Source organism: Miniopterus schreibersii (genome assembly GCF_964146895.1).
Source record: "Miniopterus schreibersii genome assembly, chromosome: 16".
Lineage (NCBI taxonomy): Eukaryota > Metazoa > Chordata > Mammalia > Chiroptera > Miniopteridae > Miniopterus > Miniopterus schreibersii.
Genome location: NC_138116.1, coordinates 20715962 through 20998727, shown reverse-complemented (window position 1 = coordinate 20998727; position 282766 = coordinate 20715962). Strand labels below are relative to the sequence as shown.

At 47.2% G+C, this 282766-nt stretch overlaps 9 protein-coding genes, 1 long non-coding RNA gene and 2 pseudogenes across 21 annotated transcripts in view; 6 read left to right on the top strand and 6 right to left on the bottom strand.

Annotated features, from left to right (window-relative positions):
• FBXL20 (F-box and leucine rich repeat protein 20) overlaps nt 1-52844 on the top strand; it is a 64027-nt gene extending 11183 nt beyond the window's left edge. For 3 of the 5 annotated variants that reach the window (XM_081162966.1, XM_081162969.1, XM_081162965.1), the window contains exons 2-15: nt 14702-14763; nt 23440-23494; nt 24923-24997; nt 26513-26607; nt 27098-27166; nt 36587-36682; nt 38614-38740; nt 39889-39963; nt 42903-43033; nt 45618-45678; nt 46291-46335; nt 47705-47761; nt 48940-49152; nt 50332-52844. In XM_081162966.1, coding sequence (XP_081019092.1) covers nt 14702-14763; nt 23440-23494; nt 24923-24997; nt 26513-26607; nt 27098-27166; nt 36587-36682; nt 38614-38740; nt 39889-39963; nt 42903-43033; nt 45618-45678; nt 46291-46335; nt 47705-47761; nt 48940-49152; nt 50332-50439 — 1269 coding nt within the window. In that variant the 3' untranslated portion in view covers nt 50440-52844. The remainder of the gene's footprint in view (nt 1-14701; nt 14764-23439; nt 23495-24922; nt 24998-26512; nt 26608-27097; nt 27167-36586; nt 36683-38613; nt 38741-39888; nt 39964-42902; nt 43034-45617; nt 45679-46290; nt 46336-47704; nt 47762-48939; nt 49153-50331) is intronic. The other 2 variants (XM_081162967.1, XM_081162968.1) reach the window with 1 other exon arrangement.
• Nucleotides 17265-17860, bottom strand: LOC308568734 (large ribosomal subunit protein uL30 pseudogene; annotated as a pseudogene). Its single transcript has one exon. The product of its transcript is annotated as a large ribosomal subunit protein uL30 pseudogene (transcript).
• A 5056-nt stretch (nt 52845-57900) lies between the features above and the next one.
• On the bottom strand, nt 57901-68307 carry LOC308569277 (transcription factor CP2-like protein 1). Of its 2 annotated transcripts, none has more exons than XM_081162975.1 (15): nt 68165-68307; nt 67526-67677; nt 67327-67400; nt 66151-66256; nt 65950-66056; nt 63276-63419; nt 62908-63018; nt 62316-62413; nt 62072-62126; nt 61703-61796; nt 61263-61353; nt 60748-60830; nt 60094-60239; nt 59910-59961; nt 57901-59457 (listed from the first exon to the last, which is right to left on the bottom strand). In XM_081162975.1, exons 1-15 carry the CDS (start codon nt 68245-68247, stop codon nt 59420-59422), a joined length of 1434 nt encoding a protein of 477 aa, XP_081019101.1. In that variant the 5' UTR covers nt 68248-68307; the 3' UTR covers nt 57901-59419. The 2 variants fall into 2 exon arrangements, with proteins under 2 accessions (XP_081019101.1, XP_081019102.1); XM_081162976.1 differs by having other exon boundaries at nt 63267-63419; nt 68165-68306.
• A 1721-nt stretch (nt 68308-70028) lies between these two features.
• Nucleotides 70029-70332, bottom strand: LOC308568600 (large ribosomal subunit protein eL36 pseudogene; annotated as a pseudogene). The gene has a single exon. The product of its transcript is annotated as a large ribosomal subunit protein eL36 pseudogene (transcript).
• A 7969-nt stretch (nt 70333-78301) lies between these two features.
• Nucleotides 78302-90965, top strand: STAC2 (SH3 and cysteine rich domain 2). The gene is made up of 11 exons (XM_081161749.1): nt 78302-78766; nt 84967-85273; nt 85627-85724; nt 85877-85967; nt 86991-87103; nt 87194-87266; nt 87357-87418; nt 87883-87980; nt 88349-88400; nt 88750-88887; nt 89383-90965. The coding sequence occupies exons 1-11, from the start codon at nt 78677-78679 to the stop codon at nt 89485-89487; spliced, it is 1227 nt and encodes a 408-aa protein (XP_081017875.1). The 5' UTR covers nt 78302-78676; the 3' UTR covers nt 89488-90965.
• Nucleotides 90966-95791: 4826 nt separating this feature from the next.
• Nucleotides 95792-100180, bottom strand: RPL19 (ribosomal protein L19). 4 transcript variants are annotated; one of them, XM_081162450.1, is made up of 6 exons: nt 100099-100180; nt 98939-99045; nt 98043-98165; nt 97317-97437; nt 96310-96420; nt 95792-95996 (listed from the first exon to the last, which is right to left on the bottom strand). In XM_081162450.1, the coding sequence occupies exons 2-6, from the start codon at nt 99042-99044 to the stop codon at nt 95873-95875; spliced, it is 585 nt and encodes a 194-aa protein (XP_081018576.1). In that variant the 5' UTR covers nt 99045; nt 100099-100180; the 3' UTR covers nt 95792-95872. The 4 variants fall into 4 exon arrangements, with proteins under 4 accessions (XP_081018576.1, XP_081018573.1, XP_081018575.1 ...); XM_081162447.1 differs by having other exon boundaries at nt 99877-100161; XM_081162449.1 differs by having other exon boundaries at nt 100019-100161.
• Nucleotides 100181-102323: 2143 nt separating this feature from the next.
• CACNB1 (calcium voltage-gated channel auxiliary subunit beta 1) lies at nt 102324-120093 on the top strand. Of its 2 annotated transcripts, none has more exons than XM_081161842.1 (14): nt 102324-102624; nt 105037-105123; nt 108076-108195; nt 108918-109040; nt 109590-109726; nt 109950-110026; nt 110424-110578; nt 111693-111773; nt 112201-112259; nt 112445-112554; nt 112704-112855; nt 115833-115928; nt 116359-116544; nt 118265-120093. In XM_081161842.1, exons 1-14 carry the CDS (start codon nt 102541-102543, stop codon nt 118727-118729), a joined length of 1932 nt encoding a protein of 643 aa, XP_081017968.1. In that variant the 5' UTR covers nt 102324-102540; the 3' UTR covers nt 118730-120093. The 2 variants fall into 2 exon arrangements, with proteins under 2 accessions (XP_081017968.1, XP_081017969.1); XM_081161843.1 differs by lacking the exon at nt 110424-110578 and adding an exon at nt 111410-111429 and having other exon boundaries at nt 118265-120092.
• A 4393-nt stretch (nt 120094-124486) lies between these two features.
• ARL5C (ARF like GTPase 5C) lies at nt 124487-130969 on the top strand. Its single transcript, XM_081162519.1, has 6 exons — nt 124487-124688; nt 125310-125370; nt 126502-126649; nt 127786-127869; nt 128387-128538; nt 130167-130969. Exons 1-6 carry the CDS (start codon nt 124643-124645, stop codon nt 130213-130215), a joined length of 540 nt encoding a protein of 179 aa, XP_081018645.1. The 5' UTR covers nt 124487-124642; the 3' UTR covers nt 130216-130969.
• Nucleotides 130970-134226: 3257 nt separating this feature from the next.
• Nucleotides 134227-192641, top strand: PLXDC1 (plexin domain containing 1). The gene is made up of 14 exons (XM_081160961.1): nt 134227-134516; nt 143022-143200; nt 159041-159184; nt 159473-159542; nt 160198-160320; nt 160930-161048; nt 162007-162106; nt 170777-170872; nt 174985-175066; nt 178257-178317; nt 179546-179681; nt 184717-184752; nt 187103-187263; nt 188884-192641. Exons 1-14 carry the CDS (start codon nt 134441-134443, stop codon nt 189001-189003), a joined length of 1503 nt encoding a protein of 500 aa, XP_081017087.1. The 5' UTR covers nt 134227-134440; the 3' UTR covers nt 189004-192641.
• A 10898-nt stretch (nt 192642-203539) lies between these two features.
• FBXO47 (F-box protein 47) lies at nt 203540-231994 on the top strand. Its single transcript, XM_081115756.1, has 12 exons — nt 203540-203659; nt 204200-204606; nt 215563-215769; nt 216152-216322; nt 219252-219328; nt 220849-220926; nt 222816-222924; nt 225852-226028; nt 226984-227130; nt 227790-227932; nt 230340-230499; nt 231155-231994. Exons 3-12 carry the CDS (start codon nt 215589-215591, stop codon nt 231265-231267), a joined length of 1356 nt encoding a protein of 451 aa, XP_080971882.1. The 5' UTR covers nt 203540-203659; nt 204200-204606; nt 215563-215588; the 3' UTR covers nt 231268-231994.
• A 4910-nt stretch (nt 231995-236904) lies between these two features.
• LOC308546616 lies at nt 236905-238673 on the bottom strand. Its single transcript, XR_013997364.1, has 2 exons — nt 238331-238673; nt 236905-237744 (listed from the first exon to the last, which is right to left on the bottom strand). It is a non-coding gene; the product is annotated as an uncharacterized lncRNA (long non-coding RNA).
• A 2716-nt stretch (nt 238674-241389) lies between these two features.
• On the bottom strand, nt 241390-281190 carry LASP1 (LIM and SH3 protein 1). The gene is made up of 7 exons (XM_081162650.1): nt 280991-281190; nt 274095-274189; nt 265243-265327; nt 257881-257988; nt 247227-247377; nt 246748-246854; nt 241390-244410 (listed from the first exon to the last, which is right to left on the bottom strand). Exons 1-7 carry the CDS (start codon nt 281057-281059, stop codon nt 244237-244239), a joined length of 789 nt encoding a protein of 262 aa, XP_081018776.1. The 5' UTR covers nt 281060-281190; the 3' UTR covers nt 241390-244236.
• Nucleotides 281191-282766: the final 1576 nt, after the last annotated feature.

The window sequence follows — 282766 nt, the reverse complement described above, 5'->3', positions numbered from 1 at the left end:
TATTTTTTATTTCTGTTTCTTTTTAGAGAGAGGAAGGGAGGGAGAGACATGGGTTTGTTCACTTATTTATGCATTTATTGGTTAATTCTTGTATGTGCCCTGACCTGAGATCAAACCTGCAACCTTGGCTATCTGGACAGCACTCTAACCAACTGAGCTACCAGGCCAGGGCTAATATTCTTTTTACTTTAATGGTTTTAAAGGAAAACAAAATCCATTGACCCTGCTTTCAAAAAATATTATCACTTTAAGCCCTGCCAGTAGCTCCATTGGTTACAGCTTTGTCCTGATGCCCCGAGTTTGCTGCTTTGATCCCCCATCAGGGCACAAACAAGAATCAACCAATGAATGCATAAATAAGTGGAACAATAGATCTATGTCCCTCCCTCCCTCCCTCCCTCCCTCCCTCCCTCTCAAATCTCAATCAATAAAAAAAAATTAGCACTTTACTCTCAGGTGTAAGGACTTACTTTTAAACATACAAGTATGAATTATCCTTCTCTGTGACATTCTCTCCATGTTTACAAGGAAGTACCAAGGGAAAAGGTTGGCAGGTTTTTATTGGTTATTTCTTTCATTTTACTGATAACATCTTTAGGGAAATGAAACAGTAGCACTACTAATGATAGAGCTAATCAGAGTAACTGCTCCTCACTAAAGCAACATCCCTCAGAGACTTAAGCAGAAATTAAAAAGGGTTAGAGAAAGAGGAACAGGAAAGTAACTCTCACCAGTAGTTCAGGAATTCATTATACCGGGTGGGGCAAAGGTGGGTTTACCATTGTGAGTACGTGAAAGAGTTTATTCTTGTATTCTTTATTAATTATTGTATTGTTTTACATACAACCGCTGTAAACCTATTTGTGTCCCACCCTGTATAGTTTGTAGCCACACTCATAGAGTTCCATTTGTTTTTAAGGCAAAGTGTAAGGTTTGTTAAGGAATTTATAAATGACTACATAATACTGATCCTCATATGTATATGCATGATCCTTACATATGTATGTGTATGTATGACCTTCATATATATCCTACTAACCCTCCTTTAGCAGGACAGATATTTTGACCTATCTCAAGTAATGAATATAGTATATTACACATTAAAGAGCATGTTCCCATTTATTGTTTCATTTCAACTTTTAAAAAAATCTTGTATGTTAGGTACAGGATACTTTTCTGCTATTTTTTAGAAAGCAAATGCTCTGAAAGGCTGTTATACATTAAATAGCTAAGTATAAAAGCCAGAACTTTAATTTAGTTGACTGGAAGTCTGTTATACTTGCCTCTAGGGTATGCTGAGAATAGGTTGTTTTGGACAATTTACCCATTTTTCTTTTGATCCATAGCAGGCATGGATGTTTTGTTAGGAATGAGTAACACTTGAGTGTGTGGCCATAGAATTGGGCACAGTTAATTTTGTGGGGACTGCAAAGTATCGGAATTGAACCTATACTTTGGCTTATTAGCCACACTTACTAACCAACTTAAGTAACTGTCTTAAACGACCATGAACAAATATTCTGTGTAAACCGTACAAAATAGTAATTTCCTTTCAGATACTTGTGCAGGAAATCTCTGTTGGACTAAAAGCTGTTAGTATATTACCCATATGTCAAGTAAAACTGATCTGATTACCTTTTTTTGCTGTAATTCTTCCTCATGAAGACTAGGAGTGAGATACGAAAACAGTTTCATAAGTACTTGTAGAACCTTGGATATAACCTTATAAAGCTTTATGTTCAGGCTTTTTGCAAGTTTCGTTCTTAGGTTTGTCTTACGAAGTCTGGGCAACATTTTCTCAGTTTCACATAGTATATTATTGAAGATGAAAAGTAGCAATATTGAGTTAAAATAATAAAAATTGATGTATTTTATGAATAAATACATAATACCTATCCTTAGATAAGAGATTAACTAGATCTAGTAGAGTCAAAATAAGGTTTTAATGTCAGAAAGAATACCAAGTAACATTATCATCTTCTAGAGTATTTATTTATTTATTTGTTAATATGTTTTTATTGATTACAGAGAGAGGAAAGAAGAGGGAGAGAGAGATAGAAACATCAATGATGAGAGTCATTGATTGGCTGTCTCCTGCATGCTGCATGCTGCATGCTGCATGCTGCCTGCTGGGGATCGAACCCGCAACCCAGGCATGTGCCCTGACCGGCAATCGAACCCTGATCACCTGGATCCTAGGTTGACTCTCAACCGCTGAGCCATACCCAGCCAGGCTCTTCTAGAGTATTTAAATGATTTATTTCACTAATGTGAAATTTGCATTTAAAATAATCCCATCTGGCCTTAGCCAGTTTGGTTCAGTGGTTAGAGCATTGGCCTGCGGACTGAAGGGATCCCAGGTTAGATTCCGGCCAAGGGCACATACCTCGGTTGCAGGCTCCATCCTTGTCCCCCGTCAGGGTGCGTGCGGGAGGCAACCAATCGATGTGTCTCTCACATCGATGTTTCTCTCTCTCTCCCTCCCACTCTCTCTAAAAATTAATGGAAAAAATATTCTGATGAAGATTAAAAATGATAAGTGGAACAACAAATGGATGTTTCTCTCTCTCTCTCTAAAAATCAACCAATCAGTCAATCAATAAAAGAAAATAAGATCTGAGATGCTCCTTTAAAAATAAAAAATCCAGAAATGATCAAATTGAAGTCTAAGTAAAACTTAACCAGGAATTAGCTTAGTAAACTTTCTCGTAGCTTTTATTTACTGTGGCAGAGTTGTACTATGGCTGATTAGATGGTTTGCAATCTCTCTGAAGTGTTACTCTATGAAGAGCACCAGATGTAACTCGTGAAGTTTGAGCTTGGCTGAGAGAATTTAGAGCCAAGAACTCTAATTATAAGAGAAAATTTATTTAGAATTTCACGGAGGTAGAAGAAGTAACCCAGCTGGGCTGCGTGGACTCAGCAAAACAAGTTACTGAGGCAAAAGAAGGGCCCTTAGAACTTATGAGAAAGAAAGCAAGGGTATACCCCTTGAGGGAAGAAAGAGGGAAGGAAAGGTGCCAGGAGAGGAAGAGAGAATGCCTGAGGGAAGGAGGGGGTGGGGAAAGGCACACAGATGTGTTCAAGAGAGATAGAGACTGACAGAAACACCCGTCAGTTGCCTGCCCCATGGGCCCCGACCAGGATGAGATCTAGCTGCAACCTAGCTATGTGCCCTCACTGGCAATCGAACCCTCGACCTTTCGGTGTACAGGATGACGTTCCTACCAACTAAGCCACTGAATTTTCTTTTCTTGGTGAATTATTTCTATATAGAAATATGTCTTTGACTCTTAATGATTTTATCCTTGAATTAAATTGCACCTGTTATTGATATAAAACTTGTTCTTTTTTAAAAAGTATAAACATTTTTTTTTTTTTTTAGAGAGAGAAAAGGGGAGAGAGAAACATTGAGGTGAGAGAGAAAAACTTGTTTTATTCTTGAGTACTGATTTGGCTTCATTTGGGTTCTCACACTCTAGATTTTGAACTGGTAGTTCTTTTTACTGTTTTTTTGCTCTTCCATGCTTTAAAAAAAGTCTGTTATTATTGTCATTACTTGTAATATTTCACTCAACTTTTTAGTGGTTCTTAGTCAGAGGGTTTATGAGAATAATCTGGTTTGTGATTCCTGTAAGCAGAAGCAGAAGTACCTGGTTCACTTTTCTTCTTCTGGAAGTAGTAGATCCTTTTGAAAAGTTCTTTTACAGTGAACTCACCTAATTATACATGGGAAAGTCTTTTTTCTCCTCATTGCTGGGATCATCTGGGGTTAGCTGGGTACAAAGTTATCCACTGCAGTTATTTTCCTTCATCATTCTGAAGATATTCCTTTGTCTTTTGAACTCTATTGTTATGATAGGTCTCTTGTAAATTTATTTTCATCTTTGAGTACACATTTTAAATTTATATTTTTTATTGAGATATAATTTACATTACAGAAAAGTTCTCCCATTATTATTATTATTATTTTAATATATCTTTATTGGTTTCAGAGAGAGGAAAGGAGAGGGAGAGAGAGATAGAAACATCAGTGATGAGAGAGTCATTGATCGGCTGCAACCCACAACCCGGGCATGTGCCCTGACCGGGAATCGAACCCTGATCGCCTGGATCCTAGGTCAACGCTTAACCACTGAGCCACGCCCGGCCGGGCAAGTTCTCTCTTTTATAGTGTACAATTCAGTGGCTTTAACCATCAATTCTGGAACATTTTTTACACTTCAGAAAGAAACTTGTATCCTTTACCTATTACTCCCTGTCCTCCACCAACCTCTTGTTCTAAGCAACTACTAATGTACTTTCTGTCTCTGTACGGATTTCTCTTTTGTGGAGTTCCATATGAATGAAATCAATATAGTATGTAGTCTTTTGTGACTGGCTTTATTTAGCACAATGTTTTCAAGGTCTGTTCATGTTGAAGCATGTATCTACCTCATTCCTTTTTCTAGCTGAATAATCCATTGTGTGAATGAATATACTATATTTTGTTTATGTATTCGTTAACAGATACTTGAGTGGTTTCCACCAGGATTGTAAATGGCACTATGAATATTCTTATGAGCAAGTATGTGTTTGAAAGCTGTTTTCAATTCTTTTTTTTTAAAGTTCTTAGTTTATTAATTCTCTCATGAAAAATCTGTACAATCACCACAGATAAAATCACTGAAGAATCTTTACTCCTTTTTGTCAGCACCAACATTGGCAAGTCCCCCTGACTTTCTTCATTCTGTCTTCATTTCTCTCTTTTCTGGAGGTTATTGTCTAATGTACGCCATGTCTTGCAAGTCTATGTTTGGGCTTATTTTTCTTTGTGTATTATAAATCATGTCAAAGCCAATTGTCTTGCCACCGCCAAAATGGCCTCTGAATCCAAGTACAAAGATGACATCTGGTATGGTCTTACACATTTTGACTAGTTTTTCCTGAATTTCTGTCTTGGGTACTGTTGGCTTCCCAAGGTGAAGGAGGTCAATGACCATTTGTTTCCACTAAAGTAGCCTGTTGGTCATAAACTTCCTGGTTGTTACTGTGCTGTTTATGATGGTGGCTGATCTTCAAGCAGCCAGGGAGTTCTTATTTCTTTAGGGTATATACTTAGGGGTGGAATTGCTAGGTCATGTGGTAATTTTATGTTTAACATTTTGAGGAACTGCCAAACTGTTTTCCACAACAGCTGTACCGTTTTACATTCTATCAGCTTTGTACAGTGGTTTAAATTTCTCCATATCCTTGCCAACAGTTGTTGTTTTCCTTTTTTAAGTTATAGCATCCTGGTGGGTGTGAGGTGGTATATATTTGTGGTTTTGGTTTATAGTGCCCTAATGACTAATGATGTTGAGCATCTTATGTGCTTTTTGACCCTTTGTATATCTTCTTTGAAGAAATGTCTATTCAAATTCTTTGCACGTTTTTAGACTGGGTTATTTGTACTTTTATTGTTGAGTTGTAAGAGATCTTTATTTTGGATACTAGACTTTTATATATATTATTTGCAAATTATTTCTTTGACTGCATTGTAATTTTTTGTTAAAAACTGGACGTTTTGAATATTAAAATGTGGCAACTCTACAAATCATACTCACTTTCCTCCTGGGTTTGTTGATGCTGCTTATTATAGTATATTTAGTGTATTTTTTACCTAATCCTGTAAAATGTGTATTGTCTTTGTCTTGTGTGGCCACTGAAACCTCTGTTCCATTAGCTTCAGCTAAATGATTGCATAGAGATTTCCTTAAATACCTGCAACCCAAAATTCTCTCTATTGAGTGTGTTTTTTTTGTACATGTTAGGGTATGCTTTCAATGCTCAGCCAGACAGTTTACAATTATGCCTTACTTAGCCTTCACTTCCTGCTTCTGCAGAACTTCAAGATCAGCCATAGATGACAGGTTAGGGCCTTTTCAAGCCTTTCCTGGACATATGCACAACCCTGGGCATGCATGTGGCCTTCTAGATTCCCAGGAATATATGGGAGCTTTCAGTGCCCTTATGGACATCTCATTTTCTGGCCCTTCCCAGGCCCTTTGGTTGGTCCATTGTTTGCTCCAACTCTTACCTGTCCCTTAGGCAGCAGTGACTAAGCATTTGCCTGTAAATGTTTTGGACAAAGTGGGGTCATTTCTTTAGCTCTAGGCCCCTTTTGAGTTGGGCAAAATAAAGACAAGCCTTTTGAGTTGGTCTTCCAGGGAGCAACCAGACAGGTGAAGACAAATAATTACACTTTGAAAAAGAGATCTGTTCTGGTTCCTCAGTTACCAGCAATACAAGCTGTTATTTTCAAGGCTATTGCTGATCTGGGGGTTGGGGTAAATTAAAATGTCACAAACTCTCTTCTTAATGGGATTCAAATTTTTTTTTTCTTGAATAAGCACTCCTTGTGTTGTTGCAAGCCTTTGATTAATTTTCAGAGTTCAAAAAAAATTGTTTTGCCATTTTGGTTACTCTTATGGAGAGGTGAGATTTCAGAATTCCTTATTCCGCCATTTTCCTTGGTGTCATCTCTGAGTACACTTTTGATCTGAGTCTTGAAAAGACTCATTTCTGGCTTAGATCAAAAGTGCTCAACCAACTTAGCCACACTGGCCTGGGCTGTACTACTTGTTTTTAACCACTAAAGTTACTGATGATGATATACTAATATAGTTAATTCTAGTGGTTATTGTCTTTGTTCTATACTATAGAAAAGTAACTTAAGATATCAGCTTAGATTTTATCCATTTGTTTATAAGATGTATAATTAGCTAGAGAATAAAGACAAAAAACAGAAACAGTGGTAATGACCCAACATATTGTAGAGGAAATTTGGAAAGAAAAAACAAAAGCTTAGTTATAAGATTTAATGTAGCAATATTAATATGTGGTTGCTGTGACTTTAGAATGACTATAACCTGAAATAGCAAGAAAGCATAAAATCATCTTTTCTTTTAGTTTAAAGAAACATTTGACTCTTCAGTCAGTCAGTACAACAGATATTTATGTAGTGACTTGTGTGTAAGGTACTGTTGTGTCCTAGCCACTGTGGCTTAGTTTTTTGGGTGTCATCACATGTACTGAAAGGTTGCAGGTTTGATTCCTAGCCGAGGCACATGCCTGGGTTTCAGGTTGTGGGCTCAATCCCCAGTGTGGGGCATGCAGGAGACAACAGATAGATGCTGTGCTCTCACATCGATGTTTCTCTCTTCTCCCTTCCTCTCTCTCTAAAAATCAATAAACTTTTTTTTAAAAAAAGGTACTGTTCTTAATTAAGACAACCTGGTTTAGCACATGCTATAATACTTATGTTAATTACATTTTTTAATTTATATTGGTTCCCTTTTTTATTACTTACTTTTTTGTTTTCAGCTTTATTGAGATAGTATAATAGTTACATAACATTGTGTAAGTTTAAGGTGTACAATTTGATATAATAATCACTATGCTGTGTTGTCCTTATTCTGTATTATTTATCCTTATAAATTTTGTGATCTCCACACATTTAATAAATATTCTTAGGATTTTACCCAAGACATCTAAGACTTGTGCATGAGAATTTTGGTTAAACATGGGGTTTTGACTCAATATTTCTATTTTCTTTTCAAATAGCACTAAAATTATAATAAAGGAATAAAAAGAGGCATAGGACCACAGGAACAAAAATGAATGGAAGAAGAAACCATGATCTTTAGATGAGAATTTTCAACTAGTTTTAGAAGATAAAAAATTGATAGCAGAGTGTTAAGTCATTTAGCCAAGTGGAGGAAGGTACACCCTGGATTGTTTTCAGGGACAAGCAAGTTTAACCTACAAAATTCCCTGGAAGACTTATCAACACTGAGTAGGAAAAGTCTGAAAAGACAAGGATGAGGTTTGAGATTAGAAGTAGATAATGGTTGAAAGTCTTATATTAAGTGGTTGAATCCTGTGCACACTACTTCTCCCTCTCCCCCCTCTAGGAAGCTGGGGATTGATTTTTTTCCTTCAGGAAACTGAAAGCTGAAGGTTCTGTATCCAGGAACATCATATGCATGAAGATAGGGGCATCGAGCCAGGGAATTAAATGAGAACACACATACAGATTGCTGGGTCTTTGAAATCACAGTGAGCTTCCATTTTGCTTCTTAATGCCATGAGTGGGAATAGACAGCTAAGGATAAACACACAGTTGAGGAAAGCCCCCATACTGAGAGAGCAAACAAACATAAAAGAGACAGGGCAGAGAGCAGAGGGAAAAAACTTGGGGTAGAATGGAGGGGAAGAAGAGGTACTAATGTCTAACAAATGCGATGTTGCATCTTCATTCAGAAGAACAGGATGCTATTTTGAAAATCAATAAATAACTCTTAGAAATAAAAAATATCCCTCCCCCTAAAAAAAACAATCAGTGGAGAGATCGAAAGTAAAGTTGAGGCAACTTCCTCGCAATTAGGACAAAAATATTAAATGAGGGATGTAGGAGAAAAAATGCTTTAAAAAATTAAAGATAGACGAAGAGGTCCAGTATTTGACTAATACGAATTCAGAAATGAGAGGACAGAGAAAACAGTGAGAAACGATACCAAGAAATTTTTCAAAGCGTTTTCCAAATTCATAGATTTGCACATTGAAAGAGCTAAAAGAGTGGTAAAGACACAGACTAAGAGGCTTGATCATGAATCAGTAAACTGAGGATACAGAAACTATACTAAAAGCTTCCAGAAAGCATTAGAGGTCATATCCAAAGGACCAATCAGAATGGTGGTATATATCAGAGCAGCAACATAGGAGGCTAGAAATGTGTTAAGCCATATCTTCAGTGGAAAGGATTTCCAACCTATAATTTTATTTCTAACCAAATTATCAGTCAAATGTGAGTCTAGAATAAAGATATTTTTAGACTTGCAAGTGACTCCAAAATTTCAGTTCTCATGAGCATTTAAAAAAAAATAAGTTATGCCCGGGCCAGTGTGGCTGAGTTGGTTGGGCGTCGTCCCATGCATGGAAAGGTTGCTGGTTTGATTCCTGGTCAGGGCACTTGCCAGGGTTGCCCGCTCGATTCCTGGTGGTGGGCGTGCAGGCGGCAGCCTGTCGATGTTGTGCTCTCATATCGATGTTTTTCTCTTCTCCCTTCCTCTCTCTAAAAATCAATAGACTATTAAAAAGAAAGAAAAAAGTTATTAGGGCATGTGCCCTTAAATAGCAAGGGAGAAGAAATCAGGTCCAAGAAGCAGAATTCAGTGAGAAAGAAATGCCAAGGGAGAGCTCAGGATGACAGCTGTGTGGCCAGTCTAGAGAATCCCTCAACAGACTGAAGCACAAGAAAGAAAGTGTTTCAGGAAGGTATGGCTCTAGGAAAAAAACAGTATCTGATGTGTTTGAGCATATGGAAAATATTGATAGACAGTGACATGTTGGAGCATTTGAGAAAAAGTTAAAAATATATAGGAAGTAGAAAAAGTGAGGTAGTCATTAATTTATAGGGAGGAATGCATGGTCCTGTTCTACTTTACTGAACACTGAGTGGTGTTTGTCCAATCCTACATGTATTCTTATTTAAACAAAAGTTGTGATAAAATTACACAGGATGTGGAAGGTCCTGTTAGATGTTGAAGCTAAAGACATTCCATGGCAGGATGTCAGTAGATATATATAAAATTTATATATATATAAATATATAAAATTTATATATATATAAATATATAAATTTGATAAATGAAGCATATTTTTAAAAAGGCAAATATCAGAAGAATGCCCAGAACAGTGACAGTGCACACATAAACTAATTACTAAAATTCTGTGACACACTGAAAAATATATTTTTTGCCCATCTGACAAAAAATAGGTATAATTTTGATTCATTTACAAAAAAATTAGTAAATATGTACTCTTTTTGCTCCAAAGTAGCTTTTTAAAAATATATTTATTTATTTATTTTTAATCTTCACCCGAGGATATTTTTTCCATTGCTTTTCATAGAGAGTGGAAGGAGTGGGGTGGGGGCGAGAGAAACATCAATGTGAGAGAGACACATCGACAGGTTGCCTCCCACACGCCCCCATTGGGGCCAGGGATTGAGCCTTCAAACGAGGTACATGCCTTTGGCTGGAATTGAACCCGGAACCCTTTAGTCCACAGGCCAATGCTCTAACCACTGAGCCAAACCAGCCAGGACCAAAGTGACTTTTTAAAAAATTGGGTGCCTATACTTGTATATAAGGATTTCTGGTACCAAGAATTAACCAATCAAATGCAACCATATTATGTGACATGACCAATAAGATGCAATTTTATTATATGACTTATATATATTTATGGTTCAAGACAGGGCATTCACATGGGACGGCTGTTGTTGTGTTGGCTGTTCTCATTTTTTTATTTTACAATCTAAGGGAAAAGAGCTAAGTTCCCCTGACTAAATAGGTATTACATGTTTTAAAAATTCTTGTGCACCAATTGAAAATCACTGCCCTAGAAGATTCAGTAGAGTATATAGAGATAGGGAGGATTCTACGGTGTTTCCCAAGTCCTTTTGTCGTGGTTGACCTTTTATATAAAAATTCAGTTAAGTTATATGGCATATTTTAGAGACCTCTTTCCAGAAATTTATCAATTAATTAATACCAGACAAATACCTAGCTATATCATGCATCCTTTGTTTAACTAGCTTATTTATAATAGCACCATTGTTTTGTTCATATCATGGCTAAGTCTAATAGATTTCCTTCGTCTATTAACTTGGTATCACTTTTCCACAAAGTTATTTCTTCCCTTACACTTTAAAGAATCTTTCTTCATTCATAAATAAATAAATATCTTTGTCCTAGTTTAACACATTGTTTCTTTTGGCTCATTTTAAATCTAAAATATAATTTCTGGCGTGCCAGTTAGGATATCTAGAGTACTATGTACTTTAATTTGTTTCTTATATTATCTAATACGGGAATGCTTTTTCTACAAAGAAGTAGCATGGCTACATTAAAATCCTATTGCTTTGGAAATATTTCCATAGCAGTAAGATAATTTAAAATGTGTGCTTGTGAGTAAATTGTAAAATTACTATCTGACATATGTCTTGGAAAATTCCACAGATTCTGCCAATTTTCAGTTTCTGGCGCATTGACTAGAATTTGTACACGAGGAAATCAAACCCTGCTTTCCCTTGATTTACCAATCTCTGGCATTTTGGAATATGAAATTCAGTTAAATGCCTGCTACTCCTGAGTCAAATCCCATTATGGCTTGCAGTATCTACTTCTTAGTTCTTTTGTATGTATTTAGATGGGGTGGGACTGGGGAAAGTGGAGGAGGAAAGGGAAGGACATGTAATTAATCTCTACTTCGAATTTTCAATTCTTTAATTTCACTTCAAACTTCAAAAGTTTTCAGTAGGGCATGGGAGATTTTGTTAACACAAGAACTTCCAAACCTATAGGACATTAAAGAGTTTATTTCAGCCAAACTGAGGACATGCCTATAAGCAAGATCTCAAAATGCTCTGGAGGATGGCAGTTTTGCAGGTTTGTGTTTTTTTTTAATACATTTGGAATCAAGGGAGGGAAGTAAGGAATCTATTGGTGGTAGATTACAGAGGCAAGAAAGCAAGGCAGGGAAATGCCTGTGATTGGATGAAGAGTAAAATGGAGAGATATACATTTACATTGCTGGATACCAGATAATTAACAAGATTTACAGTGAATAGGGGTGGTATACAGGCAAAAAAATAGTTTAAAAAAAATAGGAGCATGTGTTCCCTTGAGGATGGTTACACCTTGAGGGGTCTGAAAAGAAGGATTATTCTGGCCTTTCAAAGATGTAACCTAGATGTACCAGGACAATGGGCAGAGCTTGCTTAAGGCAAAGATAAAACTTTACTAAAAAAGTGATAGGCCTGGGATGTGACTACCCACCATGACCTGCCCAGTTTGGAATTTATGATCAGATCTCTCTGAGATTACTTCAGTCACTGCACTTGTCAGATTTATTACACGGTCCCTTTTTCGTTCACAATTTATAGGAATGAGCAGCACTCAAAATGAATTCCAGTCATATACAGTGGTTCATCAAGTTCGTGGAGTCCTCAGGGCCCTAGAATGCTGCTGGGTACAGTTAAAACTTAGTAGGTAACAGAGATACTCAACAGAGAACAGAAGTGCATACTTATTTTAGACTGAGAGCAATGAATTGGTAGTGGATATAGATTTTGGTTAAGTAAACAGAAGTCAGGATAAAAAAGAGCTTGGAATGTTGAGGCAGATGTTAGAAGGTGTCCAAAGCAGAAAGTTTGACCCATTAAGTGATGTGTCTGTTTTCTAAATGTATCACTTGCTTGGTTTTTATCTGGGGATTTCTTTCTTAGGATAAATTTAGTCATAAGATGGTAATGCACTGGCAGTAGTTTTCTTCTAAAAAGCAGTTCTATTTCTGTTAGGGACAAGATGTTGGGTGGAGGAATTACAGACTTACTTTGTTTTATATTTATTTAGCCATGCAAAAATGTTTTTCCTTTTAGATCCTGGCAAGAAAACCAACCAATCAGAAAAACATCTGGTGTTAGCTTAGCTGGAGAATGGCATAATCAGTAAAAATTACTTATTAAAAAATAGTTTAAAAAAAATCTTATGCAGTTTCAACTCTGGATTTCTTTATAAAAACTTATCCTTATCTCTCCCTTAAATTTCCCTCCCCCTAAAAGATTTGACTTACATTGGGCTGCCTTTGTATGTCTTAAGTTTTATTCAAGTCTATGAAATTTAGATCATGAATCATAAACTTTTAAAGTCTAGAATGTGTTTTTGTGGCTTTTGCTGTTAAGCACTCTAAAACTTAGTAGCTTAAAACAATTATTCAGTCTGGCAGTTCTTCTGATCACTGGGAAAGGTCACTCATAAGACTGTAGTCATCTGGTGGCTTGACTGGGTCTTGAGTATCTAAGATGGTCTCATAGTCTGAGGCCTTGGTATCACTGTCAGCTGGGAGTTTCCACATAGTCTCATCATTCTGAAGTTTATCCTGGGCTTTCTTACATGGTGGCAGGAATGTTTCAAGAGGGTAAAGTTTCAGTGTCTCTTCAGGCTTAGCCTTGAAAATCATAGTCTTTCCCCCCCCCACAATCTTTTGGTCAGGCCATGTCACCTTATTAACTCAAATGCAGTGGATGGGAAAACAGACTCTACCTTTTGAAGGTAGATGCAGCAAAGTCCCATTGCAAAAGGGCATTGCCACAAGGAGATAAGATGAATTTGGGGCCATTATTATAAGGTTCTACTGTGGTCTCCTCTCTGGCTACAGTGATTTACATTCTTATGACATACAAAATATCCCCACCTAAAACCTCCAAAGTCTTGTCCAAAAATAAATAAAGGTGAACACCTGCCTGGCTGGTGTGGCTCGACCAGTTAAGCATCAACCTATGATCCTGGTTTGCTTCCTGATCAGTGCCTGGGTTTTGGGCTCTATCCCCAATAGGGGACGTGCAGGAGGCAGTCAATCAGTGACACTCTCATCATTAATTAATTTGTGACGACAATAACATAAAAGGGGAGGGTAAAGGTCTGAATTTGCAAAGGAGGATGGAACTCAAATGCATTCAAAAGATAAAGGACTACTGAATATGTGAAACTTCCTTTTTCATGAACTTGATGGTAACCACAGACAAAAAAAACAAAACTGAGACACACAACTTAAAAAAGGAGGAAACTGAGGGAAAAAGTATGGAATACCACTAAGTAAAAACAACAATCAGAAAAACAAAGGAAAAGAACCAATGGAGGCACAGAGTTACCAGAAAACAAAAGATAAAATGGCTATAGGAAATCCTCATACATCAGTAATTACTCTAAATATAAATGGACTGAATTCACAGATAAAAAGGCACAGAGTAGCAGATTGGATCACAAAACAATACCCAACCACATGCTGCCTTCAGGACATAGAAGCTGCAAAGACAAAGATAGATTCAAAGTAAAAGGGTGAAAAATGACTCTCCAAGCAAATAGCATCCACAGAAAAGCAAGTGTAGCCATACTTATATCTGACAAAATAAAAATCCTTCTTTTCTCCAATTTTTTTTATTTCCACTGCCCTGAGAATCTTACAGAGACCTGCATCTTTTATTTGAACTATAATTTCAGTATATTCTTAGCTTATCTCCTTGCTCCTAGTCCAGAGTTTAATATCTTTAGGTTTCTCTTCTCTACAGGATTGTTTTAATTTTCTAGCTTGATGTACAAGTTTCCTTCATGACCTAACCCCACCAGTTCATTCATTAGATTTAGTGAGTTCCTACCATGTATCAGGCCCTATGCTCAATCCTGGAAAAATGATGGCAAACATAAAAGGTTTTTCATTTAACTGGAAGGTAGGTTATTATAGTTATTAGAAAATATTTATTATAATTACGCTTTAGATGTCTGAGATTGAGGGTTAAGTAATTCAGTTTCCTTATATGTAAAATGAAAATTAGGGTTAATATCAAGATTCAATACATTAATACATGAAAAACACTTAAAACAGTACCTGGCACATAGTGTCTTTCTTCTGACTGCTATTAGTTTATATTCTCTAAAGATGGAACAAATTAAGTGTCTTAAAGATGTATTTCATCCTAAAGAGACTCTGAAAATATAACTTTGGCTTATATCCACTAGACATACTCACCTCTCTCCTAAGAGGATTACTTGTAAGCTGTTGAATTGAACATAATAAAATGTTAAGTAACACTTGACACAGTATTTTGTTTTTGCAGATGTTCTCAAATAGTGATGAAGCTGTAATCAATAAAAAGCTTCCCAAAGAACTCCTGTTACGGTAAGTCTGAATGCTAATTTTTGTGTGTGTGTTTGTATGTCATGTTTGTCTACTTTAAAATTTGTAGACTTATTGCCATTTTTCATATATGTATTGGATCTGGATTACCTGAATTTATAAATTTATTGATTCTTTTGTTAAATAATCTTACTTTGTATTTCCTAGATATAAATCAAGATTTTGAATGTTTAATTTAGAAACAATTTTCTCCTACCCAGTTTGTACCTATCTGTGATTTTGTTTACTCATTTCCCCTTTGCCCTATTCTTGTATATAATGTAAAAGAGGTAGTATATTTTATTTTAGTATAATACAGATTTTTTAAAAGTAGATTTCAGAGACATGAAGGGAGAGAGAAACATCAGTGATGAGAGAGAATCATCGATCATCTGCCTCCTGCATGCTCCCTACTGGGTGGGAATCAAGTCTGCAGTCTGGGCATGTGCCCTGACTGGGAATCTAACTGCGATCTCCAGGATCATAGGTCGATGCTCAACCGTTGAGCCATGCCAGCTGGTCAGTACTGATTTTTTGAAGACTGATTCTAATCCATCCCTTCCCCCCACTTATATTTGCAACTTTGATCACTTAATTAAGATAGTGTCTTTTTGTTTCTGCACTGTGAAATTATTTTTCTTCGTTGTTGATAAATATCTTGTGGGGAGAGATGCTGAGACTATGTAAGTGTTCTCTTAAAATACAGTTTAGCCCTGGTCAGTGTCCGTCAGTGGTTAGAGCATCAGCCCAGGCACAGAAGGATGGAAGGTTCCTTTCCAGGTCTAGGGCATATACCTGGGTTGCAGGTTCGTGTGGGAGGCAACCAATTGATGTGCCTCTCTCACATAGATGTTTCTCTCTCCCTCCCTCCCTTCCACTCTGTCTAAAACCAATGGAAAAATATCCTCGGGTGAGGATTTAAAAAAACACACATTTGAATAAATAAGCATTTGGTTTGGTTAGATTTTAAGTTACATATTACATCATTGAATCTAACATGTATTAACTCACAGGGAGGACAATTGTGTTCTTAGGACCATACTATTTCCTTGTAAATGTAAGGCCACAGTTACCAATGAATTAAGCAAGTGTTCTCGTTTCCTCTTAACTTTAAGTTACTTTAACTTACTGATTCTCTCCCTTCCCTTTTATTTTTTTTATTTTTTATTTTTTTAAAAAATATATCTTTATTGATTTCATAGAGAGGAAAGGAGAGGAAGAGAGAGATAGAAACATCAATGATGAGAGAGTCATCGATCGGCTGCCTCCTACACGCTCCCAACTGGGGATTGAGCTCGCAACCCGGGCATGTGCCCTGACTAGGAATCAAACCCCGATCGCCTGGATCCTGGGTCAATGCTCAACCACTGAGCCATGCCTGGCCGGGCTCTCCCTTCCCTTTTAAAACAAAGTTTATTATCAATGTGGTAGCAAGCTGGAAGCCACTGTTTGCATAATGTGAAATCAGTTAGGATTGACAGTGCTCTCTTTCAGAGCAGAGCCATATGCATTTATTTAGGAGTACCTCTTGAAAATTGAATGTCAGTGTTTATAAGACAAAGAGTCTTGTGTATTTTCCAAAAGCTACTGTAAATTGACTTGTTCCTCAGAGATTTCTTCGAAGATGATACTGATAACTGTAAAAGTGACATGAGGGATAAGACTGCTTGAGCCCACACGTGCCCTTTTAACTGTAAAACAAAGTGCAGTTCCAGAATAAGGATTATTATTACTTATAAGAATCTAAAATATTTTTCATTGTTTTTTCGACTGTTGGAGGTGTTGGTACATAACTATCATGTAATATGTAATATGTATGTGTGAGTGATAGAAGATGAACTTTCTGAACTTATATGGAAAGAATGAAATGGCTGGGATTCTTTTTGTCTGATAGATAATCATTCTGTGTTGGGGTTCCCCAAGAACACCTCTAGATTTGGTAATCTACTAGGAGGACTCACAGGACTCAGCATATGTTCAGACTCATGGCTCTGATTTATTACAGTGGTAGGATACAGAGTAAAGTTAGTAAAGGGAAAAGTGCATGGGGCAAACAAGAGGAAACCAAACATAAGCTTCCAAGAGTCATTTCCCAGTAGAGTCACACAGAATGCACTTAATTCCTCCAGCAACAAGTTGTAACACCATAAGTAAAATGTTGTCTACCAGAGAAGCTTACTCAGGGAATAGTGGGAACTCTACCAAAATCCAAGTTCTTAGGTGTCATCCAAGGGCCAAAATTACAAGCAGGCCTTTTTAAGGATAGGACAGCTATGCTCATCTGCACACATGCTATCTCATATTTTATTTGAGGAAACTTAAAATGTTGATGATTTCTTGTAGCTTTTCATTCAGTTTAATTACCAGGAATTCAGGATAGATAGGGGGGGTGTGTGTGTGTGTGTGTGTGTGTGTGTGTGTGTTCCTTCCTTTTATTTTTTTCATTTTAAAGCAGTCACTGTGTATTAACTGACCAGATTACAAAAATATCTATAGTAGATACCTTAGTTCATCCTTCTAATAAGTCTGTTGATCTTGTTTTCCCTGTTGCCAGCATCTCCACCTTCTACAAAATAAGTGGGGTTTTTTTTCATTCTGCCTCATGGAGAAGATAATTTGAAGGGTCACAGGAGGTCGTTTGCTTCTTTGAAGCATTTTTCAACAGTGTAGATCTTATGAATCAGATCCTCCATGCAGATGATGTCATATTTACTAAGAGATTGAGCAATCAATGTGTTATCCGTCAGGGCAGTTCACTTTTTGTTGATTTTGCCATAACCATGCCTATAGATCAGCTCATTTACTGACTTCAGGTATCCCATGCAATATAAGGCTCCACAGTCCCCTTAATTGAAGCCTTGTTGAGCTTAATAAAAGGGCAATCGAAGATGTGGCTAAGGTGAGGAAGCTGCAGCACCTTTTGGACCTTTGGGCTCATACCATTAATACCTCTGATCCTGATGACAAATGCCAGTTTGGGTTCTGCAGGTATATGGAGGTTGCCAGCTCTTCTTGCCATCCTAGCTATTCAAATCTCAGTTCTGTACATCTGCCTTTAGTATTTCTTGTGATAGTGCTTAGCTTTTTCATACATAATCATTTTCCTTGACTTTCGAAGCACCTTTTGGGCAAACTTCTTTCTGAGGCGTGTTTGATCTTCAGCTCTGTGAAATTCCTTCACTTTTTATTAAGGGTTTCTGGCACAGCAGGAATCTTTTTCTCCTGCACGCCCCATGGCTCCAGGCAGAAAAAAGTGTTTTCCTTTTTTTTAAAGCATAATATAATGGTTAAGAGCAGGAACTCTGGAATCTGACCACCTGGATTCTGTCATTTACTAACTGTAAATTGAGGATTTCAGTACCTGCCTCCTTGGGTTATCATAAGGATCAAAAGGATTGATAAATGTGAAGTGCTTAGTAGAGTGCCTGGTACATAGTAAGTGCTATAAAAATGTCATGTATATTACTGTTAGTTCTATTTTTTTACCCACAAACCATAAAATGTGATCAGATTCCAAGAACACCGAAAATGATCATCTCTCAACTTTAAGGTGCAAATTAGCAGATGTTCCTAAGTCAAAGGACAGAAAACCAATCTTGCTCTTATCCAGCATTTAGTTTTCTGGCCTTCTTAATTATCCAGAACAAAACCAAAGGAACAGAAAGTAAGCAGAAAGATCAAATGTGCATTGTACTCAAGGATACATGCCAGCCATTTCTCAGGCTCTATTTACTCTTTTTCCCCCCTAAGGTACAGTTCATACAAATTTGATTATGAGTTGCAGTAAATAAAAATGGGATCAGAAGAGTATGCTAATAGAGGGTCCACTGTATTTTAAAAAGTGGTAACCTGACAGTAAGGAAGAATATATAAAATATAATAAATAGAAACATTGAAAAGCATAATAGTACAGGGCTATTTATTTAATGAAGATACAGTAGGTTTTAATCACTCATAAGGGTTTCCTTCCTGAAAGCCTTGAGGTGCTAAAGTAATTACTGATTTTTAACAAAATAGTTATACATGCCATAACCATGCTTATAGATCTTTATATAAACATATATTTAAGCTATTTTTTCTTTACAGCGTATACATGATACATTTTCATTTGTGTTTTCTACTGCAATTAATCTACATATTTTCCTTGTTGAGAAAATAAAAAATTGTATATTTTATTTTGCATTACCAGCCAGATGCTAAAATGCCAAGGTCTAATAGCACAGACCTCATTGCTGTATTTTGTATGCCTTCAACTTTATCTTTTTAAAGACTTTATTTTTGTAGAACAGTTTTAGGTTTACAACAGAGTTGAGAGGAAGGTACAGTTTTTCCCACATACCCCCTGCCCTCATACACGCATAGTCCCCACCCTTATCAACATCACTCACCAGAGTAGTCCCTTTTTTTTTTTTTTTTGTCTTTTTTTTTTTTTTGAGCCAAGGATGAACCTACATTGACACATCATGATCAAAGTCTCTAGTTGATGTTAGGGTTCACTCTTAGTGTTGTAGATAGATTCTATGGGTTAGGACAAATATGTGTTAACATATATTCATTATTAGTGCCCTAAAAATTTTTTTGTGCTCTGCCTATTCCTCTCTCTTTTCTCTCTCCACTGGCCACCATTGATCTTTTTGTCACCAGCGTTTTCCTTTTCCAAAATGTCATATAGTTGGAATTCCCATAAACCTTAATACAGGAGCAAACATTTACTGAGTACCTACAATGTACTATGTTTATGTTGGGTATAGAAATAAACAAGAGTGCCCTGGCCAGTTTTGCACAGTGGTTAGAGTGTCGAATCCTGGACTGAAGGGTCCCAGGTTCGATTCTGCCCTAGGGCACGTACCTTGGTTGCAGCCTTGATCCCTGGCCCAGGTAGGGGCACGTGTGGGAAGCAATCAATCGATGTGTGTCTTTCACATCGATGTTCCTCCCTCCCTCCCTCCCTCTGAAAGGCAATGGAAAAAATATCTTCAGATGAAGATTTAGAGAAAACAAACATGAAAATAATCAATGTAGCCCTGGCTGATATGGCTTAATGGTTACAATGCGGGCCCGAGTTCCGAAGGGTCACGGGTTCAATCCCCAGCCCTAGGCGGGGCACATGGGGAAGGCAAAGAAAATAATATAGAGATACAATGGAGGTTTGTCTAGAGCAGCAGTTTTCAACCTTTTCTTCTCATGGCACACATAAACTAATTACTAAAATTCTGTGGCACACCAAAAATATAGTTTTTGCAAATCTGACAAAAAACAATAGATATAATTTTGATTGATTTATTAAAAAATAATAGTAATTCCCCTTTTTGTTCCAAAGGGACTTTTAAAAAATCAGGTGTTGGATGTAGGGGTGATCTGGCTGTGACATCTGTCACCCCATTGATCACCAGGGTTGATTTGGCTGATCTGGCTGTGTAGGGAGGCCAGTGTCCCCTTCTTCCCTCACCAACCCATGTGCTTCCCTCCCAAAGTTGTGTGCTTAGTAGAAGAGGATGACTTCCCCCCCAGAGGAGAGGATTGGTCTTTGGTCAAGGGTATAGGAGTAGCTGTGCTCCTCTACTAGAACCTCCAAACAAGCTCTTGGGTTTATTTGTAGGGTAGTCAAGCTTCCAGGACTCCAGACACATCCAAATGAGGCACTGCACGTGGCAGTCTGCCTTTTTTTTCTTTTCTTTTTTAAAATATATATTGATTTCAGAGAGAGGAAGGGAGAGGGAAAGAGAGAGAGAGTGAAACATCAATGATGAGAGAGTCACTGATCGGCTGCCTCTTGCACACCCCCAGCTGGGGATCGGGCCTGCAACCCAGGCATGTGCCCTCACCGGGAATCGAGCCACGGTCTCCTGGATCCTAGGTCTATTCTCAACCACTGAGTCACGCCCGGCCGGGCAGTCTGCCTTTCTTAAAAAAAAAAAAAAGTCAGGTGCCTATATTTGTTGTGTATAAGGATTTCTGGTACGAAGAATTAACCAATCAGATGCAGTCTTATTATGCAGAGTTGCATGACCAATAAGATACAACTCTATTATAGGAGCCTTGTATTTATGGTTCAAGACAGGGCATTCATACCAGACGGCTATTGTTGTGTTGGCTGTTGTCATTTTTTTGACAATCTAAGGGAAAAGAGGTCAGTGCCCCTCTTAAAACATTGCATGTTTTAAAAAATCTTGCAGCTCTCCCTTTGAAAATCGCTGGCCTAGAACATTATAGCAAGCTCATATGTAGGACTTTACAACCAACTTTGGAGAGTTCAGAAGATGTTTCCAAGGAAATAACACATACTTAAGGAGTGAGTAGTGATTAACTAGACAGGAAAGGGGAGTGAGGAAGAGGACATTTCAGATCTAAGAGAGATTATTGTTCCCCCCCCCCCTTTTTTAAAAATATATATTTTTTTATTTCAGAGAGAGGAAGGGAGAGAGTGAGAGAGAGAGAAACATCAATGATGAGAGTCACTGATCGGCTGCCTCCTGCATGTCCCTCACTGGGGATCAAGCCCACAGCCCGGGCATGTGCCCTGACCGGGAATCAAACCTCGATCTCCTGGATCATAGGTCAATGCTCAACCGCTGAACCACGCTGGGTGGGCCTATTGTTTCCCCTTTTGTGAACAGAGACAAAGGTTTTTGATTCAGGTATACTATAAGATTTGAGCCTCAAATTTTTTTTGGTATAGTATATAGTATTGTAGTTTAGTATCTTATTTTCCCCTAACCCTGTAATATTGTTTATTTTGGAGAATTTACAAGCTTTGCACATATAGTCTATTATTTAATTGGATGCTGCATGTCTATAGAACTTCATCTCTTCCTTGATTTATTTGTTTCTTCATAATTGCCATTTGCTATTTTAATATTACCAAGCTTAATATGTTGCCTGGAGCAACAAAAATGAAAAATACTCTGAAGAGTAAATTGGGTATTTTATTTTAATTTTGTTGGAGGGAGACTTCAGCCCTTCGTTAGCCCCAGATTTTCTTAGCCAGTAGCAGCTCCTATGATGCCTCAATATCATGGTAGTGATAGACTATTGATACATATTAGACATACTGCCTATGTGTATGTCCTGTATATATGTGTACACACAGAATTGTTTGTGTTTTGAGATAAGAGCCACCTGGCTATGGAGAGATACTATTTATTTTTCAAGTCCTTTTTGTCTTTCTACCATTAAACATTCTGACATCATGAGCTCCCTCCAGGCTCATTTTGATATTGTGGAGCTAGTTAATAGCCCTAAAGTCATATCTCTGTCTAGGTCAGTGCTCTTTTGTGGACAGGGGAATATGGATCATAACTTTATCCTAGAAGAAAACCTTATTTAGAAAATGATCTTGCCCGGCCGGGTGTGGCTCAGCGGTTAAGCGTCGACCTAGGATCCAGGCGATCAGGGTTCGATTCCCAGTCAGGGCACATGCCCGGGTTGCGGGCTGCAGCAGATCAATGACTCTCTCATCACTGATGTTTCTATCTCTCTCTCTCCCTCTCCTTTCCTCTCTCTGAAGTCAATAAAGATATATTTTTGAAAAAAAAGAAAAAAAAGAAAATGATCTTAAGAAATCAGGCTCAATTGTATGAAAGTATACCTAGAGCAGTCAAATTTATAGAGAAAATAGAGTGGTTGTTGCCAGGAGTTGGGGAAAGGGGAATGAGGAGTTATCGTTTAAGGGTTACAGGGTTTCAGTTCTGTGCTTTTTGAAGATGAAAAAGTTCTGGAGATGGGTGATGGTGACAGTTGCACAGCATCACAATGCTTTTGCAACATGTGAATGTCCTTAATGTTATTGAACTGTACACTTAAAATGGTTAAAATGGTAAATGTTATGTAATGTGTATTTTACCCAAATAAAAAAAGTTTAAAAAACTGGAAGTATTTACTAAATGCACATAACTTTCTCTCTGATGTAATTTTTTAACTCAGTTTATTCCAAGTTCCAAAATGTGAAGAAATTAGCCTCTAATCACTAAAAAATAAAGTTGTATTCTTTTAAGCTAACTCAGAATCTTTTATTTAAATCTCTGAAGTACATGCTATATTGTATTTTTTTACCACTTGCAGAGAGCTTGGTTCGTTACTCAGATCAAAATGACTTTTAAGGGTATTCATGAGTTAAGCAGGTCTTTAAACAGAAGTGACCCATTCACTTTATTCTCAGGATGCTCTGACCTATTCTTCCAGGTGGCTTATAGTGTGGAGAGTTATCAGGCTTTAAGCAAATAAATTATTTCAAATAATAATGCTTCAAAATAAATATTTATCCTCTATAAGACTGAGAAAAATTGTAGGCAGTGTTTTCTGACATTGATGTGTAAATGAGTTTTATAATCTCCTAAATTAGAATTAAATATATACACTTAACATTTTATAGTTAGTTATTTTGTAGGTATTAAAATATTTTTTATCCTTTTTTTATAACTAAAATTCTTTATAAAGATATTCCTCCCCTAACCTATTTCTTTTCATAAATGGAAGTGTGAAAATTGTGTTTTTACTTTTAAAAAAATTGTATCAGTTGGAAATATGTTATCATCCATTGATGTTTATAATTGAACTAGTATGGTACTTATATTATTAAGTAAAGGATTACTTTCTCCCCTTATGTTTTATATGGGCAGTATTATCTTTGTAAATTACTATATTTTATGTTATAATAAAGTTGTCTCTATCTCTTTTTAGGATATTTTCTTTTCTGGATGTTGTTACCTTGTGTCGCTGTGCTCAGGTCTCCAGGGTAAGAATGGTTAGAGGGGTACCCTTGCCTGACACTGAAAATAATCAGTTTTTGTAGTAGGGGAACTATTTACTTGAGATGTTAGTTGTATGTATTCTCTTGACTGGGAATCAAACCCACAACCCTTGGTATACTCGAACCACCGAGTCACGCTCGCCAGAGTATAATTAATTTATTTTTTAAAAAACAGACTCTGGAAGGAAACTTGTTATTCCAAGTTTTAGTCTCAGTTTGGCATGTTTCCTGTTGCTGGAGAAAGTAGTATAAAGAAATGGGAACTATCAAACCAAATCAGAGGTATATTTAGCCCAAGAATTGAGTAAACATATGAACTGTAAAAGTTTTATCTGTTGTCTCTTATGGCTAGCCATTTAAGAAACCATTGGAAAAAGATGAAGATACAAAAAGAAAAGTAACATTGAACTCCTGAGGAAACTAAAGATTTCTAGAATAATAACTTTGTTTATTTTCATATCACTGACTTATTTCTTGCTGATTGTGTGACAGTTATCCTGGGATCAATAAGTGTATCCACAATTTTAAAAAATTTTTTCAGTACCAAATCTGTGTTTTTATTGTTAGAGATGATATTCTAAGTTTATAGCTCAACAATATTAAGACTTTTGTTTACACTTTAAACTCAATAGGGAAACCTTTTAAAAGCTTTCTAATTAAAATACAGAATGATCCACAACAAATTAACTCAGTCATTTTTCACCTAATCCTGAAAAGCTGAAAAGCTTAGAAACTTTCTTGCCTCCTGTTAGCTTACTAAAGAAATATATGAGAAGTCTCAGACTTTCACTGTTTTGCAATTATCACTGAATCAAGTTCGAGGGAAAGATGACCAATTGAAAAACATGCATGAGTGAGCAAATTGGTAATGAGGAAAGCATTAAGGCTCTATCAGGTATACAGAGAAATGATACTGTCTTTTCTAAGCCCCAGATCACCATATCACAGTTTCAAGTCCGACCAAGTGATGCTGTGGATAGCACATAGATATTGAGCATAGCAATATTCAGAGTACTGTTTTTTTCTTTGGTTTCACCTCATCTTGATCCTTGTTGAGGGATAGAGCAACAGACTTGCTTTTCATCAGCTGAGCTATGCCATTTTGGGATGAGAAACTAGAATCTTCCAGTTAGAAAACAGTCTCTGGCTATGATACTTATTAGAGCCTGTCCTTTCCCCAAGCCCCTAAGATGTTCTGTAGCTGCTAGATTCTGTACCCACTCATTTATGAGATAATCTAATTGGAGAATAAAATATGAATAAGAAGGCAGACTTTTTGGGAGTTAATGGTGGGGGGCTGAGAAATGTTTTGATCAAGTTCAATCATTAGTAGATTGAATTGTAAACGCAAATATTGCTAGTTTTTCCCCTTTGTTTCAGCTCCTGCTCATTGTTTCTTTTTCTTCAAAATAGGCCTGGAATGTTCTGGCTCTGGATGGCAGTAACTGGCAGCGAATTGACCTGTTTGATTTCCAGAGGGATATTGAGGTATAATTATGTGGTGTGTGGCCCCATTTCTCTTGTTAGAATATAATTACAGCATGTAACAGATTAGCCCAACCATATAAATCTCCTTTCCCTGGAGAGACAGACTATTACTTTTAGTGCATATGAACTTCATAGAAGCCTATAATGTTCCCAAGAACTTATTTTTGAGTTTTTGAGAATGAGCAGAATTATTTTATTGAAATAATATTAATTTGTTTGTATTAATAGGACCAAAATTTTTTTTTAATTTTCTCTGGTGGAAATGTGAACCTATATTTGTTCATTTTAGGGAAGTCTTTTTATAATTTTTTTTATTGAAGAATCAGTCAAGTTAACTTGTTGGGGTATGATATTTACATAAGTTCTTCTTGAAATGAGCATTTTAGTTCTTGGAAAGCCTATAGGTAGTTTTTGTGGAGCATGAAAAAAGAAAAAGTCAAAGTCATTTATTGAATTATTTTTGCTGGAGGGAGACTTTCTTTTTCCCTTCTCACTTCTCCCCATATTTTATCTCTTAGTATTGCCTATTATTTCTAAAATGGAGAAGCATAATGGCTTAAGCTTAAATTATTTTAACCTCAATTTGATCTCTGTGGTCTCATCAAAAGAGTGGAAATAATAGATTCCTCATTGTGTTTTAAGGATTAAGTGAGATTTAGATTTAAAATATTTATTTTTATTTTTTAAATATATTTTTATTGATTTCAGAGAGAGGAAGGGAGAGAGAGAAAGATAGAAACATCAATGATGGGAGAGTCGTCATTGATCAGCTGCCTCCTGCATGCCCCTGACTGGGGATCGAGCCCGTAACCCGGGCATGTGCCCTGACCGGGAATCAAACTGCAATCCCCTGGATCCTAGGTCGATGCTCAACCGCTGAGCCACACCCAGCTAGGTAAAAAAAAAATTTTTAAGTTCCAGTGGAGCTTAATTGTCTTGCAGATCCATGTAAGAAGTTTTTTAAAAGCATTACATGAACTTTCCATTATCTTTAAAAGTGCTTTTAAAATAATACCTACTGACATTAAGTTGGTTTTATGTTTTTCACAATTCTCTAATCTTCATGGAAGTGAATGTTTAAAGCAGCATTGGCCTACGCAGTCAGCAAGCTTCTGTTGTGTTCATTGAGTTTCTGCTGTAGTTAGAATACTGTAGTAAACACTTTGGAAAGGATACCGAAATAGTCGAGTTAATATCTTTCAGTAGCTGCAGTTTAATCAGGAGGGCAGTCTACCTTATTACAGACATACTTCCATAGATGTACATCTTAGTATAGGCGTAAAAGAACTGCAGAGCACCATTTCCTCAAATACAGAATATCTTAAAAATTGAGTAAAATAAATAGCAATATAGGGTTTAGGCATGTTTCAACTAGATGTGTTAATCAGGAAAGCTTTTTCACGGTAGTTGAAACTTTCCTGTTGAACTAATAACTAAGACTTTAACCGAGTAGAAGCATCTTTGTTTATGAATGATTAAAGTGAGGGCCTGCCTCTTTGTTTGCCTGTCTCACAGGGCCGGGTCGTGGAGAATATTTCAAAACGGTGCGGGGGCTTTTTACGAAAGCTGAGTCTGCGTGGGTGTCTCGGAGTAGGAGACAATGCACTACGGTAAGAGCATAACTATCCAGTAACTGATCTTCCTGACCGAAGTAAAGACAGCACCATCTCATCCAGAAAAGACGAAAATGGCTTTAAGCTTTTTATAAAGAAACTTAGAGCTTTCTTCAGGCTATTCTGAACCCAAATACACACATATTGCTTGTAACACAAAGATACCCAGTAGTGAGGTCTGTGGTCTTGGGAGTAAAACAAGCACAAGTGCCCCCTCAAAAAGAGCCAAATTTCCCATGTCATAAATAGTTGTAACCCTTGAGGAAATTTTGTTTGTTTACTCAAAGTTAAGGTAATTTTAACTTTGGTTGACAAAAAGATCAGTGTTAAGAGTGTATGATTGAAAACTAATTTATTTGTAATTGTGAACTACTTTTGTACCAATATCTAATATTACCAACACAATATATATCTTTTATTACTTTTTAAATATCAGAATTGTGTCCATTTCATTTCAGACTTTTTACTTTGTTTCTTTCCTATAAAGGACCTTTGCACAAAACTGTAGGAACATTGAAGTACTAAATTTAAATGGGTGTACAAAGACGACAGATGCGTAAGTATTTTGTGTTTTAGAAGGGTAAGTCATATCCCCTTGTGTCTTGCCTATACAGGCTTTAAATGCATGCTACTAAGTCCATTTAGCAAATTTCATTTTGGTTTATAGAAGAAAGATACTTTAAAAGGAGGAAGTGACATTAAAGTAGAAATGAAATAAGAAATTTATTTTGGAATCTGGCCCAAATCCTATCTTGATCTTTTAAGTGAAACTTAAAAATTACAGTCAATGAATAATCGTTAGGGATAATAATGATATACATTACTAGGACAACTTATATTTCAAGAAGATACTAGTAGCTATCATTCAAAGGGCACAGTAAACAGATCATTCTATAAAAAGATGTAAAATCTTAAACATGGGACTAAACATTATGATAATATTGAAAGCGTTTATTAAATGATTGAATGTACTGTGTTTGTGTTGGTCACAGTATAAAAGAAATAAAGCCTGTTCCTTTAACCTTGAGAGTTTATCATTGCACACACGGTAGGTAGACACATCAAAGGTAGACATAAAAAAGCCCAAGAATATCTTTTGGTAATAACACGTATCAAATAACATTTAAATATTATGTAGGGAAATTGTTGTCTATTATGAGGTGAAGTGAAGCCATTTAAGAAGCATGCTTTCACAGCAAAGGGCCAGGATTATTCACTGAATCTTCCTGTTCAAAAAGTCCTCATAAAAGAGATGGTGTTTTTAGAATTGCTTGAATGAAGGAAAGTGGAAGGTATGCCAAGCACAGGGTACACATTATTTATTTATTTCTTTGAGGTCACAACATTGTTCACGTTTTTCTTTTCTTTTTTTAAATATGTCTTTATTGATTTCAGAGAGAGGAAGGGAGAGGGGGAGAGAGAAATAGAAACATCAATGATGAGTCATTGATCAGCTGCCTCCTGCACGCCCCCCATAGGGTTCGAGCCTGCAACCTGGGCATGTGCCCTGACTGGGAATCGAACTGCAATCTCCTGGTTTCTAGGTTGATGCTCAACTGTTGAGCCACACCGGCTGGGCACATTGTTCACTTTTAATGTAAGAAAGTGTTTGAAAGATAGGGACTGTGGTTACTAGTTGATTCTATTAACAATTATTATTCCTATGGATTGATTTGGAAATCTTTAATAGGAGAGACAATTTACTAACTCCTCCCCCAACCATGACTTTATACTAGTAGCCTAACATTTACTTTAGGTAAATAACCTGGTGGTTTTTTCCCTTTGAATACTTAATGTTATAGAGATTAAGAATTTGGGCCCGGCCGGGCGTGGCTCAGTGGTTGAGCATTGACCTAGGATCCAGGTGATCAGGGTTCGATTCCCGGTCAGGGCACATGCCCAGGTTGTGGGCTCGATCAATGACTCTCTCATCATTGATGTTTCTAACTCTCTCTCCCCCCTCCTTTCCCCTGTCTGAAATCAATAAAGATATATTTAAAAAAAAAAAAAAAAAAGAATTTGATCACTTGGCATCTAAAAAGTGACATAATTTACATATTTTTCTAGGAATTTATATACTATAGATACACTGGCAAAAATATGATGATTTATATCTGACTCTTCATTTTTACTGTTTGTAATACAAATACTGCATTATTCTTAATAGCAAATGACAGAAAATTCAGATGTCTATCAGTAGAGGACTGGTCAAAAAAAGAAATGAGGAGAATCTTTTTATAGTACTCTGGAGTGATTGCCAGGGCATATTGTTAAGAAAGCAAACTGCAGAGGAATTTGTATAATAAGACACCTTTTGTTAGGGCCAGGGGATATAATACAAATATATATCCATATTTATTAATATTTTATAGAAGAAACAATGGAAAGGTAATAAAAAACTAATAAAAGTGGTTACTTATGGGGGAGAGAAAACATGAAGAGACAGGAATGAAAGGGAGACCTCTGAAGTATCATGTTTTGTACTTTAATAGCCATGTAAATGTTTTACATAATTAAAGCATGAATTAAGCTAGAAAGAAATCAAAGCAGTCCCTAACAGTTGAAAACAAAACACATGAACCCAGCCATATCAAATTGGAGCTATAACCACCAGAGAGAAGTTAAGTTACTTCTACTGACTTTTGACTTCTTAGGACAAATTTTAAGCATATACTAAAGTAGACAAAATTGAACCCATCAGCCATCTTCAAATTGATAATTGAGAAATTATCACTTTCTGGCTAGTCTTGTGTCATCTTGCCCCCTCATTTTATCTTATTTTGAAAAACATCCTAGACATATTTTTTAATCACTAAGAATGCATGTCTAAAAGTTAGACTTTTTTTAAACCTTTTTTTTTAAAATATGTCTTTATTGATTTCAGAGAGAGGAAAGGAGAGGGAGAGAGAGAGAGAGAAATGTCAATGATGAGAGAGTCATTGATGGGCCGCCTCCTGCACGCCCCCGACTGGGGATCAAGCCCGAAACACTGGCATGTGCCCTGACCGGGAATCGAACCCTGATTGCCTGGATCCTAGGTTGACGCTCAACTGCTGAGCCACACCCGGCCGGGCTAAAAGTTAAAGACTTTTAACAAAAGCACATTAACTTTGTCACACCTATGAAAAAAAATTTAATATCTTAAAATCAAATTTAACTCCTGGTTGGTGTTCAGATTTTTGCATGTTCTAGTAATTTTAGGAACACAATAGTTTAAACATAGTATAAAAGAAAACGATACAGCGCGGTTGGACGTGGCTCAGAGGTTGAGCATCGACCTAGGATCCAGGTGATCAAGGTTTGATTCCCGGTCAGGGCACGTGCCCCGGTTGTGAGCTCGATCCCTAGTAGGGGGCGTGAAGGAAGCAGCCGATAATGATGACTCTCATCATTGATGTTTCTCTCTCTCCCTCTTCCTTCCTCTCTCTGAAATCAATAAAAACATATTAAAAAAAGAAAAAGATACAAACTTTAAGAATCAAAGATGAAGCCCTGGCTGGTGTGGCTGTTTGTTGGGCATCATCCCGTGCACCGAAAGGTTGCCAGTTCCTTTCCTGGTCAGGGCACATGCCCATCTGGATCACTGGTGAGGGGCATGCAGGAGGGAGCCCATCAGTGTTTCACTCTCACATCAATGTTTCTCTCTCTCCCTCAAAATCAGTAAAAAATCTTTATTAAAAACCCCATACAAAATTAAACACCCATTAATGATAAAGTCTCTAAAGAAACAAGGAGAAGGTTAACTTGTTTAACCTGATAAATTGTATACAATCATGCGCTGGTTAAGGACAGGGCTACATTCTGAGAAATGCGTCATTAGGCTGTTTTGTCATGCAAACATCATAGAATATACTTTCACAAACCTAGATGGTATCACCTATTACTGTAGTTATATGCGCTATACTTTCATATGGCTTGCCGAGCAGTAGGTTTCTTTATACCAGCATCACAACAAACACATGAGTAATGTCTTGCACTATTATGTTACAGTGGCTAAAGTGTCACTAGGCAATAGTAATTTTATAGCTCTATATAATTTCAATTCGACCACCATAATGTAGCTCATTGTTGACCAAAACATTATTATTTAACTCAGGGCTATATATGGAAAACCTACTGCTAACATATTTAATCATAAAAGACAAGTGAACACCTTCCCCCCAGGTCAGGAACAAGGCAAAGATATCAGGTCTATCACTTCTATTCAGCATTGTGCTGGAAGTTCACCTAGTACAATAAAGGAAGAAAAAAAGGAGGGGCATGCAGACTGGAAAGTAAGAAATAAATGGCATGATAAAGTTCTAGCAACTTCACGGGAAACACGGCCAATATGCAAAAATCAATTATATGGCTATATATCAGCAATGAACCATTGAAAAAAATTTAAATATAATATCTATGATAAGTAACATTCAAGAACATAAAATACTTAAGGATAAAGTTAATAAAAATCTGTGAAGTCATGTACACTGAAACCAGGCTTTTAAAAAATTAAAGAAAAGTAGATCTTAAAAGCTGTATGTGGTGATTTGTAATATATACATATATTGAATCATTTTGTTGTATACTTGAAACTAATATAATATTATATATTATATATCAATTCTTTAAAAGTTTTTGCATATAAAAAAGGGAAAGTATGACCCTGGCCAGTGTGGCTCAGTAGTTAGAGTGTTGGCTTGTGCACCGAAGGATTGAGGATTCAATTCCTGGTCAAGGGTGTGTACCTGGGTTAATGGTTTGCTCCCTGTCCCCTGTTGGGGCGCATGTGGGAGGCAACCAGTCTGTGTGTTTCTCTCACATTGATGTTTCTCTCTCTCGAACCCAGTAGAGGGTGTGCAGGAGGCAGCCAATCAATGACTGTCATCATTGATGTTTCTGTCTCTCTCCCTCTCCCTTCCTCTCTCTGGAATTAATAAAGACATATTTTTTTTTTAAAAAGTGAGGAGTTGATAGCAGAAAATTTCACACAAATTTTATGAAAAGCAATAATCAACAGATCTAAGAATAATGAACTACAGAAGGATAAAAACAAATATTCAACACCTGAACAATTAGAGCCAAACTGTTAAAAACTAAAAGCAGAAAATTTGGAAAGCAGCAAGAGGGAAATAACTTATGTACAAGGAAGGAATATACGATTAGTGGGTGACCTAATCAGAAACAATGGAAATCACAGCCATGTGACATGTTTAGTGTGCTGAAAGGGGGGGGGGGGAGCAAGAATTTAAGAATTTTATATCTAGCAAAACTGACTTTTTAAAATGAAGGCAAAATAATGACATTTCCAGCTAAACAAAAATGGAGAGAATTTGTTGCTAGCAAATGTGCCTTGCAAAAATACTAAAGAAAGTCCTTCAAGACAAAAGGAAACAAATACTAAACAGTAACTTAAATCCATAGGAATTAGTAAATGAAGAGCACCAAAAATGGTAACTGGGTAAGTCTAAAACTATAGTTTTCTCATATCTTCTCTTTTTTAGATGGTATAAGATTATATAAAGCAATAATTATAACATCGCTAGGTTTATAACATATAGAAGTAATATATGAAGTATTTTTGAACATAGGAAAATAATAACGGAGGGAGGAGGGAATGGTGGTATATTGACGCAAAATGCCTGTTTTGTGAGAATTAAGGTATTGTTTTGAAATAGATTGTAGTAAATTAAGATGCATATTGTAATCCGTGAGCAAACTAAGAAAAAAACTCAAAAAAGTAAAACGTTAACAGAGGAGTTGAAATGATACACTTAACACAAAAAATCAGTAAAGGAGAAACAGAAAAACAATAAAAGCATGTAACAAATAGAAAAAGATAGTAAAAAATGGGAGACAAAAAGCCAGCCATATCAATTCTATTTAATGTGGACAGACTGAACACTTCACCCAAAAAACACATTGTCAGTATGGATTAAAAAGCAGGACCCAACTGTATACTTTCTACAAGAGGCATACTCTGGATTCGAAGACAAAAATAGGTTGAAAGGAAACATGGAAAAATGCATACTATGCAAATAGAACACTCCACCCAGTGGTTACAGAATAAAGATTTCTTCCTAACAGACTTTTTGGAACATTCTGCAAGATAGAACATAAATTGGGCCACTAAACAAGCCTTAATAAACTTAAGAAGATTAAAATTATATAAAATATGATCTCTGACCAGAACTAGAGAAATAAACTAGAAATTCACAATAGAACAAAATCTGAGAAAACCCCAAGTATTTGGAAATTGAGGAACATGCTTCTAAATAACCCATTAAAGACAAAGATCACGAGAAATTTTTTTAATATTTTGAACTGGGTGAAAATGCACTATCAAACTTACGGGATGCAGTTAAAGCAGCGATATAGCTCTTAATTCTTATATCAGAAAAAAGGAGAGAAAAGTTCAAGGCAGTAACAACCTTCAACATTAAGAAATTAGTAAAAGAAGAGCAAATTAAGCCCAAAGCAAGCAGAAGGAGGAAATAATGTGCATTGGCTATCAATGAAATAGAAAACAGAAAAATAGTAATAAAATTAATTAAACCAAAAGCTTGTTCTTTGGAAAAAATTAATAAAGTTGGCATACTTAGACTAAGAAAATAAGGATTATTGGGATATCATAATTATACTAACAGATTAGACAACTCAGATGAAGTGGACAAATTCCTGGGAAAGCACCAATTACCAAATGTAACTCAAGAAAAAATAGACAATCTGAATAGGTCTTCAACAAATAAATTCAGTGAATAATTTAAAATTATCCTACGAAGAGCCCTGGCCTGTGGGGCTCAGTTGGTTGAGTGTTGTCCCATGCACCAAAGGTTTGATTTCCAGTCATGGCACATACCCAGGTTGTGGGTTTGATCCCTGGTTGGGTTGTGTACCACAGGGAACAGATCAATGTGTCTGTCTCACATTGATGTTCCTCTCTCTCTCCCTCTCCTTCTGCCTTCCTCTCTCTCTAAAATCAATAACGTTTAAAAAAAAAATCCCACAAAGGAAAGCACAGGCCCAGATGACTTGACTGGTGAGTACCATCAAATATTTAAAGAAGAAATAATACCAGGCTTCAAACTCATTCATTAAAAAAAAACCACACCTCATTACTTACTCTATGAAGCCACTATTTTTCTCAATACAAAGCCAGCAAACACAGACATCACAATAAAAGGAACTGATCTATATCCCTCAGGAACAGAGATGCAAAAATACTCAAAAAAATTTTAGCAAACTGAATCAAGCAACATATGAAAGGATTTTGGATCATATCCCATTGGGATTTATCCTAGAAATACAAGTGTAGTTTAACATCTGAAAATCAAATTAATGTAATGTCTCATAATAATTAATAGAGTAAAGCAGGGGTCAGCTAACTTTTTCTGTGTGGGGCCAGATAAATATTTTAGGCTTCCGTTGGCCATACAGTCTTTGTCACAACTATTCAGCCTGCCGGTGTTTTACAAAAGCAGCCATAGACGACAATACATAAACAAATGAGCATGACTGTGCTCCAATAAAACTTTATTTCTGGGGTGCTGAGATTTGAATTCCATAGAACTTTGACACGTCACAAAATAGTATCTTCTTTTGATTTTCTTTCAACCATTTAAAAATGTCAAAACCATTCTTTTCTTTTTTTAATCCTTACTTGAGGATATTTTTTCCATCGCTTTTCAGAGAGAGTGGAAGGGACAGAGGGACAGAGAGAAACATCAATGTGAGAGAGACACATCGATTGGTTGCCTCCCACACACGCCCTGACCAGGGCCAGGGATCAAGTCTGCAACTGAGGTATGTGCCCTTGGTCATAATTGAACCCGGGACCCTTTGTCCACAGGCAGACACTATCCACTGAGCCAAACCGGCTAGGGCAGAACCATTCTTGGCTTGTGGGCTGTATAACAGTAGGCAACTGGTGGTGAGGTTTACTGCCCTCTGAAATAAAGAACAAAAGCCACATGATCATCTCAGTGTGATAGGCAGCCTCTAAAAAGGCCCCCAAATAAGTCCTTCCTCCTAATATTCACACCCTTGTGAACATGCATTGGACCTAAGGGCTCATTTCTAGCAATAAAATACTGCAAAAGAGATTGGATGTCGCTTTGGAGATTAGGTTACAAAAAGATTGTGACTTCTGTCTTGCTCTACTTTTTCTCAGGGCTCTGACTTGAGGGGGAGTGGAGCAGGTTGCCCAGTTTTGAGTAGTTCTGTGGAGAGGCCCATGTGGCAGGGAACTGAGGTCTCTGGCCAACAGCCAGTGAGGACCTGAAATCTACCAAAACCCAAATGAGTGAACTTGGAATTGGATCTTCTGAGGTCTGCCAAAAGCTGTTTAAATGAGCTTGGAGGGGAATCTGTACCCAGTTAACGTTTGAGATGATTGCAAGTTGTGGCCAATACCTTGATTACAGCCTTGTGAGAGACCCTGACTCAGAGGCACCCTGCTAAGCTGCCCGTGCTAGTATTCCTGACCCGGAAAAACCGAGATAATGAATGTTTGTTGTTTTAAGCTGCTCACTTTGGGGTAATTTGTTATGCAACAATAGATAACTAATACATCATTAGATAGAAAAGCACATGACAAAATCCAATACCCATTCATGATAAAAATTCTTAAGGGAGTTTCCTCAGTCTGGTCAAAGGTATCTATGGAAAACTTCCTGCTAACCATCAGACTTAATGATGCAAGACTGAATGCTTCACGCTAAGGTCAGAAGCAAGGATGTTAACTCTTGTCATTTCTATTTAGCATTTTTTTGGAGATTCTATCCAATGCTGTATGTTTATTACAGAATTGCAAAATAAAACCCCAATAGATTATATTCCATACCTGCTAAAATGTCTAATCAAAAAAAGAGACCAATGCCAAGTGTTGGCAAGGATGTGGCAAAACTGGGACCTTCATAGGTTGCTAGTGGGAATCTATAATGGTATAGCCACTGTAGAAAGCAGCTTGGCAGTTTCTTAAGTCAAACATAAACTTAGTATAGGACCTAGCAATTCTACTCCTGGGCATCTAGCCAGAAGAAATGAAAGCATAGGTCCACACAAAAACCTCAGAAACATATCAGCCAAATAGAATGTATGGTTCTTATTTGGATCTTAATATGATCAAGTAAACTTGACAAAGGCATTTATGAGAGAATTGGGAAAACTTAAATATATAGTGGGGATATCAGATATTAAGGATTTAAAGTCCTCTATTAGAAATATGTCCTGAAATATTTACAAGTGAACTATGTCTAGGATTTGCTTTAAAATACTGGAAGAAAAAAGGAGGGAAATGGATGCAACAAATAGAATATTGATAAGTATAGAAGCATAATGATGGTACATGTGCTTTCTCTGTTACTTTTGTGTATATTTGAAATTTTTCATAAGTTAAAAAATTAAACTGAGAACTTGACCACTGTGAAAAAAGAGCCTTGAAGAAATTCATAAAGGAAAGTAGGAAGTAATGTACATAACTTAGCTTGTTTCAGCCCAATACTGGTCCATCCTTTGTATTTCTTGCAAAAATCCAATTATTATATTATTACCCTGCAAAAGGTTATCTTGAGCAGAGATTTAAGTGAAAGAGCAGAGACAGGTGCTTTCAGCCTTCATGTCTCACCACTTGCTAGCAGGTACTAGCTTTCTGATGTTCCTGGATTTGCAAAATGCATGTAGATCTTTTATCAGCACATATGCAGTTCGCTCTTAATAGCTATTAACATTTCCAAATGTGAATAAAGTACCATCTTCCCTTTATTCAGATTCTCGTACACATCACAGCCTTTCTTTCCTTTGTAAATGGCACTGGTCTCTTCCTCAATGTGAAAGGATTTATATAATTCCCAGGATTTATAACTGCTTTTATTGGGGGTATGGAAATCTTACAGTTCTTATGTATACACATGTGTTTGATGAGAATCATGTATGATATACTAAGGATGTGTTATTATTATTTGTTTATTTATTATTTTCTCCTTTTTCCATTTTTCAGTACATGTACTAGCCTTAGCAAGTTCTGTTCCAAACTCAGGCACCTTGACTTGGCTTCCTGTACATCAATAACAAACATGTCTCTAAAAGCTCTGAGGTAAATTTCTTATAATAAGATTGTCCAGTAATCAGAACAAATACTTATTTTTTTTAAATTACTGACACAGTTGGAATTGAAGGAAACTGTTTTATGAATATGTACTATAGTTCGAATGGATCTTTTGTTTTACCACTTGCCCAAATTAGAGGACAGGCGAAATGACTAGAGGTAACTAGGATTTCTGAGAGAGTAGTACAATTTATACATCAATGATTAGTTTTTTATGAAGGCTTCCTCCCCTCTCCCTCCAAAAATGACCCATATTATCGCTTAGTGATTAAAGCAGTGCCCTGGAGTGAGATCATTAACCAGGTACCTTGAACAAATGTAACCCTTGTGAGTTTTTCCTCATCATCTCATAGGTTTGTTACTAGGATTAAACAATATTATCATTATTTGATAACATTAAGCCAAACCAGATAAAGTTGCCAATATTCTACCTTTTGTCTTATAAAAATGACAGTTTTATGTGTTTTAACCTAATTCATATAAATTGCTTAGCATGTTGTAAACACTCAGTAAGTTTTAATTGTTATAATGTTAATACATTTAAGTACATTACAGGAAATGTATCTTAAAAGAAAGGTGAAATGCCCATTCTCTTTGTAACTTTACTTTTTATCAGCCTTTTATGGTCCCATATGTTGGTTCCATTTATGAATAGTAAGAATTAAGCTATTAAAGAAGAGATGTATATTTAGTTAGAATATAAGTAATCTAAAAATGTGGCTCCTTCTAGACCTTCCTTATAAATATTGAGCACATACACATCTAAGGCTGATTGCTGTATAGGATAATAGGGTAATATAACAACATTTATAGTTTATAAAATATTCACATAAATGATCTCATTTATTTGATAACCTTGTGAGGTAGATATAGCTAGGACAAACACTTTACAGATAGAAAATCTAAAACATTTTTTAATGCCAGGTAATGTGATTCAACCATGGGATGTAACTGAATAAGAAACTGTCGCTGCCCTTCAGTTGCTCAGAGTCTAGTGGGAGGAAAAAAACACTAAACATGTCATCATGTTACAGTGTGGCAGTAGAAGTAATACAGTGCTGTGATAGAAGTAAGTGTGGCAGTTTGGGGAGAACGTGGAAGTGGCTGTGGCTAATCTTGGAATTAATCCAAGGGAGGTTCGGGCAGGCTTCCTGAAGTGACTTAACCTGAAGTCACACTATGAATGTTGAAGAATGAACTTGAACCAAGATTCCCGTGCTTTATTTTATTATTAAAAACAGTTAAATCAGTATTTTCCAAAGAATGTCATAGAGCATTAGATATGAAATCAAAGATCAAAGATGAAGCTAGTATTTGATAGAAGTCAGTGATCAAATACAATATATCTTAAGTTCAGCCTAGGGAAATAGTTCTCTAGATATTTCCCAGATAAGGAATATTTATAGATCCTCTGTAATTTTTTAAATAAAAGTTTAAATGTCTTCGTTAGTACTTTGATAAGTAATAGAATTATTTGATAGAGAATCTGGGTTTAACTCTAAACTCCTTATTAATTACTTGGTCAACTTGAACAAGTCCCTTAATTTTTGTTTCCTATCTAGGGAACTTATAAATATGTGATAAGTGCCAAAAAAATATAATTTGAAAAGTATAAACCTCCCTTAAAATCTAATATATGTGAAAAACAGTATTGTGCTTTGTACTTGTTAGGTAAGCTGGATTTGAGCTAGCCCTCCTAGTAATACAGTTCCACATGAACACCATGAACATTGATAAGACCCACTTTTGTGGTTATGGGAGTGCCTGTGTTCTAAATCTATATTAAGTAAATATGTATATTTTTGTGGGAGAACTTGGGGCTCTATCTATTTCCTTACTTAATGGCCAATAAAATGAGACTTTGGTGCCTTTGGAGTTGGATTTAGTAATATGTTTGTTTTATTTTGTTTTATCCCAAGTGAGGGATGTCCACTGTTGGAGCAATTGAACATTTCCTGGTGTGACCAAGTAACCAAGGATGGCATCCAAGCACTAGTGAGAGGCTGTGGTGGTCTCAAGGCCTTATTCTTAAAAGGCTGCACACAGGTAATACTCCATATAGTGCTTGTGAATGGTAGAGAAACTGTAAACTTTGTAGACAACCCCAAGATGTTGGCTTAAAGAATATGTAGTAGTTTTGTATTACTGACCAAAGACACATGTTTACCAAAAATTAGTGTTTTCCTTAGAAGAAGAATTAATATCTGACCAAAGATAAATTTTTTGTTTTGAGGGGAGGCAGGCTGGGGAGACAGAAATACTGCACAAGCACCAATAAGAGTGTCATGCAGTTAAATCTGAAAAGAAAACTTGCGTGTTGTACTTCTGAGACCTTTAACTGGATAGGCAAGGAAGGCGGTCTTGGCAGTTTTCACTAATTTTCAAACCACTGGGAGCTTTTCTTAAATGTGCCAAGTATATAGCAACCTACATTTTATAGTGTTGGTGCTTATTTTCTGCCGGTCACATTACAAATTTAGCACATTTTGTCATTAAAAATATTACTGGAAAGAATTGGCATGAAAATGATCAAGAATAGGTTTAGAAGTGACTCTTACTACCTTGTTTTTTTAATGGTTACTAAAACCATGCCTTGGATTCCACTTAAAATGCTGTCATTTTTTCACCGTGATGGGAGGTGTTCTGTTGTTTGAAACAGAGCTTTGGAAGTATGACTACCTTAAAACAACAGCTTGAGCTTCTGGTTATTTATGGAATCCTGAAAAATATTGATTGGAATACATCATTATAATCAATTACTTGCCATCTGTTCTCATCGCTGTACTCACAGCACTGATCTTCCAGCAGCAGATAAACTGTGGATTACTTTCGCAGCTCCTGCTCCCAAAAATATAGGGAGTGTAGAAATGTGAAAATTCTTTTAACTTCATAAATGCTCAGGAAAATTCTGTAAAGTATATTTATCAGAAGAAAAATCCGCAAACATTAGGCAATGTTTATTTTATCTTTTTCTTGATTTCGTGATAATAAGAATTTGATGTGGTAGAAACTGATAAAAAAATAAAACATACTGATCATATGAATTACACCTTTATGTGACCATCGTTCATTGTTGTCTTTGGAACTTGGTTGGCTATATTTAGAATGTATTGATGAATGGGTACACTCTGAAATCTTTATCCTTTGAAACAATGTCAGTAATTATTTTCTCTCTCTCTTTTTAATCTTTCTAGCTAGAAGATGAAGCTCTCAAGTACATAGGTGCACACTGTCCTGAACTGGTGACATTGAACTTGCAGACTTGCTTAGTAAGCAGTCCTTTCCACAGCTCTTCTGTATTACTGATTGATTTCTTTATTATTACTGTAAGAGTTTCAGTCATCAAGACCAGTAGTTTTTCCACTTCAACCCTGGGGACACAGTGAACACACAGATGATTCTTTACTTGGTTGACAATACTCACTCTCAGGGACTTTGATATAGATGAGCAGGTAGCTTATTCAGAATTCCAAACAGGCTGACTGTAACCTCATTCTTTTCTACTTAAGAATACTATACTTTTTAGAATTAAATTATTCACAAACTTCAATATTTAAAATATTTTTGGTAAATTAATTGCAGTCACATCTATTAAGATCTATCAGTTGGTCATAACTATTGGGAACCACTGATCTAAACATGATAAGCAAAATGTGCCCTTTAAATTTGATTCAAATAGTATTTGTAGTTCACATTTGTTTCTTTAGAGTTTAGACTATCAACTTTTTTGTATCTTTCCCCAAATTCCTCAATTTTTGTTAGAGAATTTGCTGAAACTATTCAAGGTCCTAGAACATTGGCAGTATACTTTTAGCTTTTCTCTCTTGCCTTGATAAGTACATATGTGTGTGGCTTTGGAGTGAGAGCCTCTCTTAGCAATGAAAAAAGTTGGTGAGGGTTTTCCTTGTTTCTACTAAGCCTTCTGATTATTATACCCTCTCCTTCTTGTTAAACTGCCTAAAACCTGAGAGCAGAGTGGTGGTTTAGTTTAAAGGTGATACTTTTGTTTAAAGCTGCCACATTTTGTGCAGTTTAAGCAACTTGCCCTTCCAGTCCTTACAGGGTGATGCTTCCTGATAATGATCTGCTTTTAAGGCTTCTGGCTTCTGGAGACCGAGTTAAAGGAATGACATTCTTTTTAATTCTGATTGCCATAGCTGCTAACTACCAGAATTTGCCTAATTTCATTTATGAAACAAATTTGGCCTCAGAGAAAGAGCTTATACGACTATTGTAAACATCAAACCATCATCTTACAATGATAGGATAAACCTTTTCTTGGGCATCTTCAGATTTTACTTATATACGTATACACATACACATTCTGTGTATATGTGTATGTGTATGTTGCATACTCTTTTGCTCGCACACATGAATGCATATATACTGTACCTACCATTTACCATTTTAGTTTCATTTCCTTTACCTTTCCAGCAGACAGAAATCACAGTTGATAAGCATGAAGAACCAGTTCTCTCATGTGTTTATTTTACTGTTTCCCTTCACCTGGTTATTAGGACAGGAGTCACTCCTTTGTCACTCCTTCCATACAGTGTGATGAAATGTGGTTGTCAACATTCATGAGACTTCATGTTCTTGCCCAAATTGAAGTGGCCAAAGTACATTCTTGATCCATTCTCTTTTTCTTAACTAATTTGAAAACAGAAAAGTTTAGTACATTTTGCTCTTTTTAAAATTTAAAGTAACGGGAGTATGACAACTTTTCTTCTCTCTTCTTCCTCAGTAATTCCTTATAGACTTTAAAACATTAAAAAGGATTTATGAACTAATGCCACCTCGACAAATTCAATAAAAAATTTTTAAAAATTTAAAAAGGAAAAAACAGTACAGTCCTGCAATACTTTCCTAATATTGTGTAACACAAATTCCATTGGCCTGCTAAATATTCATGTGTATTGATTGCTACTTCCCCCTTTACATTTCACTTTTCCTTGTTTAATAATAATAAATCACATTCGTGTGGCACTTTTTTAGGTTCTTCGACATGTGTATATACCTCATTAATTTATCCTTATGACAAATCTTGCATCTGCCTTAGCATCCATATTTTATCTGTATTTTGTTTCATTTGTACAATATTGAGAAAATACTGATTTAAGCAGTAGCTTTTTTTTTTTTTAGATTTTATATATAGGGTTGGGGTTTTTTTTCTTTTTGTTCAGTCCCCCCACCCCACCCCCACCAGAGCTGTCTGCCTGCTCTCTATGAGTCTGTCTCTATTTAAACAGTGATTATTTAAAGGTTGTTTTTTTTCGGTAGTCCTTGCAATCCAAGGACACTGATTAAACAGAGGTGACAGGAAAGCTGTTCTGAGGCTTACTTAAAATTAGTGAATCTAGCAGGACAAATTGAAGTTCTGGTTATATCTGGTCATATCCAACATGTTAAGATGTTTATACATGTCTTTTTAAATCCTCGCCTGAGGACATGCTTACAGAGAGGAAGAGAGAGAGAAACATCAGTGTGGGAGAGAGACATCAATGGGTTGCCTTCTATATGCTCCCCAATTGGGGATCAAACCTGCATCCCAGGCATGTGCCCTGATCTGGAATTGAACAGGTGACCTTTCAGTGCACATGATGATGCTCAACCAACTGAGCTAGTCTGGCTGAACATGACTTTTTTTTAATGTAACATCTTTATTCTTTTTCATATTAAAATAATTTGAAACATACAAAATTATGTTTGAATTGGACACAACTGTTTATCTCCATAATTTAAAACATTATTTATTAGAAAACAAAAATATAGAAATAAATGGATCTGTCGTTGATATGAGATTGCAACTGTCATCCATAGGTGGTTTTATTTTTTTAGTAACACAGTATCAATTTTGAACTTGTTAATATGTTTATACTGTTAAAATACTGCCATTCTTATTTGTTTTCTAGGTTTTAAAACTAGTTAATTGAATCTACACGATGATACACCCCATGCTGTTCCCAATCAGGTTAAAAAAATCCCATTATCCCCAAAATGAGCACAGATTCTCTTGCAAACTATATCAAAGAAACTGGAAGGAAGGAACAAATTGTGTTCATTTTCTTTTAGACCTGCTACCTGATAAATATTAAATCTGCTTTTATTTCTTTTTCGTTCTTATTTTCACAGAGGTAACATTTTTTTCCTTTTTTTTGTTCTGCTAAGTTACTAATATCTATGGGGATTTTTTGCTCTTGTTTTTTAGCAAATCACAGATGAAGGTCTCATTACTATATGCAGAGGGTGCCATAAGTTACAGTCCCTCTGTGCCTCCGGCTGCTCCAACATCACAGATGCCATCCTGAATGCTCTAGGTCAGAACTGCCCACGGCTTAGGTAAACATTTCTTTTCTTTTTTAATTTATTCGTTTTTTTAGAGAGAGAGGGAAGGAGGGAGAGAGAAAAAAGCATCGATTTATTCCAGTTACTTATGCATTTATTGGTTGATTATTTTTATTTTTTTATCCTCACATGAGGATATGTTTATTGATTTGAGAGAGAGAGGGAGAGAGAGAAAGAGAGAGAAATACCGATGTGAGAGAGAAACATCAGTTGGTTGCCTCCCATACACATACTGTCTGGGGATCAAACCCACAACCTAGATATGTACCCTGACCGGAAATTGAACCCACAACTTTGGTGTATCGTGATGATGCTCTAACCAACAGAGCTACCCGATGAGGGCAATATTTCTCATTTAGCTAAAAAAATCGGTAAAAGAACAGAGGCCTCCTTCACTTATACTTATTCCTTGGAACATTGAAATTTTTAAGGTAGACACTACAAGGCCACTCCCCTCTTAGGTGTCCTCCTTCTTGCTTTATACTTATTTGATTACATATAATTGGCCTGAACCAAGGGATAGTGGTCCCCTTTTTCTACTTCTTTCTATCCATACTAGAAAAAAAAATCATTTTATATTATTACTTGAGAAAAGAAATAAAGAGGCATTTTCTCTTATTAATGCTTTCATATATACATAGTCCCTGGCTTACAGTGTTTCAACTTACAATTCTTTAACTTCATATGTGAAACTGGTACACATAATAGCCAATATTTTATTATAAAATAAGCTTGTGTTAGATGATTTTGCCCAACTGTAGGCTAATGTAGGTGTTCTGAGCACATTTAAAGTAGGCTAGCTAAACTGTGATGTTCAGGAGGTTAGGGGTATTAAATGCATTTTTTACTTAATATTTTCAATTTTTGAGAGGTTTGTCTGGACATAACCCCATCACAAGTCAAGGAGTATCAGTAATTCCTTTTTGAAGAAAGTTTTTGAAGGCCCATCCTGTAGTTACTTATATTGTAATAATGATGTCAGGTACATAGCAGAAAGTATTTTAAAAGAAAAAACAGCCCTATAGGAGAACCTCTTTTATGCTGACTAAAAGTATTTTAGAGCAAGCCTTTTTTCTTCATGGCTCTTCCTCTCTGCCTAAGTATAGGATTGGCTAAATATTTATTAAGATTGCCATGTTAGCATGTGCATGGTATCAAGCCCATGTTGATTCTGTAAGAACACACAACACACTAGTTTGATCTCCATATACCTTTTTTTAATAAAACTTATATTGTACTTATATGTTAGACATGTTAGCCATTGTTTTAAGTGATTAACAAATATTAGTTTGTTTAATCATCAAATACCATATAAGCACTGTCATTATCTCCATATTATAGATGAAGAAAACCGAAGCCCAGAGAGGTCAAGTAACCTGTTCAAGGTCTCTCAGCTAGTAAGTGCAGGACCAAGGATTCAAACCCAGGCAGTCTGGCTCCAGAACTCATGAAACCACTTGTTTTACATTAGAATAATCAGTTAAACCAATAAAACTTTATTAAACCTTTTTTGGTAATCGCCTGGCCATGGGCCTAACTGTAATTAGTGAAAGAAAATTTGCCTACAGTATCAAAATTCCTAAATAGGTCATAGACTTGTTTGTCAAAATTAGTAATATCAGAAGCCTAGAGTAGAATTCTATTCAGGAGCTAAGGAGGTAGCCAAACTCCTGTCTAAAAAGATTACCTGTTCCTCCCCCTCCTCCATGGTTTATCTTAGTGTTAGAATAGAAAGGCTTTCAAATGTGATACTTGAGTTGGGTTCAGTCAATTCATGCTTTTCCATTAGATATAGCATTCATTTCTAATTGATTGTCAGTTGATAATGATTTCTTATACTTTAGTGGTTTGTTTGTTTTTTAAACTTCTGTAAGTAATTTGTGAACAAACATAAATATTCTATGGTACCATAGTGCAGATTCCACCAAACTTGTCATAGAAAAGCTACTTTTGATTCCTTGGACCTGTGGTTGGTATTTAGGTTGGTGTTTAGCAGTTCCTGAATAGGAAGGTGGCTGCCAGCTCAGCTTATCTCTCCACTGGGCCTTTCTGGGAGCTTGTGGGAGGAGGCAGGAAGCGAAGGGTATTTTTTCGTAAGTATAGAATTTCATATTTGGGATAGGCCTGTGATTAACCATTCCCTTCATAACATTTTTAAAATCTTAGTGGACCTACATGTAAAATAGGGAAAGAGAATAATTTACTTTAGCAGAAGATTAACAGAGTATCTGTCTCCATTTCCATTGTTTTCTAGGAGCAGGCTGTCCTCTTAGGGTAAGCAATATGCCATCAAGAAGCCTTTTAAATGCATTTCTCATGCATTTTAGCATTAAACTACAAGCTTCTATTATATTCTTCTGATTGCATCAATCTGAAATGTGGTATTTACAGGACCACTTTATGATGATTCCATGAAAATGAATGGCAAGATCTGTATACAGACTCACTTAGCTATTAATGTCACTCTATATTATATAGTCCTTAGGGAATAGGAGGTTATTTTCTTAAATTCTTGCTGTTTTAATAAACGCAGTTTTCTGGAACCAAGGGCTTGACTTTCACTTTATTTTTTTAACAGAATATTAGAAGTGGCAAGGTGTTCTCAATTAACAGATGTAGGCTTTACCACTCTGGCCAGGGTGAGTATTTTCTCCAGGTTCTATATAGGTTTTGTTTGGGATTCTTATTTCAGAAGAATGAGCAAAGACGGAAATGTGGAATGGCAGCAGAACTGAGGGTGTGGGGCGTGGGGCACCTTATCTGTGGCTAATGTTCCTGAGTGTTCTTATGCCTGAGCTACTGGCTTGTAGAATACACACTGCTGTAGAAATGCAGTCATGCCTTGGATAACATGATGCTCCTTCATGAGGGCTCATTTTCCACATTTTCATATTATAAGTTAAAATAAACAGGGCTTTCTAGTGCTTTGTGAAAGAAACTTAACTGGTTATTTGTATTGGACTGGTGGATGAGAGTAATGTTGAAAGAAACATACAATCTTAATTTTAAATGGAGATGTTTTAAGAGATTTTTCTGTATTCTCCAGAATATTTGAGTACTTAGAGTGGTTTATAAATCGCTGTATAATAATAGTATTTAAAATTATAACTGTCTTTGACCAATGTATGGAACAAGGGGAAAGACCTTTGCTTTTGGGCAGATCAATATTTAATACAATTTAGTTTTCTGGCCTTAAATTTTTTCCGTATTTTAAATATTTGTATTGTAATGTTTGGTTTTGTATTTTATAGAATTGCCATGAGCTTGAAAAGATGGACCTGGAAGAGTGTGTTCAAGTAAGATTGTGGACTTTTACTTAGAAATACAGTATGATAGAAATTTATGTAACATGCACATGAGAGCATTCCCTTCCCTCCCCTGGTGTAATGCAGTGCCTGGCAGCACTGCTGACTCTATATGTTTACTGAGGTGTCTTCCAGGCACAGCAGACAGAGAACTCACGGTATGTGTGTTCAGGAAATGTATGCCATCAATAAAGTTGCCATTGGAAAGAAAGAAGGCCCAAATATTTGAGCCATAAAGATATTTCCTTAGACCTACAGGGTTTTGATGCTAGTAAATAATAAAAGCCCCATCACACTGATACATAGCTTAACTGGACACTGGACCCCTTACATCATTAGCCCTGGAGACTCAACTCTGCATGGAACCCTGTTCTTCAGGCAGGCAACCAGATACTTCCTTATCAACAATTTCTTTTTAAAAAAATCAATTTTAAGAGCTTTGAGATTAGTTGATTGGGGAGAAACTTTGAAGAGAGACTCTTAAAAAGAAGATAGAGCAATGAATTTTATTAATGGTAAAAATAAAAAAGATACTTGGACAACTATAGAGGTCAATTTTTTCTAAATTACTTGTTATCCGACACTAGTTGGCAGCTATTAGTTCTTAGACTAAAACTTGTTTGTGTCCATTTATCTCTTGCACATGCTTAGTGTCCTTTCCAGTGTTAGTCCTTCTGAGTGATGTGCACACACCTGCCCGTCCCAACTCCCCACCCCCCTGACATTTCTTAGCCCCTGTGAAGCTATATATGTTAGAATAATATAATATCTCAGAGTTGGAAGAATTTGAAAAGTACTGATTTATTTTTTGTCCTAAGATAACTATAAAAGACTTCTTCCTTTGGGAGTTCTTCCTTCCTGAATGTTTGTAGGTAACCCAGATTCCAGCAGCCCCTTTGTGCTACCTTTGGGAAGATAACTGACACCCAAGTTATCAATCTTGAGTTGTAGCAAGGCTTATAAAATATGGGCCAACTATCTAAAAATTTGAGGGTGTTCTTACATTAATTTTTTTTTATGGAACAGTGTCTTCTGATTGTTTTCTCTGATGGTTGTAAAGAGTTAGAACAAAGTCCAGTGGGTAGAAATTATGAGGGGACAGATTTTCATTCATTTCAAAACCAAAACAGTTTTCAGCACACCTTTTCAAATATGAAGACTAGAGATAACTAGATGTGTTCCAGTCTAGCTTCTCAAAGAACAAATTCAGGTAGCCATTGAGATTTCAGTTGCAAGATTTTGTTATTTAATAATTGATATCTGGATATCAGTCTTGATTACAAGTGTAGTCAAGAGTAAGGTACAGGCCATGAGGTTTTTTTTAATTATACCTAAGATAAACTTAATGTGTTTCTTTCAGATAACAGATAGCACATTAATCCAACTTTCCATACACTGTCCTCGACTTCAAGTATTGGTGAGTTTGACTCTGAAAGTTTTATGTGTTTATTAGATTTAAATATGTTTTTATTGATTTTAGAGGGAAAGGGGGAGAGAGGGAAACATAGATATGAGAAAGAAACTTTCATTGGTTGCCTCCCATATGCACCCCAACCGGGGACAGAACCCAAAACCTGGGCAAATGCCCTGACCGACAGTCAGACCAGCAACCTTTCCTCACCGGATGACACTCAAACAAAAGCCACACCATCCAGGGTTGTTTATTAGATTTAATCAAACCCAGCTTTTACTTTCCTCTTGGTGTCTGGCTACCATTTTGGGATAGTATATTTCTCCAAATTGCCAACTTACAGAGGACCAAGGGAGGAACTAAGAAATAGTAAATGTTTTCTTTATCAATACTTGGAAATTAAAAACTGACATGGAAAGTATGACTTTTCCCACATGAATTGTACTCCAGCCTGAAAGATGTTTAAATTTCCGGAAGTCCTGGGGACGAGATGGCCCAAAATACAGATAGCTTCACGTTCAGACCAAAATAGAAGCAATCAAGCTTCACTAGGGAGAGTTCTTTGCTACTGCTTCTAGTAACACCATGGGAAAGCATTCTGGTTAACCTTTCTGTATCTAGGTTCATTTTTGGTGTATTTGGTGGCACATTACTATCCAAATTGGGTCAAGGGTTCTGAGTTTCACGTGTAGGAATGAGGAACTTAAGGAAAATTGATGAAGCAAAGAGATAACCACACATGACAGTTGTAAGAATCAACTTCATTTAATTAACTGGGCATCCCCCTATACCAAGTAATCAATATTTAGTCCAAATTCCTGAAATTTTTGTTCAGGAAAAGCTTGAGCCCCACTTGTCCCTGTAAAAAAGAGAAGGTTCATTTGTGTGGCCATGAGGGTAGGCAGGGGGTTGCTATCTTATTTTGTTTATGAACTATTTCACAGTCATTACATGAATTCACAAAATATATTTAGAATCACACAGAAATGTCAGTCATTGATTATCAAAAGCAGAACCCCAGTAACTCTAATTTGCTTTCTTCATTTTACCATATGGATCTAGTGATGGTCCCATACACATCAAACTCAGACTAGAAAGGTCTCCTTTCTGGTGGTACACAGGCCTCTGGCTAGGAGAATGCCATAAGATATTTCAGTGTCCTTCCTTGCTCTATTTGGCTACAGAGTCTGTCTCACTGTGAGCTGATCACAGATGATGGAATTCGTCACCTGGGGAATGGGGCCTGCGCTCATGACCAGCTGGAGGTGATTGAACTGGACAACTGCCCACTAATCACAGACGCATCCCTGGAGCACTTGAAGAGCTGTCACAGCCTTGAACGGATAGAACTCTATGACTGCCAGCAAATCTCACGGGCTGGAATCAAGAGACTCAGGGTAAAGATGGCTGCATCACTTTCTGGCTCTAGTGTTCTTAGCACCCTTTCCTTTTTTTTTAGATTTAGATTTCTGTGATTTTTACATTTACTTGGACATTTAGCAAAGGGGGGAAATGGAGAGCAAACCTAAAGGTAGACAATTTCAAGTGGAAATTTAGTAGGAAAATACCCACTGAAGGAAGAAAAGTAGGTCTCCTCCCAGCAGAGTTTCTCTAGTAATGTCCAGAGCTTAATAACATGCCTGGAGTCAAAAGCATATGCCAGATTTTGGTTCTAAAGGAAAGAAAGTAATAACACAGAGAAAATATTTAGTTAAATCGGATTTAAGAGTTTAATTCGTATATTCTTTTACATCAATCCCTTTTGCTGGGGTTTTTATTTTTTAAGACAACAAATGGATCAAGTAATTATTTCCCTTTTTCTTTTTGCCCCACCCGCCATAATAGAGAGACCCATGCATAGCCAAATGACTGGAAGACAGGTTGCCAGCAAGGAGGTTGTAAAAGGCTGGAAGAATCTATGTATTAGATTATTGAGCTAACAGACATTTATTTGAACTTCTGCTTCACACCTGTGGGAAAGGCACTGTGCTTAGTTGTCCCTTACAACCAACCTCTAAAAACTCCATGTTGACCATATGGCACCTGAGCACATAAAGGAGCACCAAACCTCATCTTGATTTCCAGTTAGCCCTAGTTCCTCCACTCCCATCAGACCTAGAGGACTTGAGAGCATAACTGCATTGGGGAATCCTTGCAGCCGTATTTCTTCTACACCAAAAAAGGAGAGCCACAGAGCATCAGAAGAAACATTGTCCACAATGACTTGGAAAAAAATTGTATTTTAAGCTTATTTCAACTATGGGAATATAGTTTATTTCAACTATGGGAATCAAACTAGGACTCCCTTTTGGGACAGGTTAAGAAATTGGTATGAAGTTTTTACCCAGTTGTATTATTGTGGAAGCAGGTACCAAAGTTGTGTGAGCTGATTTAGTCATTTAGAGTAGCGTGGAATGATACTGAGTAGAACCCAGGCCTTTCAGCATCCTGGCTGCTGGTGTTCAGCCTTTGCCCTGCTTTCATGGCCACTCAGCCCCTCAGTGTTTTTTCTGAAAAGCAACATTGCTCTTTCTGTTTAAGCCCTCTCTCTCAGTAATGTTTCTGTCTTGTTTCAGACCCATTTACCCAATATTAAAGTCCACGCCTACTTCGCACCTGTCACTCCACCCCCATCAGTAGGGGGCAGCAGACAGCGCTTCTGCAGATGCTGCATCATCCTATGACAGTGGAGGTGGTCAACCTTGGCGAACTGAGTATTTAATGACACTTCTAGAGTTATCGTGGAGTCTCCAGTGGAAGCAATCCCAGTGTTCTGGGCAAGGGTTACAAAGTGAGGCAGCGTCCAGAGCCACACATACATACACATACCCACCCACTCTAGCTCTGTGACTGAGGGACTGAAGATCGTGCTGACTTTATCAAGTGGATTGGTAAAACTTAACCATTCCTGTTGGACGTACCCAGAAGAAAATCATAGGCAAGGTAGGGGGAAGGGGGCATTCCAGCAAACCCAGTGTTACTGCTACTATGGTTTCTTTATTTTATTAAGGGGTTTATTTGGTGATTTTGGAACAGCAACTGCAGTTCTCCAGGGTCAAGGAAAGCATAGAAAAAAACAATATATGTTGTATCCAGGGACCAGAAAGAAAATTTCTTTGCATCCTATAAATGGTAGCCATCCATTGTGAGGTGACTACAGAGCTTCTCTGCTTCCTTGTTCCCATGCCAACATGCTGAGCATGCTCACAAAGAAGGCTCCTCCATTCCGCCTCCTGTTTTAGTATTTGGCCCAGAGGTTTCCTAAATGGTTGCATTGAAATCGCTGTGGTCCAAATGTGATTACTTGCTCACTCAAATTGTCACTGTCTCTAGCACACTTGTGCACCTGTTGTCCTCTGTTACTCCCTTCTGCATTCTTGCTCAGTCTGTCATCTGTTCATAGTCTGCTTACTCACACTCAGTTGTTACTCTTTTGCTGTTGTTGTGTTTACAGTTTGCATTTTGGATGATTAGTTGGGGTTACCAAACATTTTTAAAAGAGACATTATCAATAAATATTTTTTTAATTCTAAATTTCACCATTAGGGGACCCTGCCTGAATCTTTGCCAGTCTGAAGGGAAACTAGTACAAAAGCAAGAAAAGTTATGAGAAGAAATTGTGCTAAAACTATTTTGATGATAGTAAACTTTGCCTTTTGGCTTCTGTTATATCTTGTGATATGTGATAATACGCATGATATGCCCAATATTCCTCTGCACATTTTTCCTCCCGTCAAGCTCCACTAAATTAATGAGGAGAGCAAAATGCATAATTAGTAAAGAGTGGAATGGCAAATCCCAAAACTGAGCCTAAAAGCCCCCACCACACAAACTCAGGCACATTGTGTGTTTACTGAAATCTAGGTGTGATCAGTGCCATCTCTGATTTGTGTCTGTGGGATTGTTTTGTTTTAGCAGGAATGCTGCTAGAGGAGCTGTGCTGTCTAGCCAATCGGTGTCTCTCCCCCACCCCCATTTCAGCCTGTCAGGGATACAAGAATGACACTGTAACAGCTGGTCAACTGTATGTCAGCGTTGGTGGTATCATATCTAATATTGGAGCCTCAGATGACCAGAACCTTTTCAGAACCTGTCAACCATTACTCTCCTCTTTAAAAAAAAAAAAAAAGTTTTTATTGATTTCAGAGAGAGGAAGGGAGAGGGAGAGAAAAACATCAGTGATGAGAGTCATTGATCCTACATGCCCCTTAGAAGGGATCAAACCTGCAACCTGGGCATATGCCCTGACCGGGAATCAAACTGTGACCGCCTAGTTCATAGGTTGATGCTCAACCACTGAGCCACACCGGCCAGGCCAACCATATCTCTCTCGTTCTCCAAACTTCCCATGAATGAAATACAAGTGTAGCCAGGTGAAGAAATTGGGGCAGCTGAAAGAAAACATTGAGAGGAAGTGGGTTCAGTGCCTCTGTCCAGCCTGGTCATCGGAGCTGAGGGCAGGGTAGGGTATTCAGTGCCCATGACTCAAGTCAAAGAAGCTCCCCCTCCCCACACATACACACATAAGTCATGCAGGATGAGTTAAAGGAGTTTCTAAAGTACCAGAAGTAGATTTCTAAACCTCAAGGTTAGAAACCTTGTGTTACTATTATTTTTTTTAATAGGATGGCTTTTTTCTTTTTTCGTCTTTTAGAACAGTAATGTGCAGCCCACCATGATCTTGGATCATCTGCATGGTCCAGGCTGTTAACAGGCTTGTTTTAATGCTTCAAGTGCTGGTTCAACCAGCATGTATAAGAATTAAGTGTAATTTATTTCTTCACAGGCAGTCACACAGAAGGGTACTAGAAATGTGTACGACCCACCAGGATTTAACATGTTACATTTATTTTAAATCCTATTTAATAATTCCCTTTTAAAAACTCAAATTACTTATATATTTTAATTTCCCCTTCCCCTTATCCTCTTATCAAATGACAGTGTAAGGAATATTACTTTTTTTTTTTTTAGGAATATATGTTTTTAAAGTGAGACTCACTCTCCTGGCATACCCACTTATAAATATATACACGTGCACACACACTTCCAGATGTAGTTCATAATATTCAGATCCCCAGGTCACTCATTCAAAGAAAACTAAAAAGAAATATTTAGGGGCCATCTGCTCTAATGTATAATTTTTTTTATAGTGCCTGAACAAATTGACCGTAAAACCCTGATTGATTAGTGAGTGTGGATTTGAATTGTCCAATAGCTGAGGCTATTAAGGTACTTCTTTACTTTAAAAAATACATATGAGTTTAAAAGACCCTACTCACCAGTACATGAGCATCTTGGAAATGGCTGTTTCTCTCCTCAAAGAGTGTTCCCACGTGCAGGTCCATGTGGACTTGCCCAGGGAATCCCTGCCTGTCTGGGCCAAGAACAGAGTGGAGGAGACACTAAAAGCGTGGAGTGTGCAGCGGTATGTGGTCAGGCAGGAGGCTTGTTCCTTTCTCAAGAAAACTTCAGGCCCATCAAGCTCGGAAGGAAATATATTTTTTATGCCAATCTGCAACCTACGCCAGCTGAGGAAATGTGCCAGGACATTGAGAACCCAGAACATGGTAAGTTTTGGTCAGGTGGACAGGTCATCTGAAAACAATGCTTCCTGTTTCAACATTGGGAACACTTGAAAATTCAGTAAGGTTTCACAGGTGTAACTCTCCATAGGAAAACCTTATTGTTCCATTTGTCTGACTCCAGAGCCCCTCCACAATATGCCTTTTATAATGAAAAAATGCAGGGTGAACAGAGGGTATTTGGGAGAAGAAGGTACCCTCAAAGATACTGCCATAAAGCTGCCGATAGCCAGGAGGAATTACTGCAGTGTCCTCTGGAGAAAGTTGTTAAACATCCAGGTCATCTTTTTTCCAAGCAGCCTCTTTTCCCCTTATATTTTCCAGCATTGTTTGCTACATAGTTATCTTTCACATCCTCTTCATTGTCCCCATCAAAGTAATTCCAGCTTTTTTTTTTTAATTGAACTCTCCCATTTCCTTCCTACACCCATCCTTGTCATCTGTTTAAAGCCTCCATCTCACTGCCAATGAAGCTGCTGATTCTTAAATGTGTCCTGTCTAGCTTCCTCTTTGGGTCCTTGTCCTAATCTAGGCAAACTATCCTGGGCAGTCTTGAATCCAGTGACTGTCATGTGGCTCAGGCCATTTTTCACTGGGTGGTCTTTGACATTTGCTTACTGAATTAGAAATCAAACTTGGATATGAGCAATGAAGGGGATCTGCCTTCATTTTTTTTCCAATATTTGGAATATGAATCACATTATACTTCATGTAAAAAGGATTTTTTCCTATTCTGCTCCTTAGTGGATGTAAAAGTATTTCTTAAATGTTTTTTTGTAAATTTCCACATACATGAATTAAGTTGATTTAGCAGACATATAAATCAGAAATTTTATATATTCCTTATATCACACATTTTAGAGAGAAACCTGGTAAATGTTTTTATGATGCTTTATTTTGGATTTTCCAAACTGAAATTTAATATAGCTATAATGCTACAGCAGTCAAGCTCTTATATTCTAATTGCCTTGTAAAATGCATTGTTACTGGTCTAATAGCCCACTAATGCCGTGGCAGCTAAACAGAGTGTGCAGCGGAACCTGTCTTGGTTTGAAGTTGTGAGGAAGTGCGATACTGTCACTGGAAAGAAGAGGGTAGTTTCCTGCCTGCCTCAACTGGCAGCATATTCTTAGGTGACCGTGTTGTTTTGGAGAGGAGGGACACTTGCCGATCATGGTTGCAGACCCTTGGCCATTTAATATTTATTGTGCTGAAAGTCACTGGCTACTCATGACAGTCACCACCAGTGAGAGAGGAAATTGGTCTGTTCTGCCTTTTCCATGCTTGTGTGCATGATTCAAGGTTAGGTTTCTATTCGTGTTTTGCATCCTGGCTAACAGACTCTTTCAGTGGTATTCTTCGAACTTCTGGAATATTTTATAAAAAGATTACCTTCTCTAGCTGCCCACCAGTTCTAGGGCCTTTAACCACCTCAGACTAAAGCAATGTGAATTAGCCAGATTTTGTTTGAGAAGAGGTTTAGGATGTTTGGTTGGTCTTGAGGCAGAGCCCTCTCCTTAACAATGATCTAGGACCAAAACCCTAACGCATCGGAGGGTGAGGGGACACACGGAGTCTCAGCTTCTCCTCACCTTTATTTCTATCAGACATTTTGATTGAAATATACAAAAAACTCTTAGAGACCATGTCAATACTGAATAATAAACCCAGGTAGTAACATTCGGCTGTATTGGCTATATCCAGATGCTCTAACTTACCATCTTGGTTCTCTAGCAAACACAGTGCTTCTCTAAGCTTGCCTTTCCCTTGGGACTTTCTACTGCCAGAAACTACCATTTGAGACAAGTGAGTTTTCTGCATGAAGGGCTTCTGCAGTTCCCCCCTCAGGCAAGTCTTACCTATTTTGTCTATTTTTATTCTTAGGAACATCAGTTGTACATTCCTTAAGCCTTTGATCCTTAGGAAAGTTAATAAAAACTTCTCAACCAGGTCTGATTGAATATTTGCAGCCCGAGAGAGTTACACTCAATTTTCAGCAGAAGGAAATTTGTTGGGCAAGCTCACATGTGGGATGTTAAGAGAAATTCCATAATGCACTTCTTCCATCTCTGCTTTGTGTGTTTTGAGTAAGCCCTTGGTAGAGTTTGATTCCCAGGTGTTGAGTCTCAGTGCTTCCTTAGCCAGGGTGGTTCACTGCCCCTTACGAAAAAACCACGAGCAACCAAAACTGTATCAATTGACCCTGTGTACTTTCTCTGTTTTTCAGTGTCTTGTTTTGAAGAATTGGGGTGGGAAAATGGTAGGGGAGATTCAAAGTAAAGGAGAAAATCAGTTCTGGAATTGGGGTACTTTGCTTCAGGTACAAGCATCTGTCCTGAATATATAGAAACAACTGCTTCACATGTGAGTAGATTTACTTTCCATCTAATGAACTCCAGGCCCTTCTTACTGGCAAGGAGGGCTTCTGCTTTCCACACACCTCACCAGTCATCCAATGGGGATTGGCACCACTGAAAGAACACCCAGTGCTTCCCAGCTGCTTCTGGGCAATGGCGTTCACCAGGGCAAGAGCAGGTAGGCAATGCAAATCCCCACCCTAAGAAGAGGTGGGAGGGGAGAGGTGGCAAGACACATATGCCATACCCAGGGAAATCTTTGAAGTGATGTCTTTTTTTATTAAAGTGGAAGAAGAATGTTGCCCCACTAAGTTTCGCTTGTCATTGTCTCTTTCTACTGTTCCTTACTAGTACAGACCTGTACCACACTGCTGCTCACATATGTATGTGGTTCTTACCTTAGCCTAACCCTCATCAGCACCCGAAGTCATTATCCCTATTTTGTTTTTCTTTTTTTATGGCACTAGTGAATGAGAACCTGAAGTCTTAGAAAACCCTAACTTGAAAAGGAGTCTCTAATTGGCATGGTTTGATTATTTACCCTTTTCCCTGAAGACTTGAATGATTTTCTTTCCTAGTGCTATACAATCGATGTGTAATAAGTGAAACCTTTGCTGCTACTTTCCTGGGTTTACAACAGTTTTCTTCTTCCCATAAGAATAATTTATCTGTGCTTCTCTGATGACTGTTAATTTCTGAAAAGTGCAGGAAGAGGTGAGCCTGAGATTTCTTCTCTTACTCCCCTCCTTACCCTACCCCCAAATTACACACTAACCTCTACAACCTCTGTGGGATGGGGCTCATTAGAAGCTACTTGTGTGTTTTTCTCACCATGCTGCAGCTCTTAGAGCTGGCCCCTGAGGCTCTGTGGCTGCCCATACTGAGGCTTACTTCTTAATTTTGCCTTTCTCCATTCCTGTTTTATGACTCAACCTTCAGATGCCTCCCACTCTGGCCACCTCATTTTTCCTCCCAGGAATCATTTCCAAGTAACCTGCCTTGGGCATTTCCCAACTGCTCTCCTCACCTTTGCCCACCTTCCAGTGACCCTGAGAGCACAGACCTGAGAAATGCGGCCTGTGCAGAGCTCAGAGAACTGTGAGGACTACCCCTGCCCGTCAAACTCTGCTTGGGGACAGAGATGGATGGGTAAATGGTGCTGTGGGAGAAATTTTTATCTTCAAATCAGGCTCTTTCATCCCTGTACCAGCGGCCCCCTTCTGACCCCAGTCTTTGAGGGGGTAAAATACAGAGGATGGTTGACTGGCAGGGTCTGATCCCAAACATTGCTATCTGGCCTAAGCCTTCCCCAGCCTTCTGGCCTACCCTGGAGTGCTTCAGTGTGTGGGAGCTGCTGCTTACTGTTTCTCCACCAGGACTGCCCAAAGCTTAGCCAGTCCCTGGGACCGACAGTTCCCCACGTGGTGACTTGACACCAGGTTCCATTTGCTATCCAAGTGACTATGTTTCCACCCACTATCAGCGCTTGAGATTGGGGGGTGGGGGGGAAGTGGGGTGGGGGGGGGAGGGAGGGTTATTTAAAATAAGTAAAATCCAAGGTGGCAGTAGAGGATTCCTTTTGCTTTAAAATCTTTGGACTAAAAAGAAATGTTTTTTATATATAAATATATAAAGTAAATTGTTATGTAACTATTACTGTTTCCTGTATGTTCTAATTTTGTTTTATGATGTAATTAAAGGAAATAAGCTGTGAAGACTTTTCATTTTGCTGCGGAAATAGCCTGACTTGGAGCTGTGATTCTTTACTTTCTTGAACCCTAGAACTGCCAAGGCTCCTGAAACGGAGTGAAGGGGCTTCTTTTTGGCATCCTTATATTTTTAAATATCATTTAACTAGTGACCTTTATTTAATACCTTTTTAGTAGCCTTTCTGTAATATCCCAAACTCCACTTGTCTCTAAGAAAAACAGAAGGCCTATTATAAATCAGAGTTTCTAAAAATTGTCATCTTAATTTGACAGTAACAATTCAACCTGAGTCCTTTACTTGTGCAGAGCGTTGCCCTTACCTCATCTAGGAAGGAGTGGAGATGGAGCAGTGTAATGGTTAAATACAAGCTCCCAAGTTAGATTGCCTGATTTCTACCCAAATGACCCTCTGTCTCATCTTCATTGTTGAAGTGGGGTTAACAGTACTTTAGAGTTGTGAAGATTAGAAGAGGTAATAATGGTACATTGTAAATGCTCACGTTACCTGTTTTATTCATTTCAGCAAATATTTCAGTGTCTGGTCTGTGCTAGAGGCTCCTAGGTTGAGAGAGACACAAAGGTTAATGAATGGGGGTCCCTGTCCTTTTGGTGGAGATGAGCAGTGGAGCCAAATCTGCAACCTAATTTTAAATCTCAGGTATCTATCCTGCCATGAAACACCCTCGGGGAGCCATGTGGACTCATAGGCCCCACTTGAAATCCACTCATCCTGCATGGGGTAAAGGCCTGGTCTAGATTGGTCATCTGGGTAAGGACAACAGGGTTACAGGGGTACAAGCAGGTGCCTACTCAGTTGTCCATATTGGATCAGCCCTGAATGTTGAAGGAGGCATTTTCTAGGTCTTCAAGGAAAAGCAGACCTCTTCCCCATCCATTCCTTTTTTTTTTTTTTTTTAATCCTCACCTGAAGATATGTTTCTTTATTGATTCCAGAGAGAGAGAGTGACATCTATCCAAGGACAATTCAGCCAGTATTCAGAGCCTTCCCCATTCCCACCATCCCTAGTCAGAAGCCACCTGGTTAAAGACTCACCAAAGATGACCAGTAAATGATAACTGAGGTAAATGATTAATAAGGAATTAAGCAGAGTGCCTTGGCCTGTTTTCCACTCCATGCATATGGGTTTTCCTTTTTCAGTATGTTTGAAATTTTTTATGATAAAATTTTGAGGGAAAGGAATGAAAAAATAAGCAGAATAAGATACAGGGAAGTATCACTCTTTAAAAATGCACTTAATATAAAATTGGTTTTCTACAAGGAGAAATATACACCCAAAAATCAGTTTCAGGTGGGTTACAGACCTAATAGTGAAATGCAAAATTTAACTTTGAAAGGGTTTATTTATATTTATTACCTTAATATAGGGAAAGACCTCTGAAGACCTAAAAATTAAAAGATTAATAAATTCAACTACATTTAAAAAAAAAATAAAACCCCATGGCCTCAATGTTCAAGAATAGCCATGGTATTTCTCAAATCTCTAGAACTGCAGTTTAAATAAGCATGGTGAGTTGATAGTTGAATGGTCTTTTGGAGGCTGTAGTGAATAGTTGCCCAAACTAATTGGAAAGAAAAAATTTAATCCAGCCAGATTTATACATTCCTCTGTTCCAGACTCTATCCTTTGTCCTAGTCTATAGTTTAGGCAGAGGACATTTCTCCAAGAGGACCATACCACCAAGAAAATTGAACAAGCATTAAGTATATATACCTTTTAAAATTAATTTGCAAAAGAAGGCGAGTAAAATTTTAAACATTAATTCACTGGTTGTTCAGCAACACTGGTTGGGGTAAAAGCTCATCCATATTGCCAGGTTTTTTGCCTCACAGGCTTGGTCAGCTTAGCTCATCTTGGGAAACTGTGTCCCAGTTCCACCAACTTGCTGAGCAAAAAGAAATGTGAGCCTGGGGAAGCAACGAGGATTTTCTGGTGAACACGGCCCTGGAGAATCAGGCTGGCATCAGTTTCCTCTTGCAGCAGGGTATCCCTGGGCCTAGGTCAGAACCAGGTAGTAGCCATCTGGATTCTGCACTGAAAGCAGTAAAAAGAGCACCAGTGGGGTGAGGCTGGCCCCCAACCACCACTACAACACATTCCCAAAGCTGAGTGGCTGCAGTGCATCTGCCACACCCGGGTGTTCCGCCCTCACCTCCAGTCCACCTTTTTAGGAAGCCTCCCTGTGTACTGTAGTATCACAGCAGGGACAGAGGGCTGGCATCAAAATCACCAGAACTACCAGCTGACTAGTCAGCAAGCACCTGCCCTCCTGCTGCATATGATTGTTGCAGGTTGGGTAGGGCAGAAGAGGGAGGGGCCTTACCTTCCTTTGTAATAAACTCCCTAACAGAGAAACTGGAATTTTTCCCCCTCATGAGAATGCATTTATTTAGTCACATTTTTCCTGAGCAGTAAATAGCTATCTTTTAGCTATATGAATCTCTGCCCCTTTGGCACCAGCTGACATCTCCCTCTAAAACCCCTACCTTTCTTCACCACAGCCACAAAGTATGATTCGTCCTTAAAATTCTGAACCACCTGCAAAGGAGAAAGGGTCACTAAGACAATAAAGTTCTTGCAGCCAAATGGAATAATCCGAGGTAGGTAGGGAGAGGGAAAGGAGTGATCCAGGCCTTCGTGAAGCCTTGTAGGGAACCACCGCAGCTGTACCTGGTCGCTGAGGAGAATGAGGATGCCCCCAGGGCCCTGGTGGAAGAGGCGGCGGATCTGATTGACTGGGAGGGCCACGAGCTCTGCCAGTTTCCCCATCAGCTCAACAGCACTGAGTTCATCCAGAGAAATCTCCTGGTAAAAGCCTGGGGTGTGGGCAGCACAGGGGCAGGGGGTCAGTGGGGAGGGGGTTCAAGAGGGAGCCCCAGATACCAGGCAGATGAGAGGGCATGGTGACAGCCTCATGGAGCAGTGGGTGTGAGGGGAGAGAGTAAAGGAGGGAAAAGGCTTATAAATCCACCTAGTCTTCACCTGCTGTTCCTCATCTTGAGGGAGGCTGCAGGCTGAGGGGAGCGCCTAGTTGAAAGAGATGGGGCATCTACATATGAATGACTGAACCCCAAGTACAATAACAAGATTATAATGTTCTAATCCCACATACTAGTAGAATGATCCATCAGTCAGGTGGGGTTAGGGAGAGAACGTGGAGGAGACTTCCTGGAAGAAGAGGACTAATCTGGTCGTGGAAGCAGGGGAGTGCTAACGAGGACATCCTGGGCCCCAGGAACGGCAGAGCATCAGCCTCTCCCCAGATCAGAAGAGGTTATGCAGCCGCACCTGAAGTTCTTGTGGGGAGAGAGGCCCGAACCTCACCTGATTCAGGGGTCTTAGGAACCTCGTTCTCTTGCCTAGAGGCCTCCTGAGCCACATATAAAGTCAGCCGGTGACGGATGGGTCTGCGCCAGGAAAACAGTCTATGTATCAGCCCTTCACACCTGAACTAACAGCCCCCATCCCAGGGAGAGAGCCTGTCTCCTCCCAGGTCTCCAGGGAGAGACATCACCAAGCATTTCTTAAGCATTTAATGAATGCTGGATTCTGGGGGAGAGAAGATGAGAAAAATCTAACTCTTCCCCCAAAATTGAGTGTTGCCAATGGAATGACCACAAAAAGACCCTAGCTTTTTAGTCCAGCCCTGCCAGCTGCCTCTGTGACCCTCAGGCAGGCCAGTGTCCTTTTAGGGTCAAAGTTTCTTCCTCTGTAAAGTGGGAAAAGTGGCCTTTAAAGTGCCTCTCAACTTGAACATCTATGAAACACGACTGCTAGCTGAACAGGTAGGTGGCACTACAGTGGGAAGGAGACACCGGTTGGCAGTGCCCAGCACCTACCTGGCTTTAAGAGTATTGAAAAGGCGGATCCCGTCGGCAGCCCCGCAGATCTGGATAAGGTCTTGCCGGGTGAGCTTCAGCAGATCAGTGCCTGCAGAGGCAGACAGGGCCAGATTGGGGGAAGAGGCCTGGGATCAAGGATGGCAAGGGACACAGTCCAACATTAGTCTACAGGTAGCCCTAGGATATCCAGAGAGTCAGACTTGGATTCAAATCCCAGCTCTGCCACTTGCTAGCTGTGAATCCTTAGGCAAATTATTTAACCTCTCTGAGCCTTTGAGAGGGGTAGTGTATAAATTACATAGGATAATAGCACAACTCTTAGTCCTAAATAAAAGTTAGTTGAAGGGAACACAAAAGTCAGGACAGAGGCAGGCTTCCTGCTGAGTGTCCCACCCTCATTCCCCTACAGAGGGGTCCCTGCAGGATCCCAGCCTCACCAGTGAAATTGGCTAGTATCCTGCAGTAGCTGGAGAACCGGTGCCGATGCAGCCACTGCTGCGTCTCTAGGATGGAGGCTCCAGGGTTCAGATCCTGAGGCATAAAAGAGGGAGGTCCAGGTGACTCCATGGACCCATGGACTCTGAAAAGGGGGGGAGGAGAAACAGCCCCTGCCCTTGGGGACCCCAAGTCTGAGAGGGAGGCTCATTCAGCTGTGGGAAGTGCCCCGTGGATCAGGAAGTTTTGTGACCTGTGGCCATACCACATCTGTCCACCAGGGGGCAGGGCCACCTTATTCTGGAGCCTGAGATGAAGGCGGCTGAGAAGGCTTTGGGATAGTGGATGGGGGTTGGAAAGGAAAGACTCACTTCAGCTGGGTTGCCCCCCAAGGTGTCTAAGATGAATGGTGGTGAGCAGCAGAGCCTGTGGGGGAGCAGAGAGTCTAGGACTCTGCGGAGCAGGCAGCCAGTCTCCTGCCCCACCCACCCTTCCCAGGCCTCCCCTGCCTCAAGGCACCTCTCAACCCCACCCCTCCCCCCACGCCTGGGCTGAGGGGCTTTACTCTGCACTCTCACCCCAAAGGGCTGCTAGGAGGTGCTCATCCCCACTCACCTCTCTGGGGACAGGAGCTTGCAGGAGTGGGGGGAGGTCAGAGCCAGAGGGCTGAGAGGCGGGTAAGGCTCTGCGCTGGGCTCTGGCCACGGTGAACACTGCGGGCAAACAGCAGCATCGGTATGGACAGTCCATGGGCAGTGGTGGCTGTCCCTCACATCCATCTGTCTATTAAGAGCTGACAAAGGACCTGCCTTGGGCCAGAGTTGGTCCCTGCCCTACAGTCCCTGACAAGCAGATTAAGTTTTGACACAAAGAAAAAGAGCACACTAGCCTGCAGGTTCTGCTGGGGGAGTTGGGGCCGGCTTCCTGGAGGAGCTAACCAGAAACAGCAGCAGGAAAGGAGGTGCTCCAGGCAGAGGGAGCAGAAGCGGGGTGGCAGCGATAGCAGGCACAGGAGAGGGAGCCTGGAAGGTGTCAGCTCCTGGAGTCTTGAACAACAGATGGTGCAATTTGTCTTTGCAGGTGGAATCACTAGGGGGCTGTGATCATCCTGGAGCAGCCGCAGCCCTTGAGGCCCAGTTTCCCTAGGTGTACAATGAGGATCTTTTCTCCAAACCTCCTTTCCCATCCCTGCCACCCCAACACACACCTCCACAAAGACCGTGCTCTCGCAGGCAGTCTGATACTTGTCTCGCTCATGCAGGGGCTGTTTCTCAATCTTCTCCCGGTCAGTCTTCAGTTTCCGGTCAGCTCCTTTGGGCTACAAGAGGGAGACATGGAAATATCAGAGGCCTCCTCTTTATGTGCACACCTTTCATTACAGAAGGAGCTCTAAGAAAGAGCCCATTCCTCTGTGCACAGAGAAGGAAAGAGTTCCAGAGACGGGACGGGACTGCAGACTGAGGTGCACTGCGAAGCAGGGCCGGAATCCACACAGCCAGCGCAGCAGGGCCACAAGCCCTGAGAGGGGGTGGGAGGGGGTGGGAGGGGGACCTGGGCTGCCTGTACCTTGAATACCTTGATGAGGCAGCCAGCTGAATGCAGGTGTTCGGGTGGAAGCTCCTTGTCACTGGGCTTGAACGTGTCAATCTGGAGGCGGAAGGGAACGCCTTTCTCTCCGCCTTTTTTCCGAGGAGTGAACTCGGTGCTGATGCAGTGAACCTGAGATGGAGCAGCAGCAAAGAGGAGGCAGTGTGACTCCAGAACCTGCGTTCTAGGGGGATTCCACTAAAACCTGTTGCCTGCTTGTCACTGTCAGCAACGCCTGTTCTTAAGGTGTAACTGGATCAGGTTCTTTCCCTTGTTCAGAATCCTTCAGTGGCTCCCCAAGTGGTTATGGGATGAGAAGCGAAGTTCCTGACCCTGGCTTTCGAGCATCTTAAATCATCAAGTCAAGCCTTAGTGCTGAGCTGCACGCTAACGCCTCCTGAACCTGCAGCCGAGGCCGCAGCACACCCGCAGAGTCCTCCCTGGAGTCCAGGTGGAGACCTGGAAAGCTCTCGCTGCTCCCGTCTGAGCCAAGACATCCCATTCCAGGGTGGGGTGCCAGGTAAAATAGAGGATGCCCAGTTAAATTTGCATTTCAGGTAAACAACAAATAATATTTTAGTATAGGTATGTGCCAGTGTTGCATAAGATATACTTATTCTAAAAAAAGTCTTTATCTAAAATTCAAATTTAGCCCTGGCTGGGTGGCTTAGTCAGTTGGAGCATTGTCCCATACACCCAAAGGCTGGGGGTTCGATTCCCAGTCAGGGCACATTACTAGGTTTCGGGTTCCATCCCCGTTCTGGGCATGTACAGGAGACAACCCATGTTTCTCTTTCACATCCCTCTCTCACGCTTGCTCCCTTTCTGTCTAAAATCAATATATCCTCGGGTGAAGATTAAAAAAAAATTTTAATTCAAATTTAACTGAGTGTCCTTGTTTTGTTTTTGTTTTTGCTAAATCTAGCCGTTTACTCCAGGAAGTGCCCCTGACCTGCACCCCTCGCATGGCCTGCAGCCTTTGCTTTCCTATTGGAACCAGGATTCCAAGGGCGACTGGGGTCTTGCCCGCTGTTCACACCCACTGCCCACTATAGCCCTCCCACAGTCCTGTGAAGAACAGTTTTAGGGTCTAACTTTGCAGGTGGGGAAACTAAGGTTCCCAGAGATTACGTGACCTGGGCAAGGCGCTTGCTAGGGAGTGATGGAACTGAAACTGAGCCACATCTGCCTGACTCCTAGTCCAGGTGCTTAGACCATGGTGGGCGCTCCAAAAAGGGACTTACCGGTGACTTTTGGTTATATTGTTTGATTATAAAGGGAAATCTATTCAACATACAAAATGTGGGGAACAATGAAAAAATACAGAATACAGGCATCTTCCATTACTGCACCTCTCAGAGATACACTGTTGACATTCAAGTATTGTCTCTTCCTATTTTTTCTCTGGGCAAGAAAAAGGGGGGTAGGGGGGGAACCTTGTATATACACACACATTTTCTTACAAAATAGAAATTAAACTTAAAATACAAGTTTGTATTCTGCCTATTCTTTACTTAAAGGAAAGCAGTTTTTCTTGTCATGAAGTATTTCTGAGATCTCACTTCGATGGGTACACAATTTCCATTGCAAGCCTGTACTGAAACTTATTTAAAGTCAATCCCCTTCCCATGGGCATTTTTATTATTTACAGTCTTTTATAGGATAAATTTCTTGAAGTGGAACTACTGGGTAAAAAGTATGGACATTAAATTTAATAAATTTTGCTCAAGTGTTACCATCTCTACAGAATAAATGCACCAGTCTGCATTTTCAGGTATGAGAGTGTCTGTTCCCCAACTTTACCAATAATAGTTTTTTTGAGTCTTTGACATTATATATATATATATATATGAAACATTTTTTAAATTTTATTTTTCAATTACAGTTAACATTCAATACTATTTTATATTGGTTTGGGGTGTACAGTATAGTGGTTAATTATATAATTTACAATAATTTAAGTACCCACCTGGCACCAACTATAACATAGTTGTTATAATATTATTGATTATATTCCCTATGCTGTACTTTACTTCCCCATGATATATATAAAATTTTAATTAGCATTTTATGAGGTTGGCTTGTCTACATTTAGTATCCCTATAAAAATTGTCTACTTATAGCCTGGCCAGCGTGGCTCAGTGGTTGAGCATTGACCCAAGAACCAGGTCAGGGCTCAATTCCCAGTCAGGGCATATGCCCGGGTTGTGGGCTCGATCCCCAGTAGGGGGGTGCAGGAGGCAGCCAATCAATGACTCCCTCTCATCATTGATGTTTCTATCTCTCTTTCCCTCTCCCTTCCTCTCTCTGAACTCAATCAATCGATTGTCTACTTACATCCTCTGCCTGTTCATCTATTTTTTCTTATTGATAAATGAGAACTTTTTATACATTAAGGACATAACACATCAGCAAATATTTTTCCCATTTGGCGTCTCCTTTTAACTTTGCCTGGGTATTGCAGACCATGACTTTCCATGAAGCTAACTCCTGTGTTGTAGTTTCTTCCATTGCTTTAATGTTTAACAAGTCTTGCCCTCTGGTGAGATTCCATAAACCTTTATCCATATTTTTTCCTCAAGATGTTTTCTGGAAGTGATTTCCTTTTACTGTCCTCTTACCCCCAACTAAACTTACCTTCCTTTCCCAGTTTCAGACTCACCTGGAGGAAGAGGGAGGTCCTCTTGGTCGGGTCCCAATGAAACTCCACTGTGTTAAGCTGTGAGGGGAGCACCTGGGGTTCTATCACCCCCACAGACAATGGCACATCTGCAAGCAGGGAGCAAGGCTCAGCCCTCCCCATCCATAAGGGCTTTCAAGACAGACAGTGGCCCTAAAGGGTCCCTGGTCCCTCCCCATTCACCGATGTCCAGGATGCGGTCCCCAGGCCGGCTCCATCTCCACCCATCCAGCTGCTGCTGCTCCGTGTACTGCAGGCGCCGGTCATGAAACACCACACGCACCACACTCTGCGGGCACAGGAGGGTGCGGCGAATACCTCAGAGGGTTCCTGGGCATTTGGGAGCCAGTTCCCACATCTGGAGTAGGCCAACCATCCCACCCTCTCCCCCACCTTCCCAGGGAGCATAGGACTTAGAATCACTAGGCCTGTGTCCAGATGCCCACCTGCCACTCACATGCTGTGCAACTGAGGAAGGACCTTAGAGACCTGAGCCTGTTCCCTCATCTGTAAAATAGGGGAGTTAATTCCTTCTCCCTCTTAGTCACTCTACCAGTCTCTCTTTTTTAAAAAAATTATAAGCAAAAGTTTATTTAGAAAGTCACAGAGGTAGAAAGAAGCGAGCCAGCTGGGTCGTGTGGGCTCAGGAAACCAGTTACAGAGGCAAAAGAAGGGCCCTTGGAGCTCAGGAGAAAGAAAGGTGGAGGTAAGGAGCCTGAGGGAAGAGGAGGGGAAGGGAAAGGCGCAGGCATGCTTTAAAAAGGGAGGTGCTAGCAGTCTCTCTGCAGCACTTATCACTTTGCAGTTTGTAAATCAACTTGTAATTGCATATAATTTATGTAATTACATGTTTGTCTCAGTAGAATGCAAGCCCCCTGAGGAAAAGAACTACATCTGTCTCTTACTGCTGAATCCCTAGCTCAGAGAACACTTTCTGGCAATTAATGGGAAATAAATGAATACCTTTTTTTAAATCTTCACCCAAGGATATGTTCCCTTCTTTTTTTAAAATTTTTTTTTTTATTTTAGAGAGAGAGTAATGGTGGGGGTGGGGAGAAACATCAATGAGAGAGAAACATTGATGGGTGGCCTCCCTTACACGCCCGGGGACAGGGGTGGAACCCACAGCCTAGATATGTGCCCTGACCGGGAATTGAACCTGCAACATTCCCTGAGAAATACTTAACCTCTCTGTGCCTGTTGCCTCCACAATTCCTGCCCACCACTGTGAAGGTCAAATTAAAAGGTGGACCAGAGAGGGTTCTACGTGACAATGACATCACAGTGATGACATTGGCTTCCTGCCAAGAGGGACAGTCATACCCAGCCTCTGCCAGACCTGGGAGGGGATGCACCCACCTTCAGGAGCCGGGGCCACTGGGTGGCATCACCCAGCTTGGAGTTGCAGAGCATCTGTACCTCATAGGACTGGCCTGGGAGAGATTAAGGGGATGTGTGAGCCCCATTCTGAGATGGTGCCTGCCTCCCCTGCCCACCCTGGCACAGCCTCCAGGGCTTGCTGCCCCACTAACCCCTTTCCTTCCCAGGCCCGTCGTACCCTGGTTCAGGTAGGTGAGGGCCTCCTCCTGCTGCTTCACGGCTGGTGAGGTGGCTGCGCAGAGCACGTACTGGAATGCGGGGCAGGGAGGCTCCATGCTGGGGATGTTGGGCAGCTCCTCCTGCTTCAGGTAGGGCAAAGGCAGGGACTCCCTGCCAGGAAGAGGAGGGCACTGCCAGCTTTGCGCCCTGTCCACTCCATCCCCTATGGGGCTTTGACTCTCCCTGCCAGGCCCTATCTCCAGGGAGCCTCCAGTTTCCTGTAGCAGGAACCCCAACAGCAGCCAAGGCCAGAGAGGCCCCCACTTAACTCCTCTGGCCCCTGGGAGGCCTCCATTAAAATGCAAATCCTAGATACTACCAAACATCTACAAACATCTGGCATCAGTTACTTGTTTGCAACCTCAGAGCTTGCCTGATACCAAGTCAATGCCCAACCAAAGTGTCCTGAATAGGCGGTGGTCAGGGTGTTTTGAGAGGTCCCGAGACCTACTACACTACAGACCACATCCTCACCCTCAAAGGAAGCCAAGAGCGGGAAGCCAGTCCCCCTCCACTGGAAACTGGTGGCCCTCCCATGTCCACCACAGCACAGACCAAGGTCTTCCTTGGGGGCCGGGGAAGAAGATCTGGCTCTTACCTGAGCAAGCTGCTTGGAGGCCCGGGGTACAGTTCCCCGGGACCGGGCCACAGGTGCTCCAGCTGGTTGTGCCAAAATAGCATCTTGGAAAGGAAGCAGGGCCAGGTGTGTGACAGAAAGCTCAGCACTGGGTTGGGCTGGACCAACTGGGCGTCCACCTAGGGCCTCAGCCTCTATATACAGAAGCAAACCCACTAAAGGGTGGGGTGAGGCCCGGGGCCTCTGATTGGCTGAGCACCCAGGGCTCTAAGACATTCTGGACCTATTAGGCGCCCCAGCTGGGGGAAATCAAGAAATGGCGTCCCCAGGGCTCCCTACCAATCATTAACTTGAAGGGGAGATGTGACACAGCAAAACAAAGTCACGGGGATGGACGGACACCCACTCCCCACCATTCCCCAAGAGGCCCGGGGACAATGAGGGGCACCCTTAGACTTCAAGACTGGCCACAGATCCATGAGCCATGTGACATCCTGGAGACCCTCAGGCTCAGACCCCTCACGTGACCCCACGGGAGGAACCTGACTCCTCCCCGGAGCAGGACAAGCAGACCTGCAGCATCACACGCACCTACAAAGGGTCTTTGCTCCCCGCTGGCCTCCCACCCTCCTCTCCCTGGACCCCAACATGCAGTGCAGCGATGGCAGGACACCTGTCTTTTTGCTGCGGCTGCCTGGCTAGGGGACTGGAGTTTACAGAACATAGTCTAGCTTGCTGTGGAAACAACTCAGGGGGCGGTGCTGGGAGGGAGAACCTGCCTGTGGGGAGGAGGGGGACGTGCCTGGGGGTGACCCCTCCCAGGGCAGTAGAAGGAGAGGAATTCGAATCCAGTAGGTTTTTTTTGCCCCTCCCCTGCCCTGGGGTATGGGGTGGACGGTGTTTATGGACAAATACGGTCTGCCTGGGGGAGGGCTTTCTTCCCCTTGCTCAGCCCCTGTTGTCACTGTACACAGATAACCCCAGCCCCCTCCTCCCCCCCCCCCCCACCCCTCAACTACTGTTTAGTATAAACAAACCAGGGCCTTGCAGAGAGCAGGGAGACAGGGCTCTAAACACATAGCCTGAGCTCACGTGACCCTAGCTTTCCAGGCTTTGTGACTCCGAGGGGCCTGCCTTGGGGAGAGGGAAGACCAAAGTGCCCCTCCCATAGCCGGCAGGGTGCCTCCAGGTACCTGGCCCTTGGTGCTGTACCTGCTTTCTCCTGCCATAAAGCCAGACAGAGTGGAAGCAGGGAGAAGGGAATGGGAGCATGCCTGCCAGGGGGGCCAAAGAAACCCAAGTACCCAAGATCCCAAGATGAGGTCCCAAAGACTTGGAGAGCCCACGCATTGCCCAAAGGTGGAATCAAGGCAAGGAGGCCCCATGGAGCCCTCCAAGATTGCACAGAGCAAAATCCCAGGAAGGGGAGCAGAGTGGGAGGGGTCCTGGCCACCTAGGCCCAGGTCTGGGAGGAGCAGGGTGTAGGGCAGAGGAAGTGAGCCTGCAGATGGAGGTAGAAAAGGTGGAGGCTGGTGTGGGCCCCCTTTGAGGACATCCCCAAGAGTAGGTCTTGGGAGTGGGACTCCAACTCCAGCACCCAATCCCCTGCCTCTCACCCACCCTCCACCTCCAAAGCTGCTTGTATCCCCCACTTCCCCCCAGTCCATGTCTCCTCTACTGGCTGCTGTTGCTTCCTTCCACCCCTCTGCACTCTGCCCCCACCCAGATATTGCTGGGCCTGTTCCTGGTTTTCCATGGGCGCTCTCCAAGGAGAGCAGCTGGGCTCCAGGCAGTGGAACCTGGTCACTCTTTTGTTTGTTTGTTTGTTTGTTTGTTTGTTTGTTTGTTTCTGAACAGGTTTTGTTACACTTGGGATGAGGCTCACTCAGTCCTTCTTGGCTGCTGCCTTCCTCATGGCTACAAGGACATTACTTAGCCCCTCTCTTCTTGGTGCGAATGTGTGCCCCCACCCTTTTCTTGATGAATTTTGGGGTCCTCTTGTCCTTGAGCAGCTCCATGGCACGCCACTCATAGGGGCAAAGCCACACACCTCTGGATCGCGTCCCGCACAAACTTGGTGTGCTTGGTGACGTGCCCAAGGCAGCAGCAGCTGTGCCTCAGCTCTCTCATGTTTTTGGTCACCTTGTGGCCTTTGTTGAGGCCACGACCATGGGGTAGCGCAGAGCCATGGCTGCCGTGGGGGAAGGCCCACCCCACTCTTTTGCTGTGCACCCTGGGCCGACAGATCAGGGTTTGAACAGCCCATCCTCAAGCCCAGAGAGGCCTTAGGAAACTTCTGACCCAGACACCCCACTCTCAGAGGAGTCTCAGGCCCTGGGGGTGTGAGGCCCCCACAAGGCAGAGACGTGGCCCAGACTCCCCCTCTTTACCTTTCTGAATGGGAGCCAGGCCTCCCTCCCACCCAGTGTGGCAGTGAGGATTAATGGAAATTCTGTGGCGCTGCACTTTTTCCACGGTTTAATTCCCAAGAGCTTCCCTGGGGGTGGTGGGGGACACCAGCAAGGACCACCCCAGTGTCCCCAGTTGTGGAGAGTAAAGACAAGACTGTCCCCAAAACTTCCACACACACACAATTTCAGGGACAAATTTTTGGTTGCAATTTTTTAAAATGGATTTTTCCCCACCTAAAATGCTCTTATCATTTTCTAGGCCATGGCATAACCTGGTCCTAATAATATACTTTTGGATTTCTTAAGCCAAGGAAGTAACTTTTTATCTGTAAAAATTGCTGAGAAATAACAATTCAGTGTCCTTTTTCTCCTCTAATCAAAACTTTTTGTTTGGCTTTGCTTTCTATCCCCAGGCAACATTTGAACCTGGAGAGTTAAAGAGTGAGGTCTGTCCCTCCCTCAAAGAAAGAGGGCTGAGAGGAGAAGCATCATTCATTCATTCATTCATTCATTCAACAAAATGTTACTGAGTGCCTACTATGTACCAGCCTCTCTCTCCCTCCCTCTCTCTCTCCCTTACCCCCCTCCCTTTCTCCTGCCCTCCCTCCTTGCAGCATAGGGTGGGTGGAATCCTGCCTATCCAAGGCTCAGGGGGCACCTTCTTCTCACCCTACGTTGGTAGTCAAAAGGCCTAGGTCCTGAGTTCCAGGCAAAATGATTTTAAAATGGAAGAAATGAGAGCACCATTTTTTAGACACTGTGCACAGGCACACATGTGCACGCACACACAGAAGAAGCTGACAATACCATATGGCCTGTGTGTCTGTGCACACAAATGTCCCTACCCCCAAAAGACGGTCCCTCGTCCCAGCAAAATGCCCCTGAGGATTTGGGGTGCACAGCTCCAAAGGGCACTGCACTAAGCAGCGTCCCTAGAGTTGGACGACGCATGGGCTTGGCTCTAAGCCCCCAATCCTTTATTCCTGGGAGTCCCTCTCAACACTCCCCACCGCCCGGTAAGTCTCACCTTCGAAAGGCACCCTCTGTTCATGAGTCAAACTTACTGCCTGCTTCTTAAACCTTCCTGCGGCCCAGCCAGTTGGCGCTTATAGTCTCCATGTCCTGTCTCTGCCCTTCACCAAGTTCTTTCAGAGCAGTCACCTGATGTGCAGTGTATCCTTTGTGTACTTTGCCTCATTTTTTCCTCCCGTCAGAGTGGAAGTCCCTTGAAGGTAGGAACTAAGAGAGGCTTGCTAGTGTTGAGGTCAAGGGTATGTTTTTGTCAAGATAGACTGAGTTCAAGTGCAGCTGTGTGGCTTTGGGCAAGTAACTTAACCTTTCTGAGCCTCATGCTGCAACTATAAAAACAGAATGATGAGAACCTTTACCTCATAGGGCTAGAGTGACACTGAGTGAGATAATAGTTGAGCCCTCAGTAAATGTGGGTGTCCTTTTTTCTATGTATCCCTAGTCCCTAGTACATTGTAGGTTTATTTATTTAGCACTTATAGGTTTATTTCCATAACACTTATAAGTAAGTATTGGGGGGTCTGTTTATCAAATAAACAGATCTTCAGTGCTTTTCAAACAATCTACCTTCTGAGGAGGATGCTATTTTTTCCATAATACAATAGGGAAACTGAGGCTCAGAGAGGTTAAGTAGCTATCTCAAGGTCACACAGCTAAGAGGAGAAAGAGCCAGAGTTTGAACCCAGGCCATCTGAGTCACAGTCCCTGTTCTTAAATACTGTCCTATGCCTCACTCTACCTGATAAATTTAGTATAGAATTTTAAAATGAGTCTCCAGGCAACATTCCAACCTGGAGAGCTGAAGAAAGAGGTCTACTTCTCCCCCAAAGAAAGAAGGGCGGATGGGGGAAGGATTTCTCATTCATTCAACAACTCCCAAAGAAGTATCAGACCCAGGAACTGGATTCTGATGATCACAGTGACCTTGGGCCTTTTTGAGCTTCCACCTTTCCAGCTGCAAAATGGGAAGAAAATTGCTTTCTGTCCCACTCCTGGGCTGTGAGCCCTGATGGTGGGTTGCATGAATGATAGTGGCTGGGCTGCTGCAGGTTTGATAGATGGGGGGAGGGGAGGCTAAGGATGGAGAGGCAGGGGCAGGAAACAGGATTTGTGGTTTCATCACCTGCAGCTATGAGAGGGGTCCTGCTTGACTTGGGAATCCCCTTGGGATGAGCAGCATGTGGAAGCTTCAGGAAGGAGGAAAAGCCTTGTAGGCAAGGGCAGCAGCTGGCCCTGAGGATTTAGCGGTGTACAACCCCAGTGGAGAAAGCCCAGTCCCATTGTGCATTATAACCACCCTATGAGGCAAGAGGCTCCCCGATTAGAGTAGAAAACAGAGGAACACACCTTGTCCAAGGTTATCAGCTAGCAAGAAGTGGGCTGGAACCTGAGTCACCTCACTGCCCTGCATGCCTGCTGTCCACCCAGGCTGAGACACAGGACTCCTTCCTGTCCGCCCCACAGTGAAGCCTTTGTCTAGAGGACCCTAAGGGCCCAGCACTCGGGCTGTTTCCATTTGCTGCCCTTGGGAACCAGAGGGCTCTCCCTAAGGCACAGGGATGACTGTATCCCTCCTTGGAGAACCCCCATCGTTCTCAGCACTGTCCTCAAGCTGGGTTGTGGAAACCCCTGGTAACCATGGCCCCTCTTCCAGGGCATCAGTGCACACAATGATTAGTGCTTAAAATAGCTTTTTGGTAGGAAAACCACCATGGATATTCTTGGAGTCAAATGCAAGACTTGCACAGACATTTAATGTAGAGTGATGTCTTTAAAACCCTCTCAGGTTCTGAGTGAACCACTTTGCCTCTCTCCCCCATCCCCACCCTCTCCTCCATGGCACGGATGAATTGCTCAGCTGGGCTCCAGTGAGTGAGTCTGAGAAGCCACTTGTACAGGAAAACTCAGCTTCCTGGCCCAACATTCAAGTCCACTTGTCCACTTTTTCTGCCTTTCCCTCTCACCACTCCTCCTCTCTCTTGTTTGCCTGCAGCTTCTAGAACAAGCTGTTCTGTTTCACACCTCTGTGCCTTTGCCCAGGCTGTTCCCTCTGCCTAGAATACTCTGGCCCTTCTACCTCTCAGTGCACTCAATGGCCTCTGTCAACTCAGCTGGAAGCAAACCTGTCCCCACGGCTCCCTACCACCAAGTCTGCTCATTGCGTTCTCTGGGTCAGGATTCACAGCAAGGTCTCTAGTGCAGGGATCAGACTCCCCAATGTTCGTTACCGCTCCAGGCACTTAGAAGGACATCATGGTTTAGAAGTCTCAAATGTAGACCCTCCTCAAAGGCTGGGCTACAAGGCGCCTCCTTGCAGGACACCCCGTGTTGCATTCTGTGCAGCCTGCAGGGGGCGGTGTGGTCCCATGCCAGCCCCAGGCTCTCCCATGCTGCTTCAGCTGGCTCTAGACTTTCCCAGCCAAGAAAACCTCTCCCCAGGAGTTTAAGAGCTGGACCCCAAGGGAGGAGTTACAAGCAGGCCCCACCCTCCCTGCCTCAACATCTCTTTGGCATCACCACCTTCATGCTTCTCCCACATGCTAAGCCAGAGTCACCCCCACCTCTAACCCAGGATCCAGTTGCTTCTAGACTTCATCTTCCCTCTTACCCACCAGCTCTCAGCAACAGCCTCTACCCCAGTCTGTGCCCAGAGCCCCTCTCCAGCAAAAGGATCCTCCTTTAATAGTTTGGGGCCCCTCAGTGTTCATCTCTCCAAAATTCTAACCCTTAACAGCACCCTCAGTCCACTGGGCTTCACCCCCTTCTCACCCCAAAGTGATGGCATTGCTGTTACCTTGGTAACAGATGCTTTGTGAATGGGTAGGGGGAATGGACTAGAGAAAGAAAGCAGTGGCTTCGGGACACTATCAGAGGCATTGGAGATGGGTGGTGGGCAAACTGGCACAAGGCCTGGGGAGGGGCAGCCAGCGGCTCTGACCCACCCCACCATGGCTCCCATCAGCCCCATGTCCCCAGCCTCAAGGAAAAAAGAAACAGAATAGAGGGGGACATCTTCCTGTTCTCTTCATGGAGGAGAGGGAGACATCTCCAACCCCACTGTCCCCATCACACAAGAACCGTCTCCTGGGCTTGGCAGGGGCAGGGGAGGGATTGCATACACTGGAGCCCATTTTGTTCCCCTCCAGGGAGCCTGGGGCGCACAGAGAGGAAACAGCTCACCCAGGGAGTATTAGGGACAATGCTACAAGCAGTGGGAGGGTGGCTTTATGCCAGTGTCCTGAGCTCCTGAGGTTGGTGGCAGCAGGGGGTGGAGGGGCCCTCCTCCAACCCCTGGGGACCTGGCTGTCCCAGATGCCACAGCCGGGAAGTGTGTCAGGCACTTGCGTAAGAGCCTTCTATATTTCCATAAAGTCATAATTACTGATGCCTGCCATGGACCTTAGCTCATTAGAGTGGTATCTGCCCCTGGGGCCCCGGGGTGGGCTGGAAGGGGAAGACTAGACAAGGCCAGGTCACTCATGGTGTTCTCTGCATCCCCAGCCCCCTGGGCCCTCTTCGTCTCCCCAGCTAGATGAGAACCCAGACTTGACCTCAACAGTGATGGACTCCCCCACCCTAGGAGTGCCAATTCTAAATCTAGAGAGGAAGGCCAGCCACTCACGCTCTCCGCTTGGACTGTCCTTGGCAACCCATGGGGGCAGAGACCACAGTGGGAGGCGCTTGAGCTGAAGGTGTTTATGGGAGAAAACAGGTCAGTTCTTGTGGAAGGAGTAGCAATCCCTCACATCAGAGAACCTCAGCCACTTAGTGGAAGGGCCCTGGGGGTCACTCAGGCCAGGGGTTCTTCATCTTTGAGGGATCTTAGATTCTCTGAGGAGCAGATGAAAGCTCCGACTCTCTCCCAGAAAGTGCTTACCCTACAACATCTTGCACAGCTTCAAGGGGTTCATGAACTCCCTGAAGCTCACCTGCAAGCCCGAGGTTAAGAATTTTTAATAATCATAATCATAACAATAATTACTTTTTGTGCATGTACTCTCTCCAGTTCTTTACATATATTAACTCATCTAATCCTCTAAATAACACTGAGATATACAATTATTGCCCCATTTTAATCCAACTCTCCATTTCAACCTAATCTAGTCCAATTCTGCCAATCTAAAAAGAAGGAAACTAAAGTCCCTCCAGAGAACAGCTCTCTGCCCAGTGTCGCAGAACAGAAAACGAAGGGCAGACTGGGATGGGGACCAGCCTCTCTGGATGTGATGGCCATTGTGCTCCATGCAGATTTTAGGTCACCTGGTCCATCCCTCAGTCCCTAGGCTCCTGAGAGCCCAGGGCCCACTCTCATTCGTGAGCATTCCTAGTAAGAGGCACTCCAGTAGTTCTATCTTGAATTCCCGTCTAGAGAGTTCTTTTGAGCTTGTGACTGCCACTTATCCTCTCCTGGCACCCTGCCCTTGTCCTGCCCACTCCTCATTTCAGCCTCTGAATCTGAGATGGGACAATGTTGCTCCTTCTCCAGGAGAAGCTAGTCCGGCTGCTCCTGCCCTGTCTCTGAGCCACTGCAGTAGGAGTTGTTGGCACTGAGACAATGACTCAGACTTAGTTTATAAAAGACTTCTCTGAAATATTGCCAGAAAGGACATCCAGAGGTCATGGCATCCAGCCCCCAGCCTCCTCCACATTTGCCCCACCTCAGGCTTCTGGTGTGGAGACCAGATGGGCCCAGGACCCACCAACTTTCTTGGCTTTCCTTGGTCACTGGTACCACTGATTCCCTTGGGAATTCTTCCCCATGTCTCATCAGAACCTTTCTCTGGGTTGACTCCCCCATGAAATAACAGGTTCCAATGACTCAGGAAAGTGTGGGGAAAGAAGCTGTTTCTTCCCTCTATCTCAGGAAAAGCATTGGGAAGGGACAAATATCCCGGGGAAAAAGGAGGGAAAGGAGAAAATTAATTTTCCCTGCCTTTCTTCCCTGGGCTAACTCATTCATTCTCCTAACAGTGAGACAGCACTATGCCTATTTTGCTGATGAAGAAATCAAGGCTCTAAAGGGTTTAGTTACTCACCCAAGGTCACAGTTAATTTGTGACTACACAGGAACTGGACTTTAAGGAAACCAGAGTTTCTGCTATTTGGGAGAAACAGGGGCACCTCCCCTCAGGAGGTCTCTAAATGCAGAAGCCCCTGTTTGCTCTAGCCCAGGATGGATGGGGGGGCCTGATCCATCCATTCATTTCAGTGTGCTTCAAGCATTCCTACATCTCAGCTGCCCGGGGAGGGGATTTGGGGATGACCTGAGCTGGACAAGAGGGAGGAGGGCAGTCCTCAGAGGAGATTGGGAGAAGGCTGGTAATGAATGGGTCTTGGGGAGACTGGTTTGAAGGCTGAGGCCAAGTTCTATTAAAGCTCCTTTCAGGAAAGCTAGCACTCAGAGAGTCTGTGGCTGCAGTGGGTGGGTCTGGAGAGGGAGGCGACTAAGCCCCCACAGTCACAAACCCTCACGTCTGCCCTTGTCCTACTTCTGCCACTGGCAAATAAATCTCTATTCTTGGACACAGTAACCTGAGCGGTCCTCCAATGGTGAGCTCATCCTTGGGAGGACAGAGATCGCATGGATGGCTATGTGCATGGGCAGACACGGGGTTCAGCCTCTCCTCTAGGGCTGGCATAAAGGCAGGACCTTCTTGAGTACCCTCCAACCCCCATCTTGTCACCCAGAGCAGATGAGGAGAAAGGAGACTTAGACCCAGAAGTCTCTCCACCCACACCCAGGAAAGAAGTCTCTCAACTCCCAAACTACCTACCTTTCTTTGGACGGGCCAAAAGATGAAGCTAGACCTTTCGGTCAGGGACCAGAGGTGATGGGGGGGAGGGGGGGGACTTGGGGAAATGGCAGGTAAAAATAACACATGCATTAGAAGAGATACCTTCAGACAAGGGGACAGAGGACGCGTTGGAGAGCAAGAATCTGATTTCCCCTCCCCCGTTCCCTACCCCCTGACCTAACTCCGTCTGTGGTAGGATCTATAGGAGGGGCCATGTCTTGGAGAAGTTTCTAGGACCTTAGACCCTGGGACTGAGGCCACTTCTCGCTATTCTGCTGAAGTCCAGACAACAAGACTGGAAAGTGACACAATGTCCCGGATTTCCATCCATAAAAGAGCAATTGTCAGGCCTAGCCTTTGACACGTGATGTTAAGTTGTCCCTTCTCTGCTTGAGCAAATCCCTACCTCATAGTCCAGAGGTGGGTATGTTTGGAGAGAGCCTCTTCAGGGCAGAGAGACATCCAGGTAATGGGACAGAAGGGCCCCCCTTCTTCCCCCACTTCGCTATCGGGAAGTTCTCATTCGAATCCCACTCACGGCTGTCCTTCTGCAGAGGCGACCTGGTTCTATTCCCCTCAACCCCACCCACACTCTAACAGGATCTCCCGAGTCATCCCCCAGCCTTGTCACGCCACCCATTCCGGGTTTTTGGATGTAAAACTGCCCCTGCACCTCTTGACCTTCCAAACCCCTCCCCATGTTGTCGAGCCCCCCCAGGCTCCGCCCAGTTCGCCCCCGTTGCCGCCGCGGTAGCCAATAGCTGAGAGCCTTATTTGCATAGCGGCGCGGGGGAGCGGCGGAGGGAAGCGGGAGGAACCACGCGACCTCCTAAATCAAAGTTGGGAGGCGAGGACTGGGCGGAGGGGGCCTCGGGGTGCGGGGCTGGGGCCCGGGGGGAGGGGGGAGGGGATGGGGGGCGGGCGCAGAGGACGGCGGAGACGGCCGGACGCGGACAGCTCCGTGGCTGTCTCCCTCAGCTCGTCCCCGCGTCCCCACCTCCCTCCTCCCCTGGCTCCGAGCAGCATCCTCCGCAGACCCTCGGTCCTCACTCCCGGGGTCGTCCCGCTCCCGTCGCTCCGTGTAATTACCACCCCTCACCGGCCAAACCGGGAACTTTCTCCGCCCGCGCGCAGGAGTGAGGGGTTGTTTTGTCTGGGCGGGTTTTTCCTGGGGTTCATTGGGTGGCAGTCTTCGGAGAAGGGTTTCGGGGTCCCGGAGAGGCGGCCGCCTCCCGCAGCCTGCCCGCAGCGGGCGGACCGTCGGGTCTCCGCACCCTGTCTGCCCCTCTCCCCCAACCATGACCGAAATGAGCGAGAAGGAGAACGAACCGGATGACGCGGCCACCCACACCCCCCCGGGGACCGTCTCCGTCCTCCAAGAAACCAAGGTAACTCGGGGGGCGCGAGGCCTGGACCCCCCGTGTCCGGTGAGCCCCCGGCGCGGGCGCCCTGCTCCGGACGCTGTCGTCACTACGGGTTCGGGCGCCCTGGGGTCAGCATATCGGGGCGGGTGTGATTCTTAAGGCTCCGCGCGGCAACCCGGGGGTGGTGGGGGGAGCGGGTTCGCGACGACGGGCCACAAGGCGCCCCGGTCGCACAAGCACGACACGCCCTTGCGCTCGCGAGGAGCGGACGCGCCGCTGGACCCTCCGGGGAGGTCTCGCTCGGCTCTGTCGGGGGGAAGCGGCTCGGCGGAGGCGGAGCGAGTGTGTAGCCGTGTGTAGCGGTGCGGGCCGGTGTGCGCGCCCGGGTGTGCGTGCGAGGCGCATCCCCGTGGTGTCCGCCAGGTCTCTGGGTGTCGCTCAGCCTGCCCCCCTCTCTGCCTGTGTCTCTGGAAATGTCTCTACAACCTGTCCCTGTCTTGTTCTGTGTGCGTCTCTCCCGCGTTCTCTCGGCGTCTCTATGTGTTTATCTCTGAGTCTCTCTCTGACCCGCCGCAGTCCTGCATTCCCCGCTCCCAGCCGGGTTAGTGTCGGGGACGTGAGGCCGCGGCCCAGGGGTGCGCAGCTTCCGAGTCCACGCCGGGGGCTGCGGCAGCGCGGGCCGGCGCGGGCGGGGACCCGGGGACTGTTGTTGCGGCTCCAGACCAGAAAGACTGGCAGCTCCACCCCCACCCCCATCCCCACCCCCCGCCCTGGGATCGCGACGGGGGCTGGGGATGGGGGGGTTAGGATAGGGCCGGTAAAAAGCAAAAAGAGAAGTCATCATAATTAATGAATGTCATAATTAACCCTAATTATGTATGATTGTTACTCCTGCGGGAGTCACAATGAATAAATTATTCCCCAGCGAAGTCAGGCGGATCCCAGACTCCAGGCGAGGGAGAGAGCGCCGCTCACATTCAACGCGTCCCCCTCCCACCTCTCATCTGTTTGCTCCCTCCCCAAGTTCTAGGTGCTCACAACTGACCGCAAGAAGTTCTGCGGGAAGCCACCTGAGCCGGCCTGGGGATGGGGAGCGAAGAAGCTCAGTGTCAAGGGTGCTCCCGACCCCCTCTCCAGACTTCAGGCCAACACCTCCTCCTCTCTCCCTCCCACCTTCTCCCTTCCATGAGTATTTTGTTTCCACCCTGCTCCCATTATCCTGATGAGAAAGGAGGCAGTGAGGACCAGAAATGGATGAGATCTTTGGCTCCCCCTCGGTATCTCTAGTTCATCTCTAGTTCTCTCCAATGCCCATCTTCTTCCTCATCTGTCTTGACTACCCCCACAGGATATAAGGTTAATTCAAGGTCAAGGTCATCAAGGGAGTGACCAGGGGAAGATGAGTAGGAGCAGGGTGGAGTCTGGCTGAGGGACCCCAGGAAGCTCCCCAGCCCTAAACCAGGGCGACCCAGTGGGTCTCCATGTCCAAGTCTTCAGGCATACACTTGACCTTCTCCTGCCTCCTTCCGAGAATGAGACCCTGGGCTCTCAGAGCACAAAGTTAACTCCCCCTCAGAAAAGTCAAGTATCTACTGGGAAAGGAAAGAGGTGTTGGGGTGGGAGGTGGGAGGATATTGCTTGGAATATTTGTGACAACTTCTTTCAAGCAGAGGATCCCAGGAGCTGAGCCCCATCCCGAGTTCCAAGGCCCTTGACCATCTCAGTTGCCTCTGGTCACCCTGGACAGACACACACAATCCCCCTCCTCGCTTCCCAGGGCCTTGGGAGCCTCCCAGGCCCTGCCCTGCTTCCCACACCAAGGCCTGGCAGCTCTACCCCTTCCTTAAGAGCTCTCCACAGGCCTGCAGGGGTGAAAGCAGGCGGGAGCCCTGGGCAGTGCTGCCTCAGCACTCAGCAGGCTGCAAGCTCAGCTGGGTGGGGAGGGGGAGGTCTGTGCCTGACAGGTTTGTACCTCCCTCCTCCCAGCCCAAGGACCCTCCAGTGCCATTACCCTGCGTATCCCAGGAGCAGGGGAGGGGGAAGAGTGCATGTCGGACCTGGCGCCTCTGTGCCAGACAGAAGAAACTTCTGTCTCCAGACTGTAGGAGTGGGGAGAGGAAAGGAAGAGGGATGGTTGCTGCCCACTCAGCTCAGTTTGAGGCAGGTACAATAGAGGGGGCTGGTGCCCATCAGGCAGTGAAAGCGAACATTCCAGTCTTATATATCCGTGTTTGGGGCCCCCTGGGCATTTCTTGACAGCCCAAACCCAACCTTCTGCCCACATTCAGATTGGGTCTCACCCCTGCATCCAAGCTACTCAGCCACCTTCCTAGTGTCAGCATCACCTTTTTCTGGGTCCCCATCCCATACTGCCATATAGGGCCAGCCATCACCCCCTTTGGTGACATCCTTAGGAAGACCCTGCCATGCCTGCTCTGCATCTGAGTCAGCTTGTGCCAAGTGCACCACCACCCACTGCCAGCTGCTTAGTGACCTTTCAGAAGCTGGCAGGAAGTGATGGGGTACTGTAGGGAATTAAGGAAAGAAGGGGCCATCTAGGGTATGGGGAAGTGGGAAGGAGGCAGGCAGGCCAGGCCCTGCCTCTGGGAGTAGATTCAGAAGAATAGGCCTGGTGGTTCAGGATCCAAGCCAGACAAGTTCCTGGTGCACTGGGCTGGAATAGGATCCGGGTGGCCCAGCTGACCAGGGTACACGGCAACTTCTCCCTGTACCAGGGAGTGGATCCTGAGACAGTGGGAGCAAAGAAAAGATAGCTGGTGGGGAGACGGGGAAAGATCATCTCTGGGAATTAGGAGTCCCAGGAAGGGGAATACCTGGCCAGGTTGAGCCAAAATGAGGTTTGCGTAACCAAGCCAGATGTCTCTGGAGTGGGCACTCATCAAACCATGTATCAGGGCGTGACCCTTCCTGCCCTCCAACCACATCCTTCACATCTGCCAGCCACCTCAGGTGATATCTGGGGCCCACGCTGAGCCAGGGAGTCTCAGGCAGAGTTGGGGCTGCCCTGGTGCTGGGGAACATTTTGTTCCAGAGGCCTCTGGAACCCTGCAGAGTTGGTTCATGTCTCTGAGGCCAGGAGGCCACCAGGAAAGAGCACAGGCTGGAGAATAAGGAGTATTACAGTAATCCTGTGAGGATTACTATGAAAATAATGGCCTTGGGAGGGGGAACATGCTTGATGTCTTAAAATATCTGAAGGGCTGATATGTGGAAGAGGGAGTAACCCTTTCTGGAGCCAAGGGAGGAACAGGGGCCCATAGGCAAAAATTGCAGGAGGCAGGTTTCAGCTCTATATAGGGAAGCACTTTCCAGTGATCACAGCTGCCCAAAGATGGAATGACTGTCCCTAGAGAGGGTGTCTCCCATCACAGAGGTGACTAACACAGTCAACCATTCTGAAGGGATGTGCAGGGTGATAAGGTAGGGACTGCTCTAGATAGCCAGTCTTTCAAGTCCCTTCTAACCCTAAATTGTATGACTGACCTGGTAGACAAACCCATGGAGCAACTGAGGGGCAGAGGGGAGGGCAAGGCAGAGCAGCAGGATGCTCCTGGTCACTTGCGCTCAACAGCTAAAGCCACCGGTTCAAGTCCTGGCTCTGCTACTCACCAGCTAAGGACTCATGATGAGTAAGTGACTTAACCCCTATGAGCCTTAGTTCCTCATCTGAATGGTGGGGATAATTGTCACCACCTCAGAGGGTAGTGTCAGGATTAATGAGATGCTGCATATAAAGTGCTAACTCACTTCTAGGCCACTGACAATGATGGCCCCTCTTTGTATCCATAAGTTTGTGTTTTTGCTTTTTGGACCCAGAACCTTGCATTGCTCAGAGAGCATGCAGTCCTACCTCTTTCCTCTTGGATGTGGAGAAACAGGTTAGAGAGAGGCAGTAAAGTGACTTACCTTTAGACAGTAGGGTTAGTTTTAGTTTTGCCCCCACCCCCACCCCCAGCATATCTTTCCAGAGACCTCATGTGCTCTATGTCCACGGCCCCTGGGCAGTAGTTGGTTCATTTGCCTCTCTGGGCCTGGGAAAGTCCCCAGAGCCACATTTGGCCCATAGAACACATTTGTGCTCTAATTAATTTTCCCTCTGGCCCTCCACCTCTGCCTCAACGTGCAGGCATCTGGGGCCTGGGGCCCCTATTCTCATAGACACACAAAGAAGCCCACAGTGCTGTCCAGGAAGCTGTATTTGGAAGGAGCTGGGCAATTCAGTGTGCCAGACACCCCAGGGCTCTGGCTTCACAGCTGGCACTGGCACACCGGGCCTGCCTTGTGCCCAAACATCTCCCTCTGCTCCTCCCACCCGTCTTGCTGCCTGCTGACCTCCCAGGGCTGGAGGGGTCACCACTTCCATCCTCTTGGCAGGGTTGCCAAGCTGGCCGCCATAGCACACAGGCTGCCTGGTGTGCCAGCTGGGAACCCTGGCCAAGTCTCCTTGTCTGAAGCTGGGCTTCTGGCCCCATTTTCTATCACTGATGGAAAGGAGTGGGCAGGGGTAAGAGGGCTCTCAACTGGAGGGGAGTGGGGCAAGGACCTGGGTAGAGAGAGAGGATTCCAGGCCTAACTCTGGGCAGACTCAAAAATGGTATATTAGGGTGAGCAGTGGGAATAACCCTGGCCTCCCTGCAGAATCCACCCTGCACTCCAAAACCTGGGCTCCATTTAGGATTCCAACCCCTTGCTCATTTATTAAACAAACATTGACTGAGCACCTACTATGTGTGGAGGCCCTGTGTCAAGAATTGAAGCAACTGTCCCTGCCCTCAGCTCACAGCCTCTTGGGAGAGAATGACAACATAAACCTGACTGGAGCTATATGGAAGTCAGTACTGGGCACAGTGGGCCCCAGAGGAGGGAGTGGTTCCACTAAATGGAATTTCTGAGGGAGAGACAGCTTCCTGGGAGAGGAAGAGTCACTGGGAATCCTGAAGGGTAGAGGGTATTAATTGGAGGAGGCAGAGGAGAGGACAGACAAGCCAATAGCTCAGAGGCATAAAATATGGATAAGTTGAAGTCCTCCTGTCTGGGTTGTAGGCGGAAGACGTGGGTTGGAAAGGCAGATTCGGCCAACTTGTGGAGTCTCGTGTCTGCGGCAAGGGCCTTGGTTGGGTCCTGAGGAGCCATGAAAAGTTTTTAGCAGGGTCAGGGGTCACCTCTCTGGCAGCTGCATGGAAGCAGGTGGAGGCAAGGGGTTGTGGCCCTGACTCAGACTGGGGGTGCCGGTGCCTGAACTAGGGCAGGGCTGTGCAGGTGATAAGGCAGTTGGAGGGGATGGGCTGGAGAGGTGTTTCAGAGTGAAAAGCCGCCCTGAGGAGGAGGGGTGAGGATGACCACTTCCCCACTCCCACCCTGTTGAAGAACACAGGTGAAAAACTGGGGACCTGGTGTGTTTTGTTCGACCCCCTAAGTACTTTTTTAAAAAAATGTATCTTTTACTGATTTCAGAGAGAGGAAGGGAGAGGGAGAGAGAGAGAAACATCAATGATGAGAGAGTCATTGATCAGCTGCGTCCTGTACGCCCCCTACTGAGGATCGAGTCCAAAACCTGGGCATGTGCCCTGACTGGGAATCGAACTGCGATCTCCTGGTACATAGGTCAATGCTTAACCGCTGAGCCACGCTGGCCGGGCCCCCTAAGTATTTTTTAACTCAAGTAAATGGTATACCCATACAATGAAACTCTGTGTAGCCATAAAAAAGAATGATGGAACTCTTTATATATTGGTATGGAATGATTTCCAAGATTTACTGTTAAGTGAAACAAGCAAGGTACAGAAAAAATAGTATACTGCTATTTCTGCAAAGGATAAAAAATGAAACCTCTTAAATTTGTTTCTATTCAATTCACATAAAAGTCTAGATTTCTTTTGAAAAATTGAAAAACCTGACAATAATGGGCTGGCCACACGGACTAACCTCAATTGGCTAGAGGAGACCAGCAGCTGCTCCCTGGCTGTTCAGTTTGCCACAGTCCCCACTACTCCTAATTAATGCCTGTCCAGCCAGAACTCCTTTGCTCATGGAGGTTACTGTAGGTATCTGGGATTGTGACCCACCTTCTAGAATTCGGCAGCCTTTCTCTTAGTACTTCATCTCACTTCTGGTCTCCAGGCTGCCGCTGACCAACAGAGATATCCTGGAGGGGAGCCAGCATCCTCTGGGGCTTCCACTCACAGCCCCTCTTCCTCTTTCAGCTCCAGCGGTTCAAGCGCTCTCTTTCCCTCAAGACCATCCTTCGAAGTAAGAGTGTGGAGAACTTCTTCCTTCGCTCAGGCTCTGAGCTCAAGTGCCCCACCGAGGTGCTGCTGACGCCCCCAACCCCGCTGCCCTCTTCCTCCCCACCACGGGTGTCCACAGATAGGGGCCTGCCCACCCCAGCACCATCCCCCTGCCCTGTCCCACGCCCCCTGGCATCACTCAAACCAGTGAGGCTGCACAGCTTCCAGGAACATGTCTTCAAGCGAGCCAGCCCCTGTGAGCTGTGCCACCAGCTCATTGTGGGTAGGTGCCTGAAGCGGGCAAGGGGATGGGCCAAGGTGGGTGTGGGGAGTTGGCCTATGGAACTTCCTGATATTCATGGCTCCCAGTTCTAACTGTGCCCCTCACCCTGGGCAGACATACGAGCACTGTTGGAGGTGGATGGCTGCCCAGTATTGCCATGTTTGCCAACAACTCAGGCTTCAGTGCCAGTTCACACCCTGAATGTATGAGGGGTAGATACTAGTCCCAGAGGCTGGTATAAGGATGCCCAAGCCCCTGCTCTGTCCCCACCCCCTAACCTGCCTCCTTTGCTCCATTGCCCATGGATGTGTCTTCTATTGACCAACCTCTCTCTGAACCCAAATTCTTCCCAGGAAACTCCAAGCAGGGCTTGCGGTGTAAGACATGCAAAGTCAGCGTCCACCTCTGGTGCTCTGAGGAGATCTCCCACCAGCAATGCCCAGTCAAGACAGTGAGTTGAGGTGGCTGGCAGAGAGCTCCCGGGACTGGCATGTGGGGGAATGAGTACCCCGAAGGCTGGTTCCTCATGTTGGGTTGAGGAAGGCCAAGTACTCCATGGGCTCTGACATCCTCATGCCTTCTCTCTGCTCCCTCTTGCCACAGTCTTCCTCCTTCCGTCGCAACTTCAGCTCCCCCCTCCTGGTACATGAGCCTCCACCAGCCTGTGCCACAAGCAGAGAGTCCCCACCCACTGGTGAGTATCCCCCTGTTGCTCCTGATCCCACTGTGATGTGATGAGAAACCCATGCATTCCTCATATGGGCACCTGCGGACACTGGCACTGCCACCACTTCCCTTCTCTGGGTGCTCCTGTCCTGAATGTAGGGTTCATTCATTCATTCATCCTTCAACAAAAACTTTATTAAGCACCTACTAAGTGCCAGGCATCATGTCAGACACAGGGACATAGCACTGAAGAAGGTGAAGTTCATGGCCTGTATGGGAGCTAGGCGTGAAGTGGATACTCACACCATTAATCAATTAATCACCATTCGGATGAATGCCTAAGACAAGGGTAGGGAATAGAGGGGAATAAAACAGGCACCGTCCTCAACCACGGAGACTGGAAGGCATCCCAGAGACGAGAAGGGTGGGGAGCTCGTCCGCTGAGGATCTGGGGAAGACTGGTATGGGCAGAGGGGGTGACCCAAGGCAGGAGGGACAGTTAAAGGGAGGACAACATGGCTGGGACTGAGGGTGTGAGAGTGAGTGTGACAGGACCGTGGGTGCAGGGTCTTGGGGTCCATTTTAGGGTCGTTCTTTGGACTTTATTCTAAGGACAATCTTCGTGTTTTTACAAGAGCATTCTGGCTCTGTGTGGATTGGAGGGGCTGGAGTGGAAGCAGAGAGAGCCGTTGGAAGGTTGTGATGGTTGCCAAGAGAGAGTTTGGTGGCTTGGACCAGACTGGTAGCAGTGGAGATGGAGAGAAGTGGGCAGATTCTAGAAACATTTGGGAGGTAGGACTAAGTGACGGAGTGATGCGGGCAGTGAGGAGAGGGAGGGGTCAAAGATGCCCCAGGTTTCTGCATCGGCTCCATGGGGGGACATGGAGCTCTCCCTATGATGAGGGAGAATTGGTGGGGCAGATGAGGGGAGGCAGGAGCTCAGCCTCCAGTTTGCTGAGGGGGGGGGGGCAGCCAGGGCTGCGATACAGGGCTTCAGGGCTGAGCGAGGCTGGCAGCTGGGTGCCTGGCCTTGAGGGTGGATCCTTGGCAGGGGCCAGCTGGAAGGTGGACCCCATCTACGAGACCCTACGCTATGGCACCTCCTTGGCACTGATGAACCGCTCCAGCTTCAGCAGCACCTCTGAGTCCCCCACACGGAGCCTGGTATGGTGGGCACCAAAGGGGAACCTCGGGGGCAGGGGTCTTTGAGGATGAGGGTCCAGGGGCTGAACTCTCCCCTCTGTCTGTCCCCAGAGTGAGAGGGAAGAGTTGACTGAGGATGGAGAAAGCAGCGTCCGCAGCTCTGAGGAGGGCCCAGGTGACAATGGTGAGTGGGGGTAGGGACCAGGGGAGGAAGGGAACACAGTGGGGTGGCTTCCTCCTGCCTCACACCCTGGCCCCACCCTGGCATCTACAGTATTCACAGCTCCCGCAGAGAGCGAAGGGTCAGGACCAGAGGAGAAGAGCCCTGGACAGCAGGTGAGCTGATGCTGGCACCAAGGCCCAGCAGGCCAGGTGGGAAAGGGATGGCACTTCTCCTTGTCACTGACCCACAGGTGGGTGAGAGCGGGGTGAGTGGGAGTATCACTGCTCCGTCATTTATCCTCAGTCTACAGGGACGGGCAATGCTAGGGTGAGTGGGCACAGGGGGCAGGGGTGTTACCCCTCCCACCACTGACCCAATGCCTATTGTACCCACTCCTGTTCCCCAAGGGTGGGCAGTTTCAGGGTGCAGCAGGCAGTGGAGTATCCCCCTTCTCCATCCTGGTCCAGTCCCTCCCTGGGGTGTGTGAGCACAGCAGATAGGAGAGGCTGTCCTCTCCTTATCCCTGACCCAGGAGCATTGTGTCCCACCTCTTAGCCCCCAGGTAGCAAGGTTAGGGCAAGTAGGTGGAGTGAAGAGGGTGTCACCCTCCCATCACTGACCCACAGCTCTTCCACAGCCCCCCAAACAGCCCCTGCGGAAGGACGTGGGGCCCATGTACTCCTATGTTGCACTCTACAAGTTTCTACCCCAGGAGAGCAACGACCTGGCTCTGCAGTAAGTCTTCGTGCCCAACCCCACGGGCGGGTGGCCACCAGGCTCCAACCTCAGGGCTCTGCACTCCCAGGCCTTGGGACATGAGTGTGAGGGGCCCTTCAGGAACTTTCTCCTGGCAGACTTGAGGCTGCCGAGCCCAGAGTCCAAGAGGGATTTGGTGCTGATGGCATGGCTCCTGCCTCTTGCCCCAGCTCTGTCCTAGAGAATGTCAGCTGTCCCTGTGGGCACAGTGTCCTCCGTCTGAGGGCATCAAGAATTCTCCTTCAGCTGAGGGGGCCTGCAGGGCATCTGGGGGCCCAGGGCTGTTGGGATGCAGAGAGGGCGAGCCCATCCTGCCCCCACATGCTGCCCCAGCTCTCTCCTCCCAGGCCTGGAGATCGGATCATGTTGGTGGACGACTCTAACGAGGACTGGTGGAAGGTGACCTGGCAGGGTGGGAAGCGGAGGGGCCCTGATAGGCATCTCACCAACCCCTGCCCTCGATGGGCACCGCCCCACCTTTTCTCCAGGCCCCAAAGACCATTCCTCCTCCAGCCACTGGCCCTAGCCAAGCCTAGGACCAACCCTCAGACCTTGCTCTTGCTTTGACCCCCCAACCCCGCCTCAGCCCTGTCCCTCTGCCCACCTAATGCCCTTTCCAATGCAGAAGCCACGTGACTGGGGGCTTGAACACAGAGAACCCAGAACCTGGCATTATCTCTAAGTGGGCACTGGGTCTAGAGAAAGCAGTGGGGGGTGGCGCTGGTGCTCATGCCAGCCTCATCCCCAGGGCAAGATCGGCGACCGTGTTGGCTTCTTCCCAGCCAATTTTGTGCAGCGGGTGAGGCCAGGCGAGAATGTTTGGCGCTGCTGCCAGCCCTTCTCCGGGAATAAGGAACAAGGCTACATGAGCCTCAAGGAGAACCAGGTGCGTGCGGGGCCCTGCAGCCGTTAGGGGTCAGAGGCGGTGGGACTGCAGGCCCTCTAGTCCTCTCCTGCTGGCATCTGGGGTTGGTGGCCACAGGCAGGGGGCTGAGTTACATTAGAGACAGCTTTGAGGCGAAGAGGAGCACTGGATTAGGAGTCCAGAGGCTTGGGTTTGAATGCTGGTTCTACCTCTGGCTTGTTGTGTGACCTTGAACAAGTTATTTTCCCTCTCTGATATGGGAGTGGGGCCACATGGGACCAGCTGATCTCAAAAGTCAGCCCCAAAGTGCTTCTCTGTGTCTGCTGATGTCCTGGTCCTGCTGCTGCACCCTGCATCCTCATGGGATCTGCTCCTATCACCCCAGCTGAGGTCTGCAACCACATCTGATGCTGGTTTCATCATTCCCTGGAGCGGGCCCCCGGGGAGCCATCAGCAGGACTCAGGGCCAGGGCTGCAGGCACTGCCAGGCCTTAGCTCCGTGTCTCTCTGGCTCAGATCTGTGTGGGCGTGGGCAGGAGCAAGGATGCTGACGGCTTCATCCGCGTCAGCAGCGGCAAGAAGCGAGGCCTCGTGCCAGCCGACGCCCTGACCGAGATCTGAGAGGAGCCAAGAGAACCCAGATGTCACCCTTGCCTGTGCCTGGCCCTTGCTTCTGGTCCCCGGAGGAGCAGGCATCTGCTCACACTCTTCCTCCCTCTGCCTCTCTCCTAGGGGCCATTCACCATGGCTTGGGAGGCTCCTGCACTCAGGAAGGTTTCATTTCTTGGGTCCCAGCGTGTCCTGAGAGACACGCTCCTCTGGGACTTGGGGTTGGGGGGTAGCAGAAAGTGGGAGGGAATGGGGAAGCTCCAGGTAGGCCACCCAGTGCCCAGGCACCCCTAGCCAGGTGGCCATGCTGAGTCTAGCCCCGAGAGGCATTCTTTGGGGAACTTCCCTGCTGCTGCTTCCAGAGAGCCTCCCTGCGCCCACACCAGCTCATGCCGTACCAGCTTCGCATGACTGACAGCTCCCTCTCCCCACAGCCTCTGCTTGGTCTGTGTGTGTGACCGTGCTGTGCTGCCCCTTTGGAAGTGAGTGCCTTCCTGGTCTCCCAGCCCTTTGCCCTGGGCTGGGAGGGGATTCAGGGCTCTGGGAGGGTCCTGAGTCCACTTCCTGGTCTCACTGCCTCTGTCACTCCATCAATTCTCAGGAAAGTTCTGTGGGAATCTCTCCCATTACTTGAAACCTGGGCGGACAGAGGAGGGGAGGGCTGAAGTCTGGGGAGGGTGTGTGGCAAATCAGAGACTGTTCCCTTGAGTAGAACAGTCACCACAGAGCAGCCTCACCCTACCCTTCCCCACGGGAGAAGGACCCCCAAGAGCAATCTGAACACAGAAACCTGATTGAGAACAAAAACACTGGCTCATGCTTGGTCAAAACAGCCCCCATTTCACTGTCAGGACTCTAAAAGCCCCCAGCAGCACGACCAACAGCCAGGTGAGCCTTGAAGGTGGCCCAGGAGCCCCAGCCTCAGGGCTCACCTCCAAATGGCCCTTCCTCAACCCTCTCTCTGAGCTCTGCAGGCGACAGGGCTGCTGCTGAAGGGGTCCCTTTTCTGGCTGCATTTGCTCCCTTGTGCTGGACACAGAACCCTCGGAGGAAGAGGGAATGAGAGACAAGGAAGGTGGATCGTTGTCTGGCCACCAGAAAGAAAGGGAGTAGGCACCCTGGGGGGAGGGCACACACAAAGAAAACCCCTCCCTTGCATTTCTTGGGTGCCAACCTCCCTCCTTTCCTCAGCTCAGAGCCTCCTCTTGTGCCCTTGACCGTGCCAGTGGATGCCATCCCCCATCCTGGGCACAGTCATGCCCTCCCATGCAGTGGGAGGGACACATCATCTATCCACTGGCCCCTGCCCCACTCCCCCCCCCCCCACCCCTCGCAGAGGGGGACTCAAGCCACACTGCCCTGTTTGCTGCCATGAGGCCCCCTCAGCAATATCCCAGGGGCGGCCCAATGCCCACTGTACATAAGGCTGCATGATCATCTGCTGGGGCACTGCTGAGCCCCCAGACTCTAATTAAATGTTTCTTGTCCCCACCTGTCTGCTCTGTGTACCTGCTTGGGATAACAAGGGCAAGGAGGGGTGGGGGCTGCAAGTGCTGGAGGAGGCAGGCCTGAAGGTGGGAGAAGTTGGTCTCTGAGAGGGGTGTTGAGGCTGACACTGAAGGGGTCCCCAAGCCTATTCACTCCCTTCCATTTGAGCACCTCAGATGTGGGACCTGGGAGGTGTTTGAGAGAAGGGGCTGGGGAGAGTCAAAGCAGCAAACATGGGAAGGGCCCGAGGAAAGGGGGCCGAGGGTTTGCGGACGCTGGAGGGAGAGACGGCGGGGCTGCGGCCCCGTCTGGCGCCGCGCGCCCCTGAGTCGCGCAGGGGGTGGGCGCACACCTCTGCGCCAGGACGGTTCCTGCCCACCCAGCGGTTCCCTCCGAGACCAGCCGTGTCCAGGGCCCGGGGGGCTCGATGCCCACCCGAGATCAGCTTCGCCCCCGCAGCCTCCAAAGTCCGAGGCACAAACGTTGGCGGCGGGGACAGTCGTGGACAGTGGGGCCCTGAGATGACTCAGTCCCGCCGGTTATCCGGAGCCTGGCACGGAGCTCGAGGCTCGCCGCCCACCTGCTCCGGCAGAAGCGCGTCTTTCCCCTCCGCCCGCGGGCGGCACTGGGAGCACGTCCTGGGCTATTTATAGGCAGAGGCGAGCCCCGAGCCAGCTAGAGGCGGGCTGAGGGGGTGCCAGGACCAGGGGTGCTGCGATAATGCAGCGGGCGGGGGACCTGCTCCTCCCAACAGGCACTCACCCCGTCTGCTCTCCAGCCCCCCACCCCAAAGCAAGGTAGGCAGGTGGGATCAGGCCCTGAGCTTTCTTTGGGTCCCTTCACCCAAGGAAGGCCGAGCTGATGGGGGAGAAGGAAGATGACTTCCCTCTTCCTAGGACCCCTGAGGGTGGAAGTGATAAAAGGGGTCACAAATCCAGTCCAGAGGCTTAAAGAGAGGGAAACTCACATAAATAGGCACCTACTGTGTTCCAGAACCAAGCCAGGAACTTAATTTATTTTATTTTATTTTTTATCTTCTCAGTGACCCAGTGAGGAAAGTGGCAGTGTCCCCTTTTCACAGGTAGAGAAACTGAGGCCCAGAGATATGAGACGGCTTACTCAAGGTCATAGAGATTATCCTGCCCAACCTTGCCCCTTTTATACATGGGGAAACTGAGGCCCTGATGGACTAGTAACTTGCCCAAGGTCACCCAGTGAAATAGTGGTCAAGCCACTCAGAAATCGTATCTCTGGCCAGTTCAGCTCTTCTCCCACTGGACCCTGGGTCCCTCAGTGCCTGAAACCAGCAAGTTGGAAACAGAGACACCCTGAGATGTTGGGCCAGGGGCTCCAGGGGTCAAGACTCCACTCTATCCAAGACAGTGAGAGCCTTTCAGCCAATCCTCCTGCACACCCCACTTGCATCTGCCACCAGCCAGCAGCTGGCCTGGACCCACGCCTCATCCCCAGCCCATTTGCTGCACTGCTGAGCACAACAGCTTTTTCGGGTGGCTGAACCACTGACAGCATGCTCACAGCCTGAGGGCTGGGAACAGCTGGTGCCCTCACTATAGCCTCTGCCTTCCTCTGTGCCCACTCAGGGGGTGGCTGGACCAGCAACACCATTGGCCTGGGGCAGAGGATGCCCAGGAAACTGCCGGTGGTGCCAACCCACCATTTGGCCCTGTTGTCTGACACACATGTGCCCTCTGTCCTCCCACCTCAGCCGGAATTTAACTGTGTGGGGACAAAGTTTACCTAGGTTTAGGGGAGATGCAAAAAGAGGGGGAGCCAGAGACAGGAGGCCTAAAAGGGTAGAGAGGTGGGAGGGGGAGTCACAGAGTGAGCCCCTCCGTCCAATCCCACCCCTTCTGCTAGCACCAGCTACTCTCTCTGCCCCCTTCAACCTTCTTCACCCCCCTCCCAATGCTTGGGACAGGCTGGGGTGCCTGCTGAGGACAAGGAAGGCAGCAGTGTACTTCCAGACTCAGCCCTTCCGGTGCTTGCAGGGAGCCAGCCTGGGTGGTCCCTCTCAGCATCAGAGGGCACGGGGAAGGAGGCCAGGGACCCTGTATCCCTTTTCTAGCTCATGGCCCTGCAGCTGCCACTGTGTGCAGTGCCTCTGCTGCAGCCCACTGAGTCACACCCTCCCACGTCTGGAAGGAGTCAAAGATGGATGCTCGTGTTTATGCAATGCTGAGATTCTGGGGAATAGTTGGCCCCTCTGGGCCTCAGTGGAGTTGGACTTGCTCTGGGAGTCTTTACGTGGGGGCCATGAACCCCTTTAAAGGGTATGCAAAATTATGTAATGGGGCCAGTTGTATACGCTTGAGAGAATGGACATATCTTTTCATTGGAATTTCATAAGTTTCCAGGACCTGAAAGATCCAGTGATTACTTTAGGGGATCTGCTTGCTGGGGGGCCTTCCCAGGCACTGCTCTGGAAAGGGGTAGGTAGAGGTAACTTCTAGGCCTGGGGTTGGAAGTAAACTAGGGGGTAGGAGGGTGGCGGAGGGTATAGGGGGGATAGTGATGGAAAGAGACTTGATTTGGGGTGGTGAACACAATACATTGTACAGGTGATGCGTTGTAGAGTTGTGCACCTGAAGCCTGTATAATTTGGTTAACCAGTGTCTCCCCGATAAATTCAATAAAAGGAAAAGAAATACATAACTAAACCAAAGCTTCCCAAGAGATAGGCTCCCACAACCCATAACCCTTCCCTTCCCCCAAGCCCCCTAAAAACAGAAAGTGAGGCAGTTTTCTGCAACGACCTGCGAGAGAACAGCACCATCTCCTGGTCCAGGGTGGAAACTGGCTTCTGTGCTGCAGGCAGGAGCCCAGGTGTGGGCCCCATGTCCTTACCTTACTCTCCTTTTCGTCCCCCTACTGCCTGAAGGGGGTGGGGGTGGAGTGGCCTCCAGTGCCCTTCCTCTTCTGGTCCATGACTGAAAAGGAGGTGTCCCATGCTCTAAACTGGGAGCTTGGCCAAGACCCTTCCTCTTATAGGCCACAGCTTCCCACTAGAATGACAAAGGATTAGAGCAAGAGCTAAAAAATTAAGTGCACACACGTAGCCTGATTTGTGGAAGCCACAAACCAGTGCTCTCATCCCAGGCTCTGATGCATGTGGGTGGTGGAGGACCTCTGGCTATTTCTCACTGAGTCTGGGCTTCCTTGCATTGGGCCACCCACCTCCACAACCTTGTCCAGACAATGGAGGCAGAGCTGGAGGGTCTGCTGCCCCCAAGACTACTTTAGCCCTGCCTTTCCCACATAAATGCAGATAAGAGCATCTGCCAAGTACATCCCTGAAGGCCAATTGACTTTATAATGCTCCCCTCAAACAAGAACTCCTCAGGAGAGGGGTGGAGGGCAGGAAGGTAACCAGGACCGGCACATCAGGGGCTAGCTGTGTCCCAATATAAAGGCGGTGGCCCCTTGTATGCAAACTTCCTCCCAACCCAGATCCCACTTGACATTCCTGTATTTAACTGGCTGACTAACCCCCTCCACCTGGACATATACCCTTCAAACTGCCACCCACTCAATACATTTAAAACTCAGTTCTCTTATCCCTTTTCTCCACCTCAATTGGTTTCATCATTAAAGGCATCTACTGCCCAGTTCTCCAAAGCTCAAGGCCTTGGGACCGACTTCCTCAGCCCCATAATCAATGTCTACAAAGTCCTATTTTACTTCTTAAATACCCTGAATCCATTTTTCCCACAATACCCTGAATCCATTTTTCCCACCCTAACGCTGCATTATCATTTTTGTGTGTGTGAGGCCAAACTTCTGCAAAATGAAGACGGTGTTGTCAAGACTACATCAATGTCAATGTTAAAAGTACTCAGCTCATGGAGCAGGTACTTTATTGTACAATTGGCAATTACTACCAGTAATAGTTAAAAAACAGAGACCACTTTCTGGTTGTAAAAGGAACACAAATTCATTAAGCAATTCAGTGGCTTTACTTTTGTATGCTGTGCCTTTTTTACAATTTCTGAGAAAAGCCTTTTCCTTTATACCCTATGAGATGGGTATAACCCCCCCCAAAAAAACCCTGCTAGGACAGGAAGGTAAAAGATTTAGAAATTGTGATGCTCAAAACGACAGCTTGTTACCTCAATAAAGCTGTTTATCAATAGCTCAGGTAGTAAACAGTAGAGGTCCAGGTGTCAATCTGGACCTATGGTAGCTAAAACCCATCCTGAAGTTCTAGGGCAGTAGATTTCAACCTTGGACTTCAGTGCCCAGCTGAGAAGTGTAAGCATTCTATTTCCTATTGTTTTTAATACAATGTGACAACTGATGTCACAACTATTGGTTCCCAACCAACATTTGAGACCACTTCCAAAGTGCCATCCATACTCCGCTGTAAAAGCAGTTCTGAAGTACAGTATTTTAGAGGCTTGGGTAGAAGGCATTCTTTCCTTCCCTTCAAAGTAGGCCCCACACCCCCAAAACAAGGTAAAAAACAACCCCTCATGGACAGAAGGGTCATGAGCCTGACCAGAGGCCAGGAGCCAAGGAAGGAAAACAGGGACTCTGGAAAGGGCCTGCATCCCAGTCCTCAGCGTGGTCAGTTCTGGCCCTCTAAATTAGTTAAGACCTGGCTGGGTAGCTCAGTTGATTAGTGTCGTCCTGATAAGCCAAGGTTGTAGGTTTAAGCCCTGGTCAGGGCACATACGAGAATCAACCAATGAGTGCATAAGTAAGGAGAACAAGTAGATGTTCTCCCTCTCTCTCGCCCTTCCTCCCTAAAGTAAATAAATAGTGAAGACCCACAAACAGCCAGTAACTTTGGAAGAAGCAGAGAGGTAAGTAGATGAAGGCTACTTTTATTAAATGATTGATCCGTGTAATTGCCAAGGCCACTATGTACACAGGTAAGAGAAGCGAAGCTTTATTTCTTGGTCTCTTCCTCCTTGGACAGAGTCTTGATGATTTCCTCCTTCTTGGCCTGGAGCCGCTCTTCCCGGCGCTTGCGAGCTTCCTTGGTCTTAGACCTGCGGGCCTCGGCCTGGTCACTGAATAACGGAAAAGATGGGTCAGTTTGAGAACACAGAAACTGTTGGAAGATGGAAGCATATGCCCAGACCTCTCTTTGAGCATAGTCAGCTTGAGGAATATGAATTGCCTGGGCTACCAAGAGCTTCCACTTCAACTACCCCGTAGCCACACCCCGACAGTGATGGTGGGTGGTGTGGGGGTGTATGTAGGACAGAGGAACATACACCTAATAGACTGCATGCAAGTCAAGATTAGGCATTAGCACATTTTAATAATAAAAGGTCAAAGAACCTGCCCCCGTGACACAGGCCAATTCCTGAAGAAACTTACGCCAGAAGCTTCTTGCGAGCCTTGTCTGCCTTCAGCTTGTGGATGTGTTCCATGAGAATCCGCTTGTTTTTGAACACGTTACCCTTTACTTTGAGGTACAGGCTGTGGTACCTGCAGGATGTAGGGAGCAGAGGTTCTAGTCAATGATGGGATCAGAGGTTGCCCCTGCACACACGGTCCCCAAACCAAGACTTTGTGTACTTTTTAGACAGAAGAGCTTGTCTGGCAGATAATTCAGTTCTTTGACTATCCTGATGATGTAGTGGGGATGGGGGACGGACGGAACAGCTAGCCCTAGCCCAGTAGCTCAGGTGGTTAGTGTCATTCCCATACGCCAAGGTTGCAGGTTTGATGCCCAGTTAGGGCACATACAGGGGCCAACCAATGAATGCATAAATATGTGGAACCATCAATGTTTCTGTTTCTCTCAAATCAATAAATAAAAATTTAAAAGGACAAGGAATTTATATGTATATATGCACAACCCAAGGACACGGACAATGGTGAGGAGAGGGACCCAGAAGGGGGATGGGACAGGGTGGAATGGGACATTGGGGAGAAAAAGGGACATCCATATTTTAAACAAAAAATAAATAAAAATGAAAAAGAAAAACAGGACAGAATGCCCTAGCCGGTTTTGCTCAGTGGTTAGCGCATTGGCCTGCAGACCCAAGGGTCCCAGGTTCGAGTCTGCCCAAGGGAACGTATCTCGGTTGCAGGCTCGATCCCCAGGCCTGATCAGGGCATATGCGGGAGGCAACCAGTCAATATGTCTCTTTCACATTTATGTTTCTCTCTCTCTCCCTCCTCACACTCTCTCTGAAAAAGCAATGGAAAAAATATCCTCTGTGAGGATTAAAAAAAAAGGACAGAAGAATTTTCTTAGCTTACTTAACATACATGGCTCCCTCCCCAAGGCCACTGAGACAGAGCTTGTGTCTATGCAAAGCACAAGCCATCAAAGCAGCAAATGGGTCTTGGGGGGCCCAAGAGGAGGGTGTGCTTACATGTGGCGGTCAATCTTCTTAGATTCACGGTATCTTCTGAGTAGCCGACGAAGAATCCTCATCCTCCTCATCCAGGTTACTTTCTCAGGCATTCGAGCATTGGCAGTACCCTTGCGCTTGCCTGCAGGGAAGATGAGTTAGGTCCACTCTAGTGCATTTAGGTCTCAAGTGAGTTATTACAGCTACCAACTCCCACCTTGTGAAACACTGTAATTCACGGGGTCAAACACCAAGTGCTTTATCCCATTTTAAGTAACATTATTTCTATTTTATAGATGATCCCTAAAATTTAATTTTTTTCACTTACTCAATTTTTAAGGAAGCACAAAGCAATTCTTCCCCATATGCTTCACACAGAATATGGATATGACAGGGCATACACCAAGGCAGTATGGTAAGCCAAAGGGGCTTTAAAGGCTGTGTGACCTTCACCTCCCTAAATCATCCTGACCTTATAAAGTGGTTTTAGGATGTATTAGACAACATTTTTCAAGTACCCAGTAGAATCCCTGGCATGGGGCAGGTGCTAAAGAAATGTGACCACTTTCTACCAATACTCTACTTTCAATTTTGACACCACTGCCAACTTTCTGATTTGCACAGAGAGAACACATCAAATATCAGAGTAAGAAAAGGGCTTAAGATTAGACAGAATGGGAAGAAAAAGACCTTGAGTGTATTTCAGTCCATATTTCTTAAGTCTTAGAGGAAGAAGAAAGCACTAACCTATGCCCATATGCCTGCCCTTCCTGCGGGCCAAGGTGTTTTTCCGGCATCGAGCCCGGGAATGTACAGTCACAGGCTTCCGGATGATCAGCCCATCTTTGATCAGCTTCCGAATCTGCTGACCTGGAAAAACATAATGCACCTGGTCAGTCAGGTAGGGCCTAGCCCCAAGAATACCAGTGAAAACCCAGAGTTTAAATAGGACAGGCCATAGACACTGCTCAAATCCCCAGCCCAGTGATTTCAAAAATAGTTGTAAATAACAGAACTGTTTGTTATTCATTAAAAAAAATTTTCCCCTACTTCTAGGTCCCTGTACCTATGGCAATGATCCCAAATAAAGTCTGCTTTACCATCTTTAACAAATGTCATCGAATACTTTTTTTCTGTATTACATGGAAGTATTGTGGGTATGTCGATGCTATCTGTAGGACTGACATCTGTTTGCCTCGAATATGCCAACAGGCTCTACTGAAGTCTGAGGCCCCAGGTCTTCCCACTTCATCATTACCTTGGCCATCCCTACTCCCCAGTCCCTATACTGTCTCTTCACAAATCCTTTACAGAGCTATAAAACATAACATCCACTCTAGGAATAGACATTAATATAACATTGGGTGGTCCCCTTATTTTCAGGAAGAGCTAAAACGAAATCTTAGCTCTTTTATTGATTTTTTAATTAAAATTTTTTCTTTTTCAATTACATTTTGTCCATTAACTTCTATCCTGTCATTTTGGCAAATGGCAGGAATAAACCTCTGGCATCTTCATTATTTCTGTGGCTCTTCTATTTTATAAAACTTCTCAGACTATGAGCTTTCCTAGGTTTAAGAGTCAACACAACTGTGTCATCACTCATCTTATGAATAATAAGGAACATAGACCCAAAAACTCACGGGAGTTGGCATTGGCGATTTCATTGGTCTCGTTGGGGTCCAACCAGACCTTCTTTTTGCCACAGCGGAGAACACTGGAGGCAAGCCTCTTTTGAAGCCTGAGCATACTGTGACAAACAGAAAATAGTATCAGGCCCTGGAAGCCATTCCTGGGCAAGAATGAGCATCCCCTTCAAAGTCTTCTAATGTTGTGAAACATAGCACATGGAAAAGTGGATGTACATATGCACTTAAGTGTTAGGAGCAAACGCGTCTCCCTCCACTAGGACTTTTGCCACCCACGCCACCACACCCCCAGATTAGGAATCTTTCCTATATCAAGATCTTTCTCCTCTGGAAAATGAGGATAAAGGTTAAAATTAGCACGAAGAGGGGGCTTATGCCCATTCTGGTATTCAGCTCTAAAGACAAGTGTTTAGCGCGAAGAATCGGAGGCCAGTAGGCCTGATTTGCTAGTCCAGTCCTTTGCTTCCCAGGCTCGTTTTCTTCGTCTCATCACAGTAATAAACTAAATTCAGCTGGCCTTAGAGTTTTCTTATGAGCGGCCTATGGGGGTGCTAGGAATCGCTTCACTCGGCAGTCGGAGGCCTGGGACTTAAGTCACATAGATCCAGAGATCCGCCCGGATGCAGGTGCGCCCTGAGAGTACGGGGGCCACAGCCTAGTCACCGTCGCTACCTTTCCTCTGCCTGCGTGGATCACCCGACACGTGTGCGATGTGGTGCCCGTCCTTCCCCCGGCCTAAAGTTCTCGGGACGCTCCCCCACCCCCATCTTCTCGAGGCCGGGGCCTAGTTAGCCTCGGCCTACCCCAAGCTCCGGGATCGGCCGCTTCAGGGCTGCCTCCACCTCAGCTCGCCCACCCTGAGCCACGGTACCGAGCCCCGCCGTCCCCTGGCAGCCCGGATCGACCCAGGCCGGAGACCCACGAGTCCTCACCTCATGGCTGCTGCCGCAGCGCGGAAAGGAAAGATCTCACCCCGGCTCTTCCCATTATCTGTAAAGGGGAGAGCCCATCCCCCGCTCCGCTTTCACCAGTATTTCCCTCATGTCCTTTCACCTTCCGCCACCATAAACTTACTTATATCCTGTGTAAAGACCCCAGGTAAGAGAAGCGTAGTATCGGGAATCTTTTTAAACTTAAAAATACAGAAAATATACCCCTTTGGTAAGGCAAAGTGGTAGAGTCCGACTTCCTTCTAGACGTGCACAGCCCGGGTGCTCGCTTGATCACGTGGTTAGTGGGAGCCGGAAGTCAGCTGCATTGCGCAGGCGGGATAGGGGTTTTTGCTAGAGTGGCCCGGTCCTTGCAGGCGTCCTGTATTCTCTGGAATGATGTTTTATTAGCGGGGGAGATTAGTGAAGTGAAAGATAATAATAGGGCGGGTAACAGACAAAAGCTACATTTTGTTCATTCTCTCAGTAGATTGGGAGCCCCTGGAGTGCAGAATAGGTCACCAAAGACATTAGCTTGTTTTTGCACCACTGTGGTTCTTAATCTCTTAGTGCTGCAATGTTCTCCTTTGTAAAGTGTATCTAATCTTAATATATCCATAATCCAGTTGTGAAAATTACGTGAATTAATGTTTGCAACTTGCAAATGAAGGCATTAAGAAATAAGCTCTTTGAGAGTGGGAACCTTTTCTTTGGCTTACACTGTACTACAGCAGGTTTGGAGCTTAGAACATAGTAAGCACATGAGAAATAGTATATTGGCTGGGTGAATGCAGAGTTGTGAAAGTTAAAAAAAATTAATATGACTGTACAGCCCATAGTTCTTCCCTCCTGGTTTGGAGTACTCAATGCAAAAACCCAAGGAGAATATTCTGGGGTTCAAGAAACCTAGATCTGAATGCTGGCTCCAGCTGATCACCCCATCTCTGCCTGAATTTTCCTGGCTGCTAAACAGAGCTCAGAAGGTTTAAAGGGGGGGGGGGGAGCAAAATTTATGCCATTTCCTCACAACACAGTGAGTGTCACTGTCATTTTACAGCTAAGTGAGGTAACAGAAAAGGAAAATCCAGGTATTTCTTACTACAAAACCCATGCCTTCTCTGTCATGCCAGGCTCTCCTGTGCTCAGCGGGGAGATGGGAACCCTGTTTAGGATTGGATCTGCTCATGGCACAATGCAAATGGGTTTCATCTGCAATCTCTCTCAAAGTGATGTGATCAGAGAAACAGCTTAGGAGGGCCATCCACTTGTTGCAGAACCCAGGGTGGGGAGGAGTCAGTGTACTCCACAGCCCACAGGTGGGCCTTATATTGGGGTTACTGAACCCTACTATCCCTACTGAAATCTCCATTCTACTTCTCGATTCTCCTTTGTGAAAACAAGGAAAGGGGTAGATTAGGAAGGTAACAGGTCCTCCTGTCATGATTAACCCCTGCACACCACCTTACATCTCCAAAAGCCCCAGGAATCCATTATTTTACTTCATTCTCCCTCATCCTCCCAATAATCCCAGGCTACTAAGACACCACAGTACTGGCAACCCCATTTTACAGAGAAGGTGTAGTGATTTGTCCAGGGCTGCAGGACCTGAAAGAGCCTGAGACAAATTGGCACCAAGGTCTCTTGCCATAATCACCCACTCCTTGTCTCTCCGCAGATCATGGTAAGTGGGGCCCAGGCCTTGGATTCTTGTCCCCAAATAAGGATGAAGGGGGAGCAATTCTAGGTCAACAGTCATTAGATATGATTTTAGCCAGTCTCTCCTCTCAGATCCACATTTCTTCTTCCTCTTTCTTCTATCTTCCAAGGTACGTGGATCTCACCCAGACGTAATTCCGCCCGTTTGTTAGGGCCTGGGATAGTAGCGACTAGGACAGAGGACTCCTGGGTCCCTGGGATTTCTTGTTGCTCTCTCTGTTGGGACTCTTTGGACACCCTCTCCACTCCAGCCTCAGCCTCCCGCCAGCCAGCCCCATATTGGAGGGGGTGGTCCTTTCCGTTGGGTTCAAATCGACCTGCGCCCACACAGGGGAGAAAGGAGTTAAAGCGGGGTCCAGGGTCACCGGGTCCGGGAAGTTCCGGTGACCCAAGCTGGAGGGGAAAGGGGAGACCAGCTGTAAGAGCGGTTTGGGACGGAAGGGGGGCACGGTGCCATGCTGAGCCGCGTTACACCTCCTTTAGCGCTTGGCATCCCCTGGTAAACCGCCCCCTCCCTCCCCCGCCCCCCGTCCCCAGCCCCCGCCGAGTGGGCCGCCTTCCTCCCGGGCCGGTCGGAGGCCAGCGGCGCGCAGCTCCCGAGCCGCGAGGGGCGTGCTTCCCTCCGGCGGCTCTTCCATTGTCTGCGCGGCGCCCGCGGAGGGGCTGCGAGGGGCGGGGCCGGGGCAGGCGGGGGAGGGAGGGAGGAGGGGCGGGGGGAGCGGAGCGGGCGGGGGGAGATGCTGAGCCTTCAGGGGCGGAGGAGGCGGCGGCGGCGACAGAGGAGGCAGCGGGAGGAGGGAGGGAAGGCAGGGAGAGGGCGACCGCAGGCCGGGCCAGGTGGCTGGGTCGGCCGCTGGCTGCGCCGCGCCGCCCTCGGTTCCTACGGCCTCTCCCATGAGCTGAGGGCGCCCGGCTGGGCCGGGCCGGCGGCCGGAGGGGAGGCTCCTCTCCATGGTCCAGAAGACCAGCATGTCCCGGGGCCCTTACCCACCCTCCCAGGAGATTCCCATGGAGGTCTTCGACCCCAGCCCGCAGGTGAGGCGTGGTGGCTGGGCGGACGGAGGGGGCTGCTCCCGCGGACCTTGTGGGGATGGCCCAAGGGGCGCTGAGGGGGAAGGGGTTATATGCCCGGCGCGGAGGGGAGAGGGGCGCCTGCTCGCCCCCCGGCCTTGCGGGTTAATGATTGATGGGCGCTTGGCCCGGAATCGGGCTGCGGTTTTGCGGAGCCGGAGGGGGTGGTCGGACCGCCTGTCACCCTCGCTTCCTCGTCTCCGCCGCGATCAGGGTCCCTGCAGCTCGGGCACCGGTTCCAGTGGGTTTAGAGGAGGGGTGCTGGCGAGGGGATCCCGGGGTTGAGGGAGGCTAGAGAACGAGCTCAGGCAAAGGGAGCGACACAGAGCAGGCTCTTGGGCGCAGGGCGGGGGTGGGTGGGGCGGGGGTGGCTCTGGGAGATGGCCGAGGCGCTGGTCAGAGGGCGGCGCCAGCAGGCCTTCGGGGCCGCAGACAGTGGCCCTCGAGGGTGGGGAAGGGGCCAGGCCCCCATTCCAGCCACGTCAGCTACACCCCTATATTGGACCAGCTTCTCTCCCCCAACACCCACGTTATATCTCCCTGCCAGTCCTCCCCTCCCCCTTCAGCCCCAGAAAAATGCCTCCAAAGTTTGGAAAGTTGGATGGATGCCAACTCACTGTCCTGGAGGGGAGGAATCAGTGTTACCTGGGGGAAGACGTCTGCTGCCCCCACCCCCCACTAACACTTAAGTGTTCCCCTGGCTTACTCCGAGGAAGGGGCATTCTTGGGTGTGGTGGGTGCCGGTAGAGTGACTAGCAAAGTCTAGGGTGGTTTCTCTGGGACATGTCCTGTAATCTGGCAACACCCCAAGCTAGGATAGCATTAACTCTTTTCTTGTTATGGCCAGCCTCGAGCAACTGTAACTGCCATGATAATGTGGTTAATGGGTATGTGTTGTGTGTGGCAGGGGTCAGGTCAGACCTAAAAATACCTCCCTTCTCCACCCCAGGCCCCTTGGAGCCTGGGAGGCAGCTGGCTGGGGCCTTTCTTTCAGCTGTCCCTTGTCCCTCTGGGTGCCACTCCCTTTTCCCAGCCTTGGGTGTGTGTCTGTGTGTGAGAGAGTCTGGGGCTTATGGGGAACCCTCTTAAGTCTGTAGGGATCCTCAATCCTAGAGATAGGGTATATGTCTGATTTAAAGAGGGGAGTAGGAAGGAGAGTTCTGGGGTTCCCAGATGCCCTTCTCTCCCTTCTATCCATCCTTCTTCTTAGAAGTACTCAGGCCCAGGGAGCCAGAGATCCTAGTCTGGTCATGGCTTATCTACCTTCTTTGGTAAAGAAACTCTAGGATGCAGGCTGCCTGAACCCTCAATCATCAACCCCTACTTTGGACTGGCCTGGCGCCAATGTGTGTATGTGAGTTGGGGAGGGCAAAGAAGCAGCCCCTTTACAGGAGGCCTGAAAATACCTGAATGTGTGGCTGCTTGAGTGGTCAGGCAGTGTCCACTCCAGCCAAGTCAGGAGCCTAGTCAGTGAGACTGAGCCAACCTACCCCAGAGATTTGTGGGGGCTGTGTCCTAGGCTCATCTTGGGGCATGGCTAAATGGCATTCAGATTGATGCAGCCTCGTGGGTACCACGGGGGACAGGATGTTGGCATACTGGGGGTTAGTGGGTGGGTGCTTGGCCCCTCTTGCCCCCTTGGGGAGAGGTGTGACCACCGTGATTGTGAGGAGAGGCATGAGAAAAAAATCCTCCCAGGGTAGGGGGCACTGAGCAGAATTTGCCCCATGGCAGAGGGCCGAGGTTAGATATTTGCTTTCCAGACACCTTTCCATGCCCCTCATCCCCTCCCTGGGAATCTAGTTTTGGGTCTCTAAGAGCTGAGAGCTGCCCCTCCCCTCCCCACTGCGAAAAAGGAAAACAAGAGTTGGGCACAAGAAAAGCCTAGCTGGGCCCTGTTGGCAGTTGGCAGTTCCTCTTCTCTCTAGGGGCCACAGGCACTCTCAGCCCTGCTCTGCTCCAGCTGAGGGGGAGAGGGTGAGGGACTTTCCCTCAGGTTTCTTCACCGCCACCCCCCTAGCACTGCAGGCAGCCTCTCCCTTCCCTCGAGGCCTCTGCAGCTTGCCCAGCATCTTAATTAGCTTTGCTGCCTAATGAGCCTCCAGCTACTCAGCGCCTCCCCCTTCCCTGCCTCTCTGGCTTAGTTTGGGGGTTTCTGTGTGCGCTTCCTAGGGCTCTCTTGCACTGTCCTCCGCCCCATGGCTGTGGTCTGGGCCCTCCCTCCCCCTCGGGCTATACCACCCCAGGAAGAGGATGGGGGCTGTATAGATCAGGAAATGATATTTCCAAGGCTTAGCTGTAGCTCTGGGCCTGATGGAGTAAGGGTTGGGAAAGGGCCTTTCTGATTCCACTCTTGTCCCTTCCTGGCTCCTCCAGGGCAAATACAGCAAGAGGAAAGGGCGGTTCAAAAGGTCGGATGGAAGCACATCCTCGGATACAACGTCCAACAGCTTTGTGCGCCAGGTAATGGGGAGGCTGGGCTGAGAGGAGGGAGGTGGCTGGCTGATGGAGCCCAGTATTGGTGAGCTGGGTCTGAAGCTTTCTCCAGGCACCCTCCCCCATATCATTTGTCACCTGCCTGGAACCACCCATCACGCTGACACCCCTTGACCTCTCCTACATATACTGTCAGCTGCACCCACTCCCTCAGCCCCCGCCCAGTCCCCGCCTAGCCCCTCCCCCAGCACCAGGCACCAACCCATGTAGCCTGCCTGCGTCATCTCATTCAGGGACAGCCTGGCCTGCCTCCTTCTAGCTTGCTTCGGGCTGTCACCCACTCCCCCTGCCGGCTGTCTGCTTCCATGTCCTCCCCCAGTTTCTGTAACTGCGTGGGGTAGAGGCAAGTCCTAAGAAATGAGGAGCCAGGACATGAGTCCCTGGAGCCCTGGTTAGGTGTGGGTCAGAGGAATGCCTTCCTCACATCCAGATATGACTGTTCTTTAATATGCGGAGAGAAAGTGTGTTGAGGAAGGTGGGGTATTGGCAAGAGGGAGTTGATTTTAGAAAGGACTTTATCCCAGCACCCCTGACTGAAAGCAAGGTCACTGGATAGCTTTCTGGGTTCTTCTGTACTCAGGAAGATGCCATTCTCATCTCTGTTCTAATTCTCAACCCCAGGCCATCTCAGGCTCAGGGAGAAACATGTGGTTGCTATGGCTACGGAGCATCTCAACAAAGCCTGGTACCCAAAAAAGGCGAGAGGAACTTGGGATCAGGCAAGGAAAAGGAGTACATTGAAGAGAAAATGGGCAGGGCATATGAGGGCAGAGGATAGTTGGGAGCAAAGGCCCTGTGGAGGTCAAGCCCCTCCTTGGCCAGTAGAGAGAGGATGGTACCAGGCAGATCCACCACAGATTGGAGGGAGGCCCTTCGTTTTGATTCCTGTTTCCACAGCGCTTGGCACATGTGAGCCCAGGAAAGGGCCCTTCATCCTAGCGTCTCCTAAGTATATAAATAGGAAGTCCTTTCTTCAGTCTCTCCCTCATCCCTCCTGTTGCAGGGCTGGGCTAGGAAGAATACTGTGCTCTTTGTAACCCCTCTTGACAGAAAAAGGCCTTGGTTCCCTCAGTGTTTGGCAACCCAGGGTGTCAGACCCCAACCTCTAATCCTTGCTCCTCTCAGCTCCCTAGCTCTGACCCCCAGTAGGTGGCAGGGAGTGTGTGTGTGGGGGGGCAGTCCTTGCCACATCTCTGAGCTAAATATACCCTAGCAGTTTGCACATGTAGCAACTCTGCTTGTAACTTGAGCCCCCTGGGGGAACGGGCAGTTTGGGCCACCTCTTAGGCCAGCAGGGCCAGGCACTGAGGGTGCTGTGATGGAGGCGCCCAGCCGGACCCTCGTGGTGAGCTGGGGATGGGGGGCGGGGTGGGAGTAGCCCCTAATGAAAGCTTGTGAGAGGGCTTCACTCTAGCCTGTCTCTTTGCCTCAGTGCTGTTTCCCTGTCTCCCGCCATTCCTGATGTGTCCGTGTGCATGCATGTGTGTGAGCGTGTGTTCATGTGTGTATTGGGTCAGTAAGTGCCTCTCTGTCACTCTGTCTCTGGGTCTGTTTCTCTGGCCTCTGTGCATCTGTTTTCCTGACTCTGGGTGAACAGTGGTAGTTGAGCTGGTTTCCACTCTGTTTCCTTTATGTCTCTTTTCCAGGTTCTATTAGTGACTGCATCCCCCACCCCCAACCTATTCCTTCACAAGTCTCCATTTTCATGATTTGACTGGGAAAGGATGGACAACTGCACTAGCTAATGACTAGGGCCCTCTGGGGGAGGTGGGACTGGGTCTTCTCTATTTCTCAGGTCCCCTCCATACCAAGCTAATGGGCATTTATGGCCAAGCGACCCTTTCATGTCCTCAGGAAAAAACCTGCACATCTCTGCAGTCCTGTTTTTTCCCCATGTCACCTCCCACCCCTTGCAGCAACAGCACCACTGCAGTCACACAAATCCACACATCCTGGCTCCTGCCCGCACATGCTGCACACCCTCAGGGACACTGACCCCTAGGGAGCCCCCCCTCTATGCACTCATGTGTACCTGTCTGCACTGAGTCATGACATCCAGCACATACTATAGAACACACCCTCCTAAACAGACTTGAAGTTGCACATCCAAGCACACCCATGAGTAAGTGTGTTCATTCACACTGCGAGTCTGGACAGGCTGCTTGTGTCTTACACGTGTGCCTGCATCACTGAAGGAGTTATGCTCTGGGATGGTCAATGTGGTCAAGACCAGCTTCCTGGCACACCTCGACTTCTGAGCCAGCATTAACCCTGGCGTTAAGGAAAGGCTGCCCCGTGTTCTGCTCTTAACTTGACTCTTCTGCCTGTACCACCTCAGGAAACTTGGACTCTCTTTTGTATCTTATGAGAGCCTGAGGGTTGGGGCTCCCCTGATTCTGCCAGGGGAGGTAGGATTCTGTCTTCCCTCACCCTTGAGCACAAGGTAGCAGAATTTTGGCTCCATTATGCCGAGCAGGCTGCCCACTGCCGACAGTGCAGAAAGCTCAGGCCTACGCTGGTGGCTATAGTCCCTGGAAGGACCCACAGCTTCTCTCAGCTGGTGCTGAGGGTAGGGGAGAGAATGAGGAGCAGGGAGGGGAGAATTGTCCCCTGGCACTCCTCTACTGCGCTTTGTCCCTATCAGGTTCCCACCCCTCCCTGGGCCCCAAGCAGCTGTCCTTGGACCTGCCTTAACCCCTGGCTTGCTGCTCTCACCCTTCCTAGGGCCACACCTTCCCCATGGGCCTGCAAACCTCAGTCCCTGGTTCCTCCCATCTAATACCACCTTCTCCTAGCCCCGTAGCATCATGCTGCGCTGCCTGGGGCTTGAGACATCCATGATGGGTGGCACCGCCATGCCTTCTGAGGCCCAGGAGCTGGGGAGGCAGTCAGCCTTGAGCTGGCCTTATCTGTTTTCAGGGCTCAGCAGAGTCCTACACCAGCCGTCCATCGGACTCTGACGTGTCTCTGGAAGAGGACCGGGAAGCCTTAAGGAAGGAAGCAGAGCGCCAGGCATTAGCCCAGCTTGAGAAAGCCAAGGTGAGAAAGAAGGGAGGAGCTGTGCTATCCTACTTCGCCCATCCCCAGGCTTTAGAGCAGCCTAGACAGACCTAGGGTCAAATCTTGGCCCAGCCCCTTCCCAGCTGGAATACCTCTGGGCCTCAATGTGCCTTTGTCTCTCACCTGTAAAATGTGGGCTACAATACCTGCCTCCTTTTACAGTAAATGTGTCTAATACTGTTTTCACGCATAATAGGAGCTTGAGGGGTGCTAAAAATTACACTTCTTTCTGGAGTCAAACTTCCTGGGCTGCTCTTACTAGATGTGTGATCTTAGGCAAGTCACTTAACCTTTCTGAACTTTAGTTTCCTCATTAATTAAAATGAAGATAATAATACTTTATAGGATTTTTGTGATACATAAATGAGATAATGCATGTGAAACATGTAACACAGTACCTGGCACAATAAATAGTAGCCTATTATTATTCCTTTTGGGTGTCATTCTGGGCTCCCCAACCCCTACTACTTATCACTCCCCAGTGCTGCCCCTCCACCCTTAGAGGGCTGAGTTCTATTTTTTGCTTTCTTTTTAATTGAGAAATTTAACATATATAAACTGCATAAACCATTCAGTGTACCTTTTAATGAACAATTTATAAAACAAACCTCCATGTAATTGCCACCCCAGTCAGGAAGTTGTACAATTTTATATTATGGTTTAACCCTCTGGTTGTCATCCTCCCTGTGCACCTCCTTTAGACCAAGCCGGTGGCATTTGCTGTTCGGACAAATGTCGGCTACAACCCGTCTCCAGGGGATGAGGTGCCTGTGCAGGGAGTGGCCATCACCTTCGAGCCCAAGGACTTCCTGCACATCAAAGAGGTGGAGAGAACACTTGGCATCTGGAGGGAGGTCAGGGTAGTGGGTGCCAGGAAAGGGGCATTCGGAGATATAGTGGAAAAAGATTTCTGAGCCAAGCAGAGCTGGGCTGAGTCTGCTGTGTGACCTTAGACAAATCTCTCTACCTCTCTGAGCCTCTAATGTTTCACTGGTGAAATGGGGTGGTAATGCCTAGGTCACAAGGTTGTTGGGCGGGATTGTGATGAGGCCTGTAAGTGGAGTGGCAGTTGCCAGGCACGTGTAGGTATTAGTCCCCTTTGCAGGGCAAGGTGGACACGTGGGGAGAAAAGACTCAGAACAGGGATGTGCTGGGGGTGGGGTGATCCATGGCCTAAGAGGATGCTGGTCCTGGAGTTGTTCTGAAAACTGGGGCTATCCTCAGAGGCTGGAGCAAGGGGTGGGGCTCTTTGAGGGTTCCACCACCTGGGCAGGGTAGGCAATTCCTGGAGTAGTTTCCCCACAGGGTGGCTGTTGGCTTGCCTCTCCAATCTCCCTCTTGGTCTCTCCCACCCCACCTGCTGTTGTTTGCAGAAATACAATAATGACTGGTGGATCGGGCGACTGGTGAAGGAGGGCTGTGAGGTTGGCTTCATCCCTAGCCCTGTCAAACTGGACAGCCTGCGTCTGCTGCAGGAGCAGAAACTGCGTCAGAACCGCCTCAGCTCCAGGTGTCTGGCTGGGGGCGGGGCACTGCCAACCCTGGGAGAGGCCATACAGCCAGGACTAGGCCTCAGGGGTTGACTCATTTCCCTGAGGGCACAGAGCTGCCTGTGGCATCAGCGGTGGGGCTGGAGAATCTTGGGGGTAGGGCAGTATGTAAGGGAACGAGATTCCCCCACCCTCACACCCACCCCTTTGCTCATAGCTCCATTTGCTTCTCTGCCCACACAGCAAATCAGGTGACAACTCCAGCTCCAGTCTGGGAGATGTGGTGACTGGCACCCGCCGCCCCACGCCCCCTGCCAGTGGTAAGAGCTGCCACCTCCCCAGGGAGTTAGGGGGAGTTTTGGGTGGGGTGGTCTCCCCACTGCCTTTCCCCTCTTTCCCCTGCAGTAGGGGGCACCCCAGTCCTGAGTCCTCCACACACATCCAGTGGTCCCCTTTACATGAAGAGTAGGATACCCCACAAGCTGGGCCCATCAGCGCCCATCCTCTCATGTCTCTCCTCTCCCATTTCTTTGGGAGCTCCATCTCTCTGCCTGACTCCCCCCTCCCCCATTCATTTCTCCCAGCCCTGTTCCATTCACCTCTTCTTCTTTCTTTTTTCCCCACCCCCTCCCTGCGTTCTGTCTTTGTGTCTCCATGTCCATCTCACTCCTCCCCACCTCGACTCCCTCCTCCCTCTCTCCTGACTCCACGGTCCAGGTAACGAAATGACTAACTTAGCCTTTGAACTAGATCCCCTAGAGTTAGAGGACGAGGAGGCGGAGCTTGGGGAGCATGGCGGCTCTGCCAAGACTAGTGTTAGCAGTGTCACCACCCCGCCACCCCATGGCAAGCGCATCCCCTTCTTCAAGAAGGTAATTCTTGCTGAGTTCTTACAAGAGGGGAGGGGGTCAGGGCCCAGGCCTTTGGCAGGGGAGGGGGCTGGAGTTGATTCAGATTGGGAGCAGCCTGACTCTGTGGGGAATTGGGGCTTCTTGCCAAGGAGGCGAGAGGGGTGGGATGGCGCAGAGGACAGACAGATCTATCTCCACACACAACCCTACCCCGGCCCCCTCCGCAGGAAGGGATAGTTCTTGTAATTGAAGCGCCCCTTCCCTTGGAAGCTGCCCCACTCCCACCAGAAGTAGGGTCTGGTGGTGATGAACCGTGACCTTTCCTCTCACTACCAGTGGGATATTCCATGTTTGCTGCCCACCCCTGAATGTGAAGGGGGAGTGGAACAGTGACCCTTCTTTGCCCTTTTCAGACTCCATGGGTCTAGAGTGGGCATGTGGGAGTCTACTGGCTACAGAGCAGGACCAGTTAAGGGAACTCTTAAAATGGGGAGATTGGCTTGTGCTGGGGGCAAGAGGTGGGCACCAAATTAGGGGCTGTCACTCTTCCCAGCTTTTCCAAGACCCAGAAAGGGGTCTTGGTATGTTTGAATATTCTCAAGCCCACTGGACTGACTGACAGTCCACTCCCAGCCCTGACCCGGGGCCTTCTTTGGCTCCCCCTGGCATGGGGTCCCGTCACCTCTCTCTGGCTCTGTCTGTCACTAACACGCATGCCCTGTTATCTCTCCTCGTCTGCCCGCTCTCCCTCCCTCCCTCTCTTGTCCTGGCTCCTTCCTTGCCCTCTGCCCCTGCCTGGGTACCCTCCCTTCTCTCCCCACCCTTCCCCCTCTTGGCAATCTCTGGACCCAGCCAAACAGAAGCAGAAGTCGGTGAGTATTACAGCTTTCTGTGTCCCCCTCCGCACCCCCTGGGATGAGCTAGGGGGATCTTCTAACACCCATTCCCATATCTACCCCATTTCCCCCACCCTTCCTGGTTCTCCCTGGCCATCCCTCCCCACCCTCACCCTGATCCCCACATCTGGGCTCTGGGACCAAGGGGACAAAAGGATGCATGGGGGAGCCTGGAGGCTGGGGGAAAGGGGCTAATGCCATCTCCACTCTGGGGTTTCCCCTCCCTGCTTCCCCTCCAGACAGAGCATGTACCCCCCTATGACGTGGTGCCTTCCATGAGGCCCATCATCCTGGTGGGACCGTCGCTCAAGGGCTATGAGGTAGGAGCCTGTAGAGGGGAGTGGACCCAGAGGGGCCCAGACCTTCAGAGAGACTCCAGAGGTTCAGACACCAGAGAGATTCCTTCAAAGGGCCCAGGTTCCTGGGTATCCTCCCCAGAGGGCTACAGACCTTCAGAGAAATTTCCCAGAGGGGCCCAACCCATAGGGAGACCTCAGAGGACCCAGTTCCTCCCCCCAAAATCCCCAGAAAAGTCCTCCCAGAGGTACCACCTAGAAGGACCTTTGGAATCTGAGAGCTCCTTGGAGGCTCCTCAGACTCAGAAGAACCCCCCTACCCCCAAGGTCCCATTCATCTCAGAAATTAAAGAAAAAATTGGAACGTGAGGCTGTATATACCCAGCAACCCACCCTTGCTGAATGGCTTTAAACGCCTGACTTCTGCTCCCACCCCAATCCCCACCTTTAGGTTACGGACATGATGCAGAAAGCTTTGTTCGACTTCTTAAAGCATCGGTTTGACGGCAGGTAAGACCTTGGGAGCTAGCTTCTCACTCCCACTGTGTTCCTTTGCTGCTAGGGATGGGCAAGATGGCTTGAATGATAATTTTGGGACTCTTGGACTGAGGGAAAGGAGGCAGGCCTGGAGCCTGGGGAGTGGGCAGGGCAGTCTAGCCCACCTGACCCCTGACTCCCTTTGCCCCATCCCCCAGGATCTCCATCACTCGTGTGACAGCAGACATTTCCCTGGCTAAGCGCTCAGTCCTCAACAACCCCAGCAAACACATCATCATTGAGCGCTCCAACACACGCTCCAGCCTGGGTGAGTCTACCCCTCATTCGCCCTCTCTGGAGCCAGATGTGGGAGGGGAGGAAAGTGGGGGAGCATCTCCAGAAGTGTTCTATCCACCCACTGCCTCTTGGGGGGGCTCCCTTACATCCCCCCTTCTCCATGACTCCATGTCCTCCCAGCTGAGGTTCAGAGCGAGATTGAGCGAATCTTCGAGCTGGCCCGGACCCTTCAGTTGGTTGCTCTGGACGCCGACACCATCAACCACCCAGCCCAGCTCTCCAAGACCTCACTGGCCCCCATCATTGTTTACATCAAGATCACCTCTCCCAAGGTGAGTGCAGAAGCCTGACCCTAGAGGGGACAGGAACGCTCAGGAGTCCGGCTGCCCATTTAAATCCCAGCCACTGCTTACTAATTATGTGACTTAAGTGCCCCAGCCTTACTTTCCTTCTCTGTAAAACTCTATCACATGGATATTGTGATGAGTCAACCTAATGTGAGTACTTAGTACTTAGCAAAGGGTCTGATATAATGTGCCTCATCATGTGTTAGCTATTAATATGTAAATATTAAGTGTCATGAAGGCCAGTCCCCTATCTCTGCTCTGGTTGACCTCCCATCCTTGATCCAGAAAACTGAAAGAATTCAGTGCTTATGGTCCCAGGTGTCACTCAGCTACTTTGACAGTTGGGAGGTTTTTTCTGTCTTGATTTCAGCCCTTTTTGCTGCACTGTCCTCGTGTGGACCTTGATAGAGATGAAATCCGTAGGAAGGCTGATTTGCTCCTTTGTCATATTGTAGCTCCATTAGTTTTCCCTCCTAGATGTTAATGGGGGAGGAACATAGAGGCAAGTGTAAGTGAAGAAGTGGGGGTTTGAGACACATGGAGGGCAAGTGTGGGTGAAGGATTTGAAGTTAGAAGACAGCATGGGGTTCAAATCCTAGCTCTGGTTGGCTTATTAATTTATTAGCTTTTTTTTGTTTTTTTGGTTGTTATTTTTTATTGAAATTGAGGCGTTTAACCCTCGATTTCTTCACCTACGGAATGGAGATTATAATCCCTCCCTTACGTTATTGTTGAGAGGATTTGAGGTAATGATGTCAAGAGCCCAGAGTTCATGATGGCATCCAGGGGTGGTAACAGTTATTACCGCATGATAGCACCCTGTGAGCTGAGCATCCAGTTACTTAACCTTAACTTTTCTGATTCCTAAGTTTCTGATGAGCATAAAAGGGATGGTAGGGTCTCGGTACTTCCTGGGGTGGCTAGAGGATCCAATAAAATAATGGATGCAAAAACATTGTGATCTAGAAAGTGACAGGCACATCCATTTCCCCCATGGATGAGCACTGGCTGAGGTTAATGGTGGGGACTCTTTGAGAGTCCAGACTGCCTGGGCTTATGTCCCAGTGCTGCCACTTACCAGCTCATGCTCCTTTGGCAAGTCACCTAACATCTCTATGCCTCGGTTTCCTCGTCTGTAAAATAGGGATCCTCAAATGGTGGTTTTGAAGATCAAATAAATGGATCAACCATGCAAAGTGGCTGCTACCTACTAAGCACTGTATCTATACTATTTTTTAAAAGATTTTTTTTTTACAGAAGAGTTGCAAAAATAGTTCAAAGAACTCTTTACCCTTGGATGCTCTTCACTCTGATTTGCTGATTTTTTTAATATATGTTTATTGATTTCAGAGAGAGGAAGGGAAAGGGAGAGAAACATCATTGATCAATGGCCTCCTGCATGCCCCCTGCTGGGGATCGAGCCCGCAACCCAGCATGTGCCCAGACCAGAATCGAACCGTGATTCGATTTTTTAACAGCTAATTTTTTAACAGCTTTATTGAGATTTAACTCACATACCAGTCAATTCAGCCATTTAAAGTATACAATTCAATTTTTTCAGATTCACTAATTTTGAATATTTTGCCACATTTACTTTATGTATGTATATTATTACGTACACATAAGCATTTGAGAGTAAGTTGTAGATATTGTATGCCTTTTTCCCTAAATACTTCAACATGTATGTTGTTGTTTTTTTTAAGTTTTTATTGATTTTAGAGAGAGAGGAAGGGAGAGAGAGATAGAAACATTGATTGGCTGCCTCCTGCACGCCCCCCCACTGGGGATCAAGCCTGCAACCTGGGCATGTGCCCTCACCAGGAATCGAACCAGTGACCTCTTGATGTATGGTTTGATGCTCAACCACTGAGCCATGCTGGCTGGGCAACATGTATTTCTTAAGAACAAGGATATTAACCACAGTATAACTGTCAAATTCACAAGTGCTATCTAACATGCAGCCCAGCCTGGCTGGGCGTGGCTCAGTGGTTGAGCGTCGACCTAGGATCCAGGCGATTGGGGTTCGATTCCTGGTCAGGGCACATGCCCGGGTTGCAGGCTCCATCCCCAGTCGGGGGTGTGCAGGAGGCAGCTGGTCAATGACTATCTCATCACTGATGTTTCTGTCTCTCCCTCTCCCTCTACTTTCCTTTCTCTGAAATCAATAAAGATATATTTAAAAAAATAATAAAATGCAGCCCATCTTCAGTTTTCACCAGTTTTCCCAATAATGCCCTTTATGGCAATTTCCCCCTCAACCCAGGATCATGTGTTGCATAGCTTTTATATCTCTTTAGTATTCTTTAAGCTGGAACAATTCCTCCACCTTCCTTGGGTTTTCATGACACTGACATTTTTGAAGAGTACATATCACTAATTTTGTAGAATGTTCCTTATTGTGGGTTTCTCTGATGTTTTCCTCATGACTTGATTTAGGTTTTACATTTTGGGTTGGAATATCACCAAAGCCATGTGTCCTTCTGAGTGCATTGCTTCAGGAGGCATATGATGTTGGCTTGTTGCATCATTGGTTAATAATAGTAGTGGCCACCTAATGGGATTATTGTTGGGACTAAATGAATTGATCATGTAAAAAGTACCAAATAGTGCCAGTGCATAGCAAGTGACCCATAGCATGGCTGTTAACATGGAGGGAAAGTTGGCCTGGACAATGAAGCCTGTGAAGAAGGTTAGAGGGGCTGGATTGTCTGCTCTTCATACAGCCACTGTTAGGAGAACTTCCCAGGACATGTCGGCATGAGACCCAGGAGAGAGCCTGAGCATTGTGTAGGATAGATACAGAGCTGATGAGATGATTTCTAAAGAAGTGGCCAGGGCTAAGAGGCATTAAACATCCCCCAGCCATGACACTGGCTCTCCCCACTAGCTTCAACCAGGACCTGCCTCTCTGACTTGGTGCATTGTAGAGGTCTCTCTAGCTCCTCTTCTCCCCCCAAACCAGGTACTTCAGAGGCTCATCAAGTCTCGAGGGAAGTCTCAGTCCAAACACCTCAATGTGCAAATAGCGGCCTCGGAGAAGCTGGCGCAGTGTCCTCCTGTGAGTGCTCAGACCCAGGGGAAGGGGGGTACATTTGGATTCTGGTTTACTCTGGCCTGCATGGGAGACAGAGTGACCAGGAATATCTAGGCTGGGTCCATAGGTGCAGACTGGTCTTCCGGGAAGGAGTGCTGGGCAGGCAGTCAGAGACTGGCTTCAAGCCCCAGAAGTACCACTTCTCTGTGGGGAGACTAAGCCTTGGTTGCCTTAAATCTAGAATGAGGGAGTTGAACTATGTGGGTGCCAAGATCTTCTATAGTTCTGCCAATGCATATATCTGAGAGCTCTCCTCTTTCTGGACATCCAGAAGTCTGTTTTTAACTTTGTCCTTCAACCCCTTGACTCTCCAACCACTGTGCCCAGGCCACACCCTCACCCCCTAGGTCATGCCTGGCTCATCCTAGACCTGCCTCTAACCCCACCTCCACAGGAAATGTTTGACATCATCCTGGACGAGAACCAGTTGGAGGATGCCTGCGAGCACTTGGCTGAATACTTGGAAGCCTATTGGAAGGCCACACACCCGCCCAGCAGCACTCCACCTAACCCACTGCTGAACCGCACCATGGCTAGTGCAGCCCTGGCTGCCAGCCCTGCCCCTGTCTCCAACCTCCAGGTACAGGTGCTCACCTCACTCAGGAGAAATCTCAGCTTCTGGGGTGGGCTGGAAGCCTCACAGCAGGCCAGGGAAGTGCCCCAGCTGCAGGAACACGCCATGTAGGTTGCTCCCCTCTACCCCCCAATCTCCCCTCCTGCCCATGGCCCGGAACTGGAGCATAGGGAATGTGGGAAAGGAAGAAAAGAGCTTTATTTTGTAAAAAAAATGTGGTGAGCAGCAGTTTTCGGTGTCTGTGGTTTTTGGTGGGGTTGGGGCTGACTGGTGGTGCTCCTTGAGCCTGGTCCCATAGGACTACATCTGCTGCCTTGGGGGCTTTTGGGTATGAGGCCTGACTGGGGGCCCTGTAAGACAAGTCACTAGGAAGAAAACATGGGGAAGACTGATAGATTCATTTACTGGACTCCATACCCATTTTAGACCCAGTAGTGGTCACAGCATTGTAAACCCAACAGAGCAGGGAATCCCACAGAGCAGAGGCCTTTAAACCCAGAGAGACTGTCCCCTCCCCTAGAGCCCAAACCACAGGAGGCCCCTCAGAAGGGATCTAGAATATATCATCTTCTGTGACTGATGCTGAGCCTTCCATTCTTCTCCCAGTTAAACGAGTTCCAGGAAAGGCTCTCTTGTGGGTGCCCTGCCCTGCCTCTCGTGGGAGCCATGGCCCACCTCTGAGATCCCATCAAGTATTTGATTTTCTATTAGAGCCAGAAAAAAAAAACATTCTAGACCATTGCTTTTCAGATTTGTTCACTGAATCTTATGTGGAAGCTCAGTATATAGATAAGGCATCCTTGCTCTGCTCAGAGGGAGCTAGTGGCTTGGTTTCCACTTCACCTCCATGGGCACCTCTGAAGCACTCTGTGCCCTCCCTACTCCATCCCAGATCTCTGGGGAACAGTTTGGAAACTGCTGCTCTAATCTTCATCACACACCACAGAGAAACTGGGCCACAGGAAGGGGATTCATTTGCTTAGGGTCACACAACTTAAAGGGGCCGGACTAGGACCCAGGCCTCTCTGCACCCACCCAACAGTCTCTTTAGTGGAAGTGGCCATCAGGTCATGTGGCATTTGCAGCTGAGGACATTGGGCCACCTTATCATCTCCTGAGGGGATAGAGACCCATCAATCTTACCTGTCCTGCTGCTTTGAGTCTTTGCTGGGGGCAGAGGAGGGATTCCATCATTTGACTGGGGGCAGAGGAGGGATTCCATCATTTGACTAGGGGCAGGGAGTGTGGGGTTCTAGAAGCCTCTGATTAAGGTCTGGTTTGGGCTGAAGGAGCTGGGGTTAGTGAGCTCGAGCTGAAATCCCTTTAGTATATTTAGAAAACTGGGGCAATGACTAACCCAATCAACCACTAACCAGTGGCAGTACTAATGAGCTGTTGATGATTTACCCCAAGACAGCATTAATGACGTGCGTTGAGGAATCAATGACTAAATTGTTCATGGGCTCTGTACCACAGTTACTGAGAGAGCTCCCATCTTTTCAGCCTTAGGAAGGTTGGGCGCCCCCTGTCCTAACAAAGGAGCAAATGCCTGAGATCTATCTGGCTGGGCTCCAGAGCCCTTTGCCGGGCTTTATCCCCTGGAGCCAGCCCTCTCCTCCCTCTGCCAGGCTGGTGCCTTGGTGCCATCACTAACCTGCCTTGCTTTGTTGTGTTTCTCTCACCCCTGCCTGATCTGCATGGTATGTGCCGTCTGTCTGCTAACCAGGGACCCTACCTTGCTTCCGGGGACCAGTCGCTGGAACGGGCCACCGGGGAGCACGCCAGTGTGCAGGAGTACCCGGGGGAGCTGGGCCAACCCCCAGGCCTTTACCCCAGCAGCCACCCACCAGGCCGGGTTGGCACCGTGCGGGCACTATCCCGCCAAGACACGTTTGATGCCGACACCTCTGGCAACCGCAATTCTGCCTACACGGAGCTGGGAGATTCATGTGTGGACATGGAGACTGACCCCTCGGAGGGGCCAGGGCTTGGAGACCCTGCCGGGGGCAGCACCCCACCAGCTCGTCAGGGATCCTGGGAAGATGAGGAAGAAGACTATGAAGAGGAGCTGACTGACAACCGGAATCGGGGCCGGAATAAGGCCCGCTACTGTGCGGAGGGCGGGGGACCAGTGCTGGGACGCAACAAGAACGAGCTGGAGGGCTGGGGACGCGGTGTTTACATCCGCTGAGAGGCAGGGGCCCCGCTGTGGGAGGCAGGGCTCAGGCCAGGGGAAGGGAGGTACAGCTGGCTCACCACGGAGGTGTATCTTGCCTCCAGGGGGCGCTGCCTCCTTTCAGATGCCTTTGCTCAATGTTTGGGGGTTTCTTTGGTGGTAGCATCCAGCTCCTGGGAGTCCCTTAAGCCCCAGCGGTAGGTTTTTACCTACGGTGGATGAATGGGGGATGCCCACCTTTCTGCAGTGTCCCCTTCTCCCCACCTCAGGGGGTCTCTCTCCCCTCTTCCAGAGAAAAGGTGCACTTCCTTAACTCTACTTGGGGCTCTAAATGAGCGTCCTAAATGGGGTGGCCCTTTTTCCAACCTGGAGTTTTTGGGAAGGGTAGGGGGCTTTTCCTGGAGAGAGAGACCACAGACTTTCCGATGAGGGTTCTCTTCCCTAACTCCAGATCCAGGATCCCTCATGCCCAACCCTCCCTCTGCATTCCCCCTTACCCACCCCCCCCCCCCAGCTTTCTGGCAGCATTGTCTGGTAGGAGAAAGCTACAGGATGGAAGCCCCTTGGGGAGGAGTCTGGGTAGAAACTGATGGGCATCAGATGTAGTGCCCTCTGCCTGCCCAGGACGTAACCCTGAGGAGTGGGCAATTGGAGATGCTGCTACCCTTCCCCCACCTCCATGCCTCAGCCTTCACCTGCCCCAGGAATGAGCTTTGCCTACAACATCCTTTGCCTGCTGCCATCAGAAGAGGGGCCCTCCACATCCCTGTGTCACCTGGGTGTGGAGCTCATGGAACATTTGGTCCGCCTCATTTTGAAACCAAAAACTGCTCATTCATTCTCACCCTGAAACCCCAGGAGAGGCCCTTTGGGTTGGTGCCCAAGAAATGATCACCACCCCAGGGGTTGTCTCGGGACCATGGATCTCCCCTGGGGGGCTTGGCTGCTGCTGCTGCTCTGTATTTGCCTCCTGTGATCCTGTTCTTTACCTATGTCCACTCCATTCCTCCCAGGAGAGGCCTTCATACCCCCTCTGACCTGGAGTGTCCCTCTGCCTAGCATTCCCCAGCCCAGCAGCCCTGCCCCTCCCCAGCCTCCCAGCTGGGCCAGGGAGAGCCGATTGTGCCAACGAGGACTGGGCCTTGCCCGGCTGCCCACCTCAGGGATGGGCACCTCATGCCTGTCTCGCCACCTCCTGTGCCAATGTTGTCCCACCCCCCACCTGGGGGTGGGGTGCAGCTTCCACTTACTGGTTAGAAGAGACCACTGCCCAACCTTACCCCCTCCTGTCTGGTATCATGTGCCCCCATCTGTCTGTCTGTCTTTACTCCCTAGGAGAAGTATTTTGCCACATATAAAACCGCCATCCTGTCCTTTGCGGCAGCCTCCCAAGCCTGCTTTGTTTCCACCACACGGCTGCCGGCCTAGGCATGCAGGAGCTGCTGACATGCAGGGGGATGGAAGGGGTAGGTGCAGGAAGAAGCTGTGCCTAGAGTTGTTTACTCCACAGGAGATGGGGCTCTGTTTTGTGGCTCACTGATGCATTACATTCAAGCCTGACAGGAGCTATGTGGACAGTCTCAGTCCCCACTCAGCCCCAAACCCCACCCCTAACCCATCTCCCCATAAGTAGAGCCAGGGAAATGGGAAGCTGAGGCGGAGAAATGGGATATCATGGGTGTTGTTCAGTGGGCGAGATCCAGACCTATTGGCACAATGTCTTAAAGGCTTGTGTTTGTTTTTCTGCTCCTGTGGCCTCAGCTGCTCTCTAAGAGGAAGGGACCAAGTTTCCAACTTTCTCCACTAAAGCCCCCACAGCTACCCCCTTCCCAGCCTCTGCTAATCAGCCTTTGGGGAGAGGGCAGAGAGAAGGGGGATTTCCCCAGTCCCAGCTTCAGAGAAAGATAGCCAGCAGGTGACTGCCAGTTCCTGCCATCAGCTGGCAGGATGTGAGCTTCTGAAGGTCACCTGTATCCTGTCTCATGGCACCTGGTTCTTGATTTTGGGGTGGTGGTGGACCTGAAGAACTAGAGCTCCTGGGTCTTGAACCTGAGTGCTCCTCTATGCTATGTGTGGCTGTGTGTGTGTGTACAGAGGGCAACACATCCAGACCCCTCCAGATGAGGGGTTAGTGAACCCAAGGAAAGAGGAACGGGGCAGTCCCGCAGATCAAGTGGCTGGCCCAGTGTCCTTGGGGAGTTGATGGCAAAGCTAGCACCGCTGGGACTGGAGTCTGGTGTCTGCCCCCCAAATGTAGTGTTCTTTGCACTGCCTTTCAATGCAATCCATTCCCATGCTTATTCATTGAACAGACATTTGCTGAGCACCTACCAGGCACAAATCTAAATAGGAGCCACAGGAAATTCAGGACACCACAATGAGTTCTCTGACGCCAGAAGCACTGGGTTCTGGGGGAACCTGGAAGAGGGATTACTCCCTAAACCCGAGGAGACCAGGAGAAGCTTCCTGGAGGAAGTAAGGCTTGAGCAGAGACTAGAAGCAGAGAAGTGGGGAAAATGTTGAAGGCAGAGGAAGGTGACACACAGGACATGCTCTTGGACTTCACTAGCAAAGCATGCTCTCAAGGTAGTGGTCAGAGAAAGGTCGGCAGGAGCAGGTCACCGTGGGCCTTGAGTCATGTTAAGGGGTTTGGGCTTTGTCCTGAAGCTGGTGTGCAGAAATCTAAGGTGTGTAAGCAGCGATGGCAAATTTGTCTTGGTTGCAGTTTGGAGCATAGATCTGAAGATCTAGCCTGGAAACCTGCAATACTCCAGGTGAGAAATGAGAATGGCCTGCATTAGGGCTCAGCAGTGGAATGGGAAAGGAGGCTATGGCTGTCAGAGATATCTAGCACTTAGACTGGAGAGTTCTTGAGCAATAGGTGGCCAGTGAGAGAAGGAGATGTCTGGGGTGACTGTAGGTTACAGAGAGAAAGCAGGTTAAAGGCAGAAACAATGTCTAGCTTTGAACAAGGTGGGTTTATGGTGCTGGGGGAGGACATCCAAGAGGAAAAGAGAAGACAGCTGACTGGTCATCCTACATGGAGCCTGATATTTCAAATCAAGGCAGGGATTATTAACTACCGTTTACAGATAAAGCTTAGAGGGGTTAAACAAGTTGTCCATAGTTACACGGCCATGGAACGAGAACTTGGACTCAGATCTTTGAATTTCAAGTTCTGTGGTGTCCATGGTACTCAAGTCTAGGGTTAATTCCCCTGCCCCAGAATGGCCCAGCTTCTGTGAGGGGAGGGGTTTGGGGAGGAGGAAGCAGGTGTCTGAATGTTTTTGTCTCCTCACCATGTGCCTTCTGCCTGAAATTGCATTTGCCCAGAACTTACAGGCAGGGGCACCTCTAGGTGGCTTGGAGATACTGAGAGAAGAGAGAGAGATTCTTGTCTCTTGGTAACCACAAACCCTCAACCGACACAGCACGCTGGCAGTTGTCAACATGTGAAGACGTCAACAACTATGTAGTTGACTCGGACTAGGCCCACCACCAAAGCCACCTCAGGGGCTCAGGAACTGAGGCGCTGGGAACCTCCTACCTGACTAGCTGCTTCTGGCTTTGCAGTAGGTTCTGAACCAGAGTAGTCCTAGGTGTGACTGAAGGTTCCCACCAATAGAAAATAAAATGAGCTGAGCTGGGCCACCACAGCCCAGAAGCGAGGGGGTGCTTTAGTCTAATACTCTAGAGAATAAAGTCTTATCTTCGCTCCAGTGATCACATCCTCAGAGAAGTGTGCCTTGGCGCCCTTCTAAATCAGGCCATCCCAGGGTTTTTTGTTTGTTTTAGTGTTTTTATTTTTGGTGTGTATATTTGTGTCCCCACTAGACAGAAAGCTCCATAAGACCCAGACTGGGTCTATTTTGTCTACTTGGCATGTTTCCTAATTCCTGACTCATATTTGTCAAATGAATGAAATGCCCCTAAGATCCAGGCTCTGGGCCTCACAGCAAAGGCTTGGCTCTTGTCTGTTTACTGAATGTGCTCCAGCTAGCCAAATGTCACTTTCAATTCTGCAATTGGTGGTGGTGGTGGAGGGGGCGGGGTACACTAAGAGGCTCCTCCCCGCCCCCTACCCCCAGGAAACAGATGGTGAAAATGCTTAACACATTGCTGCTTCCCTCAGCACCCTTCTGTGCCCTCACCCTACTGCACCCCAGCCGCAGCCCAGCTCCTTTTCTAGGGCTGAAATGGAATCAGCCAGATGGGCTCCACTAGCCAATTCTTCCTTCTAACACTGCTACAAAGCTGGGTGGGATGAAAATTCTGTATTTAGCGAACTGTTTTCTCTCTTCACAAGCTTCCCAGTGTTCCTCAATTCTCTTCAACTTGTACTCACACTTTTTTTTTTTTTTAAATACTCCAAAAACACTTCTCAGGCTGTAGCCTAACTCACTGTACTTCAATCCAGTAGCAACACATTCCTACTGTGTGCCAGGCACTGGGAGAGGTGGCGAATGGGGGAGTACACAGGTAAACAAGACATGAACCCTGCCCTCTAGGACTCACAGGTGATGGGAAGAAACAGGCATGCCACTCTGCAGTTTCAGTGTGGAGAGAAGCTCCATTTGGCTGGAGGACCAGGCCAGAACTTGGGAAGTAGGTGGCTTTTATGGCAGGCAGCTAATGGGACTCAGGAATCCTCCTTTCTGAAAAGGGGGAAGGAAATGCAGAAGCAAAAAGCACAGTTGGAAAGAGCTGTGCATGTGTGAGCAAGGACCAGTAGTGCAAACATGGGAGATAAACTGCAAAGCCAGACAGGGGCTGTTCATGGAGGCTCTTGAATTTCAGCTGAGGAGACTGATCTGAACCCAGTGGGCAATAGGGAACCATTGAAGGTTCATGAGCTGTGGAGTGACAGACTCTGAAAGGTTAAGAGGGCTGTGAGGAGGATGTCCTGGTAAGGGGAGACAGAGGCAGGGAGACCAGTTAGAGGGTCATTCCCTTAGTGAAGAGTGCACTAATGAGCAGTGGCAGTGGGGTGGAAGGAGCCAGTTCTCTCGCGTGATGGATGGTGTGTCTCCTAACCACCCCTGCAACCTAAGGTTGGTTTGCCTTCCCCACTTCTCTTTTTGTTTTCTGGTTTTCCCCAGTTTAAGCAAAGAAGGAAATTCACAAACAACAACAAGCGGCCCCCCTTCCTGTTTCCTCCTCTGCTGGGTCTTAGAATCTGGAATCCCTCTGTTGAGTCTCTGGCTGAGAGATGTCTGTTTTGCTCCATCCCTGTCTTCAGATGCCTACCCTCTGGGATAGCTGTGCCTGAGCCATCGGTTTTTCTATAAATCATAGAAGTAGGACTGATTTATTCCTAGAAATTGCCTATCACCAAGGGACCTGCAAAAGGAGGGATACCCTGCCCTGCCCCAAGGGAACTGACTCCGAGTGGGCCTACAAGACCCACACAAGTGAACAATGGGAGATCTGTTGAAGGTCAGAATATTCTCCCAGCTCAGAGAGAAGATCAGTGAGCCCTGTCTACCCCACACAGCTGGTAGGTGCAGAAAGTGGATGGCCAAGGTTGTGCTTTAGCCTCATGCCCCAGACATGGCACTTGGAGAAGGGAGAGCTGGGATCTGGTCCTGAGAGTCTGTACTGAGTCTCCTGGATTCGCAGTGGGGGAGCAGCTCACCCAGAGAACTCTGGAGCTTTCTCAGGGTGAGGGAAAGGATGGAGTCTGAATCCCATTTTCCTTGCACCTCCAGGGCTCTGGACAGGCAGTTTGTTGTCATCGTGACGTCCATAGCCCCCTCCCCCCCAGGGGTCAGTGTGCCAGGGAATTCCCAGGCCCCGCAGGAGACTCCGGAGGCTTCCGTGACCTCATAGACCTCGGCCGGCCCTCCCCCGGGGGCGGGGCTCCAAGTACCAGGGCTCAACCTGGGCCTCCGAGGGCGGGTCCTGCTCCCGCCTGGCCTGGGACGCGCCATGGGACAACTGATAGCCAAGTTGATGAGCATTTTCGGGAAACAGGGTAAGGGGCGCACAGGGTATCCAAGCGACCGCTTTGATCTGGCTTCCCCCCGGGGGTCCCAGGATTGGGGTCGTCGGGGCGGACGCGTTGGGGAGCCTAGGTCTGGGAGGGTCCTGCGTGGGCGCTCCTTGCCTCCTGCGCGGTCTCCTCTCCTTCCCACTCTCCTCCCGGGCCGCGGGCTTCGGTGCGCCCCGGGGTACGCCCCAGGCGCGGGGCTGGGCGAGCCTCCTTCCTCCGGGTAAACGCCGTAGGTTTCTCGCGATTGTCACTTCACGCTCGGCTCTTTCTCCAGACCCCTTCTTGGCAAGCCCTGAGCTTCCCGGACCCTTGGGACTCACTTTTCTGACAATGTGGCGCGAGGGAGGTGGGGCTCAGCTCGCACTTTCACTATTCGGGAGTGGCGCAGGTGTCCGGCCCGGTGGGAAAGAAACCTGTCCTGTTGGTTCTCTGTTCTTTCTTTTTTTTGGTGGGAAATGGGGGTGGGGGAAGCAGAAGTACCGTGGGAAAGGTCCCCCAGCCTGCTGGGAACACTTGTCTCCTTCGTGGGAAGCTTAGTGGGTCACACAGTCCCTTGGTCATCGCGTTTGGCCCTGACCCTGCCCTTCCCCCGGATGCCTCCAGAGCACAAGGTTATCATCGTGGGACTGGACAATGCAGGAAAGTCCACCATTCTCTACCAGTTGTAAGTGACACCCAGGGGTGGGAGGGAAGGGTTTGTGCTTTCTCACCAGACTGACAAACATTTGGATCAATCACCGGAGCCCTTACCTGGGTTCCCAGGAGGAGTGATGTGGGGAACGCTAGCAGATCGTCCTGGCATAGTGGCCCCTCACTCAGTTCAGTGGCCCCTCGGCCTGGCATTGGAATGCTGCTCGGTGTGGGCAACCCCACTGCGCCCGGCCATCCACCCCTGGCCCCTGCCAAACCCGGCTGCAGGCGGGGCTGGTGGGCAGGCAGGTTCTTCGCGCCTCGCTGCTCTGCGCTAACCCCTAGCGGCGGGTCCCTTCTTTTTAACTCCTGCACTCCACCTTTGCGCCTTTCTGCTTCTGCAAACCCAAAAGGGGGGGCCAGTTTTGGGTCCGCTGGGCTCTGTAGCTCCTGGTCTGGCACATGTGCTGAGTCTGGCACATGTGCCGAGTAATTATCCATCGGAGTTTTTCCCCGAAATTCACTCCCTGGATGGTGTCTCTCCCGTTCTGGGGCCTCCAGAGTGTTTACTTAGGACAGATTTTCCCCTGAAAAAGTGACACATATAAATGGATTTTAAAAATTAGAAGAAAAGTCCAAACAGTGCAAGAGTATACACTGAAAAGTAAGTTTCTCTCTCACTCCTAACTCCCAGTTTTACTTCCCAGGCATATAAAAGGGTGTGTTTTTTATGTCCCTATAAACAGAGCACCTTTCCGATGGCTCTCACTTGTGTCTGTCTCATTTTTCCAATCCCTCGCTATTCAAAGTGTGGTCCACAGACCAGCAACATTGGCATCATCCGGAAGCTAGTTAGAAGTGCAAACGCTGGGCCCCAGCCCAGACCCACTGGATCAGAATCTGCATTTTAAGGAAACCCCCAGGTGATTCAACTGCATATTAAAGTTTGGGGAGATTGCTCTATTGAGTATCCTCTCTCTGGGGTCCAAGCCAGGGCAGGACTTGGTCTCATTCCTGTCTGCATTCCCCTGTGTTTGGCAGAGGCTGTCAACCTGGGCTGATTTGTTCTGAATTAGATTCAGCCTGACTTGAGAGCAGAGGGGTAGGAGGTCAGAGCTGGGAGTGGGCTGGGCTGAGCTCTTGGTACCCTTTTCTTCCTCCCCAGCCTGATGAATGAGGTGGTCCATACGTGTCCCACCATCGGTAGCAACGTGGAGGAGATTGTTCTGCGAAAGACCCACTTCCTCATGTGGGACATAGGGGGACAAGAGGCTCTGCGCTCCACCTGGAACACATACTACTCCAACACTGAGGTGAGGTGGGCACTGGGGCTGGAGGGGCTGTGTGATATTAGGCAGCTACTTAACCTCTCTGAGCCTTGGTTTCCCTACCTGTGAGATGGAGATCATAAATAATGACCTCCCTGAGTTGTTGTGAAAATTAAATAATAAAACAATAACTAATGCATGTATGTCAAATACTTATACAGCACAATGCCTGCTAATATTTTTTAATATTTCCTAGCAGCTTTGTCTGTTTACTGGCCACTTTTGTTTGATGCACTGAATGGGGTAGACCCTTTGTCTCCAGGGGTTTTTACTTACTCGTGCTGGAAGGGGTAGAATTCAGTGGTTTCATTCCTGGAATGAGACAGCCAAGTTCATATTCCAGCACTGCCATTCATTAGTCATGTGGCGGAGGGCAAGGTATGTCACCTTGCTGAACCTCAGTCTCCTCACTTGTAAAGGGGAATAATAATACAGTTGACCCTTGAACAACATGGGTTTGAACTGCCCGGATCCACTTATATGTGGCTTTTTTTCAAAATATATACAGTCAGGGGTTTGCACTAATGGATTCAACCAACTGTGGATCAAAAACAGCATTTTCCATCCGCGGTTGGGAGTCCACAAATTCGGAGGGCCGACTGTATGCATTGTTCTATGCCATTTTATATAGGGGACTTGAGCATCCCTGGATTTTGGTATCCACAGAGGCCCTGGAACTAGTCCCCCACGATACCGGGGGAGGACTGAAATTTTGGGGGAGTCAAAAACTATACGTGGATTTTCAACTATGTGGGAGCTGGTCACCCCTTTCCCTCACGCTGTTCAAGGGTCAACTGTAGTTTCAGTTCCAAAGGGCAGTGGTGAGGCCTAAATGGAGTCAAATGCCCAGGGCATAGCATAGCCTCTGGCATGAAATCTGAGCTTGTGTTGTGTATGCCCTGTGTCTGGTTGGAAAGGGAAATTAAAATGGGACAAAACTAAATAAATTTAAGAAAAAACAACAAAATGAGACCAGGGCAGTGAGATCTTGAGACTGGACAGTTTGTTTTCTGTGGGACTTGCATCAGGGTAGTGCGGAGGCCAGGGGGGAGCGCAGCTGGGCAGAAGGCACCTTCACCGAAGAGAAAGCCCACTGCTCATGGTTCCCCTCTGCTGGCCAGTTCATCATCCTTGTGGTAGACAGCACGGACCGGGATCGGCTGCTGACCGCTCGGGAGGAGCTGTATAAGATGCTGGCCCATGAGGTAAGCTCCTGTGATTGGGAGAGGGCCCAGTGTACTTGCTGTGTGACCTCAGCTTACTCAGCCTCTCTGAGCTTCATTCCTGAAGATCCAGTGTCTGAGACCCTCTAGCTCAGCAGCTTGGGCAGGGCTAGTTTATCTCAGATGAAGGGCAGTAATGCTCTCAGCACAGTTGACCGCAGAAGCCAAAGTTGCTGGTTCAGGTCCTCACACCACTTCCCACTCAGACAAATCACTTTGCCTCTCTAATTCTGTTTCCCCAACTATAAATTGGGGAGAATCATCGAATACCTATGTCATGGGACTACTAAGGATTATGTGAGCTGGTTTGGAGGCATCCATGAGCTGTTGGTGTCATTTGCTGGGGTTGCTATGTTGGGACAGGGCCCCCATCCCCACCCCACTTGGGCATGGGCCTCTCTTGGCAGGATAGCAGGGAAGCCAGGAGACACTCATGCGACACTGGGAAGGGAGGCTGGGCCCTGGCAGGCTGACTGGAGCTGAGCTTCTCTGTCCACAGGCTCTGCGAGATGCCTCCGTCCTGATCTTTGCCAACAAGCAGGATATGAAGAACTCCATGACTACTGTGGAGATCTCCCAATTCCTCACACTTAGTGCCATCAAAGACCACCCGTGGCACATACAGGGCTGCTGTGCCCTCACCGGGGAAGGGTTAGTGGGCGTCCCACCTGGACCTCCAGGGTCTGGCCAAACCAATGAACATTCTCCTGCCTCTCCTGTCAGAATCTGGTTCACAGTTAGTCAAGTCAGTTGAGCACATTCCCACAGTTGAGATGCTGTGGGTAAGCGGTGAGCAAGAGTCCCTGCTCTCAAGGGGCTTGTTCAAGTGGGGAGAGAGGTGACAATCTACCTAAACGCAAACATTTTAGGTACTCATAAGTGCTATGAAGAAAGTGAAACTGGATTGTAGTGATAGAGGGGTGGGGATGGGTCCGGTTTAGCTCTGGTGGTCAGGGACAGCCTTCACTGGGAGATATCTCTGAGCTGAGACCCAAATGAAGAGGGGAAAGCCATAGGAAGACTGTGGACAAGCCTTTTAGGCAGAAACCACTGACTCTTTCTGACCTTGAGTTTCCTGATCTGTAAAGAGGAGGGAGACTAAACCTACTCTCTCTCAGTGTTTCTGTAGAGAGTAAGTTATATCGTTCATTCAACATTAATTAAGCACCTATTTGTGCCAGGCAGTGTTCTTCTAGGCACTGGAGAAACAAAAGTGAACAAAACAGACAAAAATACCTGCCCTCGTGGAGATTACTTTCCAGGAGGGAGAAAAGACAATAAACAATTAAAATAAAAAATATATAGTAAGTTAAAAAGTGCTAAGTGCTCAGGGGAAAAGTCAGAAAGGAAAGCTAATTGGAAGTACATGGGGAGGGGGAGGGGTGTTGCAATTTTAGATTAGCTATCCAGAGGGGCTGCTGAGAAGGTAGCTGCTGAGCAAACACACCTGAACAATGTGAAGGAACTAGGTCACGGTCATATAGAAGGGCCTTGTATCAGGCCCGGGGAGCTCCCTTTCCTCTTCCTTGAGTGGAATCACAGCAGGCTGAGGACCTAGATGGCTGCTTAAAGAAGGGGAGGCTTTAGGCAGGTCAGCTCAAGGACCCACACATTTCTGGTAATGTCTTGCTATCCCCTGGGTCAAGAGGATCCTTCTCTCCCAACCCACAGTCAGTTCAATTAACCAGCGTTTCGTAAGTACCCCCATGTGCCATGCACTGTGTCAGGTGATACAGACATGACCAAGACCCCCTAGCCCTCTGCCCCTTGCTCTTGGCATTGCTAACAGTCTAATGGGAGAACTTGCTTAAGGGGTCTCTTCTCAGGCCTTTGAAGTCACCTTGGCACTGCCTCCTGCGATGGAGTGGGTGGGAAGGAGGCATTAGAGATTTGCCCAGAGACATTGCTAGGGTAGGTCTCCAGGCTCCTTCCTTAGAGAAGCCCCTGCTGATTCCCAGACATCCAGAGGCCTCTGTACATCTCCTCCCTAACCTTTATTACAGTATGTGGTTATGGAATTATTTATTTGATCATTTGTTTAGTATCCATCTCCTCTGTTGGATGTGAGCCCCAGGGGGCATGCCTGATTTTTTACCAGTAACTGCAGTGCCTAGCACAGTAGCTGATATATAGTAGGTACTCAGTCTGTTTATATTTACTGACTGAAAGACTGGATGTAACTTCAGTTGCCCCCTCAGTCAGCTTTGGGCAGGGGCTGGGGGCTTGAAGGTCATCATCCGCATGGCATGTGCTGACCCTTGCCCTGTTCCTTTCTGCAGGTTGCTTGCTGGGCTCCAGTGGATGCAATCTCGGGCCACTGCCAACTGATGTCCCAGCCTGAGGCCAACCAGAAACTTTGGGGTTTTGCATGAACTTCATGGGTGGAGAACCCAAGTGACTATTTATTACTTTTCTACGATTCTCTGGTGGGAGCAGGGGCAGCTATGGACAGTGAGATTGCCAGTGCCCACCTAACTCCACACAGAGGAGCTAGACTGTATACCCTGAGTTGCTGCAGACAGGCCAGCAGGAAAAGCTGCCCCTCACTCCATGGAAGCAGGTGTTCTTGGAGACGCCAGGGAAATGTTGGGTGGATTAGGAAGTGAAACCTCCTTCCCTCAGTTCTCCATCTCTCTGTAGGAAAAATGGAGGGGCAGAGTAAGAGACTCCTTTCTTTCCTAGATCCCAACCCCCTCACCTCCACCCCAGCTTTCTGGCCCCTCAGCCATCTTTGGGCAAAGGATATTCTAGAAAGGTGAAGGAGTTGGGCTCAGGGGAAGGAAGGCAGACCCAAAAGCTGGGAGGGAGAGGGAGTGGGACAGGACATCCCAGACAGGAACAGTCCTTGGCACTGCAGGGAGTTCCACTCCTTCCCCGCCTTTCCACTCCCTCGGAGATGCTGGCTCTGAACACAGCTTTTGAGCTTTAAGACACCCCATCTATGCCCTTCATTCCCAGTGTCCTTCCAATGTAAATCTCACTCCTACAAAATGACCCAGGTTCCTTGTTTATCTTGTGTCTTTTTGTACTGATTTTGTTTCATGTTGTATTAGGGTTTTTTAAAATAAAGGTGTAATAAATGAAAAGTCTCACCTCTTATTTCTGCCTTATTGAGTAGGGGTCCTTATGGGTTGGAAAAGCCCCGGAGTCCTATCTAGGTGGAGCTGGAGACAGGATGGAAACCCAGGCTGCCCTGTATACAGGGAGCAATGCTATTACCCCAGAAGACCTGGCATGGTCTTGGGGTCACTTGGTCTCTCTCTTCTTGCCAAGTCATGCAGTGGATATCTTGGCGAGAGCCTGGTCACAGATACAGGGGGCCCAGGATTCTTTAACCCTGTGGTTTTCCTGAGGAGTGATTGTGAAAGAAGAATCCAGGAATTCTAGCAGTCCCTATTCAGATTCTGCTTTTTCTTTTTCCATTAGGTTATTCTGGCACAACCCTCAGATAAAAACACAAGTTGATACCGTTTCCTTATTCCACAGAAACTTACTGTAACAAGAAAGTGTTTCCCAGGTGGGGGTATAGCTCAGTGGTAGAGCATTTGACTGCAGATCAAGAGGTCCCCGGTTCAAATCCGGGTGCCCCCTCTCCATACCCAGACTTTTCCAATTTTCTTAGCCTTGAGCTCCACCTCTCCTCTCCGCGCTCTCCCACAGGTGACAGGAGAGGCGGCCTCGGGCCCTGCCAACCTCTTTTGCAGTCGGTGAGGATGGAGGCCAAGCCCTGCCACTTGCGTGCGTGTTGTGAGGGTGGAATGCACTGCGAGGGAGGGCTTGGACCTTGGGGTTGTCCCTGTGAACTGTGAGCGTGTCTAAGAGTGGAATGCGCTGCGAGAGAGGGCTTTGACCTTCGGGTTTATCCTTGTGGGCGGTACAGACGGCCCGCGCCCCTAGGTAGGGGGCAGGTGGTCGCACTTCCAGGTCGCCTGGCCAGTGACCCGAGGGCAGTTCTCTGGGAGGGAGGCTGAGTTTCTAAGGGCGAGGCTTGGGCTGGGGAAGGAAGGCCCGGAGAAGTCGGCGTAACAGTGTAGGAAGGAGAGAGGGGCGCTGAGCGGGAGTAAGGGGCCTATAGCAGGGCAAAAGATGGGGACCCCGGCCCAAAGGAACGCCCGGAAGTGAGGGATCTCGAGAGATCTCCAGGAACTCACCCTCCCGCATACCCATATTGCCTTTTCTTACACCGTCAGAAGTCTTTAACTTAGTGCTTCAGAAAACAAACCCTGTATTCAGATGTGTAATTGCTTGAAACTTATATCCTTCCCACTGCTGTAAACCTCGGACCGTGCTTCACCGCTCCTGGCGGCGCCTGTGTAGAAGCAGCGTTAAGATGCCTTTTGCCGCGCTCCTGCCAGCAGAGGGGGTATAGCTCAGTGGTAGAGCATTTGACTGCAGATCAAGAGGTCCCCGGTTCAAATCCGGGTGCCCCCTGTCGCCTCATTTTAAGGCACCAAACTCAGTGCCTCGAACAGCTATTTTTCTCAACGCGTTACCCTTTTTCTTCCACAGTTTTATATTGACTTTTTCTTCCTTACCTCTCTTTTAGGCAGACGAGAAGCGGTGAGAGAATTTAACTAGTTCACAGCAGTGGCTCTACAAATATGGTCCCGGGACTAGCACCACAACCCGGGGATGTGTTAGTAATGCAGGTTCTCGCCCTCATCCTAAAACTACTGAATCAGAAACTTCGGGATGGTGCCCAGAAATCTGATTTTTAATTAGCCCTCCAGGTGATTCTGATGTACACGCAAGTTCTAGAGGCTAACGTTTTCAAAAATGGACACGCCATTTGCTTCTAATTATTTGTAAGTTGCTGTCTCAGCCTGAGCCCTTGTAGAAGACTTTATAAAACAGACTGCGGGGCACCCTGAACTGGGGTATGTCCAAAGAGGCCCGGCCGGAGCTGCAATCCCGTCCTGGGACCTCTCACCTTGACCTCTCAGACGGTAGGGGCGAGGTCAGATGTGGACCAGTTGGGCCAGAGCCCGAGTTTGCGGACGGCATCTGGGCAGTTCCGGGAAAGTGAGGGAGGGAAACCGCAAAACACGCGCGTTGCGGGTCGTCACATGGTCACTAGAGGGCAGCATGAAGCCGCATCTGAAAGTGGCAGCCTATTTAATCCTATTTGAGAGTCTGCAAAGTCGGGATTTAAATTAGATTAGAATTTACGGACAGGCTTGCCTCGTTCCTCCGAAAGGGAATAAAGGGTTTAGGACTGGAGGAGTTCGTTGCTGGGACCCTGGGTCCTGAGGAAGGAGGAACTGGGATTCTGAGAAATTATAGTCTTTAGTTCTTTTTTCACTCCAGCTCGCACTGTTCCTTCTCTGGTCCCCTCTCATGTCACTTCTCCTGGGGAATTCCCCCCCATGACGCTCAGTTTCTATACAGCTCTTCGCGATTGTGCAGTTCCTAGTTCCCAGACCAGTGGGAGCCCCCTCCCCCCCCATTCACTCTCCCAACCTCCAGCGCTCCAGCTCCTTGCTGTCGCACGAAGTAGGTCAGGGGAGGGAAGAGGCACCTCCGAGTCCTGACCTGATTCCCTGCCGTCTATTAAATCTCCTAAATTGCGGGTATTTTTATTCTGTTCTGGAAGGGAAAAAAAAAAAATCTATCCCCAGAGCCTGTGGCAAGGGGGTGAACCGTCTTCCTGTTCTGGGGCTGGCTTTGAAGATTGACAGGGTCGGGCCCTGAGCAGGCCTGGGGTCCCCATAGAGGGGTGGCCTGGGTTACCTTCTGGGGGTGGGGAGAGGTCCAATCTATTTCAAAGCAAGGGTGAGCCCGGCCCCCTCCACCCCTAAGTTTGCAGGGCTGGGGGGCAACATGGTGCCGGAAATGGGGTTTTGCGTGGTAAAGTGGAGAGGAGCCCTGGGAGAGGGGTGGAATTCATGCATCAGCTGGGGAGTGGAGCTGGGGGTCTTTGCTGCAAGGGGTGATTCCCGGGATGGGGATGGGCATCCACAGAACTCCGACGAACAGCCCGGAAAGTCGGGAAACCTGGTGGAGCTGGGGGGTGGGGGGTGGGGGTGGGGGGGGGATGGCAGGGGCCCAGGACCCGAGGAAAGGGTGCCAGTCCCTTCCTGGGGTCTGGTCCCCCGAATCTTCTCTCTGCTGCTCTCCCCAGGGGAATGGAGGGAGGGAAGGGAGGCAGGAACTAAGGTGCGGTGTTGGGGGCGGGCAGCTGATGCCCTTCGGGGGCTCTCTCAGTCCCAGGGTCTCCCGCGGGTCCGCCTACCCCGCCCCGCCCCCTCCCCCCGGGTCCTGGGAGCGGCTGCGGGAGCTCTGCAAGGGCCTGGGAAACTGGGAGAGCTCCGCAGGCGCCGCGCCCCCCGCCCCGCCCCCTCGCGGTCCCCGCTCCCCGCGCCCGGCCGCCGCCGCTCGGCTCGCTCCCCGCCCGCTCGCGCTCGCCGCTCCCGCCGCCTCGTCGGTCCCCGCGCTCCGCCGCCGCCGCCGCCTCGCCACCCACCCCTCCGCCCGCTGGCCTCCGGGACCGCGCGGCCGAGCCGGGGCTTCCTCCCTCCGCAGCAGCGGGCCGGGGGCGGTCCTGGCGCCCACCATGCGGGGAGAGCTCTGGCTGCTGGTGCTGGTGCTCAGGGAGGCGGCCCCGGCGCTGGGCCCCCAGCCCGCAGCAGGTAGGGCTGCCCCGAGTTGGCCGGGTGGGCCGGGGGCGGGCAGGGGGACGGGCATGCCGGCGTGGGCACCCGCAGGTACCGACCGGCTGCTGGTGTCCGGGGGTGGGGGGGTGGGGGGGTACTGTCCGAGGGAGGCCAGGAGCCCTGTGGGCTGTGGCAGGTGGACAGGGACCCCACTTTCCTAAACACATAGGGCGTGCGAGTGAGGGTGGAGTCATCAAAAATTGCCTTCCTGGAAGGACACTAGGGGTACCCCTGTGGAGGGGGCGCCATAAGGCAGTGGGCTGTGGTCCCAAGGGGACGGTGGGAGGCCCTAGGGACCCCTGGCCCCTCTGGGCAAGGCTGATTCTGAGATGGGGAGCCTGCCAAGCTTTGCCTCCTGTTTCTCTTCCCTACCCCCACTCCCAAGCTCACCCACGTTGGGTCTGAGCAGATTTGGGGGCTGGGTGGGAGCAGCCAGGGGGATGGTGGAGACCCAGCATCTCTCCGAGAGGAAGGGCAGTGGTGGCCTGGGACTGACGCCTTCCTCTCTCTGTCTGGTACCTGGAGAGCAATCCTGGGCCCAGGAAGAAACAACTTGCTGCTCTTCTGTCCTCCAGTCTCTGGGGTCCCCCTGTCACTCCTGCTCTGCTCTGTCCTGTGGCCTTTGGCCTTTGGCCTTCAGCTGCTCTGGCTCTAGATTGGGGGTGGGGGTGAGGGCTCCTGTCTGCACACTCCTCTTCCCCTACACCACTGTCCCACAACCATCTCTCTCACCTGGAAGTCCTTTCTGAGATCTACCATGAATCTCTCATGTTAGAAAAGAACCATCTTTCAACAGGTAATTTTACATTCTCCTCATGCACCCAGACCTTCTGTGGGGTTAGGGAGCTGGGTAATTTGCAGTCAAGCCTCTTGACAGAATTAGCAAGATAGAGCTCTATGCCTCACTGACATCGGTGTCCCCCAGATGGGACAGAGCAGTGTGTGTGTGGGGGGGGGGGGGAAGGGGACTGTTGTAGTTGGGTTGCTGCTTCTCAAGGGGTATGCTAGCATCAAGCACAGTGTCAGTGACACATTCTTGTCTTTAATGGTCCCTGTATGTAGCTGATAAAGGCCTGGGTCCCTGTTGAGAAGGAGGGTAGGGAAGGGTGCTGGTGGTGGAGATGTGGGCAGAGAGCAGTGGAAGCTGATGTGGCAAGAGGCTGATGGTGCAGAGCCACCAGATTTCAGGGAGACCACACAGAGAGTGGCCAGAGACTTGGCTTCTGTTCCCAGCATCTCACTTGCTGTGTGACCTTGAGCAAGTTATTTTCCTTCTCTGGGCTTATTGACTCCTTATATAGTGAGGTTGTGGGCAAAATCTTTGACTCTTGGTGGTGGGATTATGAGAGATCTTTTTTCTTTTTTTATGATTGTCTTCCCTTTTTTGATTTGTTATGATATGTACGGGTGATTGATAATTGAAAGAAAACAAACCCAATATAAAAAGGAAGAGGCTGGATAGGTCAACTTTTTAATCCTCACCTGAGGATATTTGTTTCCATTGCTTTTCAGAGAGAGTGAAGGGGGCGGGGGGAGAGAGACATCGATGTGCCTCCATCGTTTGCCTCCCTCATGCACCCCTGAGCTGGGGATCGAGCCTGCGACCGAGGTACGTGCCCTTGGCCAGAATCAAACCTGGGACACTGAGCCAAACCGGTTAGGGCTGGACAGGCCAATTTGTCTCCCCGACCTGGCGGGATCTTCTGAGCTCAGGATGTGACAGGGTTGATGAGGGAGGGCTCTGAACCTCTACAGGACTAGAAGAACCATGGAGAGAGTTGGGAAAGGGGAGTTGGGATGTAAGAGGGATGTGCTGGGGGATGGTGGCCAGACCCAGGCCTGGCTGAAGGCCGCCTCTTCAGAGCTGGGTTGAGGTAACAGACACCTGGGCGGCCAGCAAGAGCAGGGCAGGCAGAGACTTGAGTCACGTCTCTAAGTAGAGGACACTCTGTCTTCTTGGCTTTGACAGAGATTCAGCCAGGGAAAGTGGATTTTCTCTGCAGCAGGAGAGATGGGTGAGACCTCAGGAAGCTCTAGGAAGCCGGAGGGGGTAGTTATTGACTCTGTTTAGTGATTTTTTTCACAAGGCCAGGCTGGATTGCACAGAGGGGCTAAATGGATGCGGGGATATCTTTGGGGGAGGATAGGTGTGGGGGGAGGGCATTCTGGGGGAGGGCCACTAGGGAGGGACAGCTCAGCTCTGATGGGAACTGAAGGGCTTCTGCCATTCAGCGCTAAGGCTCCCCAGCTGTCTGGGCTGGGTGGGCGGATGGCTCAGCAGGGAGCTGAGATCTCCTGTCCAAGGTGTACTGGCTACTGTAGTAACAAGAAGGTGTCTTCAGACTGGAAGACAAGGCTGGCAACTTCATAGAATATAAGAGAATTTATTATACGATAATTTACTTACGGGAAGATTAGGTCTAAGTGGACAGACGGCCCAGCAGTTTGAACAAATTATTCTCTGCTAACAGACCCTTGTTGCAGTACTTTAATAGCACAACGTGGACCCTAATGACTGACAGGACCAAGGGACAAAGGACGCAGTATCGCCAGGTGGTATGGAAGAAAGATAATCATGCACTAGAAAGTGGAAAATGCTTGCTAAAGACAAGGAAGTTGGTCAGATTTTATAGCATGAAACTTAATTCTCTAGGACACAGAGATGGAGTTGGTTTTGTTCATATCTAAATCCAAACATCTCTCCCTCCTGATGGACTGGCAAGCTTGGTGGAGCCTTGAAGTTTTATCCATTAGAATGGGAGCAGGAGGAAGAAGAGGAGGGGCAGAGGGAGAGGCCAGGAGAGGCTGACAGACAGACAGACAGATGGACAGACAGGAAGATGGCCTTGGGAGGCCCAGCGGGAGCAGTGGACATTGAGGGTCTGGCCCAGGTAGAACCAGAGGTGTCTAAAACAGACGTGCAAGGAAGAGGCAGCTAGAGTTGGTGTCCTGGCCTGGGAGTCAGGAGACCAGGCCCAGCACCAACCCCTGGTGACCCCGCAACTTCTTCCTTTCTCTGAGCCATGGTTTCAACCCTTCTATAAAATGGGATTTAGACCAGATTGTTTAGGGCCCCTTTAGCCATGATTCTGCTTCCAGCCTCCTCCTTGCCACTAGGAATTTCCAAACAAACTAAGACTAAAATCCAAACTTCTTAACGTGGTCATCAGATAGCCTCTCCCCACCCTCACACCTGCCTCCCCCTCCCTGGTCCATCCCTCAACACACTCAGGCTGCCTCCCTTCCAGCCTTCAGGTAACTGGCTTCTCACCCAGGTCTCAGCTCAAGGGCCACCTCCTCAGAGAGCCCCACCCTAATGGCTTTGTCCAGAGTAACAATACCCTTTTCTTCATAGCACATATCACCATCTTCCATTGTCTTATTTGCCATATTATTAATCTTGTATGTTTTATCCAACTGGAATCTTCATAGTCATAGGGGTCGTGTATGCCTGATCACCATTGTCACCCCAGCAGAGTCTCAGTAAATGTATATTGAATGAGTGAGTGACTCAGAGGTGGTCACAGACACCAGAACCTTCCTTCGAGAGAACTCACAGGAAACCAAACTCTCCTCTCCTCTCCTCTCCTCTCCTCTCCTCTCCTCTCCTCTCCTCTCCTCTCCTCTCCTCTCCTCTCCTCTCCTCTCCTCTCCTCTCCTCTCCTCTCCTCTCCTCTCCTCTCCTCTCCTCTCCTCTCCTCTCCTCTCCTCTCCTCTCCTCTCCTCTCCTCTCCTCCCCTCCCCTCCCCTCCCCTCCCCTCCCCTCCCCTCCCCTCCCCTCCCCTCCCCTCCCCTCCCCTCCCCTCCCCTCCCCTCTCTCTCTCTCCTTTGGAGCTACTTGGTGGTCCTTTCCTGCCAATTCCTGTACCTCCTTCCCTCTCCCCAGATGAGGGTCCTCAGTGGGACCTGCGTGCCTGCCAGCAGGAGGGGAGAGAGGGAGGTGGGGGCTTTGTAACTAGGAGGCAGGATTTCAGTCAGGACCTAGAGCCTTTCCCAAGCCCCTCGGAAAGTCGGTCCTCTTGTGAAACCCAGGGAAGGCTGGGTGTTTTGTGTGTGTTATTTTGTTAAAGACTCAAATGTCCTACCAAGTGTAGGTTTTATCATCCCCATTTTGCAGATGAGGAAACTGAAGCTGAGAGAGATTTTGCAATTTGTCCAGTGTTACAGTCAGTAAGTAGTAGACTCAGGCTTCATTCTCGAGCTTGTCTGATTCTAAACCTGTGCTCCCTTGTTGCTACAACATTACAGTGAGGGCTTCCAATGGGGCAGTGCCCCAAGGGGCGGGTCTATCAGCCCTGTGGATCACTGGTACTCAGGGCATTTAAAGATCCTCCCTCCCTCCCTCCCTCCCTCCCTCCCTCCCTCCCTCCCTCCCTCCCTCCCTCCCTCCCTCCTCCAGTCCATCATCCTTGTGACCTTGCTGAGTATTTTCTCTGTCAGGCACCTGGAGCCTACAGAGGCAAAGGCAGCAGCAATACGTTGGGATCAGGGCTGGGGTGGCGCATTTGGGGCGACTGGGAGAGACGTCAGGGGATGCGCTGGGAAGAAGTGACATCTCGTGATGCTTAAGGGTGAGCTAGAGCTCATCGAGAGAAGGGTTTATTTATGGAGCAGAGTGATCCTGGCTCAGAAACTGCATGCGTGAAGCCTTGTGGCCAGAGAGAGCAGGGCTGGGCCCTGGAGAGGGCTGTGGGGAGACACAGGCTGGAGGAGAGGGCAGGAATCCAGTCAAAAGGGGCCTCGAACGCCGGGTAGAGGTGCTAGTTGCTGAGTCTTCAGCGGGAGGGCTGTGGCGAGTGGGACACATGGGAAAGTTGGAATCAAGTTTGTCTCCTAGATGCTCTGGTGGGCATGTGGGAGAGCAGCTGAAGGATATTAAAAGTGAAGGCTGAAGTAGCTACTGGACTGAGTGGTGGCCGTGGGGCTGGGATGGCAAGCTTCGGTGATGCTGAGATGAGGGTGGCTTGGACCAGGCACTGCGGTGGCACGACCTGGCCTCCTGAAATCAGCCCATTGCTTCATGCCTTGGAGCAGGCCAGTGGCATGTTAAAGGGGTTGGGGCACTGCCACTAGGTTTCCCCCTCCAAGACAGGGGACAGTCTCCCAGAGCAGCTCCCAGGTTCAGGTCCAGTGGTTCTCAGAGCAGGGCATCCAGGAGCCCAGCCCACATGCCAGTCCTGCCCTGGGGCTGCCCCTGCACCTTAGGAAACAGCTTGGGGTTGCTGGTCACACCTTGCTGCACTTTCTGTGGTCTGAGCAGACCCTGGAGCTGGAGCCAGCCTGCCTGAGTGCATATTCTGCCATGGACTGGTTGTGTGACCATGTTGACATTCCTTAACATCGCTGTGTCTCGGTTCCCCAATTTGCAAAACGGATCTAAAACTGGCACCTACCTCATGGGGTTATTGTGGGATTAAATGAGTTAATGTGTTTAAAGCACTTAGTGCTGGCACAGAGTAGCAGTTCTCTAGAAGTTAGCTGTCATTTTCATTATTACTGTTACTACTGTGACATCCCACTAGACCGTATGCTACTCAGGGCCATGGTGAATGAGTGGCTGAATTAATGAACAGTGTGTTCTGGAAGCTTCTTGCCCTCACTCACATGCAGAGGCAGGGAGCAGCAAGGTTTGGATAGGTGTGTAACACAGGCATGAGCACGCAGGGAGGAGGCTGGGGCCTTCAGGCGAGTCTGTATGTACTCGCACACGTGTGTATGCACAGGCACGTGGGCCCTTGCACACACACACGTGAGCAACCAGCTGTGTTGGCTCCCTCCACGGGCTGATGGGGTGATGTCCTGTCCTAGCCAGCTGGGAGGGGGAGGGTGGCAGGGAGACAGAGTGTGTGGTTTGGGAAGGCAGGATTCAGGACTAGGCCAGGGTGGGGCAGACTCCTCTCTATCCTTTGCCCTACCCTTCTTCAGGGACTCTGCCTCTGACCCTGGTCCTGAGCCCTCTATTATAAAGCCTTCTCATTTCTGTTTCTTATTTGAGGCTCATAGCAGCCTGTGCCATAGACATGATTATTGTTCCCATTTTAGTGATGAGGAAACTGAGGCTTAGCAAAGTAAACTGATGGGTCCAAAGCCGAACAGCTTGTGGGTACAAGTGTGTCCCCTCCAACCCACCTCTAGCTGGGCACCACCTCCCTGCCCTCTCCCCAGGCCTTGGGCCCCACCATCCAGGCACCCTCCTGTCTCAGTTGTAGGACTGTGATGCCCGCAGATCCCAGCATCCCTATCCAGGCTGGCCGAGCTCCTCCACTTGCTCTGCACATGCTCCTTTCCTGTCCTGGCTCCTGCCCAGGCCCGAGGGCTGCTTGCAGGAGGACCTGGAGAGCCGGGCAGCCCAGCCCAGCACAAACAATCCTATTTCCAGAGGCAGCTGTGGGCCTCACCCAAGAAGGGCAAGGCGGCCCTGGCTTGGGGTATGTACCAAGGGCAGGCTGTCTTCCCAGCACTGGGCTCAGTCCATCTCAGCCAGTGGGCATTTTGGGGAAGGGGTCCGGAGACCGACCCTTTTCCCATCTTCTCCAGAGCATCTGGTTGCGATTAGGGGCAGAGAAGTGAGAGGGGCCGGCAAGGGTCCAGCAGGCGCCAGCAGCCAAGAATGACTTAATTGGATAAAATGTCTAATGACAAACCAGAGCCTCACAGCAAAGAGTCCTGGCCCCAGCCCCAGGCTTGGTCCTGGCCAAACCTTGTCTCAACCTCTGTGCTTGCTGGCTCCCAAGTTACCTCCAGTATCGTGTGCTCAATTATGCAGTGATTGAGCACCTACTGTTTGCTAGGCACTGAGGATACACATTTGCAGAAGGTGGGAGAGTCCTGGGGGCACCAGGGAGACAAGCACATAGTTACAAGACTGGTGGATGCTCTAGGAAAGAGGGCTATATCCAGGAGCTCTGGGGAGTGGGTGGGGACAGGCGGAGGTTGAGAGGGCATCTGACACAGGGTAGGCCTGAAATTCATAAAGATCGCAGGGACTATCGGATCCACGTGTCTGGTAGCCTGTGTCCCATAGACATATCCCTAGTAGGGGTGGAAATTGAAGTGACAATATAAGACATGTCTTTGAGGGCATACATCTTTCTGAAATGGACAAGCATGGTTTCTGTGCCATTTAGAATAAATTTAATGAGGGAACTGAGTCTAGGAATGGCTGCGAAATGGCCTGGGTGCCACCGCTTTCCAACCCTGTGCCGTGGCAGACATTGCTAATTGATCATAACAATCTTGCCTGCTAAACACAAATGGAGTCTCAGAGTTCTTTTTAATTAGAGTGCTCCTGGCTGTCACTAACTGATAGGAGATGGGTTTTAAGATGAAAGCTATTTGCCATCCTTGATGGTGTCTAAGCTCCTTATTTTATGGGGAAAGTGACCGCCCGAGGTGTTGGAAGGTAGTGATAGGATTATACAGTGGCCCCACTATGGAGACATCTTCGACTGTCACACCTGGGAGGAAGTGGCATCTAGTGAGTAGAGGCCAGGGATGCTGGTAGACATGTTACAATGCTCAGAAACCACGTGCCCCCCAACAAAGAGTCATCCAGTCCAAAATGTCAATAGTACCAAGGTTGAGAAGCCCTGAACTAAAAGAACTCTGCTCTCTGGCTTCTGGTACCTAGAGTCCCCTGGAAGGTAAGATTATGTACCATTGCTAGCAGAGAAATAAGGAACTGGTTTGGAAGGTTCCAGAACAGTGGTTCTCACCCTTTTCTGCAGTGTTAATTCCAGGGCTGCTTCTTTTTTTTTTTTTTTTATATGTTTTTATTGATTTTTTTTAGAGAAAGAGGAAGGGAAAGGGAGAGATAGCAACATCAATGCATCAACATCCAGCAGCTGCCTCCTGCCTGCCCCCAGCTGGGGATCGAGCCCACAACCCAGCATGTGCCCTGACCAGGAATCTAACTGTAACCTCCTGGTGTATAAGTTGACGCTCAACCACTGAGCCACACTGGCTGGCCCAAGGCTTCTTAATAGCTCCCTGGGGATCATGTAAGAATCCTAATGCTCAGGCTGCACCACAGACTACACTACCCCAGAGTTTCTGGGGTGGGTCCCAGGCATCAGGAATTGTTAAAGCTCCCCAGATGATTCCAGTGTGCAGCTGAGGTTAAGAATAATAACTGCGTTGGAGGCAGGTCTACCTGGGTTTGAAACTTATCTCCATCCCTAACCTGCCATGTAACCTTCTTTAACCTCTGTGAGCCACTGATTCCTGTCTGTGAAATGGAGAGCATCCTACCTACTGTGGGGGGCTGGGGTGAGGGCCAAAAGTGTCCTATGTGCAAAGTGCGTGGAGTGGAGCTGGGTACATGTCTCTCGGTGCCTGTGGGGTGTTTCCTGCCCCAGTAGTCAGTGTCCCCAAAGGCAATGATGGCATGGGGTGGGGCTTCTGCAGAGTAAGTGGGCTGATTCCCCTCCCGGACCTTCACTCTGGACTCCCAGGGCTCAGCTTTCTGTCCCCTTCTCCCAGGTCAGGATGCAGGCCGAGGCTCTGGATGGGCCACCAAGGAAACCATGCAGGGCTGGAATCGGAGAGCCCGAGAGAGCCCTGGGAAGGTGTCGGAGCCCGACAGGACCCAGCTGAGCCAGGACCTGGGTGGGGGCACCCTGGCCATTGACACACTGCCGGATAACAGGACCAGGGTGGTGGTGAGTGCTGGAGGAGCATGGAGGGGGAGGGAAGTGGCGGTGGGGGGCCCACCAGGTGCTCATGTACACTTGTCAGGCACGCAATCACATAACCTTTGGTGTTGGCCCTGGAGGTCCCTGTGAAGACAGGGTTCTAGAGGGGATGGAAGCAGGGCCCAGCCCGGGTCATGAAATTTTGGCATCTCAAGAGTTTCATAGGCTGCCTACCTCCTTGTGGACCCAGAGAAATAAAGCAATGTGCTCAAGGATGCACAACATGTCCACAGGGTTCCCGACACTGGACTCTTCCACTGTTTAGGGCCTCCACTAAAAACTGAATGAAGGTGGCATTCTTAGTCACATCCAGCTGCCAGCTCTGGCCCCTCCCCCACCTCATTTCTGTGCCATCTACAGACTGAGTGTCCCCAAAGGGTTCATGGCTGCAGAGGCCCAGGCTGCTCAGCCTCATGGCAGGGAACTCTGAGTAAAAGAAGCAATGGGTTGAAGCCCCAGGAGAGACCCTCCTCTGCCTGGGGCAGTCCTGGGGGTGGGGGTGCAGGGAGGTCTGGGGAAATCAAGGCCAGGAGGAAGGGCCGTCCTCCCGCTGGCTTTCTGGGGGCCTCTGCATGTGTGTGGGTGAATCTATGTTCATGTGTGCATGTCAGCAAGAGTGTGTTAGCAAGCGTGTCTGGGGGGCTTGGGGGATTATGTACATCTTCCTGTGCGTCTGTCACCATGAGCTCTTTATGTCTGTCATGAGTGTGTGTGTATGTCCGTGTGAGTGTGTATGGGCCTGTGGCCAAGAGAAAAGGGAGTGGATTCTCCAGATGCTGAAAAAGTATAAAACGAGAGAACGAAACAAGAGGATGTGCATCTCAGTATTTATTTCTGTATTTTATGTTTTCATAACATTTTTTTAAAAATCAAAGAAATGTTTATAGATAGTCATAAAGGTCAAATAATGCTAAGATTGGAAAACAAAACACAGAATCCACCCCCCTCCCGGCTGCCCTTGCTCGGAGGCACGGCTGCAGGGGCTCTGCTGGTGGTCAGCTCCACATTTCTTATTCTGCTTCCCCTTGGTTAATGCGCTTAGACATTCCCTCTCGACTGCCTGTTGTGTAGATGAAGATTTGCCTTTTACATACTCCTGCGAGTGTCGTTTTACTCTCTCAATATTTTAAAATATAACTTTATTGATTTCAGAGAGAGGAAGGGAGAGGGAGAGAGAGATAGAAACATCAATGATGAGACAGTCATTGATCGGCTGCCTCCTGCACGGCCCCGTTCTTACACATATATTCTTACACATCCATTGGCCTTATTAAAAAAGAGACCACAGGCCCGAGATGGAGTCCCCTGTGCTAAATCCACAGCATAAAAACCAGCACTTAATACCTAACTTAATTACAGTTTCAACCTCTCCCAGGGGTGGAATCTTAAACCAGTCAGTCTGGAATTAACCTGGTCAGCTCTAGTGAGGTCATCTGCCTGAGAGACCCCCGTTGTCCCCTGAAAGAAGGTGACCTTGACACAAACAATCCACTCTGCTAGAAACCTTCCCTCTGCTGCATGAGATGCTGCCCGATTCATGAAGAGTTCAATGAAACCAATAAGATCTTTAAAATTTACTCTGTTGAATTTTGTTGTTTAACAGCCTCAATGATCATTTTCGGGGTAGTCAAACCTGTCTGTTTTCCCCTGTCTCCCCCATCCCCGAAACTTCTCTCTTATAGTCCTGCTCCATCCCGGGCTGGCTGTTCCCCACCTGCCCACGGCCATCCTGGGACTTCCCTTTCCTCGTTGGAGCCCTTGGTCTCTGTCCTGTGTTGGGCGTCCTGCTCTCTTGACCCTGTGTCTTCTCTTTCCTGCTTGTCCCCCTTGTTCGTTGAACTTCCTGAGAAGGGTTACATGGGAGACAAAATTCTTTTGAGAGCTCGTGTGTCTGAAAATGCCTTTATTCTATCTCACATTTGATCGATGGTTTGGCTGAATATAGAATTCTAGATTAAAAATAATTTTCCTTCAGAAGTTTGCAGGCACCTCACCATTGTCTTCTGGCTTCCAGTGTCACTGTAGAGAGGTTTGACGTCATTCTTGTGCCCCATTTTTGTATATGCCCGTTTCTCCCAGTCCTCCGGAGGCCTTCGGGGTGTTTCCTGTGACCTCCGAGAGTGAGGGTCCTGCTCTGGCTGGATGTTTGATGGACTGTTTCAACCTAGAGACTTATATTCGCCAGCCCTGGAAAGCCTTCCTCTTTTATTTCTTTGATAATTGTCTCCCTCCCACATTCTCTGCTTTCCACAATTCCCCTTGACTTGATGTCTTTCTTGGGGAATGATCCTCGAACTTTCTTCTTTCTTCTGTTTGTTCGTCTGTCCCTTTTGCGATTTTCGTTGTTTATTTGTTAGTTTGCATGTCTTGTTACACTTTTGGGGAGATTTTCTAATTTTCTTTTCTTTATTTTTCCCCCCAACTTTTAGAAACTTTCAGTTCTGTCTTTATTGCCATTCTGTTTAAGAGTTTCCATTCTGGCTGGGTAGCACAGTTGGTTAGAGTGCCATCCAATACACCCAGGTTGTAGGTTTGATCCCCGAAAGTGATGTTTCTCTTTCTTTTCCCCTTCCTCTCTCTAAAATCAATAAATCTTTTAAAAAACGTTTGTGGAAGAACAGCTTAAGATCATTCAGTGGTTGTTCCTTAACCTTATTTTCTTAATGTTACAGATTTCCCCCCTGCTATTATATTTTTAATTTCCAAGAGCTCTATATTATTTTCTGATTATTTCTTTTCTTAAAAAAGGCTCCTTTTCTTGTGCCATAGACGTAATATCTTCTTTTTCTAAAGATATTTAAAATTAAAGTGTTGAAAATTTTTTCCTGCTCTCTGCATCATATCCCCCCCCCTCATTTTAGTGGGGGGTTGTTTAATTCGGGGACAGTTTACACAGGAGAGGGCCGGGTGAAGGAGGACAACAAGGGATGGTGAAGCATTTTAGCAACAGCAACAGCACGGAGGAGCTAAGGCCGCTGCACTGGGCAGGGAGGGTGGCTCCCCGACCCAGCAAGAGCTGTGGCTGCCTCTGCAGGAGGAGCTGCCGGGAGAGCTGTAGCAGTGAGATCTCTGTAGCAGTGAGATCTCTGTAGCAGTCAGGGTGGGAGAGGGCCCGCAGCCAGCCTGCAGCCCGGTAGGGAGGGAGCAGGGTAACAAATGCTCTGAACTCTCCCCTTCTCTGCGCCTTTTCTATGACTGATTACTCCTTTTATCTCGGGCTCGCACGTGGCTTGGCACCCTTACTGATCCTGTCTTTATTTAAAGTTTTGATATTTTGTCATCATAGTTTTGTTTGGATTAATTTTGATTTTTAAAAACTAGGGCATTAAAATAGTCCCTGTCTTGATGCCTGACTTTGTTGGTCGTTACATGCTGCCCCTGAGATCAGTGCCTCACTCTCGCCCTAATCCTGGCCCTGAGGCAGAAGCCCCCCGCTCGCTCATGCCCTGTCTCCTCCATCCTTCAGAACCAAGGAGCTGTGGTGGGATGATGGAGGACGGCCACAGTGGGAGAGGTCCCCTGAGTATGGGGACACCTTGAGGCTCACCCTTCCCTGTCCCCCAGCTTAGTGGGGCCGTCAGTTACAGAACTGATTCTTGCTTTGGGCCAGAGACCGTGGCCAGAGGGCCATGTCCCAGGCTGTACAGAGACGACCTTGCAGAAGAGAGCCACAGAGACACGGCCTTCTGGAAGCACTTGTGTGTGGGCGTTCAGAAAGGGCAGTGGGATCATTAAGAGCCAGCATGGATTCAATAACCCCAGATTCTTGGGCTCCACCCTGCACTGACTGGTTCAGAAACTCTGCAGATGGAGCCTGGAAATTTGTTTCTTTAAAAGCCCGCCCCCGCTCCCCAGGGCAATGTGATTCTCATGGTCATCTAGGTGTGGGAACTGCTGACATGTAACATTTGAAACCAATTTCAAAACCGGTTACCAGATTGCTCACCAGAACATGAGACTTTCTCAGGCACCACATGGCTGGCCTTGACCACAAGACTTTGACTATCCTGGGGCTTCATGGCTCCCTCTGCAGACACACATCAGGATTCCACGTGGAGGAGCAGGGCCACCTTTGCGGGAGGTCCCTCTGACTGTGTGAGGGGCTGTGCCCAGCTCTGCCAGAAGACAGGAGGCCAGACTTCCAGATCAGACGTCCACAGTAGCTGGGAGACAGTTCAGATGTCGGGTCCGGAGCCGGAAGCCCTCCTCGGCAGCCTGAATGATAGTTGGACTCCCACCAGACGAAACTACCAGGATAGGTACAAATCCTGGCACTTAAGTGCAGAATAAGCTGGGAGCGGTGTGGCTTGCTTAGCAGCAGCTCAGGAAGAAAAGGCTTGGGGCTCCTCACTGCCTGTGGGCTGAGGATGAGTCAGGAGTGAGAAGTGGCTGCCAAGGACGGAGGTGGCAAAGCCAACTGTGTTCGTGGAAACCCACAGAAACCCTGGGACCAGGGCTGGGGCTCTGGGGATCCTGTGGGGTATTTCTCAGCCTAACCACAGCTGAGGGGCTTGAACCTCCCTGTAGATGGTTATCTAGAAACCAGAGTCATGCAGAATGGTTGCAGGAGTTTGGGGTAGTTAGCCTGGCATAGAGAAGGCTCTAAATGTGGCTGGCTTCCAGTGGCTGCAGGGCTGCGACTGGGGCAGAGGAAGTAGATGATTTTTCTCCATAGCACTTATCCTGGCCCACACTGAATTCTCTATTTATTTGTTTATATTGCCTGTCCTCCTGCTGGAACTGAAGCACATGAGACCCGAGACTATTTTCACTCTGTCGCCAGTGCCTGGCACATGGTGGGAGCTCCTCCTTTGAAGGAACAAAGGAAGTAAGGATTTATTCATCCCCAGAGGCCTCGAAAGAGGTCATTGAGGAGAACAGGTTGTGCCTGGGGCGGGTTGTTGGATTCAGTGGCCTCTGAGGACCCCAGCTCTACTGAGTGTTGGGTTCCCACACATAAGAGAATGTCAGTGTTTATACACATGTGTGTGCACACCCGCGACCTGGGCGGTCTCATGCCTGAATCTTTAGAGGGGCCTGTGCTCCCTTCCCTACCTTACCTTGAACCTGCTAGGCTTTGCACTGAGCAGTGGTCAATGGGGAACACTGATGATCACCCCACTTTGGCATAGCCAGAGCTCAACACCACCCCCCCAACCCAGGCTATTGTGCTCACCTTGATCTGGACAGTGGGTAGCCTCAGTCCCTGCAGGAGCCCAGCAAAGAGGCCCGGAGATGCCTGCTTCTCCTGCATCTCTGGTCAACATTTCTGAGAGCTGGGGTTTCTTTAGCTGAAGGAAACCCAATCTAGACAACAGCTTGGCAGCAAAGGGCTAGGCAAAAGGGGAGCTGCAGGAAGGGGACATTTCGGCAAGTTTGAATTGGCCTGTTTCGGAACATTGTCTTGGTTTCAATAGGAAAACATTTCCGCCGTTTATCCATATCACAGCCTGGTCTGTACCTGTGCTACGGGCCATATCAAGGAGAGCTGCCATTCCCTTTGCCCCATGTCTCCCTTCATTGCTCCTCAGCACATCCTTCTGGCTGTGGCTTCCCTCCTGGCCAGGTCCCCTCTGGCCCAGCTCTCTCAAGTCAGCCCCTCTGCTCAGCCTCCAAACCAGGCCTTCTCAGGCCCACCCCCCTCTGACCATCTTTCCTTCTCAACCCCGTCTTCCCAGTTCCTTTTGCCCTGCCTCCTCCCCAGACCCCCTACCTACCCCTTTTGCCTATCCCGTCTGCTCAGCCCTTCTGCCCAGCACCCCTGCCTGGCCACCTCACCACAGTGCTGCTTCCAATTCAGACTGTCTTGTTATGAGGCCTTGAGGGACCCAGCCTGCACTCCCAGGGTGAACTGTCAGCTCCAAGGCCCCTGGTCAGAGCCATTTCCTTAGATTTTATTCTCACGCCCACTCTAAAATCACATCCCAGTGGGAATAGGACTCTTGTCTGAACTCACTTTTTCTAGAGATTTTCCACCAAGGCCAGTCTTAGGCCCTGGAACATTGGGAATTTCTTTGGAGGGGCAGGGTGAGGGAGGGGAGAAGCTGGAGTGCTAAGTCAGACAGAGACCTTGGGATGTGCCACGATTTCTTCTCTGAGAGGCTGGAAGGGGGAGGCCTTGGACAAAGGTTCTTTTCCATCTTGGGGATTTTCAAATCTTGGTTCTGTGGTTTAGGTATGGAGCCAGAATTTGGGAGTAACCAAGTTTAAGAACATTCTGATTTGGAGGTTCCTCTGTAATAGAATAGATTCACCCCATGAAAGGAAAGAGTCCCTCCTGCCACCCAGTTTCCCCCCTACCCAGCTTCCATGAATTCCTCTCCTCCCTCCCTCCCTCCCTTCCTCCCTCCCTCCCTCCCTTTCTTTCTTTCTCTCTCCCTCCCTCCCTCCCTCCCTCCTTTCTTTCTTTCTCTCTCTCTCTCTCTCTTTCCTTCCTTCCTTCCTTCCTTCCTTCCTTCCTTCCTTCCTTCCTTCCTTCCTTCCTTCCTTCCTTCCTTCCTTCCTTCCTTCCTTCTTTCTTTCTTTCTTTCTTTCTTTCTTTCTTTCTTTCTTTCTTTCTTTCTTCTTCTGAAGTGTGAGTCACATAACATAAAATTAACCACTCTAAAGTGAAGTGTATTTAACACACTCACTAGTGTTGTATACCTATCACCTCTGTCTGGTTCCAAAACATTTTCATCACCCCAAAAGGAAATACTGACATACTGTACCCCTTAAGCAATTGCTTCCATTATCCCCTCCCTTGAAGCCCCTGGCAACGACCCATCTGTGTTCTGTTTCTGTGGACCTACCTAGTCTAGATGTTTCATATGTAAATGAGATCACACTCTATATGACCATTTGTGCTTGGCTTCTTTCACTTAGCGTAATGTTTTTGAGGCCGAATAATAGTCCATCGCTCAGATAAACCATATTGTTTATCCACTCATTTATTGATAGGCATTTGGTGGGGAACCAGCAGCAGTGGTGGCACCTGGGAGCTTGCTAGGAAGGCAGAAGCTCAGGCCCCTCGGACCTGCAGCATCCGAATCCGATTTCCAGGTTATTGGCACGCACGTTCAAGTGTGAGAAGCACCGTTTTCTGCCAGAGGCTTTGAAGCAGGGAAATAACCAGGATATGGAAACGCATCAATAACTGACCGATTATTCGTGGGAGCATCAAAATCGGGAGCTCCTCAAATGCCCAAGCAGTAGGGAAGTAGTTAAGAAAATTGTGCGTTTTCTTCTGAGAGCCATGAAGCCATTACAAATGATGGTTTAAAACCATGTTCAACATCAAAAACTGCTTTAGATGTCACGAAACGTGACTGAAGGGGTCCACACGACTGGGTGACCAGCAGGGTGACCACCATGGAGATGATACATGTGTGGAAACGACGAGAAGGAATTATGCCAAATGGGACCAGATGAGGGGTGGGGTGGCCTGTTTTCGTTTCTGTTTTTCCTTGTTGTCCCAATTCTCTGTGGTTATATGATATATATTTTTGTTAATCAAAATCGTGGTTGGCTGATATTCCTCCAAAAGCCCACATGTTGAAAAGGTGCCAGGACAAGATGATTCTTCCATTCCCATGGAGTGTTGGGGGCAAGAAGAAAGGCTTTGTCTAGAAAGCCAGTCCACACCCTCTTTCCATGCCCGGTCTAAGCCCCACTTCCAGGGCCTTCTTGAGTCAGCCTCAGCCACCCTCACAGCTCTCACCCCAGGGCCTCAGCGCTGATGCAAGTGCCCCGTTGTCTGGCCTGGGTCCTTCCCTTCCCAAGTGAGACCTGCTTTCTGCACTTCTCTGATGACAAGTGTTCTCTGTGGGTTTGTTTCAGTCTGATGCTCGAATGCTTCCAGAGGGCAGATGGAGGTTATTGTGTGGAGACATGAGCAAAGGGGAAAAAATAACAGGTGATGTTGAATGAGCCCCTCCTGAATGCCAGCCTCATTCAGTGGTCTTGCATTTAATCTACCCAACTACCCCAGGAGGCAGGTATTTCTAATACTGTTCTGGAACAGAGAGGTGAAATGCTTACCCAAGGTTGCACAGCTAGTGAGTGGCAGAGCCAGGACAAGAACCTAGGTCTTTCTGCCTCTGGAGTCTGGGCATTTAACCACTGTCTCCTCATGGACAAAAAAATGAATGACATGTTGGTCCAGACAGGGGGTGCTTCTAGACCAGCTCTTTACAAACTATTGTGCAAAAGAATCCCCCAGGGAACTTAGTTCAAATGCAATTTTGATCCAGCAAGTTTGGGGTTAGGCCCAGGATTCTACATTTCTAATGGGCTCCCAGGTAGTGCAGATGCTACTGGTCCCTGGGGCGTACTTTGAGTAGCAGGGATCTAGAAAATACCCCTGTTGGCCTTGTAAAGCCTCTTGGAATGGTAGAAGCAGGGGCTGGGGTGCCCCTAGCCCAGTAATCCCGTCAGCCCCTCCTGGATTGGACCCAGCTGCCTAGAGCACCAGCCCGGCATGCCTGGCTGGCCGGGCCTCTCCAGCAGGCCCTGCAGGATGCCCTTGGTTGCCTGCCCTGGCATTTCCACCTGCCAGTTGGCAGGCAGGTGATGGGCCGATGGTGACAGCTTAGCCAGAATTCCTGTCCAGAACCGTCTTGAGCTCAGCCAAGGTAAATGCTGCCCTGCTGTCAGAAATGAAGTGCTGGCAGGCCTCGCGGTCATGAATAATTGAGACAGAAGAGACATTGTAACAGCAGACGTTTAGGATGGAGCTGGGGATGCTTTGAGGAGGCAGCCTCCACAATCAAGTCCTTTTCCTAGAAAGGTCCAACAACGTCAGCATCATAGCTCCCACTTATCAGACACCTACTGTGGACCAGGCACTGGGCTAAGAGCTCTCCATTGATGTGTTTTGTGTAATCCTTTCATGAACTCCGAGAGAAAGGGTACTGATGGCCCAGACACTCAAGAGTGGAGAGTAGTGCTTGGCACTGACTGTTAGTGGAGCCAGTTTTTGAACTTGAGTCTGTCTGATGCCACAGCCCCCGCACTTGATCCTAGAGCGGTGGTTTTCAAATTGCACTCCACAGGACCCTGAGGGTTCCCACAGGTGCTCCCCGGGCTGCTGTGGGAAGTAGCGAGGCCAGGCTTCAGGCCCTTCTCCCGGACTGGCCTTACTTTGATGGGATTTATGTATTGAGCTTCCATGGAAGATTAATCGGGGGAAAGGATTTCATGGCCAGAAATGTTTGAAATCCACATCATGCCGCTTTCCCAAGCGATTGGGAATTATTGACTGGGGCTTCTTGCAATAATTTTGAGGAATCCTAGTTCCCTTTGGTGGACTTGCCAAGTGGTCTGGCTTGTGCTGTGCTCCTGGGCCCTCTGCAACGTCAGGCCACCCCATCATAGCTCCAGCCCAGAGGGCTGCCCTCTGGGGTGATGGGACGCCCCCACAGACAGCAGGTCAAATGACAGGCTGTGAATTGGGTGAATTCCTCAGGCAAGGTTACTGCCAAGCAAGGCCTCTAAGTCATTTTTAAGAGACATATCTATATGGATTACAAGGAAGAAACCCTCAGGTTGACTGGCCTGAGGAGGCCACGCAGGACCCTGTATTAATTAGGATACAAATCCAGCTATCGTAACAAATGCCCAACCGACGAGACACACATGAGAGAAACTTTCTCTCCCATGTAATAGCGTGAGCATAAGCAGGGTTTGATGTAGTGTCTCCATGGCATTGGGGACCCAGATTTCTTCCATGTTGTGGTCCAAGGTGGCTGTTTCAGCTCCCCCATCACATCTGCAGCCCAGCGATGGTTACTGAGCAAGGTGAGGGCCCCCCATTCCTATTGAGGGCAATCATCCTGCTCACCTTCCACTGGCCAGACATTGTCATTTAGCCACACCCAGCTGTAAGGAGGGCCGGGAAACGTAGTCTAACTGGGTGGCGATGTGCTTGACTAAAATCGGGAGGTTCTGTCATCGGTAGAACGGTCATTGGGAGGCATTTATTCATCTCTGCCATGAGTGGACTTCCACCATCAAAACAGCTGGTGCCAGTGGCAGTGCGATCAGGGACCTGCAGTGGTAGAGCAGAAGCTCCGCCACGTTGGAGAATTCTTCCCCTGGCATGTCGCTAGTCATGTGGTAGAGCCCCTTGGAGGGGGAACAAGGGGCCGAAGAGTGGCTTCATGCAACTCCCGCGTGGGCCCTTTGCACGACCACTCCCCTAAGCATTGAGCCCCGAGAACAATGAGGTTCTGACCCACATCAAATACATCTAGGCCCCAGCTGTGTTTCAGCTCCAGCTCCAGAAAAGCGGCAAAACCAGACCAGTGACGCCGCTGGCTGACATCAGGACCAGCTGCACTGACTCATGACCCCCTCCCTGGCGCCAGCCAATCAGTGGAAACCACGACCCTGAAAGGACACACCTGGAAAGCTGAGGCATCTTCTATTGAGATGCACCTTTAAAAGCCCATAGGCCAGAGGACTTAGCGTACTCGGCCTCCCAGGAGCATGTCCTTCTCGCCTCCCCATCCTGCCCCCCCCCCCCCCGTGCTGCCATTACTTTCCTCTCCTAAGCTCCAAGGGCCCCCTTCTTTTGCCTCTAATTTGTTTTCTGAACCCATTTCTTCTAGGGCTCACTTCTACTTCTATGACTTTCTAACCAAACTTTCTCTTAAAAAAAAAGCAGCCAGTAGTGATTGACTTCGTAGAGGAAAGAAACCATGGGGGCCAGTGCTGCCAGGGAAAAGTTCTCTCAGAAATGAGTCTTCCCACTCACATTCGCCCTCTCTGCTGGTGAAGGGCTGTCTGGGGTATCCCTGGAAGTCCTTCCTCCGATCACCCCATGAGCGAGACTGTTCTAGTTAGGGCCATTCGAGCTGTCCCAGGGGAAGGGTTTATAGTGAGGGCACAGAGACCTTTCATCACTGAAGAGGTGCCACCTTAGGAGCACCTCCTTAGGAGCTCTAAGAGTGAAATAATTCTGCCCAGGGATCCCCAACAGCACCCAGCCTGGCTCCTCAGTGGAGCAGCGCCGGCTGGGGCAGTGGACCATTTTCCTTTATGGGAAACAGAGGGGACGGAGCAATGGGATGGTGAGACAGGTCCCCAGACACCTCACTCTGCCTCTTAGGTGAGGCAGCAAGAGATGTGTCAGCATGTTTGGGCTTCACAGCTGCAGAGCATGGCTCCTGTCCAGGGCCCTCGTTTCCAACGCGTGGAGGTTTAGTGAACCTCTCACCTGGCGAGTCCCAGGCAGCAGGTGATGGAAACAGGACCCTTCTCCCAGCCTGCGAACAGCCAGCTTAAACACAGGCCTGCTCAGGGTCCCAGTGCGCAGCTGTATTCCATTGACTCCTCCACCATCCAGCAGCACCTGTTCCCTGTTAGCTGCTGTCTTGCTTTGTTTGGTGACACCATGCCACCCAGCCACCAGACTGCATGGCGGCAGCAGTCAGGGTGCGCAGGCCTTCAACACACTATGCTGTGAAACTCCAAATGGTCATTCATTCATTAACAGATCCTCCAATTGAGCACATACTCTGTGCTTAAGCACCACAGATAAAGGCTGACCTTACCTGTGGGCAACTCAGGAGATAACAAGTCTAAAAGCCAAATAAGTGATGACAAGTGTGCAACTCATTGAGAGGGAGAAGCCCGAGCTGTGATGAGAGTGTAACGGGCTTCAGGGAGGTGTGCCTGAGGAAATAACCGTGGGCCTGAGGCCTGAAAGACGAGGGGGAGTGAGCTTCTGAATGGAATAAGAAAGAAGTTTTGAGGCACAGGAAGGACCAGGGTCCTGAGGCAGACAAGCTCTTGGTGATTCCAGAAACTGAGAGAAGCCCAGCAGCGCTGGAGTGCAGAGAGCGGGGGAGAGGAGGAGGCGGGGCCGGACTACCGTGCATCAGGAAGGATCTGTGTTTGTGTGTAACAGAGGGCTGAATCCAAAGACTGAACCAGCAGCCCTCCAGCATGTCATCAGGAAACCAGGTTCCATCCAGCTCTTCACTCCACCATCCTTAGATTGCAGCTCTTGTCCTCATACTCACAAGATGGCTGTTGAAGCTCCATTCATCATATCTGCATTCCAGGCAGGAATAAGAAGGGCAAAGGCAAGAGGAACAAGCAGCCCTGGCCAGGGTGGTTCAGTTGGTTGGAGCGTCATCCTGTGCACTGAAAGGTTGTGGGTTTGATTCCCATACAGGGCACATACTTAAGTTGCAGGTTCAACCCCTGGTTGGGGCACCTACAGGAAAGCAACTGATTCATCTTTCTCTCTCACATTGATATCTCTCTCTCTGCCTTCCCTCTCTCTAAAATCAATAAGCATATCCTTGGTGAGGATTTGAAAAAAAAAAAGAAAAAAAAAGAGGAGCAAGCAGTCAAATTGGACTTCTTTCAAAAGGCTCCACTAGAACCTTCAGTTTGTCTCATTAGCCAGCCTGTGTCACATGTCACCCTTAAGACATCCCGGGAATGCGGGTTTTTTAGTTGTCTACGCTGTTGCTTGCTACAAAGTCAATGTTTTGTTAATAAAGAAGGGGAAGGGGGAATGGATATTGGGTAGGCAATATCCAGGCTCTGCCCCACAGGCCTTGTAGGTCTCGGTAAGGAGTGTGGCCTTCATTCTGAGAGCAGCTGGGAAGCCACAGAGTGTTCTAAGCAGGGCGGTAACACCGAAGGGGGAGGCAACTCGGGACTGCCCCACCTGAGCCACAGCAGCCCAGCTGTGGGCAAGTGTATTAGTTTCCAAATTCCCGTGAACTGGGTGGCTTAAAAGAGCAGAAATGTGTTCTCTCACAGTTTTGGAGACCAGAAGTCAAATTAAGTCATCAGTGAGGCCATGATCCCTCTGAAGGCCCTAGGGAAGAGTTCTTCCTCGCCTCTTCCAGCTTCTGGTGGCTCCTGGCAATGCTTGGTGTTCCTTGGCTTGTAAGCTGCATCGCTCCAATCTCTGCCTCTGTTGTCACATGGCTTTCTTCCCTGTGTCACCTCTGTGACTCTGTAAACAAATCTCCCCCTCCTTCCTTTTATAAAGACATCCATTATTGGAATTAGTGCCTGCTAAGACTCTATTTCCAAATAAGGTCACATTCATAGGTAGGGGGGGTAGGGCTGGAACATACGTCTTTGGGAAACACAATTCATTCTACAACAGCACACAAAAGGAGTGCTACCTAGATGCTGCTTTGCTCTGTTGAGCCACTCATTTCCCCTCACCCACAGGTCATAAAAAGACAGCCCAGGAATTAGAAAGACAAGTTTATTTCCAAAACTTCGACCCAATGCCAGGCACCGATCCCTCCTCTTATAAAACAGCAAAAGGAAAGGTCTGGGCTCCTGCCTCACTCACCTCAGCAAACACTTATCTAGCTCAGATGATGCAAGAACCTCCAGACCTGGGTACAGAGGTGACCTCACCTGTCCCTGCTTGTCAGGGGATCAGAGTTGGGCAGGTGTGGTGGGGGAAAAGGGATAGCTGAAATTTAAATAACAGCCTGAATAGCATCTAACTTGTTTTCCATTCTTCAGGCAAAATTTTAGGCTAACCGATGCCCTTTAATAAACTACTTTTATATTTGAACCCGGGCACCAGGGGAAGAGGTGAGCTATAGCAGTGACTCTGGCAGGTGGTCGCAGCTGAATTGGGGTCAGATGCACAGTGTTGTTCAGAGCCCCCTGTTTTGGGCTTTGCAGTGGAATAAAAACCACTCACCCTGTGAGTTCCAGGACACAGGCTGGGGCCACCTTTGTACATTTCTCTTTGCATGAGGTGGTGTGCATGGAGCTGTTTCTTGGCAGGTGATTTGTGGTGGTGGTGGAGGGGGTTGGTTTTTTTGTTTGTTTGATCAAGGTGAGGATTCCTAGCAGAAATGGGTGGCGATGGAAGAGCTGGAGGCCTAGGAGGAAAAGACACAACATCTGGTCCCCTGGGGAGTTGGGTGAGAGGCAGAAGTGGAAGGGGCTGTGAGCTCTGGGCACAAGCACTGCTGCTTCGGTGCCTGCAGGCAGACTGGGGAGCAGTGCTTTCTCCTCTGGGCACCTTCTGGGACCCCAGGGTGGGTGACTGTGGCAGCAATGACAGGCAACATCCTTGGCATGGACCCTTGCCCTCACCCCAGGGGTGGTGGCATCAGGGTGGCCCCCTCAGGTGGTTTCATGAGTAAAACCAGAAATCGAGTAAAGGTGGGTTCATGTGACTCTCACAAATGGTACACACATCTCTTGAGGGCTCCCATGGGTGGTGGGAGCCATTTGTAGGGGATGGAGGTCCTCCCTGGGCAAGTAGGGGGAGAAGGTCAGTAAGGTGAGGTTTAAGCTGAGCATTGAAGGAGTAGGAATAGGCTAGGGGAGGAAGGTCAGGAAGGTCGTTCTGGGCAGGAGGATCAGCATGTGTGAAGGCATGAGTGACCACCAGTGGTCTGAGACTGTCAGAGGAGTCTGGTCTGGTGGGTGGGGGCACAGGAATGCGCAGGAGAAGGGGAGAAGGAGAGAGAGGTGAAGCTGGAGAGAAAGTGGAGCTGGCTCTTGATGGGACCTGCATGCCAGGCTGAGGTTTGGGTTTTGTCACGAGGGCAGTGGGAGCCCCAGATGGCTTGTGAACAGTGATGTGGTTTCAAATGTGTTTTAGATTTATTTGATGGACATGAAACCAGGCAATGGCAGTGTGAAATCGAGCCCCTCCCACCCCCCAGCCCACCTGTCTACATGTTTCTTCTGCTCATCTCCCCCAGCTCTGCCCCAACCCCAGATTCTCAGTGTGTCACTTGTCAGAAGAGCAGTCTTCCTCCTGGCAGGTGGGGAGAGCAGGCATCCTGTCCCTGCTCATGCTGGGCCCAGGGCAAGGGCTGGCTGGGCAGCTGGCAGGCTGGCAGAGAGGACGTGGTTTGCTTTGCTGTGTCTGCAGCCACTGCCGCTGGACAGCCTGATTGATGACCCACAATGTCCAGGGCTTCTCACGGGTCAGCAGCCCCCATCTCCTCGGCAGCTGCCAAGTGAACCTGCCCGCTCTGCCTCCGTTTCTCCTATGGCTGCCCCCCCACCCTTTATCCACTGAAATGCTGTGACATCGCCCCTCTCCTGGCTCTTCCATCTTTTCTGCCAACTGTTTCCCGGCCTCTTTTCACCCCTGGCACTAAGTGCCCTGTGCAGGAGAGGCCTTGCAGAAGTAACGCCCAGCCTGCTGGGTTCTGGGCACACAGTAGAGTTAGAAATACATCTTCAAATCCTTGCCCTCTAGTGACTGTAGTGTGGGCCCTGTGTCATCCCTCTGCTTGAGGGCCTGTGTCTGTGTGTTCTGTTTGCATAAGTCCCACCTCCTCCATCAGGCTAGCAACTCCCCAAGATCAAGGGTATGCCTCCATCTTTAGACTGGTAGCTTCTAAAATCTAGTTTTTTCTTCTCCCTTAAAAGGGTACTCCCCAGAGCAGGGGTGCTCTCCCCCTCAGTCTGGGAGCTCCCTAGAGACAAGGGCTGTTTGGGGCTGCCCTCTTTCTCTGGGGTGCTGCAAGCCGGGCTCTGCCTTGTGCTTCACGGGGACTCGGGGACCATAGGAAAAGCCTCCTGGCCTCTCTGGGAATGGCAGGGCTGAGCATGGGTACAGCAGGTGGGATTTGGCTGGAGCCAGAGCCATATGGGCATGGCTAGGGGCCAGGTACTGAGCTGTTTGGGGCCAAGGGGAGCCCAGGGGCTACCAGACCTAAACCAGCCATCTGGGCCACACGTCCAGCTTCCTGGGGGCCATCCATGATTTCTTGTATCCAGAAGTCTGGGTGCGGGAGGTGCAGAGGGTGGTTCCTGGCATGCCTGACACCTCATGCCTTCTGTGGCCTCTGTCTTGGATGGTGGCAGGAGGACAACCACAACTACTATGTGTCCCGTCTGTATGGCCCCAGCGAGCCCCGCAGCCGGGAGCTGTGGGTGGATGTGTCCGAGGCCAACCGGAGCCAAGTGAAGGTCCACAGAATCCTTTCCAACACCCACCGGCAGGCTTCGGTGAGTGCCCCGGTTCCTGGCAGCGCTGCCCTGGGCTGGGAGGCTGGAGCCCAACCCACCCCGCCTGGTCAGTGCGCATGGCTGTGGCCTAAGATCTGTGATCTTGGGAGGTGACTTCCATGGGACGCTGGGTGGCTTGGCCAGAGTTGGGGTTCCCACCTGTGGTCCTGGCAGCCTGCCCTGGACATGCCTGCCCCCTACCCTGTTCAGACAAGCATGGAGCAGTGTAGATGCCCAGCCCCTTGGCCTGCAGGTTGGCCCATGCTGACTCTCTCCCATCCCCTGCAGAGAGTGGTCTTGTCCTTTGATTTCCCTTTCTACGGGCATCCTCTGCGGCAGATCACCATAGCAACTGGAGGTAAGGCTGTGTCAGTAAGGCTGGGGGAGGATTTGGAGCTCTCAGCCAGAACTTGGGGAACCTACCTGGGGATGTTCACTGGAGGTAGGGTTGTATAGATGGACCAGGGAGGGACCCATGTTTGGCTCTCTCTTGGGAGCCCACTCTCAGGAGGGAGGTCAGTGATTGTGCCTGAATACCTCTCTTACATCAGCTGACTTGCTCCTGTGTGTGTGTGTGTGTGTGTGTGTGTGTGTGTGTGTGTGTGTGTGTTTCCCTCTGGGCCAGCTCAGGCCAGTGTGTGCAGTCCCTGTGGCAACCATGATCCCTGTGTTTCTGAGTCTGTGATTTGGAGGGAAAGGGAGATTGCATTGAGAGCTCCCTGTTGACATCAGAAGTCCATCTTTGATTCCTGTGTACATCCCCAGGGAAAGGGAGGTGGGAATTTGTGCCCACCCGGAGGGGCAGGGAGAAACTTCCTGGCCTGGGACCCTTTTGCTCCACACATGCCTGATCCTGAGCCCACCAGTTGGGCATAGAGGACAGAGGTTCAAGACTTGCTTCTAACTATATCTGCACTGCTCCTTCCTGCCCTTGGCATGGGGAGGGGGGAACATGAGGAAACAGCCCCTCTGGGCCATCTCTGGTGATTCTTCTGAACTTCTCCCCATTCCAGGCTTCATCTTCACTGGTGATGTGACCCATCGGATGCTCACAGCTACTCAGTACGTGGCCCCTCTGATGGCCAACTTCAACCCCGGCTACTCCGACAATTCCACAGTTGCTTACTTTGACAATGGTGAGACAAGATATCAGAGTTTAAGTCACCTAGCACCAGGGCTCCCCTGGCCCAGCCCCTTTAGAAGAACACAAGACCCAGAGAGGGCGAGGGACTTGCCACGGTCACACAGCAAGGTAGCCACCCCACCTTTCTGTATTGTTTCCTCACCTGTAAGGTGGCAACAAAATGCCTGCTACCCAGCAGGATCTGATGGACACCGAAATGAAAGTGCTTGGCCCTTAGTAGAGGTGAAATAAGTCCTAGGGACCTTTATTGGTTTTTACTCTCACCAGGCTGTCCCTTGAACACCCACCCTCCCGTCCCAGGAGAACAGGCAGTTTTCCTACTTTTCCTCAACTCGAGGGTCAGGACAGGCGAGAAGGAAGGGGCATGCTTGGGGCAAGAGGTGATCGCACATGGTGTCTGGGGCTGAAGCAGGGTCCTCTCCAGCTCGAAAGCCAGGCTGTTTGTGGGTTGCCCAGCTCCTGCCTTCAGTCAAATTTGCAAACTGCCTCCATCGTCCCTAAGGGACCTGACCCGTGGCCAGTCCACTTTGGCCACTGTTCCTGCAATGCCCTGCCCCCTGAACTACCTCCCCTCCAGCCAGGACTCTGCTCTTCTCCACAGGGACGGTCTTTGTTGTTCAGTGGGACCATGTCTACCTCCAAGGCCGGGAGGACAGGGGCAGCTTCACCTTCCAGGCAGCTCTGCATCGTGATGGCCGCATTGTATTCGGCTACAAAGAGGTGAGTGAGCCCACCTTCGGAGATGGCTGGGTCCTGTGGAGACTTTTTTTTCTATTTAGTGAATATTTGTAGAGAACCTGAAATGTCCCTGGCATAGGGCTTGGTGCTAGGGATACAGCAGTTAATAAGATGGCTGCGGGCCCTGCCCTTGTAGAGTTTAAGTCCTGTTGAGACAATAGACAGTAATTGCAGAGACAAATGTAGAAGTGTCACTGTAACAAGTGCTCCTAAGTAGAGGTGCCTGGTGCCAAGAGACTGTCATGGGGCTCTTTACCTCAGCAGGGGTCAGGAGAGGCTTCCCTAAGGAAAAGAGATAAAATCTGCAGGATGCATAGGAGTTAAAGAAGCAAAGAGGAGAGGGAAGTGTGTTCCAGGAGAAAGAAGAGCATGTGCAAAGGTCCTGTGACAGGATAGATTGTGGCTGGTACAGAGCACTGGAAGAAGGCAGCATGGCTGGTGGGGAGAGAGTGAGGGGCAAGACAGGGCGGGGGAACACCAGATTTGCCTTTGACTAAGGTCACTCTGACTTCAGAGTGGAGAACAGATTGTTGGGGGCTCAGAGGGAAAGCTGGGAGATGAGTTAGGAAAGGGGTGTTGCCAACTTGGAGTCTACTGGGGGACGAAGGAGAGAAGTGGACAGATTTGAGAGTCAGCTGATTAATTAACAGGATTTAGAGATATATTCAATGGAGGAGGTGGGGGAAGTGAAGAAAGGGAGGGGCTGGGGTGACTCTTAGGTCTCTTCACAAAAATAGTGCGTAAAACAAGGGAGTGTGCTTGGAGGTGGTGTGGGGAAGACTTGAAATTTGAATGGGGCACCTTGGGTGTGAGATGTTTTCACACCCTCCAAGAGGTGGCACCAAGCAGGTAGGTGGGTCTGGACCTCAGAGGGGAAGTCTAAGCTGGCCCAGGAGTGTTTGGGGTGGGGGTAGATGGAGCCTCTTCTCCCCTGCTGCAGATCCCTATGTCTGTCCTGGAAATCAGCTCCTCCCAGCACCCTGTCAAAGCCGGCCTGTCAGACGCCTTCATGACTCTCAATACATCCCCAGATGTACCAGGTGAGTCCCCAGGGGCCCAGCAGAGACCTGGACTGGGTTGACTCAATTCAGACTGACCCAGGCTGGGGAGGTGGTGGCAGTGGTGTCGGGGAGTGGATGGGTGGTGGAGAGTTGAGTGGGAACTGGGGAAAGAAAGGAGGCCCAACTTTTCTTCATTAAAGCAGAACCTTTTTTCCCCCTATAAAATCTCTAATGGGAGGCACTGCTCTGGCTGTTGAGGGGCAGGGGAGCCATGGCCCTTCCACTCAGCAACCCCTCCCAATTTAGAAAATCTCCAGATGCCAAATTAGGGTTTATGAATCCCCCCCAGAACACAGCCATAATTACCTCCCCACCACAGGTGATGGAAGGGGCATCACAAGGGGCTCCAGGGGACAGAAAAGTTAGGTTTCTCTCCCATCCCTGACCCCACCCCCCTGCTCCTCTTTCTGAGGCAACCAGGGCTACCAGGTTATTTCTAGAACTACAAGCCTTCAGATAAGTATATGTACATATATTTAACACAAATCATGGTATATGATGCCACTGTTCTCCTGAACAAAGTATATCCTGCCCATCATTCCATATCAGCACATATCTCATTCTTTTTATTGGCTGTGTGATTGCCCATGGCATGGATGTCCTTAATTTAACCAGCCCCCTGGGGATAGACTTTTTCAGTTGTTCCCAATCTTTTGCTATAGCAAATAATGCTGCAGGGAATATTCTTGCAAGTAGTACTTTTATGCTCCTGTGTGAGTATTTCCATAAGATAAATTCCCACCACTTTACCTGCCCTTCCCCAGACCCCTTCCTGCACTCCCCATGCTCTAGCAGGTCATGCTCAAGATCTGCTCCGGTGCTGCCGTCAGCATCTGCGCTAACTGGTTAACGCCGGTACTGAGCTGGTTGCTAAATAGTCTCAGTATCACCCTGATTGTATTTGTTAGCTACTGCTGCATAACAAATTACCCAGAAACTTAGTGGCTTAAAACAACAGACACATTATCTCAGAGTTTCTGTGGATCAGGAAGCAAAGCACAGCTTAGCCAGGTCCTCTGGTTCAGGGTCTTTCACAGGCTGCTCTCAAGGTGTTTGCCAGGGTTACAGTCATCTGGACAATTATTGGGGGAGAGATACACTTCCAAGAGCTTTCATGACGTTGGCAGAATTCAGTTCCCCACTCAGTTCCTGCCATTCGGACCTCCCATAGGCCAGCTCCCAGCCTGGCAGCTGGCTTCCATCAGAGCAGGCAAGGACGACAGCAGTGGAGGGTGAGTAAGACGGAAGCCAGTCTTTTTGTAACCTCGTCTTAGAACGGCCATCCTGTCACTCTTTGCCACATTCCACTGGCTGGAGGCAAGTCACTAGGTCCAGCCCACACGCAGGACAGGATCACACAGAGCGTGCATACCCAGTGGCAGGGTCCTTGCAGGTTCTAGAGGCCGCTTCCCATTCTGATTGGAATCCCGCCCCCAGGCTTACAGTATCCTCCCAACCTTGTAAGTGAACCACAGTAGTCCCCCCTATCCGTGGTTTTGCTTTTCATGGTTTCAGTTACCCGCCGTCAACCCGCAGTCCAAAAATATTAAATGGAAAATTCCAGAAATAACTCCTAAGTTTTAAATTGCACGCGGTTCTGAGTAGCGTGATGAAGTCTCGCTGCATCCTGCTCCATTCCGCCGGGGAACATAAATCATCCCTTTGTCCAGCGTGTCTACGCTGCGCACACTCCCAGCCCGTTAGCCGCTTAGTAGCCGTCTCATCAGAAGGTGAGTGGTAGGTGGGGGGCGTGAAGGGGGCCTAATATATGGTGATGGGAGATGATCGGACTTTGGGTGGGAGGCACACAGCGCAGTATACAGATTTTGTAACATAGAAATCTACACCTGAAGCCTATATGATCCTATTAACCAATGTCACCTCAATAAATTTACTATTTAAAAAAGGTGAGTGTGGCCTAGCGCTACATCACAGTGCCCGCGTCGTTCACCTCCCCCTCGCATCACGTAGGCGGTGTCTCTCGCTTCATCGCAGGAAGGGCGAGTACAGTACAAGAGGATGTTCTGAGAGAGAGACCACATTCACATAACTTTCAGTACCGTATGTTATTAGAATTGTTCTATGTTATTATTATTGTTGTTAATCTCTTACTGTGCTTAATTTCTAAGTGAAATTTTATCACGGGCATGTATGTACAGGAAAAACAGTATATATAGAGTTTGGTGCCATCTTCAGTTTCAGGCATCACTGGGGGTCCTGGAACATATCCTCTGCAGATAAGGGAGGACTCCTGTATGTTTGTCCCTTTCTAAATGAGGACACAGAAGTTCAGAGAAGTGGAGTGACTTGCTTATGGACACACAGCTATGAAAGGGAGAAGTGAAAACCTGATCTTCTGGGTTTTAACCCCCAGGGTCCCCCATCAAGACTTTTTTAAAGTCCGACCCACTTCTCTTCCACCCAGAGGGATGGATCTTTTCCTCCTCAGTTCCCCAGACGCCCACAGCCTTATGTGCACCCGCCAGGCTGCTCTGCAGGAAGGACAGTGACACGCACTCCGCCTCCCCACGCATCACCGAGCCCGGGGCAGGGCCTGGTCTGTTCCGCCGCGTCTTCCTCAGAGGGCCGTGCACTGCGGCGTCTCAGGAAATGTGCGTTGGATCCAGCTGTTGAATGAGGGTGAATGAGAGGAAGTCAGATCCCCTGGGAGTGTCTGCATCTGAGGCTCCTCTGTGATTCTGGAATGAAAGGCTGTTTTAGGGCAAACTAGGGAGATGTAGGGAGGCGGAGGAAAGGGTGGTGGGAGGAAGCACAGTGCACCTGAAAAAACAGGAGGGCAGCTGCGCCTGCTCCGGGAGACTGGGAGAAGATGGGAGCAGGGCTCTGTCGTGGGAACTGCTGGCTTTGGTGACTCCGAGGGCTGTTTGCTGAGGTATTGTGTCCACCGGCCAAGTCAAAGCCTGCGTCTGAACCTCAGTCACTGCCCAGCGGCTCCCAGACTCCAGTCTCCCTTCTCTCTGTCCCCCAGTCCTTCTTGTCACTGCCGGACAGATCTGATCATGTCATTCTCTGGCTCCTTGTTGCCTGAAGCATCAAGTCAAAATCCTTAGAGTGGCATTCAAAGCCCTGTGCAGCTGCGCACAGCCTGACGTTATAGGCTAATCTCGGAATCCTCCTGCCACCCACCACTCTCTCCAGGCAGCATTGGTGTGTATGCCCTGTGTTCCCCAAACATGCCAAGGGCAATCCAAATTTCTGTGACACAGTTCCTTGTGTAAACTATCCCCCTTTTATCAGTTGGCAAAGCTCAGATGTCACCTCCTCCATGCAGCAGAATCCATGGTTTCGTTTTCCATCCCCTAGCACTTTGTCAATAGCTTTAATATTAAACCCATCACATTGCCCTGCTCCTCCTTCTCCCCAGTTAGCTGTGAGCTCCCCAGGGGGCTCACTGTGGCCCAGTGCCTGCAGCAGGCAGGCGCTCAAACAATGAGTAACACAGGAGCGAGTGCCACTGAAGCGGATGGGTGTAGCAGAGACCCTGTCCTGTGCTCTCTGCTGACCCCAAGCGAGAGCAGGGCCTGGCACCACTTGAGTTTGGGGATGAGTGCTTTGGTAATTGCATCCTTTTTGTCAAGGTTTTTAGCTTGCGTATCCAGGCCTACACTTGCTGGTGTGCATTTCACAGGCATGCATTTTTCTGGGACAGTCTCCATGGCCTTCCCCAGGTTTTAAAATGGGCCATGATCTCTGCTTTGGGGAATGATGGCTTTTATGTGGCTAAGCGGTCAGGTTCCTCTGGGTCTGATATGCAACCCAGGAAGCAGGGAATTAGTTTGGATTAGGTCGAGCTGCAAATAATAGTAAATCCCAAACAACCAGGGCTGAAGCAAGACAGAAGCTGAGGGAGGGTACTGTGGTTGGAGACCCAACTGTCACCATGGATATTCCCATCGTCCAAGCCCACCTAGTCCTACCGGATGGCTGGCATCACCATCCTCGCAGCCAAGCTTGACTCCTCCCCGCCTGCAACCCTGTGAGGAGTAGAGTGTGATTCCACACCATTCAGTAATCACCCCACAACTGAACCTTGGCCAGAGACTTTTTCATTCCCCATCCTGAGGGCGGAGGGAATTCTGTACGTTCTCACTCCTGGGGTTGAGGGATGGAGAGTTTTTCTTTCCATTACCTCCTTATGTAAACTGCTGCGCGGCTTTGGAGCAGATAGCCTGCAGAGTTTTCTCGATGCAGAGAAAGGATTCATGTGCACTTAGCAGCATCCTTCCGCGGAGGCACATGAAACACACAGAGCAGCTTATGCACTCTTTATTTGGCTAGAGGGGCCCCCAGAAGTCAATATAATTAACTCTATTCATTTATTTAAGAAACCTTTTCTTCAGACAGTATAAAAGCAACTTTAGTGTAGCCAACGTCAAAACGGACAGATTCTGAATTCGTCACATCGATGAATAAAGATTTCATGATTAAAGGCTCCAAATGATAGACTGCCCCTTGGCTGGCCCCAGGATGGCCTTGGATGGCCCTAATACTCGGGCCTTCTCCTTTACCAGAACTTTCCTTTCCTTTCAACGGCAGATGTGAGTCCAGAAATGTGTCAGAGGCCTGTGCTGCACCTCTGCGCCGGGCTGCTGGGGGAGGCTCCGGAGCTGGCTGCAGAGGGGAGAAGGGCCCCCGGAGCGAGGGCGTGGTGGGCGGCGCTGTCACCCGGCTCTGGCCTCTCTGGATAAATGCTCCTTCACAGAGCGCTCCATCGGAGCTTTTTATCTATCTGGGGGTCCTTTCTCCTCTCTTTTCTCTTCTGTTTTCCTCTCTTTTCTGCTATCTCTTGCTTCCTCTCCTCTCTCTGCCTCTTTTCTGCTTTGCTTCAGCCCTGAGGAGGAATCCTCCTTGGGTGCAGGACCCTCACTGTGTTTCTCGAGCTGGGGCTCAATTCATAATTATTGAAGAAATAACCAAATGAGCAAACACATGACTGAGTGAATGAACGCTTTTTCCCGAACCACCATCTGGTATTTTTTATATCATAACCACCCATTTCGGAGGGAAGTTTGTAGCGGGACCTACCAGTCTGATTTTTCTGAACGAGCCAGCTCTTTCCCGCTGGTGTCTGTATTGAAACAAAAGGGGACACGTAAACCTCTCTTTTGCACCATGAACATTTCTTAATTGGGTGGCAGGACTTTCCGTGCCTGGATTTTAGTATTTCTGAATCTTTGCATGGAAGCGGAGATAAAACAGAACATCTCCAACTGCCAAATATGTGGCTTTGGGGCGGCCTCCGCCTCGGTTCCGGAAGGGATCTGTTGGTCATCCAGACAGACGTCATTGTCCTTGGGTGAGCCCAGATGTTGGCAAGATAATCCAAAAGCAAATAACTCAAGCAGGGATATTAAGGGTTCTGTTTATAGAGAAATAAAAAGTATTACCAAAGCCATACACTCAAATAAGTATAAGTTGGCAGTTGAAATGAGCAAATATTTTAAATCAGAGATATGTTTCCGCATACCCACCCCCCTCCTCCTTCCTCCCACACTGGTCCCCTCTCTCTGCTGGGAGGGCTGCGGTAGGTTTTAGAGGACATCTGACCACCTCTGGCTGACCTTCACTTGAGACACACCCTGAACTCCACTCTGAGCCCAGCTGGTGGGGAGACCCACCCCCAGATTCTGCTGGGAGCCCCGCTTTCTCTGGATGCTACTTTGTCTTTGTCTCTGAAATCAGCTCCCTTGACCAGTCTGTGTCTCCATTTGTGCCTCAACCCTGACTCCCTTTGCCCCTCCCATTCCACTATCCTTCTAACCAAGGGTGGCTTGCAGGTGGAGAAGTCCTGCAAGCCAGCTCTTCTACTCTGAGCTCTAACTTGTCTGGCCTTTTCTGGCCCACCAGGGGTGGCCCTTTGGAGAAAGGCCATAGTCTGTGGTTGGCTGGGGAGGAAGGGCGTTCTTCCTTTGGGCTGAGGGCTGACGTTATAATATGTTGCTGAGGTTTTCATGACTATTTGTAACTCATTCATTCATTCTCCCTCCCTCCCTCCCTCCCTCCCTCCCTCCCTCCCTCCCTCCCTCCCTCCCTCCCTCCCTCCCTCCCTTCCTTCCTTCCTTCCTTCCCTTTTTAAAATTTATACAAGGAATATTATCTATTGTGCAAAGAGGTTATCTGGCTCCTTAGACAGCTCTGGGGAAGACTGTCCTTTTCATAACTCCAGCTCCAATTCTAGAGATTCAAAGGCCTATGGTCATGGGCACTGATGAGGCGACACACCCCTTGGCTCCAGTTACATCCCTGGTGTTTGAGGTGTGGGGGAACTGCAGATGCTTCCTTCCTTGTCCTGCAGCAGCCCCACAAGAAGCTGGTTTAGGAGTGTAAGGTCGCCGTCTGTGCGAGGCAGGGGCAGGGATGGGAGGCGGTTCCCTTTATACTCAGTCACTGCCATCTTAGCCCGGTCCTGCTTATTTCGATTTGGGATCTGCAGCATTCTTGTGTAGCCCCCATTCTGACCTCGGTACTTGAAACCGCTTTGGGATCAAGTCTTTCTCTGTGAGTCAGAAGTCAGCCATGTGCATGGCTTGTTGGTTGGTGGCTCCCAGCTTTCCATAGTCGATGAGCTTCTCAGCATAACTTCTCATCCCATCCACTCGTGGTGCATTTGTGTCACACTAGTCCCTGAGCATGGAATGAATGTGTTTCAAGGACATTCTGCGGTCTTGCGTGTTTCAGCAGCTGAGGTGTCCACCGTTACTCTGCAGTGGGGCAGGGTGGTGGGGTGGGAGAGAGCTCCCTTTGGTGCCAAACCCCCTGGGGTTCAATCCTGGGTTAAGTAGGGGGGAATAATTCCAAGATCAGGGAATAAATAAATGAAACGTAGATTTTATATATATGTGTGTGTGTGTGTGTGTGTGTATATGTATGTATATGTGTATATATATATATGTATATTTATTTTTATTGAATTTTTGGGGTGACATTCATCAATAAAATTATATAGGTTTCAGGTGTACAATTCTATAATACCTCATCTATATATTGTATTGTCTGTTCACCTCCCCAAGATGAGATATTCTTTTAAGCAGCAGATGCCCCCCATATTCTTTATAAAGGAGGGGCAACAGGGGATGGGGCACCCTGCAGTTGCACGGGATGCCCTCTCTTTCATGGATGCCCCAGCTGAGTTCTACTGTCACCATGGGAAACTTTCCTCCAAACCACCTTCGGCTGAATGAGAAAATGATATCCTCATCTATTCTGGGTGTCTAGCGACCAAAACCCAACTCAAACTAGGGTATGTGGGAAAAAAGGGTACATCGAGGAGACTGAAGTAGCCCACAGAGCCAAAGGAGAGCAGACAGCGGGTGAGATGGACCAGGGAAGGACCTGGGACTCCAGAGCCTGGAACGCCACCAGCAAGATAGGCTTCCCCGTGAGCTTGGAACTGTGGCCATTCATGGATAGAGAGCAAAGTGGCTCTTGGTTGTAGCTGAAAAGTCCCAAGGAAGGTCTCTGATTGGTCCAGCTTTCATCAGATGCTCAGCTCCTGGACCAATCACTGTGTGGCCAGGGAGGCAGGATCATAGAGGAGGGTGGCAGCTTCTGCAGACCACGTAGGAAGGGGCTGGGGGCAGTTCCCCCAAAGGGAATTGAGGAAGCAGTCCAGAAGAAGGGGTGCTGGGCGACCAAACACTAAGTGCCCTTTCCCCTCATGGGGAGCTCATTCACAAAGCTCAGTGGCTGGCTGCCTGCTTTTCAGAGCCAAAGGAAACCAACCCCAAGTCATGGTTCTTGGGTGAGAACGGGTGGTGTCATGGGAAATGTCAGAGCATCTCAGGTTGCCATTTTAGGAAAAGTCTTTTAGTCCACAATTCCAGTTTTTCCTCCAAAGGGTGCTAAGCAGGTGTTTTTGTCTTTCTATTTCATAGACAAGAAACTGAGGCCCTAAGGTTGTCCATCAAGTTGGGAACAGAACTCAAATCAGAACTTGGGTTTCCTGACTCTGAGGTCCTGTAGGAAGTTTCCACAGGGACTGAGGCAGGACATGAGCCTGGCCCCAGGCCCTGAACCTCACTCTGGCCTCCATCCAGGAAGGAAGAGGTTCTCCAAGGTCAGCCTGTCCATCCACAGACATGTGCAGAGTGCTCACTATGGGTCAGGTTCAGGACCAGATGCTCACAGTCTAATGCCTCCCACCTTCCAGGTAAAACCTAATGACCACAAGGTGGTGAGTGCAGTGGGCGAGGGCACCTGGCCTGAGTGGGGAAGAGGAGGGAGTGGTCAAGGGGAGCTTGTCAGAGGAAGTGGCCCTTGAGCTAAATGTAGAAGGGTGAGCTTGGCAGGGAGAGAAAGGGTGGAAAAGCATTATGGGTCAAAGGAGCAGCAGCTGTGAAGGCGCAGAGGCACACAGGAGCGTGGGATCTCCCATGTCCTGACCCCGGGAGCAGCCAGGCCTCTGCACTGAGTAGTTAAACCTGCTTATCACACAGAGCTCTCTCAAGGCCAACCGCTGTCCTCCTGTCACCCCATAGCACCAGCATCACTATCCCAGGTTGGTGGGTTTACTTCCTGCCCTCAGTTCCACTCACTACGATCTCTTGCCCACCATCCGGCTCCTGGTTCAGGCCTCAGAGTCCCTTGCCTGTGAGATGTTCCCAATGCCAGGCTCTGCCTCTGTTTCAGAATCTCGGCGAAGGGCCATCTTCGAATACCACCGTGTGGAGCTGGACCCCAGCAAGGTCATCAGCACATCGGCCGTGGAGTTCACCCCATTGCCAAGTAAGTAGGGGTGGTTCCCACTGATGGGAAGGCAGCCTAGGACAGCAGTGTCCTGGAAAGAGCTTGGGAGTCAGACTGAGTGCCATCCGCAGGCCCACCACTGACCCTTGTGTAGGTCTGACCACCTAAAGTCTCTGGGCCTCCATTTATCATTTGTCACATGGGCCTAATACCACCTCCTGCCCAGAGCTTTAGAACCACAGTGGGGAGAGGTGAGGACACAAATGGCAGCTCTGACACTAACTGGCACCTCTCAGGCCTGGGGTGTGGTTTCTGCTTGGCAGATGACAGCTATTGTTATTAATGTGTAATTGAAACCCAGGAAAGATGTACCTCTGAGAACTTAGACTGAGTCCCAGGAAAAATAATCCAGGAACTGAATTGATCCATAGTTTGTCATTGTATTTTCCTTAGAGGGGGGTGATGCTGGAGTCCACAGGCAGAAGGCCATAAAAGGATTTAGCCAGCAGCTCTCCGAGAAACATGGGGCCCTGGCCCTCGCCCCTGTCTGTACTCCACTCACCTACAGGTGAAAGCACGTCACGGCCAAGGCCCCTCTTGCTGCTGTGGACCCCGCAGGATCAGGGTTGGATGCTCTTCAGGATCTGATCAGAGCAGCTGGGGAGCCTGAGGGAAAGGAGGACCACGCTCCCATTCTTGGATTTTTAAAGAGGGTTTTCATTTCATCTTCTCTCTCATGGTACCTCCCAGCTTCTGAAGCTGTGGCTCTTCCCTGTCCTCTGGGATGTTTCTCGCCTGTTTCCCCCACCCCTACCTTTTCCTCTTCCCTGGAGGTTCTGGGAACAGGAGGTGGGGAAAGGAGAGGAGGAGGAGGGTTCTGGAATGCTAGGCCAGGCATCTCAGTCTGGGCTCCGCAGGCGTCCTCCCTATAAAAGAGGAAGGACCAGACACCTCGGGGTCACAGGGCTAGGACACCAGGCAGGTTTCAGCCCCACTCCCATTCCAGACGCCTTCCCTCTAGGCAAGAGGGGCCTGGGGCCTGAGAACCAATGGTTTCTCAAGAACTGGTGAGAGCAAACCTCACATCCTAGGGATTGAGTAAAACTTCTTGTAGGAGCAAGGACATCCAAGGACAGGGCTAACTGCCCTGGGGGAAGACGTGAACTGTCCTGGGAATGAGTTTCTGGGACACTGTTCGTCCATGTAAGCCATTTCCCACCCTGCCAGTGAATGTTGTGAGCATTTAATAGCATGCAGGACATCTGAAATGCAGATGAGAAAAAAGTTCAGTGGGCCTTATGAACACCCCACGAGGCTCCCAGGGTTTGTTTTCAGTTTAACTAGGGCCATTTAGGGGCCTCCAGAGTCCCTGGGAATGACCAGGCCATGGGCTCCCATGTGGGTGCAGCTGGTTGGGAAGGAGACAGTGCTACAGGGCTGTCATTGGAACCCCTGGGAGGCCAATTAGCTTTGTCCTCAGAAAACCCTGCATCCCCAGCCTAGGCTCTCTCCCTTACCTTTGGGGGAGAACTTATTCAAGATTCTTCCAGAGGTGTGGATGGGTCATCTCTAAGCCATTGCACTCTGTGGCTGGTCCCACTTCTGGAAGAGGCTCATGAAAAGATGGTGTGGGGTGAAGGTGGGCACTGGGGCAGAGGGACCCATGGAGGCTAAGAGCTCAGGGCATCTGCTCAGACAGACCATTCACACCCAGACCCACCTCTCTCAGCTCGGTGACTCTTTCTAAACCTCAGTTCCCTCTCTGTACAATGGGGATAACACAAGCATCTATATAATGACTCAGTAAACAGGTTAACTGCCTCCCACATGCCGGGCACTGTTCTAGGCCCTCTGGGTACACAAGGGAACAAAACAGCCAGAGCTCTCATTCTTGGGCCAGGCCAATTTCTGCTTATTTCCTGCCCATGGCTTTCCATCCACCCTTCTAGGCCTGCAAAGACCTGGCAGACAAAAGGACATGGTGCCACCTACAGTCAGTCCCTCCCACAAAATGTGTAAAGGTCACCACGCTTGCCTATGACAGCTTTTCTCCCACTCACCAAGGGCTGGGTCCCAGCTTCCATCTTGCTGGGGTCCATGGAATGCAAATTGATCCCCTAATTAATGGGTTGTCATAGAGTCCCGTGAAAACTCACATAGTGGGGAAGTGCGTGCGATGTTTATTGAATGAGTGGTCATTTTTCTGTAGTTAGTTGTCACTTCTTGCTGCTATCAATGTGTTCTGTTCAGCTGCTCATCAGAAGAGCCCTCCTATTGCAGCTTTTCTGGGCAAGGGCCTGTCTCTCCTTATAGTAAAATGCATGGGCTTTGTGGCAGCTGCTTGCTGATCAGAAGTCATTCTGGTTCACTTAAGTGGGTGGCATTTGACTGCAAGTGAACAACTCTTAAAATTCAGCCCCCACAGCTTTTGCTCCCCTGGCCCTCTCTGCTCCTCTGCCTGGCTGGTGCCCTCCAGCAACTGCTCCCACTAGATTCTCTGCTCTCTGACTCTGCCCTGCCCAGGGGATCCCTCCTCTCCACTCTGCCCAGCCTGTTAGGGTTCTGGCTGCTGCTGGGAACACGCCTGGGACATGGTCCTCCCGGGCCTCTGCACAGGGGCCCTTCTGCTTGGATTTCTCCCCCAGGAGAGCTTCAGGCTCCCTTCCTCCCTTCTCTCTGTCTCTGCCCAAGCAGCCTCAGAGGCCTTCCCAACCTCCCTGAATAGAACACATCCCCCACGGTCATTTCGCCTCCTGGTTCTGCTCTAGTCTTTCACCCCTTTCTCACCACTGGAAGCCCTGCTGTATATTTATTTGCCTGCGTATGGGTTGGCCGTCTCCTCCGCTGGACTGCAGGCTCCGTGAGGGCAGCGCTTCTGCCTTTTCCTGTTTGCTGCTGTGCCACATCGGGCGCTCAGTAAATATATATTGAAAGAATGCTTGGAGAGATGAATGAGAGAATGAATATGTGGTAGGGATATTGAGAGGCAGGAGTAAGACCACAGTCAGTAATAAGAAGTAGCGTTCACCGGGCTCACTACGTGGCCGGCGCTATTCTAAACTCTCCCCAGGTGTTATCTCATGTCATCCTCACAGCAGATCTGCCAAGCAGATAACATCACGATCCCTCTTGTATAAATGAGGTACCGAGTCACCAAGAGGTTAAGTAACTTCCCAAGTAAGACTTAAGCCTGGATGAGCAGAGATGCCTGCGCACCCCCTGGGGTAGCCCACTTCCGAGAGAGAAGCAGCTGAAGAAGGAATGGGCTTTGTATGTCCGGTTTACCCTCAGAAACAGCCTCAGGCTTCCCTGGGAGGCCAGTGAGGAGGTGGAGAGAGGCCAGGGGCGGGACTCTGGGACAGTCCCTTCTCATGGACCAAACGTCAGGGGTGGGGCATGAGTACTCCCGGCCAGCTCTGGATGGGAATCAAACCAGAACATCTTAAAAAATCGTCTTCAGTGATTATAGACACAAAACTGTGTTATAAACATTAAACTTGCTAAGAGACTGGATCTTAATTGCTCCCACCGCATGAAGAAATGGTAATTAGGTGACACGATAGAGCTGTTAGCTGCATTGGCAATCATATAGCGATATAAATGTGTCAAGTCAATGTGTTGTACACCTTAAACTTACTCAGTATGTGTCAAATATATCTCAATTTTATAAAATCCCTTTCAACCCTGTAATTGTAGGCAACAGCCCAGAGCAGAACTTCCCAGACTGGGTGAGATCCCTTTGGACATGTTTACAGCACCCTGTAATTCTCCTCCATAAACCTCATCAAAATAATTATTATGTGGTTATCTTTGTTATCTGTTTAGTGTCTATCTCCCCATATGACTGCAAGGCCCAAGCAGGTAGTCTTACTGCAGAATCCTCACCACCAGCTCAGGGCCTGACCCCCCAGGAGACAGAAAGAAGGGAGGGAGGGAGGGAGGGAGGGAGGGAGGGAGGGAGGGAGGGAGGGAGGGAGGGAGGGAGGGAGGAATCAGGGCTGGACTCAAGTGAGGGAGGCGTTAATGACCTCTAGGGTCTCTGCTAGTAGAGACTGCATAATTCAGTAAGGATTCAGCATTCAGGAAAGTTACACCTTTTGGAGGCCTGTGGAGGGCCTGGTGCTGAGGGGCCACTGCCTTCTCTCTTGCAGCCTGCCTGCAGCATCGGAGCTGCGAAGCCTGCATGTCCTCAGACCTGACCTTCAACTGCAGCTGGTGCCATGTCCTCCAGAGGTTTGTGCCCAGACTGACCCTCGGGTTCCCGCAGGCAGACGGTGGAAGAGGGTAGCACGGCCCCGCCCTTGTCTCAGGCTTCATTGCCAAGAGGAAGGTGCCTCTGGCCAGTCCACTCTGACCCTTGGGACAAGAAGGTCACAGAAGTGAGCTTCTTCCTGAGGTTTGTGACGAATCAAGGTGCCTGTGTGGCAGGGTTCCTGTGATGACATTAGGCTCCTAGAGATTCCAGCTACTGCAGCTCCCTCCTCACACCTGGGAAAGGTGGGTTCATGCTGGGGCAGGGCTTCTCAGAGGGGTCCACAGTTGCACGCATTCCAGAGTCAGCTGAGGCTCACGGATTCCTGGGACACGCCTCAGGCCCTGCATCAGGAGCTCTGGGCAAGAACCCCAGGAGCCTGTACGTGATCATGGTGCCTCCTCTGCACACAAGTGTGAGATGGGGTGACCCGAAGACTCACTGCTGTTGGGTGAGAGCCCCAGGACCCCAAAACACCACCTTAAGGCTGCAACAGGGTTTCCTAAAAACCAGGGGCATGGAAATGTCAGGCATCTGTGGGAAGTTGGGGCAAACAAAGCTATGTTTGCTTGGTTTTAGAAGCAGAGAAAAATCTGGATGAGATGCAGGTTCAGGGATAAAGTTCTTAAGTCCAGCTCACTTTCCATTCCTCACACATTAGACTCGGAAGCTGAGCCCTGTTCTCCTACCCAGGATAAGTAAATGACAGAAGGAAGAAAATAATAATTTCTCTGGGGGTTACGTCTCTTATGAGAGTGGATGCCCTGTGAACTCCTAGAGCTTTTAAGGCAATCTTGAAATTGCAAATCATGGAGTCTCTGAGGTCCAGGCAGCTGTCACACAGCTGCCAGTGTTTCCTCTGCTCCTTTCCAATATCTCTGTGTAGAAATAGAAGCCATCGGCCTTTACAGGCGGCCTGCCTAGCTCACAGCACACATGACGCAGCTCGGGGCTGGGAGGGGAGAGAGGCCCTCATCCAGCCTCCCAGGTGTTCCTCCCACAGCTCTTATTCACTCAGTTTGTTTTCCCGGTAAAATGGGCTGGGGTTATGTGGTTCAGAGAAATAGGGGTGAGGAACCTGCTGTTATTTTAACCCCTCAAATACCAAACAGCATTTTTGCAAAGTGTTCGGGGCCCTACACATGAAAGGCGCAGAGCCTCAGAGAGATACACAGAGTGGACCTCAGGCTGGTTCTTTTGGGAGTGGAGCCTTGCAGCTCCACAAGTCCATCTTGTGCACTTTCAAGTTTGAGCGCCACCACCTCAGCATGGGGAGATCATCCAGATGAGCACAGACGAGCCCTGGAACCTTCGGGCTGGCTGCCACCGCGTGACTCAGCATCCAACGACAGCTGAGCCTGAGAACTGCAAAATGGGTCAGATGGAAGCAAAGCCTCGCATTGACACAGCCCCATTTCACACATGTGCCCAATCCCAGATCTTCACTCTTTGGTGCCAGGGACCATGACAGTTTAATGAGGGTTCGTCAGGTTGGGGGCGGGCAGGGCCTGGGGTGTGGACACGGCCCCTGCTGTGGTTCTGTCAGCTACAGGACAGAGGCTCTTCATCAGAGGGTGCAAGACTGACATGGTCTGGAAACCTCTGGTCCTCAGATACCCATGAACCTAGGCTCACCCCAGTGTGGGCCCCTCCTTGCCAGCTCTCTGGAGCCTCAGCTCCAGCTAAGAGCTGACTCCATGCCCCTAAAATGTCAGAGGGCAGGACTGGTGCATTGGGGCGGCCACCAAGGCCTCTCCCACCAACAGCTGCTTGCAATCACCATGTGGGCTCTTGGCTAACCCTTTCCCTTCAACCCACTCTGTTCTCTGCAGACTGCCAGGGCTTCCCCTCCCTGCCCTGGGGCTGGATCTGATTTAGACAGTTTCGTTTACCGTGGCTGTGTTTCCCTGTCATCCCACATTGCCCCCCAGTGGCCCACTCTGGAGTCTAAGGGTGACCTTAACTCCAGGATTTGGCTCAGGAAATGACGGCATAATCCTTGCCTTCCCATGCCACTGGGAGGGTCCCATGAGATGGTGCAGGAGCAGCGTGTGGCTGGGGCAGCACCCAGTATTCGGGAGGCTCTCAGTAAATGGCCACTTCTCATGCCCTTTGAATCAGGATTGGTTGGCTCCAGGCTTAGAATGTGATGCTCTTAGACCTTTATCAAAGGCTCAGTCCTTGAAAGAATCATTGTGGCCTAAAAGAAACTTTAGTTTCCATCCCCCAATAGTCGTCCTAATCCTCCATTCCCCACACTGGTGGGCACAGAGGACCTGAGAGAGAGGAGCGTGGACGGCTCAGTTCAGCGTCTGCTGCAGGAATTGCTGGTGCAGGAAGTTAACTAGCCATGAATTCTTTCTTAGTACTGGTGGCGCGTGATATTATTTTCCCCACGCAGATGTCCCTGCCCTTGAGTGGGGCTTGATGGATTCTCTTGGCACCAAAGAGTGGAGACTGGAAATTTGAGCGTGGTGCCATGGAGCACATCCTCCCGTTCATCCTCATGCCTCCACCCTTCCCGAGTGAAGTGCTTGGCGCCTTCCAGCTCGGTTGCACTGCGCAGTGTCCTCTCAGGGAACCCTGGTCAGCCAGTTTTGTCTCTTTCCCAGCCTGTGGCAGGACCCTCATTTCTGCCCTTTAATGATCACACAGGGGGGTGGGTGTTGGCTAAACCTACTGATATCCACCTTCACTCAGCCTCTCCTGGCCAAGTTCAGGCCCTTCCACCAAAAGAGGGGTCTTGGTGAATGAACAAGACTTCTCCGAATGAGAACACGTGTGTGAACTTCCTGAATTTTTAGCGATTTCGTGGCAGTCCCAAGTCAGGGGGACCTGGAAGGTCATTAGAGGTCATGCGGTCTAGCCCCCTATACACACATCTGGACTGGTGAGGCCTTGATCCTCGGGAGCTGGGTCAGAAAGAAGGTGGGAATTTCACAAATACCTTCCCCTCCTTCTGAAAGGAATAGAGGGGGCAGGAGGGTCTGACTCCCGATTTGACAGCTGCCTGGTGCTGAGGGCACCTGCCCAGTGGTCTTGGGAGCTTGACCGCCGAAACCCTGGGAGGCTAGCCCCTTCCTCACTATCATGGGAGAGCTGCTGCTGCATGGAGAGAGCTTCTCTATCAATCCTCACCCCCCTACCTCTGACCTTTGGTTTCCCCTGCAGATGCTCCAGTGGCTTTGACCGCTACCGCCAGGAGTGGCTGTCCTACGGCTGTGCCCAGGAGGTGAGAGACTTAAGTGAGCCAGGTGTGGGAAACAGTAGGGCTGTCAGCAGGCCCCTTGCCTGGTAGCTCTTCTCAAGGTGTCTTTGGCTCTTGGTGAAATTGTCCCCTTCACCTGGGACTCGGATCCTCTGGGAGGCTGTGCCCCTGATGACATTCGTGAAGCAACTGTGGCTCCAGCCTTCAGGCCTTGAGGGTGGCAGTCGTTCTGAGAGTGAGGACGGTTGTTCCAGACTCCTCCCATTTAGATTCCATACAGATTCCTTCTTATCACTGGAGTTTTCCAGGACGCTCCACACTTTGATCTTGGGTGGGGAGCATCCTGTTGGGGAGCATACTAACATGTGTGTCATCCTCATGTCCTTCTTCCCTCCCTTCCTCTCTCCATCTCTCCTTGCAGTGTGAATTTACTTCCCTGCATGCTGCTCTATGCTTGCTCTGATTTACTCCTAACAAGACCCCAGAAGCTGGAGGCTGGAGCCCCACTGACCAGGATGGGAAACTGAGGCTGAGGGAGGTTTAGTGACTTGGCCTGCATTTCACAGTTGGTGAGATGGTGAAGGTGCCAGGCCCAGCATTTAAACGTAAACCCCCAGACCCCACTGCCAGGCGCTCATCACCATCTGTTTTATTAGGAAGGCTGGGTAAGCTGTCTTTTTCTGGCCTTAAGAGAATCTTGTCTAGCCCTAGCTGGTTTGGCTCAGTGGTTAGAGCATTGGCCCGTGGACTGAAGAGTCTCAGGTCTGATTCCAGCCAAGGGCACGTATCTCGGTTGCAGGTCCAATCTCCAGCTCCAACTGGGGCCCGTGTGAGAGGCAACACAATTGATGTGTCTCTCTCACATCAGTGTCTCTCTCTCTCTCTCTCTCCCACTCTTTCTGAATAGTAATGGGGTGAGGGTTTGAAAAAAAGAGAGAGAAAATCTCGTCCAGCAGCCCACTTCTGATGGCAGATTTGCTCTTATTTCACGCTGGCATCTCAGCTCCTTCCTTGAGGAAGGATTCGAAACCGCAGACAGATAAATTGCCCTGTAAGATAAGATCCTTTCAGGATCAAGTGCAGGGCTTAAAGGCATTCAGGGCACAGCTTTGGTTCGGTCACCACACTTGGACCATGCGCAGGAATCTTACACTTTCTGGCCGCTGAGGGATGGAAGTGCCCCCATGTCCTCACCCGTGAGGCATGTCCGTCGGCGAGGCCTCTGTCCAGGGCAGCCCGGTCTCTCTTACAGGCAGAGGGCAGGACGTGTGAGGACTTCCAGGATGGGGACCACTACTCACCTTCCCCCGGCAGCTCCTTCAGCCCCTCCGATGGAGGCCACAGCACCACCTCCTCCCCCCTCCCCTTGGACAGCCTCACCACGGAAGGTAACGGCGGGGAGGGGGGAAGCCTGGGGAAGGGCAGCTGCCCCGGAGTAGCATCATCTCTGTCAGGGGAAACCTCGGGGAATAAGAATCGCCCTGTCCTTTCACAGATGAGGGACCTGAGGCTCAGAGAGCTGGGGTCACTTGCTGGGGAGAAGCAGAACCAAGTTTTGAATGAGTGGACTCCACGGCCAGGCTCTAATGTCAGGGCTGTGGGGTGAAATTCACTATGGTGAGGGGGAAAACAAATGTCCAGCCCTGGGCCAGGTATTTTATACAGTATCTCAGTTCATCTTAGCAATCCTCACAGAACCTGTGAGGTCTTATCATCCCTGTAGAAGGGACAGACTCAGCCTAAGCACTCAGGTGTGGCAGGAACATTGCCTCATTTCTCTCTAACTCCTCTCCTCTCAGCCCTCATTCAGCTGGAGAGACTCCCACCTCAGTCCTTCTGGGGCTGGCTCCCTGCCCCTGACCTTGTACAGCAGAGGGTCAGAGTAGGGCAGCTGTGTCCTTCTTGGTTGCTGCTGATCCGTCCCTGCCTCTTCCCTCTTCAGGCCTGGCTGTCCCCAAGAGCTTCCCTGCCAATCCTGACACCTGGGGAGAGGTCCATCCACCTGGAGGCACCATGTGCTGTCTCCAGAAGCCTGTGCAGGCCCCCCTGGGACGCTGGCTATCTATAAGAAATTCCTCTCTCTCATCCATTTTCAATACATCAAATCTAGGTTTTAGCTCCTTGCTTTAGGCTAAGACTAGAGACTTGTGGGCTCTTACCACCTCCCCTGTGCCAGATACCTGCTTGAAAGGGGCAAATAGAAAGGAAGAAAGGAGAGAAGAAAGAAGTTAATATGTTAAAACATTATTCAGCCACAGTTCCATTTTCTAGATACAGAAATGGGCTCATAAGGGCAATGAAGGTTGCCAATGCTAAGTGAGGGAGAAGTGGTGGAGCCCCTACATTTCTAAATGCAGCCTAGAGAGCTGGGGAATTAGAGCAGCAACTCATGGATCTGGCCAGAGGATGGTCATAGGAAAGTGGACAAATGACGGAAAGAGCAAACATTTGGGGGGGACTGACTGTGTGCCAGTTAGGGTGCTGTTGTGCACACATTAACACTCACTTAGTCCTCCTATGAATCCTGTACGCTGATGCCCTTTTATCCCCATTTTGTAGAGGAGACACTAAGGCTCAGAGAGGTTGATGACTTGCCCAAGGTCACACAGCCCGGAAGAGGTGGAGTCAGGTCTCATCTGGCTCTAAAAGCAGCCATCCTGCCCCTCAACCCCACTGCTTTTCTCAGTGCTGAAAGAAATAGAAAAAGGTCTCTGTGGGTTCAGGGAAGGGTGAATGAGCAACGCAGACTGAGATGGCTCTGGTCACTCTAAGGTTGTCCAGGAACAGCCAGGGGCTGGTTAGAGCCAAGAGAGTGAGAGCAGAGCTCCTGCTGGTACTTAAATGAAAAAGGAGCGGGGAGGAGATCTTGCCCTCAGGGAGAAAATGGTCAAGCCCAGGTGACCTTCCAATTAAGGGAAATTCCAGTTTAAAGGAAGAAGCCCCTTGCCGGTCACCCCCGAGTTAACCCTCTGTGTTCATCCTCAGAGCCCAGCGCTCAGGGGTTTGCTGGACCTTCGGGTGAGCCACAGAGTCAGAGGCCAGAAGGTAGCTGTGGTGGGTGTGGAGAGCCCAGCACACGATGTCTGGGCTCAAATAAGTCAAACCTGCCTTAAATTATTCGGCTCCCGAGAGTTCGCTGCTCCCAGGTTACTGCCATGGTGGGCTGTCCCCATACAGCCATCTGTTGGCCAGTTTTATTACGTGTGTATCTCCTGCCAGCCAGGAGTGTGTCTCGCTTCTGTGTGCTGTGTAACAGTCCCCAAAAGAAAACATTAACTAGAGTGAGGACGATTGCGGCTTTATGTCATTCCAGGCCTGGAGGAGGTGGCAAAGGTGATCAGGTTACATCTGTAAGAAAAAACATTTTGATGATGACTTTTCCCACACCCAATTCTCAGGACATCTTGGCAGGATGGGTTTCAGACACCCTCCTGCCTGTGTGATTGCAACCTGCACGTGGAGACTTGTGGAGGCAGGTGAGGGACCATCTGTCTCAGGGTACAGGGAGATGCTGTGAATGGAGGGGATGCAGCGCTGCAGCCAGGGGGACCCACCTGTGCAGGACTAAGCCGGACAGCCAGGAGGTTAGTGGACTCGGGCTGCTGGAGGTGTGCGGACCCTTCTGGCCCCAGCCAGTCAGGGGGGCAGAGAGGGCCAGGGGAGCAGGAGGGCCAGGGGCTGGATTTTAAGAGTTGTTCACTTGCAATCAAATGCACCCACTTAAGTGAACCAGAAAGACCTCTGAGCCGCAAGCAGCTGCCACAAAGCCCATGCATTTTACTACAAGGAGAGATAGGCCCTCACCCAGAAAAGGTGCAGTAGGAGGGTAATTTCTCTCCTGGATTTCCTCACCTAATGAGCAGCTGAACAGAACATGTTGATAGCAGCAAGGAGTGACAGCTAACTACTGAAAAGTGACCTTTTAATAAACATCACGTGTTTCTTCACTATTTGAGTTTCCATGGGACTCTACCACAGTCCATTAATTAGGGAACCAATTTGTACTCCATGGACTCCAACAAGATGGAAGCTGGGAACCAGCCCCTGGTGAGTGGGAGAAAAGCTATCATGGGCACAGCATGGTGACCTTTAGTCACTCTGTAGGAGGGACTGGCTGTAGGTGGCACCATGTCTTTTTGTCTGCCAGGGGGAGGTGTGGACTGGGCTTCATTGGATTGTCAATGTTCTGGATTTGAAACAAGTTGATTCAAATCAAGTTAATTTTCCCCATGATGTTTAGGGTTACTCTGGTCAGTTTTGATTAACCAGTTCATTATTTTGAACTTGCAGTAGCAAAATAGCCTCCGAGGTGTGTTTAAACACCTTGTTTATTGAAATTCCTGAAGAAGACATAGCTTTCCATTATAAGTCTATAACTTGCTGTTTTGTTTTGCTTTTGATTTTTAGGGGTGCTTTTACATTTTGGCTCCTTTATAATCATGTAATAGTTAAATGATGATTTACATGGTTCCAAAGTCAAATCTACAAAAGCAGGTATATTCAAAGAAATCCGGTCTCTAGTCTTCTCTCCTCTTTCCCCTAAGGGAGCCATTTTTCTATGTTCTTATGGTTTATTCTTCCATTATCTAATGTGATTTTTTTGATATTTCAAGACTTACTGGAAAAGACTAGCAGAGCAGGATGCCGTGTCTAGTCACGAGAGTGTAACTAGGCTGGGTGTTGAGGAGCTCACAGTCTAGGGGAACAGTGGGACCCGAGATGCTGCAGAAATAGGTACCAAATGCAATGGGACACCAAGGAGGACACACACATGTGACAGGGCTAGCGTGAGGCAAGTGAGGCTCTCAACGCAGGTATAAAACTTTAGGAGGCACCAAAAAAAAAAAAATCAGGAAAAATAATATTTTAATGCAATATTTGTAAAAAACAAAATTAATGCCAAAAATGCCATAATGAACAAAATTGTAAGTAAAGTCAGGATCAGACCCTGCTTCACTGTCTCACCCTGATCCCAGCCCTAACCCTTATATGCAGAGGACAGTTCAGGGCTGGGACTTCTGAAGGGGAGGAAGGGCATGTCCTGCTGGAGGAACAGAATATGCAGCAGCTCAGAGACGTGCAAGCTGAGGGTGTCTGAGAGCTTTGGGCAGCTTGTTACAACCACCGCAGCGGTCTTGAGTTGTGGCGATTGGCATAAGGAAAGGAGATTGGGGACAGATTGCAAGGGCCTTGAACACCTTTGAACAGAGGGGAGCTGGCAAAGCCTTTAAAATGACATAGATCAGGGGCGGGTACCTTTTTTCTGCTAAGGGCCATTTGAATATTTATAACATTATTCGCTGGCCATACAAAACTATCAACTTAAAAATTAGCCTGCTAAGTTTGGTGAAACATTTAATTAACTCACCCCTAAATGATGGCTGGAATTGCTTCTCTTTGGTGAGGCCTTGGAAGGGCCAGACCAAATGATTTCTTGGTTGTTTGTGGCCCGAGGGCCAGACATTCCCCACCCAACATAGATGGTAGAGGTGCTGGAGGGGAAAGAGGAACAAAATGCATGTTGGCAGCCCTAAGTTGTGGACTGGTCCCATTTGTTTAGTCTTGGTGCTTAAAGCTGTCATCTAGAGCATCCTCCCAACAGGGGACTTTTGCTTTCCGTTCCCCGTATGACTACAGGAAGGGTCAACCATTGGAACTTATTTAGGAAGCCGCAGGACACACACCTTGAGGTGGGGGGAGAGGGTGTGTTGGTGCAGAACTCTGGCCTCCAGGTCGTACCCTGGGGGAAGGCTCCAGGCAAATCTGATCTTGTGACAAGTTCACCCCCTCCTCCAATCCTTCCTCAGCTTCCCGCTGCCCCTTAGGAGACTGTGAAAGGTTTTCAATGTGGTTTCCAGGCAGCTGTGCCCCCGCCCCCAGCCTCACTCTCAACACCCCCACCCCACTCCCATCCTCTCCACCCTCCAGTTATACTGAACTGCTTTTTACTTCTCAACTGGCCAAGTTCTTGCTGATTCTGGATCTTTGCCCATGCTCTTTCCTCTGTCTAGAGCCCTTTTCTCACCCCTCCTGCTTGTCTCCCTTTGTCTGGTGAGGCTCCCAGTCAGAGCTTCATTAAGCTGGATTTTAATTGTTCCTCCATCCATTCCACCTGTTAACTCCCTGAGGGCAGAGACCATGTCTATCCTCAGTGCCTGCTCCCAGTGCTCAATTCATAGGTGACACTCAATAAATGTTTGTTGAATGAATGAACATGAGACTAGGAAAAGTTGGCTTGCTCACGGCCTTCTACCATTACACTGCTGCGTGACTCTGAGCAAGTCACCTCCTCTCTCTGTGCTTCAGTTTCCTTGCCTCTGAAATGAAGGGCTGGATGGAACCTCCCTGAAGTCCCATCCGAACCTAAAGTGACAAAGGCCATAATGATTTCACTAATCTGCCTTCTCTGATTTCTTTTGGAAGATGACACGAAGTTGAATCCCTATGCAGGAGGAGATGGTGAGTACAGAAGCTGCCTGCCCTCTTCTTCAGAGCTATTGCCTGCTGGACTCACCCCAGAAGAGGGTACAGCCGTCAGCTGCCCCTTTGCTTTCTTTCTGAGTGGGGGAGGAAGCCACAACAGCGGCCTGAGCTTCCTAGACCTCCTGCCGGTGGGAAGGCAGGGGCCCCCTAGATTGAAGGAACACGTGTCTACATCTAGACACTTCCCATCCCGGTCAGGAACCTCCTGGGCTTCTTCCCTGCTCTTGAATACCCACCTCCCTAAAATGAGAGGGGGGAGGGTGATAGCGCTTCACAAGGGCAGGCATGGTGGTGCGGCCCGTGGCCATCGGCCTGTTGCCCCCGTGGGCCTCCCAGTGAGGGGTGGAGAGCAGCTTCTCTCACACCCACTTTCCTTTGATTCCCCACCTGGGTTGGCAGAGAGTACACGAGAGTTGTTCACCGCAATTTTTATAGGGTGCTAGAAGCTGGGGTTCCCTACCCCAGGATTACCTGGGAGGCCAGCCTCCCTGATGAGGTGAGGTGGCCCCATCTTTTCTGCCTTTTGCCCAGAGCGAGCTCAGGCCCTTGCTGCAAACACTGCAAAGGGGAGGTAGAAGTGCTTCCAACTCCAGGGCCTGGGACGTGGGGTTTCAGCAGGAGAGAAGAGGCTATTAATACGCACAGTTTGATTGCGGCTCCCACCCGAGATGCAGCTCTTCTTCTGTGGGCAGCAGGTGTGAGTGTGCATGTGTTTTGGGGGGGTGGGTGGAAGGGCGCAGCTGGGCCCATGCCCCTCTCTACACCATGTGTTCATTAGCCCAAGCCCTGACCATCAGATCACCAGGGTCACTGCAGGCTGCTGGCTGGCTGGCTGATTGCCAGGGCAGGGGAGGCCAGCTTGGGGGCCTGTCACCTCAACTCTCCCCACCTGTTGGCAGATAGAGGTACAAACCGTGCACTGAGCGCCCCAGGGTAATGTCTCTCCTGGCTTTCCTCTGCTTGCAGAGAGGAGGGGTTGGGGAGGGCAATGATTTTGGATGCATGCAACATCCTTTTAAAATCCCCACCCCCTGCTGACTCCTGTCCCGCATGTAAGAAAGAGGAGATATTCCTGTTGTTGACATGCTCCTGTCTCTATTTCATGATCTCCGCATCCCTTTAGGGCAGGGAGCAGCAGCAAACAGCCGGCCCAGGTGGTATCAGAAGTTAGGCTTCTTAGTGGCTGGCACAGGCTGTGTCCTTGGACAAATCACTTCACCTCTCTGTGTTTCCATTACCTCAGCCGCACAGGAAGGGTGGGACTGAATGGGCTTCCAGCTCAATAGTCTATGGAAATACTCAGTTTCCTCCATGGAATATATTTCAAATGCTTGGGATGTTCTGAGAGTGGCTGCTGGTTTATTGGCCTTCAGAGAACCTAGCGCATTTCTTTTATTGAGCTCCTACGATGGATTGACCATTTTTTCTCAGCGCTGAGGACATAGATGACTAAGACACTGTCTCTGCCCTTCAGGGCGTCGCAGTCTGGTGTAATGGATAGTGACAGGTAAAAATATGGTCACTTTGCTATCATAATATCTGACACTTATTGAGGTCACCAAAGACACCAGCTGTGGTCCTCAGTACTTGACAAGAATTACCTTGTTTTAATCCTCACAATAACCCCAGCATGTAGTTATAATGGTGCTTGTTCTACATAAGTGATAGCTGAGACACAGAGAGGTTAAATAATTTGCCCAAGGTCACACAGCTAGCAAGTGGCAGAGTCTAGATTCAAATCCAGGCACCCAGATGCCAGCTCCCAAACTCTTCACCATAACATACCCTTTGTGAATTCCTTAAGTGTGTATGTGGCACGAGTATCAGAGAAAACTTCTCTCATATCCTTTATTTGATTGATATTTGGGCAACTTTAAGTGACTTTGAAAAACCACCTGACCTGGCCGACGTGGCTCAGTTGTTGAGCATCGACCTATGATCCAGGCGATCGCGGTTCGATTCCCTGGTCGGGGCACATGCCCGGGTTGCGGGCTTGATCCCCAGTAGGAGGTGTGCAGGAGGCAGCCAATCAATGACTTTCATCATTGATGTTTCTATTTCTCTCTCTCCCTCTCCTTTCCTCTCTCTGAAATCAATAAAGACATATTTTCTTAAATTATTTTTTAAAAAGCCACCTGAACCATGCCAAGAATGTTAATGCCGTGCTCATGATTCTACCCATTCTAGCCCCCCCTTTTCGTGTACTTGATAACTAGATCGAAGGTTCCATCAGTTTTCATCTCGAGGACTTTGTCAGAACCCAGGACCAATGGCCCCACCTTCCCTGTTCCCCTGCAGCAGCCCTGCCCTAATGGTCTCTCCTCAGGCCTTCAGGACAACCTGTCCCCCAAGACAAAGGGCCCCCCGGTGCACCTGGGCACCATCGTGGGCATCGTGCTGGCGGTCCTCGTCGTGGCGGTCATCATCCTGGCCGGGATTTACATCAGTGGCCACCCCACTTCCAATGCCGCACTCTTCTTCATCGAGGTCAGCCCCCCCCCCACTTCTGCATCATGTTTCCCTGGCCATTCAGTACCTGCCTCTGCCCATCTCATCCCTCACCTGTCACATGCCTGGCTCCTGTTCCCACCCGAGGAATCTTCATGGACTCCTCCGGCACATCTCACACTGCCTAGTGCTCTTTCAGCCCCAACCCCAAGGGCTCTGCACTCAGAGCTCTTGCAGCCCTCCTATCCTGTCTGCTTTTGCTCTCTCATTTGAAATTAAGCCCCAGGGGAAAGAAATGAGGCCAAAAGTGCCACACATGGCCACTTAGTGGCTGTGCAGTCAATCCCTAAAGATCTATGGTCTCTCATGGCCAAATTCCAGGCCCGGTGTTTATTCGAAGCCATAATGGAACTTAGGTCTTCTGCCTGTTTGCTGTGTGGGTTTTGTTTTTTGTTTTTCTGGGTTTTCTTAATTTTTATTTTCAGGGTACGTTTACCAAAGCTGGGGACAGTGAAACAAGGAAGGGCTTAGGATAGAAGCAGCAATGGGAGAGAGTCTAGGTGGGGCTGCTTTTGCTCTCTAGAAATGTTATGGAAAGAAATGAGCCTAGGTGGGGCTGCTTTTGCTCTCTAGAAATGTTATGGAAAGAAATGAGTCTAGGTGGGGCTGCTTTTGCTCTCTAGAAATGTTATAAGAAATGAGCCTAGGTGGGGCTGCTTTGACTCACTGGAAAGTCAGAGCAAAAGGGCCTTGGGGACAGGTTCAGGGGATTAGAGCAGGACAAGCTGCCTCTGCCCATTGCTCGCATGGTTGCAAGTCTCTGGGGACCCTGAGAGTTTAGGAGATGCATGCCTGAGAGGGAAGAAAGGTGTGGGCGTGCTCCCAGGAGGGAGAATATGCTGCTGTGTGGGTTTTTTAGATTGGACTTGACAAACCGTAATAACAACAAGTTGCTTTCTCTTGGAGCTTTCATTGAGAATGCCATAGTTTTGCATGTCTCAGAATTTGGGAGAGCCAACCCAAGGTGCAGCATGGAAGTAAGGTCCAGCCCCCTTCACACTGGGCCACGGAGCTCAGCAGATCCTGTCCCTGCCCCACTCTCGGCTTCTCGCCAGCTGTCCTCGTGGCACAGCTGTGGCACCTCTGTGACCACAGTCTTCTTCACAGGGTGCAAGAACCCGCTCGCCTCATTACCCAGAGGCCCTCCTTCTTGTTTAGATGCCCCGTTTCTTGTGAGTCCTAACCAGCCATTCTTAAGCCTTAGCCTACCTGGTACCCCCAGCCACAGGGATGCTGATAGGGCAGGTCTGAGGCAGGCCCAAGAATCTGCATTTTCACAAGCTTGCCAGCTGACTCTGATGCGAACCTATTATCTGGGCATTTCCAGAACCTCCCAATCATTCCCTCTCTCACCTACGTCCTCACTTTCCACTGTCTCAGGGCTCCACTCTATGTTGCTAAAGCTTTCACCTTACGTCCCGCAGCCCTCACATCCCAGGAGGTTCCCCAGCAGTGGAGGGAGGGGCCCTGAACTTCACCCAGCTCTCAGTAGGCCCCCAGTGCCCTTGTAAAGAGAGTCTCGGTGCTCAGTGCTGTCCCTGGGGAGTGGTCCCCAGTGGGTGAGGTCACACCCACTGACTCTGGTCTGTACCCCCGCAGCGGAGACCTCACCACTGGCCGGCCATGAGATTCCGCAACCACCCCAACCACTCCACCTACACAGAGGTCGAACCCTCCGGCCACGAGAAGGAGGGCTTTGTGGAGGCGGAGCAGTGCTGAGAGCGCCAAGCCACCCCTTGGAAGGGTAGAAAGGAAGCCCCAGGCACCCCAAAAAAGACAAGTCAAAACAAAGCGGAGAAATGATTTTTCTTGGCCTCCTCCAAACATACGCTGGCTGGGAAGCTGGGACAGTGGTTTGTGCTGCCAGAGCTCAGTTTGGGCATCACACCCCGATATCGAAGGAGGGGCAGCAAAGCCACCACACTGAGTTTTTAAGGAACGGTAAACCCAACTACAACCTCTTCTGATGCAAGGGGTCTCCCCTTCTGGGGCTGTCAATGGTCTACTCTGTAGCTGCCCCAGAGACCCCCTCCCACCTGGAGATGACCAGATGCCCTGCTCCCGGTCACCTAATGCCCCTGCATATGACACAAGAGAACTGAGCTCTTGATTGGGGCTGCCGCATCCAGGGTCCATAGACTCAAGAGCTGGTCCTCATGGCTATGGACTCGGCGCTCAGCCCCTGCTTCTGTGGCTCTGGAAGTCTGGAGAAGGAGTTGTCGCCCGCGTTCACAGCTGCAGCCCCGAGCCCTTCGCAGGCCGCCGGAGGGGGCAGCGCCAGAGGAGAGGAGAGGAGAGAACAGAACCCGGGAAAACTGCACCTCTAGGCTTTGCTCCCTCCACCTGCCCTTTCTGCTGAGAACCAGTACGTCTGCATCGGGAGTGTGCAGCCCTTTTAACCCAGCTGGGCCCAGCCCAGCCTCGGCCAGGCGAGCCATGGGGGGCTCTTTATTCGATGGCACATTTGGTGACCATCGTGTTCACTGGCCTTTCCCTCTGTCAGTGCCAGTAAGTACCTCCCAAGGCAGAAGTTTCCTGGTTACTATCTCTCCTCCTCCAAGCTGGATTTTGGTAGCTGTTAAAGAGAAAGAGTGGTTTATGGAGATGTACACAGCAGGGAACATCAGTTGGAGTCTGTTGAGAAGCAAAGTCACCGGAACAGTTGGGACACAGGATGCTCACACGGGAAGGAGGGACTTTCTACATAAAATCTCACCTACAGAGTTGCTTCCACCTCCCCATCTCTGCTAGAAGTTTTCGGAGCAGAGTTTAGGCTCCCAAACTTAAGCTGGTTTTAAGGTAATTCTGTCCCAAAGATGAGTTGGGGCTGCTTCTGAAGAGTATTTAAAATGAAAAGCGAGAGCCCCGCCAGTGTGACTGTTTTGTTGAGTGTCATCCTGTGCACCGAAAGGTGGTTGGTTCGATTCCCAGTCAGGGTGGGTTTGATCCCCAGTTGGGGTGCGGGAGGTAACCGATGTTTCTCTCTCACATCCATGTTTCTCTCTCTTGCCCTCTCCCTTCCTCTCTCTCTCTAAAAACCAATTTTTAAAAAATATGTTAAAAAAACAACAAATAAAATGAAAGTCTATAGCTCCCCTCATCCAAAGTAAAAATTATCAGCAGTAAATAAATGGTAAATCACAGTCTCCATTTGGTCACGCCCTTTTATGCGTGTCATTGGGGCCACTGCAAAAGAAAGGAGATAGTTTAAGTACCCGGCCTCCTAAGGTGGGGGGTTGGGAGTCCACAAATAACAGACACATCCAAACACTCGACTGGTAGTCTTCCAGACACTCCATAGTTTATCCTCGGTGAGGAAACAAATGACAACTGGAGTAGGAAACATGCTGGACCAGACAAGGGAGGGCTATGGGAAGGGTCAGAATTTGAGAAAGAAGAAAGACAGTGCCACCAAGAGAACAGGGTTCTTTCTAGGCTCCTGAGGGACAGAAAGGTCTGTCACAGCCCTCAGTGAGAGCAGCACAGCCGGGCACTGAAATGATCTGGGCTCCCAGCACTCCTGGCCCGCAGGAGGGTGAGTTTTGCTCTTGCCTGACCAGCAAAGCATCTGGACACAAAGAACTTTATGTGTCTAAATGGCCAGTGGGATGGTTTCTGTTGTGGCCAAGTGCAGTGCACAGCACAATTTGTCCCCAAACCCAGCCTGCTCTTCCCAGTGGGAGCTCTGCCAGCCGTTCTGGATTCCCAAATGGAGAGAGCACGGAGACTGGAGAAAGGGGTGGTGATGTGCTGAGGCCTCTGTCACAACCACCGCAGGTGGAAAAAAAGTGCCAGATGCCTTGGTGGCTGGGTCAGAGAAGCCTGGTGAACCCCTGGGATGACAGTGGAGTTGTCTGGCAGCAGACAGCCTGATTTGTTTACAGCAAAAAGAACTAAAGATGTGTCATTAAGAGAGGCCTCTGGACATTAAAGAGCCTCTGGATGTCTCCAGCCAAAACATGTAACCGAGTGCTCCCAAGAAACAGAGCTAGGCAATCCCGGAGGTAAGGCTGGGTCGCAGCTATCCTTAGGGTCTCTCTCAGGATAAGTGTTTCTTAGACCCAGGAGTTTTACTCCAAGGTTTAGAGCAGGTTAGCTGGGTAGCTGTGGAGAGTGACCAGAAGGAGACATGGGGTTCTGGTGGTCAACCCTCTGAGTTTGGCTGATAGTCCAAAACGATCAACCACAGAGAGCCTGTAGACTTCCAGGTGCCCCTGCCCCATAGCAATAGACGATCTCCAAGGAAAGCAGGTAGTTGGCAGGCACCTTCTCCACATGGTGTCTCTGGGCATCCTCACAGTGATCCCCCTGGGAGGTAGGAGGGTCCGGTCCATGAGAGGTCATCACTGCGACAGGAAGTTTTAACCCTGTGAGGTAGGGCTCTGGGGAGCTGTCTGTGGAGCCCAGAAATCAGAAAGTCTCAGGGAGGCTCTTTTACACAACTCTTAAGAGAGCCAACAAGAACATGGGAATAAGAGGAATGAAGAGGCCAGCGGGCGAGGGGGCCCTGAATCAGGCTGTGAGCATGACCTCATTCCTGAATCAGCTGCTCTTAGATTTGTCCAGTAAGGCCCCAGGGGTTTCTGCTTCCAGAACAGGAGTGCACATGAGCTCAGCCATCGCCCTAGCGCCCAGGAATGCCCCGGGTAGCAGACAGGATCTCCAAGTCTAATTGCCTGCCCACCTCCCTCCTGCCATAATCAGGTATCACCCACTCAGCCCAGCAGACCCTGACTCTGGAGGCCGCTTCTTCAGGTCTCAGCCCGAAGCCTGAAGCTGAAATGTCCATTTGTCACTATTAAAAGTTATCGATGGGCCCATGGAAACAAGTTTTTAAATGTTTGTGTTTCACCAGAGCTCCCCTGTGTAATGTATCCCAGTGTGTGTATATTTTTAGGCTGTAGTGTGCTCAGCCTGTAGCTTGGTTTGTTAAATTGAGACAGTGGCAAAAGCTGCCAGCCAACCACACTATTTGAAAAGCGAAGTGCTCGCCGCTTGAACTGATCACTCCTCTGGCTGTGAGCAGGACTAAGGCGCTCTGCTCCGGCTCCTGGAACAGATACAGATTTGCTCAGAGCGCTAAGGGGGCTACACCCAGACTCCTGGCCTTGAGAAGCAACCCCAGGTAGAGTCACAGATAAAATGCCGCCTGCCCCCCTCTCTCTCTTTCTTTCTCTCTCCCTCTCCATTCTCCTCCCTCACCCTCCCAACAAAAACCTACCTGAATTTACAGCACAATTAGGAGGATCTGGAGATTGAGGGCACCCTAGCTCTCCTAAATGCAATGTATTCACGTTATTTAGTGTGAATTCTATGCATGGATTCTCGAGTGTTAACAATAAAAGGCAACATTCTTTTAAGACTCCTGCTGTGTGCAAGATAAACTACAAAAGATTTTGAGTGACGTTCTGCAAATTGCCACACATGCCTTAGTCCTGATGACAGACGTCTTCTCTAAGGACCTTCACTAAGGACAGCCTCCAGTCATCTGCCCCACAGGGGTGCTTTTCCCAACCTCTCAGTCCCACCTCCAGGAGAAGTAGCCTGGAAAGAGACAGACCCCAGCTATTTATTTATTTAGGGTTTGTAAATCCCTGGAAGTAAACCTCATGGGTTTCCAACCTGCTCTCTAGAATTACTAAGTAAATCCATATAAGTTGATACTGCCGCATTTCTGGAAGCTTTGCATTCGAACCGCTTTAGCAGCCTCATTGTGTTTTCATTACTTCGCTTTTTATTTCTTGCTCGCCGTCACGGTTAAGCAAACCAAAACAAAGAGAGGAAAAATGTGAACTCCCCACAGCCAAAATCAGCTATGCCAAATTTCAGTCTCCAAACAAGTCAATTTATAAATAAACGTACCGTGTTTGCCAAATAAAGAGGAATGTGTTGGAGAAGGCAACGTGGGCTGGTGGAGAAAGCGCCCAGCTATGCAGGGAATCAGAGGCAGGAGCTGTAGCCCCAGCCCCGTCCCCAGGAGCTGAGCCAACCCAACACCTCTGGGCCTCTGTGAAATAAGGGGGGCAGGGCGGACAAATTGTAAGGTGGGAATATATTCCTCTCGTTAGCAAAAGCCTCACCTGTTTGTTTTTTGGTTTGGTTTGGTTTGGTTTTCAGTTCACACAGCAGCTCAGACCAAAGCATCCCTTTCTTGTCCAGTTTGCCCAGGACTTTCCTAGTTCTACCGAGAGGGTGCTGTGTCCCAGGAAGCCCCTCATCGTGGAACACTGGGACAATGAGTTCCGAGCCCATCGGCTGAAGAGATGATGTTAATCATCCCAAGCATTTCAGAGTCCTGGGCCTAACTATTCAAAGTGTGGTCCACACAGGATCCCCTGGGGGTTAGTTAGAAACGCAGGCCTCCAGAGTAAGAATCTGAAGCAGCTCCCCAGGTGACTCATGGGAAACGAAGGCAAGTTTGAGAAGCACTTCTAGCAAGCAGTTTTACCTACGTGATCACAGCCTGTTGGGGAGGTATCATGCCCCCATTTCCCAGGGGAGGAAGCTGAGGCTCAGGCAGGTGGTTTGTTGGTTTATTTATTCATTTGGTCCATACTCTTTAAGCACCTACTGTGTGCCAGGCAGCATTCAGTGACTTGCCCAATGTCACACAGTAGGAAGTACAGTAGTCCAGACAACCCCCAAACCCAGGTCTTCGAATTCTCCTCTGCTGTTATTCCATGTGTACCATGGGGTGGTGCCAGAACTGCATGGCCACATTTTATATGGATGCAGGCTGTAGATCAAACAGAGGCCTCAAAAAGACACACAGTGATGACTTCGGATATACACTCTTGGCTCTCGAAACTGTGAGCTTATCATCTATTTATTTACACACCCCAGGAGCTTGAAAATGTCCTCATTGTTGCCGCCTCCTTCACAGCCCACTCCCCATTCCTGTGTAGGCTCCATGAGGCCTTAGCAGAGCACCAAGGCCAAGCCTCTGTGCTATTTATCTTCTTGAATGGAGGACAATCGATTACTTCATTAGCCAGAAGGGGGCTGGAGAGAAGGGAAATGGGAAGGGAAGAGAGAATTCTCATCTGAATTGCAAAAACCAAAAGAGAACTTCTTTGGGGGACTACTTTTCTGATGTTCATAAAACATTTTTACATTTGGTCTCTAGCAATAGCTAAAGCGTGCCTATAGTTTCCCACAAAGCTAAAAGCCCTGGAAAAGAAACATCTGAATATAGGCCAGTAACATTTCATGATACAGTCCCAGCCTTGGGTTACAACCTTCCCTTCCAGCGTCAGTCTTTCCAAAGTTTTTCCTCCCCCCAGAAATTGACTGTCACCACCATGGGATCAGGTGAATGTCTAAAAGGTATAACATAAGACTCACCAAGTCCAGTTGAGGAAAGTCTGGAAATCCTCAAAAAAGAACAGATACAGTTTCTCATCCATGATCTGCCCTACAGTCTCCTCAGGTTAGATTCCATTTTGAATTCACAGCTACGCTACTCTAAATAAACTGAAATACAGTGGGTCAAGTGCCCTCTGTCTTGACTCCCCTCTCTCAAGGAACAGTAAATAATTCCAAGAGCCCCTCCTCAATGCCAAAAGGTATCATGCCCCAGGGCTCACCCTCTTCTTTCTCCATAGCTGCTAGTTCCTTGGGGCTCTTCTCTCCCAAGCCATCCATGGACTGAGCAAAATCTTCCCAACTACCTTTTTTTTTTTTTTTAATGTTTTTATTGATTTCAGAGAGAGGAAGGGAGAGGCATAGAGAGAAAAACATCAATGATGAGAGTCACTGAGCGGCTGCCTCCTTCACACCCCCACAACCCAGGCATGTGCCCTGACCGAGAATCGAACCAGGATCTCCTGGATTATATGTTGATGCTCAACCACTCAGCCACACAGGCCCAGCTTCCCAACTACCTTTGCTCTTCCTTCTGCCTCCAAAGTCAAGCGCTCAGGCCTCTTCACTGGGAAGGGGGACCCAAAACTAACACAACTGGGTCTTAACAAAGTTACTGACAAAGGCCCTGGTCTACTTACCTTTGTCCTCTGAGATATCAAGGATGGTGGTGGTGGTGGTGGCAGGTCACATTTACTAAGTGCTGACTAAATCCTTTGGGCCACACATCTTCCAGGCCGGTACTTGATTTCTTGTCTATTGATCTCAGTCTACAAGAATGGCTCTCTTGTCCAATCCCCTAACCCCTTAATTTTTCAGAGGGAAAACCGAGGCCCGTGAAAGCCAAGATCAACTTGCCCATGACCACACAGAAAGCGGGAGAGCCCAGGCTGCTGGTTCTCAGAGCCAGCACATGTGGGTGGCAGATAACCACGTGGGCTCTGATGCCAGGAGGCCTGAGTTGAATGCTGGTGATGCCACACCCCACCTCTATGACCTTACACAAGTTACTCCACGTTCCTGCTCCCTTTCAGCATCAGTTAAATGGAAGCGATGAAAATAATAGCTCCTGCTCCATCGGTCTTTGTGGAGATTAAACATTCTGGTGTCTGGAGCCAAGCAGTGCCCTCAGTAAGTGCTCCAGAAGTCTTGGCCTCTTTTTCACTTGTTAATTACTGAATGCAACACGACCTATTGTTCAGGGCAGTGAATGGATTTTCTGGCGCTCTCCGCTGCCTTTATGTTTAGATAGTTTCCACCAGGAGCTGCTCTGCTTGGTGAGCAGCTCTGCTCAGCAGGCAGTTAGCATCACCCTCTCAGAAAGCCTCCCACTCACCCTAGAATGGGGACAGTCACCAGCCAACATACCTGTGTGTGTGCCCGGGGAGAGGGGAGGGGAGCGGGCAGCTCTCATTACTCCGAAGGAAACAGGCACCATAACTTCTCATCACTCTTCATTCTTAGCTTTCTATATTTACCTTCAAAACACTAACTCATTTTCATGTTCTTTAGAGGGGGAAAAAGGAATATGAGGGGGAAATAGTGCAACAGCCTGCAGAAATCAAACCCTGGGAACTTCCCTCGGTGATTCACTTGGAAGGAGGGTCTCTGTACCGGAGGCTGGCTGTTTCGTAAGTACATCAGACGAGGTGTTAGTTTTCTAGTTCCTTTTAAGCCTAAATTAGATTAATTGTTGCAATTCCTTTTTAAAAACAGATTAAACAAATGAAGCATCTACAATGAGATCTGGTACATAACAGGCACTTGGCATATTTGTAGAAAGGGTGAATTTAGAGCAAGAGTCATGCCTCGTGACCCAAACAGAGATGCGTCTTTTCCTAAACTGAGAAATGCCTCTCAAGGATATTTTGATGGAAAGGTGAAAAGCCTTCAGGTTCTTTCAAAGGCAGGTAAGGCCAAGACAAGTCCAGGTGTAGCTTTCGTATGTTTGGATGGGCTTTGGGCTAACAGGCCCCTGGGAGGGCAGGAGAAGCCTCCCCGCCTGGCTGAAGAGGGAGCCTCTAATCCTTAGGCCCACGGATTAACCAGAAAACCCAAATTTCGACTCCTCATTTCTCCCTCTGCCTTCTTCCTCTCTTTCAGGAGAGAAGGCCCATGCCCCCAGAAGTGGGACAGCGCATCACAGGACACTGGAAACATGTCCCACTCACCCAGGCCCCAGGGCTGGGTCTGCCAGTTTCTGGTTATTAGGCAAAAACCCACAAATTAACTCTCAGTCCTCAACACCCAAATATATGACTCATAGGCAGCCCTCTGCACAAAGGACACAGAATGAAGAAATAAAGAGCAAAGTGCCAGAGGTGCTGCAAGCATTTCTGGAACAAATTCCTTCTTGGTCCGGCTTCGGTTTTGGAGTCCAGAATCTCAGGGGCTAGAGGCAAATTGCTTTCTGCAATATAAACACCGGAGGAGAGTGGGAGGCCTCGGATTGTGGCCCAGGGCGGATCAGAAACAAGCACCTAAAGGCTACACAGGAACTTCTTCCCTTCATTTGTGAAGATTTGCCTAAAAGGCCCTTTAAGAGGCAGAAAAGCTCCCACAGGGCCTTCTTCAAGGTTTCTCCCGGATTTTCTGCTCGGATCGGATGGTTAAAGAAATATCCATCACCGTGGTTTCTGTTATTTCCATCTGAGTTCCTTCCTTTCAGGCAACTGTGCAGACGTGACAACTAGCAATTATAGGAACCTGCATGAGCACAGGTCTCAAGCACCACTTGTATTTCCTATACCCGAGTAAAACAAAGCTCCCCATCAGTTTGGCACATACGGGGCTCCCTCTGCCGCCTCCACCCTCACTTATAATAAAAGGATCGTTCTATAGGGCTTTACAGCTTTCAAAACACTTTCATAAAGTCTCAGAGGCAGGGCAAGCCTAGCCCCTGCCGTGGGGCATGGGAATACCTGCTGCCATCCCTCCCCAAGCCCAGCCCAAGCATGTTGTGAGTTGAGTACATGTAGAACCATACTTGATATTGATAGATCTTCTTAGTTTTCAAAACACTTTCTCAATAGAGCCTCTCATCTGAGCACTGTAGTTCTCCTTTGAGGTTGGCAGGGTGGAAACTAGCATCCCATTTTAAGGATAAAGGACACTAAACTGAAGCTCAGAGCACAGAATGATTTTCCCAGGCCCCACTGCCTCTGACCAGAAGATGGCATCAGAACTTCAACGCCACCCAACACAATGGCGTAACAGCGACAGCTAATGTTTATGGAGCATCTTTTGTGGTCCAGGCAGTGCAAAGCATCTCACAGGCATTTCAACCAGGAGGTAGAGGGGAAGCCGATGACCTTCACTCACTGTTGGATGCCCAAGGATGTCAATCAAAATGCACTTTTTGGGCACATACCCTGGGCCTCGCAAAGCAGTGAGGCAAGATGAAATCGTGCGAAACAGAGACTAATACAACCTAATCCGTATTTATGGCCTAAATTGGTAAACAGATGAGACTCTCAGATCTATGGTAGCTCGAAGGAAAACTAAGGTGGAAGATTCAGAGCGGCACTGCTCAGCATGGAAGCCACTAGCTACTTGTGACTGTGAGCACTTAAAATGTAGCTGGTCCAAACTGGGATGTGCTGTAAGTGTAACATACACTCCAGGTTTTTAAAAACTTAGTACAAAAAAAAGATAGCAAATGTATCATATTAATAATTGTTATATTGATTACATGTTGAAATTGTAATGTTTTGGATATGTTGGGTTAAATAACTTACTAAAATTAATTTCACTTGTTTATTGTTACTTTTTAAATGTAGCTACTAGAAAGTTTTAAATTATATATGTGACTCACATTACATTTCAGTTGGACAGTGCTGGTTTAGAATAATGACCAGTCACCAACAACTTGTTTTAAATGCTTAACTAAATGCTAAGCACTTTATGTGCATTTTCTTTAATCTTTGCATCGTCTTCATTATTTCATTATTATTCCACTTTACAGATGAAGGAGATGTGGTTTAAAGGAGTTAAGTATATAGCTTTAATTTTTATTTTTTGAAAAAAATGTGTCTCCAATGATTTCAGAGAGAGGAAGGGAAAGAGAGGAGGAGGTAGAAGCATCAGTGATGAGGGAGTCGTAATTGATCGGCTGCCTCCAGCAGGCAGGCATGTGCCCTGGCCAGGAATCGAACTGGGATCTCCTGGATCCTAGGCTGATGCTCAACCGCTGAGCCATGCCCAGCCAGGCAAATGTATAGCTTTTAAAAAGAATGAGTTAAAACTATATGTATTGTGATGAAAAGTGTCCACAAGAAATTGAGTTTTTTTAAACAATGATCATCAATTACCAGAAAGATAAAATATGTTTATATAATTTATTTTCAATAAAGAGCTTAAGCAACTTGCCCATGACCATCCAACTAACTGTGGAGCCAGGACTGAAACCCTGGGCCTATGATAACTCCTAGTTCATGCTCTCATTCTCATAGGAACCCATAGAGGCAAAAAGGCTTTGGAAGGTATAGGCACTAATTCCCTCCCATGTTAAGTCCTCTCTGTAACATCCTTGGAAGCCAGCCAGCTAGCATCTGCTTGAATACCTTTAGTAATGAGGAGCTCATTACCTTACCAGGCAGTAGCTCCCATTGTTGGCTACCCAGTCATTAAATTTTCCTCCCTTAAGTAAAGAGAACTCTGTGCATCCTAAGTTTTGCCCTTGAGTTCTGGATCCTCCTAGAAGAGGTGGCCCATTTAAGCTGGGCGGAAAGGCCGGGCTGGCTTGCACTGGTCCCTAAGGTGAGACCTCAAGTGCAGGTCCAGCAAGTTCCTCACTAATTCATTGGGAAGGGAGCCTAGATCTTCCCTACACACCACTCTTCCCACTCCTACTGCCCAGCACTTCCTGCGGACTGACCCAGCTAAATCTTGCTTGCTCGGCATGAGCAGTGCCTCCTGGTGTGGGGCCACAGCTGCAGCAAATGCCTGTATTTCCATTCATGGTAAGGCTTCCCACCGCTGGAAGGGTAATTATGTGCCTGCTGCACGGACAAGTTCCCATCTGGTGAGGGCTGAACACTGTCTCTTTAGAAAAGACACCAGAAAAAGCAAGCTCCTGGCCTGGCTCTGACAATCTCCTCAGCTACTCTAAGGGGAAAAAAGATACTGCTGGGGTAGGAGTTGGGGGTAGGGACGAGAGGCACAGAGCAGAAGAGGAAGAATCTGGGATGCTACTGAATTCCTTGTGATCTCACTCTCCTTATTCCAGCACATGCTCCTCTGCAAAATTCACGGGGCTGCCCTGCCAGCCAGAGCCTGAAAATATGCCCAGGTAGACAGAACCCTGAGGACAGCTGGGAAATGCTGGCTGACTGCTAATGGATGAAAGTCCAAGACAAAAAAAAACAAGAGGAGGGATCTGCAAATGGGATACCCCTTGACATTGTACTTCAGGATTCTACTTTCCTGGTCTAACCTCCCCCCGCCCACTGACATCTACAGCCCCTCACAGAGACAACAGAGCTGTGAACTCAGGAGCATTTACAGCCAAGAGAAGTGGCATCTCCAAACCCATTGCCTCTTCCCTCCTCTCACTGCCACTTTTAACATCAAAAAAATAATAAAAGAAATGCCTTTTAGGAGTTTTAGTAAAGGATCTGAGCCTATAATTGGATCCCCAGTTCTATTTCATCTCCCAAAGCTGTGACAGGCCCTGTGAGGTCAAGGCTGCAGGCCAGCCATCTACCAGCAACCACGATCGCAGGTTGTCATGATCGCAGATTGTTCCTAAGAGTTGGACAGCTAGCAGGGTTAGGCTCAAGTAAACCCACAGTAGCATTATCGATTGCCAACAATGTCCAAGGCTTTGCCCTAAGAGCTTTATGTTACGTGCCAAAAATTTGTGACCCAAGATTTATTTTTACCAACACTTTAGAAATGTGGAGACCACGCTCAGAAGAATGAAATGATAAGATTATCCAGTCAAAAAAATAGTCGAGAAGGAATTTGAACCCAGGTCTGTCCTGCTCTAAAATCTGTGCTTCAGAAAACAAAACAAAAATCTTAATACGGAACATTTCTAACATACACAAAGCACCGCGTGCTAGTACCATGAACCGCTATCTACCTGTGAGGAGGTTATAGGAACCGTCAACACAGCTGTTCTTGCTGCAGCTCTACCCCCACCCCTTCTCCTTTATCAGGTTATTTTGAAGCAAACATTAGACATCATGTCATTTCATCTGTAAACAGTTCAGCATGTATCCCTACAAAATAAGGATGCTCAAAACCTGTGCTCTTAGATCCTTCAAATTTATGGCCCTCGGTGAGGGATTACCAAGAAAATGCCCAGAAAAACTGCTAAATTTACATCACCCCCAGATGGGAGTGAAATGTTCCCTCACTGCCTGTGGCATTTCAGCATAAAGTGGGGACGGTATAGTCGTTATCTGCTGAGCCCAGGAATGCCCGTCTGGCAGCCCAACCTCACGGGCCCACCTGGTTGCACGGACACCCCATTCCTGCCTGTTACCTCTGCGTAACACCTACCTAAGGAAAACGTGACCTAACCAGTCCTTTCCAACTGCACTGTCTTGGAACTTGTTACCTTGTCGGCTGTCATGTGTGCATGGAATAATGTTAACATTTACTCAACATGCCTACTATGTGTCAGACACTGAGCTAGGGGTTTCCATGTGTATAAGGAACCTAACACTGGATTAAAAATTTTTTTTGATTGATTATTGTGATTTGAATTTCCATTGGTTTGGCATTCCCTCCCAAACTGGAATGTTATGGAAGGGACTCTAGATTCCCTGCAGGGGCTGAATCCATCAATCAGCAGCACTGGGGGGGGGGGCAGAGAGGAAGAGAGAGGATAAGCCATCCTGCAAGTCACCCTGGAGGGTACCAAGAATAGAATGTAGTTCCTACCTTATTCCAGCGGAAGACATTTCTCTGTATTCAAGTCTGCAAACAGTAATCTTCTCCCATGCCGCAGGGCTTGCAGTCCTGTCCTAAGGAGCTTGGAAGTCTGGTGGGGTGGATAAGACAAAGCCCACAAATAAGTAAACTCACAAGGCGGAACAGACCAACTGCTACAGCAGATGCAAAAATAACCTGTCATGGGAGTTGAAAGCTGTGGCAATAGCGTGTGAGGGGGAAACTAGAAAAGCGTTGGTGGGGAGGTGGCACTGGGTTGTCGCCGTTCCCAGGATTCTGTGCAGTGTGCTCTACACATCATGTACACTAGGCGACCGAGGCCACACACTGGGCTCCACCCTCCCGTTTCTGCTCGCTGTGACACTGATGAGGGCCCTCACCGAGGGTAGCTGGCTTTGGTCCCATCTGCATTCTTCTTTCATCAGCCCCAGGTGTCCCCTAACTGCTCTGTGCTCTCTGTGCTTTACTGTGGGACCCTTCTTGCTGGTGGTGATGACCCTCAGGGCCGCTTGCTAACCCCAGAGACCTGGGTGATGCTGCAGCTCTCTGCATCTCCAGCAGATGGGTTTGCTCCACTCATCGATTTTCTGTGCACTGTGAGGATGATGGGGGATTTGAAGCACCGTTGAAAGAAAGAGTTGTTATACCTTCTGGAGTCAGGGCTGAAAATAGGCTTGTGGTTAGAATTTTTACAGGCAGAGGTGATGGGGGAGGGAACTATTAGAAGAAAGGAGAGGCGGGAACCGAGCATTTTCAGAGAACTTCAGCTAGGGTCTGTCTAGGTGGTGGTGGAGGGCAAGGGATGCGGGGAGAAATGTAGAGGTGGGGAGAAATGTGGAGAAGCAGGCTGGGGTATTTTGTGAAAACCCATAAAAACATGCTGAGGACCAACACAGACAATGGGGAGCTAATGAAAGACCTGGCAGAATTGTCACCAAACCTTAGGGATGTGTTAATCTGGCACAGCAAGTAATATAGACTGGGATGGAAGGGGGAAAAGGAGGCCAGGGGACCAGCTAGAAGGCCCAGGGTGTACACACTTAATAATTATCTGCTTACTTATTCATGGCTCCCAGTGGAATGTGGGCCTCTTGAAATAGGGCTTCCCCTGGCTCTAAACATCCTGAGGAATGGGCCTGCCCTGCATTAATTTTTTGTTTCCCTATTGCCTGATATAGTTAGGTGCTCAATAAATATTTGTTGAAAAAGGGAGAGAGAAAGGGAGGGAAGGAGGGAGGGAGGGAAGGAGGGAGGGAGGGAGGGAAGGAGGGAGGGAGGGAGGGAAGGAGGGAGGGAGGGAATAAAGCTAAATACGATAGGCTATGGAGATGGTTTAGGGGAGAGAAGATGAAGGCCTTTCTGTAGGGGTGGAGGTGGTAGACACGGTAAGGCGGGGAAGCCACAGAAGTGTCCATTAGAGCATCTATAGGACTTGGCAAGTGACTGGAGGTGGGAGGCAGCAAGAGCGAGGACTCTAGGGTGGCTGGGGGCCTATGGGGCCATTAACAGAATTCAAGTAGGAGGAGGAGCAGCTGGGTGGGAAAGGATAATTTTCCTTTTGGATATTCTGAGTTTCGGGCCCTGGCAGGGCCACCAAAAGTAGCTGTCCAGCCAGCGGCAGGACACGGGGAGCTTGGGAAGCTCAGGAAGGCACTTGCACTAAAAGTCCAAGGGGAAGAAGGCACACATCTGCATGGGGGTCGGAGTGGCAACCGTGGGAGTTTGTGAGACCACCCAGCAGAGGAGAGAGAACGGGGTCGGAGGGGAGAGCCTTGAGGAGTGCCAACACTTATGGGGAGAGAACAAGAGGAGAGGAACATTGAGAAAGTGCTGGATCGGGACAGCGAGGAGGTTTCAAGCAGGGGGAGGTGAGCAGCAGGCCAGATGCTTCAGAGGCCCAGTGGGAGGAGGCCTGAGAGCCTGCTGGATGAGGCAACCGGGGGTCACGAGCGCCCTCGGAGGGCGAGGGCTGCGATGCACTGAGAGCTGAGCCAGATTGTGCCGGGTAAGAAGGGAGTGGGTGGCGAGAGGCAGCAGGCAGCCAGCTAAGGCTCTTTGAAGGGCTTTGGCAGCCACGGCAAGAAGAAAGGGAGGACCATGGCTTGAGGGGGAGGTAAGGCTGGGTTTTCAGAATGAGTGAGATGAGAACAGATTTGTAGGCAGAAGAGAAGGAAGCAGTGAGGTGGGAGACAGACAGGGGACATTGGGGGAGCAGAGCAAGGTCCCAGAAAAGGAGGCTGAAACCAAGAGAGTACATGTTTTAAAAGACTACAGAGCAGAGCAGCACATCAGTGGTGGCAGTAATGAGTCCTTCCATTTGAAAAGCAGTGAAACTCAATATACAAAGCATTTTTGTGTGCTTTATCTCATTTAATCCCCACGATGGGCATATTATCCTTTATTGGACGAAAGGGAACTTTAGTTCCCAGCAAAATGTAGTTTAAATTGTAAATGTAATTTTTATATTTTTTAACATCAGTAACATATATTAAAAGATAACTTTAATAATAAACAATACATTTTCTTTATAAATGTTTTTAATTTTCATAAAGAACTCAAAAAATAGATTAGAGGCAAAAAAGTAAATGCCTGCAGAGCTGAATTTAAATGCCGTCTTTTAAAGGTTATTATTATTACTTCTACAAAAACACAGGAGCTTAAATGACTCACTCAAGATCACACATCTAATAAACAGAAGAACTTGGGATCAAAATGAAAATGTGAATCAAAAACGTTCATTGATGAGGTGCCTGCTATGCCCGGCCCGGTGTGAGGTGCCAAGAAACAGGAAACGGCTCCTGCCCTCAAGAAGCTTACAACCCAATAGACCAAGCTCCATGCTACCGACAGGACATAAACTGCTCAGCAGGGGGCACTAATTCAGACCGAGGAAGGGAGATGAGTTGGATCCAAGGGAGGCTTTGGAGAGGAGGTGACGCCGGGTTGAGTCCGGATGAGAAGTGTGCAACAAAAGGAAAGGCCTTCCCAGCAAAGGAGATTGGTGTGCAAGAGCCTGCGGCCTCTGGGAGCTGAGAGCAACTCACTCTGCGGGAGCACGTGGTAGGCGTGGCAAAGCACAGGCAGGGCCTGTGCCAAGACGGGGTGGGGGAGCGCGGCATGCTACCAGGAGGAATTCTAACTGTGTCCTTAAGTGAGAGGACCAGTGAAGGGTTTTAAGTGAGGGAAAGATATCATCAGATTTGCATTCTAGCACAATCACTCTGGAAGGCCCCTGGAGGCAGTGCAGAGGATGCTTTAGGGGAAGTAGGGAGACCAGTTAAGAGGCAAATGTAGTGTTTAGGCAAGAAAAGGTGAGGGCCAGCCTAGACCAGGGCAGTAGCATTTAAAATGGAAGAGAGAATGAGTGTATAATATAATGCGATAGTATAAAGGTATATTTATACTATGTTATATATGCATGTATGCGTGTGTGTGTGTGTGTGTGTGTGTGTGTGTGTAGAGAGAGAGAACTGGTCAGCCTTAGAGGAAGACGAAGATAAAGATATAAGGAAACAGAAGGGTTTAGAATGATTCCCGGGTTCTGGGTTGAACCCAGAGGCAGGAAGAGAAGCAGATCTTGGTGGAGGTGGGGAGTTGAGTAGACAAGCAAGTTTAGGACATATTGGGCTAAGAAGCCCAGGGGACATCCAGGTGGAGGTGCCCAGGAGTGAGCTATGGGATCTGGAGCTCACGGGGATGCTGACTTGGAGACCTATGTTTGTGATATATATAAGGCAGTGGTTGGAGCCAGGGGTGGAGGTGAGTGTTTGGAGGAGAAAGTGGTCTTTCACACAGCCTTAAGGAGTGCTGGCAGTTAAGAAGCTGGTACAGAGAGGAGACCTGAGGTGGAGGTGAGGAGAGGCCAGAGAGGTAAGAGAGGAAAAAGGGAGAAAATGATGAAGTCCTAGACAACTGAGATGAAGCACCCTGGGAGGGTGCTAGTGAGAGTAAGAAAAGAGGAGTACTATTTTCATTGGCTTTCAGGGGGAGGGCGGATAGCTTCCTCCAGGCTGGCCAGAGAAGGCTTTAGGAAATAGAAGGGAAGTGAGAAAAAGACAGGGTCTTTCAAGATAAGACATGTAGACTTGAGTCCATCTCCTCTTTGCTGTGTTTTCTTGACTCTTGCTGCAATAGTCAGTGCATTCAAAGAAAACAAAGCATGTTATTTGATGAAATGCGGAGAATCAGATGTCCACAACGTGTCCATTATGTGCTTTTCAGAACCAGACACCCTGAAAATGGAGACCATCCAATGTGACATGCTGTCCTTAAAATGTTCCTTTGATAAACATTAAACTGTTGTGTTTACCAGAAATGTTAATGAGGAAAATAAACAATAGGGCGATTTAGGAGTATTTCAGACTTGAAGTTGAAACCATAAGAGAACACAAGGAACAAAAATAATCCAAAACTGCATGAACACTGCAGACCTCAGCTGCCCTTAAATTCTTTTTCTCTGCTTAAATTACATAATTCTTCACCAGCCAACTATATCCATTTCACATGCTAAAATTCATTGAGTGTGTGTCATACTTAAAAAACAGGGTATAGAGAGGAAAGAATCACATAAAGAGAAGTGATGCACATAAATTGGGAGGCAGTGCACATAACAGCCTGAGTAATTGTTAGAAAACCGTAAACTGTCTAGGCCTCTTCTTTCCTAATACCTTGTGGTGCCATCGGATGAGCACAGTGGTCTGAAAAGTACTTGTGATGTGATGAACAGACAACTTTAGTACATAATAAACTATAGCTCTCCTTTAAGCAAGTGGATACAAGGAGAAAGTGCCCTCCTTTGAGGTATATTAAAGTTTTGCTGCAGCTCCTCCAGTTCCTTACAGGGTAGAAATTGGGCCACCAGGTCCTTTGGCTGCATTCAGCCCATTAGCTTCCTTTGCCTTTTTCCAATAAAGGAATAATACATACATTACAACCAAGTAAATGATCCTGTCATATTTGACAAAGGAAACATTTTCCTAGGATAAAGTAGTATCTCTACTATCATATCAGAAAGTGAGTAAGGCTTATCATGAGGGGTCAGAGGGCCATTTGGCTGAACCCTCAGTATCAGAGGACCTCAAATTTAGATCCTTAGCTTCATCTCCCAATGAAATAATGGTCATAAAGACACATAAACAAGATTCAATGAAGACATTTGTTGTGCAGCTGTAAGCATAGGTCCTAATATCAGAACACACTTCCTATAGTGCCCTGTTAATGTTTGTGGTAAGTCCTATCATTACTGGTGACCGGCAGTTATATTGCAATGTGTTTCTTAGTTTGGCATTCTAATTAAGTATAAATATTTAAAAAGTTATCTCTAATTTTATAACACTGCTTTGGTATTTCCTCATTCTGTAAGAAATCAGGAACTTTTGAAAATGAGGGTTGTCAGATTTAGCAAAGAAAGATACGGGACACCCAGTTAAATTTTAATTTTAAATAAACAAGTAATTTTTTAATGTATGTCCCTGCAAAATTTGGGACATACATGCACTAAAAAGAAGTGTCGATTTTTTACCTGAAATTAAAATTTAACTGGGTGTCTTGTATTTTATTGGATAGCCCTATTAATGGAAATACCCAGCTTGTCCACCTCTGTGTTCCCCAGAGTGGGTGGAAAATGGAAATAACATTTATCAAGTGCTTGCTATGTATGAACCAAAAACATTACAAGTATGATCTCATTTAAGCCTTGCAACAACCCTATAGGGTGTTTATTATTACTGCATTTGACAGTGAGCACATAGCTTGAGTAATTTATTTAAGGTGACATGGCAGACATGAGATGAGGAATCAAATTCAGATTCGCTTCCCAAACTTCTGCTTAGCAGTGCACATCCCATTAGAAAACTTTCAGATGGCCTTTTTTTAAAAAGGTATTAATAAAAAAGGGGAAGAGTTCTGGAAATACTTCAAAGGCTTTTCTATCATAACTTAGTATTTTGTATGAAACATTCTGTTTTTCATACCTAATTAAATTTGTTTGCCTTGAGTATAATGTAATTGTAAGTGGAATTTTGCATAGCCAGACATGTTTCAAGGAATTTATTTCAGTGGAGAGTTTTGCCTTAGGAAGTTCAGGTAATCTCTTTGGATTACAGTTTTTTCATTGTAAGTCGAGTGTTCAGTGACAGCTAAAGTGCTTTTGAGTTCTCTCTGCCTTTAGGGGTTCCGCGCCTCACTAGAGAAAACATATTTAATCTTATACAGCCTTCTGCTGCCACCTGCTGGAAAAATTACAGCACCCGGTTCTGCCTGAAACGAGTTCTACTTAGTAACCAACCAGTGGGTCCCCTTGATCCTGTGGCTTGTTTGCTTAGTAATTTCAGTCAATTAATAAGAATTATAGTTTTCTGAGTTTTCCAAGTTTCAGTGTTTTCAATTGGTAAAAAATTCCAAATAAGTCAGGCCTGAACTTTGACCATCTGGAAATTAAATTTTTATCGGTTTATCCCACAGGGGAGTATTAGTCATACTTGTCCAGTGTTTTGCAATGACTGTCCTGCCAAATCTACTCACACGGAATTTGCTTTAATTGCTGTCAGTGTCACATTCGTGAGGTCTGATAAGGTGTATTTAATAGAACAAAAAATTGTTTTTCTTAAAGTATCTTTTAAAGGTTTTTGAAACATTTCATTTTTGTGTTTTGAGAAGAATACAATGCTCATTATTTTCACACACACACACACAAAACCTGATATGCATACACATATTTTTTAAAAACCTGACTGCTTTATGTCTAGAAACTCTAGATTCTCAACTGGAATTTTTTCTAAATTAAAGGCTAAGCGCTGGCCTTAATTTTTTTACATATATATTTTATTTTTCAGAGCAGTTTTAGGTTCACAGCAAAATTGAGCAGAAGGTACAGAGATTTTTTCCCCCCTGTCCCGTCGCCTGTCCCCACACACGCACATCCTCCCCCAGCATCAATATACCCCACCAGAGAGGTACATTTCTTAAAATTGATGAACCTATATAGATACATCATTGTCACCCAAAGTCCATTGTTTACATTAGGGTTCACTTTTGGTGTTGTACATTCTATGGGTTTTGACAAAAATATGAGATGTACTCAGCATTACAGTGTCACACAGACTTGTTTCACTGCCTAAAAAATCATCTGCCTATTCATTCCTCCCTCCGCTGCAGCCCCTAGCAACCACTGATCTTTTCACTGTCTCCATAGTTTTGCCTTTTTCACACGTCATGTAGTTGAAATCATAACACTATATATATATATATATATATGTCCTTTTCAGACTGGCTTCTTTCACTTAGTAATATGCATTTAAAATTCCTCCGCTTCTTTTCATGGCTTAATACCTCATTTCTTGTTAGCACTGAATAATATCCCATTGTCTGGATGTACCACAGTTCATTTATCTAATCACCTACTGACAGATGCCTTGGTTGCTTCCAAGTTTTGGCAATTATGAGCAAAGCTGCTATAAATATCCGTGTGCAGGTTTTTGTGTGGACATAAGGTTTCAACAACTTTGGGTAAATGTTTTGTAGGAAATGGCCAAGCTGTACTATTTAGCATTCACACCAGCAATAAATGACGGTTCCTATTGTTCCACATCCTCACCAGCATTTAGAGCTACCAGTGTTTTGGATTTTGGCCTTCTAATAGCTATGTAATGGGATCTCGCTGTTGTTTAAATTTACAGTTCCCTGATGACATATTATACGGAGCATCTTTTCATATGCTTACTTGCCATCTGTATATCTTCTTTGGTGAGTTATACAAAAGGACGTAATATCCGCTAACTGCCGTGCTATTTGCTCCTCCTGCCTCGAGATGTCCCAGACAGAGCTATGAACTGGCTTAAACATTTCAGTACATTTATTCATTACCACCTTTCAGTTTCTGATGATACTCGTTTAAAAATATCCAAAACTACTTTCCCAACCTTCTCCATCTCTTCCATTTGTGGTACAGTAATATACAACAGTATATATTTTTAACATTTTTTTCTAATAATACAAAAAAACCCCACTTAATATTGCCAAGCAAGCAAAGATAACTACTGCTGTCATATTAAGTCTCATTCCTTCTAGTATTTATGCTCCTTTATACATTTTTCTTTTAAAATAGTGTAATACTGTACATACTATTTCATAGCAGATTTTTTAATATAGCACTTTCTCAGGCAAAATTTTACATGACATAAGTGTAATTACTCAAACTGGCTTCGTGCCAGGATACTAGAGTTGAAAACCTTGGGAAAGACACTTACTCCTTGGACCTTGGTTCAAAAGAGGAAAAACATTTCTTGTTATAGGGATTTTAAAAGGTTTAAGACTCTTAGAGGAGGTAGACTATGAAATGGCCTAAGTCAATATATCTCTGAATTTTGTTAAAATCCAGATTCTGACTCAGTAGGTCTGAGGCAGGGTCTGAGATTCTGCATTTCTAACAAGCTCTCGGGTTACATTGTTGGTCTAGAGGACTCTCTTCCAAAAGCAAGGGCTTAATGGCTATCATAGTATGTCCAAAGGTGGAGTTGGAAGAAAGAGCTTTCCAAGCAGAGAAATCAGTATGAACACCACCACCAGGGTGACAGCAAGAGGTTCCGTTTGGGGGAAATAAGGAGAGTTTGGGGAGATGAGACTGGAAACATAAAATTCAGCCACACTGAAGCAGGCCTTGAAGGCCGGGTTGGGAAGCTTGTATTCACTTAGAGGCACTGGCGATCCACTGAATGCTCCTGGGCGAGGGAATGATATAATCAATAACTAAAATTCTCATGTAAATCCTTATAAATAAAACAAGCTTAATAAGTCAACAAATATTTTAAGTTAGTTAATTTAGAGTCTATCAGAAAATATGTCTTCAATTTCCACCTGCTGCTTCTGAATACAAAAACTAGAAGGGGCCTATGCAAGTAGAAGGCCCTAAAGCTTAAGTTTCAACCTCATGGTAGATCCATCTTTGTATCTGTTGTTCTTCATAAAAGATACAAAAGAGATATAAAGCATCTCAAGGAGTTTACAGTGTCGTTTAGGAGAGAAAGCATACTTAATAAAGAAACAATCTTAAAGTGGGACCTAGAGAAAGATTTGTAAAGGAGGGGAGTCATTTCTGATGCAAGTTTCAGCACAGAGAGGTAGGGGCAAATCTGCTAAGGAAGAGTCACTTCCGCCACCCCCCCTCTTACTTCCCCCTCATTCCTGCTGGAGTAGCAGGTTTGTTCCCTTAAGAAGAAACAGAATACCTATTAGGGGTGGTGGTGCTCGTAACCATGAGCCACTAAAAGGCAGAATCTGTACTTTTCCTGCAGCTAACATTGGATTTGGCAGAAAATAGGCATGGAGCAAATGTAACGAAAGAACAAATAGGGGAGAAATAGATAATAGAGGACATTGAAGAAATGGCAGAGGGATTTGCGCTTGATGTGGCTGACAAGGCAAAGTCACCATAGGTTCCTGAGATGGGAAATGGCAAAGTGGACCCTCAGTACTTCTAGCGACCACATTGCTGAACTCAGCGGCATTGGTCACAGCTGACAACTCATTCTGGAAGCACTTTGCTTCAGGCTTATGTGATTCTATACTCTCCTGTTTTTCTCCAGGTACTCCACTAAATACTCCTTTTCAATCTCTTTGAGGCCTTGCCCTCCTTTTCCTAATCTCTGAATGTCAATATTCCTCTAATGCAGAAAACTCTTCTTTGAAGTTTAAACGTGATGGTAAGACCCTACTGTGAATTAAGGGGGATTGATACACCCTCGGGGACCTAGAGAGTGGGCAGGCTCTAGAAGCACTGCCTAATGCAGAAAACTCTTAAAAATATCTCTAGCCTAGAGTTTTTCCTCCAACCTCCAGACTTGCAAATTCAATTGCCTCCTTGACATTTTCACTTGGATGTCTCCTAACATATCAAACGTACTATCCCCAAAATTAAGTTCTTAATTCTCCACTAGAAAAACTCCTCCCCACTTGCATATCTCAGTAAATGAGGTTATCTCCTTCCATTCCCTCCCCTACTCCATCTAACCCATCAGCAAATTCAGTCACTTCTATGCCCAAAATACATAGATTTCAAACCTATGTCTCCAGGGCCACCACCCTGGTCCTGCAAAAAACGTCCCTAACATATCTCACCTTTTCCACTCCTACCTGCTTCGTTTATTCTCTACCTAAAAGCCAGAAAAACCTTTAAATTATGTAACTCAGATCATATCACTCTCTGCTAAAACGCTTCGATGGACTTTCTACAGCACTTTGAATAAAATCTGAACAGTATCTTCGCACCCACCGGGCAGTTCATTCCTGGCCCACGCCTCGGGGCCGAGATCTGGTCAAGGGCCTATAACAAGTACTCGGGGGTGGGGGAGTGGAGAGACCTGACTCCAAAAAAACTACAAAATCAAAATTAATAAATGTTTGTGAGTATGTTATATAACAATACGTCAACTAATCCTCAATTTCAAATCAACTTTTACATAGCTGTGTATCTATTTTATGTTAATGAGAGATGCGGGTATATCGTATTTTGTTGACTATTACGCGGAGTGGGCCCCTGAGAGGAGCGTCCCGGGCCCACAGAGGTTCTAAAATGACCTCTTTCCGGCCTTCCAGGCGCTGCGCCTCCCCGTCTGCGCCTCCCTCCCCCCCGCCTCCAGGACACCTCTCTCCCACGTGCTCACTACACGTCGTGATTTGCCGGCCTTGCAAATCCCTAGCACGTATCAAATCTTTCCCGCGACACTTACCCTGACTGGCTCCTTCCCATCTACGAGTTTTCCAATGACATGTAACCTCCTCCAAGGGACCTTCCTGGCCTGTCCATCTAAAGCAGGCACAGGTACCCCCCCTTACCTTCTTCTTTTCTGCTGCCTCACTTCCTCCATAACATCGCCTCCACCTGTAGTTTTTTATTTTGTCTGTTAGTTCCCTTTCCCGTTAGACTAACGAGCTCCGTGGAGGCAGGAAACTTTTTGTGTGTTGTTCTCTGTTGTATCCTTAGGGCCTACTCGTGACTGGTGCAGAGCGGGCTTCCATGACTAGCCACTGAAGGAGCGAATAAATGATGAGAACTTAATCTTCAAGGGAGGAGGGCCAAGCCCTAAGGATTTGTCTTGGACTCCATCTTGAGAGGCCGGAGGCTCTCCTCTTCCTTCGATTCTAGGCACCCAGATGGGTTTCAAAAGGAATGTTTGGGTTTGTTTTTTTCCAACAGAACTTTTGATGAAAGCTCCTGTAACGTACCCTATTGGGGTGGGTTGGGGAAAATAAAAAATGGACTCAACACTAGGTTGAAAGTGGAGGAAGTGGTTTAGAGCAGACGTACGGCTCGCCAGGTTGGGGCTCTCGCTTTGTACCAGCCCCGCCTCCAGATTCTAACGGCTCCACCCCTTCCGGTCTTCAGTTTGGGGCAAAAGGATGGCTCCGGCCTAGGTTCCGGGGAGGAGGGCACTATGGGAGTCGGGTTTATTAATATTCATGAGGGGGTGGGACCTCCCTCCCGCTGGGGCTCCTGGGAGGATTCTAAAACCTTCTCGAGGTTAGGGGGCTCCTGGGAGGCGGGACCGCAGCGCTGGAGCGGATCAGAGCCGGACCTTCTCTCTTCCCGGCCGGAAAATCTTGAGGCGATTTTTTCCTTTAAAAACATTAAGAGACTTGAGGATGGTGGGGCAGAGCGACTAAATCCCATCTTCCTGTGATTCTTTAGTCGGAAAACTGTCAAAATCTGTGGTAAAAAGAGATTCTTTTCCCCCGTATTTTCTTGAGGTAGTTTCAACTTCTGATGAACTGAAAGGGGTAAAAAATGCATCCCAGTGTAGTTTGATTCTTATACTGGCCGGTTTGTCTTTTGTGGCCTCCCTGGTTCACCTCGTTGGAGATGTTTTGGGCTAACACCCGAGCAGATGGGGTGGGTCTCTTCAGAGGGTTGTCTTAGGTTCAAACAAAATCGAAATCCCGGTGAAGAGCCGCGGGACGGTTTTCCTCTGAAACCGGGGAAAAAAGTTCATCCAAGAGGGCGCTCAAAGCCTTTCACACATAGTCAAATGAGTGGGCTGGGCCGGGGGCGTGGAAACATTGTGTGGCTTTAATTTTGGTCTGATTCTCTTTCCCTGGAGGGGTGAGAGGAAACCCGCAATAATTTGGGATTACATCTTTAAGTTTTTCAGAAAAGCCTGCTATCTTCTTATACGTTCAGGCCTGAGAGGAAAATAAGAAATTGTAAAAAGAGGCTTTAGTCTTAAAAGAATGTGGGCATTGTGTTTTAACCCTCTCAGAGGCATATATATGTGTGTGTGTGTGTGTGTATATATATACACACTGAGTGGTTGACACACTAAAGTCCCGTGGGTTGTGCATCTCTGAAGAGCCCACAAGCCCACCCAAGTTCCTCTTTACAAGTTCCTCAGAGAAGCAAATCCTGGGCCAGGTTTATATTTTATAACAATGATATTGCTTTAAAATGCCTACCTACTGTGAGAAAAACAACAACGTCACGGATTAAATAAATTAAGATTCTTCCCTTTGGTGGAATTATTTGCAGCCCTTAAAATATATTACTTGTAGAAGTATATATCTATTGGCATGGAAAGAAGTTATAATTTTAATTACAATTGAAAAAGATTACAAAGTAGATGAACAGTGATCCCCCCCCTTTTTTTTTTTTGTTAAAAAATATATACGTGAAATTCTGGGATGATATAAATCAAAGTGTTTATAGGCAAATTTAATCTGTTTGTTTTGCTGTATTTTGTAAACATTTTGACAATGCATATATTACTTGCGTAATTTTAACCATTATTTTAAAATATCTGCTAATTTAAATGGTCATTGAATGCTGAAGCAAAGTGCTATGATATGGTCTTAAAGAAGGTTCACTGTATGCTTTTCATGAAGCACTGAATTTCTTGGCTGTGTGTTCAAATGTGTAACTGATTTTAAATTGATATAAGTTGATATGTAACCTTTTAAGATGAATAAGTAACAATATGATTTTAGCAATTTTCTGACAAAAGGAGAAAATGCATTTTGGTCAGATATACTTGTAACTGATGAAGGCTCTTAGTTGTTACTTCGGAAACAAGGAGCTTTAGGCTAGAGTTGTGATTATGCATATATATACACATATGTACATATATATATACAAGACAATGTTTTCTGAATGAGAGCGGTAGTGACAATGTCACTGTGTGTGATGAGTAGTTTTTTAAAAAATTATTTTTTAATACAAGTAAGTTATCAGTGATTTTAATTCCCTCTAAGAAATGTTCATTTTGAAATCAAGTTGTGTTAGCCACACACATACACACACACACTCACACTTCCTAAGACTTAGCAGTGACTTTTATTAACCAAAACTGAAATTGAGGGAAAATTATTACTTTATTTATTTGAGTCTTATTAATTTTACAAGACTTTAATTTCACTGCTTATTTATATATTACACAGCATGTAATTGATAATAGTAATACAACCTTCTTAATCTCTTAGAGCTAGTAAAATTTTAAAAGCTCTAAACTTAAAGTCTCTATTTTTATATTTTTGTTTTTATTATTTCTAACAGAAGATATCAGTGCTCAGTTTTAAAGAAATAGAAAAACATTACTGCAGAATTTTAAAGCTACATCAATATTTTGACTTTTTAATGTAAAGATTATAAAAGCAACATACTAATTGATAGAAATTGAATGTGTTGAATTTAATTGGTTTCTATTGTGTTAAATCTTTCTTTTTAAAATGTTCTCATATTTCTTTTCTTAGAATATGTTTCATCCAAACACATTCTCATTTTCTGCTAAAAGTCTTTGTCTAGAATATTTGGCTAAGAGGGAAAATATTTTTAAATATTTCATATTATGCTGAGATGAATAATAGACTACTGGTGGGAACTCCATAAATGGGACACCATATTAAAAACTTTATAAATATAGACAGCTATATTTCCCATCAAAATATCAACCTCTTCATTTAAAAAAATAACAACTCTTTATCACTATAATTTCTTTTCTTCTTTGTCTCATGTACTTTGTTTTTTCTAACCAGGGTAACTTCACAAGATAAGAAAAAGGATGGCATCTAGAGTAAATACCAGTTTCACTTTGATTCCCAACCAGAAATATAGACGTAGTAGTCGTCGATCCAGCCATGTTTCCAACACCCTTAACCCAGATTCTCAGCCCTTATCAGCACTTGGAAATTTTAAAGCCTTGCCATTGGAAATATTCCAAATAATCCTAAGATATTTGTCAGGTGAGGTTTAGGGACTATGTTTTTATTTTTCCCAAGAACTATTTTGTTATCTTCAGCCCTGCCAGAATTAATGGTGTTCACATTGTTTATTTTCTAAAGTTTCATCATTGTTAGGTAAGGGATACAATGAGAAAGTACAATACTCAAACTCTTCAAGCATGCTTCTAATTATAATGACATGGTAACTTGACTGTTACATCCCAAAATGTTTCTAATTTATTGAGCACTGAATTTAAAACAATTTTAAGATTTTTCCTCTTTATTTTTACTATTATTTACTATTATTATTAATGAGCAAACTTATATGTTATTACACTGTACTAACAGTGATGTTCTTGTATTTAAGCCATTCACATATATGTATATATTTTTCCTTTGATAGTGAAGGATATCAGCATGCTAAGCATGGTGTCCAAAACAGTCAGCCAGCACATTATTAATTATATCTCAACCTCATCAGGAAGCAAAAGATTTTTACTACAGGACTTTCATGACCTTGAGCTGTCTGGCAAGAGACAAGACTCTGCTGTATTGGAACACTACAGATCTCTAGGTAATTTATGTAATAAGAAATGTAATAAGTAAAGAACTATACTTAATGGGATTTTATTATACAGTTCTGTAAGACCCATGGGAAATGGAATATTTCCTAATATGTGCCTGTTTCTTTGATGCTTTTACTCTTCAATGTGAGGACTTTCCCTTAACAGCAGTCCCTTACACTTATCTTTAAAGATGAGAGGTATGCATTTAATGTAAAGTGTCAGCCCTTGTGATTTCATGTGGCTTACCAGTTTAGGAAATTGATGTATTTTCTGTTTTATTTCCTGTGGATCTAATGAGTTTTATCTTTATACCGCTTTTCCCTTTCAACCATAATCTGGTCCTTAAAATAGAAAAGAAATTTAAACACATTATTGTGGAAGATCACTTACTCTTTTATCGGAAACAATAGTTTTCTTTTTTTGAAAGCACTATATACATTTACTAATAAGTCATTATGCTATGATTAAATTAACCTTATCAAAGGAAATTTGTATAATTTTTCCCCTTTACTTGTATTCGTCTTTCACTCCATTTATTGATTTTATTCTCCCTAAGAGTGCTCAAATAAAATTCTATTTTTGACTTGACTAATTACACCAATTTAATTATGAAATCACCTTATAATTAACCAAAGCATGGCAATAAAACCAAATATCGAAGTGATGTTGAGATTTAAATAAAGGTATACAAGTAAGTTAACTGAATATTACATTTTAGAAGCCCGAGGATGCCTAGCTTTAAATTAATAAAATAAGACTGTATATGCCCAGCCAGCGTGGCTCAGCAGTTGAGCATTGACCTATGATCCAGATCTTGGTTCAGTTCCCAGTCAGGGCACATGTCTGGGTTGTGGGCTCAATCCCCAGTGCGGAGCGTGCAGGAGGCAGCCGATCAATGACTCTCTCTCATCATTGATGTTTCTCTCTCTCTCTCCCTCTCCCTTCCTCTCTCTGAAATCAATGAAGACATTTAAATAGATAGACAGAATAGATAGATTAGATAGATGTAAATATATAAAACTGTATTTGACAAGTATATTTAACAATACTAAATGAGAGGTATATAATTTGATTACAGTGTTATTGGCTTCAGTATTTATTATTAGGTTTAGTAAAGTCTGTAACAGAATATGCAGTTACTTTTTGCTACCTGTTATTATAAATATCTTTCTCCAAACATCATTAGTTGCAGAGAAAGTGGTGGTTGGGTAAAAGAGCTTATTCTTTGGTTTTCATCTGAAAGAAATTTTTCTCTCTGACCAAGGCTCAATTGCTTAAACAAACAAACAAATAAAAGCATTAAGACAATTGTATGGATAAGTCAGTTAAAAATACAAATGTGTATTGATCTTAATAGCTAGCTTTTTAAAACAGTTTTAGTCATGTAATGATTTCAACCTTACACTTAATTTTGATGCAGACACCTGGCTTATGACTGATTTTTTAGGTAAATGTTTGATGTACTTACCATTTTCTCATGTTGCTATTCCTGTCTGATCTGTTCTTGCTTTCAGACGTTAAAGTAACATTTTCAGAATCCTGCTCTTTGAACATTATAAATTTTAATTTGCTTCTTCATACAAAACAGAGCAGATGGCCAATATGGAAAGAACATTACATCTGACTCTATTTTAGTAGGAAGAAATTAAAGAAGTTGGTCTCTAAAGAGTATAGCAGAGCACCTGTGTTTAAAAAAAAAAAAAAATCAGCCAGTATTGGTTTTTATGGTAAATTGCAACCCTTAAAAATAGGAGTTTTACATTAGAAAAGGCAACCAACATACAATCATAGCTTACAGTTCCCCAGCTATGATATACCATGGGACTGGATGCCAAAAAATGAAAGGAAAAGAACTCAGCCTAAAAGCCAAACACTGAAAATGTCTTTTTATGTACAAAAATAGAGAGGGTTTGTGTTTAAAACTGAATTCTGGTCATGTGTTACCCAAACATAGCAACTTCTAAAAATAAATTAAATTCCCATATAGTCTACAGAATTATATAAAGTAGTAATTATATTATATTAAAAAAGTAAATGCAGAGAAGATAAAAACTGAAGAAAGTCTTGATATTCAGGTATATATTTTCCTGCCATATATCTTATTTATTTTTATTTTTTTTCATATATCTTATTTTTAATTTGAGGACATTTGCCCTCATAGGAATGTTAACAATGTATTACCATTTTAGGAAAACAGACCACTGAAAGTTGGAGGAAACAAATCATTCACTTCCTGTCACTGTAGTTGAAGTTACATATCTCACTGGGAGATTGAAGAGGGTTTTTTTTTCTCCCCTTTTCATTTTTAAATATCTGAACACAAAATTCTACACATTCTTAACATGCAAGCACCATAAAAGGATATCTTTGAAGGAAGAAATAGATATTTCATCCAAACTGGATATTTTCTGTAGGCAAAACTTACTTCAAACCTTTGAAATTTTAAGGACTTACGAGGTTTTTTTTCCAAAAAGGAATACAAAATCTCTTTCCCATTCTTTCCATGTTTTGCAATTCAAAACATTTTCCTTTGTGGACATGAGGTTAATTTCAAGAGATATTTGAATATGTTTTCTATGTAATAAAGACAATATAAAGTTTCCCTATGTATTTTGTGTCTTGTTATTGTATCTTTTTAAATCTAAATAATTTAAAACTTTTCCATATCTGTCCTATAGTATCAATTTCACAATATTCTATAAAATTTTATGCCAATGCCTCTAGGTTGACATCAGAGTCATTCGGTCAGTAATCAACATATAAATGTTTTACACCCTTCCTCCCAAACTTCCTCTTAAAATACATATCAGCTCACAGTTCACTGTGGTATACCATACTTGACTTTCAGGAAACATTATGCTGTGCTTTATAGATATTTTTAAGTTGATTGCATTGTTGTCACTGTTTCTCATGTGTTGTTTTTTTTAACTTTCTCAGGTTTACTGTTTAAAAGATGTACATTGCTGCTACCCACAAAGGAAAGACTAAAGTACATTCACAAGATACTTGCAGAAGTAAGATCATACTTCTGAATTAGTTCACAATTTTGATATTTTATCATTGTCTTATACTCATTTAAGATCTATATTAGTAGAATTCCATGAATTAGTACTAAAAAATTGATCGATGATAATCTAATACTTTATCAAGTACTTAAAGATTATAGAACACCAAAATGTAGTATAGTAGTCTTTTAATTATTATAAAATAATTTTTATATAACTAAGTATATCATTTAAAGTTATTAGGTTTATCAGAGCATAAAAGTATTTTTACCCCACATAGGAATCATGAGGATGTTTTAAAATGGTTATTTAGATATTTTATTAAAATGAAATAATTTCTGAATGTTAAAATCTTATTGTTTAAATATACAAAAACATAGGCAAGTATCTTAACGTATAAAATGACAATCCTTTTATAATAATGACTTGGAAATATGTATCAATGTATTATAATCTCTATGTAAGAAACCCAAACATACAACACTGATGGTATAGTTCTACACTCACTATGCAAACTATTTCTGATACACTGGCTTTTTTTAAAAAATATATCTTTATTGATTTCAAAGAGAGTAAAGGAGAGGGAGAGAGAGCAATAGAAACATCAATGATGAGAGAGTCATTGATCGGCTGCCTCCTGCACACCCTCCACTGGGGATTGAGCCTGCCACCTGGGCATGTGCCCTGATCAGGAATCGAACTGCGATCTGGATCATAGGTCAATGCTCAACTGCTGAGCTACACCGGCCGGGCTGCACTGGCTTTTTCCATGTCAATATTTGCATGGAATTCAGTTCTCTATTACTGTAGCAGCTTCCCAGATGATCTTTCTGCCATCCATTTCTTCAGTCCCCAAGACATTCTGAACACTGAATCAGGTTTTTCTTCCTAAAGTATCACTTTCATCAAGTTAATTTTCTTGCTTAAAAATATTTCAGTGGGTGCTCAACTTCAGCAAGGTAAGGTCCAAAATCCATAGCTGGTATTTAAGGTTCTCCTTTACAATGCAACTGTACTTCCTATTACTTTGAGCCTAGTTAAGTTGGTCATATCTTTCTTCCCAAATAAACTTTTTTTATTTCTACCTCTATACAATTTTGCCCTTATTGTTTCTCACCAATCCTTTCCATTTATTATATCTGACTCCTACTTTAAGACATTGATTGTTTCACATCCTTTATAAGCTTTTTTGATCATTTCCAAATTTATCATTTCCCTGCTTTCATAGTAACTGATATAGTATTTTTTCAGTCATTTTGCTATATATACATACTCTAACCTGAATTATCTAAATATGTAACTTCACATATGTATATCTTATTCTCCTAATGTGAGCTCTGTGACGGCAGCCTTTGTTTTATATTTCTTTTGTAATCCCCATCTATATAACAATGTTAAGCAGTTATTTAATCTTTTAGTTATTTTCAGTTAATACTGACAAAATTCTTACATATTTCCATTAAATTTGAATGTCAAATCATTGTTCAGTTCCACTGAAAAGGAGGAATTAATAGTTGTTGTCTTTACAGGTTTCCTGTTTTAAATTCAGTGGCTGTGCAACTCCTATGCAATGTTTAGGATTATCATGTTATGGCATGTTTTTACAGGTATATATATTTTTTTAATGAAAGAAGAAAAGGAATGTTTTTGAACTGTTGACAAGTAGTGTATGTAATCCATTGCTCCATGAGTTAATAAAAATAATAATAATCTAAAAAAATAACACAATAAAATTGTAAAAATTTGAGAATATGTTAGTTTAATAATGTTTGCCACCTCAGGTTTTCTTCTTAGATTTCTCATTGGTAAGAAAGAAATATTTAACATTTACTTGCTCTATACCAATATTCTCGAAGTTTCTAGCCACTGTTGTAAAGACTAGAAATAGTGTGGGGTGAGATGTGTGTGTGTATAATGAGTTTTAAGTCTTGGGCTAGTTATTTAAGATGTGATTTTAGAAATCAACTGTATGAAAAAAATTGTAACTATGGGAAGTGATAGATGTAACTAACCTTGTGATGATCATTTTGCAATATATACATATATAAAAATCACTATGTTGTATATCTTCAACTTACATGCCAGTGATATCTCAACAGAGCTAGAAAAAAATCAGCTGTATGATTTTAAGAACATTATTTCATTGTAAACAAAGAAGATATTAACATAATTTAATGTTAATATTATTAATATATTATTAATATATTATACTATTCTAAGCAATTTACATGTACTAACTTATTTAAAACTTACAACAACCTTATGAGGTTTGCAATAGTCTTACAATAATCTTGCTTATATCCCAGCCTGCCAGCCACCATAGGCCCTCCCACTGGCCCTCTTCCAAGATAGATTTTTTTCTTTCTTTTTTTTTCTTTTTTCTTTTTTGGGGGGACAGGTAATACGAGCACATGTAGTTATATAAGGGTACAAATGGTATAAAGTGAAAAATAAGTCTCCCTCTAAGTCCTGTCCCTTGTCCACTGAGTGCCCTTCAGTAGAATTAACCAATGTTAGCAGTTTCTTGTATGTCCTTCCAGAGATAATATATTAATTTATATACTACTGAAATCCAGGTCAACTATTTTAAGAAATCTTCAAAATCTAATTACAGTTGACCCTAATACAGACATTAGGGGCACCAACGTATGCACAGTTGAAAATCTGTGTATAACTTTTGACTCCCCCCAAATTTAAGTGGTCTCTTGGTATTTGAGGGGGGTTGGTTCTGGGACCCCACACAGATACCAAAATCCATAGATGCTCAAGTCCCCTATATAAAATGGTGTACATCAATGCATACAATAAGCTCTGCACATCTGGGTACTCCCAACCTCACATTGAAAACACTACAGGTATTTGCTGAAAAAAATCTACATTAAAGGTGGACTTGCGCAGCACAAACCTGTGTTGGTCAAGGGTCAACTGTATAGTGATATATCATTAGAATTTCCTTTTCATGTATGTTTAACTGTACATTTGAATTTGCTCAAAAATAGTTATTAAATTTTGTCCTAATAAAATTTTTTTGCTTGTTCACATCCAGATGTCATAAATACTCAAAATTGTCACATTAAAATGAAATCATTATTATTTGTAAGCAGCATCACAAATGATAGCTAGAGGGGGCCAAAAGGGTTCTACTATAGTCTAAAACTAAGCCACAGTATGCTTGTGAGTTAGATGTCTAAAGCTGTGTTCTAGGGTTTAGGCCTTTCTTATTTTCCTCATACTGTCAGAGTTCAGGATTCAGTACATTTAGAAATTCTCTGAAAACATACTCCCTTTACAATGAAAAAGAAACTGGATTTGGACTATTTCTGTATTTCATTTATGTAAAATTTCTTATTAATTTCAACAGTTCCATAGTGGATAAAAATTATACATCACCTGGATCATGTGCTACAATAGTTATATGCTGATAAGGTAATAGTGACTCATGTTTTGATGTGAGGTCTGCACATCTGCAATGTTTTCTTTATTTTATTATCCTCAGACCTTAACAGCAGGTTGGGATGAACTCGAGTGCCATCGTGTTTTTAACTTCTTATGTGAACTGACTGATCTCTCCCGCAAGATGCAGACCATTGTCTTCAGCAAACCAGGTAAAGAACTGCAATTCAGAAATGACATTATACAGAAATTAAAATAGAAAAAAAGCACAGTTCAAAAGTGTATTTAAAAATAAATTGTGGCACCCATTTATAGTAAAACAACAAAGAAATATAAGGGAATGATAAACACTGAATTGGATAGTGAGGAACAAGTGGCATGTGATTAGAAAAGTACTCAGAGGCCTTCATCTGTATTAATATTTTATTACTTAAGCCGGGTGGAGGACAAAAGTTGTTCATTGTAGTATTCATTAAACCTTTGTATATACCTGAAATATTTTATATTTTAAAAATTATGGAACTCTACAATCCAGCAGTTTCACTCTGAGAAACTTTCATTGTGTGCACCAGGAGACATATAAGAACGAATAGTATAGCATGTAACCATGAAAAGCTGCAAACAACCTAAATGCCCATTGTCAGGAGAATAGATAAATGAATTGTGGCATAGTCATACAATTAAAATACCTTATTGGTTAAAATAAATGAACTGGAGTCATGTGTATGAATATAGGTAAATCTCAAGATATAATTTGAGAGAAAGGTTACCAAATAATACTTTCAATATGAAACAATTTATAAGCATATTAAAAACACGAAAAATAATTCTATATATTCTTTATAGTTGCATACATATGTTTAAAAGTATAAAAATATAGTTGGGCCCTGGCAGATGTGGCTCAGTGGTTAAAGTACCAGCCTGCACACCAAAGGGTTGAGGGTTCGATTCCCAATCAAGCGCACATACCTGGGGTGCAGGTTCGATCCCCACCCCGGTCGGGGTGCGTGCTGGAGGCAACCAATCTATGTGTCTCTTTCACATCAGTGTTTTTCTCTCTTTATTTCTCTCTCCCCTCCCTCCTTCTCTTACACTGTCTCTGAGAATCAATGGAAAAAAAATAGCCTCAGGCCCTAGCCAGTTTGGCTCTGTGGTTAGAGCATTGTTCACAGACTGAAAGGTTCCAGGTTCAATTCTGGCCAAGAGCATGTACCTGGGTTGCACAAGGCAACCAATCGATGTGTCTCTCTCACATGTCTGTCTGTCTGTCTCTCCCCCTTCCACTCTCTCTGAAAAGCAATGGAAAAAATATCCTCAGGTGAGGATTAAAAAAAATATATATATATCCATTCTTGGGTTAGGATTAACAAAAACAAAACTTATTACCCATAACTCTGTATATCAGTTTGGTATAAAGTAGGCATATTGCTCTACTCAGTGTCTCAGACACTTCTTCCACATTTCTACCACTTTCCATTTACACTTGTCTTTTCTACAAACAAGTAGAACATAAATAATATAAAAATGTAAAATGGTGCCACCACTATGGAAAAGTTTGGCTAGTCCTCAAAAAGCAAAACATAAAATTATATGGCCCATCATTTCCACTCCTAAATATATACCTAAAGGAATTGAGAGCAGGGGCTTGGACAGATTTCTGTATGCCAGTGTTCATTGCAGCATTATTCGCAATACCCCAAAAGAAGAAACAACCAAGTGTTCATCAACAGATGAATACATAAACATAATGTGGTATATACATACAATGGAATATTATTCAGCCATAAAAAGGAGCCAAGTTTTGATACATGCTACAACATGGATGCACTTTGAAAACATTATGCTAAGTGAAATAAGTCAGACACAAAAGGACAAATATTGTATGATTCCACTTATATGAGGTACCTAGAACAGGCAAATTCATAAAACCAGAAAGTAGATTAGAGGTTATCAGGAAGTGGGGGAAGGGGAATGTTATTGTATAATGGTTACAGAGTTTCTGTTTGAGATGATGAAAAGTTTTAAAAATAGCGGTGATGGTTGAACAATATTGTGAATGTAATTGATGCCACTGAACTGTATACTTTAAAAATGGTTAAATAGCAAAATTTATGTTACATACATTTTACAATTTAAAAAAATTAGTAATGTAATATAATAAAAACTATTTAATTATATAATTTAAGTGGATAAATTGTATGGTATGTAAATTATACATATTTCAATAAAGCTGTTAAAAAAACACATGAAATACCGCTTCATACCCATTACAATGGCTAGAATAAAAAAGTCAGATAACAAGTGTTAGTGAGAATGTGGAGAAATTGGAACCTTCATACATTTCTGGTGGAAATGTAAAGTGGTTCAGCCACTTTAGAAAAACAATCTGGCAAGTTCCTAAAATGATTTAATATAAAGTTACCATATGACCCAGCAATTTTACTCCTAGGTATATATCCCCAAGAGAAATGAAAACACATGTCCACACAGAAACTTACACATAAATGTTAATAGCAGCATTATTCAGAATAGCCAAAAGGTAGAAACAACCCACATGTCCATCAAAGGATAAGTGGATAAACAAAATGTGGTATATTTACAATGGAATATTATTTGGCCATAAAAATTGATGAAGTACTGATACATGCCATAACATGGATGAACCTTGAAAACATTATGCTAAGTAAAAGGAACTAGTCACAAAAGACCACATACTATATGATTTCATTCATATGAAATTCCAGAATAGGAAAATTTATAGAGACAAAAAGATTATTGGTTGCTTGGGGCTGGGAGTGGTAGAGTACTGAGGGATAAGGAAGTAATAGCTAAAAGGGCAGGATTTCTTTTTGGAGGTGATCAAACATTCTAAAATTGACTTGGTGATGGCTGCATATACCTAAGAATATACTAAAAACCATCGACTTGTACACTTTAAATGGGCAAATTGTATGGTTATGTAAATTATCTCCCAATAAAGCTATTTAAAAACAATCCCTTGATCATCTAAAATTTTTACAGAGGAAAATGAAGTAATGCTTTTAATAAAAAGCATATTAAAGATGTATGTCTTTGACTTATTTATTATGCACATCAACCTTTCCAGGAAAAATGGTTTACAGGTGTTTTGTGTTCATAGGAAATGCCCGAAAACTGGAGTTAAGGATCAGACTGTTCTGTAGGAATGTCCTATTTGACCATTGGACACATAGAAGTGATTCTGCTTTTTGGTTGACACGTATACTAAAACCGTGGCCAATGGTGAATCAGGCAAGATTACTGTATATCATCTTTGGACCAATATCTCCTCAAGATGGTGAGCATCTATTTTTTAGCAACATATGTTATAAAACTGGTTAATTACTTTTACTTTAGGAAGCATATCTTTTTGTACCTGCTCAGTTTCATCATTCCTAATGCCTAAAATGTTTAATGATTTCATAGATTTATACTACATTAACTTGTGCATAACTTAAGCTTCAAGACAGAAATTGTTCCCTGAAGGCCATTACTAAATATATTCCTATCATCTCTGGTTTACCTAAAATAGCTGCTTTTCATTTTTAAACATTACCTTAATTCAAGATTATGTTTGCTGCTGGAGGGGACTAATAGTGCCAGTAAATCAAAGTAGTAAATCAGAATTAGTGTTTTACTTAATTTTGGGTGCATGATGATTTTTTTGCAATTTTTTTGTCTTTCTAATTAAGTTTAGATTAATATTAAAATTAGCATACAGCTCTTTAGTTCACATTGCCTTATATCAGGAGGTAACCAGTTTAAAGTATGTTGAATAGCAGCAAGAAGCCAATCTAGGATTAAATTTTGTTGTGTAATTCATAAAGAGAATAGGTCATAGGTAAATAATAAAAAATTGACTGGATTACTCTGTTTTGATATAAACGTGGAAGATCTTCAAATATAGCATGTTCTCATTTTCAGATTTTACTATATTTCAGTAAAATTACATTAATTGTTTATTCCAATTTCTGTTATAGGGGTAGCATTACCTTTGAACTAAAAGCACTGTTCTGCTTGGTGAAACTACCTTTTCTTTACTTCATTTAGCTTTTGTGGCTGTGCTTCATCACATCAGTCAGATACATTCAAATTTATACTGTTATCAGAATTGACTTTCATTATGAAAGTAGCATATATAAGTAATGAATTCCATTATGCAATCCAATTTCCTTTTTAAACAATCCATGAAGTCTTTATCACAAAGCCAACTATTCTGTCATAACCTAATTTTTGTTTCAATTATCATTCAGGACAAGTGGTTTGGCAGAAAATGATAGAAGAACCTACAGATGAATCTAGTCTGAAAGGTTTGGCTGATGCCATTAAATTACTGTATGACACAGGCATCAAAGAGTGGACAGCAGATGATGTTATCAGTCTTATAGATGAACTTTCAGGTAAAATAATATATCACACAGAGTAACAGAAATTTATTATTAGAATACAGTTATAAAATTATAAGAATAACTCTACAGGTAACAAATGACTTGCCTATTGGAAATTATTGAATGCTCTAAAATATTTAAAGAATTAGGCATTGTTTGAAGAGACTGCATATAATCAACTTACTTTCCTTCAGTTGTGAATGTTATAAATATATCTTTGTTACCATTAGTATTTGAAAGCTTCATAATTTAATTATTACCATTTTGCAAGTTCTCAAAAACACCCTCCTAGGTTGTGTAAGAAGAAACCCTCTTTCAGGGGCATGGCAGAGGTGAACTCATTTTTCCCATCTATGCATAATCCTTTAGATTCTGAACTTTTCAGGATTTCTTTTCTTCCGCAGCATTGGGCCACCTTGCCTGTTGCTCTATGTGTAGGAGAAATGCTTTGACTATATTACTAGTACATTTGTAAGAGCTGCTGTGACATGGCAGTAATCTCTGTCTCCAGTTAATGCTGTAATTGAAACACTAAAGCATTTTTTCTGAGCTTTTCCCTTGGCACTAATTGTATTTCCAATGAAGTGATGTAATATTGCATGTAATTAATGATGTTTACTATAGCTATTGTGCAATTTCTCATTAAGTAACTGTTCTTCCTCTAATAAAAGTGGTTCCTCGTGAGTGGCTTCTAGAAAATAATGCACGTCTCCTAATCCTAAGTGGGAATGATATCTGTTTCACTTTCATGGCTAGTAAAGCTGTGAATGGACGGACCACTGAACTGGCAAGACTAATAGTCTTTTTGGCTTTGGTAAGTAAAAAATAAATTTTTCTCTAACAAGTTGTTTAACATTATAGTTGACCTGCCAGGGAGCTGTCCTGAAGGAACTGAAATATGTACAAAATATTTTGAAAGAATAAGTATATACTTTATATATACTTGTAAAATTTTTAAATATATGTAATAAACTATCATATTTGGAATTATTCTATTAACCTCTCCCCACTTTATGTCTAGATTGTCATTATATAGCTCTCCCAAGTTATATTCTTTTTTTAAAAAATTCTGTTAAAAAATAAAATACTCCTTTTGATTTGCCTCAGAATAATCAGTGGGTAGCAGGAAGAGGGTGTGGTAGTGAGTGCAGATTAAGGTGAAACAAGACTAGTAAGCTGGAAAGTGGGTACAAGGTGTTCATTATACTATTCATTTTACTTTTTGATTGAGTTTTTACTATGGGCCATACATTGTATGAGATTCTAGGATTATGGAAATTAGTAGGACAGTTCTCTGACTAAAAGCTGTTTATAGTCTTTTGAGAGATATTAAGGTATATATAAATAAATTCAGTGAGATAAATGCAAAACTATATATGCAAAAAGGTAGAAACAGAGGTAGCAAAGAGGAGCTGATATTGGTGAGTGTAGAGCACAGAGAGGGCTTTCCCAAGCCCAGTTTATTTTAAAAAATGAATAGAAGTTCACAAGGCAGATAGAGGGGGCAAATAATTTATTTGGCTACAATCACAGATGCCAGCTCAACCAGTGCTTCAAAAGCAAAGGAGTGATCTTCCAGTTGGCTGTTGTGAGGAATAAGTGAATGTAATTCATTTCCTATGAAATGGAGACAGGGTCATTACTAGCTCAACTGCTTAAAACATGAATGAAACCTCTGTGGCTCTTTTTAAAATGTGAATAAAAGCTACTAAATTAACTGTATTTTCAATATAAATATTAATTTTAATAATTAAGCGGATTCCCTCCAAAAGAGAGAGAAAGAGAAATGGAATTGCATGGCTATATTCACAGGACTGTAAGCAGCTCAGTGTTATTTCTGAAGGATAAAATGTGCAGAAGAGGAAGAAAAGAAGGCGTGATTAGAAAGGGAGAGGCCAGGTCATGAAGGGCCTTGTAGATTATCTGTGGAGCTTGAACACATCCTCTAATAGGGAGCTGCTGAAAAGTTTTAGGAAGGGGAAGAGATAATCAGTTTCAAGTTTTTTAAAGGTCACTTTGGCAGCACTATAGCAAACAGAATGGAGAGGAAGTCACTAAGGGTGAAGAAGCCTTCTCCAGAAAGCTTTCCCTGATTACCATCTCAGCTCTGATAATGAATTGCCTCAGATTTGTCTTCTCTTTATTTTCATTTACTAATAGTATTTTTAAGCCATTTTATGTGTGCCGTAAGTCATCTCCCAAAACAGATTGCAAATTCTTTGAAATCCAGGACAGTGTCACTTGCTTCTTTCATAATGCCTTGTACCATGCCTTACACATGAGTAGTCAATACAGCTTTCCTGTCAGATTAACATTATTTAGTTACACTACTATAAAGTTTGTTTCTATGCTGTATATTATTTGGCTATGTGAGTTAAAATGGCCATTTATAATGTTAGTAAATAAACCTTTTTCTCTTCAGTTTTAACTAGTAAGGTAGTTTTTCCTTTAAATGTTTATCTTTTAAATAATAGAAAGATAAATATTTTCTATAACTCTCAAGATGGAAAGTTGATAATATAATACTATAGAGTTCTCTTACCTATTGAAATTTCTTGTTTGTCTGTCACCCTGATTGGACTCCTTGAAAATAGAAGCCATGTTTTTATGGCTTACCATAGTATTTCCACCTCTTAGCATGTGCTCAGTAAATATCTCTTGAGTGAGTGAATGAGCTTATTTTCCATAAGTTTAATAATTGTTTTTAATATTCTCACATTAATAATATTCTATGATGAGATACAGAGAACAGACTAACAGTTTTCAGTGGAGAGAAGGGTTGGGGGTCTGGGTGCAAAAGGTGAAGAGTTAAGAAGTACAAATTGGTAGTTACAGAATAGTCACTGAGATGTAGACTACAGCATAGGGAATATAGTCAATAATATCATGATAACTATGTATGGAACCAGGTGAGTACATGATTTTAATACAGAATAACATTGAATGTAAACTGTAATTGAAAAATGAATTAAATTTAAAATAATATTCTATGATCACCTTGAACCAGACTTTTATTTATGTCATATCTTTTTCCACTAAAATTGTACCATTTGAAAGCAAAGGAGTATTAGATATAAAAACATTTCCTACTTATAGACTCAATGTAATGTCATGTGTAATAAATTATGTAAAATCATAACCATAATAGTTAATACAATTTTCAAATTCTATAGCTTTCTTTACATGAAGATTTGTCATAATGCTTTGTGTGTCTAAATCAGGTGTGCGAGAAAGAACTATACTGCATGGATTGGGCAGTTAAAATGATGCAAAGAGTCTGTAAAGTCTTTAGTACTTCAGTGGAAAAAAATAACTTCCTGCAGAATGTGGCAAATGCATTTGCATGTATTATAATGGAAATGCTGCAGTCAATTATGTCTGGTGAGTATGCATGTAGATGGTTCGCAGGTGTGAATAAAATGCATTCTAGTCTCCACTTAAGACAAGGATAATTCTGTATAGACTTTCATTTCTAAACTAAGAATAGAAGGAGGAGACATTGATTTTTTCCATGAGATATATTTAGTTCCTGGTTTTGTAAATTTTTAAATCTGGTATTAGTTTTAATGGAAAACAAAGTTGAAGAGTCTGCTCTGAAAGGAATCAATTTCAGTTTTGCACAGCAATATATTTTAACTTGCTCACTTATCAACTATCATAATCATCATAATATCCTGTATTTGTATAATTTTAATATATATTGTTTTAGTTTTATTAGGTTGCCAACATGATAATTAACTCTATTTTAGAGATGAGAAAACGAAAGCTTAGAGAAATTATCTGACTGACCCTAGGCCGTAAAGTTAGAAGCAATAAAACATGGACCAGCATCCTTTTCTTCTGACTTTTAATTCAGTGCTCTTATAGAATTCCATTATTTCAGTGGTTAACATCTGATTTGGTAAAGATCACTAACTAGTTTTCTGTTACATATTATTAGGAAAAATTGGAACATCTTATGTTTTAAATAGATCCTATATTTTAAAACTTAACTGTCATTTTTCCCCCACTGTCCACTCTTGTGTGTGGCATGTAGGAGACCGTGATGAAGAGGACAGAATCTTTTTGAATTTGTTCCATCTTGTGCATGCTCAGGCTAACTTCCACAAGGAGGTCCTGTATTTGACCATCAATTCTGTCTCTACCTAAATACTCAGAAAGCCTTGCATTTAGAGACTACCTCACTGAACTAACATTAGAAGAATGCTACTTTCCACAATCAAAGAACAGCATCCAAAGGACTTTTTATCACCTAAGTCATCCTAAAGTTGCATAGAATTTTAGTTGGCAACTGCTTAGACCATTATTAATATAAAAATTATAGGCAAACTCGAGAATATATTGAGATTTCTCTGGAAAACAAGCTGTACCTCTCCAGATTTTGGTAAACCTAACACCAAACAAAATGTAACTTTAGTGTCCAAGAATCTGGGGTCAGCCAACCTGTATGTGTGGATCTTTGAAGCAAGAGAAAAAATCTTGTTTTATAATTGAGCAGACCCAAATTCATTAAACAGTATGTATCTGTTCGCTTTGCTTAGATTGTGTAGACATAGGTTAGAATGTTTTCTGAAGATCTGCAATATGATGTTTTGGAATGGGCAGATATAAATCACACTTTTAATCACCTTCTTGGCATATAGTTACAAAGAACATTATATTTTGTTCACATTTTGTATGAACCAACAGATCAAAAACCAAAGGAAGTATGTGTATATCTGTATATCCATATCCATATATGTACATATCAAATGTACATATACACAAATATATTTATTTAAGACAAATCATATAAAAAGTCTATACATAGAGAGGGGTATATATTGTTTTAATGCAAATCATCTTTTATTTCCTGGGGATTAAAGTAAAGTGTTGCAAATAAGGGAAAATATAAAATGAAAGAAAAGTACCTATTCTGCTGCCAGCACAATGTGCACAAATAATTTACACTTCTTCCTAAAGCTTTTCTCCCTATCTTAAAGTAGAACTTGAAGGAAACTGGAGGCATGGATGGTTAAAGCAGCCCATGAGTGGGGTTTTTCTTCACTCAAGTAAATGAATTCCAAGAAGCTCCAGGACTATTTCAGTCAGACTAGCATCTGCCACCACCACTTTTACTATTAAAGTAGAAAATAATAGTGCCTAATGGGGCTGAAATGCTGGAGCCCTCCTGGATCTCCCATCTTCTTCTTGGGTTTGATCATTTTACTTCTGCTGAAGACACACCCCTTCCTACTCGAGTTTTCAGAGGCTGGCTTTCTCTTCCTTGGCCCTTCACTTAACTCACCTCTCAAGCTGATAAAGGGAAAAAACATTAGAAGATATAGAAATTACCTGCAGAAGTAGGGTATAAATTGTGGGAAATTCTCAAGTATTTGGTAAGAGGGTTCAGTAAGAGATTTAATAGGATTGAGGAAGAATGAAAATTGTGGAGAAAATATAAATTTTGATAAGATTTTATTATATTTCAATAGCAGAAGCACTTAACCTTATTTTATGCATGATCAGAAATTAACTGCCTTTCTTTGGTGGATTGTCCACCTATAATTCCATCGGTGGTAGAAATTGTTTCTCCAGAGTTTATCATTTGTAGAGTTATGCAAAAAAACAAAGTCCTTGCTTTTATCCTGGTTTCATTTTCTTCTCAATTTCATTTTCTTCCTTCCAATTCACCACTAAATTATGAAGATTAAAAGTTGGCAGATACCAGAGTACAAAACATCTTAGCTAGCTTTTTCTTTTCTCTCTCACTTTTATTCTCATACATGCTTTGGAAAACCTGATCCATTTATTTATCAAAACACTGGTGATTTCAACTTGAGAATATACTCCACTAGATTATTTGGGGAAAAAGAAGAAAAATGAAGGAAAAAAGTAAAAATTTTAATATAAATAGTGAATATTTTCAGTATTTTACTAGATAGGTGTTAAGTTTCTTTCTCTTAGAGAAGCATTTGTCATTGTGAAGTTTCCTTGCGTTCCCTGAATTATCCAAGTCTCAACGGCAGTTATTTTCAGAAAGTCTACAAAAGGAGAATAGTTTAATTTAAAAGATTTTTGACCTGGATTTTGAATCTCATCACATACTTGAACTGAAATGACTGCTGCTGTAAATTTTTGAAAACACATTATTGCATTATTCTCGATAATTGTGAGATTATCTCGCTCTCCCCAGAAATTTGGAACATAGAAAATCTGATTCATTCTTTGGGTGTAGTAGATAAATGATATCATCTTGCTACCAAGTAAACTGAAAATTTATTCATTCAATATTAATAGACAAAAATTTCCTCAATCCAGCAGTCCAATTTTTTGCTAAATACATTTGTCATTAAGAATAAAGTATGATATCAAATTTTAAAGTGGGCACTTAACTTGCGAAGGCATATATTATCATTAATATTGATGTTTAAGTGATGGTATATGCAATCATAGTGCCATAAAAAAGGAGTATGTGCAAAATAAATAGCCTAAAAACATTAGGACACTGTTCACTTCTAACTCTAGAATAGTCATAACATAACAACATACACTACTAGCAAGTCAAATCATTTATCCTGTACCTTTTTCTGAATTAGAAGATTAACCTGGGCTTCTAGCTCTTTTTTCCTTTTGATAGTGATTTCCTCAGTCTCCTTTGACTTCGATTTTTAGGATGATTTTTACTTCCACGAGAAGGCAAGCCCCCAAAAGCTCAATGACACGTTATATTTATCTTTACTATTGTTTCTAAACACACACACACACACACAATACCATAATAGTACTAATAACAAACCAATGATGCTACTTTTCTTAGAAACTAAAGTTTATATCTTGTGACAAATACTATGTACCTTATGAAACCATAAAACATCTATTCTTAACACTTTTTTGGATAATTCCTTCTCACGCCCTTCTGACTCCTCAGCTTTATCGTTTTCACAATGGAGGCAGTAAATTACTATACTTGGGAAGCCTTTCAGGCATTTAAGAGTTCAAGGCTGCTCTCCATAGCATGAACAAGAGGCACCTATTTCACACCTTTCCTGTCCTCTGATGACTTAGTTCATGCTTCTAGTTGTTCTGTTAATAACAAAGATTTTATTGCCAGGATAATTATTCACCTTTGGAGATTAGAGCAAGTGTGAAGTGCCCAGCAGAAGGTACAACTGGAGGAACCATCTTATAGTACTGAATTACATGATTACAGATTTTTATGTCAGTAAATATTGTGAAGGGTAAAAACACAAAGCTGCTACAAAAGCCTTTTATGTTATTGGATACCTTACTAGCAATATAAGTTCTTTACCAAAATTCCACTAGCAGGTAGCTGTGAAACCTGTAAGAAATCAGGCTGTGGACATAGGCTCTTTGGTTTATTGAGATATCACTAGAATAGGAAAGATGACCTCAAAGATAGTTGTATTGGACAGTCTTCTCTAGGTTAAAAAAAAGTGCCAAAGGACTAAGAATACTTTTTTTTTTTTTTATCAAGAAAGCAAATATAATTCCAGAAAATTTTTCAAGTAACTAGAGACTTATAAAAAAACTAAAAAAACAGCAACCTTAGTATAACTCTTAAAAGCCTTTTAAATTAAAATATATATATACTTGTAGGTATTCTAAGATCACTGCTTTCTTCAAGGTGCACAAAACTGAAAAATATGTATTGTTATTTTAAAGTATTATATTTATGGTAAAATGTCTTTGATACTTAAATATTTAATATTTGCTAATTTTTATTTAATTTGTTATTTATATTAATAAAATAAAATTAAAATTAGAAACATTTCTAACTTGTCCAGAGTTTGTCATTATGCAAGTCATTGAATGTATAATTCATTTAAATTATTTCTTGTGGAGAAACTTATTTTTATTTAAGCTGTTAATTATAGCTCTACCATGATCAAAGTATAAAATGTCTTAACATAAAATAATGTTGCAATTAGCTATATATTTATGTATATGTATATTTATGCTTAATATTATAGTATATAAATTAATTAAATAATTTCATTTACTAGCAACAACTCATAAATTATATAATATCTGTAAGTAGAACAGTATTCTATACTATTCTGCTATCTAATTCAGATAACCAAATTCCCAACCAATTAATATTTCACTTGCTGCTAAAGTAGATATGTTACAATTATTATAGTTTAATACCAGTTTCAAAAAACAAAACATGTAATTAAGTATTGTGTATTACCTGCAATTTCCCATGACTACAAGATCTTACAGTGTTTTTCTAAGAACAAAAAAGTTAACTATTTCTAAATATGTCTTCCTTAGTATGTTTGAGTTTATAGGAAGTTATGTCAATGACTTTTTCTGTTTCCCCCTATATATATGACTTTGCAATAGACAGGAGCAAAACTAACTTAGAAGAGGCCATTCTAGGCTTAACAAACATTTGATGGTTGATAAAGGCAAAACATGTAATGTACAAAGACAATTTTCCAATTCAACTATTCTTTAGTACTTTATTAAGGGAAATTCCCATTATTTTTTGAGTAATTTAAATTAAATGATACATGTAAGGGATTTTGAAGTTTGAATAGTGCTAATCTTAAACATTTTAAAGGCAAACAAATTTTCTGAAAGCTAACAAATTATGTCATGCTAAGTTTCAAACTCAGAAAGTTTGGATTTGGTTCCATATACCCAGAGCAATGAGTCTTAGGTGATTCTAACTTAGTAACATTTTGATTTCCATTATTTAACTGTTTCCCAAAATATATATCCTCTTTCTTCTGACATAAAATACGTCACTCTTTCATACAAACCCCTTATTTTTAATCAAGAAAACAGGTCTTAGTGTAATGATTCTTAGCATTATGCGACATTAATTTTTTTCTAAGTAATCTATAATTATTTAGAAATGTTTTTACTACATTGATGTCGGCCAAGTATAATCCCCATTTCATAGGACATGAGTGCCCTATGATGCAGATTTGTAAAATTTATGCAGAACCTTATTACAGAATATAATTAATGTTTTCCAGAGTTTTAACATACAAAAAGTTTAAATGTGAAGTTAAAAAAAATTATCAAAATGATGAACACTGTAAAATGCTGTTATAAACTGGCATATTATATAGAATGGATATAAGCACAAACTCAAAATTTCTTCCAAAATGTAATTATTTCACAAGTAACTGAAAATATGGGTAATCTTTCTGTCATGTCAAGGACGCCACAGATAACTGAAGATCATCCTTGAATGTATTAATGTTTAGAGCCATGCTTTTTGCATTAGTTACCCGTCAGATTACCTCTTTTTGCTACCTACCACCAGGTAGTACTGTACTCATTAATATTCCCTAAATAGCTTAGGCAAAGTATCACTGATACATGTTTGGAGTAAAAAAAACAGCCATTTTTCTCATCACAATGTGCCAAAAAAGAGTTCTGCAGTTGAGTTTGCGTCATAAAATGGCAGAAAAGTAGACTACTGATAACTATGAAGAGTTTTTTTCATGGGATTTCTGTTCTCAAAGATGTAGTTTCTAAAGATAATGCATCCTAGAATTGTAGAATTTTAAAATGGAAAAGGACATTGACAATTTTCTAGTCCATCCCTTTCATTTGTCAGAATAAAATGAAGCCCTGAAAGGTTCAATGACTTATTGAAGGTCACATAATTTGTTGCCAAGATAAAGCTTCTAGAACAGTGTTTTTTCTTAGCCAGAATTCTAAAATGCAAGTTTTTCATTTTAATTGTGGCATTATATTATACTGCCTCAATTTTATTTCTCTTTAAAACATGGAAGTTTAACACAATGCTATGAATAAAAACTATTAAGTTCATCTTTCTTGTTTATTTTAAGCTAGAAAATCAAATGTAGAACAATTATGTTGGATTTTGCAAAGGAATAGATACCACAGATTTGGGGCCCAAGTATTCTCTGGACCTCAAAATATATGGTTTCTTTAACCTTAATTGGACAGAAAATATGTTGAAAGGTTTTGGGTTTTTCCCCCAGAAAAGGAACATTTAACAATTTAAAAAACATTTATTTTTTGGAGTAAGAGAGAGATTTTCTCCAAATAACAAGTATAGCCATCTTGTTTCAATAATTTATGACTCAGCCAAGCACAAAGAATGAAGACCATATAACCGTTTCCCTCTTTACATGAGAAGCTGGAGCACAAGGGTAGGGAGTGGGGAAACTAAATCTTAAAAACTCGAATGACAAGTTCCTTCTGGCTAGAGACTAAAAACAAGGGAAACCACACAACCCCAGACTGTGCAATCTATAATGACAGAGTGATAAAGGGACAAGGTAGAGACACATGTGCTCTTGGACTTACAAAGGAACACCTTCATGGGAGGAAAAGGGAAGACGTAAGGAAAGACTATCCTATCAGAATGAATTTTGAGAATTCCTCCATGATCATTTGAAGGAGTCTACATTTCAGCTCTCTGTGTTCTTTCTCAATTTATAGCTCAAACGCGCGCACACCTGCCAGCCATGCCCACGAGTTCCTGATGTCCCCGCGGAGTGCCTCAGCCTCTGAGCTCCAAAAGCGCCTTGCTGGACAGGGGTTAACCATATCCGGAAGGCTCTGGAAGAGGTCTGTTGGGTGACAGGACAGCTGTGTTGATAAGGGGCCTCTTGCTGGACTGGTGACCAGGAACTGTGGGAAACCCAGAAACAACACGGCTCAGATGGGAACGGCAGCAAAGGTTTCCGTTCCTAGTGCTGGTCTTAGTCTCTGGGAACTAAGAAAAGCAATAGGAATTCCTCTCTCCTTTCTGCCAAACCCCACAGTTGGAAAAGAATGCATATCTTTCCCCCCAAAACCCCACTCCTAAGTGAATTTCATTTCCTAGCTCATCCTCAAGTGAGAATGAGTCATTAATTAATGCAATTATGCAAGCATAATTGTAAACCACTCTGCTGGCACATAATGATGTGTTTTTACCTTTAATTACCGGGAAAGAATGGACAACTTGGAGTTTGGGCAACTTGAAGAAAAAACTACGAAATTATAGTCCCTCCCACCATGCACACCACTCCCAGCTCATTCTACCTAAAAATCCTTCACATTGTGGGTTTCGTTTTTCATTTTTTTAAAAATCGTATTTTAAATTAGGTTGCAAAGAAAGAAGTTGGCATTTCTTACTCTTTTCAGAGTGGTCTGAGAAATGCTACATCAATGCATCTGAGGAAAAACAAAAAAAAAAACAAGATCGCTTTTCATTTTGTTTTTGAATCAATACCCGGAATAATGACCAGAAGCAAAAATCCACCGGTGCGTCAGCAAGCAGGGTGCTGGGCCAGTCAGCGTCATCCTTGCCCCTGAGCTGTCCTCCGCGAGCTCCCGCCGCCGCCGCAGGCCGCTAGAGCAGGTAGATAATGTAGGAGAGAATGACCAGGCCTATGATGGCAAAGAACATCAGGATGAAAATATCCAGCATTATGGAGGCCTTGGCCCAGGCGGCTCTGGATTCCGGGGAAATGTGAGCTGTGAGCACGGAGGTTGCCGTCAGTGGAGAGAAATGGCTCCCTCCTCCCTCCACTGCTCAGCCCTCGTTCTCCCCTCCCCTTTCCAGGGCCAGAGACTCGGGGATGCTGCAGCTCCAGGAGCAGCCACTTTACCCCACCCCTCCCCACCCCCAGCCGACCAATCAGGAGGCCCCGGAGCGGGTAACCAAGGAACCGCTGGGTTGAGACCAAGCAGGACTGAAGAGGCTCGATTTCTCCCCAGGAACCCAATCCCACCCCTTTGTATCTAAGAGGAGTCTGCTTGATATGGCCGGAGGAGATCTGATCTCTATCCAGATCCCTTAGGAACGAATCCTCCTCACTGCCTTTCTTCCTCCTTGTCTTCTCACACAACCCCAGCAAATTCTCTCAGAAAAGGAATGCTTGGGAGTTGGGTGGGCCATTGGCAAGTTGCGAAGGTCCCTTCATGGAGGGACAGAGACAAAGGTCTCATGCGAGTCTCAGCTGGCATCTTTGGGATGGAGCTAACACTTTCTAGACTATGCTAGATATTGCACACATGGTGGAAACTCAACCTCCCTACAGGTCTTTTATAGGCGAGGCTCGGAGATGGTCAGGAACTTGCCCAGTGGCTCACTGGAAATGGCAGAGACCAAGATTCAAAACTAAGCTTGCACGCTCCGGAGTCTGTATGGTGCTCTCGCCCAGACTGGCCTGCCTTAGTCTGAGATGCCTCTCGGCCCCACCTGCACTGCTCAGGCTGTGAGGCATTTGGCTCAGCTCACTCTGTGCCCAGCATAAGCACCAGCGGTCCCTCCCCCTTCTCTATTCCTTGCCTCTTTGTGGACATTACCCACATTCTCATTCTCTTTTGTATCATCTTCAGAGAACACGGGGTGTTACACCCAGAGAGGGCACTGAGGACTCCTCAGGCCCATCCCTTCGCAGTAAGTGTCTAGAAATGCAAATTCGAGTGGCAAAGGAAAGGAAAAAATTGATGTTTTACTTTTTTAAGCTGGGTAGTGGGTACTCAGTTATGTACTGTGTTACTTTTATGCCTTTTTATGTCTTTATTATCTCCTATTAAATTTTAAAAATTTCCTGCCTGGCCGGGGTGGCCAAGCAGTTGAGCATTGACCTAGGATCCAGGAGATCAAGGTTCAGCTCCTGGTCCAGGCACATGCCCTGGTTTCAGGCTCTATCCCCAGCAGGGGGCGTGCAGGAGGCAGCCTATCAATGACTCTCATCACTGATGTTTCTCTCTCTCTCCCTCTCGCTTCCTCTCTCTGAAATCAATAAAGACATATTTAAAAATATATGTATATTTTAAAAAGTTCCTGTGACATCTCTGAGGCCTAGTGTCCATGGCTCCACCCCCAAATAATTCTTTTGAAGGGCCTGGGGGTGAAGCGTTAGTATCCCCCCTCCTCTTGCTAGGTCTCAGGAACTTAAACCGCTTCTAGAAGGGAGTCTAGAAACTCCTCCCATCAGCAGAGCACTGATTCCCGCCCAAGCAGGCTGGCTGCTCCCTCAAATTGCTCAGGTGAATGAAGCTTCCTGGGGAGAGGGGGCTGCAGCTCTCAGACAAAAGGGGCCAGGCCCACAGGAGGCAAGATTTGCCAACTCATTCCCTTCTAGTGGGAAAATAGTAGGCAGCCGCCTCCAGAGAAGCAGGTGTCAATATTATCTTTAATTATGCCTCGGGCGCCTCTGACACTCCCGCACCGCTCAGCCCTGCTGACTCAGCCTGGCATGCTGATGACCATCATTCCCTTCATTAGGAAAGCTCCGTCCAGGCCCAGTTCCGGGGAGCCCTTTCCTTTCCACCCTGCTGTCATCCTGAAGCTAGAGAAAGCCTGAATTCTGAGCCCCAAGTGGGAACCGCCCCTCTCCACCAAACAGCTGGGCATGAGGCTAACAGGTGGCACTGAGCCAGGGCGGGAGGGCCTGGATTCCTTCTCTACCCCTGCCCCCTCCCCAGCCCCACAGGAGAGAGGCCACCTGGTCTTCTGGTCAGAGCACAGGAGATATAAGGAGACCTGCAAAGGGCTGGGTACAGTCCACCCTAGCAAGGTAACATGAGGCTGTGGGCATCATACCCGGGGTCCTAAGACCTCCGGTCCAGCTGTGACTTCCACCAAACCACTGCCTTTCTGGGCGTTAGCGAACCCCATCTGTAAGATGGACATCACGGTAGTTACTTCTCTCACAGGGCTAATGACTTTTTTAAAAATGTGTGTGTCAAAGACCATTTGTAAGGCATCGTGAATACTGTTTTGGGTTGTCAGATCACCTAACAGATGGCTTCATCCCTGTCCTATCCCACGGCACACTGTCCTAGTCCCTCCGTCATTTCATTCCTCAAGTATGTGCCTACGATGTGCAGGCAGAGCTAAAGCTGCCCGCCAGCGGAGCTCATTCATTAATTCAACAAATATTTGTTGAGCAGCTCTGTGCCTGGCCTTGGGCGAGCACCGGGGGTTCAAGGTGAATTAGACCCATCACTCGCCCTGCGAGTACACTGGCTAGTGGGGAGACAGGTGCATAGTGACGCAAGTCACACAGTAAGAGAATATGGGAACTTGGAAGTTTCTGGCAGTGTCACCAAGCTGGGCAGGGGGATGTAACCAGGAGCAGACTGGTGGGGAGTTCTCAACACGGAGGAAGTAGGTGCCAAGGCAAATTGCCACTCTAGGCTGACAGCTTCCAAACTGGTCTCTCTCCCTGAAGAATGGCAGGACTCCCAGGAGGGTGCCAGGCCAATGCCCCCAAACAGATGGAACACACACATACAGCAGCATGTCAGAGCCAGAGAGAAAACTAAGTCCACAGGTAAAAATTAGACTTTTATTTGAGTCACCAGAAAGATTCACTTGTGGTCGGAGTCAAACGTTCAGAATCATAACAGGCCAGAAGGATTTGATCCCAAGCACAAGCCCACAAGGGAGGGGACCAAACAGACCAAGAAGAGACAACCACCCCGTATAAAAAGATGAATGATGGTTTCACACACACACACGGATGAAATGTTTGGACAGGCAAATTTCACATAGTCATTTCTGTTTCTTTTTAAATACAGGTCTGTGAGGTGGTATTTTTTTCCAGCTATTAAGAAAAAAAAAAAGGCCCAAAGTGCAAATGTGAAGGGGGAAAAAGGCAGAAATTAAGCAATAAAGTAGTTTTCCCTAGAAGGACATGAGGAAGAAAACAGGAAGCAGTGTTGAGAGAATTCACTTTTCTAACCATTGAACTTCTTGTATTTTATTATTGGTCCACTAACGTTATTTTCACATTCGGGCTTTGATATATGTTCTTTCCTGGGATATTGGCTAAAAGACCTCTGTGAATTTTAAGAGAAGACCAAGGCCCCAACCCAGCCTTCAGATTCTGTGCTCTTCTATGGATGGATGGTTCTGGAAAGAACAAGGACTCCCAGCAGCCCCTGGGTCCCTCAGCACCAGTAGGAAAGTCCCTCCTCTCTCTGGGTTGTATAAAAAATGGTCCCCTATTTTTAGGATGGGAGGAGCAGAGGGCCGGGCAGCAAGATTCCGGTGGCTGGCCTGCCTTGTTTTGGAAGGAAAATTAAGCTGAGTAAAAAAGCTATTTCTTGCTCCCCCAGGCCCTCCTCCCCTCTCACCACCCTCCCAAACGCAGGTCCTCCAACAGGATGGGTCTCTGACCTTTGGTCCCAGAATCCATGTTGTGCTTTGAGATCAAGAGGAAATGGAACAGACAAGCACCTCTCCCCAGGTTTCTAATACTGCTCCCTCATCCCCCAAATCGCCCAGTACGAGGCCCTCCATCTGCCCTCACCTGGCTGGGGCCAAGCAGGGAAGGGGCTGGTCAGGCGGGGGCTCCAGCCCCCAACAGTCATTTCCTCAGCTCTGATTTGGGGTAAATATTCCCAACTTTACTCACAGGCAGAGAGGACTTGTTATGCCTGCAGCCACCACCGCAGGGTACAAGGATGCGAAGATGTCAGCTATGGGCCTGAGCGGACTCAGGGAGAAAGCCCAGAGATGAGTAACACCAGGCAAGGGTTGTCACAGCCACCAGCGAGGGACAGAAGGGACTTGGAGATAGCACCATCTTTCCCTTCCTCATCCCGGAGTCTGTGCTTCCAGTTTTGTAGCCCTGGGACCCTCTCCTAACACCTCAAGGGGGCTTTAGGTAAGGGAGGGGCCTGGGGGGGAGGGCCCCCAGAGTAAGGCACCCACAGTGTGGGTAACACGGGGTCCTCTGGCCCCTGCTCGGCAGTGCAGGACAGAGATGGGGGGAGAGAATAAGCCTGGAGGCATGAAGCCTTCCCCGTACCGCACCCCAGGAGGCAATATCAGCCCCCACCAATCTTCAATCATCCCCTTCTGCCCAGCACACTGCAAGAGGGGTAGATAGGCTTCTTCCACTTGGGGACAGGAGGAATTTTCATTCCAAAGAAAACATAAGGACCTTCTCCCCCGCAGGGCCAACCCTCCTCCCTCACTGTGGGTTTTGAGGAAAATATCAGGGGAAAACAGTTCTGTGCACCTTCACACAAGCCCAGAGACTTCTGCAGGCCACACCCTGCCCCTTCGCTCGCTCTCACGCTCACACACTCACACACCTACAGACACACACACTCCTTCCCCCACACGCTAAGTCCTGGAGATACAGGGTCCTGTGGCTTTGCACAGTTCTGGTGCACTTGGGGGGGGCGGGGAGGGGAGGGCATCTTCCCAGGAGGAGTAGGGAGGAGTGGCCCCCCCAGCCCAGATCGCAGGGGCTGGGCCTCCAAGGCCAAGAGGCCTGAGGCTTTCTTGCCCCACCTTTCAGGACCTCGGCTTCCAGCCAAGGAGGCGAGCCAGGGTCCCTGGAGGTTGGGGGTAGGAGTGAAGGAAAAAACAGGCTACGGGAGAGAACACCCTGTTCCCTTCCTTCCTGCAGCTGTCCCTAAAAGTAAGAAAGGCCAGAACTTCACCCAAGCCGGGCTTCCTGGGGAGCTCCTAGCCCACACCGGGTCTGTGTGGGCAGGAGAGAAAATCACAGTGTGAGGAGGACACATGTGGGGAGGAGGAATGAACCCCAAAGCGGGACTTTCACCCTCCTCCGTTGTCTTTTGAGAAGGGGAGAGGGGGGTGAGGGGACCAGAGGGCCAGCAGCCCCATCTTTGAGAACAAAGCCCTCTCACTAGTGCCTACACAGTGGCAGTCCCCCACCCGTGTCCATCCCAGGGGCCAGGGAGGTGGGGTCCCACTCCCGGGAATGTATGGAACCCCTCCCCTGGGAGTCCTGGGAGTCCTGGGGGTCTGGGGTCACCCCAGCCCTGGAATGTTTGGGTGTGAGGAGGTGGGCGGGAGTATCTGAGGAGGCCATAAAAGAGAGAAGGCAGAGGCTTGGGCGCCGATGGGCCTCCCATTCCAGGCCAGCCCCACGGGCCTCGGACCCCCCCAGAAAAGTCCACACCTGTTCCATCCAGAGAGAAAACCAGGACGTTGGTCAAGGGGAAAACCTGCCAGAGGAAGGAGCCCGCGAAAGTGGCAGAACAAGGCTTCAGTTCGCAGAAGAAGCTGGAGGGTGGGAAGAAACAAGCTGTCGCAGATTTAAAAACACAGAGACACTGAAGGGTGGACAGGTCACGCCCAGGATGGATGCGATGCCGTGGAATGCACTGAAGGATGGGGCGGGGCGGGGCCCAGCGGGCTCAGATGGCCTCCACGTAGTTGGCCGGCAGCATCCCCGTGTCACCGGTGCGCTCCACGGTCCCGTACATCCAGCCATCGTCGATCTGCTGCACGTTGACGATGGTGTCCCCATCCTGGAAGGAGACCTCATCCTCGTCGGCGGCGCTGTAGTCGTAGACAGCGCGGTACCGCTTCTGCGGGGGTGGCGCACAGTCAGCCCAGGGCCCAGCCCCCTGGGGCCCCAGCCCGCCTCCCTAACTGTAGGGGCCCTGGAGCAGGGCCTGGGGAGCAGTGAGCCGGGAGCTGGGAGACAGGGAAGGGCTGGGCTCTGCCTTGAATTTTCTAACCTCTGTGTCTCACTTTCTGAGAGCAGCCAATGTATTTGGCATCTACTAAGAGGCAGGCACAAGACGGGGACTGAGGTTTCAATAGCCCTGCTCCACCTCTCACAATAGGAGTACAGTAAGGTCCCATGGACACGATGCCAGTTAATGTTTCAAAGTGTGATATGCCCTGTACACTATTATCTGTATTATTATAAGCACCAGTCTTTCTTCTTCTTTTGAACCTGTGTTAAGTCTGGCTTCATTCCCAAGCTCAGGACAAAGGCCCATTCTTGAGAGCAAAATCTCCAGGTGACACAGAGATTTCCACCTTGCAACTTCAACCAAATTTTTATACTTAAGCTCTAGGAAATGTCTGGTAAAAGCACATGAAATCCAACTGTGGTCTTGGAGGTGGGCAAGATTCTAACGTATTCTGACTTTACTGCCCTTGACATTGACTTATCTTTGTGGGTCAGCTCAGCCTTTGTGGTCCCCTAGGCCAGGCCCTAGGATCACCAGGGGGCTGGCAGTGGGGCCCAAGTGCCGATGGGTCCAGGACTGGGTGCCCCTCAGGAACCTCCCCTATGCACTGCTCCACCCCACTGCCAGGACCCCTGCTCAGACCTGTTTCCAATTTCTGGTCTGTCCCCTCCAACTGTTCATCCATTGTGATTTCAGGAGAACTTTCCAAAATGCAAACTTGATCGTGTTACCACCTGGCTTTAAATCCTCAAAGGTCCCCCAGCCTCTTTAGCACTAAATTTCAAAATTTCTCCCCAAGCAAAAGAAATCTACTCCATTAGCCCCCAAGTCTATGGGATGAGAGGTCCCAGCCCTCACATCTCTACCAACTCTACCTGTATCTTTTGGGCTGAGTAGCTACCATCTGTACCTGCATTCTGCAACAGCCTTCTAACTCATCCCCGTTTCCACCAACTTTCTACTGCCTCTTCTCAACACAGTGGCTAGAGCAATCTTTAAAAAACACAGGTCAAATCCCTCACTCTGCATAGCTCACCAGTCACAAAGGCCTTCCTGTGGCCTGTAAGTCCCTGCATAATCTAACCTCATCTCCTACCCTCTTCCCCTCTCTAGTCCCCTTAGCCTTCCTGCTGGTCCTTGAACTTCCTTAGCATATTCCTGCTTCAGGGCCTTTGAACTTGCCGGACTTCTGCACCACTCACTTCTTCACTTTATTGGGGACTTTGTTGCTCTCTCTCCCCTTACCCTGCTGTCTTTCTTCATAGCATGTGCCACTATCTGGCCTTTCATTGTATATACTTATTGCTTTCCTCAGACTGAAATGAAAGCTCCGAGGGCAAGGAAGTGGTCTTTTATTCAGGGCCACGTCCTTCCTATCCAGGACACGCTTAGTACGTGAAGGACTAGCTACTTTATTTCTCTAAGTATTGTCCTCCTGCTCCTACAGGAGCTACTCTGAATTTCTAGGCACCCAGAACAGAGGAGCTGAGCTCAACCAGGAGATCAACAAGGGTGGCTCAGCCACACCTGTGAGTAGCAGGACTTACAGACTAGGAACTTCAACTCTAAGGACCGGTAAGAACACCTTACTTCCCACTTTGCTCGTTCACTCATTCAGCAAAGTTGACAAGTGACCGCTCTGTGCCCAGCTCAAAGCAAGTGAACCAAAGGGACAATGCCCTGCCTGCACAGAGCTTCAAGTCCAGTGGAGGACCAGATAGAAGTCAATAAACAGAGAACCATTTTAAGGTAAAAATGTCAGGGGAGACCCACTTGACATGAGATGGTTTGGGAGGGCCTCTCAGAGGCAGGAGCAAGCTGAGATCTGAAGAACATGGGGGAGGGGGGTCACCCTCATGAAGGGTGGAGAGCAGGGCCCAGGTCTGGGTGGCCCCAAACAGAAAGGTGCTTCGTGTGCTTCCAGGTAGCTGGAGTAAGAAAACCTAGGCGAGGGGTCTAGCTGGAGCACAGGGCCCCAATCCAGGCCCAGGGCTCTGCCCACTATCCCACACTTCCTCTGTGCTCTAGAGGCTGAGATCCCTATCACCTGCAGACATAGAAACTGGGGTCAAAAGGTAGGGAAAGCCAGACCTGCTGGGCAGGATTTCTAAGAAGAATCTATGACTTAGGTCCTTCCCTAGGCCCATCCATCTCTGGCTGCCCCAGGCCTCACAACTACAACCTTCAACCTTCCACCTCTCCACTTGGGCCAGGGCTACTCACCCCGCCCCCGCCTGGGGCGCTGCGCTGTATGGAGACTGGGGCTGCAGGCTCCTTGTAGCCACCATAGGATGGGGCCACCTGCTGCTGCTGCTGAGGCTGCTGGTAAACTGGAAGATGGGAGGAGACAGGACTCAAAAACTGTCTTGAGAAACCCAGTCCCTCCCAGGGGCTCCTCCTTTCCTCCCCAAAGCCTGTATCATGTGTTTCCACCTCCCACCGTCCCACTCAACCCCCACTTCTCAAAGGTGATGTGAGTGTGTGCACACTTCCAGGGGTTGCGTGTTCTACAGCAGGGGCTGTATCTCTCCCCGCAACACGCTGGGGCCCAGCACAGGCCCTCCCCAGGGCCCTTGGTGGGGGTGGGACCTGACGGTGTGTATGTGTGCGTGCGTGCACATGTGTGCGTGTACATGAGGCTTCTCCCCATCCTGTAGCTGGCCTGGCCTCAGGTCCTCTACCCCCACAGGCTGCATGCTCACCTGGGGCGCCGGTCGGGATATGGTGAGGCTGCTGCTGCTCCTGGGGTCTCCGGTAGCTGCTGCTGTCCTGGGAATCTCGGCGCTCAGGCTCCATGCCCTCCCCCCCGCTGGGGCCCATGCGGCTCTTCTCAAACTCCTCGTGGTATTTTATCTGCAGGGGCAGAAAGCACTGAGTAAAGGACCCACAGAAAACCAACCTAAGCTCTGTCCTGTTGTCATTCAAGATCCTGGGGTGCGAAAGGCTCCCCAAGGACTCCAGGCAGAGAGAGCCAGGTTCTCGTGGGGGTGCACCAGCTGTGTGCCCTTGGACAAGCTACATAACCTTGCCGGGTCTGTTTCCAATGGGACATCAGTGTCTAACCCAGGTGTAGCTGGAGGATGCAAAGAGATAACGATGGAAAAGGGCCATGTAAACTAAAGCACTAGACAAATGGGAATGGTGCCTGTGGCAGGGGCTGGGGGCCGCCCTGCTTCCACCCTGGTCAAGAGCAGCAATAGTAGCAACGTTTATTGAGCACCTACTAGGTGCCAGGCACTGTTCTAGGTATTCCAAATCATGACTCATTTGAGCTGTCAGCACCTACAAGGGGATATATTACAGTCCCCTCCCCCTTTTTAAAAATATGTTTTAATTTATTTCAGAGAGGAAGTGAGAGGGAGCGGGAGATGGAAACATCAATGATGAGAGAGAGTCATTGATCAGCTGCCTCCCGCACACCCCCTGCTGGGGATCAAGCCCGAAACCTGGGCACGTGCCCTGACCGGGAATCAAACCTCAATTGCCTGGATCATAGGTCTATGCTCAACCATTGAGCCACACTGGCTGGGCTACAGTTCCCCCTTTAACAATCAAGAAGGAACCTAAGGAATTGAGTAGCAAAGTGAGGTGCCTAAGAGCAAGCAAATTCCAGAGCCTGTGTTTTTCATTAGTAGGTGATTCTGCCTCTTGCAGGCATGAGTGGTGGAGGCCAGAGCCCAAGAATGCTCTGCTGAGGACCCCAGCTTTTGGGGACACGAAGTGTCAGGCCAATGTTCTCTTGGAGATGGATTCCTCCTCTGGTTGGATTCCAAAAATGGGCAAAAAGAGGCCTGGAGAAGTCACATGCCCCAGCAGTTAGCAAGAGCTGGCTGAACTGAACAGACCAAGACCCTGGAGACCTTCCAGAGCTGCGTTTCTTAAAATCTGCTCTTCAGGCGATCTGCTTCCAACCCACCTGAGCTGTTGTTAGAATGCAGGTTCCAGGGCCTTCTACAGAATCTACAAAATCAGGGCTGGGGTTCTGGACTACACATTTTTAAAAGCTCACCAGGTGATGCCCTGGCCGGTACCTCAGTGGTTAGAGCATCGGCCTGCACACCAAGGGTCTTGGGTTTGATTCTCAGTCAAGGGCATGTATCTGGGTTGCAGGTTCAATCCCCAGCCCCAGTCGGGGTGAGTGTGGGAGGCAACCAATCAATGTGTCCCTCACATTGATGTTTCTCTCTTTCTCTCTCTCTCCCTACCCCCTCCCTCCCTCCTTCCCATTTTCTCCAGAAAAATCAATGGAAAAATACCCTCTGGTGAGGATTAACAACAACAAAAAACAACAACAGAAAAAACCCTCCAGGTGAGTCTGAAGCAGGCTGAAGTTTGAGAACTAGTGATCTAGAGCAGAGGTTGGCAAACTGGTTGGTCCAAGGTCCCATGAGCTAAGAATAATTACTTCTTTTTTTTTAATGTTGGGGGGTGGGGAAGTCCAAGAGGAATAATATTTCTATGTCATGAATTTTCTATGACATTCAAATTTCAGTGTCCAGAAATGAAGTTTTATTGGAACACAGCCACACCCATTCGTTTCCCTATTATCTATCGCTGCTCTCACGCTCTCCCTGCAGAGCTGAGTAGCTGGATAGAAGCCAAACGGCCCACAAAGCCCAAAGTGTTTACTCGATGGCCCTTTACAGAAAAAGTTTGCTGACCTCTGCTTGCCCAAATACTTGGACTGCAGCATGTAAAACACTTTAGCACAATCCTCCCAAATTACATCTATTTTATAAATTACACACAAGTATCACTTTATAAATATGGAAAGTATATTGTAAAAGTTACACACAAAAATATGAATTAAAAAAAAAAAGGTATGAGATGAGAAAGAACTAGAGCCAGGAGTTCTCAGGTTTTCTCCCTGCACTCTCAGCAGCACGTTGCTCACACCCCATCTTGTAGACCCCTGGGTCTATTAGCTTTTCAGAGGGGAAACTGGTGGGGAGGAGAGCAACCAAGGGAAGGTGCTAAGGCCCACTCCCAGGAGTGCTGGGCTGGCTTGGGCATGGGGGAGGAAGTGGGACAGAGAGAAACAGACTAGCTCCCCCTCACCCTCATAGGAAACTCAGAAAGCAGGACACAGAAAAACCGGTCCTGTCTAGGCAGGCCCAGGCCCTGAATTCTCCCCCAGACCGTTTGACTGGAAGCTGGCTCTCACCTGCTGTTCACCAGAATCCTGCCCTGTGATTCTCCCAGTGGAAAATGGGGTGAGGGAGAAGGAATGGGCAAGGAGGGAGGCAAAGCCTGCCCTGTGTCATGGAGAAGGAATCATCGATCCTGCGTCCTGGAACTCATGGCCAAGGCCTAACGAGCTGTCCAGCCCAGGGAAGCCCCCCTGGCCATCCACTCCCACAGGACAGGAGTTAACACCTGGCCAGGCGGGGCTTACACAGTACCTGGGCTAAAGGTCTGTGGGTGTGGCCCACGGGGCACACCCCATCCCTCTGCTGGCTCAAATGATGGTTCCTCACGGCAGCCTGGGCAAGGAGGACCGGCTGGCAGCAGCAAAGCCCAGGTCGGGTCCAGTCTGAAGGCAGAGAGTGTCCCACCTAGGTGACTGGGTCACGACCCGCCTCCTCCTATTCCTATCCTTTCCCTTCATGCCCAAGCAGAAACCCACACCCAAGGAGTAGGCTGAGCCTATTTCTGAGGGGGGGAGCCAGCCCTGGCCAGACTGAAAACCCATCAGATCATCCAATTCTCTCTCAGAAGCATACCAGGGGTGAAGTTCTCAGACACAGGGCCCGTGCCCTGCTCTCACATTCCTAAGACAAGGGCAAAGGATGAGTCTACCCCGGCCCCACCTCCTCAGTGATCCCCATCAAGGGATGAAGGGGGACGAGAAGAGGGGCCACCTCTCTTGAGGCCTCGAGGCTCACAAGGCAACTGCCCTTCCTACTTTTGTCCTGAGAGTGGGAAAGGTCAGCTTCTCTTGTTTACTTTCTGTTAATGAAAAGAGGCCTGCCCGGCCAGCGTGGCTCAATGGTTGAGCATCGACCTAGGATCCAGGAGACTGCGGTTCGATTCCCGGTCAGGGCACATGCCCGGGTTGCGGGCTCAAACCCCAGTCGACGACATGCAGGAGGCAGCCAATCAATGATGACTCTCTCATCACTGATGTTTCTATCTCTCTCTCTCCCTTCCTCTCTCTGAAATCAATAAAGAAATATTAAAAAAAAAAAAAAAGAGGCCGGACCAGGAGCTGGTGACCAGGGGAGGGAAAGTGCATATGTAGAGGCAGACAGAAGCTTGCATGGGCCTTGAAGGTGCCAGGAGGTGGGCTGGGGGGACAGGTATCCCTGATGCTGGGCGACAGCCCCCTTCTCTGGGTGTGACTATCTGCATTAGTGGAAGGGTAACAGAGAGCCCTGAGAAAGAGTGTATGTCTGGTCCCAGCTCCTTGTCTGAGCCAAGGCCTGGTGCTATCCCCTACCCATATCCTACAGACTCAGTCCTTTATCACAGGCTGCAGCGTCCCTCTCATGCCTCATCCCTGAAAGATCATGAGCCTTTTGCTTATTCATGTGACCCTGGGAGAGTCCCTTCCCCTCTGGGCCTCAGTTTCCCCATCTGTAAACAACATCATGGTGCCATCTGCTTCCAGGTGATCCTAAGGCTCTTGACCAGCTCTAGGAACCTAATGAAACTCTAGAGCTGAAAGCAAGTACGGATGTGTATGCTTCACAAGTGGCTGGTGGACTCAGTCTTGCTCCTTAAAAAGCCACTATACGTGGACAAAAATATTTGTCCAATTAGGACCAGCTGACCAGGTGGATGGTGTAGTGGCAGCCTGAACGTGAAAGAACTCCCCCGGCCCCTTGCAGGTACCACCTGTTATTATTATTACTAATTCCCTTCACATTTGCTCAGCTCATCACATGAAGTTCATGAAGCTGCTTGCATTATTCCCCTTCGCCTTTGGCCCTCACAACTACCGAGTGAGTCCGACAGGCACACCTTAATTCCCACTTTACAGAAGGGGAAATTGAGGCTCAGAAGTTAAACGACTTCCCGAGGCAGAGCTTTCATTATTCAGTAAGACCTGAGGCTGCTGACATAAGGACAAAGTCACAGCTGGACAGGCCCTTCCCGAGGATGGGTGTGGATCAGGGTGACCACATGCCCAGGTCTGCCCCTCGTCCTGGTTCATGTCTCCTGCTCTCGAATAAATACGAATAGAACCCCTCTCACTCTCAAAAGGGACAATAACCATAAGGTCACCCAAACTTTGAGAGAAGGGGACACCAGGCATGTAAACTCCAGAGGGGCAGCGCAGAGAAGGCCACAGACTGAGAAGGGGGAGGCTGCAGCTCCCTGCTGCCTGGCCCACCTGGATAAAATGTCCAGTGCTCTCAACTTCCTCTCCCTCCCCTCCCAAGCAAATGAGGAAACTATGTTATTACTCTGCTGACCCACCTAATGATTTGAGAAGCAAATAGGCACATTAAAGGGTGTTAGCACATGCAAAAGGGAAAGAAACATTTTCCAGACTCCGAGGGCCTGACTGATCCCTGCTCCAAGCTCAGCAAAGTTCTGATCTTCTAAGAGCCCCAAATGGAAGTCACCTTAAGTCCAGAAATGTCAGCAGAGGCCCAGCTTAAGAACTGTCCTGGGCCCCGGTGGAAGGACACCACGCTCTAACTGTGCCCATGACATCCAAATGAACGTGGGTTGAGGGGCCCAAACCTAAGGACCCTGTCCACTCATCCAGGCCCCTGCTAGCCAGGACAGCAAGATGACTAGTTGAGGGTCCATTCAAAAACTAAAGAAAATACACTTTCTCTGATCATTGAAGTTCTCTTTTTTCTGAGCCCCCCTGCTCTCCTAATTGTGGTGAAAACCAAAAGTCTGACTCCACACGTTGCACTCACATGATTCTACATCATGGCTAACAAGGGGACATCAGGCTTTGAATGGAACAATTGACTCACCAGCCAGGGTCTATTTTTATAACATCCCCCCATTTGTTGAGGGCCTAGTTTGTTCCCTTATACACTTTACTCATTTCCTTTTCTCAGCCAATCCAAGAAAAATGTATAGTATCATCCTCAATTTACAGATGAGGAAACCAAGGCTCAAGAGATGGTTAAAAGGTGGGTAAGTCAGAATCCAGTTTTAACATCAGATCCTTAGTTCTCAATCACCACTAACACAGCTCCCTATTAGACTAACAATATTTTGTTGTTGTTTTTTTCTTTTTAATCTTCACTCGAGGAGGAGATTTTTTTCCACTGCTTTTCAGAGAGAGTGGAAAGGGGAGAGAGAGAAAGAGAGGGAGAGAGGAACATCGATGTGAGAGAGGCACGTCAGTGCTCGACTCCCGCTTGCACGCCAACCAGGACCAGGGATCGAGCCAGCAACTGACATACATGCCCTTGGCCGGAATCGAACCCGGGACCCCCTCAGTCCGCAGGCCATGCTCTGACCACTGAGCCAAAAGGGCTAGGGCCAACATTTTATTCTTAAAAACAATGGAGCCCGGCCGGCATGGCTCAGTGGTTGAGCATCGACCTACGATCCGGGAGACTGAGGTTTGATTCCCGGTCAGGGCACATGCCAGGGCTGTGGGCTCGATCCCCAGCGGGGGAATGCAGGAGGCAGCGGATCCATGACTCTCTCTTCACTGATGCTTCTATCTCTCTCCCTCTCCCTTCCTCTCTCTCTGAAATCAATAAAGATACTTTTTTTTAAAAAATGGAAATCGGCCCAGCCGGGCGTGGCTCAGTGGTTGAGAGTCGACCTAGGATCCAGGCGATCAGGGTTCGATTCCCGGTCAGGGCACATGCCCGGGTTGCGGGCTAGGCAGCTGATCAATGACTCTCTCATCATTGATGTTTCTCTCTCTCTCTCTCTCCCTCTTCCTTCCCTCTCTTTGAAATCAATAAAGATACGTTTAAAAAAAAAAAAAAAGGAAATCGGTGCTCAATCTCATTAGTAATCAGAGAAATTCGAGTTAAAACCACAATGAGATACCACTACACACAATCAAAAATGGTTAAGAGGAACAAGTCTAAGAATGTAGATCAATGGGAACTCCCGTCACTGCTGAGAGTAATCAGCACCGCTGCTTGGAAAATAGTTTATTATCTGGTAAGGCTGAAGGAAAGCACCCTCTAAGACCCAGCCATCCCACTCCACACGAACACTGGGAAATATGAATGTGGATGTTTTTATTTACTGATTTATTATTTATTTATTTTATTTGGGGAGGAGGCCGAGGAGCTTGCTGGGAGAGCGCCAAGTTGTTGCTAGGAGAGGGCCGGGGGCATGGGAGAGGGCAAGGGGAGATGCTGGGCAAGGGCAAGCGGGCATGCTGGGAGGGCCGGGGAAAATCTTGCATGAGGATGTTCACAGCATATGGAAACTACCCAAATGTCCCTCAACACCAGAATCAACAAAATGTGGTATAAGCCTAAAATGAAATACTATACAATTATAAAAATGAATCAACTATAGCTACACACAAACATGTAAAAGAATCTTTAAACCCAATGTTGCCCAAAGGAAGTGAGATACAAGAGTACATGCTATATATATACAAAATCAGTTAAAACAAAACTATAGTGTTTAGAAATAGTTACATATTAAAATTAAAAAGGATAGCACTCACTTTGAAAAATTAAACTACAGGGTCATCCAACAAGCCTGTCTCCAGGCCATTTCACTCTGGGGCTGGAATTTTGTTTGACTTCACTATTTACTACTGATTAGGTGCAGACTCTAAAGACTGAAGCTAACCTAAGGAATAGAAGCTGCTAAATAATTATTTGTCTTATAGAAATGTAAAGCATTTCTGCCTGTAACAAGGATCTCTCTGGAGTTTATGGTTTTATGGTCCTGTAGGACACCAACCAGTTCTGTATCTAATTGTATCCAGCACTTTCTTTCACTGACTAGGCATCTCCTCTGCCTGTCATATCCTCCAGTTGGTTCCTCATAAATAAGTTAAACATATGAAACGTGCTCACTACATGAGAGATGTTTTTTAACACCTTGAAAACTCTATTTTACAGAGGTATAGTAATGTTCTGTTTCTTGACTTGCATGGTGAGTACACACAGAGGAATTCACTGTATGTTATATTTCAAAGAAAAAGATAAAGTTAAAAGACATAAAATTGGATACAGAAAATCAATACGTAAGAAAATATGTAGGTAAATAAAAAGCATAGCTTCTCTACCTGAAGGCAGTGGCTCCCCGAAAGGGGCCTCAGCAATTACAGTTTCCCATCCATGTAGCCATTAGAGTTCATGACCAAAGGCCAGGACTCTGAAAGGAAAAATTTCATTCCATAGCATGCAGCCCTGGTCTCTCAACCCTTTAGATACCTTTAATGAAGACACAATCACTCACCAGATGTATAACTTACTAGTGTCTTGCCTCAAATTTTCCCACACATTCTCCATACTAGACAATGACCCAACTTTTCAGCCAAACCTTACTTCATGTTCCTTAGCCACAATGTAGAAAGCAAATAGGTCTGCCTTTAAAGTTGTAATAATGGACAATATTTATCAAACGCCAAGTGCTTAGCATTTTCCTTGCAACCACATTTTAAGGTAGGGCCTACGGTCCCCATTTTTACAGATGAGGAAACCGAGGCTCAGCAAGGCCTGCCCAGCCCTTGAATGGTAGAAGCTGGGTTTCTGCTCTCACTGGCTCTTCCCACCTCGCCTCTCAGCAGGACGATGACAGACCACACACATCCAAAGCATTTAAACACCACCTGGGGAGACCAGACACTTGTTTTTAAAATGCTCTCACTGGTAAACCCTCTAGTCTGCAGCATATTACTCCGGGGAGGCAAGTCATCTCTTTGCAAGATGGTCGGACCTCTGGAAACAGCTAGGAGTCATTGGGTGCTGACCTGACAACTGAGGGACAGGCTATATATAGAAACACTATTTTGGATTCAAAACAAAAGATGTGGCTCTAAACACCATCTTTCCCAAAACTCTTCTGGATGTGGGACAAGTTAACAATGGCTCTAAGCACAGTTTAAGTTCCCCTGGAGTTGTGGGAGGCAGCCAGGCCTGGCACTCTCTGATTTAGGACTTGTTAAAGCTTTTTCAGACTCTTAGGTGATGGTTTTCAAACTTCAGTGAGCACCAAAGTCACCCAAGGAATGTGTTTAAAGTGCTGGTTCCTGGTCCCACTCACAGAGACATTGATTCAGGCAGCCCAGGGAGGAGGCCTGGGAGCCTGCATTTTCAATAAACCTTCCCCAGTGATTCTAGTACAGCTGGTGGGAGGCCCACATTTGACAGATTCTAATTGCGTTCACTAAAACCAAGTCTTCCAGCTTTGTGGTCTCAGTTCACAGGTCCCAGCTAAAGCTGCAAAAGCAGAACCAGGTCAGGTTCAACTCATCTCCACTGCCTCAGAGCAGAGGACAATCGCTAGCTGCAGCCCTGTGGTTAATGATAAGATGGTTATCTCCTTAGGTGTGAATGTCTAGGCCACAGTGAGTTCAGTTAGCAGGACTTCTCAGACTAACACCTCCAATAACTGGTGAGCGGGGGAGAGAAGAACAGGTGCCATAGTCAGGGTGTGGAGTATTCTGGAAGCCTTCCAGAAAGGGAGGCAGAAGTGTCTGGGCTTGCTAACCTACCCCCCTACACACATATACCCTGGCTCAAACCCACGGGCTGGAAGCAATGAGTGAAGGCATTTGGGGATTAGGGTTAGAGACAGGAAGCAAGCATCAGTGATAAAAGACACGAGTCTTCACAATCAAAAGCCAAAGAGGCTGAGAGTCAAGAATCCAGCCTTGTGAGCCATTCGGATTATCCCCATTATTCCCCTTCCCTCCAGCTTTCCCCTGGTGAGCTCTAAGATTCTAAGATTCAGACCCTCCTTCCCTCTGCTTTACCTTTGGCCGGGCCCTGACTTGTAAAGAAGCAACTGAGACAGTCGTTTTGGAGGGAGGGCGTGGGGTTAGAGCCCTGCGAGGCCCCACTCTCCTAGCCCAAGGGAAGCCTTCCATTTCCCCAAGCCTCGAATTTCAAACTGCAGGTCAACTACCTAGTTGTGAAACCCATTCAGTGAAGTCTGCAACCAGCATCTTTACAAAATAAAATAGAAAGTATTTGAATGCCCTCCAGTAGTAAGTATTTAGAGTTTTCTCTCTAAATAAATAAGCAGGCCTGTCTGGGGGTGGGGGTGAGCGGTGTCACGGTGTGAAATGTATTTCATATGATAGGTTGCAGTCAAAGTTTAAAAGCCAGTCTTGGGCATGGCTGTTCCTCCAGGCTTGGGCTCCGGCTTCTGAAAGCCATCTGAGCCACTGCTGGAGTCCAGCCAACCTCTAAGAGTGTCCTGACAAGGGGGCCGGGTAGAGGGATGGGGAGCCAAGTAGTGGGATGGGGAGTCCAAGGGTAGATGCTGGTTGGGCCACCTGAAACCCAGACCCTCTACAGCCTCTATCTCTAGTGTCCCTCAGCCCAGAGTGACACTGGGCAAAGGGCCAACCCCTTCCCGTTCCAGAATGTAGACAGCTGCTTGCCCAGTCCTTCATTTGTAGGATCTCCTGGGCGAGCTAACTGGGCACTTCCTGCAGCTCTGTGCCCCAACACCCCGTGCACAGGTCTGCAGCCCGTATTGGGTGCTGTGGTTCATGGCAGCGTCCCACCCCCACAAGCGCAAAGCCACACAGGCTGCAGGTCTATGGCTCAGCCAAGCAGGAAACTGAGGCCTGCTCCCTGGCCACAGGTCCCAGGGGGCCTGGTGACCTACCGCCCACTCTCCAAACCCAGCCTTGCCACAGACAATATTGCTGACCATCCTGGGCTTAGGAGGGCCCAGGCCCGGGGGTGCAGGGCCAGCAGGCAACTCCGGCTGGGGTTTTTACACAGGAAGGAACAAGGCAAGGTGGGGGAGGAAGCTGAGGGAGGGCGGAAATGACTGCAATGTCAGCACCCAAAGGCAGACAAGAAGGAGGCTGGCCCCTCCCCATCCCTGCCACCCAGTTTTGAAGTTCTGACCTTTGGGCTCAGACAAAACAGCCAGTCTGGACCCTAACACCCACCATAGCCAGGAAAAAACCCACAAAACTCCAAAGAGAGTGGGGAATGATTGAGCACACAGGTCCTCCCTGCACCTCCCCTCAACTACAGTCCTTTAATGGCAAAAAAGCTATGTGGGCAGACGGTGGCATAGGGAGAGTCTGGGGTACACAGAGAAAAGGTATCTGGGAACCCCAAACCCTTCCCTTCCCTCTGCTCAAGCAGCCGCCAGCCAGGCGGGTGGGGGGTGGGGGGGGCTCATTCCCATCCGCCAGCCTGGCAGGGAGGGGGCAGCGAGGAAGGGCAGCGAGTGGTCAGTGGGGTGCCACAGGGGAGGGGAGCTTACGTTACTGATCTGGTCCTGGGTCTTCTTGATTCTCTGGAGTTCCGGTGTGTCTGCCACCACGCTGAAGCCCTTGCCCTTGTTCTTCTCAAACTCCTCCTTGTAGCGCACCTGGAGGACCCGGACGGGAGAAGCGCTAGAGTCAGGCCAGGAGAGCAGAAAGGGCCCCAGCCTGTGGCCACCTCGGAGGCTGCAACCAGCCAGAGAGAGATCCTGACCAGAACTCCCCCTGTAGGGACATCCACACCCACCCCCCCAACTCAAAGCAGAAGCCTTAACCAAAAAGTATTAAATAACGATAACCCATTAAAACGTATTCAGTGCATTCTGAGTGCCAAGCGCTTTACATGAACTATCTCATTTAAATCTTACCCTATACTATTATTAGCTCCAAATAAGGAAACTGAGCCACAGAGACACATAGTCCCTTGCTCAAGGTCACTCAGCTTAGCAGCAAATGTCCAGAGCCACCAAGACGCAAAGCCTCATCTGCAGGACTCCTGACCCTTCATTGCCAGCCCATCCTGCCAGAAAGCTAGAGGAAGAAGGCTCTTTCCAGACTCCAAAGTCGGCACCCCAGTCCTCTCCCTAGCCAGGATGTGGCCCTACCCTCTCAGAGCCCAAGGGAGTTAAGTGACCAGCTAAGTAAGGGCTGTGTCAAGGGACAAAGTTGGTGCCCAGAAAGGAGGGCGGGGAGACAGCCACTCGGAAGACTCAAGAGCCTTGAACAGGCCGTGGCGGCTTCCTGGAGCCTGCCAGGCCAGCCTCTGAGGTCAACAGGGGAGGAGGAAATTGGTGGGGGACAGACAGCACTTCAGAACAGGGTCCCAAGCTCTGGGGAAGACCCCTACCATCCCACCACTGCCCTCCTCTTCTGAGAATTCCATGGGTCCTTGAATAGAGGGACTCAAGTCAGACAGCAGAAAGGACTTCCCAAACTCTCAAGGAATTGAAATGAGGATTATTCTGTCCCCCGCCGGGGGCGTTTAAAGAACAGAATGGAGGCTGAAAATGCCCACGGGGCAGAGAACTGTTCTTGGCTACCAGAGACTTCACTGTGCACCTCGGCAGCCAGCTGTTCCAAACCCCATCAGCTGCCTGGATTTCCTCCATAGGGGCTGCACTGTCCTGGAAGCAGGTCAGCCCAGGACATGAGGCCTAGGACCTTGGGATGACAAGCCCAGGCAGCTCCCAGGCATGGAATCATCTGGCCACAGTGCGGAGCTGCACGCACTATGACCCAACCGACAACACACACGTTTGCAGCCATGGCCACACCTGTCAGTTCCTCTGCACACCCTCCAGGGGTCAGGAGTCCTTATTTGTCCCCTAGAGTCCCAGCTCATCCATCCATGGGCTTCCTCCTAAAAGGTTCCAGAAACTTCTTTGTTTTTTGGGTTTTTTTCTTTAGTTAATCCTCACCTGAGGATAGTTTTTCCATTGATTTTTAGAAAGAGTGGAAGACAGGATGGGAGAAGGAAGGGGAAGGGGAAGAGAGAGAGAGATAAACACTGACGTGAGAGAGACACATCGATTGGCTGACTCCCGTACACACCCCTACCAGGGTCAGGGATCACGCGTGCAACCCAGGTATGTGCCATTGACCGGGAATCGAACCCAAGACCCTTCGGTGTGCGGGCCAACACTCTAATCACTGAGCCACACCGGCCAGGGCAGAAATTCCTTTGTTTTGATCCAGACTGAAAACAAAGGCCTGGACATGCTAGTTCCCATCATACAGAAGTTAACACAGTGGATAAAGGTACCAACCCACTCCATGGGCCCAGAACTGCCCAGCCTCAGCCCATCCAGGAAGCCTGTGCTGGCATGGTGACTCGGTGTTGGGGTGAGGAGGGGAAACCCTCTGAGAAGAGGCCATCAGGGCAAGTAGGGCACTTAGAGTCCGAAAAATGTAGCTCCAGATACAGAAGCCCCAAATGCAAGGCCTCTGGCCTCGGTTTCCTAGCGTGTAAAAGAGTTGTCACAGGAATCATGGGGAGGGGGGCTTCCTATCCCCAAGCATGGGCAAAGTGCCAGAGGGAGCTGGTACTGACACAGGCTCAGTCTCTGCTTGCTAAGTGACCTTGGGCAAATGATTTAACCTCTTGGGCCTCAGTTTACAAATCTGTAAAACAAATCTGTAAGAATACCACCCCCTCCAATCAATGGTGCAGATTACAGACAGTCGCTCTCCAGCAGTCAGCCCATTGTGGAGCACGCCGTGGGGCTCACCACACACTGATAAGGGTAGTTGTGAAAGTGCTCTGTCAATGTTAAAGTGCTGAACAAACGCCAGTCCCCCACTCCTTCCTCTACTTCCTGGCCTGGCAAGGGTCAGGCCCCTAATCCAGGGGAATAATTGCCATGGCGACACGGTGATGACATCAGCGGGTTCCCAGGCTCAGGAACTGCCTCTCCCTCCCTGCTGGGGAAGGATCATTCATTTATTCCTGGCACAGGGGGTCCAGAGAGGGCAGGGCTGGGTGGAGTCCAGGCTGAGAAAAGACAGAGGCCTGGGCTCAGCACCACTGTGCTGTGTGTCCCTAGGCAAGTCAGTCCCCCTCTCTGAGTCCCCCACCCAAGAGGGGCTAGCTAGCTGATTTCTAAAAGCCCTCCCAGCTCTGGAGTTTGCGACCATTTTTAAGCACCTATAGATCTAAACTATGGAGAATAAAGCTGAGGAAGATTCTCTGAGAGGCTGTTTGGTGGGGAGCCCGGAGTGTGGGAAGGGCCCTACCTGGAGTCCCTCCATCAGGGCTCCTTATCACCCAAGCAAGAATGTTCACCCTCATCTGGGATGGCTTGCCAGGATATGACGAGGGTCTCTGAGGAGGGAAAGGACCTGTTCAAAGCCACTCTGCCCAGTTGTTGATAGGGTCAGGATGCAATTCAGTGCTGTGGCTAGATGACTCTATGCCTGGGAGGCGCCTGGGCCTCCCATCCTGGAAACTCCCAAGGCAGGGCCAGGAGTGACACTTAAGGCTCCTCAAGCCCAGACAACCACCACCTGTGAAACTCTACTTTTTATATGTAATACATTAACTCTTCTCCCAGGATCTATCTTGTTCATCACTTATTCCAGCAAACAGTAGGTACAAAAAAATATCTGTAGAGTAAATGATGAATGAACGAAATGGGGACACACAATTTCCAAACAGACAGGCAGCACAGTTTGGAAAATAACTGCCTTACTGACCTATGGTAAGAGGAAAGATCATGATGTAAGAAGAATTCATTGAAAAAAATACAATACCAATAATTTTACCACTTATTTTGTGCCTAGTACATGCTGGGCCCACATAATCCACTCCCTTCTAACGAAAAAGAAATCAGGTTTGAAATTAGACACACAGAGAAGGGGAGGAACAGTGATGGAAAAGGTCAGTGCTGGAAGCAACCATCAGATCGCTGTGCCTGCTTCATCAGGCCCAAGTTCCACTGCCTCTCTGTTCCAGGAAAACAGGAATAGCAAACATCTATTGAGTGCTGCCTCTATACCAGGAACCATTCGAAATGCCTCCTATATACTAACATCCTCACAGCAACCTTTGGAGAGAGATTACGTAATCCCCATTTTACAGATGAAGGCACTGAGGCTCAGAGATTTTAAATAACTTGCCCAAGGTCACAGCTAGCAATGGCAGACCCAGGATTTGACCTCTGGCCATCTGACTCAGTTAAGAATGACACAGATATGGTATCTGAGGTCACAGGATCCAAGATAAGATAAGAGACCCAGGGCAGGCATGGGGCTCTCCTGTCCCCTTTGGCAAGTCCCAGGCTGTGTTGCACCCTGGAGGTATGACAATGTGGGGGGAAATGAAAGAGACATTCTCTTTGCACTTCTGCCTGGGCTCAGGGGGCCACACACATAGACACCCCCAGCTCAGCTCCACCCCAAAGATGTTGGTTGGGAGAGCTGCAGAGGGGCCAGTGCTGGGGCCCAGCTGCCAGTTCCCTGCCTCAGCCAAGCCTGGTCAGGACCACCCAAAGGGTCATTTCTGGTCAGCTCTGTGGTTCCTTCCCCCGCAGGGGAGGCTCCAGGTGTCCCAGACACCCAAAGTACCACTTGGGGAACCAATCTGGAGACTGGAAAACAAAGTTGAAATAGCACAGGCAGCTTCCCAGAGACAGAAGGGGCGAGGCACACCAATGCAAGCCCAGGAAAGGGCCCTGGAAAGAAACCAGCTGATACCCCGGTGGGGTGGGGCAGGGCAGGCAGAGGAGGCTCCCACTTCCCTTCCTGCCAGCCACAGGCAGCTCTAGCCAGCCCTGCCCCCACAGCAGCCACAGGAACCAGAACCTGTCACCACCCCCAGGCAGGCCAGCTCAGCCCTTCCAAGCCTCAGAGCAGCAGGCCCAGCCGCTGACCTCTAGGTAACCGGGGTTTGCTGTCCCCACTTTACAGGGGAAGAAAAAATAGCCATGAGAGGCAAGTGGCCATGCTCAGACCACACAGCTGGGGGAGAGGAGACAGAACCAAGCCTGCAAAGAGGGCAGGTCCTGCCTCCACCCTCTGCCTACCCCAGGCCCCAGCCCCTGAGGAGCCCAGCTACAGATTAGAGCTATGCTATCAATACAAAGCCCTAATCCCAGGGCCCATGCCTGTCCCTGCAAAAAGAGGCTGAGCTCAGGTCCCTCAGTTCCAACCTGATCCCCAGCCCAGCTCTAAGCCTCTCAGATTATGTCTATGGGACCAAAAGCTTTCACCCAAATCACCAAGGCAGTCAAAACCAAATTCCTGGACCCCACCTGGAAGCCCCTTGGGTGCATTCTAACAAGTCCCCAGTCCCTTTTGCTGACTAGTGCATCCTGTGGGTTGAGAGCATGGGCCTGGGGGCCACAGAAAGCTGCAGAACTGCTCAGAGCAAAGGGCTTGAAATCTGCATCTGGGCAAGTAGCATGGCTTCTCTAAATCTCAGTGTCCCCATCTGTACAATGGGGATAACGAATCCCTCCTTTAGCAGCCAAAGGTGAGGTTTAAATGAGGTCAAGGCCTGGCCCGGCCGGGCGTGGCTCAGTGGTTGAGCGTCGACCTGGGATCCAGGCGATCAGGGTTCGATTCCCGGTCAGGGCACATGCCCGGGTTGCAGGCTGCAGCCGATCAATGACTCTCTCATCATTGATGTTTCTGTCTCTCTCTCTCCCTCTCCTTTCCTCTCTCTGAAATCAATAAAGACATATTTAAAAAAAAAAAAAATTAATTAAAAAAAAATGAGGTCAAGCCTGGAGCTCAATGAAGACCTACAGGAGAGTGACTGCCATTCTCATGATTTCCCCAGCCTGCCCGCGTCAGGAGCCTGGAAGTCCAGATGATGACTCAGGAGGGCCCCTGGGGACCAGGGGGTTCCCCTCAGGGATCAGATTCCAGGGACAAAAAAGACCTTCAGCCAAGCTTCTCTGAGACCAACAAAGGCTGAGGAATTAGACCGGTTTGAATTTCTCCTCTGAAAGTAAGGACGTGTATGTGTCTCCTTTGCCTCTACCTGAGTGTGCACACACCCCCACACCTCCGGACCCACACCTTTTACCCGCTGTCCCCCCCACACCTCTTCCTCCAGGTCCCGCAGGGTTCCGACTGCCCCTCTTAAGCTGTGGCTTGAATACAGGTCACCTCCCGATGCTCTGGCCTGCCCACCCCCGTGAGGCCCCCTCCACCTCTGGCCCCTGTGGACTCCCTGCAGGTGGGGAGTCTGGGCAGCAGTCAGGGCCTGGCGAGGGTCTGGCCAGAATCCTCCGTGTGCAGACCAACCCCTCTTCCTGCCAGCTGGGCCACCCGGCCCTTCTCAGTTGGCAGAGGTCTGGTGTCCTCACCGGCTCCCCCAGTAACTACAGCTTTCACCGCAGCAGGGGTGGGGGCTCGGCTGGCAGGTGTGAGCTGCTGCCAAGGAACAAACCAGCTTCCTCCACGTGCTCCCCATCCCGGTGGGCCCCATCTGGGCTGCACATGTCAAGGTCGCTATACTCGAGTGAAAAACCAGGGCCCAGATACTGAAACCTCATTTAGCGCATATGTCCACAGCCAAGGGCCACTGCCTGTCTCAGCCTTGGTTCCCTTTTCTGACCCCCAGAGGAGGGTCAAGGATAAATGAGGCCAAGTAACTCAAAGCACCTGCTAAGGTACAAAAGTTTTCACCAGCATGTTTCAAGGTAGAGACCGTGCTCCTCGGGGAGTTGGGCAGAGAACCGGACTTGAACACAAGTCTCAAGAGTTAGACTAGCAGCATTCAGAGCCGTGAGCATCTATTTCCTTTTCCATAAAGTGGAAACGATCCTGCCAACTGCAAAGGGCTGTTGTGAAGACTGAACTAATATGCTCATTCAATATGCACTCGATGTACTGGTTGTAAATATTGTTATTACCTCCACTAGTACGTATGATCTTAGCATATCCCTTACTGTCTCTGAGCCTGTTTCCTCATCTGTACAATGGGAAACAGCACCTTCCTCACAGGGTGCTGGGAGGGTTAAGTGAGAATGCAAATAAAGCCCTAGATAGTGCAGGGCTGGTTCTCCCTCAGGAGACCTACTGGGAAACAGGGACCCAGAGAGGTCATGCCAAGATCATGCAGCAGGAGCCCCACTCCAGAGGGAGCGGGAGAGGTCCCCTCTGCAGCCCAGGTGCATCCTCTACAATATTTTCCTGGCCCTGGGCACCCTGGGTTAAGGTTCCCAAGGGGTCTTTGCTGCACCACCCCGCCCCACCCCATAGTCTAGGCCAGGTTTGTCCCAGAACCCTCCCAGACCCCCAGGCAGGGTCAGCTGTTCTGGTCTCAGGGGTCTTATTCCTCAGTGTCCCCAAAAGACTGAGTTCTCCCTGGGGCAGGAACTCCATCTCCTCCCCTACTGCATGGCACCCACCACTTCCCACACGGCAGATGCTCAGGAAAATCAGGCCCAAGAAGACAAAAGCAGACAAGCCCCCCAGGCCAGGGCGCCCTCAGAGGGGCGCAGGAGGCTTGGGGAAAAGGCTACACAGGGTGGGCTGTGTAACCTCAGACTGGCAGAAGCCTAGGGAGGTGAGTTCCCTCCTTTGGGGGTGAGTAGAGAAGAAGAATAGGGGAACAGCTGCCTGGAGGAGGTGGGCTTTAGGGGTCCCACATGAAATTTCCCAGAGCAGAAAGAATCAGACGTCGACACCTCTCCAACTCACTTTAGGTAAGAAGGGGGCACGCTCTCCCCTACTCCTTTGATAAAGTCAGGAAATATGAAGTAACAGGGTGCGGGGTTGGGGGCAGGGAAGCAAGGCAAGTGCTACGATTTCAGCACCTTGGCCTTGCTGAGTAACCCCAGGGGAAGGAGCCCTTGCCAAACGCAGGGGTTACAACAGCCCTCCCTCCCCACCCTGACCCAGCAGCAGCTCACCTGACTCTGGAGCTCGCTCTGTTGCTTGAGGCGGAGGTTTTCCGGGGTGTCAGCCACCATGGTGAAGGACTGCTTGGGGTAGTGTCTGCAGGACAGAACAAACAAGTGGGGGGTCACTCTGGGGAAAAGGCAGGAACCTCCAGGCCTCTCACAGACTCTTGACTCTCTCCTGGCAACTTCCTCTCATCCATGGGCAGGCCCTGCCCCTGCCCCAGGAGCAGGACCATAGTGTCCACCCACAAAGAGGGAGGCAAGTATCTCTTAGACTCAGCCTGGGCTGAACTGGGAGAACTGTCCTGAGCCAAAGGAAGGCCATGGGGACACCCAGAGGGTTTCAGATCACCCTTGTTTGGGGATAATCCATGCCTTAGTCTACCAACCAAGGAAGTGAAGGGGGCTTGGCCAGACTGCGGAGAAGGTGAGGCTGGATCAGGGCAAAGCTTTCAGCTAAGACCAGAAATGGAGACCAACCAAGAAGAGGAAGGGCAGGAGGGATACGGAGCCAAAAATGAAAGAGAAAGGGACATGCATACCCAGGGGGCTTCCTGGAGGAGGTGGCGAGAAAGAAAAAATGCACACATCCAGAGTGGTATTTCAAAGGGCTAACAAGGTCAAACCTAACTGAAGTGTAGGTGAGAGATCAGCTTGAAGGCAGAAAAGAGGTGACCCTTGGGTGACAGATAACACTGCAGCAACAGCTGATGTTTGTCCTGTGCTAAGGGCATACATGCCTTAGTTCATCAAATTCTCACAAGCACCCTACTATCCCCTTTGACAGATGACAGAACTGAGGCTCAGAAAAGTTAAACAAATGTGACCAAGGCACAAGGCCAGGAAGTGCTGGCATCCAGATTGGCACCCAGACAATCTCCCCAAGACCCAGCACCTTAAACCAAACCCTTCCATCTCCGGGCACCAGATAGACCAGAGTCCTGTCCTCCAGAAAGAGGGCTGGCTTGGAGGTAGCAGGAGTCAGGGAAGCCCTCAGAGCCAGGTCCACAGGGACTTCTCAGACCATCTGGCCCAACTCCCTCGTTTCCCAGGGGAGGAAACAGTGTACTGGCACCAAGCACTTAGGTGACTTCATAATTAACTTATTTATCACATTGGTTTATTGTCTTTTCTCTCCACTACTTCTCTATGAGGTGAGGGGGTTCTTTTTGGTCTCTTCTGGTCATTGATACATCCCAAGCTCCTAGAATACTGCTTGTTATCCAATAAATATTTACTGAATACACGAATGTCGCACCCGGCATCAAAGCTGGGCTGGGACTAGAACTCAGGTCTCCTACATCCCACTAGGTCACCACAAAGTCCCCAGGACACCAGCTAAAGGAGAGGCAGCCCTGAGTCACTGTGGCTTGTGTACTTGTGCTGAGATGTAAAATGGCTGGGGGTCGGCATGGGCCCCAACTATTTCAGGGACTGGTGGGTGGCTTCTCTAATTAGAAGCCGAGATCTGGCCATTTTCAGCCCTGGGTGACCACACCCCACCACAGCTGCGACTAGCGGCAGATCCCTCATTCACAGGCTGTCCCTGGAGTCAGAGGAGAACTGCTCCCTTCCAGGCACGTTCCACCCCAGTCGGCTGACATGCCCCAGAGCTGGACACAAGCAGCCCTCCAGTCTCTGTGTCCTCACCAAACCTGGCATGTTCTCCAGCCGCCCGCACCACCCTGAACCAGAGCTACTGGTGAACACGTGACTTCCCTCAGTGAAGAGCAGGACTTGGGGTTTGGAGGACTCAGCCAAGGGGGTGGGGGCACAGTGCTGGACTCTGGCCCTGCCACTGACTCGCTGGGTGACTGGCAAATCCTTGTTCCCTCTGGGCTAGTTTCACAGTGATTCTAGCTGTGTTCCCAACCCCCTAGCCTCCACTGCCCAGCCTGGGTCCCACCTCCCAGGTCAGCCCAGGCCCGCAGCTGCCCCAGCAGAGGGAGGAAGAGAGGAGACTGAAAAGTAAACACAGGTGCCTGCAGTTGGCATGCCCTGCAGATGAATGTGGGGCCGAGGCTGGGGGCCAATCCCCAGGCTTGGCCCAGTTCAACGAAACCAGGAATTCAAAATTCCTAAGCAGTTCCAGGGAAAGGGAGGACCAACTGGGCATCTAGTCTGTTCCCAGAGGCTAGAAAAAGAACAGCAGGAGGGATCCAAGTAAGATCTCTAGCAGAACTGGCTGGCTCTGAGGTCCTAAAAGGGAGAGTTTCAGAGATGACCCTTCCAACAAATAAGAACCGTTCTGAAGGCATCACGGGATGAGGAGAGCATCTATAAGTACAGACTCATGCAGCAGGGAGGTCAGGTCCTAAAGCAGGGGCACTGAGGAGACTTGAAGGGTCAATTCTGAGGAGATGGCACTGGTCAGCATTTGGTGTAGAAGGGGAGCTGGCAGCCTCGGCAAAAGGCAAACACATGTGCACGGGAGCCAGTCTGCAAACCAGGGGTCTCCGAGTGCACACGGTTAAAAAGGAGTGCCAGCTGCAGTGGCCCAAGGACAGCTAGGCATGTGTACCTGACATGCACCCCCACCCTGCAGTTCCAAGGCTCCTCCACACACTGCACTATTCCTCACACACAATACAGGTACAGATGAGCCTTCTGCAGCGACACGCGTCTCCTAGACACCGAGGTCAGCAGGTCCACACCAGCGCTCATTACAGACCACGTTCACACACCTCCTACACCCCCTACACGCCACCAGGGATTTCAGGAGCGCCCCCAACATGCAGCAAGTACCTGTGGGTGGGGTTGGCGGGTATTTCATCCCCTCTTTGGAGTCATATGACACCCAGATCTCAGCCCTCCCACAGCCAGAGCACTAACCCTTTTGGAAGGGAAGGGGTAACCAGCCTACATGTGGACTCGGCTTAATGTGGCAGGGGAAGGAAAGGGATTTTAATCCTGCATCAGATTAACTAGATTTACAAAGAGCTGCAGCGTCCCAATCTCTTACCCTCGCCTCCTAAAACCCAACCCCAGCCCCGAGGAAGGCAGGCAGACATGTAGTTTGAGCTATATTCCCCCTGCTGGGTCAACCCTGTCCCCTCCCCACAGCCCCCAGCCCTGGTTTGACAACCCTGCCTATCCCTTCCTCTGCTCACTGCGCTTCAGGTTCCCATGGCAACCTCATCCTCAGCTCCAGGCGGGAGAGCAGGGAGAGCAGACAGAGACAGGGTCTGTGGGGGTGGGGAGGAGACAGACAGTAAGGGTGTCCTCGACTGCAGAGGACCCATGAGGACAAAACCAGGAGACTGTGTCTGCAGGATCCTTGCAGACAATTTAGGCGAGGAGGACAGGGGCCAGGGATTTGCCTTTCGAGGGGTGGACGCAGCAGCATCCGTGCTGTGCCCCTCCCCCGCCAGCATGACTGCCCTGGAAAGGGCCCCGACTGATCTGACCTCCTTCCAGAAACAATTGCTGGGACTTTTACCTTTTCCCTCCCTCTCTGTCCTCAGGTTTAAGCTCTGCCCACCCACTACCCTCACATCCCAGTTGAGATGAATGGATGTGTGTGTCTGCCATTGTGGGCACTGAGACAGAAGAGGGGCCACCCGCCCCCAGCGAGTGACCCCACTGGAACCCCAGCCCCAGCAACAGACTGGGCCATGGTGAGGGAACAAGAGGGCCAGCATGCGGAGAACCAGGCGTCCTAACCCTGGCCTGGAGCTGGGGCCAGAGCACAGCTGCTCTTTGTCCCTTCGGGCCAGCCTCCCTGTTAATCATTCCAAGCAGTGGGTCCTCTGCAATGCCCCTCCCCACCCTCGGTAGCAGGATCAGCTGCTCCGGGGAACAGAGGCATGGAGAGAGCACAGGACAGGACAGGAAGTCTGGAGGACAGGGGAAGGGTCCACGAGGGCAAGAACAGGGCAGGGGCCGGGAAACCAGGCAGCTGTCAGGAGTGGCCAAGGCCTCCAAGGGAACTTACAGGCACAGAGAGATTTCTTGATAGACTGTAAGCCGTGTACATGCCCTCTTGAAATCTGCCACAAGGCTATAGACTAGAAAAGGCAGTGTTATCAACGTGCCCATTTTATAGAGAAAGAAACTGAGGCTCAGTGTCAAGGAGGGAGACCTTGCCCAATGCGCTTTCCCCTCCACCACAGCTACTCACCAGCTAAAGACAAGCAGACAGGGCTCTCTCAGGTGGACCCCAGTCTACCCCCACCTCTCAGACCTCTGGGGAAACATGTGCTTGGCAGGGTGGGCGAAGAACAAAGTAATTTATCTTTCCAACCCAACCTGTTTCCAAGCTTGGCTATGATGAGAGACCCTCTGGGGTCTCTTAGCTACCCCTAGTCAAAAGCCACTTTCCCCTTATAAGTTTTTTAAGCAGGTGTCTCAAGAGTCCAAACAATGACCTGTGGGGATGCAGGAAAAGGGGCCTCTGCCCCAGGAGAGGGGTTATCCCTGAGGACCTCTGAGCCTCCTGTGAGGACGGGGAGGATGCTGAGAAGCTGCTGGGCTCCTGCTTCTGTGCTTATTGGGGACAGGGGCAGCTTGTAGGACACAGCCCCACTCCCAATCCTGCCATTAGTTATGTCCTAGAGGCAGAAGAAAAACAGACCAGAGAGCCTGAAAGCCCAGCGCCCCCTTCTGCATGCCCCCTCTTCCAGCCTCAGACTCATTAAAAAACCACAGCTTTTTGTTCAAGGAGGAACAAAAATACATCAACAAAAGCAACAAGGAGCCTTTGGTTTTATCAAAAGGGGGGGCAGTTCCCAACATCCTGCCTCTGGAAGTTGCTGCTGATCCCCTGCTGGGAACACTGCCCATGGGAGGCAGGGAGGGCTCCCTTCTAACCCAGTTTCTCACCAGTCCCCTAGGCCTAAGGGTTGAAGTAGTGAGGATAGGAAGCAACAAGGAGGCATTGTTTGACCAGAGGAAAAAAATGAGCAGCTAAAAAGATCAAGGCTAGACATGAAGAAGAACTTACCAGCCCTCAGGGGTTGGAGACAAACTGTAGAATCAAAGCCAGCCACTGCCCCTGATGGCAATACATAAAAAGCAATGATTCTGCCAAGTTGGGCAAGGCATGGAAACACTGGGCCTCAGTATCCTCATCTATGAAATGGGGGTATTATGAACCCTGAAGTTCCTTGAGGCCCTGACATCTCCGAGTGCAAGGATCTGGGAGTGAGAGTGAGGTGTGGGTTCTACCTGGAAGCTGCATCTGGCCACTGTGGATGCCCCTTTGAGCATGCCTCCCCTATCCCAAACACAGAGCACACACACCCCTCCCACTCCTGGTACTACCCTGGCTCCCTAAGACATTGGATCTCACTTTGCCTAGTCAGAGGCAGAAAATTCTGGGAAGGCAGGAAAGCCCCAGGCCCCAGATCTGGATTTGCCCACTACTGCCCAATCCCCTAAAAGCAGCTGGGATTTGAGAGTTTGCTAGAATGCAGAGATACTTCGAGCACCCAGCTCCACCAGCACAGGCCCACCCCCACTCTCTGAGGCCTGGTGGAAGGAGCAGGACCACAGTCCCTTGTTCCCCAGAACCAGGCACATCTCCATCCTGCTCAGCCCCTCCCCACACAGCTCAAGGACACTGAAGGATGGACCCCTGATATCTGCAGTCAGTGAAGAGGGAAAGGATAACAATGGAGCACCCCCTTTCCTTCCTGGCCCATGTCCACTCCCCCACTTGACACCCCAAAAGCTGGCTCCCCTCCTGGCCTACAACTTCACGCCAGGACTGCAGCCTCCATTTAGTCATGGCCTCAAGAAGGAGAGAAGAGCACATTTCTCCCCACCCCCACCCTGTCCTGACCTCCAGACTCTTAGTTGCACGAAAACAAAGCAGCAGGTTTGCAGTGTGGCCAGATCTGCCCCACTTTCAGAAAATGTAGTTTACAAAACGAATAACCAAGGGTATAACTATCCCGCTACCCAAAATGAAGCAGACTCATCCCACCTACCTAGAAGCTTCAAGAAAGAATTCAATTAACTGGTTGTCCCACTGCTGGCCCGTGAGCAAAAACAGAGGCATGCACGCCTCTACCTTGCGGTAGCACAGCAGTGCCTGGGTGGCTGCGGCCTGGGAAGTGTGAACACAGACGCAGCCTATCCAGGCGACCTCCCCTGGCTTTTCTCCCCAGCCCCACGTCCGGCAACGTGTGCGTCTGGATACACCCCAGGCACGTGTGTGAGAGCATGTCCATGGGGTGCACCACCACCCAGCAGGCCAGCTGCGAGCTCTGGCCTGTATTCTCCCCCATGCCTGGCTCTCAAGCAAGTCTGGTGCAAGGAGAGAAATCGAAGAGGCCTTCTTGCTGCTTACAGTCCCTTTCCAGAGCTTAAATTAGTCTTGAGATGCCACCGGGAAAAGACAGACATCCCGCGGCTCAGGGACTAGCCAGAGACTGGCGAAATGCAGAGGCCTCCCTGTATGCCAAACTCACACTCACTCACTGGGTGGGCCCAACTCCCTGGCAAAGCGCCAGGAGAGACCACCTGCCTCTCTGGGTTCTGAATGGGAGGTGCTGCTGAGAGGGAAGCCAGGCCTGGTCCACAAAGCAAGGCCAGGATGGGAATCAGGGCAAAGCTATACCCTGGACACCCCAGAATTCAGAAGCTGAATGTCACTGGAGGATGGGGCCAGAGGCAGGAAGAAAACAGGAAGGAAAGAGAGCGAACACTCAGCACAGTGCCTGGCACACAGCAGGTACTCAATATTCTTTGGGGTGTGGTCCAGCGTCCCAGGGTACGAAGTTTTAACCACAGGGAAACCGAGGCTCAGACAGGTCTACAGGGTGCTCCTTGCAGGCCAAGACTGCATCTGGTTTATCCTGGAATTTCCACGTGTGGATAGCTGGCACAGACCAACTCCTCAGCAGAAGCTGGCTGAGGAAGTGTGAATGCCTCGGGCAAGGTGCTACTACACTGGAGTGAAACACTGCTGGACCGCAGAGCAAAGCCCCCAGGTCTCCTCCTACCCAGGCACCAACCGAGCTGGGCCAAAGGTCAACTGGGCATGGCACAGGCCAAGGCTATAAAGGCTGGGGGAAGGGAGAGGGGTCAATGTGCTTCTCTGGCCAGCAGCCAGGAGTCAGACAGGAAACCTCTACCTAGACAGCTTGGAAGCGCACCCAAGGAGGGGTATTTCATCTTCTGCCTCCCCTAGAGTGCCCCCAACCAATCCAAGGAACTCCTCACCCCACTTACTGCAGTGTCCCCAGAAGAGAGTGAGAAAAGTAAGCTGGGACTTTGGCACTAGGCTGAGAAAATACTGAGAAAACAAGGACACGCCTCTGATTTCTTTCTCCAGCTCCCAGTGCTCACTGAATTCTAGGCTACTGCAGTCTCAGGGAAGAGCTGTTCAGACGCATCAGTCCCTGCCACCCATTGGGCTCAGGACTCAGCCAGGTTGCTGCTGGAGGGACTGAGAGCCAGAAGCTGTCCCCAAAGGAGCCTCGGTGCCCAGAATCCAGCCTGAAGTGGTCCAGCAATCAAGGAGTTAAAACTGCCCCAGCCTCTGGCTTTGCAGAACCCCACCCCACTCCCCAACAGAGGGAGGAAGTGGCAGAGAATCAGGGCTTGTGTGAGTCCTTAAGAATTCGAGGAATGTCCCATTTCCCTTGGGGGGGTGGGAGGGGCTGGGGGGGGGGGGAGGACCAGTATAAATTAATAGAAAAGAAGGAGCAGCTGAAGGAAGAGCAGGGACCCTCCTTCTACCCCAGGCAACCTTCCCAGTGCCCCAAGCCCTCCCAGAAGGGACAATACACATGTTGCTTCTTGAGTGTAAGATTTTATCAGAAATCTGTTTTCCCAGCACCTGGCATAGGTTAGCATGTAGCAGCGGGCGGGCAGTACATACCTAATGAATGAAAAAAACACCAAGGAGACGAGGCTGTGATATTAGCAAGGGGTTGGGGGTGCAAAAAGGGAGAGGCAGCCTTTCAAAGGGGTTCAAGACCCCCAGTCCTTCTTAGATAAGTCCCAATATTCCCCTCCTGGGTAAACTTCAGCTGCAAAGAGCCTCTTGACTGGGAATTAAAAAAAACAAAAAAAAAACTGGAATCAAGTCAGATGCTGAACTGTTTTGACTACTGATCTTGCCACCTACTTGAAGTGACTCAACCTTCTGAAGTCTCTACCTGGCAGAGTGGCTGTGAGGTCCTGCCCTGAATTTGCACTGAGTTAGTGGACAAGGTCACCCTGAAGATGGAAGGTGTTGTACTCCGTGGAACAGGATGGGATGAGGGATCCTACCCTACCCACCTCCCTACAGCAGGCCAGGCTGCAGGTCCCAGCGCAGAAGGAACAGAGTCCAAGCCAACTCCGCTGGAAAAGACTGGAGGTCTCCACAGCCTCCCTCACCAGACATGGAAGAGCTCTGCCCCGGGCCAGGCCATCCCGCCCTGCTGCCCCCGCTTCTCAAGAAATGAACACCAGAAAGGGCTGCAGCCAGGAGCCCCCGAAGCCTAGCGTTCAGGCAGGCTGGCAGGGGGCAGGTGAGAGATGGAGTCAGTCAACTGCTGCTATGGGGAGAGAAATGAGGAAAGGAGAAGCAGAGAACACAACTGGCAGAAACAGGGCAGGTCACTTTTTCTTGAAAGACCACACTGGATCCCTCCCTCGCAGCAGGGTGCAGTGGGAGGAACATGCTTGTTTCACCGGGTTTGAGTTAGCCTCTCACTAGACATGTCATCTTGAGAAGGTCCCTTCCCTTCCCCTAAGCCTCAATTTCCTTCCCTGTGAAATGGGAATAGGAGCCCTTACTTCATCCAGCTGTGGTGGGGACTAAATGTGATGGACACGTGCTGGACAATGTCACCTTGTGGTTATTAGAACAAAAGGGAGAATGAAGAAGGGAATGAGGTGCCCCCCCCCCCCCAGGCAGGACTCACGCATTGCAGTAGGGCTTCTTCTCGTAGCCCTTGTAGTTCTTCATGTTGAGTGTCATCTTGCACGTCTCGCAATGGAAGCATGCTTTATGCCAGAACTGGGGACAGAGGCAGAGGGAGGACACCCGTCAGACACCAGGACTTCAGGAAGGGGGCTCAAGCCCTAGGAAGGAGCGCTCCAGCTCCACCCGGGGGGAACGGAACACGAATCACCTTGGGTGAGCTGGGGACATCTCAGATCACAGGCTCTGGCAGCTAAATGATAGTGTGTGTGTGTCCCATCCCCCCCACCTCCCGGCCAATCAGCCTTTTGAGCTGTGAGGAGGGGGAGAAGCATAGGGTGAGTGGGGAAGAGGGCAGTAATAGCAGTGGTAAGCTGTCCCCAAAAGGTCAGCCCCACCTCCCCCGACCACTCCTGCTGCCCCCAAGCTGGGGAAGCATCATTGCTTACACAAAGCTGTACCAGGGTTGCTAAGAGGTGGCTGCTGAACATGAGGGGCAGCTCCTCAGCCTTGACAATGCCTAGAGAAGAGAAGAAGGGGGCCTAGCCCCTGAGCACCCAGGCACTCCTAGCTCCCACACCAGGGACTCCAGCTCTGACATCTTCCACTTCCTGTGAGACTCGACCAGAGGATAGCAGTGGGTGCTTCAGTTCTAACCACAGATCCTGCACCCTTTCTCCCTCCCTCATCCTTCTCTCAGCCCTCACTCAGTAAGAGAGCACCCAGCTTAAAAGCCTTGGAAGGGAACCCCCAGAGTGGGCATCAAAGCTCCACCCTGACTAGCTATGTGACCTTGGCCGGGGACCACACCTCTAAGCCACTTCCAGGTCTGTAGGATGGAAATGATATTCATCCCTCTGGAACTGCTGGGGATTCAATTAGAAATAACCTGCAAAGCCCTCAGCACAATACCTGGCACCTCTAAGTACCCGGATGTTAGGTGCGGGGCACAGCAGATATGAACCTCAGCTAAGAGGGCTCGAAGGCTCACACTGGAGGTTTGTGTGTGTTGGGTGCAGGTGGGACTTCACTGTGCCCAGCCACAGCTACACTGTGGGTGAGAGTGAGTGACAGGTAAGACTCCAGCAAAGCCAAGAGACCCAGAACAGAGCAACCAGGGCCAATCCAGTATGGCCAATGGGGGGGAACAGGAGGGAAGGGGACAGGATGCAACATTTCTCATCCAAAGAAATGTTAACGCTGGGGCAAACCCATGCGAATGAGATCTAAACCTGCCCTTGGCAGCCCAGGACAAGGCCCTGGGATCTGCACTGACCAGGAGTCCAGCTTTCAGGACCCAGAACTCAGGCTGCCTGGCTGACCCAATTGGCCTGTTTCTGCCCCATTTCCCAGCAGTCAACCCCTCAAGGAAGGCCAGAAGCCAGGGAAGGGCCCAGGGACGTGTTTGAAGGTGACCAGCACAGGGCTAGTTCTTGGCCATCTGCCAAGGAATTCACCCAAGGCAGTGCTTTTCCAAATGTGTTTTCTTGCTAAGGGTGCTTCTGGGACACTTTGGAGGAGGGGACAAAAAAAAAAGGGAGCTGGGAGGTTGGGATACCATCTCCCCTACCCTGGCCCACTTCAACCAGAGACCATGGGGTCATTTGGGAGGTAATCACCCTCTAATAGGGTACTTCCCATCAAGGAGAACCAAAGGAATCTCCTGTGGCGGAACTGACTGAAGTGATAGGGGAACCACTGTTTTGGGAAGGCCAGCTGGAAGTCTGGAAGCAAAAGGACGGCTGGTCTAAGCTTGGCCCCCACCCCAGCCGGGCCTATGCCAGAGCCCAGCCCAGACTCAAGGTGCAAAACTCAACACATACAGCACACCAGAAAAACTAAAACAGGGTAGTCCCTGCCCCTGTCAGCCCCCAAAGTAGGAGCCACTCTCCCTCCCCCAATACCTGGGAGGCACTGGCAGAGTGCCCCAGCCCTGTCACCACCCAGTCTGCTGGCCACAGCCTGCTTAGTTGCACATGCCCTTGCCTGGGCCCCCACCTCCCTCGACCCTCGCAGGGGCCTGCCAGGAAAAACATTCTCTGGAATCCAGACCATGACCCACTTTCACACACACACACACACACACACACACGCACACATCTGTAGGAATACGCACCGTCCTAGGACTGCCTCCTAATTGATTTGGGGGAGACAAAGGGAAGGAGACAGATACCTCTACCCTAGCAGATGCCCTGGATCCCGCCATGAAGCCAAGCGTCTACGGACCGGGCTAGGGGTACAGGGCCAACACCCAATCCAGGGGTTCCTCCTGACTGCCATTTGAACGGGAGCCCCGATACCAGAGGATGGTGCCCATTTCTCTCCAGCTGTAAAGTGGAACTAAAACCAGGGTCCCACAGATGTGGGGAGGAGTAATGAGATGACTCATGCTCCAGGCTAGCTGCTTCAGGTCACTTCCCTCACTCTCTGGAGGAGGGCTCCAAGGTTCAGGAAAATCCGCAGCTCCTGCCACTGGGTCCTCTTTACAGCAGGAAAGTGGAGGGCAGGGAAGACAGAATAGGGCGAGTCCCTCTGCAGCCCCTGTGGGCCAAGCCTGGACTGGGCACCCCAAGGAAATGCCATTCCTGTCTCAATCAGTCTGGTTAACAACATGGTCAGGGAAATAAGTCAATAAAACCCCACAATGACCCTCTCTGTCTGCCTCTTTCCCCTGTCCCATAAGCCCTGTCCCTCTTTCTTAAAGGCCTCAGTAAGGAGATTTCAGAGAAGCATTCCTGAGACTTGAGACTCAGGATCGGGAGCAAAGTACACCTCTGGGCAGACAACTCTAATCCTTCCCACTGCCTTGGAAGCCCACAGTTTCCCTTTCACAAATAATCAGGCCTCTGTTGTCTGTTAGAGGCTTCTCAGCCCATCTCCCAGGCTCCAGCCCTGCCCTTGAGTATCCCTTGCTGCAGCTCCAAAGTTGAAGCCCAGTCCACAGAAAACCCACTCCACAGAAAGGCAAACAGAGGCTGATGGGGCAGAAGTAAGATCTCCCGCACTTGGGCGTGGCTTGGACCAGCTCCTATCTCTCTGGAATCACGGTGGAGGTTGGGGAAGCGCTGCTCACAGCTCTGGGTGAGAGAGATTCGGCCAACTTCAGGTCACTGTGGCTGCAGCCTGGCATCCTGCCCTCTGCACCCAGACTGCCTGGGGTGGTCATGACTCAAGGTTGAAGTATGAGAGCTTCCTCTCCTTTCCTGTTGCCCAGGGTTACAGTTTCTCCCTTCTCTAGGGGCAACACCAGCCCACACCCTGGTTGGATCACCAACCTAGTTCAGTTGGCCACCTGGGCAGCTGGCTTAAAGTCATCGACCTTGGCTGCATCTCCACAAATTCCCAGGAGGAGATGATTATCTTAGTATCCCAGCTCCTGGAAAGGCCCAGGCCCAAAGCATTCCTCGGGCCAGGGTCAGGAAGGGGCAGGACCATATGGACGCTGATGAGACAGTGTAAATACTTTTTTGCCAACATAACAGGCAGAAGAGCTGAGCACAAAAAACTTCAGATTTGAATTCCATCTCTGGCTGAGAGGGGAATGAGCCACATAAACTGCCTGAGCTTCCATTAATGGAGTTCATCATTTACAGAAGCAAGTACATCTGTTGTGTGAGGCTGCTGCAAAGACTGACCCTGGCACATCGCAATACGTAGTAGCTACTATGAATGGATGGCCACAAGGTGATTGTGGGGTACTCTCAGCTTTCACTAGGAAAATGGGGCACCACAGCTGCAAGGACTAGTCTTTTTGTGTCCAGTCCAGTCTCCTATTTTGCTGCCCCCTATGGGACTGAGAGGGCAGGGTAGGGGACAATTCAGACAACCAGAGGCAGAGAGCCCTCCTACTGGGGGGTTCCAGGGAAACTAGCACCCACCAATCCTCTACTCTTCCAGAATGAATGTCTCCACCTGTTTTCAGGAGCCCAGGAAAGCAGGGAGAGGGACAGGGCAAGATTCTTGACAACACAGGGCCCCAGAAACAAATGCTTCCTAACAGGGTCTGGGATAAAAATCTACTTTCAAAATGTAGAGGACATTTTGAGACATAGCCCCTCTCTCCCTCCCCAAAGGCCTTGTGGCAACCTTCAGAGTGCCTGGCACAAAGTAGGTACTCAATAAATATTTGTCCAATGAACAAGCCAATGAGGTCACCCTGTTTCTCCTCCAACTCTATCTAATCCCATAAGTCCTCTGGGAAAGGAAATCTCGATCTCCTTCCTCAAACACCGTCATCAGCAATACATATTTATTCAGCATGCAGAACACACTGGGTACTGCAGGTTGGGGGCAGGGTTGCCATCAGAGGTGACATGGCCTTTACTCACCTAAGCCTTTGGGAGATTGGGAGCAGGGTTGCCATCAGAGGTGACATGGCCTTTTCTCACCTAAGCCTTTGGGATATTAGGCTCAGGGAGGAGAAAAGGTTAACACCAAGGATATAGCTTGTGGGTCAGATTGTGGGCTAAGTGCCTTAGGGAAATTGTAGTGAACAGGGTGGGTCTAATTTGACTCTCTCCTATTGTAAACTGAAAGCCTTGGGAAGTTGGTTAGCAACCTTGCCTATGGGACTGAATGTTCTGAAGGCGTCAGCCCTTGGGGCACCAGTTCCCAGTAGGAAGTGCCAATCCTTACTGCCTGGAGGGGGTTAGGAGGAAGAGGTCTGATACCTGGATATTCCAGGCTTCCTGCTCAGTGCAGGGGGGCCAGGGTAGGTTTTCCCAGGACCACCTCCTATAGGGAAAGCTCTAAAAAGGATAGAGGAATCACCAATTCCCACTTCCTAAGGCAACCCCCACCTGACTGTCCTCTTCAGCTAGGGCAAAAGAACAGCTAGCTGGGGAGGGTGCCTTGCAGGATTCCTGCCCTCCTCCCCTGACACACAGCACCAAAGTTCTTCACAAGGGGAGCCAGGTGTGGGGCTACACAGAGTATCCCAGAAAGGTAGGGAGTGCACAGCCTATACCACATCCCCTTCAGGGCATTTTAGTGCACTGCCCCACCTCCAAGGAAATGACATCATACCCATCTGACAGATATCGAACACTGAGGCCTAGAGCATTTATAAAGCTGGTGGGAAACCACCTGGAATGAGGATGGGCTAGCAATCTCTTCATCTGTATTGCTTCTGCCTTATATGGGTAAAAATGTCCAGGTCCTCTTCCCAATTCATGACTGTGGAGAAGGAGAGCTCAAGAAACTCAAGTCACAGAGAACAAAATCCCTACCACCAGGGAAAGGCAAAAACACCAGTGTGCAAGGACAAATAGTTCTTCAGTTAGTGCCTCCAAGCTCAAGTCCTACCCTCCAGAGGTTGGCATAGTCATTGGGAGGGTCAGCACCCACATCCTTTGTGTCCACAATATGGCCTTCCTTTCCTCTTGTCTGGCCAAGCCCAGGAGAGACAGTGAAACAGCAGCAGCCCCATATGCCCCCTTCCTCCGAGGACAAGTTCAAAAGTATTTCAAAACCTTGGAACCCCACGCTTTCTCACCCGGACTCAGAGGCCAAAGGTCACTGAGGAAGCTCCAACCCCCAGGGGAAAGGGAGAGAGAACAAGTATACAATGAACGGCCCTTTCCCAAACAAAGCATGGCTTCAGGTGAGCAATGAACTTGGCCCTAAAACTCTGCACCCCTCTTCCATCCCATACCTCCCACCCCTGCCATTTCAGACAAGAAAGAGGGAGTATTTGGACTTGGGGCCAGCTTTCAGAAGTGGGTGAAAGGCACGATGAGGAAGGGGACAGATCACAGAGGCCCCTCCTCCAGACTGGGGAGGGATGCAGAAGAGAGGCAGATTCTGCCTCAGGATCTAAGGGAGCCTAAGAGAGGACCAGATCCTACCCCAAACTGCTGGAAACACCCAATTCGATTCTCCACCACCACCACCCCTCCGAAAGTATAATGGCAACCAGATGAACCAGTCCAGCATGGGTGGGGGGCACGAATCGTAAGGGACCCCAGGGGACAGTGAATTTCCAGAAGGCCACCCTCCCCTCCCCCCAAACACCTCCCCCTTCTCTTGCCTTCCCCTGAACTCGGCCAACCCCACCCTCCATTGGGTAAACCTGCTTTGAAAAGTTAGCTCTTTGTTCTACAAGCCGGTCTCTAGCTCTGAGCACAATTTCAGGAGATCTCTGCGAAGCGCCCCCCACCCACCCTACTCCAGCACCCGACCCCGCCCCGCTCGGACTCGGCAGCCCAGCACCTCGAGTCGGCCTCTAATTTGAGGTGGGGGCTGGGAAGCGACCATTAACCCGGGGTCTGTTAACTGCTGAGCCACCAAGGGGACTACAGATCGTCCAAAAAGGGAGGTCTCGCGGTGGGGCTCAGGTCCCTCTCCGCAGCCCAGTTCACCAGATGCAACATCCGCCGGCCGACAGCCCCCAACCCGTGTCCAGGCCGGGAAGCCCAGCCGCTCGCGGCCAGAGCGGACAGTTTCGCGGGGCCCCCCAGCCTCTGCCCCGCCCCCCCCGTCGCCCCCTCCCCCCGAGCCCCGCGCTTCCGCCTACTTGGCGCTCCGGGCGGCGGGGAGAGGGAGCGGCAGTCTCTCTCGCTCTCCCCGGCCTAGGGGGTGGGACTGCACCCCTAACCTTCCCCCAGCCCCCACCCCGTGGCCTGGCTTCCCTACCCCTCTTCCGTTCTCCCAACCCCGGGGCATAGAGCCGACTCTTCTCCAACAGTGGCTGCCCGACACGCGTGGACTCCTTGCCTCGCCTCGGATCTCCCGGTTTCCAGGCTGGGGTCTGTCTCCAACACCCCATGACACCGCCTTCCCTCCCTCCCTCCCGGGATCGCGGGGATGAGGCGGCATAGACCCGGCCCCTCTCTCTTCTCCCAATCTGGAGCACTGGTCGGGAATGGCAGAGACGCGTCTCCGGGTCCCGGGGCTCACCTTATCCAGACAGTTCACCTTCTCCGTGGGGTACACGATCTTGCCGCACCGGGCGCAATTGGGATTCATGGCTCCGGGAAAGGCTGGGGCGGGGACGCCCGAGCTCGCGCGCGTTCTCTTCCCCCGGGGCGAGCTGGCGGGAGACTGCCGCGGCTGCAACTACACGGGCGGCGGCGGCGGCGAGAGCTGGGGAACTGGCCTCCGCCTCCGCCCTCCTTCCCCTAATAAACACAGCGGGGAGGAGGGGCTGCGCCGGGCGGGGACGCGCCGCGGGCGCGGGCAGGGGCGCGCGCGGCCAGGCGCGCTTCCCGGGAGACGGGGGGCTGCGCGGAGGCGGGTTCGGGGCAGGGCAGGGTTATGGGCCTGGGGTGCGAGCCTAGGTGAGACCCAGGGCTCCTGGCGCCCCGGCGCTCCCAAGCTGGAGGCGCCCTGCAGAGACCCCGGCTTTGCCCAGAGCCCTTCCCGCGCTGAAGGCGCCACGGAGCCGGTCTGGCTGGATATCTAGGGCGCCCGGGCTGCGGGAGGCGGGCAAACCTCTCGCATCCGTCCAGGGTGGGGTTGGAACACTCCCGAACGCCTCACCAGATTCACCAGATTCGGGGACTTTCCTTTGTACCCGTCGGAACCCGGCAGGAACCTGCGGAAGGAACGGGAACCCCCTGCCCCACACCGCAGTTAGCCTCCCTTCTCCCTCCTCTCCTTTCCCACTTTTGTTGGGCGGGACCCGTCCCTCCCGCCTGTTCTCAGCGCCTCGCAGCCCCGACTAGCTCTTCCCTCCCCGGGCCTCTGCCGTGCAGCGTTTCTGGGGTTCCCCGGATTCGGGCACTTTCCACTTTCCGCTTGACCCCCTTGCTTCCTTTGGTCTTTTCTCCTAATTCTTACTGCCTACCCTCGGTGTAACAGTGTCCTAGCACCCAAAGAACTATCTCCAGGCGCAGGAGCGGCGCGGGGGGTATAGCTCAGTGGTAGAGCATTTGACTGCAGATCAAGAGGTCCCTGGTTCAAATCCGGGTGCCCCCTTGGTGGTTTTTCTTCCCTATAACTGACCTAGTTCCATCTTTCTTGACTCTTATTTTAACACTGGGTCCTATCTGCAAAGAAAAATGAAACGGTTTTTCAAAAAACCCTTCCTCATTTTCCAGCCCTAGAGGAAAGCTTTCGGTTTTGCTTTGTACCTAGCAGGAGGAGGAAGTCAGGTAAGCCACTGCGCATCACAGTGGCGGGCGCCAGAAGCGTCAGGATTTCCGCGGCCACGAGGACAAAGTTACTACCCCAAGTTGGTATTCGGTCTCCGATGGGGGTGTGGGTGGGTCAAGAGGAAGAAACCCACAGACACAACCTTTCTCCAACTTCAACTTTCTTTATTACCGGCGACGTGAACGTGCTGGGTTCACCCTTCCCTATTGCTTGCTCATAACACAGGCAGAGAGTCAAAGCACTTTTGGGAACGTTAAAATGCCCCGTGCACACCCATACACTCATTTGGATCTACAAAAATAAAGTTACCTCCTAACACAAACTGACATAAACTAATGCAGTGGTTCTCAAACTTGAGTGTGCCTCAGAATTACCTGGAGGGCTTGTTAAAACACCCCCGGTTTCCCTTTCTGTAGACCTGGAGTGGAATACAGATAATCTGCATTTCTGACAAGTTCCTAGGTGATGCTGATGCTGATGGCCAGGGGACTACACTTTGAGAACCACTAAACTAGGAATATAAGGCCATTTTTCCAAGTTATTTGATAAGTTTCCTGAGGGCAGAATTTCATAACCTAA

Excerpts from the sequence above, each read along its gene's own strand:
- FBXO47 (XM_081115756.1), top strand. The coding sequence starts at position 215,589 with ATGGCATCTAGAGTAAATACCAGTTTCACTTTGATTCCCAACCAGAAA. Across the intron at positions 222,925-225,851 it reads CATTGTCTTCAGCAAACCAG|GAAATGCCCGAAAACTGGAG; the intron begins GTAAAGAACTGC and ends TTGTGTTCATAG. Across the intron at positions 227,131-227,789 it reads TCTTATAGATGAACTTTCAG|TGGTTCCTCGTGAGTGGCTT; the intron begins GTAAAATAATAT and ends CTCTAATAAAAG.
- ARL5C (XM_081162519.1), top strand. The coding sequence starts at position 124,643 with ATGGGACAACTGATAGCCAAGTTGATGAGCATTTTCGGGAAACAGG. Across the intron at positions 127,870-128,386 it reads ATAAGATGCTGGCCCATGAG|GCTCTGCGAGATGCCTCCGT; the intron begins GTAAGCTCCTGT and ends CTCTGTCCACAG. Across the intron at positions 128,539-130,166 it reads TGTGCCCTCACCGGGGAAGG|GTTGCTTGCTGGGCTCCAGT; the intron begins GTTAGTGGGCGT and ends TCCTTTCTGCAG.
- LOC308569277 (XM_081162976.1), bottom strand. The coding sequence starts at position 68,247 with ATGCTATTTTGGCACAACCAGCTGGAGCACCTGTGGCCCGGTCCCGGG. Across the intron at positions 60,831-61,262 it reads TTCAATACTCTTAAAGCCAG|ACCCATCCGTCACCGGCTGA; the intron begins GTAGGTGCTGGG and ends TTCCTGGCGCAG. Across the intron at positions 60,240-60,747 it reads TCCTAAGACCCCTGAATCAG|GCTTTTACCAGGAGATTTCT; the intron begins GTGAGGTTCGGG and ends CCCACACCCCAG.
- RPL19 (XM_081162447.1), bottom strand. Across the intron at positions 98,166-98,938 it reads AATCGCCAATGCCAACTCCC|GTCAGCAGATTCGGAAGCTG; the intron begins GTGAGTTTTTGG and ends ATGTTTTTCCAG. Across the intron at positions 97,438-98,042 it reads GGGCAGGCATATGGGCATAG|GCAAGCGCAAGGGTACTGCC; the intron begins GTTAGTGCTTTC and ends TCTTCCCTGCAG.
- STAC2 (XM_081161749.1), top strand. The coding sequence starts at position 78,677 with ATGACCGAAATGAGCGAGAAGGAGAACGAACCGGATGACGCGGCCACC. Across the intron at positions 85,968-86,990 it reads CAGAGAGTCCCCACCCACTG|GGGCCAGCTGGAAGGTGGAC; the intron begins GTGAGTATCCCC and ends GATCCTTGGCAG. Across the intron at positions 87,981-88,348 it reads AGCAACGACCTGGCTCTGCA|GCCTGGAGATCGGATCATGT; the intron begins GTAAGTCTTCGT and ends CTCTCCTCCCAG.
- LASP1 (XM_081162650.1), bottom strand. The coding sequence starts at position 281,059 with ATGAATCCCAATTGCGCCCGGTGCGGCAAGATCGTGTACCCCACGGAG. Across the intron at positions 265,328-274,094 it reads AAGAAGCCCTACTGCAATGC|ACACTACCCCAAGCAGTCCT; the intron begins GTGAGTCCTGCC and ends TCTGTCCTGCAG. Across the intron at positions 257,989-265,242 it reads AGAGCGAGCTCCAGAGTCAG|GTGCGCTACAAGGAGGAGTT; the intron begins GTGAGCTGCTGC and ends CGGGTCCTCCAG.
- CACNB1 (XM_081161842.1), top strand. The coding sequence starts at position 102,541 with ATGGTCCAGAAGACCAGCATGTCCCGGGGCCCTTACCCACCCTCCCAG. Across the intron at positions 108,196-108,917 it reads CCCAGCTTGAGAAAGCCAAG|ACCAAGCCGGTGGCATTTGC; the intron begins GTGAGAAAGAAG and ends CACCTCCTTTAG. Across the intron at positions 110,579-111,692 it reads GCATCCCCTTCTTCAAGAAG|ACAGAGCATGTACCCCCCTA; the intron begins GTAATTCTTGCT and ends CTTCCCCTCCAG.
- PLXDC1 (XM_081160961.1), top strand. The coding sequence starts at position 134,441 with ATGCGGGGAGAGCTCTGGCTGCTGGTGCTGGTGCTCAGGGAGGCGGCC. Across the intron at positions 159,543-160,197 it reads GATCACCATAGCAACTGGAG|GCTTCATCTTCACTGGTGAT; the intron begins GTAAGGCTGTGT and ends TCCCCATTCCAG. Across the intron at positions 179,682-184,716 it reads GGACAGCCTCACCACGGAAG|ATGACACGAAGTTGAATCCC; the intron begins GTAACGGCGGGG and ends TTCTTTTGGAAG.